The sequence below is a fragment of the Sebastes fasciatus genome, chromosome 10 (genome assembly GCF_043250625.1).
Source record: "Sebastes fasciatus isolate fSebFas1 chromosome 10, fSebFas1.pri, whole genome shotgun sequence".
Taxonomy (NCBI): domain Eukaryota; kingdom Metazoa; phylum Chordata; class Actinopteri; order Perciformes; family Sebastidae; genus Sebastes; species Sebastes fasciatus.
In genome coordinates this window covers 26,209,031-26,454,644 of record NC_133804.1, presented here as the reverse complement: position 1 = coordinate 26,454,644, position 245,614 = coordinate 26,209,031, and the positions used below count along the sequence as shown (strand labels likewise).

General features: G+C 40.2%; 1 protein-coding gene across 7 annotated transcripts; it reads right to left on the bottom strand.

The window, feature by feature from the left end:
- Nucleotides 1-34,194: 34,194 nt before the first annotated feature.
- LOC141775629 (teneurin-3) lies at nucleotides 34,195-210,254 on the bottom strand. 7 transcript variants are annotated; one of them, XM_074649193.1, is made up of 31 exons: nucleotides 209,415-210,254; nucleotides 194,980-195,449; nucleotides 192,487-192,762; nucleotides 137,249-137,474; nucleotides 124,685-124,923; nucleotides 114,388-114,513; nucleotides 111,233-111,447; nucleotides 105,441-105,651; nucleotides 104,256-104,357; nucleotides 102,169-102,363; nucleotides 100,869-101,069; nucleotides 93,110-93,295; nucleotides 89,841-89,861; nucleotides 89,364-89,387; nucleotides 88,141-88,287; nucleotides 87,434-87,650; nucleotides 78,264-78,383; nucleotides 75,599-75,860; nucleotides 73,383-73,650; nucleotides 72,273-72,416; nucleotides 61,055-61,304; nucleotides 59,086-59,106; nucleotides 55,609-55,841; nucleotides 53,680-53,834; nucleotides 49,196-50,073; nucleotides 47,121-47,296; nucleotides 46,456-46,691; nucleotides 44,415-44,711; nucleotides 37,549-39,160; nucleotides 36,349-36,479; nucleotides 34,195-35,823 (listed from the first exon to the last, which is right to left on the bottom strand). In XM_074649193.1, the coding sequence occupies exons 2-31, from the start codon at nucleotides 195,248-195,250 to the stop codon at nucleotides 35,071-35,073; spliced, it is 8,193 nt and encodes a 2,730-aa protein (XP_074505294.1). In that variant the 5' UTR covers nucleotides 195,251-195,449; nucleotides 209,415-210,254; the 3' UTR covers nucleotides 34,195-35,070. The 7 variants fall into 7 exon arrangements, with proteins under 7 accessions (XP_074505294.1, XP_074505295.1, XP_074505296.1 ...); XM_074649194.1 differs by lacking the exon at nucleotides 59,086-59,106; XM_074649195.1 differs by lacking the exon at nucleotides 89,841-89,861.
- Nucleotides 210,255-245,614: the final 35,360 nt, after the last annotated feature.

The following is a 245,614-nucleotide window of genomic DNA, read 5'->3' as shown; positions in this document are numbered from 1 at the left end:
CAAGGCAGGGAGTAACTCAACCCTCTTGAATAGTTTCTACCTCAGTTTGTATGGTTTGTTGAGTTAGCACAGGATTAATATGTGGAAATGACAAATGAGGTATTTGATACCTAGAAGAGTTGTTTTATTTATTTATTATTTATTTCGTATTTTGTTCAATCCCAGATAGGCTGTGACTTAAAGTTTAATGGCTTTGTAGATACACTGAGACGAAGTTTAAGTTCCAATCACTGAGGCATTGTGTTCTTGAAATTGCACCAATTTTTTCCTCAGAATTTTCAACTAACTTGAAGTGTTTTGTCAAGAGGATTATTTGTGATGTGTACATTTTCAGAATGTGCTTGTACTATTTTGGACCAAAGTAAAACAAAGAAAACAATCTGAAGTTGTCGTTATTTTTAAGTTATTATGCCATGATTTTACCGGTCCGGCCCACTTGAGAATAGATTTTTCTCCATGTGGCCCCTGAGCTAAAATGAGTTTGACACCCCTGGGCTAAATCGTTAAAAAAGCCAACATGTTTTGACCATTGTAGGTCTTTGCCAGGGGCAGCGTGCCATCCTGTTAAAGTTGACATCATTTTTAATTATTAACCAATAACTCTTCTTTTGACATTCTTTAGCCACCGTAAAAGCAAACACTGAGTCACCATGTAAGTTTTGAAAAAGCTCTCTGGCAATCATTGATGCCACACTGTAGGTTATAGGTTTTTTTTATTATTATTTATTTAACCTTTATTAAACCAGGCAAGTCAATTAATGACAAATTATTTACAATGGCAGCCTGGCAAAAGGCAAAAAGCCTCTTGTGGGAAGGGGTTAGGGGCTAAAAAGAAATGTCAAAAGTTAAAAAGACAGCAGGACATGCAGACAGGCATCACAAAAAACGTGCAGCACCAGACAGATAGTATCAGGCAATACAACAACAGAACAAGAGTAACATACACATTGAACTCCTCTGCAATTTGGTCAATATTGTGATTTACCTCAGTGAACATCACGGGAGATGTGTGGTTCCAAGGTCCTCGAACTGTACATAATGTTAAAGAACGTACATAGAGCTCATGTTGCGTATGTGTGTGTTTAAGTGAATCTGCAAAATCCCATATACATATCTTTAGAGACAGAGATTTTGACCATCCAATAGGGCTGCACAATTAATCGATTATTAATCACATTCACGGTTTTGGCTTCCCACGATTAAGTGAACATGATTGACTTTAAAATACGTGCTGCCCTCATAGAAAACAACCTATGGAACAACCTATGAAACAATTGAAACAACAAACTTAATCGGACACTTCTGACCGCCTCGTCTGCCAACAGCACGGAGCTAAAGAGCCCCGTTAACGGAGGTCCAATGTAGTTACATTATGATGCTTTCAAGCGTTACTCAGTAAGTAGGAGTATTATATTAGGCGATGACAAATTATAACGCTATCATGATGCGTTCAAATGTAATCTTTTAAAATGTAGTTTTTGGCGAGAAACTTGAGATGTTTTCACAGCAATATAAAATGGATATTAGAGAGAGAAATATGACCTGTTTAACTTCCTAACACTACCTCTAAACAGCTTATAATATATAACTAGAAAATTTCGCAAGAAATTTTGACCAGTGTGCCTGGTGCTGGGGGGGATGGGTGAGGGGGGTGGCAGATTCAGACTGTCTGAGGTCCATAGTGAGGTCATAACTGTAGGCCCTTTTGCTGCATGCGTGTCTGTCAGTGGTTGCCATGGTGATTGGGGGGCCGTGAGGAGTGTTTAGTTTCCTGTTAACATACAGTAAGAGTTGAGGGATTTTATTTTGAAAAGTAGGTGAATACCTAGTTTCCTGTTATCATACAATGAGAGTTGGGGGCTTTTAATCACAGGTGTAATTGATCACATTAATTATGGCCCTGATCCATTGAAGCCTGGTTTAGAGCATGCTGGCTCACTGAAATGGCGTGATACAGTAAATAGTGTGCGTGTGTGTGTGTGTGTGTGTGTTAGTCAGCCTGCTCTGATTGGCTAATGAGAATCAGCTGTCTAGCAGCAATCAAAAGTTGCCATGGTGATTGGCCACTGCTGCAGTGGGGCAGTTTATAATAGGAGTTAGGTCTGTAGTTAGGTCTGTAGTTTCAAAAATGTGACCTCGGCGGCAGTTTCGAAAAGTATTAACTTTTTTCTCTGATCCAAAAAATTCTGTGAAATTTAATATGGGGCCCTATGGGAGCGAAGCCTGCAGTTGCTGTCACGTTCAGGCATGTGTCGCCAAATGTGTACGTCCGACTGATTCCATAGCTACATGTTTGCGACCGGCACAAAAATACCTACGTTTTGATGTATTAATTGTGTATGAGGAGTGGACGTTGTGGGCTACAGAGCAATTTGTACGGAAAATTTTCAAAAGATTTCAAAGCTTTCCCGCACTCTAGCGATGATGTCACGCGCTCTAGCCCTTAACGACCCACGCAATACACACCCATTATAAAATCTGAAACGGTCTGAAAATTTCACAAAACGTAAACTGCGATTTCGTGAAAACCGTGCCAGCTATCAAAAAATTTCCATTTGGCCAAATAAAGTCCCAAGTCTCGTGACCCGTTTAAACTTTTAATCACGCTTGTACGTTAAAGTATGGCGATTCTGTATGGCCCCAAAGAGGAGTGCTTTTGAGCACTCTTCACGTCGATTTTCAATGCATTCCTATGGAGCAAAAAAATCGCGCTTTCGCGCGATTTTCTCGGAAACCGCTGCGCGAATCTCTTAGTCAGGTCATAGCACACGATTCCCGATCATTCCGCACGTTTTGATGTACTTTTTGTACAGGTGTTGGCAACGCTGCCGGAGGAGTAGCGCGGCAAAGTTTAGGCAGAAGTCTGAATAAGAAAACTAGAAAATTTCGCAAGAAATTTTGACCAGTGTGCCTGGTGCTGGGGGGATGGGTGGGGGGGGGGGCACATTCAGACTGTCTGAGGTCCATAGTGAGGTCATAACTGTAGGCCCTTTCGCTGCGTGCGTGTCTGTCAGTGGTTGCCATGGTGATTGGGGGGCCGTGAGGAGTGTTTAGTTTCCTGTTAACATACAGTAAGAGTTGAGGGATTTTATTTTGAAAAGTAGGTGAATACCTTTGCCTTGTGCTTCTATGCACACTGGAATGATGGGACCACTGAAGAAGGAGGTGCAGATGATGTTGGACATGGGAGTCATTGAACCATCCAGAAGTGAGTGGTCAAACCCCGTAGTGCTTGTTCCCAAGAAAAATTGTACTCAACCTCGGTTCTGTTCAGACATGAGGAAACTGAACAGTATTTCCTGTTTTGATTCATATCCCATGCCCCGTATTGATGAGCTGCTAGAGAGAATCGGGAAAGCCAACTACATCACAGCATTAGACCTTTGTAAAGGTTACTGGCAAGTGCCTCTTGACCCATCTTGCAAAGAATACACAGCGTTCCAGATTCCAGGGATGGGCTTGTTCCAGTACACTGTGTTACTCTTTGGCCTTCATGGCGCACCTGCGACCTTTCAAAGATTAATGGACATTGTTCTTAATGATTGCTCCAGGTTTTCAGCTGCCTATCTTGATGATGGATGAAGGTTACTGGCAAGTGCCTCTTGACCCATCTTGCAAAGAATACACAGCGTTCCAGAAGAGGAAGAAGAGGAATAGTAAGGCACACTGGAATAAGCCCGACGAATAATAGACCAGTGTGCTTTGCACAAGGCTTTGCCTTGTGCTTCTAGGCACACTGGAATAAGCCCGCAGGATAATAGACCAGTGTGCTTTGCACAAGGCTTTGCCTTGTGCTTCTAGGCACACTGGAACTAGGTAGACGAGCAGCAGGACCACCAGAGCCCCCACCAGGGAGACAGAGCTGGAGGACTGGAGAAACAGATCTAATATTCCCATGACTTAAAAAAAAAAGTGTCCTGAAGTTGCTACTCCAATGACGAAATAAATTTCCTTGGAGCCTTTAGTTTTGTGAGCGTTTTGGTGAAGAGGGAGGTCACAACTAATATGATAACCCTAGTTTGGTAATGTTGAAGCAACTCAAAGCACTTTAAAGTTAGGGAAACATCATCGTCTTGGTTAATTATTGATAAAGTCAAGCTGACACGAGACAGGATGCATAAACATCAATATGTAACCAAAACCAGATTCTTTCCCTTAAGGTTAAAGTCTGAGTTTCTTTTGTATTAACCACGACCACTTTCTTACAACCTCTGTGCTCTACAAGAAGTAAGCACTTCATGGACAGGAAAAAACCCTCACAGTGAACAAAGAGTTATGCAATGTGGTAGTTTGAGAATCTCTGAATTTCTATGTTTGTTTTAAACCAATTCACAGTTAATGTGGATTATCTTAATATGTGTCGGATAATGCAATGGGTTAGCTGTGTAGCTGTTGTTGTTTGTAGTTTTAACCCAAAACATGATGTTTTTACCTAAACTTAACTGATTTTTTTGGCTAAACCTAAAGAAATTGTAGTTTTGTTGCCTATACCTAAAGAAGTTGGTTAAATGTTGACCAGTGTGCCTGGTGCTGGGGGGGGTCTGAAGACTATAGTGAGGTTAGAAGAGGGGGATGATAGGCCCAATAAAGTCCCAAGTCTCGTGACCCGTTTAAACTTTTAATCATTTTTCTACGTTAAAGTATGGCGACTCTTTATGGCCCTAAAGACGAGTATTTTTTAGCTCTCTTCACGTCGATTTGCCACTCATTCCTATGGAGCAAAGAAATCGCGCTTTCGCGCGATTTTTTCGGAGACCGCTACGCGAATGTCTTAGAACAGTCATAGCACACCATTCCCGATCATTCTGTCACTGGTTGCCATGGTGATTGGGGGGCCGAGAGGAGTGTTTAGTTTCCTGTTATTATAAAGTAAGAGTTGAGGGATTTTATTTTGAAAAGTAGGTGAATACCTAGTTCCTGTTATCATACAATGAGAGTTGGGGGCTTTTAATCACAGGTGTAATTGATCACATTAATTATGGCCCTGATCCATTGAAGCCCTGGTTTAGAGCATGCTGGCTCACTGAAATGGCATGATACAGTAAATAGTATGCGTGTGTGTGTGTGTGTGTTAGTCAGCCTGCTCTGATTGGCTAATGAGAATCAGCTGTCTAGCAGCAATCTGAAGTTGCCGTGGCGATTGGCAACTGCTGCAGTGGGGCAGTTTATAATAGGAGTTAACCAGAGACGTACATGTCATAAAAGTGCTTCTACGACAGAAACCGTGACTCCTATCGCTTAGATTGTTCATGACACCAGTTGGGAGTCTCTGATGAACAAATGGTGCGACATTTGGGTCTGTAGTTTCAAAAATGTGACCTCGGCGGCAGTTTCGAAAAGTATTAACTTTTTTCTCTGATCCAAAAAATTCTGTGAAATTTAATATGGGGCCCTATGGGAGCGAAGCCTGCAGTTGCTGTCACGTTCAGGCATGTGTCGCCAAATGTGTAAGTCCGACTGATTCCATAGCTACATGTTTGCGACCGGCACAAAAATACCTACGTTTTGATGTATTAATTGTGTATGAGGAGTGGACGTTGTGGGCTACAGAGCAATTTGTACGGAAAATTTTCAAAAGATTTCAAAGCTTTCCCGCACTCTAGCGATGATGTCACGCGCTGTGGGCCTATTTGCTAATAAGAGTTGTGCTTCTAGGCACACTGGAATAAGCCCGACGAATAATAGACCAGTGTGCTTTGCACAAGGCTTTGCCTTGTGCTTAGGCACACTGGAACTAGAAAATTTCGCAAGAAATTTTGACCAGTGTGCCTGGTGCTTGGGGATGGGTGGGGGGGGGGCAGATTCAGACTGTCTGAGGTCCATAGTGAGGTCATAACTGTAGGCCCTTTCGCTGCGTGCGTGTCTGTCAGTGGTTGCCATGGTGATTGGGGGGCCGTGAGGAGTGTTTAGTTTCCTGTTAACATACAGTAAGAGTTGAGGGATTTTATTTTGAAAAGTAGGTGAATACCTTTGCCTTGTGCTTCTATGCACACTGGAATGATGGGACCACTGAAGAAGGAGGTGCAGATGATGTTGGACATGGGAGTCATTGAACCATCCAGAAGTGAGTGGTCAAACCCCATAGTGCTTGTTCCCAAGAAAAATTGTACTCAACCTCGGTTCTGTTCAGACATGAGGAAACAGAACAGTATTTCCTGTTTTGATTCATATCCCATGCCCCGTATTGATGAGCTGCTAGAGAGAATCGGGAAAGCCAACTACATCACAGCATTAGACCTTTGTAAAGGTTACTGGCAAGTGCCTCTTGACCCATCTTGCAAAGAATACACAGCGTTCCAGATTCCAGGGATGGGCTTGTTCCAGTACACTGTGTTACTCTTTGGCCTTCATGGCGCACCTGCGACCTTTCAAAGATTAATGGACATTGTTCTTAATGATTGCTCCAGGTTTTCAGCTGCCTATCTTGATGATGTGGTAATCTACAGTGAATCCTGGGAAGAACACTTGCAGCATCTTGAAATCGTCCTAAGCAAGATACAGGAAGCTGGGCTGACCCTGAATGCAAACAAGTGTTCCTGGGCTCAGGAGGAGGTGAAATACCTTGGGTACCTGGTCGGCCGTGGGCAGATAAGGCCACAAATAGAGAAGATAAAGGCCATACAGATGATTCCAAGACCCCTGACCAAGAAGCAAGTGAGATCCTTTTTAGGACTGGTGGGGTGGTACAGAAGGTTTGCTCCCCATTTCTCTACATTGGCGGCACCACTCACCGAACTAACAAAAAAATCAACCTCGAAAGTGATATGGAATGATGAATGTGAACGTGCCTTCCAGGCATTGTTGGCAACGCTGAGGGAGGAGTAGCGCGGCAAAAACCGTAAGAAGAGGAATAGTAAGACTTCACTAGAAAATTTCGCAAGAAATTTTGACCAGTGTGCCTGGTGCTGGGGGGGGTCTGAGGACCACAGTGAGGTTATAAGAAGGGGGATGATAGGACCAATAAAGTCCCAAGTCTCGTGATCCTTTTAAACTTTTAATAATTCTTCTACGTTAAAGTATGGCGACTCTGTATTGCCCTAAAGATGAGTGTTTTTGAGCTCTCTTCACATCGATTTGCCACTCATTCATGTCGAGCAAATAAATCGCGCTTTCGCGCGATTTTTTCGGAGGCCGCTACGCGAATCTCTTAGACAGGTCATAGCACACCATTCCCGATCATTCCGCACGTTTTTGATGTACTTTTTGTACAGGTGTTGGCAACACTGCGGCAGGAGTAGTGCGGCAAAAACCGTAAGAAGAGGAATAGTAAGACTTCACTAGAAAATTTCGCAAGAAATTTTGACCAGTGTGCCTGGTGCTTGGGGATGGTTGGGGGGGGGGCAGATTCAGACTGTCTGAGGTCCATAGTGAGGTCATTTTATAGGCTTTTATTTTGAAAAGTAGGAGAATACCTAGTTTCCTGTTATCATACAATGAGAGTTGGGGGCTTTTAATCACAGGTGTAATTCATAACATAAATAATGGCCCTGATCCATTGAAGCCCTTGTTTAGAGCATGTTGGCCCACTGAAATGGCGTGATACAGTAAATAGTGTGTGTGTGTGTGTGTGTGTGTTAGTTAGTCAGCCTGCTCTGATTGGCTAATGTGAATCAGCTGTCTAGCAGCAATCGAACGTTGACGTGGATCTATAATCTAAATAAATATAAATATAGATATTTATATTCACAGCAACAGTAACAGGACATTTACATGTTTTCATTAAGTTCAACCTTAAAATGCTAATCTGTGAGGCTAGCTAGCTAAATACACAGTTAACGTGAGACTCACCTCAAACAGAAGTCAGAGAGGCAGAAGGAGACGTGAAGACGGTATTTAAATGAAGGCCACAAAACAAAGAGCCAATGAGAGTTCTTTAATTTGAGAGGTGTCATCTGATTCGTCAGGCTGGTTGCTGGGGCCCCCCTGACCCCTAGCAACAGGTTACACATTGGGTCATAGTCTGACCAATGAAAGTGAGTTTACATTTGAAATCAAAACAACGTGATTAGCCACCTACTGGCGGGAAACATTAGTTCAAAACTCAAGTTAGTCATGCTATAAAAACTATGCTAGGTGACACACAGTAAGCTATTGGTGTCATTTAAACTGTGAGCAGCTTCTGTCCTCTGCACCCTCTGTCGGGAGATTAACACACGCACGAACACACACAACAGCGCCATGCAGCGTCAAAAATGTTACTGAACTGAACAAACTGAATATCTATCTGTTGATGCTATGAATTAAGGGTTTATTTTGACCAAAACCAGAGTTTGTGATTGTTGGAACAGTGGAAAGAGAGCTTCGCTCCTCCTATAACTGTAGGCCTGTACGCTACGGTAGGCCGCAGCTTCTGTTCTGCAATGCCAGATTGAAATTACGCTGCAGAGCACACTGAACCAAAGAGACTAGAAATGGTTGTCTTATTAATATATTTTATGTATTTAAAATTGATAATATACTGGTATTTATGGTTTGGTATGAATATAGAAACGGTTTATTCATTCTACCTAATTACAACACTGGTTGTTTTTGAGTGGTTGGTGATCTGAAAATGTATTTTCTTTCGCTCCTCCTATAACTGTGTATAATGCATGTATATAATGTTTAAATGTATATTATAATGTTTAAATTATAATGTATAAATGTTATAGGAGGAGCTGTGCTCCTCCTATAACTGTGGGCCTATTTGCTAATAAGAGTTACATAGTTAAAATGTGTGTGTGTGTGTGTGTGTGTGTGTGTGTGTGTGTGTGTGTGTGTGTGTTAGTCAGCCTGCTCTGATTGGCTAATGAGAATCAGCTGTCTAGCAGCAATCTGAAGTTGCCGTGGCGATTGGCAACTGCTGCAGTGGGGCAGTTTATAATAGGAGTTAACCAGAGACGTACATGTCATAAAAGTGCTTCTACGACAGAAACCGTGGCTCCTATCGCTTAGATTGTTCATGAGACCAGTTAGGAGTCTCTGATGAACAAATGGTGCGACATTTGGGTCTGTAGTCTCAAAAATGTGACCTCGGCGGCAGTTTCGAAAAGTAGTAACTTTTTTCTCTGATCCAAAAAATTCTGTGAAATTTAATATGGGGCCCTATGGGAGCGAAGCCTGCAGTTGCTCTCACGTTCAGGCATGTGTCGCCAAATCTGTAAGTCCGACTGATTCCATAGCTACATGTTTGCGACCGGCACAAAAATACCTACGTTTTGATGTATTAATTGTGTATGAGTAGTGGACGTTGTGGGCTACAGAGCAATTTGTTCGGAAAATCTTCAAAAGATTTCAAAGCTTTCCCGCACTCTAGCGATGATGTCACGTGCTCTAGCCCTTAACGACCCACGCAATACACACCCATTATAAAATCTGAAACGGTCTGAAAATTTCACAAAACGTAAACTGCGATTTCGTGAAAACCGTGCAAGCTATCAAAAAATTTCCATTTGGCCAAATAAAGTCCCAAGTCTCGTGACCCGTTTAAACTTTTAATCACGCTTGTACGTTAAAGTATGGCGATTCTGTATGGCCCCAAAGAGGAGTGTTTTTGAGCACTCGTCACGTCGATTTTCAATGCATTCCAATGGAGAAAAAAATCGCGCTTTCGCGCTATTTACTCGGAAACCGCTGCGCGAATCTCTTACCCAGGTCATAGCACACGATTCCCGATCATTCCGCACGTTTTGATGTACTTTTTGTACAGGTGTTGGCAACGCTGCCGGAGGAGTAGCGTGCCAAAGTTTAGGCAGAAGTCTGAATAAGAAATAAGCCCGACGAATAATAGACCAGTGTGCTTTGCACAAGGCTTTGCCTTGTGCTTAGGCACACTGGAACTAGAAAATTTCGCAAGAAATTTTGACCAGTGTGCCTGGTGCTGGGGTGGGTCTGAAGACTATAGTGAGGTTAGAAGAGGGGGATGATAGGCCCAATAAAGTCCCAAGTCTCGTGACCCGTTTAAACTTTTAATCATTTTTCTACGTTAAAGTATGGCGACTCTTTATGGCCCTAAAGACGAGTATTTTTGAGCTCTCTTCACGTCGATTTGCCACTCATTCCTATGGAGCAAAGAAATCGCGCTTTCGCGCGATTTTTTCGGAGACCGCTACGCGAATCTCTTAGAACAGTCATAGCACACCATTCCCGATCATTCTGTCACTGGTTGCCATGGTGATTGGGGGGCCGAGAGGAGTGTTTAGTTTCCTGTTATTATAAAGTAAGAGTTGAGGGCTTTTATTTTGAAAAGTAGGTGAATACCTAGTTCCTGTTATCATACAATGAGAGTTGGGGGCTTTTAATCACAGGTGTAATTGATCACATTAATTATGGCCCTGATCCATTGAAGCCCTGGTTTAGAGCATGCTGGCTCACTGAAATGGCGTGATACAGTAAATAGCGTGCGTGTGTGTGTGTGTGTGTGTGTGTGTGTGTGTGTGTGTGTGTGTGTGTGTTAGTCAGCCTGCTCTGATTGGCTAATGAGAATCAGCTGTCTAGCAGCAATCTGAAGTTGCCGTGGCGATTGGCAACTGCTGCAGTGGGGCAGTTTATAATAGGAGTTAACCAGAGACGTACATGTCATAAAAGTGCTTCTACGACAGAAACCGTGGCTCCTATCGCTTAGATTGTTCATGAGACCAGTTAGGAGTCTCTGATGAACAAATGGTGCGACATTTGGGTCTGTAGTCTCAAAAATGTGACCTCGGCGGCAGTTTCGAAAAGTAGTAACTTTTTTCTCTGATCCAAAAAATTCTGTGAAATTTAATATGGGGCCCTATGGGAGCGAAGCCTGCAGTTGCTCTCACGTTCAGGCATGTGTCGCCAAATCTGTAAGTCCGACTGATTCCATAGCTACATGTTTGCGACCGGCACAAAAATACCTACGTTTTGATGTATTAATTGTGTATGAGTAGTGGACGTTGTGGGCTACAGAGCAATTTGTTCGGAAAATCTTCAAAAGATTTCAAAGCTTTCCCGCACTCTAGCGATGATGTCACGTGCTCTAGCCCTTAACGACCCACGCAATACACACCCATTATAAAATCTGAAACGGTCTGAAAATTTCACAAAACGTAAACTGCGATTTCGTGAAAACCGTGCAAGCTATCAAAAAATTTCCATTTGGCCAAATAAAGTCCCAAGTCTCGTGACCCGTTTAAACTTTTAATCACGCTTGTACGTTAAAGTATGGCGATTCTGTATGGCCCCAAAGAGGAGTGTTTTTGAGCACTCGTCACGTCGATTTTCAATGCATTCCAATGGAGAAAAAAATCGCGCTTTCGCGCTATTTACTCGGAAACCGCTGCGCGAATCTCTTACCCAGGTCATAGCACACGATTCCCGATCATTCCGCACGTTTTGATGTACTTTTTGTACAGGTGTTGGCAACGCTGCCGGAGGAGTAGCGTGCCAAAGTTTAGGCAGAAGTCTGAATAAGAAATAAGCCCGACGAATAATAGACCAGTGTGCTTTGCACAAGGCTTTGCCTTGTGCTTAGGCACACTGGAACTAGAAAATTTCGCAAGAAATTTTGACCAGTGTGCCTGGTGCTGGGGTGGGTCTGAAGACTATAGTGAGGTTAGAAGAGGGGGATGATAGGCCCAATAAAGTCCCAAGTCTCGTGACCCGTTTAAACTTTTAATCATTTTTCTACGTTAAAGTATGGCGACTCTTTATGGCCCTAAAGACGAGTATTTTTGAGCTCTCTTCACGTCGATTTGCCACTCATTCCTATGGAGCAAAGAAATCGCGCTTTCGCGCGATTTTTTCGGAGACCGCTACGCGAATCTCTTAGAACAGTCATAGCACACCATTCCCGATCATTCTGTCACTGGTTGCCATGGTGATTGGGGGGCCGAGAGGAGTGTTTAGTTTCCTGTTATTATAAAGTAAGAGTTGAGGGCTTTTATTTTGAAAAGTAGGTGAATACCTAGTTCCTGTTATCATACAATGAGAGTTGGGGGCTTTTAATCACAGGTGTAATTGATCACATTAATTATGGCCCTGATCCATTGAAGCCCTGGTTTAGAGCATGCTGGCTCACTGAAATGGCGTGATACAGTAAATAGCGTGCGTGTGTGTGTGTGTGTGTGTGTGTGTGGGTGTGTGTGTGTGTTAGTTAGCCTGCTCTGATTGGCTAATGTGAATCAGCTGTCTAGCAGCAATCTGAAGTTGCCGTGGCGATTGGCAACTGCTGCAGTGGGGCAGTTTATAATAGGAGTTAACCAGAGACGTACATGTCATAAAAGTGCTTCTACGACAGAAACCGTGGCTCCTATCGCTTAGATTGTTCATGAGACCAGTTAGGAGTCTCTGATGAACAAATGGTGCGACATTTGGGTCTGTAGTCTCAAAAATGTGACCTCGGCAGCAGTTTCGAAAAGTATTAACTTTTTTCTCTGATCCAAAAGATTCTGTGAAATTTAATATGGGGCCCTATGGGAGCGAAGCCTGCAGTTGCTCTCACGTTCAGGCATGTGTCGCCAAATGTGTAAGTCCGACTGATTCCATAGCTACATGTTTGCGACCGGCACAAAAATACCTACGTTTTGATGTATTAATTGTGTATGAGGAGTGGACGTTGTGGGCTACAGAGCAATTTGTTCGGAAAATTTTCAAAAGATTTCAAAGCTTTCCCGCACTCTAGCGATGATGTCACGCGCTCTAGCCCTTAATGACCCACGCAATACACACCCATTATAAAATCTGAAACGGTCTGAAAATTTCACAAAACGTAAACTGCGATTTCGTGAAAACCGTGCCAGCTATCAAAAAATTTCCATTTGGCCAAGTAAAGTCCCAAGTCTCGTGACCCGTTTAAACTTTTAATCCCATTTCTACGTTAAAGTATGGCGACTCTGTATGGCCCCAAAGAGGAGTGTTTATGAGCACTCTTCACGTCGATTTTCAATGCATTCCAATGGAGCAAAAAAATCGCGCTTTCGCGCGATTTTCTCGGAAACCGCTGCGCGAATCTCTTAGCCAGGTCATAGCACACGATTCCCGATCATTCCGCACGTTTTGATGTATTTTTTGTACAGGTGTTGGCAACGCTGCCGGAGGAGTAGCGTGCCAAAGTTTAGGCAGAAGTCTGAATAAGAATAAGCCCGACGAATAATAGACCAGTGTGCTTTGCACAAGGCTTTGCCTTGTGCTTAGGCACACTGGAATAAGCCCGACGAATAATAGACCAGTGTGCTTTGCACAAGGCTTTGCCTTCTGCTTCTAGGCACACTGGAATAAGCCCGACGAATAATAGACCAGTGTGTTTTGCACAAGGCTTTGCCTTGTGCTTCTAGGCACACTGGAATAAGCCCGCAGGATAATAAACCAGTGTGCTTTGCACAAGGCTTTGCCTTGTGCTTCTAGGCACACTGGAACTACTAATGCCAAGATTTATTTTAATTGAAGCAAATATTTAAATACAAATACAATAATTTATTCCCTAATCATTTGAATTGTGTGTTTTTATGCAAATAACCACTATAGATGACAATAACAAAGTAAAAAGATAACACTTAGATTTTTTGACGGTTGGAATGTAACACAGAAGTGAAAGCAGCGCTCTGTTTATTTAAATGTGAAAATGCAATCAAAATATTTTTTTCCCTAAAAACTAAGAATAGTCGTGATGAATAATCATGATCTCAATATTGATCAAAATAATGGTGATTATCATTTTGCCCATAATCGTGCAGCGCTATCATCCAAAGCTTGTTGGGAGTTGAAATTGTCATTCCTGTTAGGCCTGCATTATCGGCTGTCATATTCAGTTCATTGGTAATATTTGTTTGTTTACTTTCACAATTGTCTAGATTGGTTCAAATAATTCTAGGCTTGTCCCTCCCTACCACCCGAACCACACCAGAACACACCGTCAATCGCAGCGAGCAAATTCTTTTTGAACAACAGTTAACCCAGTTTCATCAGTGAAAGACTCAGAATCCTCAACCCACTCTCTCTAAATCTCTCCAAGATCATTAGCGCCCTTGTTTTTCACCCACATTCTTTGTAGACTTCTCAAGTAAAGTCCCAACAGTCTGTGCAACTGTCCTCAGAAGATCAGAGGGATGATAACAAGTAGCTATTTCTGAATTGGGACATGGTACAAGCCTAGCAATATAAGGCTGCAGACTGAAGAAGAGCAGAAGCAGCACCCAAAATGCTTTGTTCTTGTTCCTATTTAGCTGGGATGAATGGGATGCAAGTGAGGGAGCGGGTACAGAGGATGAGATACGAGATGAGACCGTCAGTGTAAATCTTCAAAGCTTAAACAGACCTGTCCATCTCACTGACAGGACGTACGTGCCATTACACATTATTTCCAAGGTCTGAGTGAGTCACTGATTAACAGAAAGCGTGACAACAAAGATATGGCCTGTTTTTGCCTAAGTTAGGCCCCCCAATGAAAACTGTTTTCCTCTCTATGCCGTCTTTGGAATTGTGCTGTAGTTGTGTTTAATGTCAGCCCTGCCATCAGCTACCTTCATCTCCACATTTTAATTTGAGACTTTTTGTACTCTCAAATTATCATTTATAGGAGCTTCAACATTAATTAACTCCTAAACATAATCCATGTATTTATCACTAGTAAGCTGTCAATCAATTTGAATATTTAATCACAATTAATCGCATGGTTGTCCATAGTTAATCATGATTAATCGCAAAAAAAATGTATCGACAAACTATTCTATGACTTTTTTCGACATACTATACCATGACTATTTTCCTCTTTTTTTGACATACTATACAAGCTTATTTTTTGACATGCTATACTATGACTTTTTTTTCGATAAACTATACTATGACTTCTTTCGGCATACTATATTGTGACTTTAACTTTTTTTCGACATACTATAGTAACGACTATGATTTTTTTTTGGCATACTATGACTTCTTTCGACATACTATTCTATGATTTTTTTTCAACACACTATACTATGACTTTTTCGACATACTATACAATGACTTTTTAACAATTTTTTTTCAACATACTATACTCTGACTTTTTAACAATTTTTTTCGATAAATTTTTTCGATGACTTTTTGATGACTTTTTTCGACATACTATACGACATAACTTTTTAACAAATTTTTTCAATGAATTTTTTTGATGACTTTTTTACGACTTTTTTTGACATACTATACTATGACTTTTTTACAACTGTTTTCGACATACTATTCATGTTTTAAGATGATAAGAATCAAACATTTTATTATTTACGTGTTTTGAACCAGAATCAGGTTTTTCTCTGCTGTAATGTTGACATGTTTTCATCATTTTCTGCGTTTCAGTTTCGGTGTGAACGGCGAGTGTCCGGCAGTCAGTTTTCATCTGAACCCTTGTCTGACGTAAGAGGTCTTCGTCAGAAACTCCTTTCTTGTCTGAGTGTTGGGGCCCAGAGGAGAATAAGCTGGCCTCCTCCTTCCCTTTCAGTATGGGACAATTCTTTGAGGTGCCACACCAACAGACAACAGAAAACCTTTAATGTTTTGTTTCTATTTTCGACTTGATTTAAAATGCATTTAGTCTTCCTCACGATGATGTAGCGCTGCCTGTCTGTTCTGTTATCATGATCCGACAGAAAACCAATCATTTTGTTCTAATAGAAACAAAACACAGAAATATTTAGTTTGTCTTGGTGACCATGTTCCAGCCCCATTTCTTGTACACTTTGGAGTCCCCCAGGGGTCCATTTGGGGGCCAACTTTATTCCCACTGTATATGATCGTGCTTGCCACATTATTCCTAGGCATGGCTTTTATATCCACCTTAATGCCGATGACCTTTTTTTATGACATACTAAACTATAATCCCTTTTTTTTTGTCAGAGCATTTGATTTATTGATTGCTGTCGGGATCTAATAAGAATTTCAACAAATATAAAAAAATGTTTTTGAAAGTTACCAACCATGATAACCAACCCTAGCTTTAAGAAGACTTCAACGATTATTATCCATTTAACGCCAGTTCCACGTAATAGCTTTTTACTTGCTAACAACCACATTTTAACCAAATATCTGTTGCTTCCCATAAAACTTTATTCAGAGAAAATACAGAGACAAAATACCAGAATTACAAATACTTTATTGATCCCGTAGGGAAATTGGGGCGTTACAGTTGCTCTTATATAAACATAAGAAAATGGAAATAAAGCAGTAAGTAACATGTCAATTATATACATAATGCTAAAATATATAACACAGTATATGTAGAGAAATATAAGAAATGAGAATATAAGAAATACTGTATTTACAAAGATTTGCATTCAGACCTACAATATATAACCACAGTGCAAATAAGTAAATACAAAATGCTAAGAAGGGGGATCTATTAAGTTTGTTAACTATAAATGCCAGAATGGTATAAATAAGAATTAAATAAGAATATTTCTAGAAATGTACAGTATAAATGCAGTATTACTGACAGAGTATTGCACAGTTGAATTATTGCACAAATGATTGTACAGCCCAAACATTCAAAGTGAGTATTTGTTGTAGCTCTTTACATACTATTTCCCTAAATATTTTTTTTTGACATTTCTTAAAATATGTATTCAGGGATGCAAACACATGTAAGGTGAAAAAAGATAGAGCTACCCAAAATTGAAAAAAAAAATGTGACGGCGTGATGTTATATAACCATGTGACCAAGGCCTGTGTTATATAAATAGGAAATTGTATTTAATATACTCAGATCAATAAGAGACAGACAGATGTTAAGTAGTAAATATAATTTTTTTGATGAAGGAATGAAAACATCCTCCTTCTTCTGACTGTCTTTAACTCTTTAATTATTTTCCTTATTCAGCTGATCTAAGACCTGCTTGTTGACGTAGTGATTGATCTTGTTTCTGATGTCTTGTTTTTCCAGAGTATTCCCTTCAGAGGTGAGCTGGTTAAAGGACCGAGTGTTGGACGCAGCATCACTGTTAAAAGAGAAAACGATCAGAACGCACAGATGAACATATTTTAACATGATAAGAATCAAACATTTTAATATTTCTGTTTTCAACCAGAATCAGGTGTTTCTCAGCTGTAATTTCCACATGTTTTCATCATTTTCTGTGTTTTGTTGTGAACCTGCGAGTGTCCGGCAGCAGCGACATCGCTCTTTATCTAAACCGTCGTCTGAAGAAAGAGGTCATCGTCGGAAACTCCTTCCTGTCTGAGTACTGGGGCTCCTTCCCCTTCCAGTTAGATAAGACATACTATACTACGACTTTCTTTTATTGTTTTTTCGAAATACTGTATTGGGACTTTTTTTTCTTTTACCCTTTTTTCGACATAATATATCAAGAATTTTCTTTTTTCTCTTTTTGGACATACTATACTATGACTTTTTTCGACACACTACATGACTTTTTTTTTTACATACTATACGATGAATTCTTTCATCTTTTTACAGTATACTGTACTATGACTTTTTTTACTCTTTTTTTGGACATACTATACTATGACTTTTTTTTTTTAACTTTTTTTGACACACTATACTATGACTTTTTTTTCAACACTATATTATGACTTTTTTAATTTTATTTAGACATACTATAGTATGACTTTTTTTTCGACACATAATTACTTTTTTTACTTTTTTTCAACAAACTACTATGACTTTTTTAAGTCTTTTTTTGACATACTATACTAAGATTTTTTTTTCGACATACTATACAATGACTTTTTACTATACTATACTACAACTATGTTTACTCTTTTTTCGACACACTATACTATGACTTTTTTAACTTTTTTTCAACACACTATACTGACTTTTTTTTCTACTTTTTTTAGACACACTATTTGATGACTTTTTTGACTTTTTTTCGACATACTATACTATGAGCTTTTTTGACACACTATACTATGACTTTTTTAAACTTTTTTTCAACACACTATACTGACTTTTTTTAGACACACTATATGATGACTTTTTGTCTTTTTTCAACACAATATACTATGACTTTTTTTGACTTTTTTTCGACATACTATACTATGAGCTTTTTTGACACACTCTACTATGACTTTTTTCGACAAACTTTACTATGACTTTTTTTTGACAAACTGACTTTTTGGACATACTAAACTATGACTTTTTATTCGACATACTATACTAAGATTTTTTTTCTCTTGTTTCGACACACTATACTATGACTTTTTTTTTACTGTTTTTTGACATACTATAAGAGGGCTTTTTTAACTATTTTCTCAACATACTATACTATGACTTTTTTTGTACTTTTTTTTACATACTATACTATGACTTCTTTTTCAACATACTATACTATGACTTTTTTCAACATACTATACCATGACTTTTTTTTTTACTTTTTATAAACATACTATGACTTTTTTTTACTGTTTTTCGACATACTATATGAGGGCTTTTTTTAACTATTTTCTCGACATACTATACTATTACTTTTTTTCTCTTTTTTCGACACACTATACTATGACTTTTTTTCAACATACTATACTATGACTTTTTTAACTATTTTTTCGACATACAACACTGACTTTTTTTTATCTTTTTTCGACATACTATTCTTTTACTTTTTTTTGACACACTAAACTATGACTTTTTTTGTACTTTTTTTTGACATACTATACTATGACTTCTTTTTCAACATATGACATATGACTATAACGTTTTTCAAAATACTATACTATGAACACACACTATCAACACACTATGACTTTTTTTTCGACACTATACTATGACTTCGACACTACTATGATTATGACTTTTTTTTTACTGTTTTTCAACATACTAAATGAGGTTTATTTTAAAAAATTTTGACACATTATACTATGACTTTTTTTAAACTTTTTTTTCGATATACTATACTATGACTTTTCAACATACTATATATGACTTTTTTTAACTTTATCAACATACTATGACTTTTTTTATTCTTTTTTTCGAAATACTATACTATGACTTTTTTTCGACACACTGTGACACACTGTGACTTTTTTTACTTTCTTTCGACAAACTACTATGACTTGTTTTTGGACATACTATGACTTTTTTCATCATACCTTACTTTGACTTTTTTGTACTCTTGTTGACATGCTATATAATGACTTGTGAAATAGCTCAAGGTGGTAGATGTCTGGTTGGAATACTGGAGGTTGTGAGTTTGATCCTTATGTGAAACACTGAGTTTTGAGGGCTTACTTCAAATGGACAAGTCAAATAGAAAAGGAAACATTACATCAGTGTATCAGGTCAGATAGCTCAGTATGGTAGATATCTGGTTGGAATACTGGAGGTTGTGGGTTATGTGACACAGACTGTTTTCAGGTCTAACTTCTAATGACAAAGTCAAATATACGAAGAGAACATTCCCAAGTGTGATTGGTTACTGGAGTCATCAGTCAATGACACCTGTGGTGATTGGCTGCAGTTAAGGAAGAGAACCAGTAGGGGGCGGGAGTAGAGAGAAAAACACGGAGAAGAGACGCGGAGAAAAGAGAGAAGGAAGGAGTGGGAAGAACGCTGGGTTTGATAGCCTGGTGAATGTTTTATGTAAACAGTAGAAAAGTGTAGCTGTGAACTATCACACCGTTTTGCTTTTATCACAGTGGATTAAGTGAATGTTTGGTGTGAGCTGTGTCGCTGCTATGCTAACGTCAGTAAGTTGCTAGCCACGAGGACGGCGTTGCTAACTGAAGACTGTTTGCCACGTGAGGAGGACGCTTGCTCGCTACGTGAGGAAAGCTGTTGCTCGCTACGTGAGGAGGACTGTCGCTTGCTACGTGAGGAGGACTGTCGCTTGCTACGTGAGGAGGACTGTCGCTCGCTACGTGAGGAGGACGGTTTGCCTGCTTCGTGACGGGGATTTCGTTTCCGTTTCCACTGGATTCATCTCTCGGACCTGAACTGTTTTTCCCGAACTACAAACTGTTTCTTCAAGGAAGACTTCGAACTGTAAGTTGGACTTTTCACGTCTTTGTTCGCTGAGGATAAAGATTTGGACGGCCGCACCGCACCGAGCAACGTACAGGCCTGCTACTTTTATTATTTTGCGTGCGTGCGTGCGTGCGTGTGAGTGTGTGTGTGGGCCCACAGAAATGTTTAGAGTCTAATTGAGTTCAGTGTTTGATCTGAAGTTGGTTATTTTCTATAGGGGAATAGTGTTAAAAAGAAAAGGGAAGAAATAGGATTTTCAAAGGGAATCTAAGTTGATTTAAGTGTGATGTTACTGTATAATTGTGTAAGCAAATTCAGTTTTGCCAGTAACTGGCCAAGTAATTTAAGTTTTGCTAACTAATTGCTCAGGTAATCTGATAATTTCATTGTGGTCTAATATTTCAAGTGTGTATTTTGAGGATTTTAAAGGGGCATAAAGTGTGTTATTGTTGTTATTTTTTCTTTGAACAAAAAGGGTAAATATTATTTGTACATTGCTAAAAACGGTCAGTAAACTTATTTTTCATTCAGAGAAGTTGTCTAGGGTCAGTTATTTAAAATACATCATTGTGAGTGTAAATAGATTGTGTATTACTAGGGTAATATAATTTTCACCCATAACAGGTAAACCTTTTTGGTAGCTACCTTAAGAAGCCGAACTCAAACACCCCTTCATCTTAGTTTAAGGTTATTCCAGTGTGCCTAGAAGCACACTGGTCTATTATTCGACGGGCTTATTTTCTTATTCTTCTTCTGCAAACTTTGCCGCGCTACTCCTCCGGCAGCATTGGCAACACCTGTACAAAAAATACATCAAAACGTGCGGAATGATCGGGAATCGTGTGCTATGACCTGGCTAAGAGATTCGCGCAGCGGTTTCCGAGAAAATCGCGCGAAAGCGCGATTTTTTTGCTCCATTGGAATGCATTGAAAATCGACGTGAAGAGTGCTCATAAACACTCCTCTTTGGGGCCATACAGAGTCGCCATACTTTAACGTAGAAACTGGATTAAAAGTTTAAACGGGTCACGAGACTTGGGACTTTATTTGGCCAAATGGAAATTTTTTGATAGCTGGCACGGTTTTCACGAAATCGCAGTTTACGTTTTGTGAAATTTTCAGACCGTTTCAGATTTTATAATGGGTGTGTATTGCGTGGGTCGTTAAGGGCTAGAGTGTGTGACATCATCGCTAGAGTGCGGGAAAGCTTTGAAATCTTTTGAAAATTTTCCGAACAAATTGCTCTGTAGCCCACAACGTCCACTCCTCATAGTTAATTAATACATCAAAACGTAGGTATTTTTGTGCTGGTCGCAAACATGTAGCTATGGAATCAGTCGGACTTACACATTTGGCGACACATGCCTGAACGTGAGAGCAACTGCAGGCTTCGCTCCCATAGGGCCCCATATTAAATTTCACAGAATTTTTTGGATCAGAGAAAAAAGTTGCTACTTTTCGAAACTGCCGCCGAGGTCACATTTTTGAAACTACAGACCCAAATGTCGCACCATTTGTTCATCAGAGACTCCTAACTGGTCTCATGAACAATCTAAGCGATAGGAGTCACGGTTTCTGTCGTAGAAGCACTTTTATGACATGTACGTCTCTGGTTAACTCCTATTATAAACTGCCCCACTGCAGCAGTTGCCAATCGCCACGGCAACTTCAGATTGCTGCTAGACAGCTGATTCACATTAGTCAATCAGAGCAGGCTGACTAACACCCACACACACACATACACACGCACACTATTTACTGTATCACGCCATTTCAGTGAGCCAGCATGCTCTAAACCAGGGCTTCAATGGATCAGGGCCATAATTAATGTGATCAATTACACCTGTGATTAAAAGCCCCCAACTCTCATTGTGTGATAACAGGAACTAGGTATTCACCTACTTTTCAAAATAAAAGCCCTCAACTCTTACTTTATAATAACAGGAAACTAAACACTCCTCTCGGCCCCCCAATCACCATGGCAACCAGTGACAGAATGATCGGGAATGGTGTGCTATGACTGTTCTAAGACATTCGCGTAGCGGTCTCCGAAAAAATCGCGCGAAAGCGCGATTTCTTTGCTCCATAGGAATGAGTGGCAAATCGACGTGAAGAGAGCTCAAAAATACTCGTCTTTAGGGCCATAAAGAGTCGCCATACTTTAACGTAGAAAAATTATTAAAAGTTTAAACGGGTCACGAGACTTGGGACTTTATTGGGCCTATCATCCCCCTCTTCTGACCTCACTATAGTCTTCAGACCCCCCCCAGCACCAGGCACACTGGTCAACATTTAACCAACTTCTTTAGGTATAGGCAACAAAACTACAATTTCTTTAGGTTTAGCCAAAGAAATCAGTTAAGTTTAGGTAAAAACATCATGTTTTGGGTTAAAACTACAAACAACAACAGCTACACAGCTAACCCATTGCATTATCCGACACATATTAAGATAATCCACATTAACTGTGAATTGGTTTAAAACAAACATAGAAATTCAGAGATTCTCAAACTACCACATTGCATAACTCTTTGTTCACTGTGAAGGTTTTTTCCTGTCCATGAAGTGCTTACTTCTTGTAGAGCACAGAGGTTGTAAGAAAGTGGTCGTGGTTAATACAAAAGAAACTCAGACTTTAACCGTAAGGGAAAGAATCTGGTTTTGGTTACATATTGATGTTTATGCATCCTGTCTCGTGTCAGCTTGACTTTATCAATAATTAACCAAGACGATGATGTTTCCCTAACTTTAAAGTGCTTTGAGTTGCTTCAACATTACCAAACTAGGGTTATCATATTAGTTGTGACCTCCCTCTTCACCAAAACGCTCACAAAGCTAAAGGCTCCAAGGAAATTTATTTCGTCATTGGAGTAGCAACTTCAGGACACTTTTTTTTTAAGTCATGGGAATATTAGATCTGTTTCTCCAGTCCTCCAGCTCTGTCTCCCTGGTGGGGGCTCTGGTGGTCCTGCTGCTCGTCTACCTAGTTTTCTTATTCAGACTTCTGCCTAAACTTTGCCGCGCTACTCCTCCGGCAGCGTTGCCAACACCTGTACAAAAAGTACATCAAAACGTGCGGAATGATCGGGAATCACGTGCTATGACCTGACTAAGAGATTCGCGCAGCGGTTTCCGAGAAAATCGCGCGAAAGCGCGATTTTTTTCTCCATTGGAAAGCATTGAAAATCGACGTGACGAGTGCTCATAAACACTCCTCTTTGGGGCCATACAGAGTCGCCATACTTTAACGTAGAAACGGGATTAAAAGTTTAAACGGGTCACGAGACTTGGGACTTTATTTGGCCAAATGGAAATTTTTTGATAGCTGGCACGGTTTTCACGAAATCGCAGTTTACGTTTTGTGAAATTTTCAGACCGTTTCAGATTTTATAATGGGTGTGTATTGCGTGGGTCGTTAAGGGCTAGAGCGCGTGACATCATCGCTAGAGTGCGGGAAAGCTTTGAAATCTTTTGAAAATTTTCCGAACAAATTGCTCTTTAGCCCACAACGTCCACTCCTCATAGTTAATTAATACATCAAAACGTAGGTATTTTTGTGCCGGTCGCAAACATGTAGCTATGGAATCAGTCGGACTTACACATTTGGCAACACATGCCTGAACGTGAGAGCAACTGCAGGCTTTGCTCCCATAGGGCCCCATATTAAATTTCACGAGAAAAAAGTTAATACTTTTCAAAACTGCCGCCGAAGTCACATTTTTGACACTACAGACCCAAATGTCACACCATTTGTTCATCAGAGACTCCTAACTGGTCTCATGAACAATCTAAGCGATAGGAGTCACGGTTTCTGTCGTAGAAGCACTTTTATGACATGTACGTCTCTGGTTAACTCCTATTATAAACTGCCCCACTGCAGCAGTGGCCAATCACCACGGCAACTTCAGATTGCTGCTAGACAGCTGATTCACATTAGCCAATCAGAACAGGCTGACTAACTAACACACGCACACACGCACACACGCACACACACACACACTATTTACTGTATCACGCTATTTCAGTGAGCCAGCATGCTCTAAACCAGGGCTTCAATGGATCAGAGCCATAATTAATGTTATTAATTACACCTGTGATTAAAAGCCCCCAACTCTCATTGTATGATAACAGGAAACTAGGTATTCACCTAGTTTTCAAAATAAAATCCCTCAACTCTTACTGTATGTTAACAGGAAACTAAACACTCCTCACGACCCCCCAATCACCATGGCAACTACTGACAGACACGCGAAAGCGGGTCTACAGTGATGACCTCACTATGGACCTCAGACAGTCTGAATCTGCCCCCCCTCCCCTCAACACACAAACCATCCCTAGCCCCCACCCATCCCCCCAGCACCAGGCACACTGGTCAAAATTTCTTGCGAAATTTTCTAGTTTATAGCTACTATAGCGTGTTGGGGTGCTACACTATACTATGATTTTTTTTCATGAAATTTTTCAACATGCTATACTATGTTTTTTAATGACATTTTTAAACATACTATACTATGACTTTTTTTTCATGAAATTATTCGACATACTATACTATGACTTTTTTTCATGAAATTTTTCTGACATACTATACCGACTTATTTTCATAAAACTTTTGAAGTACTATACTATGACTTTTTTTCATGAAATTTTTCAACATGCTGTACTATGACTTTTTTTAATGAAATTTTTCCGACATACTATACTGACTTATTTTCATAAAACCTTTGACATACTATACCATGACTTTGTTTCATGAAATCTTCCAACATGCTATACTATGACTTTTTTCATGAAATTTTTCAACATACTATACATCCATCCATCTGCAACCGCTTATCCCGTTAGGGGTCGCGGGGGGGCTGGAGCCGATCCCAGCCGACATTGGGCGAAGGCAGGGTACACCCTGGACAGGTCGCCAGTCCATCGCAGGGCTGACACATAGAGACATACAACCATTCACGCTCACATTCACACCTACGGGCAATTTTAGAGTCCACAATTAACCTAACCTGCATGTCTTTGGACTGTGGGAGGAAACCGGAGTACCCGGAGAAAACCCACGCTAACACGGGGAGAACATGCAAACTCCACATACTATACAATGACTTTTTTTCATGAAATTATTCAACCTGCTGTACTATGACTTTTTTTCATGAAATTTTTCCGACATACATGACTTTTTTTTCATGAAATTATTCAATATACTATACTATTACTTTTTTTTCATGAAATTATTCGACATACTATGACTTTTTTCATGAAATTTTTCAACATGCTGTACTATGACTTTTTTACATGAAATTTTTCAGCATACTGTACTTTGACCTTTTTTCATGACATTATTTTTTCATGATTTATTTTAATAAAACTTTTGACATACTATACTATGATTTTTTTCATGAAATTTTTCAACATGCTATACTATGTTTTTTAATGACATTTTTAAACATACTATACTATGACTTTTTTTCATGAAAGTATTCGACATCTGACTTTTTTTCATGAAATTTTTCAACATACTTTACTATGACTTCTTTTCATGACATTTTTAAACATTCTATACTATGACTTTTTCATGAAATTTTTCGACATACATACTATGACTTTTTTTCATGAAATTTTTCAACATACTCTACTATGACTTTTTTTTCATGAAATTTTTCCGATATACTATACTGACTTATTTTCATAAAACTTTTGACATACTATACTATGAGTTTTTAAAAAAATTCAATCAGGTTTTCAGGCCCATCATAGCACAGAAACAGCCTTGGTTAAGGTTGTGAATTACCTGAAAATCAACCTGGACACAAAAAAACTCTCCATCCTTGTCCTTTCTTACCTGAGTGCAGCATTTAATACAGTCGACCACAATATTCTCATGGACAGACTAAATAAATGTGTGGGCCTCTCTAGCACGGTTCTCAAGTGATTTATATCTCATCTCACAGGTAAATCATTTTTTGTTGCCCTCGATGAACACTCAAAAATACTATATCAACCATGGCATACCACAAGGCTCAATCCAAATCCCACATGGTATCAATTTTCACCAGTTATGCTGATGATACTCAGCTCTACATTGCTGCGTCTCCTGATGACACAAGCCCTATTGATGCCCTCCACAAATGTATTTTAGACATTAATGCTAGGATGGCTCAGAACGGTCTGGGTATCATCGGATATTCCGTTTTTCCTTTGGAATTCAGAAAGGAAAAAACGTTTTTTTATTTTTTCGTTTTAAACCAAAAACCAGGAAACGGCCGTTTTCTCGTTTTTCGTTTCTGAATCAAAAAATGAAAAACGAACCCAAACCGGGCCGTTTGTTTGTTTTTGCGAATTCCTTTTCTCATTATTCGTTTTTGATTGAAGAACGGAAGTCACGTGGGTTTTTCGTTTTTTCGTTTTAAACCACAAACGAAAAACGGAATCACGTGGTGCTCTGTTTGTTTTTTGTTTCCAAACGAAAAACGAAAAAAAACAACAAAAAAAACGATCCGATTTAGTTTCTTCAAGTTTCTTTCTGTCATTTTCTCTTCTGAATCGAGGAGCAGAGAACGGCAGTCACGTGACCAGGAAGTGAAGGCAAACATGTCAAAATAAAAGCCAAGAAGATAGTGTGGTCATATTATAAAAGTGTAACATTATTTAAGCACATGATCGAGGTAACAGTAGAAGATAAATAGGCTAAATAAATACATACTGTACCTAAAAAAGCCTAATTAATTATATATCCTAGACACATGCACTGTGCCAAAATCATGGAAATTCACAATAATTAGGCCTGTGCTAAAAAAGCCAGGCGCAAGTAAGCCAAGTGATCTTTGGCCCATCGCAATAACCTCCATATTGTGTAAAACCATGGAACGAGTTCTTGCCAGCCACCTGACTAGCACAGTGGCTACTAAGCTAGATCTGCTCCAGTTCGCTTAAATAAGAGCAACAGAGGCCCAGACGACGCTGTGCTGACTGCTTAACACCGTCCACAAAACACCTTATGCATCCTAAAGGTTATGCCAGAGCTTTATTTGTGGATTTTAGCTCAGCTTTTAACTCAATGAAGACGCATATTCTCCTGAAAAGGCTCCTTGATCTCAACATCAACACAGGGTTAGTGTTGTGGATCAGAGGGTCTGTGTCAGGGAGAACATGTCAGACAGGCTGCCCACAAGGCTGTGTTCTTTCCTCTGTGCTATTCTCTCTTTTTACTAATGAATTTATGATCAATGAGGAACATTTTAGACTGTTTAAGTATGTGGATGACATGGCCTTAGTTGGCCTTTTACAGGAAACAGGCCCACTAGGTGAAGCTGCCTATCTGACCCACACTACAGCCCTTCAGACACGGTGTCACACTAGCCAGCTAGAAATCAATGTGGCCGAGACGAAAGAATTAATCATGTGCTGCACAAAACAACATCTGATCACAGAGCCAGTTTCACTTGATGGCCAACATGTTGAAACTGTGGAACACTTTAAATACCTCGGTACAGTCCTGGACACCCAGGTGAGCTTCTCTGAAAATACAGAGTAGGGGAGAGTGGGGTAAGATGAGCCAGTGGGTAAGTTGACCCACCCCCTGTATCTTGGCAACTGTGATTATGTTTTGTCATGTGACCATAAATTCAGGAAGTACCCATCATTTCTATCTTGCTGTGATGGAGTCAAGCACATGGGAGAAATAGTAAGTACTTTTTTACACCAAAAACAGTTTTTTCCCTATCAAAGTAAATTTTCTGCATGTCAGGAATAATGAATGTTTGGTCAAAGCAAATTTATCCAGGTCTAAAAAAATATATTATACATGTTGGTGATTTACTAAAGATATAACACCATGTTAATCCCTTCGCTAAAGATTAGCCTGAATTGCTAAACTGGGCCATTTTTTCCAAAATGGTAGCTATGGGGCAAAGTGAGCCAAAGGCTATGGGGTAAGTTGAGCCACTGGCTCACTAATATTCTACTATTATTCCGAGCCACTGGCTCAACTTACCCCACCATAAATTAACCAAATTAATTCTCTGATGTATAAAATGGTATTACCGTTGAGTGTTACACAACTTGGTTTGATTTTTTTATGTGTTAACCTTTATAGAAGAGGGAGATAAAGGAAGTTAAAACAGTTGGTTATAGTGGAACAGCAGAGGCAAAGAGGGTCCTCACAGAGGAGGTAGAGAAGGAGCTTGCAGACCATATCAAGAAGCTGGCTGAACAGTTCCACGGCCTTACTCCAAAGAAATGCTGTGAACTGGCATTGGAATTGGCAGAAAGAACAACCTTCCCGTCCCCAACAACTGGAAAGAGCAGGGTTTAGCAGGTAGGCCTAGGTCAAACCAAAGACCAAGACGAAAATCACAGCGTACAGCAGTTCTGAGGAGAGTGTGATGCCATCCCATTTGATGACACTTCTGAGCATGAGAGTTCTAATGATGAGAGAAGTGAATCAGACATCTCAGATCTGTCAGTTGGTGACTTTGTCATAGTAAACTTTGTATCCAAAGGCAGAAGCTACCATTACATTGGCTTGGTTGAGAGCCTGGAGGGCAACGAAGTGAGTGCAAGATTTCTCAGAAGAATCCGGGGGAACACTTGACGTGAGAAGCCCACCTTTGTATTCAAGGAAAAGGATGAGGCATCTTTTCCACTGAGTGATGTGCTGAAGGAGCTACCTCAACCTCAAAAGGCTGGAGGAACTGCAAGGAGGGAGCAACAGTTCATATTTCACTGCAACCTTGACGACTGGAATATTGTCGAATATTGAATGATATTTTGATTGTTAAATGGTCTTGAAACTCACAGGTGGTTTGTTCTCACAAGTTCATAACTGTGAAACTGTTTGTTAACACACTTATGCTGAGGTTTAAACTTAAAAACTCAGATGTTCAGTTTACCCCACGATGGCTCAACTTACCCACTGACTCGGATCAACTTACCCCTTACCTGGGGCAAGTTGAGCCACAGGAGCACTTTTTTTGGGAAGGTCATTTTTTCCAGACAGCTTTGTGATGGATGCATGCTGATCATTTCATTTGATAGGTGAGATCCTGAATTTAAGGTTCAAGTTTTCATTCTGCTTCTGTCTCATTTTTCCTAACCTCGAGGACAGCATAAGTAAAAATTGGCTCATCTTACACCACTCTCCCCTATATCTTCAAGAGATGCTCACAGTGACCTTTATCTTCTAAGGAAACTCAGTGGCCTCGGTGTCAGCCGGCAGATTTTAGAATTAGTGTACAAAACTATTGTTGAGAGGATTTTAACCTTTAACCTTCCTGCCTGGTACGGTCACCTACACTGTAGATAGAAGAATAAACTGTTTAGGATTGTGTCAATGGTAGGCAAAATAGGTGGTAAACCCCAAAAGCCCTTGACTCAACTTTTTACAGAAAGGACGAGGAAGAAAGCGAGGAGCATCCTGGCAGATAGCTCCCATCCTCTCTGCAGCCAGTCGGGAGGCGCTATAGAGCCCCTCTGGCAACTAAACATGTGTTTAAAAAGTCTTTCATCCCAAATGCCATCAATACTCTTAACTCAACACAGTGACTGAGCAGATCTGAGCCACAGACACTGACATGAACTGTTTTAATGTGTAACATAACCTGTCTCTGTTTTTTACTAACTGCTGTCTGTTGTTTTCTGTGTTTTGTGAGCCGAAGAGAAAAATCCACCCTGGTGGACAATAAAGTTTGATTGTATTGATCAGTTCATATTGAGGGGCCGTCAGCTTTACAATTTAGTTTGGAGGGAGATTCGGTACCAGTGAAGTCAGTGCATTTTATGAGTGGGCCTTCTGTGACGTTACCCACCGTAGGGGTCAGAGGTCACCATTCCTCAATCCCCAAGGATTTTCTTTTCAGTCAAATTTTCAATTTTGACGCATTTATAGATGAAAAGTCAAGTCAATAATCATGGTCAATGATAGAGAAGTATGGTTGATCAGCATGTTTGCCAACCTTCAGACATCATAGTCTAAAATGAGGATTAATCAGCCTGAGTTCACTAAAAAACTGAAATCACTAACTTTCTGTATTCTGTTTGGTGGTTTATGAGGCTTTTCAATAATTTCTAGCCTGTTTGGTAGTTTATGATGCTTTTCAATCATTTCTAGTCTATTTGTTAGTATATGTAATTTAGTTAATTTGTTCAACATCATGATAAGGCTGATTTTTCAACCAGTGGTTATGACATTAATGCCAGCTAGACAGAATAAAGCTCTGTCTGTCATGACAATAGAACTGTACTGAAAGCCTTTCCTTTACTCGGGTGACTCTTTACAGCCGTCTGAAGAGAGCAGGTATCTGTTAAATCTACAGTATCTAGAGTGATGGAGTGGCCTTCAGTCCAGTACAGTATTGTCATGACAGACAGAGCTTTATTCTGTCTAGCTGGCATTAATGTCATAATCGCTGGTTGAAAAATCAGCATTATCATGATATAGAACTACTCGGCTACTGTCTTCCTAATGGAGTGCAGGGGATCAGGTGGAAGTGTCAGGTGTGTTGAAAGGAGTAGCCACATAGTGCTTCTCACCTGCCGACATAAAGAAACAGCCCATAGTAAGAGTGTGAGAGAGAAAATTGTCAATTATGTGAGAGTTCTGTATAACATCTGTAGAGACCCTCCCTGTTGTATAACATCTGTAGAGACCCTCCCTGTGATTTATCACACACTTTTTGGATAAAAGACATTCATGTGTTAATGAAAAGAACAAAACAAAAAAATATCTATGTATGTACTTCTTTGTGTATTTATTTAGCCTATTTATCTTCTACTGTTACTTTGATCCTGTGCTTAAATAATGTTACACTTTTATAATATGACCACACTATCTTCTTGGCTTTTATTTTGACATGTTTGCCTTCACTTCCTGGTCACGTGACTGCCGTTCTCCGCTCCTCGATTCAGAAGAGAAAATGACAGAAAGAAACTTGAAGAAACTAAATCGGATCGTTTTTTTAATTTGTTTTTTTCGTTTTTCGTTTGGAAACAAAAAACAAACAGAGCACCACGTGATTCCATTTTTCGTTTGTGGTTTAAAACGAAAAAACGAAAAACCCACGTGACTTCCGTTCTTCAATTCAAAACGAATAATGAGAAAAGAAATTCGCAAAAACAAACAAACGGCCCGGTTTGGGTTCGTTTTTCATTTTTTGATTCAGAAACGAAAAAATAAAAAAAAGTTTTTTCCTTTCTGAATTCCAAAGGAAAAACGGAATATCCGATGATACCCAGACCCAGAACTTCCTTCAGCTCAATCAGAAACAAAGGTACTCGTCATTGGAGCAGAAGCTCATAGAGAGAAACTGACCTCTAAATTGAAGTCACTGGCTCTCAGTCCCAGGTACCAGGCTAAAAACCTACAGTAAAAACTGCCATTTATCATTTAAAAAATATTGTCAGAGTGTGTCCATTTCTCACCCAGGACAACATTGAGAAACGTGTGCACACTTTAATCACTAGTAGACTCAACTATTGTAATGCTCTCCTTTCTGGCCTACCTAAAAAAGCCGTAGTTGGTTGATCAGGGCAAGAAGGAGAACACACATTACACCTATTTTAAATCGTTGCGCTGGCTACCTGTTAGTTTCAGAATTGATTTCTAAGAATCTTTTATTGGTTTACAAATCACTAAGTGGTTTCGCTCCAGACTACTTGTTTGGCTCGTTACTAGTTTTATTATACTGTACTTTATTTGACTCATTTAAATGTCTATATTCATTTAAATACTTTTATTTATTTATTAAATTTGTGTTCTTTTGAATTATATGTTCATCACTTGGAGTTGCATTTGATGTATGACTTGTGCTATATGAATAAAGTTTGACTGATTGATTAATTATGAAATTTTTATGGGCATACTATACTACAGTATGACTTTTTATGATTTATTTTATGGCAAAACGTCATCACATTGTATGCATGTGGAAATCTAATAACACTGGTTGGCAGAAAAAGCAGGTTTGGTAAAAGTCATGGAAGGACATCAACACTGATGAGTTTTGACAAAATCACACTGTTATTTACTAGAAGATCATTAGAGAGCTCAATCTGTTGACTATTCCATGCGTTCATAATTATCTAATCAGCTCATTGATGCGCTTGATCGCACATTTCTAATATCGCATCAATGATTGTTGCATCACTACTGTAAATTCAACTTCACTTTGAATTACTGTAGCTTTCCTTTCTCTCAGCTCTACATCACATGATCGTAATTGAATTTGAGCGCCGAGAGTAGCTTTTCAAAAATTCAGAGCACAAGTCCAAAATTAACCCGCCTAAATAAATCCAAGCTGTGTGACGTCAAACTCAAGCATCATATATGATGTATGCCTTCTTCTTCAGTGCTGTGATTGTGCCGCCAAGATGGGACACGTATGCGACAAAATCATGTTTGGCTATCTTTGTGTTATACGTGCATAAAATGAGGCTCAATTGAATTATGAAACATGGCTCATTTTTTCCCCCATTGCTCTGATGTGGTTATTGCGTGATGCTTTTGGGTCTTTGATGTTCTCGCAGTCGTGCCATCTCTTTTATATAAGGCTTTGAAGTCGGTCTAGTTGCACTGCGTAGTGATATGCCGCACTGTTGCTTTGCCAGTGCCTACTGTGGTCACAGTGTGATACTGCAGCAGCACTGCGGATTATTTTAATAATAGTGGTTTATCTATTCTATTTGATGTCTCTTTAAATTAACCTGGAGTATCCAGAATTGTTCTTTTCTTTTTTTTTTCATCTGGCACGCTAATCACTGGAATTTGAATGAATTACTTGAAGTTTTTCTGACCTCTCTGAAAATATAATGATGGCTGCTGTTATTATAAGTGTACTGCTACATGATATGCACATTAAACAGTCAGCTGGAGGACTGGATGACTTTCTGAACTATGCACTGTGTACCACTAGGGAGCATCAGAGGACCTTTAAGAGAATGAAAGATTTGAATGCTACATATTTGGCAGAGTTTGTATTTGAAGATTTATTTTCAGCAGGGTTTTGGTGGGGTTTAAAATTCTTTGTATGGATGTATCAAAACAAATGGGGGTTTGTATGAGTTCACTGCAATTTCAGTGTGAAACAATATACAATAGCTCACAGGGGAACTTAAAGAAGACATCTCATTATCAGTTGGTGATGTGGGGTGGGGGGAATATATCCTAAGGGAGTCTGATGAAAACTTTGAAGGCATGTATTTCAGATTTTGAGCTGCGCAACATTCAAAGAGATGCAGCTTTGTTCATCTCTATGTGTCATAAAACACTGCTACATTTCTGAAACATAAAGAATCTGGAACAGCAGGGAGGAGGTCAAAAAACAACAGCATAAAACAAGCTGTGAGCAAAGAATATTCCGCACTCGTTTGGTTTGAAATGCTGTTTGAAGTTAACCATGAAAAAAGAAATCACTTTCATGTGAAGTTGTTTTCAGAATTATGACTTCTATCATCCGAACTGTGCTTTGATGAATAACACTGAGCGTGGGAAAGCTGATCGCAACCCAAATGTAATTTCAAAAATGGAGTCACATAAACTTATACCTAAAATTCTTTTTTTGGTTTTGATGATTGTTATAGGCAACTGTCTACATTTCACTCAAAATCTCTTCAGCTACAATTTAGACACTTCAGCTCAGAGCAGATTCAAGCAGTTGACTTCAAACTAATGCTGCATTTGTCTTCTTTGGCTTTGTACCTCAGAAGATTGTATTTTTCATTATTAATGTAATTTGTGTTTTTGATATTTTTTGGAATACTGAGGTCATGCATACTTAGCAATTTGGAAAGACTTTAAGCATCGTTGATATCCAAGTTAGTGTCTACATCTTTCTCGTGTTTCATATTCATTGTAACACTAAACAGTTGATTAGTGAAATGATAACAAAAAGGCAGAACTTGGTCTAATTCTTAAAAAAACAACACACCAAAAAGAACCCCAATATCATTTTAATCCATGAGTGCATTTAACATTCAAAAAAAGTATACCTACCGAGAACATGGATGTGATCTATATTTGGATCCACTGTAACCTTGTTTATGTGAGATGGGTTCATGAAATATTTGTGTTGATGAAATATTCATTGGACAGGAAGCCAGGTCAAAAGGCATTATGCCCAATAAACATTAAATTTAGTGGAAATAATAGTTGACGGCATGTTATAGATACATCACCACTTGTAAATACTTGTCACTACATGCACAGGTTTCTGTTAGTTACTTAAACAGAGCATTGTGAAGAAGCCCCACATAGCCATATTAGGAGGAACGTAACTAAAAAAAAATGCTGAAAAATCAAAGAAAAAAAAAAATCAAAATCAGCGGGACTTTATTTGTCATGTATAAACACAACATAAATTACTGTTAATATGACTAATACAGACATTTATTCAGTTTCTTAAAAAAAACGCCATAAAACTCTTGCATAATTTACAAAACATGGTGTCCCTGTGCTATCCAAAACACATCTGTGCCTTCTACTCCCCAAACAGAGTTCGGCATACCTTTGCTGTCCTTTTTTCACAATGAATATTGGGTATTTAAACATGGAAACTGTTTCTTTTTTTCTGTTTAAAAGCATCTCAAAGAGAATAAGACATTTTGATGTTTTTCGATGTTTACAGTGCTAAATCTGGTATACATAGTGGTTGTTTGGTGAGGATATCTCTAGCGTCAGAAGTCTCTGATTTATAAACAAACATTTGCTCAAGGACACTGCTTGCTCTCGGAGCGTGAACTCTCGAGCCCCGTACTTCTAGTGAAGTGCAGATATGCATAATGTAAACATTTCCTTTGCTCTTATAATACTTTCTGTTGAGATTTTTCTTGATGAAAACAAAACGAAAAAACATAAAAACACCTAAATTAGCTCACTGTTTCCCCAAAGACACCGCTGTTCCTCTGCTTCATAGTCCAGAGTCCAAAAGGCTTGTGCAACAGAGGAACTGACCTGTAACTGCCATGGTAAGGCTTGGTGTAGTTATACATTTACTCTGTAGTCCCTAGGTCACAATGCACAGCATTGCTTTTGACCCCTTGTATTTTTTTCTTTTCTTTCTTTTTTTACAAAAACACACGACACTCAGGGTACATAGCAGCAACCTTTGATTACGGTTGCTTTTCATTTTGTCCGCTAGTAAGTCTCTACCAAAACTAAGTCTCTTTGGCAGAAAATGCACCTCGTATTGTTACCTTTTCCCAATTTCACTTTGCCGAAGAAAGTGGATGTTATTAGCGCTGTCTGCTAATTCTGGGTACTGCTCAATGGAGAGCACATAGTACCCGTCATACCCCAATACTTTCCCACTACTCAGAAGCTGCCTCTTCTCTCCCTCTGTCCAGGGGCGGAACCCTTCCTCACCGTCTCGCACTCGCTGCTGTTCTCTCGCCCACGCACCGGCAAGGGCGCGCTGACGAGCGAGCTCAACAACCCGCGCTTTCTCCTCGTCCACCGTGGATCCATAGCGGATATGAAGAGCTAGAGCGCCGGCACGGATCTCCACATCTGCGAAACGCCGAGTCCGACTATCCATGACTGTGGTGGACTGGGAAACAGTCACATTGACGCCATTCTCCAGAGTCTTGTGTCCACTAGTGAGGTGCAATGCAGCAAGGTCGCCGTCTGGAAGGCCTGGCTTCACAAAGTAGTGTGTGTCCCGTCCTTCTATGGTGAAGTGGAGGTCTTCCAAATAGAAAGCGTTGTTGAGGATTGTTGCAACCTTGATACAGTCCTCACTGGCCACGTTGAGCGTGTGAGTGTGAACGCTGCCCTTGTAGATGGCAAACATAACGGCTCTTCCGATGGGAGACATTGCCGCCGAGAACCACAGCCAAGACTTTTCACCTCTGCGACCTCGACTGAGATGGACCTCTGGCAGCCGCTCAAATGACAAGAGAGAATGCGCTTGTCTGGTTACTTCCTGCTGGACCCCAGAGATAGACTGTAGGAAAAGTGCAGTGAAACGTTAACGCATGAACATGGCAGAACCTGACTCTCCAGGCCATTTAGAACCAGCTACTGCTCTGCTTCAGAGAGTTTTTCATCCCTGTCTAAGATAATGGTCTTTTCAAGCTGTGTTCTCAAGCCAAAAGTAGATAAATCCCCCATGACAATTTTACAGCAACACTTTTTGTGTTAAGACCTTAAACCAAAGAAGCCTAGCATAAATAGCCTCAAACGATTGTTTAAGAAAGTTAGGCGATGTTAAAATGTGTTCAACTGGTAGGAAAGTACAATTTGTGCTTATTATGTGAATATGCAAATATGGCCCAATTAAAATTGATATTTTATGAAATACATAGCAATCCAATTAAGAGATGGCAGCTTCAAAATACTGATGTAAGAGAAAAACAATGGAATTTTTGTTGTTGTCTGTCTGATCCCCTACACGTTCAAAAGCATGTCTGTTGGCGTATGGTTGTTTATTTCGTGTTCAATATTCATGAAAGATATTTATTTTACCCACCGGCAGATCATCCCAGCGCTGACTCTTCCTCAGTTCATAGGATGGCATGCTTAAATCAAACTTTGGGACGGGAAACCCAGGAATGGTGTTGTGAAGATGAAAGCCAAAGGTTACAAGCCAGCTGTTCACATCTGTGCAATAAAAATGAATCAGGCTTTTAGTAAGTTACAACATCAATACCTTTGAACCTTACGATAAATGTTTTAGAAAAACTTTTTTTGAAAATATAAAACAAATCTTTTATAATGTATATTGAGAAAAAAGGTTTTAAAGTGGACCTATTATGCTTATTTTCAGGTGCATACTTGTATTTAGGGTTTCTACTAGAACATGTTTACATGCTTTAACGTTCAAAAAACGCATAACTTTTCTCAAGCTGGCTGTGCTGAAGCAATTCTTTTCACCCTCTGTCTGAAACACTCTGTTTGAGCTCCTGCCCCTGATTCTGGAAAACCACAGTCTGCTCTGATTGGTCAGCTGGCCCACTCTGTTGTGATTGATCAACCGAACCAAAGTCTTCGGACTCCGGTCCTGCTCCGCTCTAACTAGCTTTGTTTGAGGGTGTGGCGAACAAGCCGCTAGCCAAAGTGTGTTACTTGGTGACATCACCACGTTACGGAAGAAAAGGCGGGACTTCAATCAGGGCGTTTCAGGCAGTGCAGGAGAGTAACTCCCTTTGGGCTTTATAACTTTGCAGACCTTTTATATGCACAAAAACTATATAACACACTAAAGAAAAGGGAGAAATCGCAAAAGCATAATAGGTCCTCTTTAACACAATTTCTTGAACAGTAAGCATTTAAGTGACTAGTTTGATACTCGTCACTTTAATAAAAATGTGAAACTGTTGAGAAAATACAAATTATTACAAAATAAAATAAATTAATATAAAAAATGTACATATACTTAAGTACAGCTACTAATAACCCTAAAATAGTTGATTGACAGAAAATTAATTGGCAAGTATTTTTGGAAACTCATTTTTCAAGATACTTGTGAGGATCTGCTTTTTTGTCACATAAGATAGTAAACCACATATATTTGGGTTAATGGTCAGATACAAATTCTAAGATTGATTATGCAAGTAATAATGGACATGTTATAGATAAAATGGTTCATGGAGAAACATGTCTGCAGAAAAATCAATAATGATTAGTTGCAGCCCTAAAAATCATCATCATCAATAGCAATATCTCTTACCTGCAACATATTCTCTCATTTCATGGACTTTGCTGATCGGGTTGTTACTTCTGAACATGTATAAATTAAAAGGAGCCGGCTCTTTGCTAACTTTTTGCCAAGTAGAGACATCTGGCACAGTCCACCTTCCAGACATTATGTCATAATCCTGCTCCCCAAAGTGCAGCAGTTTGGTCAGGGGCTCATACAGTCCTCCGTGAAACCCGAGCACAAGCTGGAAGTCTGGGTTTGAGTCAAAGTAAACCTCGCCGTACGCTGTGTATTGCAGCTGTTTGACCAGGAGGCCGTTGCTGGTGAAGACCGCCAGAGGTGTGCCGGTGTTATCGCAGGCGATGTAGAACTCCTCCCCGCTGCTTATCTCCATAGCAAACAGGTGGCCTTGGAGGTCATAGTAGAGCGAGGTGATCTCTGAACTGGAGTGGTTGTATACATGTGTAATCCTCGCCGGGTAGCTCAGGTCTGCGTAGAAGTATTGCAGGTGTTGGCCCAAGCTTGTCTTGGTGGACACTCTGCGTCCGAGTCCGTCGTAGCGGTACTGAATGGTCCATCCGCTGCTCTTGCTATATACCCGCACCAAGAGTCCTTTGGAGTTGTACTCAAAGATTTCGGCTCCCCGCTGACGGAGGAAACCATCTTCATCCATTCTGTATTGGATATCTCCAAGGCGGGTGATGCGGTCTCTCAAGTCGTAGCGCAGAGGAAGAAGTCTGGCACTGCTTCCCGCGTTCAGCAGATGCAGATTTCCGTTAAGGTCGTACGTATAGCGCCACATCACCTTCTCGTTCAGGTATACGGTCTGGAGCTGGCCGTCCACGTCATACTCATAGCCGTACTTGGTGGTGTTGGCGAAGGGGCCGATCTTGATCTCTCGCTTGATGACTCGCCCCACGTCGTCATACTGGAAAGTGATCCAGTACATGAGCGAGCGGAATATCTCGTACTGGATCTCCTTGATGCGTCCGTGTGCGTCAAAGTGCTTGGTGTAGGTCATGACTGCGGTGGATATGATCTGATTTATGTCATAGTAGATCACCCCAAACTTCCCAAACTGTTCAACCTTTCCTGAGATGTCATCAAACTGGTATAGATCGATGGGTAGCGGCGTTTCGTTGATGACGCCTTGCACGCTGGTGACACGCAGGCTGCTGTCGTAGGTGTAGTCAAAGCGTGCGTTGACCATGCCGTCCTCGCTGAAGCGGAAAATCTGCCGGTCCACGAGGGGACCCACTTGGCGATAACGGATGGAGCAGATGAATCCTTCATTCTGCAGATTGACAGTCTTCAGCACTCCCGCCGTCTCGTCGTAGGTGAAGCTTACCCTCGTGCTGTCGTACAGGATCTCAGACAGTTTGTTCTGCCGCCGGTACCTGTACAGGATCCTCCGGCCTGTGCCGAGGTGAGATACTCTGAGTAGGAGGCCGTCTTCGCTGTAGTCCACAGCCACTGAGGCGTTGCTCTCCGGGGGGTGATAAAGGTTCCTGTAGTAGCCCACTGAACGGATGGTCTGCATGGTGTAGCGGGCTACGCTTGGCATCGTGACAGCAGAAAGCCGGTCCAGAGGGTCGAAATCAAATATGTACTGCCGTTGACTGTGGAGCAGGAGAACCATGGACTGAAAGAAAACAGCAAAATAGCAGGTGTTCTCTTGGGTTACATAATATTTATACATAATATATATTTAATAGCAGGCAATGTAAGTGCAGGCAAAGTGAGCAGAAATTTCCTGTATGAGAAAAGGAGAAACAGGGTATATGAAAAATGCACTAGGTAGCTTTAACCACAGTATCACTGTTGTGAGACAGCAGCTACCTATCGTGCAGCCCAGTGTCTAACCTGTTAATGCAGAATGTACAGCTTCAGCTTTAAAATACTTTGAAAATGATATACTGATGTTAAATACTTCATAGAGCTTCTACGAAAAACATTTACTATGAATTAGAGATGCAAGATTATTTGATTAATCGATTAGATGTCAACTTTTAAATTAATCAAAATTAATTAGCCTCAAAATTCTCTGATTCCAGCTTCTTAAATGTGAATATTTTCTGGTTTCTTTACTCCTCTTTGACAGTCAACTGAATATCTTTGAGTTGTGGGCAAAACAAGACATTTGAGGACGTCATCTTGGGCTTTGGGAAACATTGATCGACATCTTTCACCAAATTCTGACTTTTTATAGACCAAACAACTAACTGATTAATCAAGAAAATAATTGACAGATTAATCAACAACAAAATAAGCGTTAGTTGCAACCCTACAAAGAATGCTGGTGTAGAAAACAGTTTGCATGTTCAACTGTTAATGATTGTCTAGTAGTCAACATGCACATGTGTGCAACATAAGCAATGTTTACTTTTACCTCCTATTACCCACAGAGACTAGTTTCATTAATTTACAGCATATGTGGAGTGTGGTCTGTCTTCTAAAGGTTTACCACCCTCTCTGTTAAAATGTCATGTCCAGTCATCCGTTGCGACACAGAGGTTCCCTGCGCTCCCTGAGCTCTCTGTGTTCCTTATGTCAGAGTGTTGACATGGCCTCTCCAGGTCACGCAATGACAGGATGCGGCCAGGAGTGGCTGAGGAAATCTCTGCATGCTTTTTTTTAAAGCTGAGCATCTCAGTGAAATCTTAAATACGGTCTAGAAAACAACGAGAGGATATTTTTGTGGAGGAGATAGATGGTGTGATATTTTGCTGTTTGACATGATGTAACAGCAAAATGCAAAGACCTGTCAGTTTTTCTTTATTTTCATGTATAAATGTTTAAATCACTATCTACATAATTTAGCCTCAGGGTGTCCTTTGTTGTTTAGGAGAGAAGTGGATTCCTATATTTTCCAAAGAATAAAACAAAAATAGGAGTAAATTTAGCAAACCTGAACACTACCTGAAACCTACAAAAATATTTCCCCAAACATTTACATGTTTTTAGTTTTGGCAGTCAGAAAGGAGTACATACTGTGTATTTAACGACTGTATTTACTCAGTTGTTAAATGTGAAAATTGTGCTCTCGCAGGATTTCATATAATTTTAGCCTGCCTATCGCCTGGTGTGTTTTCTCTGTATTTACTGTCTTTCAATTTGTACCCTCTGGCCGCGGTGGAAACATCATTAGGTGTCAGGTGTCCAGTCTTTGTAGGTTTCAGCTATTTAATGTTTTATTTAGGACTGTCAATAGATTCAAATATTTAGTCGCGATTAATCGCATGATTGTTGACAGTTAAAATTAAATTAATATTATTTTTATTATTTACATTTTGTTATCTGTTCGAAATGTACCTTAACGGGAGATTTGCCAATTATTTAATACTCTTATCAACATGGGAGTGGACAAATATGCTTTATGCAAATGTATGTGTTTATGTATTATTGGAAATCAGTTAACAACACAAAAAAATTACAAATATTGTCCAGAAACCCTCACAGAGAGAAGTACATACTGTGTATTTAACGACTGTATTTACTCAGTTGTTAAATGTGAAAATTGTGCTCCCACAGGATTTCATATAATTTTAGCCTGCCCATCGCTCAGTGTGTTGTCTCTGTATTTACTGTCTTTCAATTTGTACTCTCTGGCCGCAGTGGAAACTCTCATTAGGTGTGGAGTGTCCAGTCTTTGTAGGTTTCAGCTATTTAATGTTTTATCGTTTTTTGAACAGGACCACGAACAATATTAAACATAAACATTACCATTTGATGTATTAAAACTAAAGCTAAATTTGCAGTCCTTAAAGGTCACATATTATACTCCATTTAAACTAGTTATTATAGGTCTCAGACACCTCCAAACCATGTCTCTGAAGTTTTTTTTCTCAAAAAAACAATCAGATCATGCATTCCAGCATGTCTCTATAACCTCTGTTTCAGCCCATTTCCAAAAGTGCTGATTTCTGTGTCTGTAGCCTCTGTCTCCTCCCACTCTGCTCTGATTGGTCAGCGTTTTCTGTCAATCAAACGTCCTCAACAACAGCGTCACCCTCCCCCTCCCTCTCCCTCCCGGAGAAGCTCTCTCTCTCTCTCTCTCTCTCTCTCTCTCTCTCTCTCTCTCTAGAGAGAGAGAGAGAGAGAGACGAGTGGAGAGATGGCAGCTAGAATAAAGTTTATAAACCACTTTAAAGTTTATAAACCAGAAACTTCACCCAGCGCACGTTACCGGAGGAATCTGATCAGAAATCGGCGACACATGATGAACATCTGCGGTCCAGATTCCAGGTTTTCCTGACGGTTTCTCTCAGGTAAATAATGCTGTTTATATCTCTGTTAGTTAGCTCAGTGTTTACCTCATGCATCAACTCTGTAAACCGTAAACATACACTCTGTTTTACGTCTGTCTTTACAGATCCATCTGTGAGAAATGACCGACAGAATCATCCCAGAGGAGAGCAGACAGCTGAGAGCAGATGGCTCTGTTTACATGGAGATACAAAGCTAACCCGGTAGCATGTAGCTAACCCGTTAGCATGTAGCTACATGCTAACGGGTTAGCTACATGCTACCGCTATGACACGGTGTGTAAACACAGCGACCATCAGGGTGGAAAATAGAAGATGTGAAACAGTAGTCAGTTCATTATTTCTGCTAAAAGATAAATGTATGGAAGATCAGAGTAATGGTATATTATTTACAGTAGTAGCTGTCTCTGTGTTACCATGACTACAGACCACCGGAGCTTAGCTTATCATAGTTTACCAGAGCTGAAGACTTTCTCCTGTACCATGTTAACATAACTAACTAACAGGTGAGATGATTACAAATGCTGTGAATAATTAATATTGTCATCTGTCTACTCAAATAAAGTTTGACTGTGAAACAGAAATGTGTTGTGTTGCTTACAAGTCACTATTTACTACCTGTAATCTGCTACATGCATGACATCAAATATATATAATATATAAATATCATCTGTTTAAACAGTGTAATTACATAAAGCCTTTGTGAAAGAACATGTTATATTTAGATGATGGGAGTACATGAAGCCTGTTCTGCTGGTTCTTGCAGACTAACTGTAGGAGCTACTTTGCTCAAGTTCGGTTGAGGAGGAGAGACAGTGACGCGCTGTGGGGCGGGGTCAGCTACTGAAGGTTCTCTCTGGTTCGACCAGGAAACCCTCACGTGACTTGCATTCTCTAATGACGTCAGGATACAAGGAAAAAAGCGAATTTTTTTTCTGCACCCATTTCCGGACAAACGGAGGAGGAGAAAAAGAGAGAGGATGGTCTTTATGATACTATGGTGGCCTGTAGACACACTGGGGACAGATATTGATGTTTAAAAGACATGGAAAAGTGCATTTTGCATAATAGGTGACCTTTAAGCAGGGTCATAATTTAAACATACACACAGCACGAAACAAACAGGACAGGACATATGATACAAAATGACATGCAGAAGTACATAAAACAATTAGTCTTCAGGTCTGTTCCCATCAATGCTCGAAGTGGCCGGTACTCACCGGTACGCCGTACTGGCACTTCTACATTATACTCCTTGGCGTATGACTTTTTCTTGCGTACCGGCACTTCTCACAATCTGCCGGTACTCTTTTCTGCCCTCTCCATATCAAGTTCTCTGGGAGATTCATAATCATACTGCACAGCATCTAGACGAGCCGATACACGGCACGTCACGGGGGTGAAAACGACGCCGCTGTTATTTATTGATACAATACGTCCTTCGTTAGTGAACTGTTCGTCAACGTCAACTAATATAATGAATTGAACATTATTTAAAAGTTTTCTGAATCTGCTCTTTTGATTTACAGAATATGATTTTACAGGGCAAATATTTCCAGAAGAAATACATGTTCAGATTATATGTGGAAATAATAAAATAATTATTCAACTATAGTAAGTTTTGTCTTTAAGCTTTTTTTGGAGTTATCTATAGTAAGAATAATGGTCCAAAATTATGTAAATGAGTTTAAGTCAAAAACCATGAAATTGTCTGGGGAGAAGACCCCCAAACCCAATATCTCCTCTTATCTTTTTTTCACTGTCGAAATACATAATGTGTCTCTTTATCCTGCTGCATAATATGTTGGAGCATCCTGACTGTGATGCTGCTCCAAAAACCTGAATGATACCCTACTATAGGCTACACTTTAACTAATAACACTATGGTCAAATATACAAACACATCACCTTAACCCTATTTTGTTCCAGTTGGAATATTATCGGAGTATTAAAGGCCTACTACAGAAGATGTGTAGCCAGAGTATAATAATTTAACAATAAAATCACAGCTGATTATGACTGACACAGTATAACACGCTTAAAGAAATAATAAATAATAAATCAATATGAGCAAGAGATGCTGATACCGTCTGACACACACGCCAACCTGTGAATAAGAGGAGTACAGCCACCTATTTTTTCCACTTCAATAACTGGTCTCCATCTTTACACACAGTGATTTAAAGAGTACACACTTCTATTGCACATGCACTGTACACTGCTAACAGAGCAGAGGATACTGCCATTCAGTGCTACCTACCACACAGCAGAGATGGTAATCATCCCTACTGTTTAAACCACTTGAGGCCTAATTTCCTTGGGTAATATACTATACTCTACATACTGGGTAGAGGTTGAGGTATAGCTAGTGGATGTAATCCCTCTGAACATTTCTGCTTGCAAATTATGCTCGTAAATCTGCCGTTAGTGTAAAATTATGACTGTGTTTGCTAAGTACCTCTGTGAGAAGCAGAATTATGTACATGGAGCTGGTGATTATTGCAAAATAGGCTTCTTCAGGGTGACCTCTGCTACATGTCAGGGGCTTTATTCACCCTGGAGCGGTAATGACTAGCCTGCTGTACAGTACATCTTATATACTGCTTCCTCCCGGTCATGTTATTTTCTCACCTGCTCCAGGTAGGTGTAACTCCATATCTTCCCATCAGCAAACACCCTGGAAACCAGGCGGCCTTGGCTATCATACTCGAGTCTCTCAGTGGTGGGACCTCTCTGCAGGGCACTGATTTGTCCACTGCTAGTGCGGCTCACATTAACCGGCAGTAGCTTACTGCTGGGCACCCAGAGCACCGGGTGGCCTGCTGTGTCGTATATAATCTTTAAGAGGAACTTCCTGTGGTCATCGTAAATCTTCTCTGTCCTCAGGGTGCGATCGTAATCGACAGAAAGGATGTTCCGCCCGTTCACCTGTGGGAAAGATTTGATTTAATAACGTGTAAAACAAAAAACAACTACTCCTACTACTGCTGGTGATAATACGATATCATTAACAGATTTAAAAGAAACAATACGACCAATATGCCTTGACAATTGTGCAACATCAAGTAGAAATCCTTGGTTTTGACACCACCGTTCTTTGAACCGTATTCACATAATTTTCAATACAGTTGTCATAGAGATTAACACCTCCCTCACAGGGCTCATTTAACCGAGAGACACTCTGGCGATTATTCAGGTGCACTTAAATCACAACCTCCTAAATTTAGAGGAGACTAAAATTACTCAAGAGGCAAAGTAACCACCCAAGTTAAGTTCATGAAGTACCGTAAATCATAAATCTGAGTGTCAGAGGAGGAGGAGGAAGGAGAAAGAGGTGGACTTGTGTACAGTGCTGGAATATTGATAACCCTCTATATCAGGGACTAAATGTTCAGGTGACTCATAAATTTCAGTGGAAAGAAAGAATTGTAGAAATATTTTTACAATGTTATAATAAGGGCAGTCGTAAATTATAAGCTGTCATATTTTAGACGGTTTGGTCTGATTTTTGTGCAACTGATCTCTGTCTCTAATAATTTCCCCGCTACGGGACTAATAAAGGATTATCTCCTTTTATTTTATCTTAACTTATCTTAATAGAGTGAAGATACTGGTATCATATGAAACTAGAAAAGCCTAGGGATTAAATTGGTACCAACAATATCATGCTAGCTTGTTGGGAAAACTGCTAAATAACTTTACAAATTTACACTACATTTTGGCCAGGAAAAACTGGCATGACGATTTTCAAAGGAGTCCCTTGACCTCTGACCTCAAGATATGTTAATTAAAATGGGTTCTATGGGTACCCACGAGTCTCCCCTTTACAGACATGCCCATGGTGTCTTAATGTGGTATTTTGGAGAGATTGTTGATCATTTTTATCAATTCTCGAATGGTAAAAAATTGTTAAATTTAGCACCAAATCTTTGTAACAAATGGTATCAACCTAAAATTTGCTGCAACAATTGATGAGACATCACAAACTCATATCATGTTCTACGCTCTTATACACTTTAGTTATTTTAATTGATTAATTCATTTATTAATACATTTTTTATTTATTATTAATGACTAGAACAACTTGACACACAGTGCTGAGCTGCATCTCAAATTAATCTTCAGGTTCCCAGCTTTGAGATGATGTACACCACTTCTATGTGACATCTATTGTTGACTATCTATCTATCTATCTATCTATCTATCTATCTATCTATCTATCTATCTATCTATCTATCTATCTATCTATCTATCTATCTATCTATCTATCTATCTATCTATCTATCTATCTATCTATCTATCTATCCATCCCCCACCCCTATGCCTCTGAAAAAAGAGGGTGGAATGGAAAGGGGTTAACATTATTCAAATCAAAATGTGTTTCTGTTTATCACTGAAACAGGTCTGAAGTATTTAGGTTGGAAAGTTTTTGAATACAAATAGTTCCAATGGCAACTCTTGTCTATTCTCTACAAATGGTAGTAAACATAATCCTTGTTATGTCCTTGGGAAATGTTCTCCCCTGTGAGGGGTCTCTGGCCCCAAAAAGTTTGAAACCCCTGCTCTATCCAACACTGAAAGCCACAGGGGAATAGCCACTTTTGTATTCGTGTCACGCTGACCATTTGAATGTGCCACAAGGAAGGGAAAAAAAATAATAAATCAAACTCACCCTGAGCTTGCGTCCAAACACGATAACTTTCCCTCTGGCTTGTTCTTTGCGGAAGCGCCACTCCACCAAGTTTTGCCCACTCTCCCCTGGCAAGCTCATGTTGCGTCTGGCTACAGTCGGGTTGGCAGCGCCTGCCAGGATGTGGGGCTCTGTCTGGTAGTGGGTATCCATCCCGTTGGCATAGGTAATCCTCAGCGAGTTGTCAAAGCCAACTTGATAGATGCTTCTACATTGGTCTATGTTATGGTAAACAAAAAGTGAACAAAAAAAAAGCAAGTTAATAAGTAATTACACACCGGGATGAATGATTGACAGTCTCCTGAGGTAATTATTGGTTGTACTTAATTATGCTTTAAGTCCTTAGTATTTCCTATTAGAAAATTATTAGATGGATGTGAGTGATGTGCTGAAATAACTGGTCCATCTGGGTCTGGCAGAGAGAAGAAACCATTTAGATACAAGGTTGATGTGTCTCCCTGACACCCCAAACCCACACACTGAGAGAATAATCATTTACGCTGTCGTCTGTCAGACCCTCTAAGCTGTGATGATACACGACTTAAGCTTACTCAACATTGCCCCGGCGACCCCTGAAACAATGACAAATAACCGCTTACAAAATAGCTGCCTGAGTCGGGGAAGACGAGCGCCGGCAGCGGCCTTACCCTGAGCCAGAGTGTAGAAGGCACGGATGGTCGAGGTATTCGTGGTGATGCTGATTTCCTCCTCTGTCATGGAGCTTTCAATGTCCACCGTCAAAGCGCTGTATATGTCCGTGTACAAGTTATTCACCATTCCGGTGGGGAACGTCACATTCATTAGCCGCCCTTCACTGTCATAGCTGTTTGACAAGAAGAGCAGAAAAATGACAAAAGCATTGATATACGATGGCACTCAGTGCATTCAATTATCAGCTCTTTTATACTTGTTGAGTAAGACCATCACATCAAATGTCAGTTTCCAGAGCATAAGTGAAAGGGGCGTCTGTATCAACCCAAATATTTGATACGGGAGAATGACACATCTCATCAGCTATCAGTTTTACATATAAAAAACACACACTCTTGTAATTAATTCAATTTGGATGATTGATTTGTCATTATAATCTCAACTGAATGCTTTGCTTTTTTTTTAAGTCATAGTGGGGATGTCATTCATGGCATAATGTGACATGACAGCGAATTACACAAGGGAGAGAAATTCAATCATTGAGAGGCCATGCTACCAAAATAAAGTGTCGTTATGATAGAGAGTCCAGGTGGCGCATTATAACGAAATATAATCATGAGCTGATCATTTTGTTCAACTTTACTTTTTTAAATATGTGCATGTTAAAACAAAGTCCTATTGTAACCGACACTTCTGTTGCTCCTCTTCTGCTAACTGCAATATTATTGTACATATGATACTAGGGCTGTCAATCGATTCAAATATTTAATTGCGATTAATCGCATGATTGTCCATCGTTAATCGTGATTAATCGCAAATGAATCACACATTTTTTATCTGTTCAAAATGTAGCTTAAAGGGAGATTTGTCAAGTATTTACTACTCTTATCAACACGGGAGTGGATAAATATGCTGTTTTATGCAAATGTATGTATATATTTATTATTGGAAATCAATTAACAACACAAAACAATGACAGATATTGTCCAGAAACCCTCACAGGTACTGCATTGAGCATTAACAATGTGCTCAAATCATAACATGGCAAACTTGAGCTCAACAGGCAACAACAGCTGTCAGTGTGTCAGTGTGCTGACTTGACTATGACTTGCCCCAAACTGCATGCGATTATCATAAAGTGGGCATGTCTGTAAAGGGGAGACTCGTGGGTACCCGTAGAACCCATTTTCATCCACATATCTTGAGGTCAGAGGTCATGGGACCCCTTCGGAAATGGCCATGACAGTTTTTCCTTGCCACAATTTAGTTTGGAGCGTTATTTAGCCTCCTTTGTGACAAGATAGACTATGAAACTATGCTATAAACTATGACATGGCTGGTACCAATAGATTCCTTAGGTTTTGTAGTTTCATATGATGTCTGTATCTTCACCCTAGCTTTAAAACTGAGCCCGGGACAACCTTAAAAATCGCAAGTTGCGTTAATGCATTCAAGAAATTAGTAGCGTTAAAACAAATTTGCATTAATGCATTATTATCAAGTTAACTTTGACAGCCCTACATGATACACATGGTTTAATCAAGTAAGAAATAATAAGAAAAAGTAGCAGTTATTAAAGTCTAACTAGGCTATTTTACAGATCTGAGGCACATTTTTATAATTAGGCTTTCAATTAAATGTGCACCCTAAAGCAGGTAAGTACAATTATAGAGTAAACTTGTACTGAGCTTTGAGACAAGGAAGAACACACACAGGCTTACACGCATAGCAAACTTTTTTTTTGTCTCATGACTTGAGGTTTAAATTAAAAAAGGAATATAAATATTAGTGTCAAACGCAATTCAGAGACAAGCTCAAACAAAAGTTTAATAAATCCTTCAACTGCAGGGCTGTTAATATTACCTCCTCATCCATGAGAAGTAGTGAATACTTAAAAAAAACTAAAAAAAACTTCATAAACATAACTTTATCTGCCAAAATGCAAAGTGCACACAGTTGGAGGTGTGTTTTAATTTGCACCATGGGCAGGTTCCAGATGCAGACGGCCTAAATGAATTGCAATCTAAATCAGTGATGTTAAGATTTCCAGTTCCATCTCCATTATACTTACTCGTAGAAAGTTGTCCAGCCGATCTCTGACGTCTTTGTAGCCAGCAGGCCGTTGTTACCATGGTAAGTGAGAAGCACCAGCTCCTGGCCCTGTGCTGTGAGTGTTTTCAGCCCGCCGTTGGTGCCCATGGTCAGCCAGATCACCTGGTTGTCAGGGGCGACGATACGCACCGGCGTGCGGTTAGGATCTCTCCGGATTCTCAGCGTGTTGCCGCTGCTGTCGGTTACAGCTGTGATGTCATTCTCTGTGCTGTAGCTGAAAGTATATTTCAAGTCGCCGGTGAGAAGGCTCGCAGTGTGCTGGTGGGTGCCGTTGATGTCAAACACATACAACTCCTGGGCATCAGGGGAAGCCACCTCGTATGTATTGGCACTGAAAGTTGGCCCGTTCCTAGCGATGGCCCGGATGCGGATGTTGCCCAGGTCTGCCACGTAGAGCGTTCCATCTGGAGCTGCCACTAAAGAAGATGGAGCATTGAGCCTCGCATCTTTGGCATAGCCGTCCCCTGTCTGGTAACAGTCACAGTTGGCGTCGTTCTTGCAATCGCAGTCGGAGGGAGACCCGGCCAAATGCGTTATCTCACCATCCACAGAAACCTTGCGGATCCTGCTCATTTTCCTCTCATCCGTCTCCGCTATATAGATGGCCCCGTGGTAAGATATGGCGATGGAAACGGCGGACTCTATAGGGGTTAACTGGGCCCTTTCGCCACCAGCCACACCGCGCTCCAGCCCAGCCAACGGGCAGTGGAGAGGTCGGCCAGCTGCGATGCTCACTTGGCCGTTCTCCGTGATGCGCAGCACGATATTGTTGTCCAGGACGTACAGCGAGTTGTCCATGGGGCTAACGGCGAGGTCCGTGGGCCACTCCAGAATCACCTGAAATACAAGACATCATTATCACATTACACATTTGAAATAAAAGGTCCTTACTCAAAGTAATCATGACACATATTTCATTTAAATAAATATCTATTTTTCTAATCATTAAAATGTAGCAGTGACTCAAGCATTGGCCAAGTTCACGTGAACAATATAGCACATTCTACATTTGCATAGTGGGATTGTCTTAAGATCAGCAAGCATAAAAAAACAACAAAACAAAAATGTAGTGACAGAACAACTGATAAACTGTACAATTAACCCAAATAGTGAATGCAATAACTGCAGGGAGTTTGTGTAAGACACACGTTTTGGATTCATTTTGAGCAGATTCTTTGATTTCCTGTGAATATTGCAGAGTTTTCCTGTTGTTTTTAGGAATTTCTAATATAATTCCCTGTATTTTTTTTTTATTTTATCAATCATACGTACTCAATAGGCTTCTTTTTTGACAAATTCAGTGTTTTCTTCTCCCTGACGCTTGGCCATTGTTCTATTAGCTCTTTTGTTGCTTTAACTGTGTACTTTCCTAATGCAGGATGAGGCTTTATATACACATATGAAAAAAATATATATTTATATTTTATTTTTATATCTTAAATTCTAATCAGAACTTTAAAAATAACAATTTAATTTAGTTTTCATCACAGAAAAGACAAAAGAAGGCCTTGGTAACCTGTGTTCTAGGTTAACGAAACACAACAATTCTTAGTTTCAGGTGATTATACACTAATGAAAACATAGTTATGAACATTATATTCTATTTCTGCTAATAGATCCCCCGAAATGTTACACCTTCTTCCTTTAAGACATTGGCTGGTGGAGGAATTAACGCTGACACTTTAGTGGCAGTGTAGTCTCTTTTTAAACTATGTTAGTTTGTCTTAGAATATATAATTTCAATTTAGCCTGAAGGAAAAAAATAAATAATTTATCTTATACCTTTGGGGTGTAGGATTAGCGCTTATCTTCTTGTGCTAACACTGCTGATACATGAATTTAAAGGATAATTCTGGCCACAGTGACTGTTAAGATAATTTTCCATTATGCCCTCTCCCTCCCTACTAAACATTTACATTTTATCATGCTGCTACTGAGATTATAAACTAAGTGAAGTTGCAGGGGGTTGTGCCCTGTGTGGCTGCAGTAAAGCTGCCAAAATAACCCTGAGCATGCATATTAACTGACGCTGTAGCCTGAGAGGGCAACACCCCATTAAGTGATCAATTAAGTAGATCAAATTAAAGAAAAATATTTCACACATAAAAAAAAAAAAATGATAGCAGTATTAACACATCTTGGAAACAAGCAGCAATTACAATCCAAAGCTTTAATCCAGGCCAACTATTACAATCTGCTTGTCAAAAATGTGTCAGTGGATAAAAAGCGTATTTGAAACAGCACAAATGATTGGACTGGCCTTTAAATAAATAACTGGGTCATTAAATCTGTCAAAACGCTCCTGAATTGTGCTTTTCCACAGGGTGATTAATAGTAACGCACGTTGCCTTTAAGGCTGCCACTAGTTAAACTGCACCGAGCCAAATCTCTAACTAGGATGCCTGAGGATCACACGGTCTCGCCAAAACCAGCAATTTTTTTTGGGCTCAAATCAAATGACTTGGTTAATTAGCAAAAAGTGACAAGCTTAATCCTTTGTCTTCATGTTCTCTTATGTTCTTCCCCTTTCATGTTCACCCGCACACACGTACACACACACACACACACACACACACACACACAAACAGATTTCTTTCTCTCCTGTTTACATTGAAAACGTTCCTATGCTGCCAAAAAATACTGTTTAATTTTCTCCCAGCTCCATTATTATCTAACCTCTCCAAAGGACACCGAGTGATATCTGCTGTCGAGGTCATTTGGTGTTGACTGTTGCAGTCCCTCCTATCTACTTCTGAAGTGTTTTGTTTGTAGTCATTTACTCTCTTTCTTTTTGTAAGCTGATCTGCGGTAGAACATCAGAAACTTAATTAAAATGTAAATTGGTTAGTTAAAAAACAAAAAAAAAAACACTTCTCTGTCTGGAGCACACAAGAGGTGGAAAGAGCTTGATCCTGCGGCAATTTCATTCTCAACAGCCAGTACACATAAAAAATCACTTTCTGCAGAAACAGGATATGGAGGACGCTGCTAATGCATCGTTTTTCAAATGATAAAAGCCTTTTTTTTTGCTTTTTATTTCGCTTCATTATTCATCTTAAGTCAGATCTCAAAAACTCTAAAGGAGTGAAATGAGGAGGGATATTAATGTTTGAGTGCAGGGCGCTGCTTTTATGTCACCTCATTCACAGGGAGTTAGTAAATTTAGTGGGACAAAGTCGGCCGTCTTCAGGTGCTGCTGAAGAAAAGGTTTTATGTGCGGCGAAACTCGCTACCGATTGCTGCTTCATTATCATGTGTGGTGTAAGTGTCCTCAATGCGGAGTATTTCTAGTGGAACACTAATTCAGCTCCAGCCACATCAAAACAAGCCCCCCAAACTGAGTAATTATTCTTCCCTCCATATCATCTGCCGTGACCTGAAAACTCATCGCCTCAATAAACACTTCATGTCTCCACTTCCTGCCTAAATCACATCTTCCTCCCAGCACATATTTTTTCCTCCTGTACTTTCAGAGAAAATGCTCTGCTCTTGTCGAGTTGGGAGCAAAAAAAAAGGAAGAAAAAAGCAACATTTCTGTTTTTTTTTCTCCACCAAACACCTTATAATGTTGGCGTTCTAGGAACCCGGAGCTTATTCCACTAATGTCACCGTATGTTTCTCTGATAACATCTGCCAGTTAAATGCCTATTTTATATTTTATTTAACCAGGAATTCCTCACAGAGATTAAAACTCCCTTTTTTTTTTTTAAAGCGTCCCGGGCCAAGAGAGGCAGCAATAACGATGTCACAAGCTAACATCATTAAGTAGATGAATATCTCTCTAGATGAGAATTTAACAAAAATGGGATTGTAAAACCATAAATAAAATTGCCAATAAGAATCATTTAAAAGATAACGTCCTTGAAACAAGCTGAAGAGGCACTTTAAAATCAACCTAAGGGCAATCTAACCATCAATATAAACAAGTAAGGATGATATAATGCTATCAAACAGTAAATGAATTACACTAAAACATCCAGATTGTAATATTCTCTCAAATAGCAGCCAGAGGAGAGGGCACACAGTTTCTGCAGCAGTGATTTAAATTCACGGAAAGAGACCAGTTTTTGCAATTTTAAATTTAATTGCAGAAGTTGCCAGACAGAGCAGAGCAGCATGCAAAACAGCTCTTCTACCTAGCTGTGTAGAGTTTGGGAACTGTTAATAATTATATAAACTAAAAAAAAAAAAAAAGCCTCAGCATGTCTTCCTCGCACTCGAAAACCAGTCGCCCAAAAAGATTATCATTCATGAAAGGATGAGTTATACAGCACATGTAATATATATGCAGTTATATAACGCCGCATATCAATGATGAGTCACGGGTGAGCAAACTGAGAGAGGGTGAGAGAGGTGGGGTGCACAGGGTGGCGCTGTGACACGCTCTGTTGCGAGCACACAGGCGGGGTTAACCACTGTCTGGCACATCTGTGTGTAAGTCACCTGATTGATATCCATGCTGTTGTCACAGGTCAGAGGGCGAGCCGATGTCAGGTCGTTGGAGCCGAGGAAAGTGGAGATGATGCCGTTCTGGTCCACCTTTCTGATTGTGGTGCCGTCGACGAAATATATCAGGCCGTTCTTGCCCACGGCGATGCCTGTTGACATCAAGCAAGAGAGGGGGGAAAAAAAGGGAGAAGGGAAAAGGAAAAAAAAAAAGTTGTGATAACAGGAAAACATGGTGGATATGCTGCATCTCTGCTTGCATGACTCAGTGGACGGAACACGATGGATACATGTGTCAAGCTTGGCTTCCCATTATTCAGGTCACTGCAAAAAGCACAGCCATCAATAATTCACGGGCTGCTTTTCTGGTATTAAATTATTTCTCAGGCTGAAGTGGGAAAGGCTGTATTCATACGATATATATATATGCACTTGCCACGTCTTGTAACCTTCCTCTCTAAAAAAAGGACCTCGCGACCGGCGGTGTCAATGAGTGGTGCGTCAGGGAGATTTTTTGACATCGGCAATCATCAACAATCTGCACACCATTTGAGAAATGAATGAGCGAGGGAGCGGAAATGACAGCTTTGGCCAATTTTAGATGAAAGGGGTGAAAGACAGACCGTTGCCATGGTGACAACTGTGGACTAAATTGTCTCAGTGATTGAGTGTCAGCTCGGAGTTGTAAGTTGCAGCCGAGCCAGTGTGGAGTTGCAATAACCATTTGTCCCAAACTGGGAAAATACATTAACGGGCCACGGTAGCCGCCACATCGCTCTCTGCGTCACCGTGCTGCTTAATAAGAGACCAGCACCTGTGGGAATTCAATCACACCTCACATGCAGGGAGACTACTTTTCATTCTTCACATTGGTTTTTTAACATACTGCAGTTTTGGGTTTGATTCTTAAGACTGCTGATCCATTGGAAAGTGGAAGATTGTTCTTTAGTTTCTGGAGGATTTAAATAAGCTTTAACTTCAGTTTTACCCCAAGAGCATGATTTCTTTTTCAATGAAGTCTTTAAAAGCTTCGATGGAAGGTGAGTGGTTTGGTTTGACCTGTGGCTAGGTCTGCACAAGATTGCTTTCTGCTAAAACATTTACGAGTTGAGGGAGCCCACAGTGAATCCTTGGGAGCTGGCTATTTGACAGTCTGAGATTCTCAGACAGATGAAAAGTGTCACATTTGAGCAGAGTTCACCAAATGTCTGAGGGGAGAAAAAAATGGAGCCATCTGCTGTTTCTTCTCTGGTCTCGGCTTCCACCCACTCCATCATTAGAGTCGCTCCCTCAGATTGCCTTCACTCAAGCCTTTATCACCCAGCTGAAGCTGAGCTATTGCAGTTGGCATTCGGAGCGGGCAACAACTAGCGCAAAAAACAATTCATCCCAGCCTTTTCATCCAGAAGAATTTATGGGAAAGTGAGCAATCCAACCACAAATGGCACAAACGGCCATGTGCTATTTGAATGTGGACAACAGGTTGTGCATAGCGGGTATCAACTTGTGGATGGCTGCTACTTTTGAGCTTTTAAGGACTGGAGACTTTACTTTCACAAGAGCTGTTTGAGAAAAGAATCTTCCAAGGATCAAGTATACATTTTAAAAAGGATATTTGCAGGAATATCCAATTATACAAAATAAATTATGCATTATATTTCTGGAGGTTAAAAGAACAATAACTTTTACATAGGCAGCAACAGCAGCACATCAGCCTTAATTTACAATTGCAGTTGATCGTCTTTTACTTCAACACATGACCCACAACTAAACTCATCCATTAAAATCAGCAAGCCCAGACTTGGCACCGACCCTGATGGCGCACATAAATTAAAATCGAGCAGTCCCCACTCCTGATGGAGAAACCCATCACCGTGTCCCGCCCCTCCATTTGGTAACAACATCTTCATTAGTTTGAAACGATACCTTTGGGTCCGGTGAGAGAGGCCTCTGGAGCTTTGCCTCCATCGCCACAGTGGTTCTCATCAAAGGGCAGACAGTGCTCCCCAGTTCCTGCCATCACCTCCGCGTTCGACTGCAGTTCCTTTGTCCCAGTTAAGGTTTTCGGTTTGTAGATCCTCCGGGAGTTTGTGTCCGACACGTACAGCTGGCCACTTACTGGATCAGTTGTCAGGTAATACCGGTGTGCTGGGTTGTTACTGCATCCAAGACAATAACTCAGTTATATACTGTACTGTCCTTTCACTTTGCAGACACTGAGTTTTTTTTTCCTTAAATGCCCTTTTCTTAAAATGCAGCCAAATAGTCCTTTAATGGTGCTAATTTACACCTAATGTGATCTAAATCAATGCTCTCTGTAAGATACCTGAAACAACCTGCAAACCCCAACTGACCTCCGATGAAATGTAGCCTGATTTCCCCTCCGAATTAAACAATTAGAGTCAAGAATATTATTGATTCTATTAAACCTCTCTGGAGAGCTAACACTGTCTTCACTTTGCATTCGATTTTCAAAGTTGTGAAGATAAACACTTAAGAATAAGCTCTCAACAATCAAGGTAATTTAGAAAGTTGTACTGTTTAAATAATAGATATTCCTGCATACTATCATACATTGTTAAAAGTAAAACAAATGAAATTGCATCAAAAAGAAATGACGGAAAGTTCAATCTGGCATTTAAGCTTGTTTTCTAAAAACACACCATGAATGGCTAATGAAGTGGAACTTGTTTTTTTCCAGTCCAGCTGCAGCTTAAAATATCAACCTTATTATCAACTTAAAATTAGTAGCAACATTGTCATGCATGTGGATAATGAACTGAAGAGGGAAATGTCTATTTTTAATGTTGTGAAAAATTGTGTGAATAATTTCCACAGCGGGAGGAAGAAAAAAAAGAGAGTAGCGGCTTTGTGAATGAAGAATAAAAGACAGAGAGACAGAGAGCGAGACAGAGAAGGTTGAAAAGATGGACTTTAACAGGATAGCACTGCAGTGGGCTTCCAGTTTACAAAGCAGAAATGACAACTTGTGTGCCAGATCATTTCATTTGTTATCACTCCCCTGTGGGGAAAAGCCTTTGGAAATTACAGAAATGACTGGCTTATGTTAACAAAGTGCAACAGCTAATGGTGTTGCATCTGTTTCTGCTTATTTGCATTCATTTTACTGTCTCATAATGGACCAATGAATCAGAGAGCAAATGTGTCAAGGATTAGGAATCAAAATATTTTACAACACATGACTGACTGATTTTTAGACTTGAAGAAAGCCAATTAAATTATCATTTTCTGTGAGTCCCTTGTAAACAAATTTGAAACGCTGGAAAAACTATTGCATTAACCTTTTTCTATTAAGGCAGAGTTGATACATAGCAGGTGCTTAAGTGTCATTAAAGAGCTAAAAACAGAGGCAGTTAACATGAAAAATAGCTTGCTTTACAGTGCAGTCGTAAACACGGCTTCTCTGCTTGTACTCCAGCTTAATGGTACTTCAGTCAATACTGGTTGGCTTTGGAAGTGGGATAATGCGACGGCAAAATAAATGTGGCAATGAAACATCTTTATAAAATGATGAAGATGGAGTCATAAAACTTGACAGCTATCATGAGTCAAAGTAAATGCCCAAAATAGGTGGCTGCCATCAAGTTCTTATTAAGAATTCAGCAAGACGTACTTTTACAGTCAACCTGCGATGGCCGGACACAACAAATGAAACACCTGTATGACATTGTGCAGTCAAATACAGTATAACAGCCCTGCAATATATAATACCTCTGTGAAGCTTCTGGTGTTGATACTGATAGAAGGCAGTGGCCATGTGTCTGACCTGCAAGCTGATTGGCTAATTCAACTCCTGTTGGGAGGCTGGCCCAAAAAAGGAAATATCACATAAGTTGTCTTACATAAGTATAAAAGAAACCTTTTCGAAACAACTCCTGTGCTTGTTCGCCTACGTGCAGCCCGAAGCTGCCTCGAACCTCGAAATTAGGTTTTCTAAATAAGTGTAATTATATCCACGCCTGTCATTTCTGTCCTTTGGTGTGGATCAAAAACCCCGTCTCTTGACAAAATTACCTTCCCATATTAACAATTTTCTCCCAGGCAACATTTGTTTTGTTACCTTTTTCGCAACTGCAAATTATGCAGTTTGTCAACATCTGTTTTATCAAATAGGATACAGTTTTCACTCTGTTTATCTCAGAGTTTTCAGTCACATATCTTGAGGTCAGAGGTCAAGGGACCCCTTTGAAAATGGCCATACCAGTTTTTCCTCATCAAAATTTAGCGTAACTTGGAGCGTTATATAGCGTTCTTCCTGACAGGCTAACATGACATGGTTGCCAATCGATTCCTGTAATCACAATGTAGTTTCATTGTATAGTAATGACAGAGTCGGGACCAAAGGAAATATATATAAAAAAAAGAATAAATAATAATAATAATACAAACATAAATTGTCTTTTAGGTCTATTTAGGGTTCAAAAAAACAACAAAGGCAAACCAACTGACAGTGAGCTGAACAGTTGTGGTCATTTCTCCTGCATCATCACAGCTACACAGAATGACCTCTGGAGGAAAATCAAAACAAAGTTTATTCTGGCGGCTGAAAAATAAAATCCCGTTCCACTCAGAGCTTTATTTATCTTCTCATGTAGAGCTTACAAAGCACGGAAATGCTCTGTTACAGGCATTGATCAAAAACTACATCTGATCAGAGCAGCTAGAATTAGATGAAGGGGAAACAATACATCCTGCAGTAAAGCTGCTGCTGCTGCCTTCAGCGGACGAACCGGGCAAATCAGTTTAGATTTTTAAAATTCATAAAACATATTCATATAACATAATGTTGTTGTCACACCGGAGGCACTAGCCTTAACAGCCAGCTAGACAAAGTTCCTATCGCGGACATGTTAATCACTGGGACAACCTAATTGCCACCAATGTGCATCTTCACTTCATCTGACGCTGTTGTCTTAATCATGAATACAAAGCAGTTGTGTGGTTGTGTGAAGCCCCTCTGGATAAGAACATCTGCTAAACACCATCACAGTAAATGTAATTATATGCTTCACAATGATACTGTTTATTGCAGAGCTATTGTAGTGGACTGCATTGCACTGTACATAGGTGTTGAATGTATATTTTGCATTAACTTCCTTATAGAAATACTTGAAATACTTAAAATATGCAGATGGCAGTGTGTGTCGTATAGTAGCAATTTCGTCAATAATCACATCGCACAAATTCCGACAGACTGTGAGCTCTTCCTCCTGTTTAGATGTAATCAAGCTATAATTGGTTTGTTATAATTACACATGGTAATCACTGGTGCTAAAGGCGACTGTAAAAGAAAGAGTTATCCATATACTTATAAAGAGGATGATACAGATGGTACGTGCACAAAGAATACTAAAGCCACATGCACTAAGACGATACACCTACCTGTGTCTAAAGTCTTTATTTCTATGACAGGGTACAGGGGGAGCAGGGAAAGAGGAAAAAGAGATCAAGACAAGGAAATTGGTTAATCTTAAAAGGATACGTTTGCTTCTCATTTTCAAGGTTATTTGCCCAATTAGACAATTTCCCTGTCATAGGAACGACTTATAAGCTTTAAAAGGCTAGTGTTTTTTCCTTCACAGTAGGAAAAAACACGCAGCTGAATCTCAGAAAGTCAGAGTATCCCCTTGAAGAATCAACACAGCCACTACAAAAAGTCGCAGGCAATGACAATCCATTTGGCAGAGAGGGAAATATGTACTCCTATCCTCATAAAGCCCCCATCCCGCATTACCACTGCTCTTCTCAATTTGGCCGCTCATATTGAGATATTGATTCTTCCACTTGATACATTGGCCACCGAAGCCATAATCTAAACACAGACTTTACGCTAACAGCATTTGAAAGAGGTTCAGGGAGTCCCATATGGAGTATTTGGACTATTATACAACAAGAGTGCATCATACATACCAAACACTGACAACACTGTGGTCTTTAAATGTTTTTTAAACGAGCCTAGATAAAAAATAAGCAGATATCCTGATATTATGCAAAGGAAATTGCACTCTTTCCTTCTGCACTGGTTTAAATCTACACTGCAACTGCCATCTAATGTGAACTAAAATTGTCCTTAGTGTGTCTTTTGTGTCAGACTGAATTTAATTTAGCCAACACAACAAGTTTTCCGAGTAGTGTTTTCTCTTCTTGTAAACAGGGTAAAATAGTTGCTTGGAGACACAAGCCATTTCTTAAACCATTATTTATCTAGGAAAGGGTTGCTGAGCATGCATGCTCCGTTAGAGCAGCACCCTGCTTCCCATTCATGGTGTTACACACACATCCTCCCACGGGAACTGCCCTGTAGTGGCTTATCACTGCACAGGTACACCGACAGTACGGGTGGGAATCACCCGAGGAACCACGTTACGATATTATCACGATACTTAAATCACATTTAGTTAAAGATAAGACATAGCGTGACATTAATTTAGTTTTTATTGTTTTGGGGGAAAGAGATCAGGGGTGGGAGGTATCTACGGGTTGCCTTGGGAAGTGAGGGGGGACATAGGGGTTTGCATCAGACCTGGAATGATAGTTTTGCATGCTCTATTGATTTTTCCCCCTATCCCCAATCGGCAGGTTGCTGAGGTAGAGAGGAATGTTTTTTCTCTCTTCGATTTTCATTTGTGGTCCTTGTAATCTGAACGCTAATTTACAAACTACCCGCCAACGGCGTGGTGACCTACGTCCCTTTAAGGCAGCTTTCATATGTTTGTCATGTATGTGTCTCATAGAGGATGATGGCCCAATGTACATTTAATCAACATCTGCCACTTTGAAATAAGCCAACTGGCCGAATCGGAGTCATTGCCGAGTGAAGCCAAGTTGGCATGAGGGCGTAAATCATCCCAATTACACACTGAAGACAGGATGTCTTTCCTAATTATGGAGATGGATGGGGGAAAGATTTAAAATTTCTATGGGGTAGGGGGAAAGAGATGTGTGTGACTGAAAGTCTGTCCACCATGCTATTTTAGTTTCCCTCTCTACACTGGACGCTAAATGTAGAAATGTAAAGTGGGACCCAAACTGTTAACTATCCATAATCAAAAACATTTTAGGGGTCAACTACAGTATGTTGCATGTTTTTGCTTGTTCTTGTTGAACTGGAGAAAATAATACAAATTAATATAATAATAAAATAAAGAATAAGAAGTAATATAAAATCACTATAATAACACAAAACACTATCTTTTGTCCTTTCATCTATAATTTATAAAAATCCCTTAATGCTTGAACCTTGAAATTTGTACCATTTGATGAAGCGACAGAGGTATAGAGTCAATAATTGTCCCAAACTAACATGTAACATGCTCTTAAAACATTCCCAACAATGAGGCCTTGACCTTACCTGAGCTCCATGATACTCGTGACATTGCCCGATGGGTAGATGCGTCGGATGTAGTTGAAATCTCCGACGTACAGACTTCCGTCGATGCCCCAAGCCAGAGCCACCGGCGCCAGCAGCTTGTTGCCCTGGGCCTGCCCGTTGCAGCTGGGACACGAGATGCTTCTGCGCCGCCCGTTCCCCATGACAGTGGAGATCACAGGGGGCTGCAGGGAGATGAACTGGTTCTCCCCGCTGCCTTTGTAAAGAATGCCTGGGAAAAGAAAACAGCAGTTATGTGCAGGTGTGAAAGCGTGATGGATGTTTGACACTGATAGCAGGTACTGGACTCATTATTTAACCAGGAAGTCTCCAGAGATGCATCTCTCTTACAAGAAACAAGAAATACCCCATAAAGGAAACTGCAAAATTCAACATATTAAAGGAATAATTTGACATTTTAGGAAATACACTTGCTTGATTTCTTGCCCAGAGCTAGATGTGAAAATTATGCCTACCTAATTAATGTTGTGTCTGGCTTGTTTAATCCGTACACAAATAAGACAAGTTGTGGTTTTAGAGTTATGTGCTGCAATTATTTATTTCCCTCTGCTTCCAGTGTTTATGCTAAACTAGGCTAGCCACCTCCTGGTAATAGCTCTGTGCTTAAAGTCGAGATGAAATGAAAAATAATTTGTTTTATTGCCTAAACCAGGGGTCAGCAACCTTTACTATCAAAAGAGCCATTTAAGGCAAAGAAAAGAAAAAAAATCTGTCTGGAGCCGGAAAACATTTAAGCATTGTGATGAAGGTAACACAGTTTATAGTCTAAGTATATAGTATATAAGTCTACTGTAGTGAGGTCCAAATTGCAAATGTACTATGGAGTATTAGGGCCACATTGAGATTTCCAGAATAAAGTCATAATATTATGAGAAAAAAAGAAAGTAACATGTAAAATTACTACTTTATAATATTATGACTTTATTCTCATAACACTACGACTTTTTTCTCTTAAACTTCTGACTTTATTCTGATGATATTACAACTTTTTTTTCACGTAAACTTCTGTCTTTATTCTCATAATATAACGACTTTTTTTCTCGTAAACCTATGACTTTATTCTAGTAATATTATGACTTTATTCTTGAAATCTTCTCTTCAATGTGGCCCTAATACTGTGTCGTACCATCATACATTAGACCTACAACAATGATAAATAAAAATGAAAATGAAAACAAAAATTCAAGGTTGGCCTAAACCTAAAGAAGTTGTAGTTTTATTGCTTAAACCTAACTTTTTTTTTGGCGTAAATCTAAAAAAGCCATTGTGTTCGTGTTCAAAAGGTAACATTTCATTCAGTTTCACAGCATGTTAGAATGTGTTGCTTTTAAGTTTCATTTTCACTTTTACAACGTAGTAGGCATAGCAGGCCCCAAATATCCATGGTGCTTATAGCAACTGATAAAGCCTATTTAATGGCCTGATAACAGTCAAATCGGGTACACAGCAGTCTAAATGCCATTTCACAAACTTGAAATTATTATATAATTTAAAGGAGTTTAATTCAGCTCTCATAATCACTTTTATTCAACCATAATCCAACATTCTGTTCATTAATAATAAACGAGAGCTTCTTATTGTTGTAGATCCGCTGTTCATCAGCTAGTCAGTTATATTTCAGAGGTATAAAAGGCCTTTTTTAAGATTGCCTTCAGGACACATGGCAAATATGTTTTTCATAAAAGTAAAAAACATGGTTTGAATTTTGTTTGTGTCGTTGTGAGTAAAGTTCAGACAATGATGTGATTTAAATACAGTATAGTATAAATACAGGGAGTAGAGGCAGTACACAGACAACCAACTGACCATCACTCCAACTGATATACCATAATACTTAAGTCCCTTGTACTAGTATAGAAGTGCTTCAGTGGGTTCCTGAAAACTTTACACAAAGCTGAATTTTGTGCAAAATAATGTTCGTTTAAGTTGCCAGGGAGCCGCTTTTCCCCAAGTCACAGAGAGGTGGTAAACATAAAGACTTCCTTCTAATAACGTACATTTCATCGAGGACTCACCGAATTTGGTGACTCACAACAGATTAATATTTTAACAAGAGGCAGATATAACTGGCTTTTTAGGGTGTGTGTGTGTACTGATATAGAGGGACTCTCTTCAAAGGGGAAACACATCAAAAGGGAAGAAGTTGCATGCTGGAAGCACTTAATTATTCACATCCAGCAACTTGTTTGAATTCACACACTGCCTCTGTCCTAATTAGCGGATCTATGACACCACTGAATGGCCACATAATATCGTTCTCCCACAGCGTTATCCCGTAAGCCATCGCAACCCTCGATGTATGTGAAATCGAGCGTGCGGCTGTGCTGCTTGTCCCTTCGCTGATTAGTTCCTTTCATTGATTTAATTGATTGAAGGGCAAATTCAAATGAAGGCACGGTCTGGCGAGACTCCTGACAGGACGATCTGACCAATCCGTCTTTTGTATCCGAGAGCATTATACATGAGCCTCTAACAAAGACAAATAGGTCCGGGGGACGGCTTTATGCGTGACGCCATCAAACGCGCGACCTTGGGACTTTAATTGAACTGTGATCCATGTGTCTGCTCACTGAACGAAACGCACGCCGTGATGGAAACTCTAACCGAGCTGAAAGGTTGACGCTGCACCCAGAAACATAGCTACAAATAACAAATACGCTATATAATCTGACTAGAATTTTAATGTCTGTTTGTGTGATGGCTCCTTTAACATTCTCTGGAAAGACAGACGCTCCTCATATCCGGCAGCCTAATGCAGTGTGTAGGACATGGATCAGTTGCAGCAGTCTCGCAGTTTGGCTGACGTTCACTGCTCAGGTCATTTTGGCAAGCCGCCGCCGGTCCTCTCTATTTACACTTCCATCACAGCTTACTGTACACATAAGTCTTATACCAAAGGCTATTACACGGCGTGATAGAATGGATTAAATACACTTATCAATCATCAGCTGCCACCCACGATCACGCCACACTTAGTATGGACACTATACTCTTTCACTTTTATCTTTATCACACACACAACTTCTGCTGCTCTCGACTTGAGAGGGAGTGAGGAGATTAAGGTTCAGTTTTCTTCCCTCAAGGACACTTGGTCATGACACATTACTGCTGATTATTTTCGCGAGGATGAAGCTTGTGACGTCTCAGCTGGAGTGCTGCACTGATGGGAATTTGGCTTCCGACTATCCGGTGCCCCAGGCTGAAGAGGGGGACTCCTACGGTGTCCGCACTAAAATGGCTTTGCAGTCATTCAATGTGTTTAGGAATATTTTTTACTTTTATTTCACTCTATTCTGATTTTGAAGCAAGCTTGGGGGAAATCTATAGAACTGTGAACAGGGCTGAAGTACTCGAGTCCTTTCACTTGTCTTGGACTCGTTCCTTGTTGGACTTGGACTTGTCTTGGTCTCCGGCTCGGCTATTGAGAACTGGTCAAGTTGTTCCTGGCTGCTGATTTGGGATCAGTTGTACAGACAGTTGCCTGATTCTACACAGTATTTCCCCCATATGCATTCAACAGCAGCTCAGCGCCGCTGATAAAAATATCCCCCAATGCAATTTGGACTGCCACGGCAAAACAAGTAACTAATTTGTGAGGGAAATGTCTTTATTCTTTGATTTTTGGGTTGCTGGAAAAATATAAAAATAATGCCAATGACTGATATATTTGACTTCAGGACATCTCTGACTACATTTTTACTGTATTAATTTAGATATTTTCCAAAGTAAAAGTCCCTAGAAGTGTAGGATTCAACTTTTTCCCACTGAAAATCACAATACATATCGAATCGGCACCCAAGTATTGTGATAGAATCGAATCGGGAGATAGATGTATCGTCCCAGTCCTAGTAGAAACGTCAGTGGCAAATATCAGATCAAATTCAAGGTTCATTAATGAATGTTACGTTAGACTGTAATGATCTTCAAACCTTAACTCTATGCATTGATTAGTTTGATGTTAGAATATGGATTAATATTGTTTATAGATTATTTCTGTCCATTTTAACTCATTAATGACCAATTAGCATTGGAGATACATTATGCCTATTATGGCCTTGAACAGGACTCGATTTGCTCTGGACTTGGTCTTGACTTGACTTGGACTCGATTAAGTTGGACTTGACCACTGCCCTGACCGTGAACAAAACTTTCTCATAAATACATTTAGAAAGAGCTTCTGTTGTTGTGTGAGACAAGCAGAAATACATTTTGGCAAAGCTCTGTTTTTCTGCCCGGGCTGAAACAAACTAGTGCTCCCTCGACAGATTTTGCAGAGGAGACATCAAGTCAAAGTACAAGTATGGCAGCTGAATGGATCAACCATTAGGGATGTGTCTGCTCATTGATTAGTATAAATGAATGTGTGGAGGCGTGTTCGGGTTTTGGATAGAAGTTGGTAAAAGAAAAAAACAAAGTCTCTGTCTGCTTGGCATAGTGAGAAAAGAAAAGTCTGAGAATCTGTTGTCTCTTTTACTCCAAGATCATTCCAACGCTGCTCCATCCAGCGAGGACACGGCACCATAAATGTAATGTAACTGCATGTCACGCAGCTTTTACCACATTATTAAACACTCAGACACAGTGAGACTCTGACGGTAAAATGGAAGTCGCCGAGTAATAATGGAAAGAACAATCCAAAATATAGATGTAGTATAAAATATGTCAGTCAAAGCTAATGCGATAATAACACTTTAACTTAACAAATTAGTTTTAATGTCACTAATTTCTTTAACGCATAAGTTTTGGGGCAAGTCATAGTCAAGACAGCACACTGACAGCTGTTGTTGCCTGTTGGGCTGCAGTTTGCCATGTTATGATTTGAGTATATTTTTATGCTAAATGCAGTACCTGTGAGGGTTTCTGGACAACATTAGTAATTGTTTTGTGTTGTTAATTGATTTACAATAATAAATATATACATACATTTGCATTAAGCAGCATATTTGCCCACTCTTATGTTGATAAATACTTGACAAATCTCCCTTTAAGGTACATTTTGAACAGATACAAAATTGTGAGATTAATTTGCGATTATTCGCGATGAACTATGGACAATCATGCAAATAATCAAATTTAAATATTTTTATCAATTGACAGCCCTCGTCTAAAAATAAAATGACAGTGAATGTGAGTATAGATGTGGATCAAGCACGAAGGCCATTTTCTATCTATAAAATAAGGCAGCAAATAGAAAACTAAAGGAGGTATTACTGAAATATTTGAGCAAGGAGAGATAACTCCTGTATATAGAAACGGATAATTCCTCATTACGCCGACAAGGCCACCTTTCTGAATATGCTCGGTTTCTTTAATTGATTCCTTTCTTAGAATCATAACAGAAGGAAATCATTTGTTTGATAAAGGCTAATTTGAGCCGTGTAGTCGGGGAAAAAAAATGCTTTAATGCCGACATCACAGCTTCCGTGATGATTAATGGCACAAATGCAAGGCCGAGCTTCCATACCTGATAAAATACCGGAGCGCCCTGAGCAATGTCACCTTGGTGACACATAGAGCACAGAGATTGGTAGGGGAGGAGTAGGAGTGTGTCTTAATTGCACCCTGTCCTTCTTTGTTCTCCTTTGCACTGTGTCACTCTCTAAGATACCACCCAGGCTCTCACTGATCCACCGTGATAGAGGCTAAAAGTGGGCAGGAAAATCTCTCAGTTGCTTCATGTACGTGCACTGAGAGGTTCCCTGCCCACTGCTGTACAGTAAGCACACTCCGAGATACTGAGATGCTGAACTCTGGCTGTGTCCAATAAGAGTCAGCTATGTTATCCTAGATAGAGACAAGCTGCAGATCGAGGGGAAGGCATATCCACTTGTAATGAAGAAAGGAGGGGCAGGAGGACATGACTGAAGCACAGACACCAACAATTTGCCTTATCTAGTTTGACAGGCTCTGGAGCGAGAGCAGAGAGAGGGAGACGGCTTTCGCTCGGGTCTTTCGCCACAAACGACGAGAGGGGAAAAAAAGTCCTCAGATGTTCGAAGTGGTGCGAAAATGAAGCGGGAATCGCAACAAAAGAGCGATAGCAAAATGTCTGGAGCTAAACCGCTGTGCAGCTGCAGAGGACCGCTTGGTAACATGTTGGGCGAGGACATTAGTCAAGGTTTACAGCATGAAAGAATCAATACTGCAGCAGCAATGAAGGCAAACAGTGATATTTGGATTCATCTTCATGCCGGCCGCGGATATCGAACTGCATCCCTTGCCCAAAAACCCACGTGGGCCATAAATCTCAAATGTCAAAAAGTGGCTGAATGCAAGACTGAGTGATTCAGTTTGGATTGAGAAAATGCAAGGGGATAAAAGAAGGTGCCGACTCCCAACCTCTGTACTAAAAATAAATGATTACAGATATGATACTTTGATGTGAACACAGTATAAACTAGCATACCAAAGTCGCCAACAAAAGAGCTCACTGTCTTTGGGTTGAGCTAATAGGATTGCGGCATGAAACCCTTTGGCGAATTGATTAAGCTCCTGTCAGACGTTTTGCTAAACTATTTTTGAATCTTCAAATTTAGTCAGACTTTGCAATTTATTTTTGGGGCGGCGCTGTGATAGGACAAGTGTGAAAAAAGCCTTGGGGAGGCTGCAGAGTTTACTGCACGAGAAAAAAAACAACTCGGCACCATCTGGTTGTTGTTTTATTTCTGTCATCACCGTTTCCGTGTACAAGTACAACCCTGTACATGACGATTTTTCATGAACAGTAGCATCCAATTTTCTAATGAATCCCGACACGCAGCACAGCTCAGTCTAATAAAGACTGCAGCATACATTCGCATATCACACGTGCTGCATCTATGTTGATCGCAAAAAAAAACGCATCTCACAACAACAGCTCCAACTGTGATGCTGCCACGGTGAAGGCTTTGGAGATGCGCGTGCTATACTTTGAGACAGGTGAGATGAAACGCAACGCACCAGCAGCAGTCAAGCTGGAGGCATATTTCAGTGTTCTTCTGCACACTTCACAAACTTCATGTTTTGGATGGCTTGACAGATTGGGTTCGGCAATGGGCCCTTGTGTCTGGTCTTTTAATGTTCAACAAAGAAGCAGGACAAAGTGGCACCGAGGTTTGAACAAAGTAAAGGAAGGCTCAGTTTCAGAAACCGGTTCTCTGACATGTTTTCCACAAACCGCATCCGACAAAAGACAGTTTGTGCAATCTCTGAGATGAGAGGAGACCGTTATACATGCAGAATGCATGGATGATATTACTGTGCAAACCCACAGAGTATTGTGGGATGAATAGTGTTGCCCCTGCCAATTGTGGGTGTGCATGTAAGATGCTATAAAGGTCTATATTCAAGATGTAGGCAGAATGGAGTTACACAAACATTCCTTATAAAAACACACCTCCTCTGGTTGCAAAAATATCTGGGAAACATCTTCTGAGGGTTACTTAAAGCTCCATGGACCGGACCAAAGAGACAGTGGCTAAAGCCAGATTTATACGTATGTGTCAGGATGCTCTGTAGCTTCACCAGAGCTCATGTAAACCTCTTCATAAATGTAACTACACATCGGGGCTGGGGAGATGCCGCACAGCGACCACAAGAATTGTGATTGGTCAGCTCGGCCTGCTTGCATTTTCTCCTACGCGTTTCTGATGGCAGTGAAGATTAAGAGAATAACGTGTACAATTCAAATTCAATATCAGCTCCATGAATAAATAAAAAAACAATAGTCTATTTTCATGCACAATTAGCCACATAAACACTTTAATAGCGTGCTGTTTAACCGGTGAACCTCATTAACCTCTTCGCCCTCACCGGCCCCACCGGTGGTGCCTCATAAATAAAGAAGTACTATTTATTCACACACTGAGGTGATAAATACATACCATATATATTGTGTCATTTAGGAGCTGAGTCTATGCAGAACTCTGAGCATCAGGCATTTGCACTTGAAAGAAAATAAATGCATTTTTAAAGTGATTTATCCACCTATTGCGCGGGAATCCAAATGCATGAGTGGCATAATAATTACTGGCAACTTCATGGTGATGTACACTTAAGTGATGATAGCCGCCGATGTCAAACCTGTTGCCCCCGATAAAAAGCTCAGGAGTTGACTTTATTTCAGCTTTATTTCCCGCACGGCGACGGGAAGCAAATCAGGAAAGAGTGAGGGAGTGTGGGCGTACAATCCGACTCTTAAGGGAGGAAGCTTGGAGTGCAAAGGCATACTGGGTAATGCTGGATGTTTTATAGGGATGTTAGTACTGATATCATTGCACATCAGATCATTTTGCGCCCTCCTGATGGTCACATAAAGGACCATTTCATCCTAAAATGGGATTTTGCACCACAAGAAGGGACATTGATAGATTTGAGCTTTCTTTCTTTATCTCTACATTCAAATGAAAAGTTATGTTTGAACGTTTATCTTCCTGATGGAATTTGGTCTATCATCGGCACAATGACCTCTAAAACTAATGACCCGATTATGGCTTAACATCAGGAAAACGTTAACAAGACACTATTTCAGGACAGCTCAGTCTGCATGGAAACATTGTACACACTGTGCTGTACTGTACCTCCCAATGCTACAAACATACCTGTCTGAATCTGGTATGTGACTGTCTACAAAAACTGAGAGAGGATGGAATGAGAAAAACTGGTCCATATCTAGTCATTATATTAGCTGGAATATTTGCACTGTTTTTCGATTTCTCTCCCAGAATAATGGAAATAAAGTTGAATCAGAAGAACAATCAATCATAACCGTGCCAGTCTCCTCAGCAGTGATGCTATCTGTGAGGGAACCAACAAAGAAATCCCCCAGACACTGTGGCTCACACACACAAGAATCTGGCTGGAACCAGGAAAAACATTACTACAGGTATAATTACTCTCTCTCTCAGATGCATTTGTTGCTCACACAAGCTCTTACATATTCTCTTAGATGCCAGAAACAGAGGAAATCCTACATTTATTTCTGTACGCCAAAGAGTGCTACAGAAACGAGTCCTAAAACCCAGAAATGAGTTTGCATTTTAGCACTTCCAGTTCCCTCGTCTGGAAATCAATGGATTTTCAGATGCCTGAAATAAGGTTCTACATCAACAAATATCACACTCAACCACCAACAAGTGGCTAAATGACACTACTAAACATCATCGCGTCAACTTGTCTGTCTTTATAGCCCCATTACACTCACACTTTTACAACATTATTTCTTTGCATTGCATTGCATTTACGCTTCAAAAACCATAAAAGTGGCGTTCATTTGTGGAGATTCTCTTATGGAACAAAACGTGTAAGTATCATAAACGTTTGTTTGCCACAGAGCTCATTTCCTGCAACAATCCAAAACCCAATGGAAAAATCCCATTGGCTTTTTGTCGAGGGAACCGTCATCCCTGGAGCACTCTATATGGAAATCTGATTCGGTGATATCTAGTGTAGGGCTGTCCTCGACCAAAGGAATTCTTAATCAACACTCATAAGATTTTGTCGACTAATCGATTAGTTGATTTAATAGACAGATCTGTGAAACTGAATTTCTCCACAAAGAATCACACAAAAGCACCACTTTAAATCTTGTGTTTACCAGAGATGTGCTCATACGTTTCTTATAAATAAGTCATTCAGCATAAAATAAATGACTAATTGACGGAAGAAATCTTAGTCGACTGAGACCAAAAAGACTGATTAGTCAACTAATCGACTAAGAGGGGGCAGCCATAATCTGCAGTCTATCCAATCTATCCATCTCTAGTACACGGCTTTGTTGAATACTTGATTCTGGTCAATCACAGCGTTCTACGGTCTATTATTTCTTTATAGCAGACCTATGTATAACAGACTGTTGCTATGGGCGCAGTTCTGATGTCGGACTCTGCAGGACCGTATTTGTGTCAAATTATAGAAAGGATAATTCCTCATTATGCCGACAAGGCCACCTTTCTGAATATGCTACGTTTCTTTAATTGATTCCTTTCTTAGAATCATAACAGAAGGAAATCATTTGTTTGATAAAGGCTAATTTGAGCCATGTAGTGAGAAAAAAATGCTTTAATGCTGACATCAAAGCTTCCGTGATGATTAATGGCACAAATGCAAGGCCGAGCCTCAATACCTGATTAAATACTCGAGATGATTACTGATTTGTTAAATAAGTAGCTGTGCAATAAGGGGGTTAATGTACAGCTAGCGGGTCATGGTTGTGAAATAAACCCCTTCAGGGTCGGGGTTTATTTCACAACAATGACAGGCTCGCTGTCCATTATCTCTTACATGAAATCTATGACTTTGCAAATGCATGAAAAATGGATGAGTAAATTACATTAAAAAAAATTGAAAATGCAAAGACACATTAAATGCCCACTAAAACAAAAATAAACAAACAATCACAAACTGCAGTCTCACAGTGGGATACTAAGGACTCGTGCTGAAGGCCACGGATGTAATCTCGGCTATTTTCAAGATGAAAGGGCCACAAATTGTGCCGGACAACTGGAACAACGATTGCGAGCTGGAGTGGATTTAATGTCAAAACAGCAGCCTGGCAAGCTGACAATGCACACTACCCCTGAGGCCCACTCTTTATAATTGCAGTCATATTACCGGCTGCGCAGTTGTAACGCTGCACTGAATTCTCCAGATTATACGAATGCGACCTCCTGGTACTGTAACCCAGCAATGACTCGTTGCTGTTCTGTATGTATAGTTTCATTATGCGTGTTTCACTCTCTCACGTCTCTGCACCGGCACGACAAAGACAAACTCACGTCCATTTATTGTACTTGGCGATTAAAGCCATTCTGATTGATGAAAGAGCGAGAAATTAATTTAGTTTATTGAATTAATGCGAGAATTAAACATGACGCCTGTTCATCAAAAGCGCAAGCCTCAGTGGAGCGGCGAAAGGGCCGTCTTCTTCCTAAAATAGCTGAGTAGTGAGGAACCGCAGCGAGCCCTGCACCCTGGTGACTTAGTCACTGATTTATTCTGTCATTACTGTGAATGATCGGCCCTTCAAAACTCTCCTCTATTATCTGCAGATGGAATGACGAACCATATTTCATTCTGATTCAAGTATTTATTGCGGTGATTCAGGGTAAAGACCGCCTGCCTGTAACCCTAAGAGGCCACCTATCTCTGCCCCGCATGCACACACATGCACACTTAAACTAGATATACGAGCGTTTCTTACCGTTCTGAATGTCCAGTATGTGGTGTTTGTCTAACATCCAGCCTCCCATGTTGGAGGCATCCAGTTCATAGCCTTGCAACACTGCCGTCCTCTTCTCCCAGAGCACCACATCAAGGCAGGACTCATATTCGTACCCCACTGACACTGAAAGTAATGATGGCAGATGCCTATGGTGAGCAAGGTTGCAACCTCCTTACCTGACACTTAAGGCGGCAATGAGGCTTGTAGCCGATAAGACATTCAGCACACGTTGCGGTTGTTTTCTGTATTTGCGGGTTCTGCTTTCTCTTTGAATGTGTCATTTTCTCCAGCTGGGTTGATTTTAGAAGACCTGTGGGGTTTCTCAAGTCTCACCTGCACAGTTTGGATTTTATGCTCTCTCCTCTCATTTGTTTTTATCTCGTGTAAATGCAAATAAACCACAACAACGCACAATAGCGTGTAAAGTGGCATGAATTATTTAAATGATAAAGTCTCAGATGGAGCACATTAAAGTAAATATCATAAACACTGCGATACGGTTGAGTGAATCCTGTTGATTGTCAGGGCTGTGAGGGTTTTTTATAAGCCGGAGAGCTCTTACATTCATCCTTCTTAGCAAAATCCCTCAGACTTTAAGAAGTTTTTTCTGTAAAACATTAAGATGCAAGTGTTACCCCATGTGGTTCTTTAAAAACCCTCATGTAGTGTAACACTCAAGATGACACTTTAATAAAAAAAAAAAATCCTAAATAACATATTCTGTTATGTATGATCCCATCAAAAGGTTCTGTTATTATTTGTGATTTTTTCTCTCAGGCTTCTGCCTCAGAGGCAATGTTTTAGTCAGCAGACTGCTGCTGAAATATACATGCAAAACAAAGAAGTCAGCAAAAGAGCAGTGGCCTTCAAATATGCAGCACTGGGGGGATTTCAGGATTTCACACCACCTGCTAAATCTTTATTGCGCATGGTAACAAAAGCAGTCCCCTCTAAATAATCCTCAATTTAGAAAAAAAATCAATCTTCCAAAGTTCAACCGAGGTTCACTGCCTGAAGGGAGCGCGAGTATCTGAGTGAACCTACGCTTACACAACATCTCCAGTCGGCAGCTTCACAGCGGGTACTCACCCACAGCCTCTGCCAGGCCAAAGACCTTCTGATTGTAGGCGTCTGTTTTATCCCAGATGAAGGTGTATGAGAGGTCGGGGAAGGCCGGGAAAGACTTCTGGAACTGACGGCCCATGACGGCCACCATCAGGTGGACCTTCATCAGGCCGAAGGGGAGGCGGTCCTGGGTCAGCAGCACCTTGAGGATGGGCTTGTAGCCAGCTACCCTGGAGCTCAGGTAGACCAGGTTGAGGTCACTGCCTGGTATGGCAACTTGCTCATGAAGGACCTATGATTTTAATTAGCAGTCAGAGTGGTGTCAGATTCACAGCATGGAGTACAGACTTAAGCAACAGAAGCAACAGGAATTGGCTGGTATTTGAAAGAGGACCTATTATGCTTATTTTCAGGAGGATACTTGCATTTTGTGTTTCTACTAGAACATGTTTACATGCTTTAATGCTCGAAAAACGCTTTACTATTTCTCATACAGGCTGTGCTGCAGCACCTCTTTTTACACTCTGCCTGAAATAGCCCATTCTCATTCCCAGGGAGTCAAATACCGAGGCTTTGTCACGGCCGTCGGCATTCGATAGCACCGCACAAGGCACCCTTTAGCGCCGGTATGCGACGTAGCTTAAAGAGCGAAAGAGACATACAGAGCGGGTGGGAGGGGAGGTCGGTGGGTCCAACAAACACAAGGCTTTGATCCAGGAGAGCGCTCTGCATTACATTTCACTTTGAATTTACAATCAGCTGTTCGTTCATGTCCTGTGTTCACAAAGTCAAAAGACATTTTCACTGGAAAAACTTTTAAGTTTTAAGCCCAACCATGTTGTTTTTTCCTTAACTTAACTTAAGTGGTTTTATTGCCTGAACATAAGCAAGTGTTTTTGTTAAATTCACATCATCAAGCATGTGTGTGCTGCGACCGAAAAGTGACACCGCGGGGTCTGACAAAGCGTCAGGTATGTGATGAGTTGGGATGAGAATGTGTTATCTGAAACGCTCTGTTTGAGCTCCGAAAAGCCCGGTCTGCTGTGATTGGTCAACTGAAACAAACTCTTCGGACTCTGCTCCAGCTCCACTTTAACTACCTTTGTTTAAGGGCGTGCCAAACTAGCCACTAGGCAGGTATTATGCAAATGTATTACTTGGTGACATCACCACATTAAAGAAGAAAAGGCGGGACTTCTTCGAGGTGTTTCAGGCAGTTCAGGAGCAGTGTTTCTGTGGGGGAGAGCAGCTCCCTTTGGCGTGGGCTTTGAAACTTTGCAGACTTATTGTATGAACAAAAAACTATATAACACACTAAAGGAAAGGGGGAAAAGCTCAAAAGCATAACAGGTCCTCTTTAATGTAGGGGATTACTCTAAATTCAGTATATAATACATAATGTTTATGTGATGTAAAGATTTATTGCAGTCCTACATTAGGGAAAGTTTGTTTGGCAGGCTAATCATGTTGTATTCTATGCAGCACTGTCAAACATAAATTTGTGATGAGCAGCCAAAAATATTAAAAATAAGTTCTTACTTTTAGCAAACCACAAAGTACATTAGTCTATATGCAAATTGAGCAAACTCCACAGGCAATAAATTAAATCCTCATTATTTGAGTCTGTGAGAAAAAAAAAAAAAAACTTTTACTCAAAAGCCACAACTCTAATAATTGAAGTCTTACTCTCTTTTCATTGTAGAGTCCCAGCTCCCTTGACCAGGCTTCACCTCAGACTGCCACTGAAGCATGTCCAAACATTTTTTTTCCCCCCTCAAATGTAACACAGATCTATTTTTTTTCTAATCAGTTTTAAAGCTGCAGAGCCACATTTTGCATTCAGGGATTTTCAGCTCTGATTTGAGCCAAATGGATACAAACCAAATCCTGAGGCATGCAACCTCCATGTGATGTGCTCTCAGAATTTATCAGCATTACTGTGAGACAATTTATGGCTTAGTATTTGGGGAGACGCCTCAGTTCAATCAAAGCTCAAAGGCAAACTGAAAGGCAAATCTGACTGTGTTTAAAATAAGCGAGAGAGGCCATGGTAAAAGGAAGATAACAGCATTATCGTGACTCTCTGTGTTTGTGCATTTTCAACAGTGCTGCGTGTAATGTTGGGATCAAACATGGGATGAATTATTAATGTCATTCAAAACAATCAGATATGAGCACAAATGTGGAATTGACCATAAAAAGCGCTGTAATGTGATCTCCCCGGGTCACCTCTGTCTCACCTGGGTCTCTGGGATGACGGGACTGTCCTCAGGGGAGGTCTTGTACAGAGTGGAGAGGGGCGTCGCCAGGATGAGGGGGTTGGGCCTGACCAGGCCAGTAAGGTAGCAGCTGGGGATGTCGTTCTCTTCCCGCTTCATCACCACCGTGTCCATCACGTGGAAAACGTTCCAGGGCAGCCAGACCGTGCGATGCAGCGTGGGGAACGGGGCGCGCTCGTAGCTCAGCGTCAAAGAAGCGCCACCATTGGCCAAGAGGTCAAACCTTAAAGGGGACATAATATCATGCTCATTTCCAGGTTCATACTTGAATTTGGGGTTTCTACTAGAACATGTTTACATGCTTGAATGTTCAAAAAACACATTATTTTACTCATACTGTCTGTCTGAATATACCTGTATTCACCCTCTGTCTGAAACCCTCCGTTTTTGTTAATTGATTTCCAATAATAAATATATATATATATTTTTCCACTCTCATGTTGATAAGAGTATTACATATTTGACAAATCTCCATTTAAGGTACATTTCGAACAGATGAAAACTTTATTTGCAATTGTTCGTGATTAACTATATGGACAATCAGCGACTAATAGCGATTACATCTTTTAATTGATTGACAGCCCTAATTATTAGCAATAAATAGAGTGTATTTAGTTCTATCTAGGCTTTCATTTTTACAATTCTATTGGTTATGATATAATTGTGCTCACTAAAGTAATTGCTAAAACCTGAGAACATGTTGTCAATGATTTGAGATGATCTAAACCAGTGGTTCTCAACCAGGGGTCCGGGAACCCCCCCAGGGGTCCCTTGAGGGAGTTCCAGGTGGTCCCCAGAAAAATGGGGAATAGTTTATTTTCACTATTTAATTCAGTGAGTACGAGTCAGTGACTATTCTGATCATAGGTTTCACTTCCTCCACAGTTATCTCCTCAACTGTAGTTGACAGCTGTAGAATTCTGATCTTAATAATAACACAAGACATCTTTTTCAATGGAGGTCAAATGGGTGTCTGTGACCTAATGTGTATCAATTTAGGGGTCCTTGACACAAAAAAGGTTGAGAACCACTGATCTAAACCACAAGAGTAAAAATGAAGACAAGAACCCAGAAGTGATGCGGGTACATTTGAATGTTTCTGACTCCATCCAACTTCTTTTCAGCAACGTGTCACTGGTATTACTGATAGGAATGATGGCCAGAACTATGGAAATAAGCCTCAGGTTGTAATAAAGTGGAATTCCCCTTTAATAAGTGCAAAAGTTAATATTTATTGAAGGCCTAAGCCTTTTAATGCTTTTTCAATGGAAGAGCGAACTTTTCCTTACCAAGTGTATTCTGTCTGTACAGCCTCCAAGTATCATCATCATTCACTGGATCTAATTTATGACTTTTTGCTTAACCAGGCATGGTGTGAGAAGACTTCATGGTTGAATTTGGTTTGGAGTCTTGAGTCTTGGGAGTTTTTCTCTGGTGAACTGGTTTTAATTAGTACGACATTACTCAGGGAAAAGTTACTGGTTTGGAAATGAAGGGCGAGTCTTTGAAGTGCTGCTCTATATATTCTGCGAGCTCCACTACCCAGGGGGTAAAGCATCTGTGTGGTGACATTGCATGCATTCACATGCACAAAGACACACACTCGCAGATTTGAATGCTTATGCACGTCCCTCGTGCACGCACCCACACCCAGAATGACACACACACACACACACACACATACACACGCCAACAGCCAAGCTGTGCAGCTGACCTAAAACAGCTTCCCTCTCAAGCTCTCTCCACTTTGGGCAGTGGGGAGCTCACAGCTGCAAGAGGCCAGGCTTTGATGCTGCCCCCCCCCTTCTTAACACACTGAGCGGATCTGTTGGCTAACCAAGTGTGATTATCCCCAACCATTTATCACGCTCCTTGTCAGAAGAGTTACAGGGCGGAATATCTGAAGAAATCAGCTAATCCTCAGCTATCTGGGAACCCAAGGATTGTGCTTCATAACAACAGCTGTACAATTCCGTGCCACTTATAAGCCTTTCATTCCATACTGGCAACACATAAACACGGCCTCGATCTGCTGGATCTGAATGAAGGCCTTGGGTTCGCTATCTCTGACGAACATCGGCAAAAATAAAAGCTCCAACCTGAGTTGAACCCTTCCTGTAAAATACGACATGCGTTTGTCTTGTATGTGTTTGCTCTCTCATTATTAAGGACCCGTCTGCGTTAACAGCAGGAGAAGGTCAGACAGTAATCCCATGTTTTACTACACCGCGGGCAGATTGATTCTACCCTTGCTGATTCAATGCATTTTAAACAGCTTGGTTCAAAATGGCCTCCACCACTGTGACATTTGCATGAGGAATTGTTCTAAAGCACAATGTGCTGCCGTTTCAATTTGTTTTGAGCGCTTTTTGGATAACAGCCAGGACGACTCTCCCACTGTCGGACAGCGTTTTCTGCATTTTTTTCCATACTGGTCTGTCCGGGGACAGCCGTCCATGCCACAAATAAATTGTTGCAAGGGCAACGGTTGAACCTAAGGGGCTGATTATCCTGCGAGAGAGCGCTCTTGTTTATTTGGACATGTAAATCAGTGTTGGTTAATGCAGATTGATCCCTCCATGCTGCACCTAGTGATGCATGTGTGCACAGTGAGTGTCATCCTTACATGCCATCTTGCCGCGTGATGGTGTAGCCGTACTCCGGGTAGTGCAGAAAAGACACGTTGACTCCAATCAGCGGCGTCCCGTCTCCCGTGAGGACCTGACCCCGGATGACTGACGCCAGGCTGTGTGGGCAAACAAACACAGAAAGGGCTGAGTAAACAAACAATGCCAGCCGGCGTCAACAGGCGGCCACGGCACCAGCGCTGCAAACAACTGTCATCCCTTTGCCAGCGGCACCAGCAGAGAGGTATGATTTACTGACCGTTAGGAATACACACACACGTCAGCGGTTGTTATTCATGGAAATGCCACCTTACAGTGCACCTCTCTGTCTCTGTTTACTGCTTTAAAAGCCCATAATTCAGCGGGATGAGGTTTTCCAGTCACGGAGGACTGTTGAGATTTTGCAGCATCTTGCACGTATATTGCAGCATTTACATTCCAAGAGAACACAGAAAAATGGATGCAGCTTTTTTCTCACACTTAAAGCCCCAATTTTTTATTATTAGAATTATTAGTTTGAGACAAGATACGACATACAAAGCCACGTATAGCTCTTAGGGCAATTCAACATGTGAGGCCTGCACAGAAAACAGTGGGCATCAAAGCTAAGAGTGGAAAAACACAGCACATTATTTAGCCAACAAGATTCACAGTTAAACGATCAGTCAGCTTAATAAATGAGCAACATACCCAGCAAAAGGCACATCAAATGAGATTCATGAGTGTGATACTCACAGTATTGTTATCACCCTGACCTCGCTGAATTGAGACTTTCCCTTAAAATTGTGTTTTCAAGAGGGTGTGATCCGAGAGTGATTATTCTTGCAAGTACTTTTGCTTCCGAAAGAGAGCCTCTTGTCAGTGTCATACCCGCGTCTTGTGTTCGCCGGCGTGATAAATGTCTGTGGTAATACTTGTGATGAAAGATAATATATCAACAAGAATTGTGTTAGAACGAGCTCTTCAACTCGCTTACAGATACCCTCTTGATGTGAGAAGTTGCAAAGCTCGGCGGCTGACGTGTCAAGAGACACTTTATAGGGATTCAGAAAAACTAAATGCAACGCTGGAGGCAAACTGACAAAAAAAGAAATGGAAATGGGTTTGAAATGCAACAATGCGAAAGAATCGCCACAGAACTTTAGAAAGGTGAAGTCGTAAACAGTGAGGATGTGAAGAGAAAAAACAATTTCGACACAAGAAATACTAAATGTTCATCAGGAAAAAGTCAAAATGTGAAGGTTTTTGGCAAGCCTAAAAAAGAAATGCAGGAGAGGCTTTCAGAACAAACATCCTGTTTTCCTCCAGTATTTTGACGCACAATCACAACTGGTGGCTGCCTTATCCAACCCACCTCCTACTGCAGGCCAAAGAGCAGCACTACCAGAGCAGGTGGGCGAGGGTTAAATGCTTCACTTAAGGGCACCTCTATGGTAGTTAGTCTGGCATGGGGGAGCATTACTCATTCACTTTGCTCACCCAGATTTTCCCTGCTGGCAAATGGATTTGCTTCTGGTCAAAAAGCCTCTCCACCTCCAGCATCCCGTCCCCTGCTTTCACCTAAAAAACGCTATTTTCTTTGGCATTTTTGCTCCATAAATCACAGAAACGGAAGCTTCATACATGATTAAAGCCTCAGATACCCTCTGCGATTATTCAACATGACTGCAGGGCCTTCAGGTAAAACTTGCCTTCTCGTTCGTATACCCTTAAGTGTGAAGTAATTTGTTAAGTCAGTCCTTTGTTGGAAGCTAAGAAGGAGACGATGCGATCAACATTTAATCATTCTCAACCATAGAGCAGAATTTTAAAAGTGTTCCCTCTGCATTTGTCACTGGTGGGCAAAAGATGTCTCATTTTGCCACTTTATCTCCGGGTCATTACGCGTATGAGACGGGGATGATCAACAGCTTTAGCCTCTCTTATTTCCCTCCCGCTCCACGCCTGGCACGACCATCTCCCATCCTTTATTTACCGGCTCGGGGAACAAGGCCACTTAAGAGCCCCGCCGAAGGTTCACTCTTTCTTCCCTGTGTCTCTATTAATCTTTTGAGAGCATGCTACAAAAGCCGAAACCCCGAAACAAACGCCAAGTCACAGCACCTGCTGAAACCCCAGAAATGAATCATATAATTCATGCATTCTTATCTGTCATTGTCTCACGCCGGCTGTAGAAAAACACCATCTGAAAACCCGATGGGAGACTTGTGTGGGGACATGTGATACAGCTGGGGGACTAGTGGGGAAAAAAAAAAAAAACACTAAACCACAACACATGTTTTATTCTCTGTGCTATACGAGGGACAAGTTTACTGCCGAGTTCTGAAACCTGACCGCGCGCTGAAATCTTGGCTTTCACGATGGCTTTCACGATGGCTTCTTAAAATAATAGAAGGAGAGGAGTGACCTCTAACTGTTTCCCATTTCTCTAGCATTAGACATCAGATAGTCTACGACGAGGCATAACAGTCACCGCTGCCGTTGGAAGTCTTGATGCCGTTCTGGCTTTGTTCCAGCGCTTCAGAGACTTTTTTATAATGTATAGTCCGCAAAGGCTGTCAATAAATTATTCACCCTATAACCTCAAATGAATGTCTGAAAAATATGGGGCTCCAAACAAACTCTGCCACTACTGCATTCTACTTCATTATCTCTCAAAAATAAATCACGTATTCAGTGTTTGTCCTGATAGGATACAGTAAAAAAAAAAAAGGTAATTAATTTTGTCAAATGTAGACATGTTTGCAGAGCCTCTAAAATGCAACATGGTGTTTTTGACTACACAACTTCTACAAGGAGATAAAAAGCCAAATGAGTATTTTGAGCAAGAGAGCTAATGCCACAGCCAGACATGAAATCGACAGTAAGCTGAAGACAATGAGGATGAGGATTACTGAGAACCCGTCTGGGAGGGGAGGGGGGATCGCCTCATTCTATATTTTCAGTAAAGCATGCTATTTACATAGGGATTACTTTAAACTATTGGAGGAAATATTCCCAAAGCCTTCTGCACACAGTTGGCAATCATTTTCCTCTCCATCAGCCACAAAACAAACTCCACTTGTGATTCTGAACAGATGTGGGAGTTTTTTTGGTGAAAAATATAACTCTTGTCTCCTGAGTTTGCACAGTGATGTAGTTAGTCTATTCATTGGGTTAGATGTTCTCCTCCTTCATATCAAACTTTTTCAATCAAATCTTTTTTTATCTTGGATAGACATCCTTAAACTTTAATTCTTGAGAAAAAAAAGCTTAACAAAATGTTACGGTCACATTGCAGATGGTGTCACGACGAATAAAAAGCCAGCTTCGAAACTAGAAGGTCACAGGTTTTATTCATGTCCACCAACGTCACAAAAGACAAAGACTCTATCTGCACTGTAGCTATTGTATTTTATAGGCAAGGTACGTTTATTTATAGAGCACATTTCAGACAAATGGCAATTAAAACACAAACAAATACAAAAGAAATAGAAATACAGTAGATTCAAAAGATTTAATAGGTGCAGAAATATGAGACCGTAACATCTTTAAATGGCCTTGGGAAAGAGATAGTGGCAAACAGAAAAGTGTACGTCTCGATTTAAAAGAACTCAGGGTCGGGGCAGACTTCAAGTCTTCTGGAAGTTTATTCCAGATTGGCGCTGCATAGAAACTGAAAGCTGCTTCTGCATGTTTGGTTCTGACCCTGGGGACGGTAAGCAAGGCTGTCCCAGATGATCCTAGAGCTCTGGAGCAGCTCATCACACATGTATTGTGGCCCCAAATTATTCAATGTTTTGTAGGTCAATAGCATTATAATATTATTGTATAATATTAGGGCTGTCAAAGTTAACATGTAAATGCAAATTTGTTTTAATTTCTTTAACGCAACTTGCGATTTTTAGGTTGTAGCGGGCTCAGTTTTAAAGCTAGAGAGAAGATGCTGGTATCATATGAAACTAGAAAAACTGGCATGGCCATTTTCAAAGGGCTCCCTTGACCTCTGACCTCAAAATATGTGAATGAAAATGGGTTCTATGGGTACCCACGAGTCTCCCCTTCACAGACATGCCCACTTTATGATAATCACATGCAGTTTGGGGCAAGTCATAGTCAAGTCAGCGCACTGACACACTGACAGCTGTTGTTGCCTGTTGGGCTGCAGTTTGCCATGTTATGATTTGAGCACATTTTTTATGCTAAATGCAGTACCTGTGAGGGTTTCTGGACAATATTTGTCATTGTTTTGTGTTGTTAATTGATTTCTAGCATTAAATATATGTAATGTATGATTAATTTGCAATTAATTGCGATTAAATACTTTAATCGACTGACGGCCCTATATTATATACAATAATAGTTCAAATCAACTGCAAAACTCAGATTTTTTAGACCTGTAAAAACACTGTTACAGCAATCAAGTCTACTAAAAACAAAGGCATGAACAAGTTTCTCTAAAGCTTTGTTTATATTCGAGCGAGGCACCGATGTGCGGGCCTCCACAGATGGCGAGCGCACTATGAGAACGCACAAAGGCGTCGGTGCACAACTTGTTGTTCGTTGCAGTATTCTACGAAACACCAGATGACATACAAACAGAAGAATTCTCCGAACAGGCAAGAGGTCAATGAGTGTTCGCGGCAAAACGCCGTAAACCAAACTCCTCAATGCCGGGGAGGAATTGTAATTAACTGTAAAGTAATTTCTCATATTCAAGGACACACTTTATCACCTTTATATAATCCATGTAAAGAAAAGAGTCAAGTATTAAATGTATCATAATGAAACGAAGTTTGAAAGCTTTAATATGCTGTAAACAATTTGATTCGACTGGCAAAATATTTACTCAAATGTAGATTTCTAAGATCTACTTCTACTTTTGAAGCATTTGAAAAGAAATTGTCCGTCTTTCTATTTCATTATATTAACTTCTTAATCTAAGTTGTTTGCTTTTATCTTATTGCAGTAGCCATATCTGAAAAGCCCTGCGTGCGCCGTTACAAAAATGCAGCGGTGCATGACCAAGCGATGTATCAACATGCGGAGCCGTCGCGCTTTACGCACAATATGTGATGATGTCATTTTTGGCCTCACACACCCTCACGCCGGGGACACTACGGCGACTATAAACCCAGCTTAAGTCTTCCTGAGACACGAGTCCTTTAAATTGACCTATATTAAGGTGGCAGTAGGCTGATTTTGTAATTCTGTTGAATTGGGTTTAATAATTTTGGTCTGAGTCCAGAACTACACCATTCTGACATTTCCCAGATGTAAGCTATAGTGGGAGCATAGAGAATAGAATAGAGCTGGACCAAGAATGGACCCTCGGGGAAGTCCACATATCATTGCTGTTGGTTCAGATTTGTGGGGAAGCAACTGACACAAAATAGCCTCTATCCTGCAGACAGGATTTAAACCAGTTAAGTGCTGTGCCAGAGATTCCCACCCAGTTCTCCAGTCTGTCAAGTAATATCTTATTGTCAGCTGTGTCAAACGCAGCACTGAGATGAAAACTTTGACACTGTCTGTATTTAAATAGATGTCATTTAGTACTTTCCTGAGAGCAGCGGGGACAAGGTGGAAGGCAAAGTCCACGTTTGCGGCCCTGAATTCAACCGATTCTACCACCACCACTACACACAAATGTCAAACAGCCAAAAGATAACCAGTCATCTCTGTGAATACAATGACAGAGCAAAATACTGTGTTCAGTTTTGGCTCAACAAGATATAGTTTGTGTGTGAACACACTAAAAAGAAGATGAGAGCAGTCACAGTGCTGTGATGTGGTCGCAATCCAGATTGGAGAGCATCAAAACAATGATTTAGTGCCAACTTCTGATTTTACCCAATGGGGGGGTTTGATATTGGCCTATAATTCTGCATGATTGAGATATCTAAATTGTTCTTTTTTTTTTTTTTTAAAGAGGGTTGATCACTGCTGTTTTCAGTGTTTTTTTGGGGGGGAAATGGCCTGAGAGAAGAGATGTATCGACTATTTCCAAGAGGACTGATGCCATGCAATTAAAAAACATTCTTTAGAAGATTGTGGGAAGAATATCAAGGCAGCAGGAGGAAGAACTTAAACGTAACACAATCTCTTCAGGGTGTTATGGCTGATGGGATCAAATTGTGTCATGCAGATGGAACTGGTTTTAAGAGAAAGCGAGGATGACATGGACCCTTTGCCAGATACAGAGGCACTGACAGCTCGTTTGTTTTTTAATTTTGTCTGTAAAGAAGGAGGCAAAGTTATTGCATGATTAGTTGTTGCATAATTTGGTAGAGAGGAGTTCAGGGAGTACTGATATGGGGGGTGCGGGAGTTGACAGTCTGTCAACAGTTGCAAATAAGGCATGTGCGTTATTGCTATTTTTGGTGCGAAGACTCTTCAAAAATCTCATAGTGAATATTTGATTTTCGTCATTCTCTTTTTTTTTAAAGCTTCCCCGGCGTGGCATTTCTCCATGGTGCTTTTTTTTCTTACCAGTAGCTACTTTGACCTCAGCGGGGGTGACTGCATCAATAAGATTTGTAATTTTATAGCTATAAATGATCCACCATATCAACAAAAAAGTTTGAAAAAGTGCAGGAGTGGAGGGGGAAAGCCCAAGTGAACAATTTGCTGGTGTTTTCAGTGATGTACCATTTTGTGATTATCTCTGTTTGTATCTTAGTTCAAACACTGATATTCATTTCAAAAGAAGACACAGGAGTGATCGGAGAGAAAAACATCAGTCACCGCAACGCTATAAAAATACTGAGACCTTTTTGTGAAAACATATTTTTGAACATATTTTGGTGGCCCTGTAGATATTTAAGAACAAAGCTCGACAGGGAAGAATTTAACTGAAGAGCTAGATATTCAAAAGAAGCCCATTTTTGTATTGGTATTTTTCTTGCATTGGAAAGTGTTATTAAAATAAAACGGCAACTCCACCTCCATTGATTCAATTAAAGCAGCTCCACTGTTTTCAACTAACCGAATTTCAGTTAAAAACAAAAAGTTAAGGCTGTGCTTGATAACCCAATCATTAATTAAAAAATATTTGCTGCCAGCCAGGGACCGGACATTTAAAACGGCCTGGTTCAATATGTTCTCTGGGGCTGGTTGTGCTCTTATGGGGACAGTTATCAGGTTTGAGCAGTTCCTTGAGCAGGCTGAGTACATTTTGTTTCTACTAGTGAAAACAGGAATGGGAAGCCGTAATAGCACTGATGCAACTGACTAGGATGAGCATGCTGGGGTTACTTGAGGGTCCTCACGAGCAGTGGAAGAGAAGCGTGGGGAATCAATTAGACTGGTGTTAAGACCCTGGGGATGTCAATAGTTGTGGGACCGATCGAAATGAGTGGTCGTCTGGGAAATGTTTGGCTGCTTTATGAATATGCAAAGGAAAATAAGACAAAGCGTTTTTGAAAGAGATGATGAAAACAAGACCAAGAGTCTACAGCCATGCTAGCAGCACTGTGAGTATAATGTCTACCATGCTCACAATCTTTGTTTAGCGTGTTAGCACGCTAACTTCTGCCAATTGGCAGTGCAATTGATGCCGATGGGAATGTCATTAGTTTTGCAAATATTTAATCCATGGACTGTATTTAAGAAGTGGACATAGTCACTGTGATGTCACCCATTGGTTTGTGGACTACGGCTTTGAAGCCTTGAGTTCGACATTTTGGCCGTCGCCATCTTGGTTCTTTGCAACCAGACGCGAGAGGGTGGAGTGAAGTACAACCGAACACCGAATAAGAGATTTTTAGGTGAACAAAAAGGTTATAATTAACTTTCATGAACTGAAAACACACTGTGAAAGGGTTAAAGTTCTAAGACAAGAATGTGGACAACTCACAGACCGGACAACGCCGTGGTAGCGACCTGTTAATCACAAGGTAGCCAGATAGCCCTAAAGCATCCCCTGATTTATGGTCTATTTGACTCTAAATGGGACCATAATTTACTAAATGAGCATCATGCTGTATTGAAGAAGACTTGAAACTCGTGATTGAGACCACCATAAACTCATGTTTACAATGTTTACTGAGGTAATAAATCAAGTGAGAAGTAGGCTCATTTTCTAGACAATCAGACTTATTTTTGCAACCAGAGGAGTCGCCCCCTGCTGGCTATTAGAAAGAATGCAAGTTTAAGGCACTTCCATATTGGCTTCACTACTCAGACCTAGAGATTGCCGCCTGATTCAATCATAAACAAAAGCATTGGACGAATTGAAATTTTGAGGTTTTAAAATTTAACCATGAGAGGAACATGAATGTCTGTACCAAATTTCATTGCAATCCATAAAATAGTTGTCAGGATATTTCACTAAAAAAAACAACAACCCTGTCAACCTGCTGGTGGCGAAGTCAGTCAGCAGGATTCATCCTCTGGGGACCACAAATGTCCGTTCACAATTTCATGGCAATGCATTGAATAGTTGTTGAGATATTTCATTCTGGACCAAAGTGGTGGACCAACAGATCAACATCGTCATCTAAGTGGAAAATGTATCAAAATATGTATTATATAATAGATATCCATCTATCCATCCATCCATATTCTAATGCATTTAACCTTGTTTGATGTTGAAGAGCAGAATGCAGTACATTAACTTGTTGTCTCGTTGCAGACTTCTCTGTGATTGGACCGATTTAATGTGGTTTTCTGTTGGAAAAAACAAAACCTTTCTAGCAAATATCAAAGGGAAATCTATTTAAGTGTGCCGGCCTTAGATATTTAAATATACTGTGTGATGCTAATGATCAAAAAATGTAGGTTTCTGATAAAAGATATACATTCATGTGCAGTGAAAATGCTCTCTTCAGAAAAAATGTTTGCTGTGCTTTCCTTTCAAATTTGGAAAACCACACGGTCCTGTTATCTTGGTGTAAGAAACCTTATCCTCATGTCTTCACATTCATAAGGGCTGTGTATTTTATAGCAAGGAACAAGCTCACTCTTCAGCTACTTAATCTTGGGTGAAAGAAATAAACGCTTGTGGCAGCGACGCCACTGTAAACACACTTGTCACTTGTGACAGCAAAGACAAAAGAGATGTGAGATTCTTTGACGTTTTGGAGTGGCTTCACAAACACAGGTGTCTCCAGACTGGTAATGAGACGGCAAGCAGCTAACATGATGCGAATAATTAAAGAGCCGTCAGTAATTCATTAAGCCGCTTTACCTGCTGTTGAACGGGTTATCCCAGGGTATCACGTGACTGCCGCTGGGACCAATCAAGAAGCTGACGCGGTCGTAAAAGCCCTTGGATGTGGGCTGGGCGGATGAACTTTGGCTCTGGCCGGCGATGGCGGCAGGGTCGGGCGAGCCGCGACAGTAGGTCTGACCCTGGCAGGAGATTTGAGTGCAGCAGTCCGGGTCCATGCAGTCGACGAGCCCATCTGGAAAACAGGAGGGACAGTCAAGACAGGGAAGAGGACGCGTTAGGAAACGTGTGAGCGTCTCCGTTATTGTGTCGAGCTCTAGTGCACACAGATGACTTCCTACATGAACTTGAGTTCATTGAAGTGACAGCAGAGATCTTGAGCTGACATGAACTACTTCAAAGTATGTCACCTAATATGAACCTCAAAAAGTTCTGGGCTTGTCGGTCAGCAGTTTATGAGACACCCAGCTCCAGAGTATTGATATATAGTCCCAACTACTCTTTATAATTGATCTACTGTATATTTTAAAGCGTGCTGCTTAACAATCTGCTCTGCTACAACATTTGCATATCCTCTCCAGTGATGTTTTATGTATGATTGATTTGTTTTGTTTGTTTGCGCTGTCACCGAGGAGCCACATCAAAGCCAATTTCCTGTCTCGCACAATGAAGAGTTTTTCTGAAGCTAAAAGATGATTTGTACCAGGCTTTTAATTTCTTCCTACCTCCCTCGTTATCCTTGCCATCTGAGCAGAGCGTTTCGGTCGCTACATCGCATCCCAGCCCTCTCCACCCTGACTGGCAGATGCAGTGCCAGACGTTCTGATCCAAGACGCACCTCCCGTTGTTGTTGCACAGCCCCGGGCATCCGTCTGTCAACACATCATGTACGTGTCAAAACGGCGGAGCAAGTCAGAACAAGGAAATCAGGAGGAGAAGGGGAGGAGGAGGAGGAGGAGGAGAAAAGAGCGAAAGGGGTCATTTAGAGTGGACGAGGGGGGCAGAGGTGGGACAAAGATGATAATAGACAGTATTGAGTGAACATACAGTACGATACACCTCTGACAGGACTTGGGATGTGGGGGAGGGTGTGAGGAGTTACTGTCGTTTCACATGAGTTTCAGGAGCACGTACAGCTACACTGGGACGGATAGAAGAGGAGGAGACCTGCTGAGCTGTTTACTTACAGTTAAAAAAGGCCAATGGGAGACATGAATGCATGCTGAGTCAAATCCTCGTGAGGTTTTTTTTGGTGTTTGAATCAAAGTTAGAATGATTATTTATGAGTTCACGTGACTTGTGTTGTGGTTGCATGAATCCTCATCCTTGACATGGAGCCAAATTCACAACAATTTTTGTATTTGAGTCAAGCCTTGAAGGATTCTTATAGTGAGTTCAAAGATGCAAGAAATCCCATTTGAGGAGCTGGAAATCAGTGACTGTCTTGGAAGTTCATTGCCTTCGCAGGGAAAAATAATTAAAGCAGGAAGAGTCTATACTGAAGCTGTTAGAAACACTCATGTGAAGTAACAGCAACATCAAAGGGAAAAGGGAAGTATATGTGTAAATAGGGGGGAGAAGTGTGGGAAGGAATCGGGAGTCTCTACATTGACAGAAAACAGAGCACTCGCTGCCAGATCGCATTCCTTCTGGTGGTGGGTGAAGACAGGGAGCCGAAACATGACTAAACCACACCAGTTTTGGGGCGTTTAATCTGGCAGACACAGGGAATTAAGACAGGGTGGGAGAGGAGGACCGTGGAGTCTGTGTGAGACTGGTTAAGACGGACAGGAGATGAGGAAACATATCGGGCGAGCAGGATCACAGCAGGAACATTATGATCGACTCGGACATAGAACAGGTGTATATACGCCGTGCTAGGAAAGACAGAGAGCAGGGAGGGATTGTTTGTGACAATCTCCCTTGGGGGGGTAGTGGTTCAATTTACCTTTATATCCTATCTTGACTGCTCCTATTACACAACCGAGGAAAGGGAAACATTTGGAAAAGAAAATTACTTATCTCCTGGGTGGCAGAGAGCTAAGACTGACAAACACATTTACTTATTGTAACTTACAGGGAGCACAAAAAGTGTTGGTGGCATAAAGCTGATGTAGCTGCTAACTTTGCTTGAAATATTTGGCAAAAAGAAGCTTTGCAGGTAGTTTTTTTCCCCAAGATTATAGTTGGCTTCGCCACGTTTTAGTTTCTGCTCTAATTTCAATCTCTCGTGGTGATTGAGCTGAATAATGCTATAAGCATGAGTGACAGGATTTGACTGGAAAGCTCCGAGCTCACCCATATATATTTTTTTTTAACAGAGTTCACATTCTTTAAAGCAACATAAAGGTGTTTCTGGATAAGAAAAAAAAAACATCTTGCATGAAGAGTATAATTCTCAAGCAAAGTGAAAAAGTGTTTTTACCTGATACTCTGGAATCCAGGGCTATACATGTAAGCCGAGAGGGAGTTGGATAGAGATAGATTGGCATACAGAAGACATAAAATAGAAGAAGAGAGTGGATATAAGTAGGAGTTAGGCAAAGAAATGCAAATAGAAAAAACACCAGTAGGAAATTGGTTTGAAAGAGGGAGACAAGAAAGAGACAGAAGCTGCAGATTTAGATGAGTAGATTCATAGTTTAGCTGCAGTAAAAGGGGGGAAATCCAGTATTTGACAAACTTAGAGTGTGGATGTTAATTAAAGCAGCAAGTGATTAATCAGAATTATAGATGCTTCCGTGGTCAAAATCATCATATTTTTCCTGTAAAAGCGCCTTAGATGGTGATTATATTTCTGTCCATAGGAAGCAACATAAATGAATTCAGCCTCTTAAGCTTAGTAAAATATTCAGTCTCCATCTGCTTTGCCAAAGCAAGACGGGCGAACACAAAGACGAACACGCAGTCTCTCTTGATATCTGGTTGTTAAAACAGACTATATTAGCCAGTTTCATCCGAGGCCTGCTTCAAAACATTTTACTGTCTGCTTGTCAGGAGGTATGTAGTCTCACCCTCAGTCTATTATGAACGCATCGTGAAGCAGCGTGCTCAACTTTATTTTTTATTTTTTTGCCTTTTCTTTCACTGTTGCCGTCGTCTCCACTTCGCTGATTTCAACAACTGCACGGCAATGAACCGGCAGTACACTAAGACGAATCCAAAAAACACCTCAGTGGTAAACTGCGGCGCTGAGAAAGCGGTGACAATGGGTTAAGCCTTGCATATAAAACAGGATCTTGATGCTTGTGACAAAAGAATGGCCGAGGAAGTCCTCTATTCAAGCCCTGTGCATGTAATGTGATTAAAAGGCGCTTTGTGCAAATGGCAGTTATTCAGGGTTTGAAAGACAAAATAAGCTCCCGGTTCTCCAAGAAAAGGTAACGCACTGCCTATTCATCGCCGCTGCATCCAAAGCAAGGAGTTACTTTCCTGGCGGGAGCCTTGAACAGGAGGAAAGAAAGAGTAAATGGATGGTGCACTGAGGAGGGAAAGATTAATAAGATCAGGAATGTGACCCCTCCAACAACTTCCCTCACTGCAATCTCCTCCCCCCCTCTGGATCGGCGCTGTGGCCCGGGGATTGCTCATGAGAGAACTTGTAAATACATAATTAGGGTTCAATAGTTTGGAGTGCCAGATCTTTGCTTCACAGGGAATAAGTCGTCATTGAGAGGTTTGAGATGACACTTGGGGGAATGCTGTTTGACGCGGCGTGTCAGGGTTTAACTACAGGACCTTTGACAGGGGGTGAGGTGTCGAGGAAGTTTGAGTTAAAGGTCAATAGGAAGTGACATCTCAGAACTCATTATCCTCATTAATGCCTGGTGAAGCATCGCCATTTCAGAAAAATTATATTCCAAAGAGGCCTACCCGTGGCTTTTCGGCTCCCTACATACCTGCCCTTGACTCGCTAATACATGAGCATCACTTCAGCAGTCTAAAAGGTGGAATATCTAAATGGATGATAGAGAAATTACAAAGCTGATATGGTGGTGAGGTGTTGCAAAAAAAAAAAGAGAGAGAAGAAAAGTGAAGAATCGCTGGTCAAAAGCAATGATATGTCACATTTCTTGGAAATGGAAATACCAAGTACCTCAACATTCTACTTTAAGGGATAGTTTGGGTGTTTTGAAGTGGGGTTGTATGAGGTACTTATCCATAGTTATCGTATTACCTACAGTAAATGACGGTCTGCACATCACCAGTTTGGAGAAACAGAAAAGAGTACCTGCACAGGAGCAAAGCAATGTACTACTGTGGACGGGGCCGCATCAAAACATATTTTAGCCACCTAAAAGAAAGACCCACCTAAAAAAAAAAATCAGTTTAAGTCTGTTTTTGGAATATTATCACCGGTTTACCTTGCCGTCAGACGGCTATACAGTCCATCTGTGCGTTCCAATACCCATACTACCCTAGTATTTAGTATGCCAGAAAAAGATTTAGTATTTCCCAATACATAGTAGGTCAAATGCAGGATATACCAGGATGTCTTACAACATCTGGTCACATTTTGCAGTATGCAAGCCAGCATGCTTTTCTGGATATTCTGACCCCAAATCCTCTGTGCAGCAGATATATGAGCAAGAGGGTCAAAGTTGGAGGTGCAATGTTATGGCGAAGCAGTATGTCCCAATTGTATGCATACTGCATGCAACGGTACATACTTTGTAGGAGCGGCTGCAGTATGTACTAAAAGTAAAAAGAGAAAAAGTATGTGATTTGGAACACAGGTCTATGTTTCTGACGGGGAACTAAAGTCGTCATCTGTTCTCTCGCTGAAGCCACCAGACTCCATTGAAAAAAACCCAGTAATTTTACATCGCAGAACACGGGAGTTGCTGCTGTACCGATGCCTCGATCGGTTAGTTTTTTGTGTGACTTGTGACTAGTTCAGATTCACCAAAATCACACAATAAGACAACAAACTAACCAACGAGGCAGCGGTAGATGAGCAAATTACTGTTTTTTCAATGGAGTCTGGTGGCTTGGCGAGAACATAGATGGCTACTACGGCTTCAGTTCCCTGTCGGAAACGGCTGTCTGACTGCAAAGTAAACCGATGAAAATATTCTAAATATAGTGTTCATTCAAACTGATATAGATTTTTTCAGTTGAGACTTTATTTTAGGTGGTTGAAATATGCTTTGCATGTTTTATGTCCACAGCAGTACATTGCTTTGCTCCTGTGCTGGTACTTCTGTCTGTTTCTCCAAGCTGTGGGTGTGCAGACCGTCATCCATATACCGACTATGGATACCTCATACATTACCACTTTAAAACACCGAAACTATCCCTTACACAGCACAGTACAGTACTTGAGTACATGTTCTCAAAGTGGCTGCTTAACATTCTGAAAAAAAACTGAAAAATCCAGCGATGGAGATCCTGGCCACAAGGTTTGATTCAGTGATCTCTGGAAACTGAAACACAGCAGTTTACTTGTCACTATGAAGTACTTATCACTTGATTGTCATGCAAAGGTACTTGTGTAGAGTAGGTAGGCAGCAACACAAGTGTCTCATGATCTGGGTCTTTCACACGGATGCTTGAAACTGCACTGAAAACACTGACATTCACACTCCAAAGTTGCCCTTTTAAGCCTGTCCATAAATGAATTTCCTCTGTAGTTCGTGCCCTTCTGTCAAGTGTGTGTAGGTGTACAGTGCTGCATGTGTCACCGTGGCTCACCGATGGTGCAATGTTCACCCGTCCAGCCCTGATGGCAGTCACACTTGCCCTCTCGACAGACTCCGTGGTCGATGCAGCGTGGGTGACAGTCCCTCTGCTCACATTCTGGTCCTGTCCAGCCTTCCTCGCAGTGACACACACCGCTGATGCACAAGCCGTGGGGACCACAGTCCACCACGCACACCTCTGTTGCAAAAGAAAGAAAAAGCCAGAGTCATGTAGCTTCTGTTCAGCGAAAAGGCACTTTTTTTTTCTTCTGTACTGGTGTATTTTTGTATTCTGTGTAGATGCATCTGCCACGACTGAAAAAACCCTCTGATGTTTGCTGAGAAGTGTTGACTCGATTGGTTAAAGTGGGCCAAGAAGTTTAACTTTAAACAAGACACATTTTCAACACTTTTCCTGGAAAATGAGTTGTAGAAAATCCTGAAATTGTGTAGGCAAATACTAATAAAAAAAAGCTGAAGCTGTAATATGTGATGATATTTCATCTGTAGATAAGATAGATAGATAGATAGATAGATAGATAGATAGATAGATAGATAGATAGATAGATAGATATCAAGGCAATGCAGAGGAATAGTAAATACACAGTAAATATACATATCAACTTGGGCTGTCAGAGTTATCGCAATAATAACGCAAATTAATTTTACCGCCACTAATTTCTTTAATGCATTAATGCAATCGATCTTTCGGAGGTTGTAGCTGGCTCAGTTTTAAAGCTAGAGTGAAGATACCGGCATCATATGAAACTAGAAAACCTAAATAACGCTCCAAACGTACGCTAAATGTTGGCAAGGAAAGGCTGGCATGACCGTTTTTAAAGGGGTCCCTTGGCCTCAGACTTCAAGATATGTGAATGTAAATGGGTTCTGCGGGTACCCACGAGTCTCCCTTTTACAGATATGCCCCCTTTATTATAATCACATGCAGTTTTGGGCAAGTTATAGTCAAGTCAGCACACTGACACACTGACAGCTGTTGTTGCCTGTTGGGCTGCAGTTTGCCATGTTACGATTTGATCATATTTTTTAAGCTAAATGCAGTACCTGTGAGGGTTACTGGACAATATCGTTCATTGTTTTGTGTTGTTAATTGATTTCCAATAATAAATATATAAATACATTTGTATAAAGCAACTATATTCAACCACTGCCATGTTGATAAGAGTATTAAATACTTGACAAATCTCCCTTTAAGGTATATTTAAAACATATATTAAATGTGTGATTAATTTGGGATTAATCACAATTAACTATGGACGATCATGCAATTAATCGCAAAGTGTGCAAGTTAAAATCTTTCTTCTAAATTAAATGAGGTAGTAAACCGATGTGCAAATTCCACATGTGAAAGATTATTACAGGTCTAAAACAGAATGATCTGGTTGAGACAGAAACTATAAACTATGAAGGACATTTTAAGATGTAACATTATTTTACATGGGCAAAAAAATCAGGACTTTACTGCTTTCTCTTGCTTTATGGATCTCAATATACATTTTTTTTTTAAAATGTGTGTAAAGCAGAACACACAGTTGACATACGACATGTCAGAGCATCGAAACAGAATCCCCAATCAACTTTTATTTGGCTGCCATTCTGCCAAATTACACAATGAATAGTGAAAGAACGAGAGAATAAAAGAGGATAAATCTTCCTCTAAAAAAGTATGAAATTAATCTTGATATATTGTGTTATTACTTTTATGGGTTCCGACGATAATAAAGTCCCTTAAATTTTCAGTGCTTGACATTTAATCTGTAAACCACACTCTCCACAATAAAGCAGAGGGCATGTTCCAATGAGATACAACTTTATACAGAAGAGCAAGAAGGAACACTGATGGCAAATGGATCTGAATCGGTTTACAACTCTTTTATGTCAAATCTACTCAGCAACAAACTCTGGCTTTAATTAGCTTATTATTGTAAAAACTTATTTTTTTACCATCTGAAATGACACCAGAATCTTATCGCACATTATATAAGTATTGCTCTGGATAATCACAATGTAATAATAGAGAAGTCATTCTTCCCATGCCCATGCAAGAGCAACACCGGCTATTATTGCAATTTTTCCTCCAGCAGCCACTTTAACTCATCTTTATCAAAGACTCCTGTAATTTCATAGACCACTTTATTTTTCCAATGCAGCTCAGACGCCCTGAAATAAAATGAAAACCTGTTGTCGCTCAAAAAAAGTCTGAAGTCAGAACACAAGGACGGTAAAGCACCGCAATTACTTTGTACATCTAAACACTTCCCAAAACAAGCACTTTTCAGGTTTTGCATATTCTCATTTGCATGGAGTCTTGGCAGACTGAGACGAGGGTTATGGATTTAAGCAGGTTCTTATGTCCGGACTCTGAAACATGTTAGATCAACATGATTTCTTCAAGTACGGAGCATCGGAAACAGCAGAGCATCTGTTATGAATCTGTGTTATCTTCAGAGAAGGAGAACTCAAATGATTGAATCCATCGGAGGTATAGTAAATCAGTCTGTAGCAGGCAAAAAAGCTAACGCTCAACAAGCTGCTGCTGCAGCTCTTGTGAGAGAATAAGAAATGTTCATTTACTGGAACCGAGAGCTTCTATCAAAGCCTTTGAACAGGAGAGCCATAAAGCTTTCCGTTGTGACAAACAGCCGTCAGTGTGCTGGGGGAAAGGAGCTCGAGTATGTCCTCAAATTGCAAGTGACTAGATGCTCCAGGAAATTTATCCAGCCCCATAACCGAAAAGTTTGTGACTTTTTAAAAACTTGCTATAGCCTGCAGGAAAAGCAAATAAGCCGAGAGACATTATCCTGCTGCCCAATACCTAACAAGGATAAAATATACCCACTTTGTTCATGTGTTTTTCATCATTTTTTTTAAGCTAATCTACCCACACCGCTTTATCCACACTCCCCTTCACCGAGGCTCTTTTAGCAGTCCGTTTCCAGCCCTCTGAATGGAGTTTTTCTTCGATTGAGAGACCTTGGATGGTTCTGATTAAGTCGCGAAGACACTGTAGAATATTAAGCACGCCTCTGGAGGGGAGTCATTTGATTCCAAAGGGATACCTCCTTCCCATAGAATCTATGCAATCAATTTTTCATTAGTCCAAAAGTGTTTATCTGCCTTTAACATGCCCCTGACTCAGAGCTGGATAGGGGTTGTGGGCGGTCGATCCGTGCTACTCGCTTGTTAATTAAGGTTTATTTAATTGAAGAAGACCCGCAGCATTAATTAAGAAGGAATTCTCCACCCACCCAGGTGGGTAAACCGTAACTTTTGGACCGCATTGGTTCAGTCACTTCTAGTATTGACAAGACTGAGACATCTTGCTGAGCGAGAGGATTGTGTCTGGAATGCTGAAACAGAATACTAAATTACCTCTCTTTAAAAAAAGAAGAGAATAAAAAGAGACACAAAAGGAAAGAAAAAAATCCCCATTCACCAAAACAATCATTCTTCTTGGGCAGCAACCAAACAGGCCGCATGCTGCTCTAAAAGGTCCACACACGCATCTATCATCTCAAACAGCCTCCGTATGATTTCATCTCCAATTGAATTTCAGCCAATGCATTCAACAGCCTTTTACACCCGACAGAAACAAACTGCAACTTCTGCTTTTAATTGTCCGCCTCGGAGTGGCCATTGTGCCTCTCTCTGGGGTTAGCGCATAGAGAATGAGTCTATTCTGAAGTGGGAAACGGCGCATAAATCACCTGAACCTCATGCACAGATAACAGATGGGAGGGGCCAGCCTTTGAACTAACATGTCACCTACCTGTGTCGAAAGCCAAACCCTCTGAATACAAAGCTGGTAACAAATGAAGATGCTCCGCTGCGAGCAGATGGGAATACGCGATTGTCTCCTCTGCTCTAATAAACCTGAAGCAGCTATAAAACACGCCGGCAAAGGTTCGGAACAAATCTATAAGTCATTTTTAAAACAACATGCATTTGTGTTGAATTTCAAGGCGAACATATGCCAGGTCTCACAAGGCTAACGTGTTGGAGTCAGAGCTTTGTTGTCGGCATATGCTCCGTTTCAAAAAACCACACACGTGATACAAGTGTTGATTACCAAACTTTCAGGGTGTGATCACACCCACAGTTTGATTTAGTCCAAAACAGAATAAAGGAGATTTATTTAGGGTTACCAAACTGCAAGCTAAACTTTTAACAACTGTCAGAGGGATTCACACGTTGCTTGATAATGAAGACCTTGTAACACGACTTCAGCATAATCACAGACTTTCTGGTGAACATAAAGAACATTAAATATGAGCAGCAGTCCAGACTGAGGTTTTTCCTTCAGTCCTTTCTTTTGCTATAAAACACTTTCCAAGCAGGAGTGACTCCTGGCTATCAGATGTCAACATCTGTCTCCTCATAAAAGCTTTTGTTATGGGTCTGTTATCTGTACTCGGTCCAGGTTCCTTTCTTACTCCCGCTCGGAGACGAACTGAGACATTTGAGGCATTTCAGCGCATTGTGTTGTGCAAAAGACATTTAATGTTCTCACATAACCCAGTGAACTCGGAAATAGAAAATGGTCCGCCGGTGCCTACATTGGTATTTTTTGCTTATTGTGATGTCATTGCTGGGAGTATCTTCAAATGTTTCATATCTCTGAAAACTGTACACCCTAAGCTACCCGGTTATGTCAGTCAATAAACTATAATAATTTATAAAAGTACTGAAATTGTGTCATGAATAAAAAAAAATGTTTTTTCATAAAATGTTATTAAATAAACACAAAAAACATACTGATCCCAATTATTTCTAAATGTAGAAACACAAACAAACTTAGCACTCCATATGTCATTTGAACTATGCACATTTTTTTTAACTCATTTTTATGAGCAGATCAAATGCAAAGGCGTTTTCAGCAGGATGACGCAAATGACAGAAGCGTTAGCTTTCTGCTGCAAAAAGAATGAATGTTATTATGTTTGTTTTTTTTAGATCGATTTAACAGGATTGTGCAGACTTATTGTATGATACATGGACATGAATTTAATCATTTTTGCTGACCTCGATATTTTCCATTGTGTTTACATCAGAACGTCAGCAACATTTTAGCCAGAATAAACAGCAGGTTGTCCTATAAGACATTGCACATTTTTGTTAACAGAGCCCAAAAGTCCATTTTATTTATTGTTTTGGTTTTGTGGTTTTATTTTATTTCTCTTCTATTTATTTAGGATTTATTTAATATATATTTTTTTCACATTTCAATTCCAGAATCAAAAGCTAATTGCTCTTTTAAAGGGTGTATTTGCATTATTATGTTATTATATTATCATTACATCAGTGGCATAAAAGGTCTTATAATGACAATAATATCATTTATCGCAACTATTTCTGGGACAACATATCTTCCTACAAAAACGTGACAGGCTTACATCATCATCATTATTATGAGTAAACTTTCTTTTCATTGTGGCTTTCTTGCATTAGTGAAAATATAAACGTCTCCTATAATTTTGCCCCATCACACCAAAGTAAAACTTTACTGAAGGTGATATAGGAGAGATGTAACCCAGAGCTCATAAACCACAGCAGTGACAGTACTGTAGCATGTATGCATAGCTCATGAGATTAAAAACTTCAGTCAGTCAGGCTCCCATTCATCATCTTTGGAGCAAATCCAGACTTTTCAATTAATAATTTCCTTCATGTGTACCTATGGGGGGAACGCTGAAAGATACCGATTTGACCGTTTATATTATTCAAAGAGTTTCATTTCAAAATGTGACATATTCATTTAGGAAAACAAATTGTTCTGGTCACTAAATTATATTTCAAAAACAGAGATGATTAATTACCTAAAATTGAGATTTTTTTTTGTTAATCATTAAAGAATAAAGCATATATCACTTCCCCCTCCTCATATTTACAGTTTTTTGGATTCCAAAGATGATTAATTATGCCCAAAGTTTCTTAATGAGACACCCACTTGTAGACATAATGCTCTGTATGAGCTAGATCTATTATTTCAACCTACAGCTTGTTAATAAAGGCTTATACATCTGCTACCTGGTGTCTGCTGTGTCTGTGCACAGCAAGGGGGAGTTTATTTGGAGCAAATACGGAAAGAATCTGGCGGCAGATACTTGTTAGAGAACTCAAACATTATCCAATAAAACAGTGCACTGTTTGCAAGGTGTTTGTTAGCAGAGTACAAATAACGCTGCACTAATGGCATCAATAACTGAATTAATTAATGAATTAAATAAAAGACCTTGCAGATTGGAACTCTAAGTAGATTAAAATGCCATTTAATTAGTTTAAAGCTAACGTGTAGACTTTGGAAATTTACACAAAAAGACATAGATTGTCACATTTTTCTATGAAGAAGTAAAGTCATCAGCATAGTTATAATCAGCTTATAAATAGCTTATTTAAATTATTATAAATAGCTTATTTTGTAAATTGTACATTTTTATTCTTATTTTATTCTAACGTTTTATCTATTCTTTTGTTATTATACTGTTGACTTGCACCAACAAAACCAAAGAAAATTCCTAGTGTATACCTCTTACACCTGGCAATAAACACCATTCTGATTCTGATTCTGATTAATAGGGCTGACAATTGATTAAAATATTTAATTGTGATTTTTGCATTATTGTCCATATTTAATTGTGATTAATCACAAAATATTTGCGATTAAATTATTTTTAAAATATTTTTTAAATTATAAAATATTTAATTATTATTTTTATCTGTTCAAAATGTACCTTAAAGAGAGATTTATCAAGTAGTCTATACTCTTATCAACAAGAGTGCGCAAGTGCTTGCTTTATGCAAATATAGGTATATCTTTATTATTGGAAATCAATTAAACAACACAAGTCAATGAATGTCCAGAAACCCTCACAGGTACTGCATTTAGCATTAAAAATACGATCAAATCACAACGTGGCAAACTGCAGCCCAACAGGCAACAACAGCTGTCAGTGTGCTGACTTGACTATGACTTGCCCCAAACTGCATGTGATTATCATAAAGTGGGCATGTCTGTAAAGGGGAGACTCGTGGGTACCCATAGAACCCATTTTCATTCACATATCTTGAGGTCAGAGGTCAAGGGACCCCTTTGAAAATGGCTATGATCGTTTTATCCTTGCCTAAATTTAGCACACGTTTGGAGCGTTATTTAACTTCCTTTGCAACAAGCTAGTATGACATGATTCGTACCAATGGATTCCTTAGGTTTTTCTAGTTTCATATAATACCAGTATGTTCACTCTTTCTTTAAAACTAAGCCTGTTAAAACCAAGAAATTGCAAGTTACCTTAATGCGTTAAAGAAATTAGTGGCGTTTTTATCGCAATTTGACAGCCCTCTCGATTAATCGATTAGTCAATTGAAAGAAAATTAAGCTGCATCTATTTTGATAATCTGTTAATCGTTAAAAAGTATTTTTTTTTTCTAATTAAAGAGCCAAACATAATCAATAGTTCCAGCTACTCAAACGTGAAGATTATTTTCTCCTCTTTTTCATATGCAATTGTTAATTTAATATATTTGAGTTTGGGACAAAACAAGCAGTTAGAAGATGTCAACCCGGGTTTTAGAAAAGTGTGATGTGCATTTGTCACTATTTTCTGACAAATCATAGACCAAAATATTAATCAGGGAAATTATTGACGGATTAATCAATAATGAAAATACTTGCAACCCTGCAGTAAATCACATGAAAAAGCCACTCAAAACACTGCTTGATGTGATGCAATGAAAGTGAAACGTGCTCTGACCTATAGAGCAGTCAGCCCCGGTCCAGTTGGCCTCGCAGACGCATGTTCCCGAGTCGGTGTTGAAGGTTCCGTGACTGGAGCACTGCTCTGGACAAGTGCTCTTCAGGATCTCACAGTTGATCCCTCCCCAGCCCGGGTTACAGTGGCACTCACCGTGATGACAGGCTCCGTGACCCGCGCACGTCGGGTCCACGCAGTCCACTAAAGACACAAAAGGGAGGACGACAACGACGTTGGTTTACCACTTCTGGACAGGATGTCAAACCTAATTATTCACCCCGGCCACTTTGACTCTGCTACCAGCCAAAATCGTTTTTTTTTCTACACTGGAAGAGCTCCAGCGCCAGATGACGGCTGGTGAGCCACAGCTGCAATTTTTGCAGTGTTTAGGGGTGGCTGGTAGTAATTTTCCTGCCCTATGTTCTACGGTATATTATAGGGTACTTCCAATATACTGGCAGGATAATTATGCTCCATTATAGGCACTACGAAAAAGGGTCCAATTAGTGTCTAAACAGATATAATCAATTACTATTAACAATTTGCAGATCAACTTGCTGATCTGGGTTAATAATTGGCAATTATGACCAACATAATCAACCCATAGGGATAATTTGCAACATCGTCATTGTGCCTCCCCTGGAGCTGATTCCTCTGTGCATCCGCACATCTGCTTGGACACCGATATTGATTATCTACCTGAAACAATTCATCACACCGGAGCCCTTATATGCGAGCTCGGAACTACCTCTCATCTGTGTCTCCTTCCCATATCGCTTCACTTCAAAGAAAACCGCAATATGCTCATTTAGTTAACTCAATAGCTTTAAACGTGCAAGGTCAACAAGCCACACATGTAAATCTGAGCTGATAATTGTCTTTTGTCTGCACGGGGATCAATAAAGTTAAATGTGCTGAAGTGAAGGGGGAGGTGGGAAAGGTTGACAAGACAGAAGAAGAAGAAGAAGCTCTTTCTCAATAAACGGAGGAACAGATGCTATTGACTGATCGACTTTAACAGGTGTCTTCAGCTGTGGAGCTCTCCAATAGGTGACTGCATCAACGGGCCCTGCGCAATCTGTTCCAGCTTGTACCCTCATGTGGTCTAAACACTAAGAGGGAGTTAATTTACACACACACACCGTATCAATAACAACATCCAAAGCATTATCCGCTCGGCGGAGTTGAAAACACCCGATTGTTTCACCAATGGACTGTGTCGATTCCCCCTGAGTTTCACACAGAAATATGTTGCTTCCAAGTCAATGGGAAGAAGCAATTTTTTTTTTTCTCAATTTACCTTGTTCACAGTTGGGTCCTTTGTGGCCGGTGTTGCACACACAGTTGCCCGCCACGCACAGTCCGTGTCCCCCGCACTGAGGATCAATACACTGGGAGGCAGGAACGTCACACTCGGTGCCCTTCCATCCGCTGTAGCACTGACAGCGCCCCCTGGTGTATTGGCCGTTACCGCTGCACAGGACCGGACAGGCGGCTGAGGAAAGACAAGAGGTCGGAACAATTAATCTTATATAATAACAGGGGGGGTTGTGGCATTATTCTTTTTTTGAAGAAAATAATCTTCAATGATATATATAATTGTTTTTAGATACAAAACTACTTCAAATTAGAAATACTGCACCTGTGGTCCATTTTTAAAGGTATAGTTCAACATTTAGATGAGTAAGATTGATTCATCTCTCCTGCATATATGGTAAATATGAAGCTGGAGAAAGATGCCAGTAGCATAAAGATTGGAAATGAGGGGGAAACAGTAAGCCTGGCTCTGTTTAAAGGCAACAAAATCTGCCTCGCAGCACTTCTCAAGCTCACTACACTGGACATAGATTATAGATATGTTTGTTGAATCAATAAAAAAACCAAGGCAGGAAGTAAGACAGTAATGATGCATCTTGTACCTATCTGTGTTGAGCATAAGTTGTGCTGCCTGTTTTTTCCACACGGCCCCCCTTATAAGATCCTTGTGCCTGTTTACAGATTCCAGTATTCCTACATGGCAGCCTGAGTGTCAGCAACAACTAACTTTTTTTTTTTTTAATGCTTGTTTCGGTGTCTGTATTATCATGATTTTATTATTATTATTATTTTATATAGATGTATATATTTTCTTTCTTTTATTATTTATTTATTTATTGATTGATTTTCCCTTCTTTGTGATTACTTCCATGTGTACCACACTAACTCAATCACTTTAAAGAGGAATGAGGGGGTTAGAAAATATGGGTCTAGGATAACATCGTTGCAAAATATGTAAAACCAGTCCCTTTATAGTTGTACTGTTGTACTATACATTTTGTGCCAATAAAAAATTCGTACATAAAATCCAAAGCATAAAAACAACAATTAGTCGTTTTACGCTGGGTTATGTGTCGGACTATTTCTTGTATGGGACCAGTTGCTAGGCAACCGGCGGACACTCCAGGAAGTTACTGGTCACATATCACACATTATAGCTACATAAATATATATATATATAGCACACAGACATGAGAGTGGTGTCTGTCCTCCCATATAACTGACGGCAAGAAAGTGAATAAGCATATATTTCCAATAATGTCAAACTATTACTTTAAACTGAGACAGACATATTGCTTTAGTTTGCCCAGAGTTTACCTTTATGAACTCTGAGATTTTGGACGCTATACTCAAATATAATGCAGGTGAATGGAATTTCTTTTTTGGTGTTCGGTGCATTAAAAAACATTTTTACGACTGATACTGAATTTTTTTAAGGCCGTTCAGAGAAACTGAAAAATAATCTTGTCAGTGCTCTCCAGTAGACAAACTACGTAATGGTGACAGTGTTTCTAAATTATCTCAAACATGTCTTTGTCATTTCTATACTGATATTTCTTGTAACTTCTCGGCTGACATAAACCAATAATAATATAGATAGAATATTTATATATTGTAAAATTAAATTAAAGGGATTTTTATAAGCCAATCAATCATGTAGTCATGTGTAGGGGTGGGAGGGTGTGTGTGTGTGTGTGTGTGTTTTATATTTGTTATTTTAAAGGCCGTTCTAAGGATGGGCATTGTAAATGAGCAGTAGCTATAAATGCTGTGATACATTGCATTGGAAAATTGTTGTGCAAATCTCTATGTAAATGTATTTGTCCCTATCATAAACATGATTTTGAAACATGAAAATAAATGAAAATATATCTGCTACCACCTAATATTGGCCAATATATCAATCTAGCTGTACTATTTGAGACACCATTTGTGAAGCTTCACTTTTTTTCCAATGCTTTCAGCACCATAATAAAAAAAATATATATATATACTTATACAAAAACTTTTTTTATTTAAATAAGGAGCTGAGTGGTCAGAATAATAGCAATATATGAGCTTAATAATTACCTCTGGAACAGTACGGCCCTATGAATCCTGGGAAGCAGTGACATGATCCCGCCACACACTCTCCGTTCCCGTAACAGTTGTGTGTGCACTCCGTGACAGATTCTGTGGGTACAGCAGTGAGCAAGTCAAACTATTAATAACTCATCGCATTGTCATATTAGAGCAAATCTGAAAGTCCTCCTTAATATAACATTTGACAACTGCACAGTTTAAGAAATACTGCGAGACAACCGAGATACTAACTTTCCCCCCCCCCCCCTGCACGAATCTAGGCTTTCTCTGTATTCTTTATCTGCAGTACTGGTATCAGGCACGGCATATATTTACAGCTATCTGTCCATGTCCCACTAAGGACTAAGCCTCCATAACATGTATGCTGCAGCCCGACTCTTCCCATCTAAGCCATGTTAAGTAAAAGTCACACAGGCGTTTTAAATTAGACCAAATAATTCAGCTTCCTTGACACATTTTGCTTTCCTCCTGTCTCCTCCATCGCCTCCTCCTCCTCCCTCAAACCTCTTGAATGACTGATCATGCCCAAGCCATGCAATCTCCTGAGTGTTTATAGCTCAAATCCTCTCTGAGTTGAAGTTAATCTGACATATCCTACAGACAGATCTTGTGTTCGTTCAACAGACCATCGCTCATGAACGGCAACCCCCCGAAAGACCAGGCCCCTCATTTTGATCGGCGTTAAGAGGGCAAACTTTTTTGTTATTACTCTGACTCGTACTGGATGTTCATTGATCCAGTGTGGGACCCAGGCAATTTTGACCTCACACATCGATACCTTCATATTTGTATGGTGGGATCAATGGAACTTCCCGAAGGAAAAAGAAAAACGTTAACTCAACCTTAGTGTTTTTCCTACCTCAAAACCCACAAGGAAATTTCACAGACTTCAGAACGCTGAAGAGGTTGTTAGGAGGGAAGGATCAATTCCGTGCACAGTCTTGTATTATAGTGTTGAGCACAATAATCCACTACCCTCCAATAAAAACTTAGATCTGCCTCCTAGGTGGCTCAAAGTTTTAACAGCTCAGCTTGTTAGTGCGCTAGCCAGAATTTCCAACAACCTAACTGTTTGCTCATGCGGGCGCAGCTGCTTAAGGAAATTAAAGTCTTCCAAACATGTCATTACACATCATTCCAATCAGCCGTCGCAGCAGATGTGTGTCCTCCTACCCTGGATGATGGTGTTATAGGACACCGTCTCCGCGTTTCGTCCGTCATTATAAAAAGCCAGGTGCCACACCCCTGAGTCCAGGTACTGGATGAATCCGGCTTGGTGGACGGTGACCGGATGATCCAGCCGGGCCCTCGTCTCCGGTTCAATCTGAGCCCGATGCTCTTTGGCGATAAGCCGGCTGCCGTCCAACAGCTCCACAAAGTCATACTGTAAAAACAACACCCAGAAGAGAATCCGACAGATGCAGATGATTGTTATTTCACTGTCGGTATAATTAAATCAGGCAGTAAAGAGGCAGGAGAGTTCAAAAAGTTTATGTTTTCTTCTAGTGGATGCTTTGTATGCGGCTCCTCTAGTGATTTCCCTAACAGTCTGAGAGGAACTCTTCAAAGTCGTAATGCAAGACACAACCAGAAGAGGTTTGTGTACCCGGCAAATATTCAAATATAATAAATGTTGATTTAACAGTGACAGTTATTTGGAGTTGATAGATGTTGTGTGGAGGGTTGTTTGTGTGCTGATAAAGCTGATATGGCTCTGGGGCTAATGCTCAAAAATATTCCAAAAATATATTGTTGACAGGAGTGCACTTAAAGCGACTCTGGCAATGTGTTTATTGGAATCTGTTAAATCAACACTGATGATGTACTGTGTAGATGCGTACACTTAAAATTCAGAGTTATTCACCGCAAGTGTACCTGCACAAAATACAGATAAAAGGATAAACTAAGTGAAAAGCTTTCTTCAGTGACAAATGCACACATTGTTTTTTTATTATTTTTATTTAATTAAATTAAATACAAAACTGTTCTCATATTAGATTATTATTGTTTTAGGTTTTAATAGTTTTATTGTTTGTTTTTAATATATGTAACCAGGACTCACTGAAATGCAGTAATACTGAGAGGTGAAATAAAGAAAACTGGCTTGAATTTATCAGTTATTTTAAAGCAAATATGCCCTTGTTGGTAAGGTCGGAATATTTTACTGGAAACTAACGGATGTACAGTATACAGTACAGTTCACACAGTATATATAAAAATAAATATAACATATATTACCTCAGTCTTATTTTTCTTTCCTATATGTTGGGATTGCAGCAAAACAATCTCTCTCTATTTTTTTCAAGCAAACATTGATTTACGGGGTAAACAAGGAGTAACGAGTCAGTCCTGCCAAGTGAAACGAGTAAAGCGGCGCATCTGCTCTCACTGCACCTGCTCAACACCTGAGTCTCATTTTGACTGAGGCTGTAGGGTACGGAGCACTGCAGCAGAAAACACTGTAACACATACCGGCAATCCCCAAACAGGCTATAGGCTGCAGTGGAGCACAGCAGATGCAGACAGATCCCCTGGCTAAGGCAGTGTTGTTAGCCACGCAGATGTACTGAGCCTATAGTGAAGACTCGGGGTGGGAGAGAGCCTGTGGGCTGCTTAGAGTGTGATGCATACAGTTTGGCACAGTAGCTGCTTTTTAGAAGAGCTTGGATTTAAATGCAAGGATGAGGCCGTTTGCAGAGAGCTTTGATGAACTGCTATGCTATTGATTTTTGCCTGATACACAGTGTATGTTTTATAATATAATTTTAATTTAAGATACATTTAAAATTGCCAGATTTTTGAAACTAAGTCATTTAAAATGACGCATCCAGCGTTAAAATTGGAGAGAAATAGGGGGAAAATGTAAATACCTAATTTTGTTGCAGACCAGCAAGAGTCCCCCTTAAAAATCATAAAATATTCAGAAATATTTGTGTTTTTAATTTGTCTTCCCTTATAAAATATTTAAACAGGAAATAAAAAATGAACGATAAAAATATGTCATAATCAGTGGGCCAACTCCGGGTCTGAAAAGTGAAGCCAATGCTGAAGTGCCTTAAACTTGCATTATTTCTAATAACCAGCAGGGGGCGACTCCTCTGGTTGCAAAAAGAAGTCAGATTGTATAGAAGTCTATGAGAAAATGAGCCTACTTCTCACTTGATTTATTACCTTAGTAAACATTGTAAACATGAGTTTATGGTCTTAATCGCTAGTTTCAAGTCTTCTTCAATACAGCATGATGTTCATGTAGTAAATTATGGTCCCATTTAGAGTCAAATAGACCATAAAGCAGGGGATGATTTAGGGCGGGGCGACCTTGTGATTGACAGGTCGCTACAACGGCATTATCCAATCTGGGAGTTGTCCGCGTTTTAGTCTTATAACTTTAACCCTTTCACAGTGTGTTTTCACTTTATGAAAGTTAATTCTAACTTTTTTGGTCACATAAAAATGTCATGTATTCAATGTTCTCAGCTCCACCCTCTTGTGTCACTTCTGGTTGCAAAAAAGCAAGATGGCGGCGGCCAAAATGCCGAACTCGAGTCTTAAAAACGGCAGTCCACAAACCAATGGGTGACGTCACGGTGACTACGTCCACTTCTTACATACAGTCTGTGGTCCTAATACTACCAAAGCTGCATTTATCAATATTGTTTATAGTAGCATTCCATCAAATTACTACAGTATGTGTAATAGATTACATTACATGTTTTACCTCAAACCCAATTTCAACCTAAATCTGCAGCTCTATTGGGCTTTTTAGCCTCTTTCAGCTCATTGAATTAGTTCCACGGCCTACAATGATATCAAAACAACCCCCCACCAACCAACCAATTTCCAGAAGCAGCAGAAAGCTGTTTTCAGCAACAACAAAAAAGTGATGATATACCCACTGTGCACTACCTGCCCTGCACCAAATGGCAGACAGACAAAGTTAGAAACCTGTTGGGAACTTCTTGCCGCTTTAGAGCCAGATATTTTTTCTTTCAAGATTTATTGGAGACAAAACCAGAGCTAAAAGAAGAGTAAAAGCTGGACTTATATTCATCAGGTGGCCCAGAAACACAACTCCAAACGAATGCTGCTGTTGCTCTGCTTCTGTTTGATGTGTAAGTCGGCAACTGTTGGCTCACACTTACGGCAAAACAACTTAATAAGCTGGTCATATGTCAGAGCTTTCCATCTGTCATCTTGTTATTGAGCTCTTCTCTGTCTAGTGGCCAAAAATTAATTATTGCAGCTTTAAATCAGTATGTGCACAGCATCCAGCCTCATAGAAACACAATGGGCTTTGAAACAGTTGAAAGGAAGGGACGAGGAAAAATGCATTAAAACAGGATTTAATGCTCAGGAAACACAAACACGGACCCAAGCAACCTTTGGGTTGACTTGCAAACGACAGGAAAGAGAGCATTAAGAGAGGGGCAGGTGAAGTCAACACTGTGATTTAAACCCCTTTGAGGGGCGCAGGGGCGCAGGGGAGGGATATTAACCTGGCGGAAGTTGACTTCTTTGTGTTGTTGGCTTGAGGGGGAAGTAATAAAACAGTTCATCCCACGAGCCCTAAACCTCCTGGCCGAGTGCATACATCTCGATTAGCCGGTGTAAAAGCCCCCCAACTCATCTCAATCCAACAATACCGGTGAATAACAGGCAAGAGACCAAGTGTGGAGAGACTGTTGGATGCCCCACGGATAGAGGAGGAACGCTCAGAGCCTGCAAATTCCTCACACTTTAGATTGAGTGAACTTATTCTGGCACTTGATAACAACTGAGTGCAGATTCTTAAGAAACAAACAACAAAAGTTCTTCGAAGTTGTTTGGTTTTTGTATCAGTGCAGACAGACACTCAATAGCAGACGGAGGAAGTCTATGTTTGAGAAAGGTAGAAAGGCTGTTGCACTTAAATGTTGTCTTGTCTTCCAAGCTGTGAATGCGACGAACAGTCGATATCTCTCATTGGGGTCTTTCATGCTCAGTTAAGTAAATGCATTGATTTGTGCCCCCGGTCCCTGAACAGTGTGTAATTTAGAGGTGGCCACAATGGACACAGTGTCCAGCATTGACGAGCTTGAGTGTCTGTGCAACAATTGCCGGAGACATAAAAGCAGTGTCTTGTTAATTAGTACCCTTTGGTCTTTGATTTTTGTTGGGCTTCCTTTTATTCACCTTGAAAATGCAATGCGGCTCACCTGTTGTCCCTCACATCTGACTTTCCTCCGTCAAAGAGTGGCTGTAAACTGTCTACACTTGAGTGAAGCCCATCTTTACAAAGAGAGAATGTCAAGAAGGTGAAGCTAAGAGCTTTTGCAGTCAAGTGTGGTGGAAAATAGCCATTGTCTGAGTGCTTCCATCACCATCACCACACATCGGACATCAGGATGCCCACAAATGTCATTCAAGTGACACATCAGACATGTCGGAAACACTTCAATTTGCAAATGGCAGGCGTTTAGTGGAAGTGAAAGATGTGTATGCCCACACAGGCAAATCGAAGCTGAGAGCAGAAAAAGTGAAACTAAAGTAGTGCCCGGTTCTCATTTGCACATTCATACATGTCAGGAATTTAAATAAGGGACCTCATAAGAGCAGATAAAGAACCCGGTTAATAATATGCATTTTCTTACTTGAATGTACAGTTTTAATTGCTCCTAGAAACGGGCAGTGAAATGGCCTCTTTACAACCTTAAAGCTGCTATAATCAGCTGCTTTAATCATCAACTGATCACAGGCTGTGTTTAGTGTGAAATGGGATGCTTGTAGTGATTATCCCACAGAGAATTATTATTATAATCATTATTAAAGCCATTGAACTGTTGCAGTAATGTCAGCTAGACAGCAAGCTATTCAAGTTTATTTACTTTAGCTAATATTAGCCACGGTAAGCTACCAATCAAACCGGACCAAGTAAGGCTGTAGCTGCAAAAAACACTGAGCATATTTAATTAAGGAAAAGGCTTTTTATAAAAAAAATTATTTTTCTCAGACTAAGCAAGAAATCTCCACTTCAGTAGCACTCGCATACACCAAACTTTCCAATTTCATTCCTATCTATATTCTGAAGGTTTTTACTGAGGAAGTTGTTCATTTATCATTCATAGCCTGATTTATATTACATTTTATTCCTAAAAATATGGCGGAAATTGATTTTTTTTTTATGGCTGTTGACAGAATTTAATGATTTATGGAGTGATAAATAGAGATATCCAAAATCCCCCTCGGTAAAAACCTTTGACTCTAATCTGTCAACATTAATGAAACAAGAATTTTGAACCTGGCTTTATCCAATGTTCGGATTTCTCTTCTGGAAATGTATGCAATTTAGCACATATTATAAGATAACGCCTCATTTGCAAATTTAAACATACAATTACAAAAAATTTACGAAACAAAAAAATAATTGCCTTGATGTAAGTAATCAATTGGGGAAGTTTCATGGTGATATTTATTAGTTAAAAGTTTTATCCTATGTCATAGTGTCTTTAAAGGAACAGTGTGTAGGATCTGGTTGCTCAACTTCTCCCGTGCGCCAAGCGTGTTGGAGAGCTACTGTGGCCGACGCGAAAACGCAAGTGGCCCTCTCTAGAGCCAGTTGTTCTAAGAGCTTAGAGTGTGTGTGTACATGGGAACTGAGTGGTGAAGCAAGAGAGAGAGAGCAGCGGCGACGGGAGCGAGTAACGTTATCGGCTCCGGCCAAAGCAGGAAACAGTTCGGTTTGTCCGTTCAGGGATACTGTTGAAACATGGCGGACTCCATGAAGAGGACCCGCTCCCTATTGAGATATAAACGGCTCATTCTAAGGTAACGAAAATACAACGATTCTTATTATCAGGTTATTATACAATAAAGAATACATACTTATTAATATTATATAATATTTCTGCCAATACATCCCCCTAATTGTTACACACTGGTCCTTTAATCTCAAAGCTGATTTAAAAGCAGTTTAAAAAAGCCTTTACCTGAGTGTGAGATGGTGCGAGACCCTTCCGTCCATAGACTCCAATCAGTGCGTTCTTCTGTACCGAGATGTTGAACTTTAGGAAGCGTGGTTGCTCCATGCTGAGTTGAGAGCGCCAGAACACCCCCGGTGGGACGCTCTGACCCACCCTCTTCCCTATGTCCACCTGTCCTGTATCGATGGAGTTGTTCTCCTGATGAATCACGCTAGACCTTCCTAAAGAGACAAAAACAACCCCCCCAAACCCGGGTTATGTAAGGTGTTAGAGAATGAAAACAGCACAGTTAAGGTGATGTGATATAAATTAGTCATCACAGAGCCTTTCATGCCATCAGATAAAACCTTCACAATCTTGTTTTTGTGCGAGTCTTTGATCTTTGGATATCAGTGAATGTTCTATCTTCTGCTTTCCAGTGCAATATTACTCCTTTATCCAAGCAGATACTTAACAATAAGATAGTCATATCTTTTCCAAATGAGCAGTGACCAAGCAAGGCAGGATTAAAAAGTAATGGTTCCCTGCGGTCCATGATGCGCTGCTCACCGGAAAAAAATGACTAGATATAATTGGCTTTTATACGACTCTAACAGGCCGCATCTCCCATCGTTTCTCTGGTCCTGATGACTCACAGAGTAAGGCCTCATCTCAGATATGGTCTAAATGGAATCTGTCAGATATACTGAGTGCTACCTTCCCCGAGCAATAACAGCAAATCAAAACAATTTTGCGAATGATGTCCTTAAACTGTGTCCTCACAGCGCCAAAGATGGAGAGTTGGCCAGTTGTAATATGACTCATGCTCACATGAAAAACTGTGGTCTGCGAGGTGCAATTACAAGGACAGATTTCATTGTTAAGAAGAAAAATCTGTAAAGCGTTTTAACGTCCTTGCAGTATAAAGCTCTATTGTACTGTAGAAGGAACGCCGGTGTGCTCTTTACAATTTGCCGTGGCAACGACTTGTAACTTGTTAGGTGGATGATGCAGAGTTGCCCTGCTACATAATAACAAGTCAACCTTTGCTCCCGCCTCTCGTAAGAAGCGTTCCAGTGTGTGGACCCGTGTATTCAGCCGCTGTGGAGTGTATCTGTTTGTGCCAGACCTCCATTATTTGCATCCCTCAGTGTTGTGTGTGTAATGAGGCCATTGCCTGTCACTTTAGCTTCAGTCAAAGTGAAGACTGGAAGCCAAGTTTACCTCTGGGGAGAATAATAGCCGGCTATTGATTGCCTTTAAACAGTCCAAAACCTGCCTCGTGCTATCTTAATTAGCAGTACTTATGAGGATTTAAATCTAGCCGAGTTTAAACAATTGAGCTTTTGCCTGGCCTACTCAACTCAATTAATGTTTCCGTGGCCGTGCATTCTAAATACGTGCCATGTGCTTAAAGATTAATTTGGTGGCTTTTGCTGTAAAGGTGAAGCGAGATGACCTGCATGCTTGTTGTTGAATGCACAATGGTCCGAGATTATGATTAGGTAGTAGGAATTAATATTCAGAAGGTGAAAGATCTCAATAAACTGTAAAGGCTGACTGGGCATCGAGCACCCGACGTTTCGCTCTGTCAGTCATGAGGCCAAATGGTTTGCTGTTGCAATTTATCTTAAACGCCATTTGAACCTTTACGTGATTTAATTGATTTGTATTCTTTAACCTTTTTTTAAAGTTAGCCTTTCATTTAAAAAAAAAAAAAAAAACATTAATTATACGCAGCTTTATTTATTTCAATTATGACAAGTTGAGAGTGTTTTAAAGGGGACATATCATGCTCATTTTGGTTTCTAATACAACATGTTTACATGCTTTAATGTTAAAAAACATATTATTTTCTCATACTGTCTGTCTGAATATACCTGCATTCACCCTCTGTCTGAAACACTCTGTTTTAGCGCCTGTCTTTTCCTCCTGAAAAAGTCCAGTCTGCTCTGATTGGCTTGCGAGAAAAATGTGGGGCACCTTTGCAAAGGTAGCTCTCAAGCTGTGGGTAGTATATTCTAATGTTCCTGCTTGTTGAATCACAGGCCCTGTTTAGACCTGGCATTAACATGCGTCCTTGGTGATCCGATCACAAGTGGACAGCTTTAAGTACAGGTGTGAATGCACTAAAGACACACTGAGGACGCATCGAGATCTAATCGCTCAGACCACGTTCAGAGGTGGTTTGGGCCACGTATGGCCACATTCATTTAGCAGTGTGTACGCAAATGTGTGCTGGGCCACATTATGGACTGCCTACTCAACTGACGTCCCGCTGGGATCCACAGGGCCCTAACCCTAACCCTAACTCCTTATGTGAATAGACAAGCAGACGTGAGCGCTTGTGTGCATCGCGGCATGGTAATTGCCTCTGTGCTCTACGGTATTCTGTCGGTACAACTGTATTTTATTAAAATATATCTTATCTATATGCTACATATCTACGGGAAGTGCATTTTTATCATACTGTTGGTGATGTGTCTGTGTTTTTGTTCCGGTGTTGCCTGGCAAAGGCCTCATGTCTGCGTTGTCGGCGATATGTAGGGTCCCCGGGGACCACCGGTAGACAACAACCTTATATTTTTATGTTAATAAAATATACCTGAATTCGCGAATATGTAGGATACTACTACTGACATTCCTGTAATCTTGCAACGTCTGCTGTATTGGCTATGTGTTCGCTACGTGTTTATTTGCATATAGAGCGGGGAAGTGAGATCGGATCTCAAGTGGTCACTCAAGACGCATGTGGAGATGCATTCTAATGCCAGGTGTGAACAGACGTACTTAGAGCTTTCCACTTGTGATTGGATCACCCAAGATAATGATAATGCCAGGTCTGAACAGGGCCACGTTTTTTCTGATCTATGCAGCCCACAAAAAACAGACTGGGTTGTCTTATTTCACAGTTCGTGGGTTGGTAGGCACTCCAGATACCCAAATGTACTGTATGTGCACAAGCACTGAAAAAGTGAGTTGTGGAGTTTATTTTCCTTTGTGACAATAAAAACTTCACCCTGATAGCACAACATATATTCAAAAAGCAATGCCAATAGCCTTAACCAGAATACAAAGCCAACAAAAGTATAAACAGTATAATTCTTGTGCATTAATACTGTAAAGGCTTATTTGCATGCCAATTAGCGGTGTATTGAGATGTCAGTCTTTTATATCCTCACCGTCAGCAGCCAGAGCTGTCACTACGCTCGACTGAGTGGGCCCTGTCTTCCCAACTCCTCCGTTTTCAAAAGCCGGCTGGTTGTCCAACTCTTGGAGCTGCCAATTGAGGCCGAAAAGGTGCATTGCTGTGAAATACACAAAAAAGCTGCGTGGGCTTGTAGAAATGGATAAACAAATAAGCAAATAAGCTGCACAAAAACAATCAAGCCACTTAAGAACAAAAGACCTGTGGGAGAGCAGCATGGGTGGCTGCAATGCAGGCAGAAAATCACAACAGTTTAACTTCCAACATTTAAATTTTTGGAGGCGACTGTGCGATGGGTGGTTTTTCGTGTAAACACGGGTCGCTGATAGAGGCCAGACAAAGTCATTTCAATCAATACTCAGGAACCCCGTTGCTCTATCATGTTTCCTTGGGGAACAATGTTCATTAATGTGCCACAGTGTGTGCACACAAACAGCTACTGTATCAAAGAGAGACGAATTTCTATTTTGACACAAAGCTTTCCCTGCCAAGCCGACGAGATAGACTGGAAAAGTGTTGAACTCTCCAAGTCTAACACAAAGCAGGAAGGACACGGAGATGCAGCTACAGTACATGTGTGTGGAAAAGATGGAGGGAGAGACAGAAAGTGAGAGTCTTTTGAGAAGGAGTAAGGCAGTTTATTGAGACAGACAGTCACAGCAGGAGGAGGAAGTGAGAGGGTAAGATGCTGCAACTGCTCTAGTTGTCTTAGATAACTAAACTGCGTCTGGCTTTCATTCAGCCAGCCTGCTTTATTGTGTCAGTATTGGATGCAATCAAACTGTGTTCTTGTTGTTTTGGGAAACTGAGGTGCTCCTGTGAGCGCAGCGAGAGGGCCAATCTCCTTCAAAGTCACCAGGCAGGGAACATGCTGAGGAAGCATCTTGATTTCCGTCCATTTGATCTGCGAGAGGAACTTTTCTCCATCACTCGTCGCTCGCTGCAAGATGGATATTGACTGCGGCAAACAACTTGAGAGGTGGATGTGGGGCCAGAGAGGATATCAAATGTGAAGGAGATCCAAAAGAGAGATTGAAAACGCGTACGGACAGTGTATCAATGAGTGCTTTGTTAAGAAATGAGGCAGGTGTTCTGTTAAAAGCCCGCTGATTAATATACTTGGCATCAGTTTAGTGAGACAGTAGGTACTGTCCTTGGTAGACCTAATGAACAGGCGCTCCGTAGCCTTGAATTCCAATCAAATAATGTAGATTTAACATTGAGAAATAATGTTCGATTACAGACGTTCAGCCAGCATCGCCCTCCGTGTCAGAATCCATTTGAGTTGCGGGTGAAACAAACCAGCAACATCGTTGGCAACACAAATGAATGCTGACTGGCCCATCAATATCTTTGACAAGTCTGACTTTCCTCTCTGAATAGACTAGTCTTGACAGGGCCTCCCAATGTGAAAATCTTGCACTTTTGTTGCTTTTTGCTTCACACATTTTCCACATCAATGAGATTTCCTGCTGCTATCGACATCATGGGTTCAAAATGTTCTGAATCTTTGTCCGTCTCCAGCCATATTCAGATAAATCTCGATACTGATGTACAAATTCACTGGCAATACTGCAGACACAATCTGCAACTTAAAATAATCTACCAAGAATCAGACAAATATCTAAAAGTTGTCTTATTAGTCCCCAACTCTGAGCGCATTCTCCTTGGCCTGTAAAACTCCTGCAGCTTACTGTGTCAATATCTTCATTTCTTACACCAACATGTTGGTTGCTTTTAACTGAAGAGAGACACTGTGTACTGTGCTGGGTCCCAAATTGCAAGGGTCAACTGAGGACATGGAGCATTAACCCGAAGTGAAACACCCTCTGCCTGAAGAAAAGAAAAGAAAAGAAAAAGAAAATGACACCTACTCTTGCAAAATGATTGACAGCGTGAAATTAAAGCAGGTTAAGGTATTACTTAAAGACTAAAAGGCAGCATAATCTTGTACTCAACAAAACCTGTATTTAAAAAATTAGCATTAAGTATTTTGGAAAATGAACCCTTTTAATGTTGAGAGAGAAAAGAAAAAGCTCTGTCTAAGCTGACTGGCAGAAGACAGGACATCACGCTTTATCAAAGGAGACATAGAATGACAGACAGTCAAACACAAAGGGGATGTTGCCTTATAGCTGATGATGCAATACGCTCTTTTTTAAAAAAAAAAATTTCTAATGCTAATGCTTTATTGCTAGCAGCTCTGTGAGGCTGTACTTATGAACAGACTGCATATAAAGATGGACAATGCGTCTCCACTTCCTCCCACCTTACAGAAGTGGAGACAAAATATCCCGGATACGTGAGCTGCCATCCTCCCGGCTCCAAATGATTTTGTCGTCATTTGGAGTCAGAGTCTGCGCAGTAGTGATCGGGGTCTGGAGCAGCGGTATCGAGGTCAACCGCCAAAACCATTTGCGAGCCGAGCTCGGCTGCAGTTTGTCAGCGAAAGAGACTCACAGGTGCCAATCATGACGTCTCACCCCCATCTCATATCATCAAATAACGAATTAAAACTAAACTTATCAGAAATTAACACTTGAACATACATTATATGAACTACCAAAAAATTTAGGAACAAATTATTTGCCGTGGTCTTTGACTTTTTAGTTTGTCCCATGTCCCATCCACTAACATGGAGGGGCATGATTTACGACCTATACTGCAGCCAGCCACCAGGGGGCGATCGAGATGTTTTGGCTTCACTTTTGGGGAGCTGTCATGTCGCCCATCTTTATATACATTCTATGCTTTGAGCTGATAGCAAACTCAGCAAAATCAGTATGCTAACATTCTCATAGTGACAAAGCTAACATGTTAATGTTTATATTTACCAGGTTCACTATCTTGTGCTGTGTGCGTTGTACGATTTGAGCCCCTTTCTGACCTGATTTTTGAGCCGTGCGACTCATTTTAGAGTCAAACCGAATTACAGCTTTTTGTTGGGCGTTGTTTGCCGTGCAATGTACAGGGGAGGGGGAGTGAGTACAGATCATGAACTGTTCCACTCCACATGACTGGCCGTTTGGAGGCGTTCGGATTCATTTCTGTCAGGTCAGAAATTTTGGTTGGCCGTCTCAGGCTCTCACACAGTTGAAGCAGAGCCACGAGCTGCTTCCCTGCCTTTTTTCTCACTTCGCCTGCGCAATCTGGCAAACAATGCGTCTGAAAGTGCCATGGCAACACGACGCATCACGTGGGTGGAAAATATGGAGGCCAGGTTGGTCGAGCTGAGGCACTAGCATACGTATGTGCCTCTTTGGTTATTCCTCCTTCTCCTATCATGACAGATATGAATGAGAGAAACGTTGTGCTTTGTTAGCATTATTGTGAACCGTACTATTGTAATGTTACAGACCTCCGCTAACAAACAAACATCTACCTGCCTCAGAGCTTTATCTATTTATCTTTATTGACAATCGTCAATAACCAGAACGGTCCGCAAGGGGCTGTTTTATTTTCTGTTTCACACGTAGAGTGTGAGCACATAAATCGGGAGCTCTGGCTTTACATTGCAGACAAGTTACTCGTACAGTATGATTTGGAATTACAACTCATTAAACTCAACATTTCTAAAATCGTACAGCTCAAGTCTAGCAGTATAACTTAGTTTAACATTTGCTAATTAGTGCTAAACACAAAGTACAGCTGAGGAGCTGATGGAAATGTAATTTAGTTCTGCAGGTATTTGGTTATAAACCAAAGTGTCAAACTGAAAAGTCAGTCATCGCCAACGTTATTAGAATGTATCCACTAGGGACAACGAATATCTGTAGAAAAGTTCACTGCATGTCATCCGATAGCTGTCAAGATATTTCACTCTAACCTACAAATGTCAGCCTCCTGCGCTAAAGTCAGAGTCTAAAAACATCTCCACTGACTTGGTTCCTGATTGTAGACTCTAGTTCATGTCACATGATTAGTCCAGAGAGACTCTCCACAGTTCGACACTCACATCTCCCAGTATCACCAAGCTCCAACTGTGTGTGGCGGTGGGCTCTTGTGTATCAGACCCACCACAGAACCACCAAGAGCCTTCCCCTCTTCACTGCTCTTAGTGCGCCAGCACCTGAATCCCCACTTACCTCATCAACAAATTGCTTTGAGGTGAATAGCCCTCAATTTATGAATTTGCATAAGTTATTCCTGCAGCCTGGGCCAGTTCAATTAATATTTATGGGGCCACGAGCAATTCTCTTCCTGAGCAAGAAGCTGCAAAAGCTATAGCCTCTAATCTCCGAAGTCAAAATGTGCCCTGTGGAACACCTCCACAGACGGCGAATTGGGAGGTTGAATTTATAAGTTCGCAACACGTTTGTTTGAGCTCTGACATCCACATGGTGTTTACACGTAGCGTAGAGAAGCACAAATACTTCTGCAACTGGAAAAAGCAACACAAGCCTCAGATAATCCTTCCGGGCTGCTCTCACAGCAAATCCCCCATCTTGTTCACATGATTCTTGGTGGTGTTGTTACCTGGAAAACACCAGCGCTAATTACGCAACAGTGCAGATGAAAGTATCTCATCTTTATAGGAAAAATAAATAATTAATTATTCAGCTAAGCAACCCAAAGCATTAAAAACATAAATGAGAATAAAACTTCTTAAGTGTTTCCTGTTAAAATATGCAGAGGACGCCATTCTGATGGCCAAGAATAATTAGTCCATTTACCACAGAGAGAGGTGACCCATCTGGAGTCACGGTGTGCCAACAACAACTTGGAGCTCAACAGCCGCAAAATTATTGAGATAAACATTATTTTATGCTGGAACCTGACTGCACATCTCCCCCAGAAAACATCCCCGAGGGACTCCTCGAAATAATCCGCACAGCTCAGAGCATGGCTAAGATGTTCCTGTTTTCAAGGATAGTATCTCCAACCACCTCAAATGGAATGACAACATCTTTAACACCAGATCGACCAAGCCGGGGTTTGTTTTTATGGTCCTGTGGCAATTGAAGCAAGCTCCCTGTCTCCTTCTGTTCGTCTCTGGGGGATTTCTAGAATTTTCTATTAGTATTAGATTAGTATCAGAAGCAGTCTGTTTTTTTTTTACTCATCACTGATGTTATCAGCCACTCTCCTCTAGCACGGCCTTGTTAAAACTAAAAGTGCCCACCGTGTCAACAATTTCACGAGAGCCATCACTTTAATCAACCAGCCTTCCCATAAAAACACATGAATCCAAATTGATTTTCACCTTTTCTGATAAATTACATTTTTGTGGTACACGGTTCCAGGGAATTAGCTTCTTCCTAAAAATCTATGAGGTGCATTTTTACAAAGTAACACAAAATAACCCCATGCTTCAGTTAGAGACACTTGTAATTAATATATTCTCGATAGAGTGCTACAGGAATGGCTCCTAAAACCCGGAAATGAGTTAGTATTTTAGCACAATAATAACGCATTAATGCAAATTTATTTGAATGCCACTAATTTCTTTAGTACAGATACTGGTATCATAGGAAACTAGAAAACGTAAGGAATCCATTGGTACCAACATGTCATACTAGATTGTCGACAAAAAGCTTAAATAACGCTATAAACGTACACTACATTTTGGCAAGGAGAAACTGCCATGGCCATTTTCAAAGGGGTCCCTTGACCTGAAACTGGGTTCTATGGGTACCCACGAGTCTCCCCATTACAGACATACTTGCGCTGATGTGACTGTGGTGTTGTTCATTTACAGCCTAACGCTATTACTTCTGGCGGTTGCATTCATGCTTCAAAAATCATAATCATTTTCTGCAACAATCCAAAACACAATTAGAAAATCCCCTTGGCTTTTTGTTGAGGGCGATGGTAACTTCCTGGCTGGCCTAAAAAAAAATACATCATCCCTGTAGCACACTATATATGTCTGACATTCAAAGACAAACGTCAAATTAAAAAAGTGTATCATCTTCTCCTCATAATCATTTTGATCAAACGTGCTCCGTGAGGACATTGCATTTGGTTTTGTTAGTGCGGCTCAAATTTGAAATGCATTTCCAAGAATCCACATGCTGTTTCTGCATCCAATCAGTCCATCAAAGCTGGACTCGGTCCTGATTGGCCTCCCCCCGTATCTGAACAATTGCTGAAATCCTTCCAATCAGGCCAGTTTGCAGGACTGGAACTGGAAAGCCTCACCTCAGCAGGTTTGCCTCATTTGAATTACAGGAGCTGATGTTGTCGGTCAGCCAGGGTCCAGTTCTGTGACAGTTCTGTACGCTGTTCTTCTAAATTAATTCAATAAATAAAACATCTTGTCCAAACTATTTGTTTCTAAAATATCATGAGGAACATTAGTCTTCACCTGAGCAACAGAACAAAACAAAGAATGACTAATATGGCACAGTGAACTTCAAACACTTTTTAACATGTAACAGATGCAGGTGTATTTGTCTTTGAGTTTGTCTTTGTACTAATGGGACTGTGCGAGCTGACAGTAGGAAAGTATTAAAGCATGAGTGCACATTGTATCTATTTGAGTCATTGCACCTGGCAGGTGAATTGGCGATGGATGAAAGAGGGAGGAAGTGGTGGAAACACTCTCAGGCACCTGAGGCAAGTGGCAGAGGGGTGCATCTGTTTAACTCACACATGCACAAACACACACCAAAAGGAGCAGGAGCACCAGGCACACACAATCTGGAATCAGGCCAAAAAATACAATTCCCAAACACCCGACAGGTCTACAATTAAACAAGTCAGTGATTGTTGAGATGAAAATGTTGTGAATGAATCCAATCTCCTGCGACGGTTAGTGACAACAGCTGAACAAATGACTGTTTCGGCTCCCGTGTAAACGGAGCCGATCTGTCTCGAGCACAGGTACAAATAAAAATAGCAACTGATTCCTGCACACGGAGGAGGAGTTATATGTATCCATACTAATTTTACGATGTAAGATCATGAACGACAACAAGTAACAAAACGGTTAAGTCAATAAAGGGATTGTGAATATTGATATAACACATTTATGACCTCTCCTCCATGAGAGCACCCCCCCTTCCACTCACCAATAAAACACTGGTTATAGGATCTACCCAACAACCCCATATTTCTCCTTATACAACTGTGTCACATTTCCCCTGCCTCCAAGCTGGATGAATACTTATATATCCCCTCAGGGAGAGAGGCACAGTGTAAAGATTAAGGGCTCGGATGACAAGGGACGGCATAAGGAGACATGAATCTGTAACGGGTTTATTGCTGTGGTCAAGATTTGAAAGGTTAGCAAGAAGTCAGTTTTGACACATGCAGTAAAGAAAACGTCACAGGAAATAATAATGCCCACAGGAGAGGGAAGAGGAAGAGCATTAGTTTATCTTTCTGACCGAGATAAAAGCCTTTCCTGTATAAGAAGAATAAGCAAGTTTTGGTTCAAGCACAACAAAAGGCTCTGTGGACCGAGGTCTTCTGTAAAGATCAAGCGTTTGGGACCGTTTCCTCTATAAGAGTTCAGCTCCTCAACTTGTGTTTCATTTTGACGCTGCCATCTGTGTGCCGGCCATTTGAAACGCCCTGCCTGTGTTTTAACAGGAACCCCCGAGGACATAAATTCTGTGAACTGGGGATCAGAAGTGCGGAGATGATGCACAGCCCCCTGTCAAAGGGAAACAGACAGGGCTGTCTTGTTGGAAACTGTACTCGGGCCATGTCTGCATATCTGACTGAGAGCTTAGTCAGACAGACGCTACTGAATCATATCAGGACATCTGCAATTTCTGCAAAAAGGAAAAGGCAGTGAAATAGAAATACTCCTGGCAGAGATCAAACTTCATACAGATTAAGAGGCCTGCTGGCTACACTCACTCTAGGGCAACTTGTCTATCATTTGTTCCGTTTGACTGAATGACATGTCTAAAGATTGTCTAATGCCACCGCAGATAATGGAGTCATGTTTTCTCGCCCTAAAATGAAAGAAAGATGTCGCTTCCGGCTAAATAACTGCTGTTTTTTATACAACCGGGTGATAGCTTGTGCTGCACCTCCTCATCAAACAATAACAACAAGTATTCAGTGGCAATATTCACGCCAAAGCCGTGGTGTAATGTTAATTTTGTCTGGTTAGATGTGTTTCAAAAGCACAGTATTAATATGTAAACATTCCATATTGTCGGGATCTAATAGTGTTAACACTAAAGAGTCATCCCCTATAAAAAATATCCTCATGCCAGGCTCGGATATCCAGGCTCGGATATCCAGGCTGATTTTTCCCTGAATTGCCCCTCCAGAGAATCAAGAGGGAAGTTCTGCTCTAAGCCCCCAGTCGGTACAGATGTTCAGCCTAGAATATCAGGTAATGTGAGCAGTTTACAGATGAGATTTTCACCTCCTGAACTGCTTCCAAACACGATCAGGGACTCAAGCGGACCAGTGTGAGGAGGAAAAGAGAGGACTGTTTTAAATTGCTACCTAGGAGCTGGTGCAGACTGCAAGTTTGAAGGCTACAATAGTAGAAGTGTGGCCTTGAACTGATGATGGTAACGTGTCGTCAACTGTATAGATTAAAGGCCTTTACACACCGGGGGCTTGACGAATAAACATGAAAATGCAAAATACTCGGCTGTGAATATTTCGGATTGAAACTATTCATACCGGCAGCGAGGCAAATTTGCGACAGTTGCAACACTTTTTCAATAACAGACTTGCGCAGGCAGAGGACTAACGCCTGAGCCGCACAGGAGCGTGAGCAGCGTGTGTGCATCGCGGAACCTCTTGCTTTCTATTGCGGCGCCCATGTCGACAGGTTAGAGCAGCCGCACTGCCCACGTGAGCAGCACGGCTCAGGCACGGCTGCATCTCTCTTAGAGAGTGTTACAATTATTACAGTTTCGAAGTCCATATATGTAGAATATGTTGCAGACTAGAAAAAAAGAAAATATTTATTTTTAACTCAACACTTCCTGTTTCTGTTTCAAAATAAAAGTCATCCAGCGTTTTTTTGTGGACAGAAATTCTTCATTGGTTAAAACAAGGCTTTTATTCTGAAATATTTGCAGGACAGTTTTGGAAAATGCAGTGACTTGCAGGGCTCCTTAAATTAATAGTAGCTGCTTTTGATTGTGGATTATTATTATTATTTACAAATGAGCATACGCTTCTTAACTTCTCAACCTTTTTCTGTCTAAAATAACTGTAAATGACAATAATAATGAAATGAAACGGAAAGAAACGGCTGGCGGCAGCAGCAGCAGCAGCAGCAATAGCAATGCTGTCGGTGTGGACACCACACGCGTGAGAGATGCATCAGTTCAGTGAGGCAGCCGTCACACGCTGCTCATGCATCCAGCAATGTACCAGGATCCCTTTGACCCAGTCTGGAAATCTGTCTGATGTAAATTGTTATATAGCCTAAGCTACTGTAATCAATTTTATTGAGTTTCCTTTTACCAAAATGCTTTGAAAGCTCCAAAAAATGTACCTTGCTCTGAAAAAAAATGGTGTTGTTTTTTTGCTGTGTAATACTCGCGTTCTATGTGAAAGTATTTATGACAAAAACAACAGGGCTAAAAAATATATTGATGTGCGAATTGATTGCACGAAAAAAACCCGCCCCCAGTGTGTAAAGGCCTTAACAGTAGGGGAAAGAACGTTTGGGTAAAAGCTAGAGAGCATCTATGATTGAGACAGAGAGAGACATGAGCAGAGCACCTTTAGAGTCCTTTGGGGTGGGTCCAAATCAAACATCAACTCCTTGACAACAAGTCCAAGTCATCCACTCATTAGTCTTCATAAACAAATTGCAAGTCAAGATGAAAAGACTTTCAGGTCTGAATGCTGACCATTAAAATGGCATGCTTTATGGTTTTGACATGCTCCTTTCCAAGCTGTTTTAATTATGTTATTTCCATTGCTGGGACCAAGACCCTTGAACGCACAGGTCTAATAATTAAATATGCCAGGACTGACTGTTTCGGTTTTGTTTAGTTTTTATTGTTACAGAGTCTTAAATCAAAACTTGAGTCTGAATGTTTTTGTTTCAACTCTCAAGGGCGAAGTCTAGACACACAGCACTCAAATCTGCTCTTATCCTAATTTTTGTGACTTACCATAACTGTGGAAATGTGTGTGTGTGTTCAAAAGAAACAAAACTAGCTGATGTGCAGCACTCATTAATATGATAATCTTAATAATGTCCCATAATCTGTCATGCCCTGTTTTCTAATGTTGTCATTTGGCTGTTTGTGATTTGAGAAGAAATCATTTTCGTTATGCGTCTGATACAACTAGATTTCAAAATGTCTGTCTCAAACATCAACCCCCCTCCTTACCTATGCAGTAGCAGAGGATGATGGACAGAACCACAGCGATCCCCACAGCGATCAGGGCGGTGCACTTCCAGGAGCAGTGTTTCGGTGACTTCTTGAACTTGAAAGCCCCTCTGGACAGGCTGTTTCTGGGCAAAGGGCGCGCCGGTGTCGAGTAAACCGTCCCCGTTGCCATGGTGTAACCGGGGGCCGCTGCGCCGAAGAAAGGTGTCGTTCCTGTGCCCGTTTTAAAAAGAAAGTGCCTGCAGAGAGGGGGAAAGAAATAGAAGAATATATATTGTATAAATAACTGTAAAATGAGTGATGGGTCAAAACAGCATCCCAAAAGTTAAAGGCCTGATCAGCTTAATGTATGGGTCCATCGTTGTCAAACTGTCCTTTAGTTGAATAAAAGACCCCAATTTGCTCCTGTTCCCAATCTGTCCACAAAGAAAGTCCAATTTAAACTCAAATACCAAAAAAAAAAAAATCACTAAAATACAGTACACCCTACAATACTAGTAACTCCCATGTGGATCACACTGCAAGAGGAACTGGGTTGAATTATAATATTCAATTTATTCCTGACATTGGAAGAGGTGAACAAAAAGTACCTCATAAAAACAATCATCTCCCACTTGCCCTTTTACAACTGGGCCTTTGCTAATAGCCCATTATACCTGGGGTAATTAAGAGGGTTTAATCAAATGCACTACGGAGTGATTGTCCTATTAACTTTTAAACCCCACGTGAAAAGCTCTTAAGTAAATGAATTAAGCCTTGTTGCCACTCTTGCCACTACTTAGAGATTAATACCCAAATGCCTCTAGGCTTATGGCGACGGCCAGGGAAATTGAACAGATTGACCATGCATTACAAATGCTCCTCCAACGTAGAACTGCAGAATTTCATTCATAACATTTTATCCATTTTTTGATAAAAAAATATAATACATTTTTGAGCAATATTTACTACTTTGTAGATTACTGGTAATTACTCTCGCTTGTTTTTCAGATAATAGATCTCTAATAGAAAAATAAGTCTTAAATTCTTCACCAAAATTACTTTCGGAGTTCATTGTAAAACTAGGGCTGTCAAAGTTAACGCGATAATAACGCGCGCAAATGAGTTTTAACGCCACTAATTTCTTTAATGCATTGATGTGACTTGCAATTTTTAGGTTGTAGTGGGCTCAGTTTTAAAGCAAGAGTGAAGATACTTGTATCATATGAAACTAGAAAACACTCCAGTTAAGTTACGCAAAATTGTGGTGAGGAAAAACTGTCATGGCCATTCTCCAAGGGGTCCCTTGACCTCTGACCTCAAGATCAGTGAATGTAAATGGGTTCTATGGGTACCCACGAGTCTCCCCTTTACAGACAAGCCCACTTTATGATAATCACATGCAGTTTGGGCAAATCATAGTCAAGTCAGCACACAGACACACTGACAGCTGTTGTTGCCTGTTGGGTTTGAGTTTGAGCATATTTCTTTATGCTAAATGCAGTACCTGTGAGGATTTGCGGACAATATTTGTCATTGTTTTGTGTTGTTAATTGATTTCCATAAATATGTACATACATTTACATAAAGCAAGCCTATTTTCCCACTCCATGTTCATACAGTAAGAGTATTAAATACTTGACAAATCTCCCTTTAAGGTACATTTTGAACGGATAAAAAATGTGTGATTAATTTGCGATTGAATATTTCAATCGATTGACAGCCCTATGTAAAACAAGACTTGTGCTGAATAATAATAATAATATTAAATAATTCAAATAAACAATTTGTACAATACAACCTTTATTATTCAGTTAAGAGTCGCTCTGCGTGATTCCTCTCCTTCACACTCACAGTTACACACAAAATTACATCTGAAAGCACCTGCCCAGCACCACCACAGCAATATCTTTTCAACTGGAACAGTTGGGGGTTAAGTGCCTTGCGCAAAGGCACCTCAGCATAAATCAAATAAATAAAGTGGGATAAATGCTACAATATCATTTTGGAGATAAAAGGCCCAGAGAAAGCAGTCCTCCTTCCTTGCTGTCCTACACAACGTTTTACAGTGTTTGAAGGGTCCTATAGATCCCAGGGGGAACAGGTTGCCATGGTAGCCGCTAATTTAAATACACCAATCATCAATTATTTGTGCAGCATGTGTGAAGTCTCCGTGTAAGTTTTGAAAAGGTTCTTTTAATCCCGTCTGTGGATCTGTACTAAAAGAGCTTGAGGACGGCTAATTGGGTGCATAATCTGAAGCTGAGCAGTTAAGGACCGAAAATCCATGTAGTGGCACTTACTGTACTAATCACAGTTTCCCTGATTAGTTGATAGGAACGGTGGGCCAACATGCCTAAAGCAGTTTCATTAACTATAGTACTCTTTAACCTCTTTCACCCGACCAGCCTGGTACTGAGCTGTGTGTTAAATCACTGCCTTTAAAAACTTGTGGTGGTCTTTTTTCCGAATTGTTTCTAAAAGACGAGACCATAACGCTACTAAAACAACACTACAAGTGTATTTTTTCCAAACAATGTTTGTTTGACAATGATTTCAATATTTTAGGTACAAAATCATTGTATTGTAGGAAATTGTATTTGTAGACTATAATATTTTTTAACTGTTTTTTATAGTGCATATACATACTTGACTTTGGATTTATTTTTTGGCATCTTATTTACATTGTTATTGATCTTATTTGTTATTATCTAAGTTTTACTTGATCATATTTCATTATTATAATAAAATGACTCCTAACTTGTTTTTTATTGATTTTATTCTGTGCACAATGGTAGAATGTGATGATGCACAGGGTAAATGTCATGACCAAAGGCTCCATTGTGTGCACATAGCCTCCTGTAGTGGATATCAGTAGTATTTATAACCTGATTCCCTTTCAAGAGGTAGAAAACTCATTTGGCACACTTTGGGTAGCCAAGTGGCCAAATGGAGAGTCCGCACGGTCCTACTCTTACTAAAACCTACGCAGAATCTACGTGCTTTGTGTTATTTATATATCTGCTTTGGCACAGTTGTAGTCAAGGAGTTGCTGAATGAATTTGCATCTCTGTGCATGGCATTATTGCTAAAATGATGTTACCCACTGTCTAATCTAGAAAACATTTTTGGTAAGGATAAAAAAGGAAATTTTTCCTTTGGTTCATCACAATTTACTCAGGCATAGTAACAGTCAGAACGTTACTTACACTGGGGATGGATTCTCCCAGGTCTTGCCTATCCACAGAGACCAAGATCATGCATATAGACCTGGTAGTTGTGGAGCTATTGATGATTTATTTTGAGTCTGTCTAGGCAAAGCACACCTTCCAGCACCCTAGGGCTTAAGAGGTTAAATGTTGTTTCTGAAGATTGTCCACTCTTAGCGGTCCAAAAACATGCTCAGGGAAGTCAGTAATCAGATATTAAATCCAATGGTTTTAACAGATTTGTTTTACAAGGGACACATCTTAAACCTACACCGTAATGCATTGCTCATATTTCAGCCCCGCCGCTGATATTTCAGCTACTTCCTATCTCCTGTGAGGATATCTCTGGGCTAAAACCTCCTCTGATCAATTCGCGACTAAAGAAGAACAAATGTCAGATTTGGATCGTCTGGCTCCTTGATGCCCCGATTGACACGTGCTGTCATGGACAGACAGGGATTCCATTTAAAGGTTACAGTGTGTCACTGCTGGAATGACAATGCCCAGGGCGTCTGCAAACCTGGGAGAAGTTCAGACCCTTCAATCTGGAACAATCTGTGCTGTTGCTGCAGCAGAGTATGTAATACACAGCTGGGTATGAATTGAGGTCAAAACTTGCACAACGACGGAGGCGGCAGACGTGTAGTCAGACAGCGTTAAGTGTAAGTGGATGCAATCTGATGAGGTAGACAGAGAGGGACGTGATTTTGTGTGTGGTGTGTGTGTGTGTGTGTGCACTCTATTTGAGGGAGGTGACTACCAATTTCAAGTTGCAGAGATGAAGTGGAGACAGTTTTGTCTGTAAATAAGAGGTCTCAAATCCATCTAGGCTCTTATTTATGCAAAGATATGAGCACTTAATGTTCTCATGGGCTCCAAGACAAAGACACCTGAACTAAAAACATCAACGGCACATCTGTACCGCAGCGTTAGGGCACGTAACCAGAGGGTATAATGTAATTACCAAACTAAATAATGGAAAACTGGATTAATAAATATGTCAAATAAAAACATATGTGAACAAACAGAAAATAGTGTTTATTTGCACAATTTAGTTGAACAATCTGAATGCGCCTATAATTACCAGAAACATATGGCAGCCTGTGGGGGGGTTACAAACTAGAAAGTCAGCTACATTTCAGTCATTTATATCCCTTTTTGCTTTGTACGAGAGGGAAAATAAAAGCTGTCTGAATCTGTGTGTACCAGCGTCACCGAGACAAATTCCCGCGCTGGACATTTATTGCACTCGGCGTTTAATGTAATTCTGGTGTTGATGTTTTTCATGTTTTTTTTTTCTAAAGCGGCAGACTGAAGGGGGGCTGAAGATGAAATGCTGTTGGACATGATTAGCAAACAGCGGACCAGTGTAAATGTCTGCTGGTTGACCGGCTAATTGATTACAGCCAGTGTGATGCAACAAGGCACATTACTATGCTAATCCAAGCCCAGCCCTAGTGATAGCAGTGTGGTGTGTGCTTTGAGTGAGAGAGAGAAGGGAAAAGAGACAATCAAGAAGAGTGTGAGACTGAGAGCAAATGAATGGCTGCGTGTCAGTGTGATCGCAGTGCGTTTGTGAGCACGCCTGTCTGTCCCATTGAGAAGCCCGGTACACAAAAGCAGCAGCCAGCCCGGCCTCCTCTGCTCTCACAACATTGCTTGTCATCAGGATGACATTTGAAAACATCCTCACAGAGGACAAAAGACTAAACAGAGAGTGGGTGGATTTGTCTATGGCTAAGCTCCAGCTGGAAGGGTGAGAGAGCACACTAGAAACAATGCGAATCGAAGCCCTCGGAATATGTAATCTGCCTATTAGCTGCTGTTCTGTGTTAGCATTAGCATTTCAAGGTGAGAGCCGGAATAATCAGGCTGCTTCAATCCGTGGCCAATAGAAAAAAGAAAAGAAAAAGAGGCTACAGATGTGGTGGGCGTGCTGTGGCTCGTCTTCACACTCGCCGCCGTCGCCGTCGCTTTCCTCCAGATCACCACCTGCCCTCGCAACGGGGGTGCCTGCTAGCAGGTGCTATTCTGGTAGAGTTAGCGCCGCACCCGTGTGGTGGTATTTCAGTGCCGGCAAGCTTTTCTGTGCCGTCCTGCCCACGGAGATCAGCGTGGTGCCATCTTGAGTCGCTCCCTCGGAGTGCTCGGATTGTTTGCACATGGAATATATTACTGTATATTTAACGGGTTTGATTAGGTTTGGTTTAAGGAGAGCTCAGCTCTTATGTGAATACAGATTTGGAGTCCAACTCTATGCTATGAGACAGTTTTTAATCTTCTGCGGTGACGTGTATTTTAGCTCCTGCAGGTTCAATGTGTAATGTGTAATGATTTATTTTAATATAACTATTTAGATCACTCCTCACTATCCATCATCTGTTCATGAAAGCTTTTTACATTTCCTGGCAAAACTCATCTGGACCAGATGCACTTCGTGTTGCCAGCAGTTTATACAGTAGCCTAGAATAAGAGGAAAATATTGCAGAACTCTGGATGGAATCACCACAGAAATGTGCGCTTGGCACTAAATATGTTGGCAAAATAAATGAGAAGGAAAACACACGAGAAGAAGAAGAAGAAAAAAAAAAAATACGTCTTGAGGATTACCACTTTGTCTACACCACCAACCACTTTGGCAGGTAACCAGCCATAACTGCGAGCTCCTTTCTATTCCCAAAGGCTAGTTGGCTGGTATCTTACACATGACTAATCAGTCCGTGTGCCATCCTGACACCGTGGCTGCTGTACAAAAAAAAAAAAGTTCAGTTTTTGTCCTCTGATGTGAAGCATGACTGTCTGACTCATGATTTACATGTGCATCCCACACAAGCAACACACACACACACAAAGAAAACCCTACTTGGATTACCTCTCCTATTCTTTTTTTCACCCCCGAGAACAATTCTAACACGTTTTCCATCAGGAAAATGTACTGTCGGTGGGACACCGTACCACATGATGATGTTAGAGCGGAGACATAATTTCATTTCACAAAAGGACTCCCTTGACACATGAATCCAACGAGGATTGACAGCACATTTATAACTGCAACGTGTGGCTAGGCAGGTCTTCAAAAGCCTCTGAAGATTCTGAAATGTCATAACGACTGTTCTGGCTGAATCTCATTGAATCTAAGTGGAGGAAAAAAAATGCCCAAGTGGGCTCTAAAGGACATACATATGTAAGAGCAGATGCCTTACCTGTATCTTATCCAGTGGAGCACTTATGGATCTTATAGCTCGCACCATAAAGGCGTCAAACATGCTAATTTCACACATACTGGAATAGTCTATTTTAAACAAAGGATTAAGTACTGCTCAAGTATAATTACCGTATATGTGCATTGGTCTCTTGAGGGACATGGCAATTCATTTTATAATGAAATTCAATGGAATATTTCTAATTGAAAAGATCTCACAAAACTAGTGTTTAGTAAGGGAAACCTGAGGGGCTTTATTAGCAGTACTCCACACACTTTAAAGATCTGGATGTCTGCACTTGAGAATAGCAACGAACAGCAAGCAGCATCACTGCTATGTTGCCAGCTAATTGAGCCCTTTAAATGGAGCCGTCTTTGTTAGAATAAAGCAGAACAAAGGCTGACGTCGAATCATTTCATAGAATTATCTCAAGTGTGAATCCTGCATTTCTCATGGTAACAGATAGCAGCACTTCTCTTGATCCACTGTTATAACATATAAATGTTCTATGCGATAATAATAATACTAATAATAATACTACTACTACTACTACTACTGCTAATAACAATAATATTAATAATAATTATAATAATAATAATACATTTTATTTATCTGAAAAATTATCTGAAGTGTATATCCTGCATTTCTCATGGTAACAGATACCATGACTTCTACTGATCCATTGTTATAACTTGTAAATGCTCTTCTTCTTCTTCTTCATAATATAAAAATAATAATAATAATAATAATAATAATAATAATAATAATAATAATAATGATAATAATAATAATAATACAATTATTATTAATAATAATACATTTTATTTTCATTACAAAGTACGTACTGTATTGCATGCAGTATGTATACATTTGGGACTTCGTCTTAACATTGCGCCTTGAACTTTGACCCTCTCGCTCATACAGTATATTGATCATATATAGGACATCCTGGTATTTTTTTGCATACTGCATTTGACATACTATGTATTGGGACATACTAAATCTGTTTCTGGCATACTGAATAGTATGGCAGTACAGGTATTGGAACACACAGTATTTATTTGTGTTCCTGTCTGTCTGTCTACAGCTAATCTCGCATACTGCTGGACCCATCAGCCTAATTTGTTTTGTGCTCATTTATGACTGTATGCTCAAGGACCTCTCATGGTTGCAGTGATTCACACTTTTTGAAAACATATTTTATTGACTGTTTCATACCGTCATTGAGTGCTGACTCCTCACTACTCTTAACCGGCTGGTAGGGGACGCAAGTGATCAACAACTGCTTCAGTTTGAACTCTTGTTTCTGCTACACATTACAAATTGTTCCTCTCTTGATTTGCACATCTAGAGAATTGCATGCATATATCAGGGTTTCTGTCAGTGTATTGCAAGCCCGCCAGCCCTAAGTTGACTCCCCGCCAGGCCTAAGCATTGGGGAATTATTTATTTTTAAGATTTTTTTTTTTTAAACTAAAACGTGTTATACGAACTCATTTGAGGAATAACTCAGTGTGTAGGTTGAGTGTCGGTGTGAGAGAGCGAGGGAGCGCGTGTGTGGTGGACTGACGAGTATAAAGTATAAATATATAAAGTCAGCATGAAGGTTATAGCTGTGAGCGTAGCAGTGCAGTGCGTGTACAGTTCAGGCTGTCGGTGAATAAATGCTACAACTCCTCAAGACACAAGCCAAGTTCCCGTGTCTTGCTTAGCATAGTCTGTTTACTGAAGAGGTTAGCCCAAGCCCCAAGGAAGTGGGCTGGGTTTTAATGCAATTTGTACATAGTGGCCAAATGGAGGTACTATAACATCTGTGTTTGTGACGTGATGCCATTGGGCCCAAAAACACTTTTTCCTGTTGACTTACATTGGAATGAGACATCTGTAACTCAGCAGATAATTTTTTTTAAGGTAAATCAACTTCCCAATATGAACACTTGAATAGACCTTATTTAAATCATTGGCTCCTAAACGTTTTAAAATGCACTAATAGCTAAATCCATAGTTATTTCCTTTCCTCCGTTCATGTGAATGAGACCTAGACCAAGGCTGGAGCGAGGGTTGGGAGGCGACGTTAAAGGAAACGTCACTGCGCCTGCTCTACGGGCCCAATGGATGCGGAAGATTGCCAGATGATCCGAGTACTATATCACTCGGCAGTCGGGCCATTTTGGCTTCATGCGCCACTGAGTAACTCATAGGAATGTATGGGAGCCTGCCTCCAACGCTGTTCTCTCTATACATCCATGGGTTTAACTCCAAAGTTAGCCACAGCTTTGGCTCAGGCTCGCTTAAGGTGGGCTGTTAATGCTATTGTCAATATGACAAGCCGCTCTTCTGAGTTTTGCTCAGCAACCCTCCCACGGAGCCGGTGCAGACAGCTGGATAAATCAAAATGAGAGTTTATCTGTTGCGTGATGCGTGCAAGTGAAAAACGTGTATGATGCACTTGCGGTCTAGACAATTGTGGTATATACAGTATTCATTCAATCCAACATTGCAGCAGTAGTTGTTGCAGACACACCTGGGGCAGATATGGACTCTACTGGGTTCACTTTTCTAGTTAGCTGGGCCCAAGTTGTAATACCGCTTGATGTTTATTTCCTTTTTATTTTCCCTAAGCTGTAAAAGAAAGGCTCCATTTGTGTGACACATATATTTGATCTTTTTAAACTGTGAGAGTAAATGAGCCAAAATGAAACTTGGTGTCTTAACACAGCTTTGGCAGCATGATCACAGTAAGATCGGTGACTTCGTTCACTCACCATAGAATAATGAGCAGTAGTTTCTGAGTGCAGCACTTCACTCATTTATTAGAACACTGAAAGCTATTCTCACTGAAAGCTAGTTGGTATGGAGTCAAATTAGCACACTCGTGCTTTGAAGACTAGCACTTTTATGGGAGGTTAGACACGCATAATTCATTGCTGCTAATTGCTGTAAAAGTAGCTAATGCTGTCAAATGAGTGCTTTATTTTCAAGGAGGTCATGTCATAGGAAATATATTAAACAAGATCATAACATTGTGATTCATATTTGACACTTTCTTTTAATCAGCTGTCTTGTACGGAATAATTTACGGTGTGCACATGTGACCACGTCTACTGTGCAGCATGAGAAATCAAATCCATGTCAATGTTGAGGATTCAAAAAGAGATCCCAGCTGTACCTGAGGCCACCTACTATGTGCTGCGCCAGGACTTTGCTGGCCTATAAACCCCCCGAGGGCATCGTAATAAATACTTTCTGGAGCTTCTGTTTACATTTCCCAACCTGGTGGTTTTCTTGACATCTGCAATTATGTGGTGAACCGGGTCTTCCCTTTTGGCCCTGTTGGTTCGCAGCAGCCCTCAGTTCCCACCCACCGACAAGCACTTGATTTAGAGTCCACTGTGGTGATAGTGATTTATGCCTCCGCTGATGATAGGTGTGCACATATTGTTTTGTCGATACGGCTAAGACAGCTCAAGGTCATTGTGCGGTTAGTATTCAATCACTGCATCTTCCCCAGAAAGTGAAACTGCCACTACATATCCCAATTGATTCAGTCAGATCATAAGAGGCTGCTGCTCCACAGACGACGATTCAAAGTTTACATTCATCTAAGCCTCGGAAAGGGTACGCTGTGCCAGGGTAATATCAGGCTAGAATGCAATCATCTACTCGAGGCCATTTCTGAGTCACGGCGCAATGTACCACACTTCATTAGCCAGGATAGTTTGAGCTCACTGATTAAGAGAGATGTAACTGATGTTTCAGGAGGAAAACTTGGCAGTGGCTCTTGTGACAAAGTAGTATCTTGCACAGCAATTTTTGACATAACACACAATCCCCCTACCAAGTTCCTTGTTAAGATATAGGCTCTCTGATTTGAACTGCCAAGCTCTCTGGTATTCCCATAGTTCACTCTAATCATGCACTCTGCTTCGGAGTGTGGGTCTATCTAATCTAGTAATCAGCCCTTAATTAAGGTGTGGGTGCACACAAAAAGCAAAAAGACAATGAACACTTGACAACATTATTCTCAACAGAGGAGAAAACATGTGTCATGTTTATCAAACTCAGCAGGAATCGTATTATGCCACGCACAATTTGTGGCAGGATAATTTATCCTGATGAGGTGTAGTCCTTAAAAATAGGATTAAAGGTGCAGTGTGTAGGATTTGGCGACATCTAGCGGTGAGGTTGCAGATTGCAACCAACTGAAACTTCTCCTGTGTGCCAAATGTGAAGGAGAACTACAGTGGACAACGCAAAAAACGGGAATGGCCCTATCTAGAGTTAGTGTTTGGTTTGTCCGTTCTGGGCTACTGTAGAAACATGGCAACCAGCTCCGTGAAGAGGACCTGCTCCATATGTGTTGTGTCTAGAGGGTAACACGCAAATTGTGAAAACTCTCGCGAAATGGTTAAGGTTTGGCATTGACCTCAAATGGTTAAGGTTAGGATAGGCCTTTGGGCAGCGAATCTGCAAGTTTTTTGCATTTGCAACTCAACACAACCCTATATGTAGATAAAAAACGGTTCATTCTAAGGCCAGGGTGTCAAACATACGGCCTGAGGGCCAGAACTGGCCTGCCAAAGGGTCCAATCCAGCCAACTGGATGACTTTGCAAAGTGAAAATGAATGTGAAGTCATAAATTCAAATCCAATAAAATGCACTGCTATTTCTATTTTTCCACTGGCGGTCGCGCTGTTCTTATATAAGTAGCAGGCCCTATGCTGGATACGCCATTAGATTCTATGTACTTACGTACTGGCTACGTGACACAACACTGTCAAGTGTAGGCTACTGTTCATGCAGGAGCAGCCGGTGGAAAATGTCTTTGTCAAAAAAGGAGAAAGATGTACACACGGTGTCGGGTTTTCCAAGAAAAACAGACTAGTTCCTATTTCTTCACAGAGGGAAAAGCCAGTGTGCTTGGTGTGTTCACAGCACCTTTCAGTGCTCAAGGAATATAATATTCAGCGCCACTATCAGTCTCATCATGGCAAAAAAAATACAAGAACTTGCCAGGACAACTGAGAACAGAGGATAAATGAATTGTTCGTGTTTAGTCACAGCCAAGAGATAAGCGAGACATCTCAGGTTGTTCATTATCTATTTTGAAAATGGATTGTTCATTAACTGTGAACGTTTTCACAATATACTTGTCCTTCTTTACACTAAAAGAGGGGGAAAAATTAACTAACTAAAATGAGTTTGACACCCCTGTTCTAAGGTGACAAAAGCAAAATGCTTCTTATTTTCAGGTGATTATACATTAAAGAAAACATACTTGTTAATATTATATTCCATTTCTGTCATTAAACCCCCATAAATGCTACATAACTGTTCCTTTAAACTTAAATATCTAAAATCCTAAAAAAATTATTATCCACCGATTTTTGGAGGAGTAGCATTAAAAACATAAATGAAATTATCTGGTGTTAAGAATTATTGTTTTTTGTATATTTCTTTTTCGCCATTTAATCATTGCCAGTTCCCAGTGTGTGCCACAGTACCGGTTATTGCCAGTTGTCTTGGGGAGGATGTAGATTATCACATGACTCATAGTTCACAGCACTCCTCTTCAGCATACAGCAAGAAATGTCACTGCTATGCTCGAGTTTAACATGTGCTACTGAACTTCATCCTACCAAGATGGGCGATACTTATTATGTGCTTTCCTGAAACCTTTGCACCACATACAAATGATAAAGATGTGGTGGAGACACAAAAGCATTAATAGAAAGCAGGTAGCTGGTAAAAAAACAAACAAACAGCTGGTTCAATCACGACTGGGTGAGTCACTGTTAACCCTGACTAGGAGTTTTATGGATAAGGGCCAATATCTGAAAAAAAAACACATCAAACACGCCAGGGAATAAAGCAGATAGTGCCAGTAAATTTGGGGAAGCCAAATGAGACAAACAAGCGACCAAATTAAATGAGTGATATAGAGTTCCAACTACTGTTTCTGTCCTTGATTTTTTAAATTTAAAATTAAAATTCATGACAGGTCTTGGAGCACACTTCAAACGTTGGAACATTACACTGAAGCTGAACTGAGATTAAACTAAACAGCAGCTCATTTATTTCACACTTATTTCTCAGCCAGTGAAAGTGGCTCCATGATACCACCTGGAGCTGAATGTCCCAGCTCTGTTGTAAGTCATTGTGGGTCACTCACCTGCTCTCCAGGGCCACATTGCTGCCCAGGACCCAGCTGTCCTGCAGCTGGACGCATTCCGCCGTACTCTGCAAGTCGGTCGCCAGGCCGGCTGATGGCGGCGGGCTCGGGCTCCTCTGATTGGCCAGTGAGCTGCGGCTCAGGGACGTGATGGACGGATGCTGCCTTTGTGGGGGCGGGGCTGGTGGGAGAGGAGGCGGGCCTTGCTGACTGGATAGGTGGTCACCTTGAGTGAAGCAGAGGGAGCGAGACATCAGTTTGTGTTGTTCAAGTAATTTGTTTTGTCGATTCAAATTACACCCAATAGATTGGCTAACTGAGAGACAGCAGCAGATGGGTAAGAGTATGCATCTTGCCTTGTAAGATATGACAGCATAGCCACCTAACAGACCCAGAAAAGTAAATACAACCAAGAGCAAGACATTAAAATGAGATGCAACCACTGCAAAAAAGAAGGGAAATAAGAGCCCCTTTTATGGCGACACACATAATAATTGTCGCAAAACGCCACACGGCTGACAGTTGGGTTCCCTTAAACAGAAGGTCACTTAGAGAGGCAGCTGTTCTTTTATGGGCGCTTAACGCAATGTTTCACGTTTGATTACAGCCAGAGAAGACTCTCAAATAACTAATGACCAGAACATCCATTAGAGCTCTGAGAGAACAGGTTTTCCAATTTCACACAAAGCTGTGTAATTGGCCCCCAGAATGGCATGTGGTGATTATCTATCCATCTTCCCTGTTTAAAAGGTAAAAACCCACAGTGCTGACAATTCTGATTTGCTCCAATGAGCCCCAAATGGGTATCGTCTTTCTTGCCTTACAGAGGCTTGGTGGAGATTGAGAAAGCTGGGAGTTGTGTCTTTTAGGAGCTGTTGTTTTTGCATTGACAGCATGCTTATTTTTTATTTTTTTTTAGAAAGCCTAAAGGAGTTAAATTCAGAGCATACAACCGCATGTCAGTTCTGGTGCATGATTTAACCTTTGCCTTTCTCAGCCATGCATAACGACCTTGTGGACTTTCAGCCATGGATCAAAATCTGCTCGGTGCTATTGACTGTAGCTCGACGGAACAGCTTCATTCAAAGGACACTAGTCGTTGTTTTGAAAGGAGCCTTTAATAACCGTGCAATTTTTGTCCTTGTCCTTATGTGCTTCATCTTTTCACCGTGTCCTTCTATGCATAAAATAAGCCATTCAATGCAGACAAATGAGCCTTGTATTTGGTTCCAAAGTGCAAATAGGAAACATGTATGCCATTCAGAGCTATAGCAAATCATTTCCACCGCTTTGAGGTAAAAACCTTTCGGCTACTGTGCAAGCAGGCTATTGCTACGACTGAAGATTATTTCTCTCATATTCAAAGGGAGGAATACATCAGAAATATAGTGTAAGGAAAAGTGTAAAAAGAATGACTACCGAGAGTAAAACTCCACGAGTTAATTGCACAGACAGTTGCAGCTGTAATAAAGTTTAGCAGGGGCAGGTTGTACCAATCATTTTTGTGACTGATTACTTGGATTTATTTAATTTTTTTTTTATAATAGAATACATTTTTAGAACATCCGTTTCATCTGTATAGAAATAGACAGATAGGCAGATAAACAGGCAGACAGACGAATGATGAAAGATGAAGGGTGTGAAGCAGAATCAGGAGTGACACGAGTGCACAGCGCCGGTGCAGAAGGCCAATCTAAGATTAATTAATACCCGATTAGTCTTTGATCAAACCAAATCAGATATGATTCCCTCATCAAACCACATCACCTTGTTCAAAGTCAGCTCTGAATCCTAACACATGAATTACCAGCGGTATCTGCATTTGAAAAATTTAAGGCCGCCATGACTTAGCGATGATGAATACAAGACATCCCACTCATCTCCTGGGCTAGACTGTGAGCCCCATTAGAAAAGTGCTAAGTAGGCTAATAGAAATGTGGATCATCCACCAACGCTGGCTGGTTTGACGTCACCTCTGGGCCTTATATTCCACTGTATGAGCCCACAACAGCCGCCAGCTCCACTTCACTTTCAAGCAGAAGCATTTTTCATATAATCAGCACACACTATGGTGCAACGGCACAATGTCATGGGGGGAGGGGGGGAAAGGAAGCAGAGGGGACAATCAGATGGGCTGTGAAAAACAGAAAATGATCCAACATGGTGGTAAGAGGAGTGTTGATGGGCAGAGAGGATTATTTTTAGAAGTCAATTTTCTTTATCATCACAAAGGACTAAAAAAAAAAAAACACTTTCTATGACGCTCATGTCTATAGAGCATTATAAACATACATATTATAATCTGCTTATCGCACTGTATAAGCATAGTTAAAGGCACTCATAAATGTCCATCAGGCTTTATAACAATAAGCATTAAAATAACATTATAGAGCCTTTTATAATGACTTATGAGGCCGAGTATCATATTATTTCTTAATTACTGGTCATTCACTGCCCTTTTTTTTCTTGCAAGGATCAAAGTGTAGTATAATTCCCATATAGTTGTAATATATTCTAATCTTTTTATAATGCATTATAATCACTATTATAATGCATTGTAATGTGATTATACGTTACTCTAACTGGTCATTGTTTTCTTTAAGTATGTATATATGAAGGTAATGTATGTAAATATTACACATATATATATATATATATATATATATATATATATATCATTAAATCTATGCAAGAACATTACATAACCTAGATGTTATAGTAACTTACAATCATATTTGAATGCCTTATAACAGTGATTAATCGCAATTTTATCACATATTTTTTTCTGTTCAAAATGTACCTTACAGTGGCAGTAGGCAGTATATTTTTGGCATCACTGGGCACAAATTCCATAATAATCTTTCAGCATATTGTATTTCAAGTCTTCTGAGCGATAACTAAACTTCTGCACCTCCTCATGGCTCTGTTTTCAGGCTTTAAAAAATCTAGCCCATGATGGGAGACTTTGACCAATCACAGGTCATTTCATTGAGAGAGCGTTCCTATTGGCTGTGCTCCGATCATGTGACCGGTTCTTGGCGTTCCTTCACCAGATTTCACAATGGCGGCGGTGTCACAAACTTTCTCATTTTACAGCTAAACCGTGCACTACAAGATGATTCTGAAAACATTTGAAGAGAGAAATAGGCATTACAGTAACATAATATTGATTCATATTTTGATCAGCGCGGCCTAGTTTGATAATTTGGTTGGAGTTTGCGAGTGATTGACATCCGGCTCTCATAGACAGCAGCTGGACAGCAGACCTCAGATCAGCTCTTACTGCTTGTTTTCCTCTGGTCTGTGAAATCTTGCAGATGCCGTAAGGAGCACCGGAGGACACCGGAGGACACAGAGGACACAGAGGCACATTATTTTTTTCAGGTTACCCGTTGTTTCATGTACTACTGTCACGATATAGCGACCATTTTTATAAAAATAACTTTTTAAAATCATATTTGCTCCAATGTCACCTACTTCAGCTTTAAAGGGAGATTTGTCAAGTATTTAATACTCTTATCAACTTTGGAGTGGGCAAATATGCTGCTTTATGCAAATGTATGTATATATTTATTATTGGAAATCATTAACAAAACAAAACAATGACAAATATTGTCCAGAAACCCCCTACAGGTAATTTATGATTATACAGTGCTACTGTGTACTGTAAACAAATTATAGGTATGTTTATAATGCATTATTGACATGGGCGTCATAGTGTTGCTGAAATCTTAATGCTCATATCAGGTAATTTAATGAAATAAGATTTCAGCTGAAATAACAGCAGCATCCTCCTGAAAACACAACAAAGACCCCTCTTTTGTAAAATACATAAAACCAGCTGTCTTTGTTCTCCTGTACAAACACCATCTCATTATCATGCCCACATATGACACAGTCGATCCCAGTAAACAATCCACCTTCCCTTTATGCATTACAAATAAAGATACACGACAGATATTGCACAAATCGGTATCCATTTATCTTCATGTCTACATATTGATCCATCGGCATATAGCGCGAGCCAACATCTTGATTGTCCTTGTTTAGTTTGCAGGCTGTCCTGCTGCTGCACCGCTTGTATTGGGAGTCTGAAAACGCAGCATAGTGTACAGTAGCTTCATACACATAAAAATACATGCGGTGCAGGTGCATTACGGTTGATGGGAATAGTGCCGGCACAGCAAGCACAGAGATGAGTTTCAACAAGTCCAAACACTCTCACTATCACGACTTTATGGTCGATCTTGAATCAATTTCTGACGAATTGACGTGTTAAAAGGCATGTCTGAACCGAACTGTAACAGGAAATGAACCGTGCTTTTTTTAGGTGACAGCAGATGCTGAGCATAACACAAAACACAAAATCCCAAAAACCTTCAAAGGCGTAGGATTTGACATGCAGCAAATCGGACTGCATAATCCCACAATGAACTACGGGAACATAAAACCCCATGAACTGAATTAAACCTACTGTGCGCATACTTTGCAAAAAGCACACAAAGCTTTTGGGTAGAGATAAGGTCTTCCACTCGAATTGCTGCGTTTGAGTTAGCCCTAAAAGGATGAAGTGAAACGGTGATACAGTTCTGGTTCTGAGTGAAGTTAAAGAAGCAAAACAAAAGCACACACTAAAATACAAGTGTGAGAGTACAATGTTTTAACACGGAGAGAATGTACAGTTGGTCTGAAAAAAAAGTGAGAAAAACATGAATCTAAAGAAATAATTTCTTTAGAAGCTTAAAGGTGCAGACAGCAACACGGTTGCTATGCTACAGTGGATTGTCCCTCTTTGACCATGCAAGAAGCTGCTGTTTGAATATTTTCAAATGGGCAAATAAAACATATTATTGTTTTTTTTACTCTTATATAAATATGGCCACATTTAGCAATTGGACTAGATCCGTCGTATCATACTGAAGAAGAATTGAGAATTGATGAGAATTGATCTAAAATGGCTTCGTTCACCTTTCGGTTCAACAAATACACCTACTCACAGACTTTTATATAGGAGCACATATAAAAGTCTGAAGTGTAACTACACTGGTCATTTAAACCTTTGAGTTATTACTGAACACCAAGTTGTGCCCTTTTAAATATTTAGATCTGAAACCTGAGTCCTTGTGGATTTTTGAGTGATTAATTATGCAAGCATTTTCTTTCCCAGTTTAAAGATGCTCTCATCCCCTTAATCTTTATTTCTATGAGGTCAAGTCAACATCAAATGGTGCAATAGTTGCTTTTTAAAAAAAGGGAGACTTGTTTACGATTTATCTGCGTAACCAATCAAGTAAGTGTTGACTTCACAAGTCGGAATTTTTATATTATAATTACCATTTTAATTGCATGCTTTTTTTTTTTTTTAAAGTATGAACCCTTTGTGTTCAATTTACCCTGCACACACTTGAGCCCCTTTCCCATTGGACAAAAAATCCACTAACATCTGGCTTTTGTCTTCAGCGGGAAAGGTTCATTCCGGGAACAAATAGTCACAGGTATTAATCTGCTCCAGTTCCGGTTTGCAGTGATGGAAACACCTGGCTGGACATGCTAATTTTCTGAATATATAATAAACAAAATCAACAGAGATTTGGACAATTATCATAATTTATTAATGTACAAAACATACAATTAATATGCTCTCCTCAAAGCCACCAGACTCCAGTCAGACAACAGTCATTTTACATCGCGGATCGTCGCAAAACACACTTCAACAGACACTAGAGCTGTCCCGAATACGATTTATTGGTCTTCGAAGCTTCGGTGAGAAATATTCGAAGGTATTCGAAGCTTCGGGACAGCGCCGCTGCCACACTACTGTACACACACGCACATGTACACACAACAAACAGCGATATCCGTCTGAGAATAACTAATAATAATAATTAGTGTTGATTATGAATAATGAATAACATTGTGGGATTATTCCTTAATTCATGAGCTAATTATAAAAACAATAAATGAAGCATTCAAATACTGATTTGAAGGTCGATTACCATGGCAACGGTCGAAGCATCCGGGTCAGTCCTAACAGAAACAAAATAAAAGTCATCAAAACCATCTGTGTTATACTTTCCACTGTTCCAACAATCACCAACTGTGGTTTGAGAGTTTGAAAGAGAGAGTAAACAAGTAACAGATTTAAAAAAGAGATAACCAACGTAACATTTTCACTGTTTACTAACCCTGCTTCCGGTTCTGGCTGGTGCGTCTGTGACATTGAACGCGACACAGCAGGTTAAAAAACAGAAAGGCCAGTGCAATGGCACGGCATACTTGCAATGGGAAATTAGTATATAGCCTATTTTTAGCATGTTTTCCCGTGTTTAAAGAACCTGCATATATGCGCTGATTTGGGCTGGAAAAGGCTAGACAGTAGGTGTCAGTAGAGTGATAACCTCAATCTATGTGAGCAAAATATAGCAGCAGCAGCAGTGCACTGGTCCAGTGTGCATTCTGTGTGTGCTTCACTGGCAGAGTTGGGGGTTTGAAAGCCACGGGGGCCAACCATGCTAAAATATGGGCTTTTGGCACCGTAGCACTTTGAATTAGATTATCCACTGCCTCGCATATGTTGAATTGTGTATTTTAAAAAAGAATAAGCGCGCTAAACAATGAGGCTCTAAGAAAGCTTGGCATTGTCTTCCATCAGGACACACAGGGAATTAAGCTGGCCTTTAAAGTGCAGGCTCACTGACTGAGGAGGCAGATGAAACAGCTGTGTGGTTTATGAGGTTTTGCTTTGAAATCAGATCAAGACGGATGCCTCCTTTGCATAATTCCTCAACGTCAGCTTATCATCATCTCCATCAGCAACATGCTTTAAAAAGAGGACCTTTGTGATTAATACTGCATGCCAGCGCTGAAATGACAGACTCATTCGCTTCTTAATGATGCTTGCAATATCTATCAAACGGTGTTTTATGAAGCATTGGTATTTTTACAGAAACACCTCCCTGGAGTAGATCTTTGTTTTAGTTGCTATTAATACTCTGTTTTTAGAGGTTTTTAATCTGGATAGACTAGGGCTGTCATAGTTAACCCGATAATAATGTGTTAACGCAAATTCATTTTAACGCTACTAATTTCGCATTAACGCAATTTGCGATTTTTAGGTTATTTTGTCTCACTCTTAAAGCTAGAGTGAAGATACTGGCATCATATGAAACTAGAAAACTGAAGGAATCCATTGGTACCAACCATGTCTAGTGAAGGAGGCTCAATAACGCTCCAAACTTGCACTACATTTTGGTGAAAAAAAACTGGCATGGTCATTTTGAAAGGGGTTCCATGACCTCTGACCTCATATATGTGAATGAAAATAGGTTCTATGTGTACCCACGAGTCTCCCCTTTACAGACATGCCTACTTTATGATAATCTCATGCAGTTTGGGGCAAGTCATAGTCAAGTCAGCACACTGACACACTGACAGCTGTTGTTGCCTGTTGGCTGCAGTTTGCCATGTTATGAATTAAGCATATTTTTTATGCTAAATGCAGTACCTGTGAGGGTTTCTGGACAATATTTGTTGTTGTTAATTGATTTCCAATTATACATGTATACATACATTTGAATAAAGAAAGCATATTTGTCCACTCCCATGTTGATTAGAGTATTAAACACTTGATAAATCTCACTTTAAAGTACATTTTGAACAGATAAAAATGTGCAATTAATTTGCAATTAATCACAATTAACTACTTTAATCGATTGACAGCCCTTGAATAGACTCATTACACAGCCTTTACAAGAGAAAAGTGCATTGGGGCTGCATTAGTGAACCAAAAAGGAGTAGGCAAATACCCACAAAGTGCAGTTTCCTCAGAAAACTGTTTTTCTGATATAGTAAACACTAAAATTGTTTGGGTTTGTCCATTACTAGAATTCAGTCCATTATAAATAACCGTGTCAGAGGCTATCAGCGTCTGCAAGATGAGTTCACATTTCACCACATTTTTCTTGAACTTTTTGATGCCACTACTTGATACTCGGATGTTTTGGCCTATTAGGATTCTATGATGTTCACTCCTTTGAAAATATCTTCTTTTTTTTTTTGTATGTGTGTGTGTATGTGTGATGAAAGCATTGACAAGCCTTGAGTACTGCGCACAATGTTCCAACACTGAGTCGGGACACAATTAAAAGCCGTTTTGCACTCACTAAGCTTAGCAAGCTTGGTGAAAGCCTTTTCATATTCATTGTGTAAGCAACGCAAAAGGCCTTGTGCCATTTTACTCTCCATTAAGAGACTGATTCAACTGCTAATGGAATTGAAAGGGCATTTGCTTTGACTGGCTTGCCCTTCACCAATAGGAAAATTGCTGCATGTGTGCATCACAAGAATTCCATCAAAATAGATCACAGAACTCATAGAGGCCATAGCTTTTCAATTACAGCTTATGGTCTTTATTTTTTTTTTATTGAAGAATATTCATAATAACATTAAGAAATGCTGCAGCTCCGCTCTGCAAAGTTTGAATTTCAGAAAACAAAAAGAGAGACCTCTAGAAAAAAACCTCTGTTTGATTTTATAGGAAATGAATAATGGATGAATTCCATGGTAAAACATGCCATTTGGACCAGGTTGGATGTTTATATATGTCAAATCAATAAATTCATTCTCATCAACGCCCGGCTTTCTATTCACCTCGGCACAGCTGTGGCGCCTGGTTGAAGCGGTGGCAGTATTCTTTAGTAGGAAAAAGGAGGCAGCAGCTTCTCATTGGGAAGCCCTGGTGGTGGGATAAGGGGGTGGTGTTTAATCTGGGGGGCTGGAATTCAGGACCATTTGAACAACCTTGCCCTTGGTGAGTTTTGGGGATTTACTCTGCAAAGAGAGTTGGCAATTTTCAGTAGCTTGGGGTTTGGAGAAAAAAAAAAAAAGAAGAAAAAAAGAAGAAGTTGAATTCCATCATATTTCCTGCCACAGTACCTTCCCTGCTCTCGCAGCCTTGCCCACTCTTCTCCTGACTCTCTATCTGATCAAAGACAGAAATTTCTTTTAAGCTCTTTCCCTGCAGGGGAACCAGGATGTAACCAATATTTCAAGGATTACATAATCATTGCATTATAGAAAGAGAAATCATTCCATTTACCCATACATAATGTGCTCCTAACTCTGTCATGTAGCGGGCATTCTTCAACTCACGACTGATGCAAAAGCTAGACTGCCATTCATCTAAAATGTATGATTTGCAAATACACTTGCAAAGTAGAACCCACCGAAGATGCGCCGTGAATGTAAGCAGATTCTCGTCGTTGTTTGTCCACCCCTCTCTCCCTCTCTCTCTCTCTCTCTCTCGCTCTCTCTCTCTCCCCCAGACATTGCTACAGATGGCAGATCATCATACAGATGATGACTGCTTAGCAGTTCTTCCTGACAGCTCTCCGATTACATAGCAATTACACTCCTTCTCAAAAGCTGCTTTGACAATTAGCCTGCTGACAAAACACTTTGTTGTATTTATTCATGTATGGACAGTTTTGGCTTCCTTGTTTGTCCAGAGAGACTGTGTTCACACCTAGGTAAAAATCCTACTGTCTCCAATTTTTGGCGCAGGCAGCGTGGTTTCTACTGTTCAGTATACTGACAACACATGTGCAGCTACATTTTCTTAAACCTGGCACATTCCACAGGGACGTGTGCCAGTATTCACTTTTGTGAAAAAAACATTTATACTTGTTTTGTGTTCAACACAGCTGTTAACTTCACCAAACAGTCAATTTTCTATACAGATTAGCATGCATTGATTTTGAACATGTAATTATATTGTTCCTCATTGTCCAAAGTAGATTTTCACCATTTGGTAACCAAAGCCTTAAAGGGGACATGTCATGAAAAACTCACTTTTTACCAACCCACAAACTGTGAAATAAGACATACCCAGTCAGTTTATGCGAGCTACCGCACACAGCTTAAGAACTACCTTTGCAAAGGTGTGCCATATTTTTACCGCAAGCCAATCAGAGCAGACTGGGCTTTTTCGGGAAGGGGTCTTAAAGAGACAGGCGCTAAAACCAGCCCAGTTTCACGGAAAAGTGTTGAATAGACCCGCCTGTCCACCGGAAGAAAGTGTGTCACGGTCACATTTTTGGATACAGGTATATTCAGACAGACAGTATCTAAAAAATAATGTGTTTTTTTAATATTTGAGCATGTAAACATGTTCTATAGTAGAAACCCAAAATACACATATGAACCTGGAAATGAGCATGATACGTCCCGTTTAAAAGTGCCAGTCTACAAATGTATAATGTTCATGACTACATAATGACAACAAGTTATCACATTCATTGCACATACTCATCTGACCTATTGCTAATATACCCTTTAAGAATATACCGCATTAGTACCATACCGTAGCGACTGTCAAGCAGCTCCATTTCCAAGCATACTGAGAAACTAATGAACCTACCGAGCCTCCAGTCTATGGCATAAATTTGCAATCCCAGTCTGCAGTCCCTATTGCAACCCTCGTGTCGGCAACAAATTCTTGGCCTGCCAGGTTGTTTGCACCTTTGAAGTGCTGTTACAATCGCAATAACAGCAGCAACCTGCCACTTCCTGTCACTGCATCATCCGTTTTGATCCGAGAAAAAAACGCAGTGGTCTACAAACTGTATAATATAAACAAATCACCAACAAGGAAGAAGGAAATGGAGACACTGGAGAGACATGCTCTCATCCCAATGTGTCTCTGCTCAGCACTTTGTTGCGAATCTGTTTTGAAAGGTTGTTTTGGCGTTCTTTTAAAAAGAAGCTGCCAGTTTCAATCTTCCTCCTGTGCGTGTTTGAACTGAACTGGCCTTCAGAGTAGTCATTCACTCCACCTAAATTGCTGTTGTGGCGTGAATGGCTAGTGCCGTCAGTAACAGCCGGTAGTTGGGAGAGTGGCAACGCGAAACCTTGGTTAGGTTGATCCCGGCCACCTCTGGGAAGCTTTTGAACATTCAGAAGCTCGCCGAAGGATTTTTAGCTCTTTATTTCCAAGAAACAACAACAAAACACTGTTATCCAGTGTTCCTGAACCAATAGTCACTTCTCTGACTAAAGCCATATAGATTTGAATTAGTAATTGCACTAGAAATGTTGTGCACATCATCCCAGGGGTTATAGAAATGTGACGTGTTCTTGGGAGAACTATTCATGTGCCTCCCCATTCATTTACAGCTCGCTTCCCCAATCACTTGAGAAAATGGTTGCAGTAAAAAAAACAAACCACTCATGGTTGTAGTGGCTCAGTCTTTTCCAATGGCTGCTATAATTGCATTTCCTGTGCAAATTTGTGGGGAAACCAGACAAAGGAAGCAGTATCCATCTAAAAATGGGAAAGCCTATCTTTTCCTGATTAATTGTTGGCATATTGTTCTCAACTGGATGCACTCCACTTGCACAGATGACTCATTTTTCACCAAGTATAGTGGATATCTTTCACACCACATTGAATAAACAAATAGAATAACCCCATATAGTATTCTATAGAGGGTGATGTTTTCATACTCCGCCGCTGCACAAGGAAATACAGTTCCAGCTGTATTATCTAACCACCATATACCCACAAGGCCCTATTAAGAATGAAACTCTACATACTTTCAAGGGAGACCCAGACAAGAATAATAAAAACAAACACAATGCAATAATGCCTTTAAAAAAACAACACAAAATACAATAAAATTTAAAAGATGCTGAGTTGAAATTAATCATTAATGTGGATCTGTTGGTTTGGAGTAAAGAAAACTGACTGACTGCAAAATGGATTGATGAAAGAATTCACCAACTACGTGATCATGAGACAGCAAAACTACTATATTGATCTTGACTGTATATCATTTATTTACGTTACTGCAACAAATGACTGTCTTGATTAGCGATTAAAAACAACACGTTCTAAAACCTTGTAAAACTGCGTGAAACGTTACGTTTTGAACACAAACAAAACCGCTTCTTTAGATTTAGGCAACAAAATCACTTGTTAAGTTTAGGAAAAAAGATTGATTACTACGATCGCTAGAGGTTGCTGTCGACTTCATATATTCCTTCTTTCTCTGATCGACCATGTGAATGGATGATAAAACCTACTAGTGGATGTTAGCAGGGCCCTACTGACCCACATCTATGAGTCCCTGATAATGCCCCATTTAATGACCTGATAACAGTCTAATCGGCTGATTAATCTGCCGATTGTTTTCTTGATTGATCTATTAATCGCTTTGTCTATTGAATAAAAACAGTCCCAAACCCCCAAAACATTAAGTGTATAAGATAAAGGAAAGCATTTTTTTCTTTAAAAAATGACTCATATGATTAATGGTTTCCCAATTTATTTATTTTTTAATGGGTGATTAATTAATTTTCTGTCAATAAACTAAGCTTTTAATCATCTTATCATTTCAGGTCTGAAAAAAAAACCTTCTTTAAAAATCTCATTCACCTCCAAAGACAAATAAACAGACTACTGAACACCTTATGAACCAACTTATAGGTCAGCATATAACATGGCAGAGTATGCTATATTGCAAAGCAAGCAGAATGTCTTACAGCTCATAAATACATGGAGCAGCCTTATACTGCACGCATTAATTCCAGATTCATCATTTAGCATTGCAAGTCTCTTTTATTTACGACTACAATGAACAAACAAAACACTGGTGGTGCCTCTATATCTCCTCCTAACCGACTCCTCCAAACATTCCCACATATAGTTCTCAAAGCCAACATTTCTTGCAAAGTCTGGCTCCGGAGCTGGAGCTACAGCAGCACAAAATCCCTCTGCTTTCCAAAGAGCTTTCCTGAGGCCAAGGCTATGAATTGATACCCCACTGTTGCATTACTCTTGGCCACGGAGCAGAGCACGAGGCGAGAATAATAATAGGACGAATCATTGGTGATTCTCTACTGCTCACCGACCAGTGCATTACAGTGATGTCATATGTCAATATCCCCAATGGGCATAAACGGTAAACTTTATGTGTGCAAGCACATGTTTGGATACACAGTCCATGCACACACACATTCACACATTAAAGCTCAGTGAGAAAAGCCTTCCAGCACTACTGATGTTTTGAATTTTTTTCCGTCAGAGCACCCTGTGCTTCTCTCGGCAAGAAGAACTAAGATGCAACCTGCGTAGCCTCTGAGGCTCGGTGCATGCTCAATCAGCAACATGATATGGCCCACGGCTCTGTGCTGAGGTCACTGCTGGAGTCTTGAAGACTGATCATGCATGAGGTAGCAACACTGTGTTTCCCCACTAATGTGCCAAGCTAGCCATGCTGCTTCTACAGCTACTATTCGGCTGCACAGGCCGAGCTCCACTCCGAGGAGACTGGGCTCTACCTCAAACTCAGTGTTTTGTGCATTGGAATGGAAAGTGTAAAAGATTTCAGGCATGGCCACTGGAATAATAAGCAGCTCAAGCTGTCAAATATTGTGACATATCAAGAGGACTTTGGTCATGCTATGAAATACAGACACCGTTCTGATCTGAGGACCACATCGACTCTAATGAAGATGATTTTAATTTTGCACAACCTCGATTGGGAGGCGAGGTCTCTTGAGTGGACAGGCATTACGATTTATTAGGGAAATTAGCCTTTAAAAGTTTAATCTGCCGTGCAGGCGTCCTCAATTTTGAACCTCATCTCCCCCATTCCATTTCAGAGTGGCTCTCGCACATGTCTACAGCTACGGTGATCAATAATAAAAGTAGTCAGGGAAGTCAGATGTACTGTCCTTCAAAATCTCTCTAATGCCGCTTTGCTTGACAACAGAAGACAGGGCTGCCTGCGTTCCAGTCTTCATTCACCTTAGAAAATACCACCCTAAGCCTCATCTGTCATGTATCGGCTGCAGCCTAACATTTCACTTTGTTTGGCAGACATTGATTTTTTACCTCCAAGGTGTTGTCAAGGAGGCATCCAACTCATACATACCTCCTCTGCTGTCTCTCCAGAGGCTGCTTTAGGAGGAATTGCAAGAACACACACACACACTCACAAAGGGAAAGCTCAGAGAAATGACTACTATTTGAAGGTAGCCTAAAATATTGCCAAATCTGGTGAATAAGGACACTGGTGGGGATGAAATGTGTGGGTGACAAGCCGGGGCTTATCAAAGCAGCATTTCTCAGAGTCTGTATTCTTGTCGCGTATTTAAAGGTGTCTTTGTTCATGTACTGTAATAAGCCTGGCAGCATGTAATCCAGATTCTAATATATATTGTAAACACACACAGAGATGCAACCTGATAGGACGAGGATGTATCAAAGCACATCAGATGTACAAGCGGGGGACCTATTGTGGTTTTACGGGTGGCCTGCGTGCCAATTCTCACAGCCAAAACACTCTCAGGACGTCAAAAACACGTGGTCGCTAAAATGCCTTAAATCTATTTCATTGGATTTATCCAATCCTCCATCCATATGTTAAGTGTATTTTCCAGCTCAGCAAGTCGGATAACAACAATTCATCAACCACTGTCTTAGCACTATATCCACTCTACCCTACACACACACTTGCAACCTAGTTGAGCAACACTTTATTTTCATTAGGTGTCAAAGTGTTATACCAAATAGCTGGCTTAAAAGAGCAACAGTATATCTTATTTAGGAATTATTTGGCACCAAAGAGAATTGATCTATGAGGTAGCCTCGAAGGTAACATCCTTCCGCGGTTTGATAACAACATAAAACGGCTACGCTAATTATAAAAGAGGAGATGTGCTTTGCACTTGTTTAGGTTTAGTTATAATGATCAGGCCAACTTCATAAAATGCAACCAAATAAGAATCATAACAAACTAATTAAAAGTACTGCCGCTGCCACATGTTGAGGGCTGATAATGAGAATTAGTTTTAACTAGTTTTTAAGTCTATACAGCCACGCTTGCAGTTCTGTGAGGCTGTAGAGCATGCTAACATTTGGTAGTTATACAAAGTACAGCTGAGGCTATAATGCCAATGCCATTAGTTTTGCACATATTATTTGGTCATAAGTAAAAGTAAAATTTTGAGCCGATGATGCCACTAGATGAAAACTTACCAAACTTATTACAATTCATCCTTCAAGGGGGGCATGGATGTCTAAACCAAATGTCACGGCGATCCATCCAATAGTTGTCGAGACATTTTGCTCAAAACCACAAATGTCAACCTGCTGGTGGCGTTAACAGGAAGTGTCACCAAAGTCATTAAGATACATCGTCTGGGAGCCAAGAATGTCTGCAAGTTTTCATGGCAATTTCATGGCAATCCATTAAAGGGCCAGTGGTACCATTTCGGGGGATCTATTAGTAGAAATGGAATATAATATTCATAACTATGTTTTTTTATTAGTGTATAATCACCTGAAACTAATAATCATTGCATTTCCATTAGCTTAGAATGATCAGTTAATTCCACATAAGGAGCGGGTCCTCTCCATGGAGTCTGCCATGTTTCTACAGTAGCCCCGAAAGGACAAACCAAACACTGGCTCTAGAGAGAGGCGTTCTCATTTTTATGTTACCTGAAGTTCTCCGACATTCTTGTGAAACTGCGGTAATGTGAGCCGCATAGTGCAAAACCGTGGTACCGCCAGCCGCCGCCTGGCATCTGAGCGAGGCGAGCAGCGTCACCGCAGAGTCGGTGGCTCACATTAGCGGAGGGTTATTCAATTGGTTGCAATCTGCAACCACACCGCTATGACGCCAAATCCTATACTAATCCTTTAAAGAGTTGATGAGATAATTCAGTCTGAAGCAAAGATGTGGTCCAACTTTGTAACAACATTGCAATCACTAGAGCCAAAACGCTAGCATGGCCACAAAACAATTTTTAAGAAGTATCTTGATCATCAAAGAGAATAGTCTACATGCACAATTACAGATGAACAATCTGTAAAGTCTGTAATAACGAGAACTATTTTCTGTAAAAAGACTGCAGAAACAGAACTATTGCAAATTGTACTTTGATGTAATGCTACAGTGATCTACGGCTCTGAACAAGCCTCCCCTCTTTCGTCTCCAGGTTCAATCTCAGTTCATTTCGATCCCCTCTTATTTCCAAGTCATGCTATCAGCAGTTCAAGAAAAGGACAATAAAACACATTTCACTCAGTTTTGTACCTTTTGTTGAAAGAATAAGCCCTAATGATGACACAGTGTCAGTATCTCATTTTCCAAATGAGAGACAGAGAGAACGACACAGGCGAGGTTTGCTTCTTGCTAAAAGCAAGCATCATAAAAACCTGCTGTGTTTTTTAAAAGTGCATAATAAATATCCTGAATATTTATGAAAATGAAAAAGACCGGGGAGAACAACTTCATCACGCAGACGCACAGCAGAATGATCACTGTTTCCTTCAGTTGACTGGCTTATACATTAGAATTCCTCTGCAAAGAAGGTCAAAAGTTCAGCAGCTAAATCTCGTTTTACTGTGCAAGACACTGAAATGTAGCATGCCTACTAATTGTGACTCACTCTGGAGGAACATCAACTAAATGTTTGATATGCAAAATGTATTTTTTACTGCAGCTAATAGCATAAGTAGCAAAAACTATCATTTAGGCTAATGGCTACAAATTGCTATCTAATGGCTTTGATGAGTATATGTATAGTAGGCCTAATAAACCTGATGAGGAAACTTTTGTCTCCATAATGGAAATGAATCTGCATCCATCCCTACTGCAGCTTCAGCATATTAAATTAAATTATGTTTTTCTTTTTCTCTCAACAACAGCAAATCCACAGATATATTTAGATGCATTTACACCGATGATTTAGCTGAGGTGAACGTGTTTGTTCCTGTGACATTATAATGTGCGAGGGTGCAAATGGTGTTATCGTGGTAAGAGCAACAGAATAGCAGGGAACAGGTAGCAGGCACGTGTCGGCGGCATCCATTATGCTTCTCCGTGCACATTCTCCATTTAGCCTATTCATGTGATTCAACAGGGCTGAGCATATCTGCAGTTTGGTTGCTGTACTTGTAAACTATGCAATTTGCGTTGCGTGCCACAGCAGCAGGCATCAATTAGCACCTCTCTCACGCCTCTACATCTGAACTGCATCAAATTTGGTTCTGTGCTGCTCGGAACATGATGTGAATCTGTCACGACTCCGCTGAAAGGAAGGAAATGTTCAGCGCCGAGGAGCTCGCCTTGGGCTTTTAAATCAAGAATAATTATCAGACATTGTGCTTCATGATTACAGATTGAAGCGGCATTCATCACTGTTGGTGGTCGATTATGTGAAAAAGGTACAGTATGGTGGAATGAAATAAAAGATATTTTGTCTGCGAGGCACCTGGATCTTTTAATTATACAACACCTGTGTAAAGCGAGGCCTTCGTTGCACAGTTTTCATCGTGTTGAAATTAATGGATTATCCCTGAACAGTTGTACTTTTTGAAAACACATTCACAAAGGATAATGAAATTACCTGAAATCACAGATGCCCCAGATACAACTACACAAAGGTCATGGTTCTCATCATTATACTGTAAATTCAAGTGCTCTTAGCACTATTGTATTCTTGTTTACAGTCTAGGCTTGTATATATAGACACTGTATATATGCATGACAGTTATGCATTTATGCATGTTAGTTGTCAGATGTCAGCTGTGTGGTCCTTGTTTTTAGCTGTGTGTCTGTCTAGGATCTTTCTTTGAGCTGTCTGCCAGTACATTGAGAGCAACTTAAATGTCAAATCCCTTGTATGTGTACACACACGCTCGGCCAATGAAGCTTATTCTGAAATTTCACCTCTGAGGCTGAGAGTTTACCTCACATTTTACCAAATAATGACGTCAATTGCCCATTACCTTTTACTTAAAGCATCAGTGGGTAGAAATGGAGCAAAAAAGACATTCGTAGGAAAACCAACGAAAAATAAAAAATAACTTCTTCGTAAATTATAAAAGGAACCGAGAATATGTTGCTTCAGGTGAAAAGAGAAATGAGTTATTAATGACCAATGTGTATGTTGTGTCACAGCATGAAGTGGTGTGGAGATGTGGGTGGATATTTGGGTGTACAAGGTGATTGACTTCGACAATGGAGAGCAGGATTTATACCCCATCTCTGAGAGACTGTCGGTGTCTGTTTCCGTTAACCATGAAGGAGATCTTTCCCTAACCTACTACCAAGTAATTTCTGCTCTCTAAACTAGCCGTCAGCCATATTTTCAATATGGAGGCTGATGATCAAAAACACTTGTTTTTTTAATGCACTGACAAACAGGTAATTGCATGGACATTTTTTGGAATCAGTCCTTGTGAAAAAAAAACTGTTTTGCTTTCGCGCCTTTTGGTCGAAGCAGCAGCTTGATACTGTCGTCAAACTGTGCTGCTTCGCCTCTCAGCGACGCACGCAGCAGAACGTGCATTACTGTGATGCGTCTCTGCGGTCGGTGGAAGACACTGATCGTCCTTCAGCTCGGGCCTAATCATGTTTGCTTTGCCCCAATTAGATAAGGGAGGTGCGTCGTCAACACACAAGCCTTCTTGTGTCTCCTCTGCTGGTCCCTGCGCTTTTCCCTCCCGCACACCAAATGGCAGCAGTAGGAGGCAAAGGATGGTTCACGTTCACACCCGGCTAAGTCATTTCACACTGGAATACATCCATCAGAATTAGGATCATAAAAACGCCAAGATGAGACTGACAATGGAAACTGAGAAGTGAAATCTGAGAGAAAAGGCAGCAGCGGGCAGCATATGGCTTAGTGAAACCATGAGTTGTCAGTTTATAAAAAGGCAGCAGCTGGTTAAGTTTTTCCTGGCTAAGGATGAATATTGTATGACCGCATTGTGTATTCTGTACTCTTGACCAGATTAGGCGTATTGATACAGCAGCAAACCCACAGTTGGCACCACAGTCTGCAGTCACACTTGTTCCCAGTGTCATATTTCAGCCATAATGCACAATGGACTGTCACTATTTGCATAGCTTTTTCCTCATGTGTATTGATAGCATCTTTTCTCTTGGCCCCTGGAGTTCCCATCCCCAGTATACGACGCCGGACCGCGACAGGATACGGCACTAACACAGTCTGTGCAAGAATAATTTGAAGAAGCTGAGGCGAATGTTGCGGTTTTGAGGGAGGCCCGAGCAACAACAGAGACGATAACAAATCTGGACTAACATGCAGTCAATAGATACACTTCACAGCCAATCTGCAATGCTGGACACAATCTGATACCACAGCTAATCACACAATGGTATCCTTTCTCCCTGTCAGCGCTGAAATTATTATCGAGATCTGATGTTTAACGTTGAATCATGCAGATTTTTATCAGATGAAAATAATCACTCAACAGGAGTCAGATATGCTCGGCTCGTTTTAAAACCTCAGGATGATCGGGGACGCCGCGCAAATAATTAATTTTGACCTCATCCTGATGTTTATACAAGACACTGTCAATAATGTAATCCCTATGATTTAGTTAGAAATCACATCTGCCACATTCAGGTGAAGGCCACTTTGTCTCCTACATATTCATAGGCAGCACTATTGACTAAACGTCTCGTCTGGCTAAAAATACAATGGGAAGTGTGAATCTAGAGGATCAGTCGGTGTGAATATAAGCAGAGGAGAAATGCATGCAGGAGATTCTGGGATTAGCTCTGAAAGCTAGTATGTTAACGCGGTCTCTTCACTCAGGTGTGGACACTGACTGACACCGAGGACTTACTGTAGCAGACGTTTGGCAGACAATCTAACAGCGGTGTACAAACTTCCTGAGGAGCAAGGAGTTGGGAGAGACTTTGAAGTATCCCTCGTCGCGAGTAGCTAGCGGTCAAAGACATGTCTCAGCTCTCAATACTTCACGCTGTAAATCATACCTGTAGCAAAAGCTAACCTGCGGCCACTCGAGCACTCGGCAAAAGAGGTCAATATAGCTGCAGAAAACGGAAACGACACATTTACCGAGAATCTCCGTGCTCCCGGAGTGACAATAGAATCTCATTGTCAGGTGTTTAGTCAGATAAGGTCGCACACCCGAAGGGATTAGCGTCTGCTTTTCATCAATGTAATGCTTTAAAAACAGGTTCAGCAAACGTGCGGTGGATCAACCAATTTAAATGCTAAACCTCTTTCTCTCTCACAAGATTGGGGCCGAGGGCTAAACACATACTGATAAACAAATCAACCTAGCTGTGAGGACTTGGAGCGAAGGGAAAACAAATGAATGACCCTCGCAGCTTTATTTGTACAGGGAGAACTGGGGAAATGGTGATATAGCTCGCAAAGTGCTGAGGTGAGAGGCCTTGTTTGGCGTGATAATACTTGCAGTGTCAAGTTCCCCGTGTTAGAAAGAGCCAACCTGAGGCACTGTGTGTTCAACGCTAAATATGCAAACGGGGCTTCAGGAGTTTTGTGATAACAGCAGGAGGAGGTGATTCAGAAATGTCACTGCTTCTGGTTTAACATAACACAGTTGTTGCCACTTGTACGTACAGCAACAATATGCGCCGCCGCCGCCGCTCGTATGCTACCCACAGCTGTAGTTGAATTAGAAGCTGGCTGGATCATGCCGGGAAGTGACATTACTCTTTGAGAGCAGCATAATGATCACTATCAATCTCTTCATTGTCGAGTCACATTAGTGAAATATCAGGGAGGAGTACTGGAAAGGGGAAGGAGACCGCCGAGAGACATCCTCCGCCATGGCGGCATGGCAGTGCATTAATCACGGTGGCGGGACCCTCTCTGTGTCCAGGCTGAAAACTGTCAGGGTAAACACTTCATCCGATAGAGATGCTACTGTTATGCCGGGAAGAAAAGAAAAAAAAGCCCTTTCTGGTGTCCCACCACATTGGCAAACAGTGCCAGCTCTCTTTGTGCAACACATAACTGTCACAGCTTTCTCATTCCAGATTCCCATTTTTTTTTCCTCTCAGGCCATTTGAAACGCCGCTGCTGATATCTTCAGTCTCATCTTTTTTTTCTTCTTTTTTTTTTTTTAGCGACTACGGAGCCAGGCAAGGACACCAAACTGTCATTATCTCATAATCAGCCAGGCTCAACAAAGATTCCCCGCTGCAGATATTCAACTCGGTCGTTGTGAATGTAATAACAAGCAGCAAAATATGCTGTATTTAAAACTATAATACCACATCTGACATGCACCATGAAGCAGCTGCATGAGCGCTTTATGACTTTCAAAGCCCATATAGGGTGCAATCCCGGAGAACTTGCAACGATTTCATCCATTAACTCCATCAATCTGCATTTGCTCCATCAGTTTCAGTTAATGTTGACTGTCTCGGCAGTCTCTGGCAGAGAGCTGCTGCTACAAGTGCCCTCGCTAGAAGAAAGATTTTTGGAAGTGAAACTTTTATTTTTTTTTTTTTTGTCTTTCCGTCTAGTGTAGCAGCACACATGTCATAGTCAAGTGGTTTATGAAACCACCCGTTCCCCGACTCCGCTACTGCCATCTAAATAATGAATACTCTGCCACTTGCAGTAATCCTCCAGCAGCCATCCCCAGAAATAGAACAAAGTCAGACAGAGCACTCGTTCTCTCCCCCTTCACTTCTCAAAACAAATAATGCTGATTCCTGAAAAACCCACTCAAATTGCCGGCGCTTCGATCATGTTAATGATGTGCAGCACTCGTGTTTGCAAACAAAATAAATGCACTGGACTGTTGGGTTTATTGCAGCGATTCCACATTCTCGGCCACATCTAGGTCGCGGCTTCAAAGTTTTTTTGCTTAGTGTCTATTTGAAAGCAACATCAAAGCGCGGGTAAGCCGACGATTTCAAAAGGCATCAAGAGCTAACCAGAAAGGTACAGTAACTGCGAAGGGCACCTTTGGGCTTCTTATGATGGATGATAAGAAAGGGAAAAGACAGAGAAGGTAGGAGAGACGGGAGGAAAGAGAAATTACGGGGGAGAGAGGTGAGCTTATATGAAAGGTAGCCTTAATTAGATGGAATGTTTGCCCTCTTCCACAAATTCCTTCATGTGGTGCCAAGAAAAAAAGACCAAAGCTGATGAGTCTTGGGAGAACTATCTGACTAAGTGGCCTTTTATTGAGGGATAAAAAGCTCCTCTTTGCCTCTGTTCCCAGCCACTGCCCCCGACTATGGAAGATGTGAGGGCGGATGAAAGGAGGCCAAGGATTTCTGACGTGTCCTATTGTATGCAGATGTGATGACAGGTCTGGCATTTGGCAGATGACACCTACGAACCGCCTTCTGAGAACTCTGCCAATTACGACGGGGGGAAAAAAAGTCAAAGGGAGAGTGTAGTTTTATAAATATTCTATAAGAAATACTTTAGTTTATCATCATATATATTTAATCGAGCCTGAAGATTACTTAAAAATCAATACTCAACACAACACCACCTTTCTGTAATAAAGGTTTGTGGCAAATATTTTACTCTCACAGGAGAAAAATATGCCCGACAGCATTGTGTGGAAATCTCTTTTTGCAGTTTTCTTCAACTTTGTGTCTGCAGCCAAACTATTATTACAATCGCACAGCGATGTCAGCTGTGCAGCATGCTTATCCGCATTCATTTTAAATGTCAATTAAACTCGACACGAGGGGAACCTGCAGACAACAACGCCGATCCAAACTGGTGTTATGGTTATGTACTTTCATCAAAAAAATGTGTCAAACTTTGGCACCGGCAGCAGAGTTGATTGATCAAGCGCGGCGCTAATGAAAGCTGCGAGACTGAGGGAGATTAGATGACGGCTAAGCTTTGACCCTGGATGTGAAAACAGCGAGGGCTGGGGATTGCTATCATAAAGCAGCTAAATGGCTTATTTCACCTCCAGCTCTGGTAGCCACCCACTGGCATCACTGTTTGGATAATGATAGCCGTAAATGTGCGCAGTAAACAGCTGAGGAACAGGATCTCCAGACCTTTCCCATCACCATTACATGAGGTAGGGATGATCATTACCTTGTGAGATTTGGCCACTATAGCCAGACAACCACATGCACAGTTATGTGTTACGAATGAAACAACAACACAGACATAATGCAGGCCGACACATCTAAAAAAAAACTTTCAATATCGTGGGTTTTGCCAACCTGCTGAGAATACAATACTGGAGCAAACACGGAATACACAGAACTTTGTTATAAAAAAGGTCAAATATGAAGAAATTGAAAACAATATTGTTAGAAGCATTCAGAACTCATGCAGACGGTGCTATCTTCCTGTCAATTTAAATTGGAGTAAATAGAATTTAAAGCCAAATTATAACCACAACATGGCGGTTATAACCCTGTGATAGTCTAGCGACCTGTCCAGGGTGTACAACGCCTTGTCATGTCTGCTGGGATCAGCTCCAGACCCCGCGCGACCCTGAATAGGATAAGCGGTTACAGATAATGGATGGATGGATGGATATGGCCATTATGACAGATTTTCACTACAGAAACATGTTTGATTTTTACAAGATTTAGAACCCAAATATATCAAATTGTGATCTGTCATTTGAGATGATTAACAATGGACAGCAGTGGAATGTAACCAATTTAGTACTGTACATACAGTTGTATTTTTCATTTGGTGCTACTTTATATACTTCTACTCCATAACATTTTTGAGGGTACTGTACTTCCCCCCCTCTTAGTCTGTTAGTCGACAAATCGGTCATTTTGGTCTTAGTCGACTAAGATTTCTTTAGTCAATTAGTGATTTTTTAATGTTTTTTCATAGCTAAATAATTTTTGTCCAAGAAACATATGAGTACATCTCTGGTAAACACAAGATGAAGTGGTGCTTTTGTGTGATTCTTTGTGAAGAAACAGAGTTTTACAGATCTGTCGATTAAATCAACTGATTGATTAGTGGAAAAAAATTGTGTGAGTGTTAGTCAACTAAGAAGTAGTTAACAGTAAAATGTCTTATTAAAGGGACAGCCGCTAAAACAGAGCGTTTCAGACAGAGGGTGAATACAGGTATATTCAGACAGACAGTATGAGAAAAATAAAGTGTTTTTTGAACATTAAAGCTCGTAAACATGTTCTAGTAGAAACCCAAAATACAAGTATGAACCTGCATATGAGCATGATACATCCCCTTTAAATCACATTCTTAATTATGGACTTTTACTGTACTTGTAATGCATATTTTTTACAGTGTACTTTCTTAAGTAAACAATGTGAATACTTCCTCCATCACTGGCAATGGAAATGTAAAATAAATGGGCTTTTTTATGCCTATAATCCGTAAAAAAAAGCAAAGCCATTAGATGTTTGATGCCAGCCATTTAACAGTCGGTTAGTATTTTAAATGTGTTCCTGTCTGAACTGTGGCATAAAACAACTAATGCAACACTGCTACTTTTTAAATCAATATGGTTCGTATTGTGTATGTAATTCCACCTGCCAGCACATTTATTTTCTAGTTCAGTTTTCAAACTTGTTTTGAGCTGTGAGCAGCTGCATTGGAACCTTGGAGTGTTACAAACAAATGGAAACCAGCTTTCTGCTTGAATCTAGTTGAGTGTTTAACAAGGTGAACGGAAAAAAAACTCCATCACAACAGGAACGTCAAGTTTTTTCTTTAAGAGTATCGGAAGGTCTTCGCCATAGAAAAGTTGATATTGAATCTGTATTTTATCTCAGTATTTTCTTATAATTCTAAATGATCGACTCATCTTCTCATTTAAGTTTCCCTTTGTAATTATAGAGTGTATTTCATATTTTTAATTAACTTCTCTCAATAGACACCGGTTGAAGCTTTCAGGTGCGCTGATTTCTCATCCACATTATTTGACTGAGTTTTAATTAAAAACAAAGACTCTGTGTCTCCCAGATGACATCACTCTGTGGACAATTTCACACTCACATGCTTTCCAAAAGCTTATTAAGATTATTTCAGATGTGGATATGAAGATAGTGTATGAAGAACAATGTCAGCTTTGTCGTTTGAGGAAGCAGACACCAGCACATTTTCTGCCTTTCCAATCAGTCCACGCAATGTTTTACCTGCATATCTAATGAATGTTATGTGTACACAGAACGTAGGCCTATGGTATGCATATATAGCATATTCAATATGTATGTACATACATCATGTATCTATCCATCTATCTCTTTATATGTCTTTGGGACAGGATTAGAATGCAGAAAACGTCTTTGCAATAAATGCTGTTACGTAATCCTCAAACGCATCAGTTTTTAATAACAATACATTAACATCTCTTGATTTTTGTTTCATCATGTTCACCCTGAGGACACACTGTGTCAAATGTAGAAAACAAAATGATTAGTGAACTAACAGGATCTTGGGGACTAAAAAACAACCACAAAAAAAAGTGTTTACAGTAATTGTTGCTGATGTTTAGTTTTGAGAGTTAAATCTGCTGATGTGGTTCATAAACTGAACAGAACATCATTTCAGGGAGGTCCACTTGGAGAGATCCGGCACTGCCCAATAAACAAATCGTAAACAAATAGTCCTCATTCAGACATTACATAAATTAAACAACAGCTTATCCTTTCATTACATAAATTATGGAACAGTTCATCCTGAAACCGCATCATAATGCACAAAAGCCTTTGTTGGCCAAGGCTCTCGCTGGCCCTGAAGTCCTGTCATGTGTTTGCCAGGAAGACTAAGAGGAGAATAAGACTGGCGGAGCTGCCTGGTGAAACATGAGATAAGAAAATTAAAACAACAAAACAAAAATTGCTAACTGTTAATGTGAATGCCGAGCAGCTTCAGTCCTTCAAGAGATCCAAGAAACAAAGGCGAGCCTGGTGCAAAGTATTCATAGTCCATCAATGCGTAATGATTGAGGATATTGAAGCTACTATTCTGTTTGCACATGCGCTGAATGTCACCATGTAAACTTCTCTCTCCAGCATATAGAGCTCAGTACGTGTTGAGGTACATTCGCCTCTTTCTCCAGGGACACAAACCCACTTTTTCAATGTAATTACCACTGACGTATAAAGATGGCTGGATCACAATATACCAACCTCCTCAGCAGCATGCCCACCCCCTCAATTACCCCTATACACCGCTGCACAGGCAAATATGACCGAAACCCAGCTATAGTAGAACTAATACCGCCATGAGACCGCAGCTTGAAAATTACACACATCATGGGTGTTAAAAAGCACAACTAAATGCACAATGCAATTCATCACTTCCCACTCCATCCAGGCAGCTAAATATATACCTACCTTGCTCCACAACTCACCTTATGGCCCGCAGAATAATTCACTGTGATGCCTCATAAGATGCAAACGCCCGCGGAGGAAAGGCTCATTGCATTTACCTGCTCGTATTTACCTGTAAATGTATGTGCGGCTGCCACTGCGTGACCCTTTGCAGCACTCAGACTTATTCCTCTGTTGATGCATCTGCTCTGCTTACATTGGCCACCACTCGCTACACACCAATTACTCTTCGTCTTTGTAGCTATTGGTCTGCTAAGCACTTCAATCCATCTCTGTCTCCGAGGCCGTGACGTCAAGCCGAAATGATTAATCAAAAGGCAAGTCAACACCCCAAAAGCAACACCTATGGGTAGCCTGTTTGCATACATTACCCATAATACTTCACAGATGTCATGTTAAATATTGAACGTGTGAGGGGTTCTAAAAACAGCAGCGGCTCCTTGTGGAGCACGAGCCAAGAAATACAAGTATAATGTCTTATCGCTCTGATGCAGTTTAGAGAGCTTACGGCAATGTACTGTAATATTGTATTTCATACAATATTAAAACCCCTCTTTTCCATTTGTTCCACATAATCAAGCAGTGCTTCTGATGATGTGAGCGAAACTATAATCATTATAACTTGTGTGTTTATGTGGAACAGCAATGAAACTCACCACAAAAAAGAAAAAACCTTGCTATAAGGGGGACCATAAAGCAACTTGACCCGGCTGAAGTCCGAGCATGTGGACGCGGATTTTGGAGCAAGTGCAAGACGCTGTATTATCAATTTACACGTGTTAGGCTGCAGTGCCATTTTAAACACAACACACACCGCCCACTCATAAGGAAAAGAAGACCCACAAGGGGATTGAAAGGAATACAATAGACTGTAGCTTTTTCTGCAGTAACAATAAGGCCCCAGCTAACAGAGGAGCTGCCGGCAACACAGCCCTCGTAATGCATTAAACATTTTTTCGCCACATCCAAGTTGTTGACAGATGCAATTCAACTACACATTTGTCCAGCAGAAAAAACAACACTGATAAAATACTGTAAAAAAAAAAGCAGGAGCTGGTGATGTAACCCAGATAGGAATGTAGGTTAATTTCTTACGCTCATTATAAAAAAAAATTACAAAAGAAGTTACCTTAAAGAATGCCTGTAGCAATCCCCCCACTGAGGCTTTACTGTATCAAGGTCCACTTCTCAAGCTGCGATGCTGCTTTGTATTGGATTTACAAACGCTCCGGATCTCCTCCTCTTCCCACTGTTCCTGCACGAGCCACACGCTGCACACTGACACATGGATGGCACTCAAGCGATGTCAAAAGGGTTAAAACCTAGTGGACCGGAAAGTCACACCAGCATCGTTCTAGTTGCCAGCCACCGCTGCCTGCCGCACTCTCCGGCAGCTCTCCACCTCCTCCTCCTTCTCTTTCTTCTTTCCTTTTTTTTTTTTGCTCAACCTATCTCATGGGCTTCTCCCCCCTCCTTATGTGAGATGGTAGACGAGAGCACTGGGCGATTTGCACCACTCTATCATGGATCGTGTTACGCTGTCTGGCTGTAGCCACGGTCACAGATGATAGGCTGAGGAGCTTTGCGTGTGTGTTTACCCCTGAAAAGAAGTAGCGGGAGAAGAGGAGGAGAGGGAGGGAGGAAGAGGTATGCTGCCAGCCGTCAAACACAAAAAAATCTGGAGTGTTGTCCAAAAAGATTATCGAGCTAGGTGACAGGTTTTGACATAAAACCTTGATGTGAATTCAAAAGGGAGAGTGTCACCGTTACTGTATATGCAGACCTTAAAGTGACACTTTTAAATGCTTCTTCTTCAGTTGGACATCATTGGATTAATCCTATTAGAATACAATATGTGATTTATCTTTGTTTTGCTCACATACATAATGAATATCCTTTGTCGGTCATATTTCATGACATCTTAAGCTCATTAGAATATACAGTAGCGCATATGTGACGCATACTGCTGCAGACAAAAGCAAATATAGGAACAATAGCCTCTGATAATTTGATCACAGATGACTTCAGAAGAATGAAAAAAAAAGCAAAAATAATTAATTAACGCCACACTTTTATACCGCATCTGTCAACGCTGAGGATGAGAACTACAGTAACGCTACCCGGTCCTTGTTTTGATCTTGTCTTGTTGACTACTTTGTCAGCGTTGTTTGTTTACTTTTGACAGCATTTTCAAAAAAGAAGGCAAAATATTTGACTGACTTTAGAAGACACACTTTCAAAAACTTGCGGCTCCTAATCAAAAGAAAAATAGTTTTCCTTTCACATCATCCTCTGTGAACTGGTAATGGCCGCGTCCTCATTAGCTTCACAAGAGAAGAGCTGGATTTCTTTTAATGTAGCCTAAATAAAGGGTGGCACAAATACTAGTAAACAGTATCGCTACTGTATGTCCCTCTGATGGATGGTGGTATATGGTATCATTTACTGCTTCCATGCTGAGCACTTTTATATAAAATACAATAGAAAAACAGCTATCAAAGAAAAAGTTTAGGTTGCATAGGCTGCTTTGATTGGATTATATATCATCTCTGCCAAATATCAACACTGATCAACTACTAATATATCAGCTACTGGCGTTTGCCTGAATGAAAAAGACAATTTTTTTGCTTCCTAGTGAAAGCGGTAATCTAACTCACTTCCATCTCTGCACATTTCGTCAAACTCTGCCCTCTATTAGCGGTTCAGAAAACTGTCTCGACTTTGTTTATCTGAAGGTCCTGAGGCGAGCTGTGAGCAAGTACATCTTCTCAGATTTATGCTTTAGACATTGACAAACGGAACTCAAAGCTGAACTTAAATTTCAACTTTAATAGAAATCCATAAAAAGGAATCTATCTAGATAAGAATAAAAGTATTAGCCCCACTTTACTTATGATTTAATATTACATTTCCATTAAGTTGGCAGACTAAAAAATCGAGATATCTTGACTTTTAGTCCATAATAGAGTGGTGCAGGAACCCAGAAATGAGTTTGTATTTTAGCACTTCAGTTCCCTTGTCTCTAAGTCAATGGATTTTTTTGAATGGGTTTTTATAAGATGCCTGAAATAAGGTCCAATACAATAAATATCCAATAAATACCCCACTGGTGGATTTTTAAGTCGTTATATGTCTTAAAAAAGGCGGTTGCTAACAAGTGGCTAAATGAGACTACTAAACGTCATCAAGCCGACTCGTCCGCCTTTACAGCCTCGTTGTGTATACTCGTGTTCTTGTGACCGTGATGTAGTTTGTTTTATAGCCTGACGTTAGCTTTTTACTTCTGGCGATTGTATTCACACTTCAAAAATCATAAAAGTGGTGTTCATTTGTGAAGATTATCTTGCTGAACAAAATGTGTAAGTATCATAAATGTGTATTTTTTCCAGAGAGATTATTTTCTGCAAGAATCTAAAACCCAATTGAAAAAGGGAGGGAACCAGGGTGATACTAACATCCTGGTTGGCCTACAAAAATACATCATCCCTGGAGCACACTATATGGTTCAAGCTCCAGAAACTCTGGATCCTATATTTCCCATAATGCAACTTGATAATACATTAGACCCTCCCTGCTTCCAAAGTGCCCACTTCTTTCAAACCACACCTCCAGGTTATAACTCAGGCTTCCCGTTAAAAATGTTAACTCTCAGTCTGAGATAATTATACGTTATACAGGTATTTTCACAGACTGAGTAGTGATTATCGTGACTAATAAACTGAACTTCAGGTTTAAAATCTGGAGTGCCTCTTTAGCCGCAGTGAATTTGGATAAATAAGTGGTTGCCAAGGCTGATAAAGTCAGCAGATAAGCAGCTAAATGGAAAGGCACAAGACTCCCTGCTCTCTCAGCGGAATGGCCACATAACTCGTGCCATCTAGGAACATAATTTGTAAGTCTATAGAGAAGACTATTATCCATATATTACCATTACAACATTGATATCTGATTTGCATTCTTTAATATGTGCAGATGAAATTACTAGCAATAACGTTTCACAAAACTGAGAGTCGTGGCGATAGTAACTACAAGAGCATGACACCAGTCATAGCGGCACAGCATCATCGTCCATCATTGGCAATACAAACACACCGAGTGATAACGTCAGTTGGCAGTTGGCAGAAATCTCCTACTAGGGTTGGGCGATATGTTAAACATTTCCAACCGGCCATCGTCAGCCAAACGACCAGCGATTGCCCGTAAAATGACAAACATCGCCCAAAAATATCACCCAATAACCAACCAGCGATGTACTCAAAAGCTGATAGTCGATATATCTGTCCAATTGCCCAAACCTAAACCCTACTGTAAATTATATTGAACTCTGCAAACAAGATTTGAGGCATGATATGAAATGCTGTATTTTTTAAGTAGTTTTAGTAACATATATGCTTTTTAAGAAACATATTATGTCAAACTTGTATCTAATAATGTAATGTAACACTGATATGTAATCATATGATGCATAGGAACAAAACAGTTCCTCATAGAGAAGTCTAATGAGTCATACAGTGCTGCAGTGCATCATATCTTATTGCAAAATCAACTGGGCATTTAATTTTCTTTTTTTATAAATTATCTTGTGGGCTCAGCAGTGTGTAATACTCCGCTTTCATTAATGACCAACAACTAAAACAGCAAAGGACTGATAAGACTCCTTTGAAGGTGGACATCAAAAGTGGCGCCTCTGGGGTTGAGAACAAGGGAGTGCTTCCCAGTGCAAGCACACATTGGCTCAAAGAGCTCGGTCACGCCTGTAGGCTCAAGTGGGGGGAAATATGTTACGAGTTTGGACCGCGGTCCTTGTGATCCAGGAGTGCCCCAGTTCCGTATGGCTTGAGTGAAATTCATATTGAGTGGCCCAAATTATTATATTCATCATCCATCCTGAAGAAACGGCATTCGAGACCTGGTATAGAACAGGCTATTTTAAGATGGAAGCATTTCAACATTAGTCATTTCGGAACACCTTGGAGATGATGTCGATTTTTTATTCTTTTGGGAATAACAAACGGCCTCATTATAATTCCCACAGGGTGTGCGCCTTAGTGAGGTGGTAGAATTAAAACCAGACACAGTCACGTGGGTGAGTTAATAGCTTGTTCACAATATCCTAGCCAGATGTTCGTGTATCAGATTTGGTTTTTATATAATGAGCCAAAAAACAACACAATACAGTATTTGTGGTGTGTTTGACCATGTTGTTTCAAATAGACAACAGGGCACGATGGGAGTACAGTGTACACTATGAATGTGTACAGACTGAGGGCTTGGCTAGGAACAGAGTAATTGGGGTTGGGAGAGTAACTGACGAGGTAGTGGGCTTGAGTTTGGTCCGTTCAGGGAATAAATGTGAATCTGCCTTTTGACAGTCACCCGTCATCCATTTATCCATCCGCTGTCAAAGCAGGATTAACCCAAAAGCCCACCTGGATACAGAACAACCTTCAGCCAAGTAGCTCATTTTCGCTACAGCACCATGTGCAAACAAAAGAGGGCGGGAGAAGGAGGGAAGAAAATGGTATCCGCACTGGCAAAGATGCTGCAGTCATTTTCACCCGAGCAAAACAATATGGGAAACGGGCCAGCATCTTCTTCACATAATGTGCTTAATTCTCCAGCTAAAGGGGAGAAATAGACTCGTATTTCCACTAAAGAGCTGTTGCTAAATGACGGCCATTCAGCCCCAGTTTCAATTTTGACATGCCAAAGCTGTCTGAGGTACTCAGTTACTGATGTGGGCGGGGGTGGTAGGTCTCTTTGCTCTCCTTGTGCCCCATGGTCTCAGTCCAGCTGGCCTTTAGAATATGGATTATGTGTTGCCGCAGCCAGGCTCTCACTCCATGGGGGGCTGGACTGGGTGCCCGGCTTCGGCGGACTCCCCACCGAGACCCCTGGGTGAGAGGACGCCGAGAGCCCCCTCGGTTCTCAAGGCTGGATCATTGAGAATGCAGCGGGTGTTTCCCACACCAGCACCATACGTCAGTGTGTGAAAGAAAACTAGCAAAATTTTTAAAAAAAAGACAGTGAAAAGGGGGATGGCTGGTGGGTTGGCGTTTGAGGGGGAGGGGGAGGGGGAGGAGACCGGGGTGTGGAACATTTCGAGGAAGAAGCAGAAGCAGCAGCCGCGATTGTGGCACAACTGCGACACTGCCAATCACAATGCCTGCTCTGTCGGGGAAAAAGAAAGGGAATAAAAAAAAAGAACCTTGGGAGTGCAGCTGTGCAGTAGATTTACCTTTCAAAAAAGTCCGGGGCGATAATAAGTATCCAAATGACAGCTCTGTGCCGGCGCATTCCCGGCTAAAGTTAACCAGAGGTCCTAATGTCGAGTGCCAGCAGCAGACACAAAGGTCTGAACAGTGGGGCGCCGAGGCAGCTAGCACAGCATGGCTAAATGGTGCAGGTGATTTCCCATCTCCTCCACTGCCCTCAAGGCACAGCCAATCACTGCTGGGGAAAAGTGGCGCCCCAGCCTGTAAGCCAGGCAGCCAGAGTGGAAGGGCTGGAGAGGGGAGCTGGAGTCTATCTGGGACCATGCATTATTCACATGCACCGCTACGGCACTAAGACCTCCACAAAAGAAAGGCCTCAGGTTCCATCAGTGCCGACTTGTTTCCAATCTATTATTGATGGCAACACTACACCCTATACTTTTCCCTGATTTACTGGATTCTATCATTGTTTCTATAATAAAGGCTATTTCCAGTAAAGTCAGAGTAAATGAGTGGAATATTTCCAAGCACGGTGCCAGTGGGTGCTTCTTTCACTGAATCTTTTCGAATTGGCTTTAATTACACAAATCATGCGCAGTATTACCAAAATGAAAGTTTTTCTGCGAGTGTGTGCTCACCCCAATATACACAGCGGAACCTGAAACCTTTGTGCGAATCATCAATCATGTCAAAGGTAGGTTTCCGTGCAAAATTAATTTCAGCATGGAGACCTCCAGCTAGACCTAAGTGAAATAAATGAGCCATCCAATTACCACATTATGATCACATGTAGCCACCGTAAAAAAAAATGCACTGACAAAATTCCCCCATCAGCAGCTCGCCAGTATCTAATAGTGACGGTATGCTAATGTGCAAACCCATAAAATTCTCAAAAATTGTTTATTACTTTTAAGACAGTCTCTGTGCCTGCCATCTCTTTTTTGTTTTATTTTAAAGGGCACGGGACACAGACTGAATCCTCGCAACACAGCTCTCATTTTCATCATATTTTGGTAATATCAGACGGAGCCCTAATGAAAATGTGCACTCATCTTGTATTGTGAAATGGACCAAGAACTTTTAAAGGAGTAATGTGATGCAGCGATAGAGCGAGGCTAGTCATCAGATATGAAATGACACCGCTACCAGTATGTTTATTTATAGTCCTGCATTGTATCACAAAGCTAAATTATCCTTTATATTAAGATTTTTATCAGAATATGTTAAGAAGCTCTTGAACTCAGAGGCTTTGAAATTCCATGGCAACGTCCACATTATTACCATGCACACATCAAAGATCTCCCCTAAATCTCTGCAGGAAACACAATCAATCTGCTCAGTATGCATGGCTGGGACAGCGGGCCATGTCTCCCTTTGAGGATGTCGACGCATTTGACCGATGTGCAGTCGATCCCCCAGATTGTGGCTAATCATCATTACCGGCTGCTGAAACAATGACTTTCCTTCAGCCTGCCCGGCTTCAAGAAAGGACACAAGGGATCTGCCAGTTTTTCTTATGGTGGCTTAACACTTGAGTCTGGATTTGAGGAATTAAGGCCGACTTGGACACAACAAAATGTGCACTCTGATCATCCATCCAAGTCATCAACTATGGCCTGGCTCGCACTGTAAGTCTGCCTCATGAATTAAACAAAATTCAGCAATAGGTATTGTATTTTAGGGGGAAAGTGCGAATAGAGTTTCAGTTGAGGGAATTTCATTTTGTTGCCCGAAAACAAATGATGACCGCTGCACATTCCTAAAAGGAAATAAAGAAATATATAAAACAATAGGAAGGGAAATGAGGACAGATGCATAGAAGGCGGTATTTGGGGAATTCTCCAAAATGGACAGCGGATTATGAAAAATGACTTCTTCCTTACAGTGCTTAAAGGTTAGGTCTCTATTACACAGAGAGCAAAATGTCAGCAGTATCCCCTGAAAGAGTGGACTATGATATTAATGGAGAGTCCAGGGAATGGGCTTCCCCTGACTGAGTTTCCCCTCTACCAGACACATTATTCATTTAGTTGTCAGCCAGCACCTGGCGCATGTAACACTAACATCTACAAACTAAATGATGGAGAGAATATGGCCCACCCTGGTAGGCAGCCAGTGGTGAAATGAATGTTGTTCATGAAGTATAATGGAGAGTAAAAGTACTGCTACTAGATAATCGAAGAGCTCTTCGCCCAGGCAACTGAAGTTGTCGCCGAGGACTTATTAGCATAATGTTCAATTTTCTAGCTAATATTGTACTTTCATTTGGCTCTTAGCTACCTCGCAGTCTATAAGGACGGGGGAAACTAAGCACAGGGAGCTGCGGGAATACTGCTATCAGGAGCTGTGGAAAGGGCAACCTTGCTTAAAAATGGTGAACACAAAATAATTACAGCTGAAAGAACAGATACATCTCCAGCAGATCCTGCATCTGTTGAAGAACTGACTCAGTCATACTAGTCGCCTTAAACTGGAGAGACAGAATAACCTCTCAGACATCCCAGTGGCACCTTATACTATTCTGAGCATATTTCAACAGGAAGATGAATAGCATTAAAAAACAACCAAATGGATTCATTTCACAGATGTTGGGCCCTATTCATCAATATTACTCACCTACCAGTTTAACACAAACCATTGTACATTAGGGGAAATATAAAAAAAAAACAATATCGTGAAATTATGCTTTGTGATACTGTATAGATTCTCAAAAACACTATTGATTTTTAATTAATAGTTTATATGCAAAGATTAACTTGGTCTTAATACTTTATTTCATTTGCAAAGAGATGTGCCATCTCATAGTAATGCTATTATGTTGGATGTTACAGTTACTGTGATAAATGCATATCCCATTGTTCTGATTGCATAAAGACAATTTTTTTTTTTACTCAGATTTTATGCATATGGTGGTGTGTTCTTTATACTATGACAGTTTTCCTAAAATTAGACAAAAAAAATCACAATATATCACCTTTCTTACAGTGTCACACTATATCGCAATATATTGAATCGTGACCCCTGTATCATGATACGTATCGTATCGCCAGATTCTTGCCAATACACAGCCCTATAGTACATATAAACACACATGGACATACCCTCAATCCCAGTAACAACCTCCATCTACTGCCAGTGACACCAGTGCCACCTTCACATACCTTAATAGACAGTTCTCAAGCCCTACCAGGTGCCTCCTTACTACAATATCTAAAAACTCATTAATTCATTTATTTTTTAATCCTTCCTTATTATTATCACCATTACTTTATTTGTATTCATTTATTTTTTAAAGTATTATTATTACTATTTTTTAAAATGTACTATTAATATTACTATTATTATTATAAGTATTATTATTGTTCTTGTTGTTGTTTTCTTTTTTATTAATTTATTTAAGATGTTTTTACTAGAATTATTATGAGTATTGTTTCAGCCTTGTTTTTATGGTTCTATGTTTAGTCTTGTTTGTTCGGTTTGTTATGTATCATGTTAAGCTCTGTTTGTCACCTTGTTTTCTAAGTCTTTCCTCTGGTATTTCTTCCGTATTCTTCTTATTGTTGTACCACCTGTAAAGTCACTGCTGTTTCTTTTTTGCACCAATTAAAAAAAAAAAAAAGAACTGACTCACCGCCTAAAATAAACCGATGTATAAAAAATTAAAGCAGGAAACAAGTTATCTCTCGTTTGAACTGATGCACGTACTGTCTTATATTTAGTTCTGACCGCAGACGCCCTCATCGAATTTCTCAAAGCAATCATCCGAGCATTTCTCCATGTAATCTAACCGTGCAGCATCACTTAGAACACAAATGACAAAGAATGTTGTGTTCTATGGAAATGTGATGATCCCAGACAGAATGACAAGATGATTTAATATATTACAGAGCGAGTCATCAGTCACGTAGCCACCACTTTATATATGATGCAAAATGGCTTCTGCGTGAGGCATACTGTGGCGGTGGATTATTTGTGAGTAATATTCTTTTGGCGTGGTAAATATATTGTGTCATGAAGCCGAGGGTGGAAGAAAAATTCTCTCTCGAGCTGTTTTAATGAAGTCCCAAATGTCATCCTCATACTTCTTTCAAGAGCGAACTCCAAGAAATTCCTCTAGAAGCCTGACTGTCCCTCAGTGAGTCTTCAAGTGATTTGAAAACAAGCAGCTTCAGTGAGAGGCAGCCTAACTAGGAAAACAAAAAAAAAAGCTATACTATAAAGGGGTCAGGGGTTGGCAGTAAACAGGTGGTTCGGACTATTAAAGTCTATCTTTATGACTGTAGACGTTTGATGAATTGTCGAGACGGCGGTGAGCTCTGATTAGGGTCGTCTAGGAATCTCTTTCGTCCTGGAAAACTAGTTAAGTAAAAGAATAGTTCTGCCAACCCTATGCCAAAAATGACTTTAATCATCACCATCTTATAATTCATTTGCAATTACCCCTTACTGCTACATCTTTACAAAAAGGCTAATAGAAAAAGGGATTTCACAGTAACACCATTATAGTGAAAATTGTCATTCAGTGTTTTTGGTGAGTGCAGTGAAGAGCGTCAGAGGCTGGGTTTAAATTAGAGCCAACACATTTTCTCTCAACAATAGTGAGGAGCAGAGAAGGGGGAGGCAGATGGGGAGGAGAGGGTGGGCATCCAATTACTGGGGTACTGTGTGTGTCATCTTGACACCACGTTTGGGCTTCTTCAACAATGTATTAAATACAGCACATGTAAAGGCTGCGCGGCAGCTATGATTGAAAGAGTAGCTATTATTGGGGGGAATCAGTGAGTAGTTTCACATAAACAACTCAATAGAGTGTCAATATGTCTATTTTGACAACGTGTGTCAACACACTTTTAGTCACCGTTTTTACTGCATTTGAAATCAAGCAGAAACAATACGCCGATTCAGAGTGATGCTTCCTCTTCATTTCAATGGGATTCCACTCTATTAAAGGGTAACTTTCACCCCCCCAGGTCTGAGCCTAACTCCACCCACGGCATCATTTTGAAAAATACTAAAAAGGGGGGCAAGTGGCTGAGATGGGGGCGGTGGGACATATGCTGCATTCCAGACAACTCGGAACTCGAAGATTTCCGACCTCCTACTAGAAAAAGCACAATGGAACGACACTACTTGTAAACTCGGCAAAAATCCATCTACCCCGACTTTAGGAAAAAGCAGTTGTCTAACGTCACTCAACAATGGCAGCACCCATGGAAGCGCACATTGTAAAACCATCAACTAAAGTACAACGTATAGTTGTAGTCTCAATAACAATATATCACAATATAGCATGTGTTCTGGTAATTCAGTAAATAGTCTATAAGAAATAACCACATGGTAAAGACTATTTTTGTATACTACTGTGTGAATTAAATACTTGACAAATTAAGTATTTTCTCATTTTTAGTTAAGAAATGTAGCGCAAAATGAATATAACAGTTCAACTGAAATTATAGAGAAAAAATAGTAAATATTTCCAGCTTTACACTGACTATGTTTACATGCATGAAATACAGAGAAATTAGATAAAGACAATAGTTTGATTTAACTGAGTTTGATCGGATTTTTTGAAAGACTATAAATTATTATATTGTATAGTATAGTATTTGTATGTATTTCATTAAAATAATTAGGCCTGTCAAAAGTTAAAGCGATAACGCATTAAAGTGAAAATGGGTTCTATGGGTACCCACGATTCAGTTTGGGGCAAGTCATAGTCAAGTCAGCACACTGACACACTGACAGCTGTTGTTGCCTGTTGGCTGCAGTTTGCCATGTTATGAATTAAGCATATCTTTTAGTCTAAATGCAGTATTTATGACAATATTTGTCATTGTTTTGTGTTGTTAATTGATTTCCAATAATACATAAATTTACAAAGAGCAAGCATATCTTCCCAATCTCATGTTGATATGAGTATTAAATACTTGACATATCTCTCTTTAAGGTACATTTTGAACAGATACAAATTTGCATTTAATTTGCGATTAACTATGGACAATCATGCGATAAATCGCGATTAAATATTTTAATTGATTGAAATCCCTAAAAATAATACATACTATCATATAGAGAAACCTGTTCTGCATGTAAATTGATGTCAAAATATTTCGCCATGTTATTAGGTAGCTGGTTACGGTGAACAATCTCTGAAAGTTATCTTCTCTACACAAAGTTGTTAAAGAAAAAAATGGCAAGAAATGTGGAGGCTGCAATGTCGAGAGTTAAATTTTGTGTACACTTGCCAAAGAAACATGAGTTTGTCACAGTCAGCAATGCTGTTGTTCATGTTTGGAGTCAGAAGTTGGAAATTACAACTGGGAAAACTCTGACCTCCGAGTCGCCTGGAACGCAGCAATAGATACAGGACGTAGATTAGTCCCAACCGGCCGACTCCGTGTCAGCACTGGCCTGGCAAGGTTCAGGGCTGATTTAAAACAACAGATGGCGTGTTGAGCCATTACAAACCATGTAATGCAGATTTTGTTATGAATTTGGTGAGAAATGTCAACATTAACACCAGCATTGATGTGTTTTATCACAGTACAGTCATATCATTTAGTTCACAGCCTAAAAAAACATTAAACATTAAATGTACACTACCTCTTTAAGAATTTTCAGTCAAGTAACAATTTCTTAAACCAACGGGAGTAGCCGCCCATATTTCAAGGTACTTTCCTTTGTATTCTTTTTCTCTATTCTTAGTTGAAGTTAAAGTAGATTAAAAACAAGTGACACTGTCATACATCACTATTTAACTTGTCTTAAGTCTCCACTGGGCAACTTTGCACATTGGCAGCTCCAAATGGCAGCAAATGTGAGATTCGGCACCCAGAAATCATGTAACATGACAAGAGCAAACTGGAGGCAGCAAGCTCATGTTTGCCCAGCTGGCCTGTCTGATCACTTTATACCAAATGATACCAAAGAGATGAGCGAGGCATCAGATCAAACTTTGGCGAGTCCAGCTTTCTCTGGATGGAGACTCAGTGAGTTTGTTAATAAGATAATTAAGTTTGTACAGAAAATTAATCGGCATAGTCACAATCACTCATAGTGGTTATTATTGTGTATTGGACAGCTATTAAAAAGCTGTTTTCATGTATATGCGTGAGTTTTGATGGCATAGCTGCACATCAGCTACTACAGTGGACCCAAGTGCATCACGCCATACACTGCCACCGACTAGCCAGCGATTGTAAGTGCAACACAAATTACTCAAAACCAAGACGGCCGCCGGACGGTCAGAAACGCCGAGCAGCTCACGAATATCTTGCCAATCCTTTGAGAGACCCTTGCAGGTAAATCAAATTTAGTAAATCAAGTAACAACTAAGGAGTAAAACAGTTTCTTAAATTTCCAAGTGTTGATTTTATGTTGGGAAAAAATTACAATTAATCATCTGTCCACTAAATTGCACATGATGCATCTTTGGATATATTTCAACTACAATTAATACAATTACTGTGACTCTGTTGTTCTTGAAAATACTTAATTTTCAGTAATTCTTTTTGGCTGTAAATAAACTGATTTATGTAATTACAATGTAACTTGCAGTCTTTGTAACAAAAACAATGGTTTGACTTGATTTTCTGTTCTGTTTTTATTTTGCAGAAAATGTTCATTGAAAAGAATAGTGGCATTTTCACAATTTTCTGACACTTTATAGACTAAAAGATTAATTGATTTTTCCAAAACATAATTGGGGGATTAATTGATAATGAAAATAATTCTTAACTGCCGTCTTGGTTTGTTAATATAACAGTAAAAAGATATTTTTCTGAGTTCTGATTGATTAATGTCTTTTAGTAGAAATCATCAGTATATAATATTGGTACTGATGTAAATTGATTTATGCAAGGTTGTGTGTAGGGTATTTCTTTTTGTCAATTCGGTAATATGTTTTTTTATGTATTCATTATCTTTTACGTTCAAGTCTATTTTATTGCGACACAAATTTCCCCTTGGGGACAATGAACTTTAACATAAAATTTTTTGAAAATCATAACCCTAAACGTCTAAACCAATTTACTTTAAAACAGTTACTGTTTCAGGTGAAGAACATCTTCGAGACTGAAAATAAAATAGCAGCTTGTCTTTGACAATAATCAGAATGGACATATGTCATGATATTGTTTTGCTATATTTGTTTTGTAAATGCATTCTTCAGACGATCACCCATTCTGCTCCCATCTGGAGTTGGCCCGCGCCAACCTTTAGAGCTGCCATGCAAAACTCTGCAGACAGCTCCTTCGGGTAATGTAGAAAAAGACAATAGGTGGAAACTGCTCTAACCTATTTGCCAAATGGTCTGTCATCTAATGCCGTGGTGCTGCTCTGTTGTCTAATCCTACTGCTGAGGCCTCTAAAAGGATACATCGGCCTAATAAGATGAATGGGCTTTGACCCTGAAGCTGCTAAAAGCCAACCTGGCCAATTTATCTGAGTGACCTCTACTCTTGGCAGAGACGTCCCTCACCTCTCTTGGAAGCCTTTAGGCGGGATCAATACCATAGAGGCAAAACAATCCAAAACAAGGAGTGTATAGAAGCTGGGATGCAACCACTCATTGCCTTTTACAACCCTGAACTATGTACATAGTCGCAAAAGTCTGTATTTTGGCTGGTTTTTTTCAGTATTAAATTTTTTTTTTTTTTTATATTTACTAAGCTGTGTCTTTTTTCTCGAGACGACAGAACCCCAACATCTGCAACTTTACTGTAATATCTGAAGGAAGAGCAACAAACATGCATAATGTGATTTGTGATTAAAGTGCATTTTCTTTTAAATATTTACATTACAGTCGGGCTGCTAAATCAGCCCTAATTCAATCAGCTTTTCTCAAATGGCTAATGTAAAGCAAGATGTCAGCTGTATACTGATTCATCAGTAATGTTATTATGCAAACCACAATCATGGCTATTCCGGGGCCCAGATAGTAACACTGAGATGTGCATTTTGAGGGAAAATAAGATTTTGTCGACTAAATTAAGGATTCTGTTTCATGTTCTGTTTATTGGTGTTGGGTTGTATTCAACCGAGATAAAAGGCCCGGCTCGGATAGGCCGAGGCAGGATACGGAGAAGAGACCCTTGCTTTTACAAGAGAATATGTTTTCTCTCTTTGAGCATGAATCAGTTTACATGGTATACGATATCAATCGTTGGCCTCAAATCTATATCTGCAAAGTGCTTAGGTTTGCATTGGTGATTAGATGAATTGAACTGAGAACAGTCTGTTACTTGAGCATCCCTTCATAGCCCGGATACCTAATGCCTTTCCCCTGCCTCTGAAGTGACCACAGTTTCAGGATGCTTTGCTCTGGGCACTTGGCCAGAAAGCTTTATGTATTCTGATACCATTCATTTTTAATCAGGACCAGAATATCCTTCCAAACCCTCTTGCAAGCTGCCTTTGGCTACAAGACATCAATTTTGTTATATTCTAATTGGTTTGGCAGTTCTCCTCCGTTGTCGTCTGTATAATGCGATTGTTAATATTGCTAATAATTCCTGCAAGAACAGCCGCACCACTCATTTAAAATGCTTTCTCTTTTTTTTTGTATTTTCAGCTGCAGAATTATGCATTTCCCCCCCAACTATAGCATGTAGTGTAGCGACTGGAAATATTGTGTGGGTTCAGCACATTTCACTCGGCTTTCCACTTCGACGTGCCCAACTCGTCTCCGCATGCAATGCAAGGGTTTTCTTCTTCACATGACTGCTGAGGAGAAAGGACATGAGAGCAGGGGAGGGGAATCTTCTTCTCTGGTATAATGAGTTTGACAATGAAAGTGACACTGCGTCCTCCCTGGACCTTGCCGTGTGATCAATCATAACAATGGCTCACCATTTCCCCCTCTGGATACTGACCTTTCTCCCTTCAGGAAAGGAAGTGTGTGTAGCTGGCAGAGTATGTATGCGTGTGCGTATTTCTCTAGATTTCATCGGGCCGTCACCTTCTTTCCAATCTCCCCTTGAAGCCCTTCTGCATATCCATAAGGGTGTCCTTTAGCAGGGGTCCTTTTCCCTCCTCCGAAACGTAAAATGCCCAATTTAGGGAATACGGATATATTTTATTCTGACGTAGAAACTATTTTAAGCTTAGAAATTTTGAGGGAAGAGACATTAGGCTTATATATTTAAAATCCCATCATCTAAACAGCTCACAAGGTGATTTGATGACATTACTTCAGTGAGATTAACTGCCAAGATTTCATGCAAATATCAATCAATGAGATTATTTTAGGCGGTTTCTCTCATAGTTCAGAGCCCGTAACTAAAGAGTGACAGAAACTGAGCCGACAGGACGTCTCATCAGCGGCCCACTTACTGTATTTTCCGTGGTTCTGTGTCCTTTTTATCTGTATAAAATATTAACTTGACTACTTAAATAATACATTTCAAATAAATCTTAAAATACTGGTACTATCAAACTCATCTTAATACGCTTCAGCCACATATGTCCCATGTGAGCAATAAGGCGTCTAGACACAATTTTATAGCCAGTTTTATGCCACTCTTAATTGTTGTTTTATCTACATGACAGAGGTATGTACTTTCTATAATGTCTTTAAAACTATAAAAAAAAAAAAAAAATGGATCAATACAGATACAGATCAGTATGGTAACTCAAGTGAACATGTTTAAAAAAAAAAAAAGCCTGCGAATTTTAGATTGTAAAATGTGAATTTTTATGTTTTTTATGGTGCTACTTTCATGGATACTTTTACTTGGGATTGCTCTTGGTATTAACCTTGCTATAATTGATATTAATCTTGCTATTAATCTCCATCTAAGTTAAATAGTAAATGGAATAAAACCAGTGCATAAATGAGTCAATAAATAATGAAAAAAAATAAGTAAATCAGCAACAAACAAAATTACATATATGAATATACTTTTTGTTATAAAATATTGTTAAAAATATATATTTTTATCACACTGCCTGACTATTGTTGGTATTATTAGCAAATGCCCCTAAGAAATAAAAGGTGAAATAACTACTTTTACCCTAAAAAATATGCAGAGAATGTGAGAGTTTTTCAGTCCCAAGTCAAGGCTGCATGTCTTTCTAAGGCTGCATACAACCCTGACAGCCTGCACCAATAAGGTAGGGAACCTGCATATAGCCTGAGAGGGGAGCTCCGGGGCAAAAACAATGTTGACAAGCATTCGCTGCTGCTCGCTATAAGCTTACTACTGTGAGTGCTTGCTAATAATTTAACCCATTTGTGCCCACAGCCGAATCTTTTAATGTCCTTTGGTGGAAGTGTTCTTTGGGCTCGCCTATGTGAGGAAACTTTCCAAATCCCTCAAACTGTTTGGCTGGAAAGTGAGTTTTTCTTACCATACTATATCTAATCTTTGGGCACATAATGGGACTGTTTTTGCAATATTCTCCATTACAATTTAGGAAAAAAAATTAACCCAAAGATGAAATATAGTATAATAAGAAAATGGCTGTATATTAGAAACTTAAAGGATCAATCAAGCATTTGGTATCTATTAACTCATTAGGGCTGCCATCTCTTAGTCGATTCGTCGACTATTTGGTTATGTTGGTCTAAGTCAACTAAGATTTCTTTAATCGATTAGTTGTTTTTTATGCTTTTTTCATGCGGAATGACTTATTTCCAAGAAACTTATGAGCACGTCTCTGGTAAACACAAGATTTAAAGTGGTACTTTTGTGTAATTCTTTGTGGAGAAACTCAGTTTTACAGATGTGTCGATTAAATCAACTAATCAAGTATTCAACAAAATTTCATGAGTGTTCGTTGACTAAGAATTATATTGGTTGAGAACAGCCCTATAACTCATAACAAGCTGAATATCAAAGATATGAACACATATCCAGTGTAAAAAAAAATCATATGGAAGACATATAATAAACACAATGTTAGCGTTTGTCCTCATTTTTCCAAAATCCTGACTTTGACTATTGATAAAAAACATGATTTTTCATGTGATCTAAAAATGTCAAAGTCATACTGTGAGATACTTGCCCAACGTATGTCCGTCCGAGATTTCAAGACTTAAGACCAAATAGAAGAAATATTGTGGCATTTTTCCTTATCATACAAAATCTTTGGTCCCAAATGGGTTTTAAGGCAACGCAGGTGAGCATATCAACCGTTCTATAAGCTCCTGTGTTTTTTCATCTGGTGGCTGGACAGAAAGAAAACACAGTTCAATGACATTTTAGAAAGAAAATCCATGCCCCCCCATCCCCAGTGAAGATTATAGCCGTGATATTTTCTATAACTCTTCTGTGTACAGGAAACAGCCCACTGCAGGGCACATTCTGTGTACAAGCCTCCACCAACATCTTTCACCTTATTAACTCAGGCAAATATTAGAGACTATTTGATACAGCGAAAGTAAATTGAGATCGAAACCCTTTGATTTGTGCCATTGTTTGAGCTAGATGAAACGCTCACATGACGAAAACCCTCTGAAATCCTGACTGCAGTCAAGGCCTTTTAATGAAACATTTATTCCGTGTGTGTATAAAAGACTCTAACACACTTCCACTGCCAATGAAAAGATCCAGCGGTTTAATTTGTAGATAAAATGTGCTTTTAATTATAAGTGTCAAAAACGAAACGAGATCAGCGCAACACAATTAAGACAATATATTTTTGCGCAAATTTTTGTCATTATACTTGGTCACTTAATTGGACTATTTAAAAGTGTTGAGTTATTAGTGTGGTTTCACTTTGGCTTTACTGTTAATACACTATAGCATAAAAACCTGCTCCATAATAGTGTGTTTTAAATGACCGGTGGATGAATTTGAGCCACAGTGACGGGTAAACAAAGTGGGCATTTAACAAACGATTGGATTATTCCATGAAAAAGTCAACTAATCGAGTTGCCCTAACGAAAGCAGAGCAGAGAGACGCTTCTGGGATTTTTCTGAGACGCGATGCGGCACGTCTGGTGGAATCATAATCATAAGAGCAGGCTGGACTCATACACTGTTCGTAGCTATCTCCGAAAAGTAATGCACTGTAATTTGTGTATATCCCACAAAATCAATTTGTGTGTAATTCACGTAATAGTGAAACAGGAAATATAAAAGGCGGCGAATGCCACGTACTAGGGAGGAGGTTGGGGTGGATAGGTGAGTCTAAAAATACCGGACTTTCTCCCAGGAGACCTGCGTTTGTGTCCCGTGTGAAACCAGAAGTCAACGTTGACTTCTTTGTCACGTAACTTATTTACTTAAGTAATGCTCTTTCATGGGTTATTTTAAGCCAAACCACAATCTTTTCCTAAGACTAAATAAGTATTTTTGTTGCCTAAACCTAAGTAAGAGGTTTGGTTTCCTAATCATAACCGAGTCAATCTTTTCCTAAGCCTAAATAAGTTGTTTCATTGTCTAAACCTAAAGAAGCTGATTCCTGTGAAGACAAAAGTTTATCTTGAAAAAACTGTATGCATGTAATGAGCAGAAATTAACACGTGTTTCCTGGATATTCGTAGGAAAACGAACGAAAAAGAAGGAATAACTTTTGTTCTAAGATATCATACGAACTGTTGCATGAGAATACGTTGTCTAGAGTGGGCGTGATCAACTCCGGCGGCCGGAGCGCAGACGGAACGGTGGAATAGTGTTGTTACTTACTAGCCTGTGCGGCGCTGTCAGCTAAAAGTTAGCTACATCTCCTCCAGTATCTTCTCGACCAATCAGAGTAAGGCTCTTCTTCCTCCTCTTTATGTTTATTTGGCGGATCGCATTCGCAAGTAAACTTTAAAAGATGCATACTGCCACTAAATGTGAATAAATATTAAATTAAATTGAATTATAGGAAAAATATGTATTAGTTATTTTTTTAAAACATCACACAAAAGTGTGATTAAAAAATGGTGCTGGTAAAAAAAATATGAAAAAAAAATAATTTCCAACTCGTGTTTTATTGTTTGGGTGTAAATCCATTCCTAGCATTTCAGCAGTTTTGGGCTCAGTGATTTGCTGAAGGACACGTTGGAAACAAGGCACAAAAGACCTTTTTAAAACCCACTATTTAGAGGACAGACAAGCAAGCGTGACACAAGATGATCCTACCGGTACGGCGACAAGCTGAACAGAGACGTTTTCTACATTCAGATGAGACCACAACAGAACAATCACCTTGATTTCTAACTTTTTGATTGCAAACATCCAATACTGAGGAGCGAAAAGGTCAAAGCCGCAGCACCATGACGATAGATATAACACATATTCTCGTGTCCCTGGATAGGGGAGAGAAAGGAGGTGGTGAAAGGAAGGAGACATGAAACCAAACAGATTGGTGGGTTGGTGCTAGTCTGGGGACGACGTCTGAACACCCAAAAGAGAGAAAATCTATTTTACCCAATATGAAATGAAAAAACAACCTAGATACTACAATATATCCTGACTTCTCAACTTCTGTCTGTTTTCTCAACATTAAAGATTTTTTAGTTTACATTTACACTGCAAAAAATAAGCTTATAGTTTACCGATTATCCACTTTACAAGCAATCATTGTAACCCATCTCAGGTGACCGAAGATGGATAGGTTCAGAAAATGGTTGCTAAGGAGATACCAGTAATACATGTAATTATGAACAACACAATTGGACGAACATGCTAATCCGTGTTTCTTCCATTGATATTCATAGAGTATAAAATGTCTTCCTGGCTATTTCCGTGATGCACGGTAATACAATCACTCAATTAGACTGTGTGATGAAGTGAAATGAGCCATTTTCTCTTGAGGATGGTAAATAGTGGCCCTCGTAATTGACAACTGCAGAGTAATTCCTAATCGTAATAACATGTCCTGCAGTCTGGCGCCCGCAAGTGATTAGACCGAGCCAAGTGCGGGCTAACACGGTGTTGTCAGCGATGCTCGGCAGAATGGATCTGAAGTTGGAAAGGAAAATGTTGATACTCAATGATTAGCTGACAGAGAATAGATGTCGGACAGAGTTAATAGCTTTTTACGGTGCAGCTGCATCTCTGCAGACTATGTAACACCCGTGTGACTCACAGGATGTAGTCTGTGCACGTATAAGCCTGCCATTGGCTGCCTATTTCAGACGCTGCATCCTGGGCTTAGCTCCGTCCAAGAAGATTGTGATTGGTTTAAGAAATACAAATAACCCAGAGCGTTTTTGTTTTTTTTCTCCCCCCCTAGTGCGGAATTATGATCCGGCAGACCTTTCTCCAGCGCTTGCAGTGTGGAGACATGTCTGGCTATGCGAGACTAATGTAACACTAACCCTGACAGATTAACCCAGACACTCATTTACACACAAGTGCACCACTTGAAACTGGACTTCTTACTGGCAAATTACGGGCACGACATAGTAAATTGAGTGTCAACCTTTGGACTAAAGCTGAAACAATCAGTTGATTAATCCATTACTGGGAGTACAGGAAATTAATAACCAGCTATTTTGATAATAGTTTAATCATTTGAGTCATTTATGATGCAAAAAAAGGCCCACAAATTGTTGGTTCCAGCTTCTCAAATGTGAGGATTTGCTGCTTTTTTCAGTTTTATGTCACTGTCTGTTGAATATATTTGAGTTTTGGACTGTAAATTGGACAGAACAAGACAGTTTAAGACATCACCTCCGGCACTGAGAAGTTGTGATGGACATTTTTCACATTTTTCTTATGTTGCTAGACTAAATGATTAATCCTATTGAAAAAAAAATTCTTAATTGCAAACTAGCATTTGCATTAATAGCATCCTATTTTAAAGGGGACATATCATGATGAACTCACTTTTTCAGTTATCAATATCTAGACTAGATATTGTCTTAGATTTTGGATATCATAATAAGGCATAAGTGTTGTCATTTCCTGGTTTTAAAGGCTGCATTACAGTAAAGTGATGTAATTTTCTGAACTTACTAGACTGTTCAAGCTGTTCTATTATTTGCCTGTACCTACTTAGTCATTATATCCACATTACTGATGATTATTTATCAAAAATGTAATTTGTAAATATTTTGTGAAAGCACCAATAGTCAACCCTAAAATATCATCGCAATATCGATATCGAGGTATTTGGTCTAAGATATTGTGATATTTGATTTTCTCCATATTGCCCATGCGCTTAAGTGGAGTGTTTCAGACAGAGGGTGAATACAGGTCTATTCAGACAGACAGTATGAGAAATATAAAGTGTTTTTTGAACATTAAAGCATGTAAACATGTTCTAGTAGAAACCCCAAATGCAAGCATGAATCTGGTTATGAGCATGATATGTCCCCTTTAAACCCTCCAAATAGAGACTGAAAATGCAATATATCTATTTGCAATGTTGATGTAGCACAATATTCAAATTCTGGATAAAAAAGAAATTCAAAAAATTACCTTAGATCAAGCCATAATTACCATCACATAAGTCGTGCCAATGATTTAAGATAATGAATGCATTCATTATCAAATATTTCTAATGTTTCTTCACATGGAAGTAGGAACTCTATCTTCACCGCATAGAAGGGATATAGTAGTTTCAAGAAAATCTGTTTTCCCTTATTAATGTGCAAATTTATTCAGCAAGACACTCCAAAGTCTAATCAGATCATCCACTCTGTAGGGGGTCGCTGTGGTGTGAGTGGAAACTTTTTCACCATGTTGTGTCGATGTGTTCACGAGAATGTGTCTACACACGCAGATATACTCCACTAAAAAAGACAAGAGGACATCTCACACGTGCAATGCATCACGGTGTTCGAGCAGCAAAAACGATAAATCGAAATTCCGATATTGGTCAGTTTGTCATTTGCTCTGTTGGAGGTTCAAATGTCACCGACCTTTGCTTTGCACAGAAACAGGCCAATGACCTCCTCCAGGCTTTCTCCAAACTCCTCTCCAAAATAGAAATCTTTTCACAACCCTGATGAGCACAACACCTGCTCTGACACCTCGGCGCGTCACCGCCACATCCCGCATCCCCTGTCACTAACAATGTGAGCACTTAACCGGTGACAGCGGCAGCAAGCAGGGAAGTGATGACAATAAATGATGGCAATCAAAAGCGCAGCTCCTCTTTTTTGACGAGGCACGAGATGAAGCTCCGACACCTTCCCGGCTCCTATTAAACAAATGATGAAACTGTTTTCCCTGCCAGTCTTGGAGCGTTCTTCAAAAAAACATCACAGATGGTCAGCCCTTTTGACCAAAGAAAAAAACTCTCTGATGTTATTTATTCTTTTTGTGGTCGGGCTTGTGCCATATTGAATTATGAAAGTGGCGAGGGAGGATTTCTGCCTGCGACGATCAATAGGCTGATTCCACTGTCACAATACAAGGCGCAGATCTGAGACTGGAGTTTGACAGATGGCGTGTCACCTTCGTCAGCGTGACGTCCCGCGCGCACACGCCTGTGTAAATGTCTGCACTTTTGCTTGATTTTTTCCGTATCTTAGAGAGATGCGGTGAAACAAAGTGAGATACGCGAGTGTGTGCGGGCATGTGTGTGTGTGTGTACGTGAGACAGGAGAGATGCAGAGTGAGGGAACACGAAATATGTGCACACACAGAGAAGCATGTTAGAGGGTGTCTGATATGCTTTCATACTCCCACCCAAAAAGCCTTTGGTGCTTGCTGTGCTACAGCACACGTTGCTGTGACTCCTCTACTGATTTAATTAACCTTTTACTGGCACTGTTCACACAATGAATCTGTGCGCTACACTCGACTGTACGACTGCAATGTGGACCTGTGACTCGGACAAATTGAAGTTATTTTCTTTGATACATCCCCTCGTAAACAGTCCGGGGACATGAACGTGTGCAGCCAGCTCTGGCCATCCTTCCATGAAAACATCAAAAAGGGACTTTTTTTTTTTCCCCTTTCAGAAATTACTTTGGACAGAAGTTGCAGGCCAGAGCAAGTGATGCTTCTTTAAAAAACAGGATGACAGGCGTCGCGGTGGAAGTCCCTTTCTCCTAACCAGAGGTCAGCAGACGCCAAGCCCCTCCACCAAACAATAAACCCCATGTGTGACGGTTTATACAGCCGAGGAGGGCTGCCTGTCACGGTGTGCTGCAGTGCTGTAGCTGCAGTACCTAACAAGTCAGTGCGCGCTTTTTCACACCCTATTAGGAATACAACTCAACTGGGCCATGCTATGTTTCTGTTCCGTGCAGTCATTCATGTTTTATGAGGGGTATAATATTGATTCTGAAGGCAGCACAGTCAACATTAGGGTAGGGAAAAAAACACCTTTCTCCATGTTCATGTTTGCACAGCAGCTATACGTTGACCTCGTGGTCTATAATATGAATATTTATATCAGGATAACACTTGAACCTAAACTATAATAATTTAATAATATAAAACATTAAAAATGCATTGCAAGAAAGCACTACAGGGAACCGGTAACCGCAGAATGGCGGCCTCCGTTGGAAGTGTCTGCCTCACAGTTGGCTTTGTTCACAAGGTGATACGTTTGCTTTCTTTTTTTTTATATATATATGACAACATTTGCTGTTGTTTGTCTTCAGTTTTTGTTACCAGAACTGACACTGCTAAAGATTATTTTGTGTGTATTTTTGAGGCTTTAAATGTAACATTAGATCTCATATTCTCCCTCCCTTGTTCCATTGCATTTACTTCACAACAAGTCATTGCCAGGCACTTACTGGAAATCTCAGCCATTTATCAGTTTTTTTCCACACTAACTGACGACCCAGAGATACCACGTGATAACATCGTTTTGCTATTGGCTCACAAGTCTTGTTAGAAGTGGGAACCAAACGTCAGATATATTCCACAGATAAACAAAAAATATATTTTGGACCCGCCGAAATTTTTAAAATGATTAATCCACAATTGTACATTTTTTTTCAGCAAAAGCCATAATTTTATTCGGCACTTTTCTAAAGGCTCTGTAGATATATTATATATTTTTTTTAAATATTCGTCTACCTAAAAATGTTATCAATAAGACCTTTAAATCTTAAATTTAATAGGCATTTTTAACTCTAATAAATTGACAAAATTGCATTCCATCTATTACAGAGCATTTAAAAAGAGTGTATATAGTTATATCATCTATTTTCCAATTTCCAAGACATTAAAACAAATTCCACATTACACACTGACAACTGCTGGCCTGCGTGGGACTGAAATACCCAAGGACAACAAATGACCCACATACTAACCCGTGCATTACAAGTAATGCTTTAGTAAAGACCAAGGTCACATTATGAAACCAGCTACATGTCTTGGTATTTCATTCTGTAATTGGTGTTTGAAGGGCAACTCTAAAGGAGGATACTTTTGTCATTAAAAATACAAGAATATTTCAAACACACTGAATCCATTGATTTTGCTAAATTATAAAAGCGTTATAAATTATTTAAAAAACTATCTTAGAATACTAACTGGGGCACGAGCGATTTTAATCAATTCTATAACTCCATATAAATTAATTTCACATAATGCAGATGTAATTAATGCATTACATGAAGTTACTATATTATACTGTTGCTGAGGGAATGGAGCTTTAGTTGGATGACTTGTTTTTCTTCTAATCTACAGCAATTAACATCCTTTCAAAAATGTTGACTGAGAAGAGGAATTTAACTTCCAGTAAACTGTTTAAAAGCTCCATTTTGTCACTTCAACTGCTGAGTGCAGACATGTCTTTTTTTACATCGGGGTGCCACTTCTAGCAGAGTTACGCTCCCCACAGACATGAAGTTCCAACACCATACAGCTGCTACATGTCACAGTGCTAATGTAACACAAGACAGTAAGTGAGCATATGCAAATGCGTGTGTATATACGTATACATGTATGAGTGGGTGTGTGTTTGTGCATGGCTAGCTATCACTGTCAGGTATAGGGATGTATGGAGAAAGAACTTACAGTATATCACTGTAAGCATGGATATATTTAAAATTAAATTATGAATTATTTATAATTTATTTTTAAATATTTTTGAAAATTAAGTGAATTTTCCACATGCAAGTTTTATGTGCTTTTTAAAAAGGGAAATAAATTATGTATAAATAAATATATTTCAAAAATGCATAGAAATGAAGGCTCTGTTTTGTTTCTTTGGTATAAAAGCAAGCTATGCTGTGTACTGCTTATATAGTAAATAAATGTAAACAGGATGGTGTCTTCTATTGAGATTTAAAAAATGACTGCTGGGGATCACATGGACATTCTTACAACTAGAAAACCAATAAAACGGACACTTTAAATCAATCAATTTTGTTTTCAAGGGATTCTATTACTGGCAGGGGGATTATCTTAAGTGTAAAATCAATGAAAGCTGCTTAACAGATCTCTTCTTTTCCTCCTTCATTAAAAAAAAAAATCAGACAACTTCATGTTATGTCATAAATAATCTGATATAAATGGTTATATTATGAGGCACTAATACAATTAGGGCTTGGCTTTTAAAAAAAATATTACAACACAAGAGATGTAAAAATGTCGATAAACCTTTTTAAACAGTTGACACATGATCTTAAAAAAAACCATTGACTGCACAGAACTTCACTGACAGCTCTTTCACTGGCTGGGTCCTCTCTATTATTGAGACATTGAAAAACATACTTACAAATGTACCATTAAGAAAACAACCACTCTCATTCTGACTCTGTGGCTGCACTTAGCGGATAATTCAAAGATGCCGCTCGAAGGTTAACACTCGCAGACGCCGCGCGCTCTCCGTGAATGTGCAGAGGCTTTGGGTACTTGTCTGTGTCGAACACTCTGTTGAACAGAGCGAATTAGAATGAAATATTGAGTTCATTTATGAATAAGTGGGGCTGAACGGCCCCTTGTCGGAGCTTCTGCATGCATATTCAGTTGATGGAAACCTTTGGATGGGTCATTTCTCTTAGCTGCTTCATTAAATAGTGAAAGTCAAAAGTGCAATGCCTCCTGACAAAAAGAAAAAACAAAAAGCGACCAAGATCTATAGAGGTGGAACGGTGGGAAAGGTTTTCCTTTGCTGCGGCTCAAAACATAGATGACATGAAGGAGCTCCGAAAATAGTTTAACAAAAAAAAAAAAAAGAGAATTTTAAATCACACCACGACTCTCATCGTTCCCCCTACTGTACATTTCCAGCATATTAAAATGATGTGCAGTTAAAAGAACAAACATACACTTACATACATAAATTAGTTCTTAGATGTTTTTTTGCTTTTGTTAGATTAAAAAGGCATGGCACCTGGGATAAAGATCTAGCAGGTATTGTTGATTTCCTCTATAATGAAACTAATTGAGACAATAGCGAGTTAGATAAAGTCCCAGTGGGACGTTGTACTAACTAGAGCCAATCAGCAGCAGCTTCTTGAGACGTTTCCAAAAGAAACTCCAGAGGAGGTATGCCAGAGGGGGCGTAGGGTTGGTGTGTGTGTGTGTGTGTGTGTGTGTGTGCGTGCTCAAGCAGTTTAAGTGGTAGGGGGCAGGTGCAATCGAAGCTCAATAGAGAACCTATTGAAGCTCTGCGTCGTCCTGGAGAATGGAGCCATGACTGGTGTGTATGGTTTCGTGCTTGGCATGTACAGCAACAAATATGACTGGAGTCGAGCGCTAAGGAGGTGAAGGTCATGTTTATCGCCACCTCTGTGGTTAGGGCGAGCTTTTAGTGACTCATAAACGTATACGGTGCATTGGGCCAAAGCAAAGGCCAGACGCTGGAACAAATACTTGGGTTTGGATTCTGACGGCGTTTTGGATAAAGGTAAAATACTTACTCAGCCCCCCCCCTCCCCCCTCCGGAGAGAAACTCACTATGATGAATACCACCATTAAGAAAATGACTTGTCTCAAATGTCAGACTGTGGCCAATGTTTTCAGAATAAAAATTGATTGCACACGAAACAAGACATTTTCCTTTTTACCCTCTATTTAATGTTCTTGCCAGTGTGATCAACCCTAATTATTTTAACTGCCTGCCACTCTTTGAGATCATCGGTTTCTTAAAATAATTAGAGCTTTACATTCAATGTGTTTTAATGGTGATGGCTCACACTATGATGATGATGGATGGCGTACAATGTCAGGAGCACTCAACGCCAGAGAGGAACTTTTAAAGCTTTACACTAAAACATATGAGGCTGAGAGGATAAATTCAATGACAGGGGGGGGAAATGTTACTGACTTGGAGAAGAGGCTGAAAAGATGCAATGCATTTCAATAAATGTTGTTGAAAAGCAGCACTAAATGACATTTTAAAGCAGATTACAAGAGATATAAAAGGATTTTCCAAACTGCAAACTAACCTTCCAGGAAGTAATGGAAAACAAATCAACAAGATAACATAAAGAAATGTTTAAAAAAGTGTAAATTTAACAACAATATGCAGCTACCTTGTATGCATTGCAGCAACAAAGATTTGCCCTCTTCAAACAGAGAACCTCAATCCTCTTTCTCAGGTTTCCAGCATGATCAAATTTGCACTTCAAACCATTGTACCCATTTAATCAGCCATTGTGCATGCCCAGTCAACCACTGCAGAATGTCCAAGCAAAATCTCAGAGTGAGGCACACAAAGCTATCTTTGATTATACGCTAGCCCATGGGGAAACTTTATCAAACTCCTTTGCTTCCTGTGGAGAAGGACCAGGTGACTAGGAACTACTCAATCGGAAGGCCAAATTCTTTTCCGTGTGCAGCGAGGAATCACGCCTTTGATCCGAAGAAAGGCAGCTGCAAATGCCTCTCCAGATACCCAGCCCCAACCAATCGCGCTTCCACTTCCTTCCACCAATCAGGGCCTTGTCTCCAGCGCCGACCATAATCCAACCCACTGCTGCCTTTTTCTACACACCGATTCCTCCCCTCCTTTGAAAAGCGATGAAAGCACGATCCGCAAACCAAATACGCATTTTAAGATTAAAGAATGAAAAGTGTGCCGTACTCACCCATCTCATTGTCCGATTTATTGTCCATTTCCGTGTCAGTGAGCGTGAGCGCTGAGTTAGAGCGACTGGAGAGGCATGAATCCTGCCCAGACTTTGCACCCGTTCCCCAAAGTGTCATGGTACGTTCCGGTGATACAGGTTCATGGTTCTCTGTAGCGACCGGTCCTCTGGAGTAGCTGCTGAGCGGGTGGGAGAGGCCCGTCTCGGGGCAGATCGCCAAGCCCCTGCGAGCCGACGGCTCACAGATTCCGAGTTGCCTCAGCGAAAACGTCTGCCCTGTGAATGACAGAAGTTGTAAAGTTAACAAACCAATCAACAACACGGTTTATGGCCAAGAGCAGGGCTCCTTAAAAAAAAACACTTAACCTAAGAGCAGGGTGGAAGAGGAGGGGGTAATCATTGAATTAAAGCTTTAATAACATCCGCCCACACTCATCAACCTATCAAGATGCTAAAAAGCATTTTCTTTAACCTACTGTAAAATCACAGTGAGCTTTTTAACATGACCCACTTTGACAAATCGCCTAAAATCAAACTTCTTATGTTCATCTACACATATGAAAATGTATTATTAATTGTTTTCAGAAACTGTTTCAGACACAGTACATTTCATAATAAATTATTACCATAAATCTGTTGGTCTCTTCATTTGGAATTACTTGAGCCTCTGGTGTTCACTAGTAATAAAAAAAAATTGCAAAGCCTTCAAAGATACTGCAGCATCTAAGCAAAAATAAATAAATAAAATTTAAGGAGCAGGAATATTGCCAATAAACAAAAATACCTCATGTTGACCTCATTAGGAAGCTCCAGAACTAATAAGAACATATTCTGAACGTTTGACTCACTGCATATCTGTTATTCAAAACCCATATCTAGTCATCCATGTGTAATATTTTTTTTATTGCCATCTGGTCAGTATGACACTGATAGTCCATGTCAAAAATTATTATTCATGTGATCAACGTGTACTTGAAATCATTTTAGATAAAGCCTTCCTTTTTATATATTTTTATTTAAATGTATTTTAGACGTAAATGATATCAGATAAACTCATCTGAAAGTAAAACATATTTAACATTTATTCACTTATACAAAATAAATCATTGGTGCTGCAATTCTATTGATTATGACTATTCAGATTTCAAGGTCAGACGTGTTAAAACTCCCTAAAAAAAAGAAATGCTGTGCAATGTAAAATATGTTCATCATTATCTGATATTTTAAAAAATGTCATGTCAAATGTGAGGTCACAGAGTGAGTGGATTTTTGTATTTTCCTTCATTGTATCCCTTTTTTAATGTATTATTTGTTGTCATTGGAAATGGTGCAGGAAATCCCTTTCAAAGTAAGTGTACCACGTCTGAAAATGGAGATGTCTGAAAATGTTAAAATGCTACAGGAAAATAGATTTCTTCACATGAAAATCCATACCATTTAAAATGATCATTAGATAGAGACATTTTCATACACCATCACACACACACACACACACACACACACACACACACACACAATGAGCAGATCGAGTATCTACACACCCATTTACGCAAAAATATGTTCTTTTTCCTCTACCAGATGAGTAACATTAAATCTGACATTTACTGTGATGTAAGGAGCCATCGTTGACATCACATTTTAAAAAGGAATAAAGAACAATAGCACTTCTCCCACAACTTCATCATAATCCCATTAATTATGAAATGGGCACCAATTAGCACCAAGAAAATGTAAGGGAGTAATGGATAGATTTTCTAATTGCAATCTTATGAGCCAAAGGAGTGCCATAAAATAGAATGAACTGCTCAAACTTTTTAATTACAGAAATTAGAGCAGTTTCTAACAGCCAATTAAAGAACAGGGTTATTTACTGAGCATTTCCCTGTACTATTTTAACATGGTCCAACAAGGTATGAAAATAGTGGCCCACTGTATCCCAGCCAATGGGAGTTTTCTCAGAAAATTTAGTAACACTAAATTGTGCCTTTGTTTGATATCATCTAATTGTGTTTACCGCTGTGTGGCATCCTGGCATCGTATAGTTATTTCTTGTCAAACTTGCACAGAATTAGTGGAAGATGAAACTGTAAAATGGTTAGAATTTAGTAAACACAACAAAATCCCTGCATCCCTGTTCATTTTACTAAAGACGTTTCACACTGCTAAACATCAATAAATGCACATAAGGATTTTGTTGTTTGTCTAACAAAGTGGAATCTTAGAATGATCCTCACATTTCCTCTCCAGAACTGGAGAGATACAACTGTAAGTTCCTAAATTAAAACAGAAATTTTTTTAACTGCTAATCACACTTTTTGTAGCCAAGGTCACCAACCAACCACGCTGATAATGTGGGCTTTTAAGCTAAATATAATTCTCTTCTACTTATCCACGTCAGTTTCAATAACCACACTACTTAGCTCATATTATGAAGATTCATCTGACAAATATTGAACAAAAAAAGAAACATAGTAAAGATTTGCTCTTGCTAACCTGGCCTGCTGTACTCTGCACTTTCCTTGTGGACCATCTCCTTGACTCTGCCTCCGAACAGCATCCGTGTGGGGTCATGGTCAAAGGCCTGGAGCGTTTCGCTGGAGCTGTAGGATTTCTGAGTGGGTACGCGGCAGGCTCCCTCCTCGCGGTCAGCCGAGGAGGCGGTGTAACGGCGCTCCCTATCCTTGTCTCTCTCGCAGTATCTCTCTCGGTCTCTCTGGCTCTTGGACAGCGAGCAGAAAGGCCGCTGCTCCCTCACCCGTTCCATGCTGCCTGCATGCTGGGTATCCAACTCCCTCCCCTTCACCGCCGACGCTCTCCTGGGAGACTCGCCACTGGATTATTTTACTCTTCTCTCCCCTCCTCTTCCTCCTCTGGTTGTGATTCTGTACCCCCAAACTGTCCTCCCCACTTCTTAACCTCTGGTGGCCTCTTCTTCAGTCCAGTCAGGCTTCCACCCACTCCACCTGGAGAAAGAGAGACAGAGAGGAGGAAAGGAAGCAAGGAGCTCAGATAACACTAATCCATCTGCTTCATCTTCAAAAGTACACACTTATCCCCTTTCTCAGTGCCCCACCCCCACCGCTATTTCAACACCCCTGAAACCTCACCCGTGAACTCTTGTCATACATGACTTCCTCTCTTAAGAGAAGATCACCTCCTCATTCTGCCTCCTTTTAGCCTTCGAAAACCAAGTTCATTTTCACCACGTTGATTTTATAAAGTTGTCCACATTTTTCACATCGAGCAAAAAAAAGCACTTTTAGTGAAACTAGTGGCAGTTTCACACAATAATATTGGAATGAAAAATCTTGAGCCTTTCAATTTCCCCATGACGACAGTCCAAAATTAACATCCACCGAGTGTCAGATGCTGGTTAAATGACGGATAAATCAATACATCACGGTGCCGAGTGACTTTTTGACACAATCATATCATGCTTTAATTTTTAATTTAAACTGTAACTCATATAGAATTTTAATTTGGACCCACGGTATGCATGTTAACCCAGTGTCAGATTCTGCACAAATAACTGTAATGATAGCAAGTGAGATGACATATTTCAATGAAAAAAATTAATATGTATTTTTTATTTTTTTTTTACTTTACCAGCCTGTGACATGAATTAAATATTAATCTCGATCATGATTTTGGCCTCCCACAATTAAATGAACATGATCGACTGCAATATTGATGTTTAAAATGCGTGTTCCGCTCATAGGAAACTCCGCTGCATAAATCAAGCGCTTCCTAAACTAACAGCCAGCCACCAGGGGGCGTCGTCGCAAACGTCGAAGTTTTGGCTTCACTTTTGGGGAGCTGTCATGCTGCTGCGTGTGCACTGTACAGCGGCAGCCTGTGGAAAACTTTCCTGAATGTAGCGTCTGGAGTCCAGAGTAAATTTTGCTACTCGGAGATGCACTGTGAATAAGGACTGATCTTATTTTGATGCAAATATTTGTATGTTAGCAGGAATGTAGCACAACATGGTCATGAAAACAATCGATAACCGTAAAATAACCAATTAATAAATCAATTCATGAATAATACTAATAACCATGATCTCAATATTGATCAAAATAATTGGAATTATCATTTTGACCAGAATCATGTAGCCCTATGTGTGACATAATAACAAAAAAATAAAGGATTTGTTTCCTAAATTATGAAAAATACCATTTGTCTCTGTGTGATATCTTACCATGAGGATATTAGTCTGAAATTCCGCGTCCACCCCATTACAATGGAGGTGAATGGAACTTTTAAAAGGTACTCAAAGCATTGACAATTTCAGAAATTCAGAATTTTTTTTTTTTTTTTTTTGTAATTTGGGTGAACTGAACTCTTTAAACTGTACTTTAAACTGGAATTTATTTTTCAGTAGTATAGTTATTTTATGTCTTAATGTGCTCAAGAATTCACATGAATAAAAAACGTCGTATCAAAAAATGCATCATTTCAATGTCCAGTTCATCAGGTAGATAAACGTGTTTTGCCACTGTTAGCTACCTCACGTTCCCTCGGATCGGTTTTTGAAACGAAAAAGTGATGTGAGAAACAACTACTATAGGGTTGTCCTGGATACCACTGTTTGTGTTTCGAAGCTTCGGTGAGAAATATTCAAAGTTATTCAAAGCTTCATGACACGGTGCAGCAGGCTGACATGTTCTTTGGTCTGTCTATCTCTACTGTACACACACGCACCTCTACACACAAGAAAATAAATAATTAATGTTGACTATAAATAATGTTGTGAGATTATTCCTTATTTCATGGGGTATTTTGGGATTTATATTTTTTTATTACATACTTTTATAAAAAAAAAGCATTTGAATACTGATTTGGAGGTCGATTACCATGGCAATAGTCGAAGCTTCGAAGCATTCTGGTCAGCCCTAGAGAAAACCCCGCTCCAGTAAAAGCTCCAAAGCGTGTAGTGAGGAAATATGACCCTTAGTACATTAAATTAGGATTCATAATGGCAGGCAGTGATGGGTGATGTGTAAGCAGAATATTTATTTTGTTTATTACAGCTGATAGAGGCGTAACATATTTACAGCCCAGTATATTTTTTTCTACTTTTTTTTTTACACGTTGTTTTCTTTCTCATTTATTTGGGAAGGTGGATCTCAGATTTTTTTTTAAATAATCAGAAGTGGGTCTTAAGTTACAAAAGGTTGAGAAGAATCCCCACTCTAAACTGTATATCTCAAGTAATAATTAACATTTAACCGATGTGAGCATGTGTGTTAACCAAGGGCTTAAATATACACATAAAACAGCAAGAAGAAGAGTGATGTGACATGTAGTTATCAAAATACTTCTTGGTTTATCAGTCCATGACAGCAATGTCACACCCTGCCCATGACCTAGCTATGTATCCCAACCTCTCTGTATGAGTATGTGCATCACGTTAGACAAAAACAGAATTTGGGTCTGTGGATGCAACCATCAGATAGATCATGGGTTAAAATCTTTAACTTTTTGGAAACTTGAAAGGAGACACTCTCACAGGTGGAGACAGTGTTCTAAAATATGGACAAGGGGGGAGGTGGGGAGAGAATGTGACTAATCCGCAAAAAACCCTTGAGTGGAAAGTGGATGGGAGCCCCGGTGTGTCAGGAGTGTTTATTACCAGCCATTTTCCACTGCCTCCTAACGCTCACACACACACACACTTGCCACACACCACACTTTCATTTCGCTCTTGGCTGAGCTGTAAGACTAGAGTATCAGACTTCCTTCTTTCCCCAAATGAGATCTACTTCGTTTCACATCAAGCATCAAAACCTTCCGATGAAGCCAGGATAGCGTATACTGTCGCGCTGCAAGAAAAAGCGCCGGCCCCGGAGAGACTCCCCAAAAAACTGACGCAGTCGCGGGTGGAGTACAGGATGCAGGGATAATGAAAATTGTGAGCTGTTCTAGGCCTCTTCAACTTATTTTTCTCTCCCCTTCTCCCGGAGTCGCTGGATATCATTCTGTTCCCCCGATGGGGCTGAGATGCAATCAGTGACACACTCTCTTGTAACCCTGACACTCAACTCTCAACACCCACACACACACGTACTTGTTTTTTACGATGCCACAGGACATCTCACTCACATCTCATCACTTTCAGGAAATTGTACACACACCCGTCCAGATTGGCAGATTAATGTACAGGATGAGGCGCAAGCAGACACGCCCAGAAGCCTCCCTGATTACGACCCCCCCCCCCTCTTTTTTTACGGACTTGTAAAGAGATTCGCCGTCTGAGAAACAGCCTTACCCGCTGAGCTGCAAGCCCCCCGCTATAGGAGGAATTGGATTTGTGTCCTAATCAGCTATAAGCCCTCGAGTGACCAGGCATGTCCCCGTATAAACATTTATGCTTTACTCCGAGGGCCAGAAGGTGCCATCTTTTTTCACAGCTCATCAAAGTGTCCTGCCCGTACAACAGGCAATGCACATGGGGACACTAGCAGGATACAAGAGAGACATTCATGGTAGTTTAAATTATGTACAAAAGGTCATAGAGGCTCTTGGGGGGAATACTATTGTGTTTCTGCAGGCTTTGAGTTTCAAAAGGTTTTAGCTACAGTATGAACTTAAGACTACTTTAAGCTGTGAAGAATAAAGGCCAGTGTGTCTTGCTTTGATTATGCAAAATCTGCCTTTAGTTACCCCACTGAGAGTACACTAATGCACACCAATCTGTAAAAAGAAGACAGAAAAGTCAAAGTTAATGTGTCCGAGCTAAATTATTGCAGGTAAAATCATGATTTCTTAATAAAGAAACCCATGTTCCTTTTTTTTTTTTTTTACTTTTCCAGTATCACTCACTCCTACATTCCCTTTTTACCTTTGATCGTACAGTCGAATCAGGACAGTCAGTCACCCATGACCACTCGCTGGAACAGTCGACACTGCAAAATTAGTGTCACACAGAGAGATCCCCTGGCGAGCCAGTGAGGCACGGAAAAAAAGACAGTTCATGATCTACGCAGCGCAGCACCACACGTCCCAACGACTCCCGTGCCAGTTGAGTACTGTCCCCCTGACGCCTGGTACTGTCCTACACCTCTGCACTTCTTTGAAGCATAAACCATAAACCATCTGTATAATATGGTGTGATGAAATGGTGTCCAAGTCAATTGGCTCTTCGGGGCAGCTGGAGAGGTTTCAAGGATCGAAGGGAGATTTACTTGTTTCATGTCTGACATTCAGTTATTCATCAAAGATGAGAGCGGGTGTGTTTTATGCTTCCAGCTGGGGTATTTGGGAAGGATGACCAAAGGGGAGAGAAACATTCTTAAGATGTCCTGGAAGCAATACGTTGTTTTATTCCCAATAAGCAACTGTATACATACAGTGTGTTATTCATCAAAAGCGCCAAAAGGAAAGATATTTCTGATGCTTCAAGCAAGGAAGGCCAACAAGCAGAAGGCGCTGAATTGATTGGTCAGTTGATTAGTGCTGACACAAGTGATCAATTTATTGATATGTCAATTGACAGAAAATTAATCCTCAACAATTGAGTACTCGTTTAAGTTATTCATCAAGGACAAATTCAATGTATTCCTGTAAAATATATTCTCTGGTTCGAGCTTCTTCATGTGATGATTTGCTGCTTTTCTCAGTTTTATATTAATTGGATATCTTTCAGTTTTTGACTGTTGGTTGAGCAAAACAAGTAATTTGACGATGTCACCTTGGGCTCTGGGAACTTGTGATGGTTGTTTGTTTTTTTTTACTATTTTTTTATAGAGTAATTAAAATAATAATTATCTGCAGTTCTACAATTGAACAGCCCTACATCAGAAAACTACAGTTTGATAATTATCATTTATTTATCATTTGAAAACTTGGGAAGTACATATGTAACTAGTTACATGTAAAAGTAATTAAATTACAAAATTAATGTAATTGTAATCAGTTACAGTTACTGAGGGGAAAAGAAATGTAATTAAAATACAGTTAGGCTATTAATCAAAATGTTGGTTACATCCGAATATATTATTTGCAGTAAAAAGCTCATATGTAGAATATAACATTCATTCCGTTGCTCTGTTCCAATTTTAATTCAAGTTATATTGAAGAATTTTTAATAAAAGTTTAACAGTGTTGAGTACTGTTGTGAGGTTAACACTGCCTGGTTTAAGTTTGCAGGGACTTTTCAGCTTTATTGCCAGGTTTAAAACATTTGTTAGAGAAGCAATTAAAACGTAATCAAATGTAATAAGTTACATTACTTTGATAAAGTAATTTAAATAGTTAGCCTACATTATTTATTATTTTTTGTAACAGAGTGACTAGTAATCTGTAACCTATTACATTTCTAAAGTAACCATCCCAACACTAGGCATTATTTAGTAAGTTTAAAACTAATTGAACCTGCTTCTTCAGGTCTGTGTGGTCGTGGTTAGATCAGATTTAACTGAACTAACCATCAGATTCAAGTGTTGCTACATCCTGATTGGTGCACGCAAGTATATGACATCATGTTTTTTTCAACTGAGCCCCGCCCACTTCAAACCAAGGAATATATATATAAGAAAGAAGGGTAATTGCGTCGTCGTGACACCATTCTAATTTTGGAGGTACCAAAATAAAAGTCTAGATTAATGGAGGCTTATCAAATTTGCCGATTAGCGCCACCTCCTAACAATAATAGGAAACATTATCGAGAGAGCTGGCTAACATTAGCCCTCCTGAAATATTGTTAAATATCATTAACAGTTTGATGGTTGGTTAGTTATTGATAACAAATATGCTCTATTACAATCATGTAGAATACTATCAGCTTGGCACCAATGTGAGTTCAGTGACTTCATGACCCTCCCTTCCCTGTAACTGTAACCCTTTTTACGCTCCTTGCTTCAAACCAGGTAAAAGAGCATAGAGAAAAAAATACAGGAATCTCTCAAGTGAAATAAACAAAACTGTTGTAACTTTAGCAGAAAATAGTGTGTTCATGTAGGAAACCGTTACTCATAGTAAGAAGCTGATTGAGAAATAACGTTTTCAGGGCTTTTAAAGAAATTTATCGAGCAAATATTCGATCCAGCTTCTCAACTGTGATGATTTACCTTTTATACATCATAAGAAATTGAACACCTGTTTTTTTTTTTAAGTAACTTGGAGACATCGCCTTGAGCTACAGGAAATTGTGGACATTTTTCTTTCATTATTTTCTGATATTTTGAAAGTAATCGTTATACTCAGAGCTCTGTTTCCGAGATATCTTGGAACTGATAAAGACTTCTATGCAAAATGAACCTATAATAAACAAATACACCAGCTTAAGAGTGAGCTGGCACACACTCCTGACTTCAGCACACAAAGCATTTTGCAAAACAGGAGTATAGCCACCGCTGACCGGAATGCTGAAATGGCAACTCTTCACTAAGCCTTTGTTCGGTAATTATATTTCCGCGGGGCTGCTGTACAAATCAGCTCACATCTCCCTGTCGGTGACCTCTGTAAATAACGGTAATAAAGAGCGTACTTGTCGTTGCCGTTGTGTCCCTCCAAGACAACCCACCTGTCACCAAGTGGCCTGGCCCGGCCCCCTCAACCCCCCCTCTCCTCATCTCGTTGTTGGCCATTTGCCGACGCACAGATCAGACGGCTCTCCGCCATGGGGAGTGGTGTGAGTGGTTGATGGAGCTGGTGAAGATCAGGACTGGCTCCCTTTAACACAGCCAGCACCTCCAACAATAGCCGCCTCTGACAGCTTTGCATAATTCATCTTGTCGAGTCTCTCTCTCCCTTTCCTCCTTGACGCTCCTCTCTCCCTCTCCTCTTTCAGTTTCTCTTCAGTTCTTCTTCTTTTTTTTTTTTTATTTTATTTTTCGTGCCTCCTGGCGCTTGGAGAAGGGGAGAAGGGAGAACCAGGGCAGTGTTCCATCAGATGCTGCCTGTTTCCCCCTGACACCAGTGATTTTGGAGACACACAAGTGTTTGTCTGCAGCACGTTGCCCAGACTCTGTGAATTCTGGATGCCATCTGAACCAGATTGTGTTCGTTCTTTATCGAGGCTCAGTGCCTAAGTCCCATGCTGCAACATGAAGTGTGGAACTATTACCTAAAAATACACGACAATCAGACTTAAGATGATCAATTTTTCACTAGATGATCTTTCTATATGCAAGTTTTTAGGGGGATGTGATAAAATACTGCTTCCACGTTTGTTTAATTGAGTTGCACGGTCTTGTCACATGTCGTTTTGGGGGGTTTGTAGGCTATTTCTTCATGTTCAAATATGACTGCCAGGTAAAGAGACAAAGAAAGAGAGGAACAAAAAGAGCACGCAATATCATGACAGCATTTACTGGCAATTAAACTTCAGTGGCAGCTGTATCCTGAGCACACTTGGTGACGGATGAGCTTACCACACTCAGTGAGACTCTGAAGGAAGATGATGAAATCCCGCTCCATCCTAAATCTCTTGTCTCAGTGTATGATGCAGAATATTCACAAGTGGGGTAAAGTGATGCAAATCTCTGATACAGCCACTTCAGATTATTCCATGCACATGGAGCTCGGGGCTTCATCCCTCATCGTTTCAGCACATTTAGAAGACAAACAAAGCCACTGTGACTATGAAAAACAAATCACCAAAAAAAGCTGAGTTGAACACAGCTTTTTTTTTTTTTTTACTTTCCTTGTCTGTCACTGGTAAATCATAGCGGTCAACATCTAATCCTATCCATGTTATTGTTTGCTGTTTTGTCTGCGAATTAAATAATAAAAAAAAGGCTTCTGTCGGCGCCAGGATACAACATAATAAGCTGAGCAGGGATGTTTACAAATCCCCCAAATAACCCTTCACCAGTGACAGTATGAGTTATATATTCATTGAATCTTTAGTGGGAAAACCGCAAGCACAGCCAAATTCATCTTTTTTTAAATGTAATTGCTAGGTGTGGACAATCAGAATATAAAAAAGCAGGGTCTTTTTCTTCTTCTGCTGTATCTCCCTCCATCTCAAATGGTAATAGCAGGTTATTGAGTGCATTCATATAGAAGCTCCAGCGTTTATCTGTATCCAAGACTACTAGTATTGAACCCAGCTCTTATCGAAATAGGTGCTCCCTTCCATATCACACACCCAATTACACCAGACGGTCTTAATTCAATGGGCCACAGTTTGCTATTCTCTCAAATTGGTATCACTGTAGTGTTATTGTCACACGGGGGAGCTGAGGAAGTAATAATGTTCATGTACATTCGCTTAATTGAGAATCTAGCAAGACGGTGTCAACAATTGCCGTCTAATGCTTACTCATAATGAATTGACTCCATGGTGTGCAAAAATAAAATCAACTCTGCGGACCTGTGGCAATTTACAGACAAATCCACGATCGACCCATTGTTACGGAAATAAATTAAATTGCGGCGATAACCGCAGCTGCATTGTAATGAAGCTACAGAGCGATCACAACGCCACGGAGGGTGATTGAGAGAATGGGATTCACATCATATCTGCCAACAACATACCTGGTAAACAAAAGAATAAATCTTAATGCAGGTATCTTATTTATTAAGATCGACAGCGGTGCCTTTTTTAATTTCAAATTCTCAATCAAATATCGGTCTTGCTCATCTGGACATCTGGAGATGTTATTGTAGCGCTACTGTAGCACGCAGAGAGAGGCTCAAAAAATCATTACTCAAACTACATTTGAAATGCTGGGAGCATACAATCCTGGCTACCAGATAAAAAAAAATCAAACACAGAGAGATGCTCAAAAGTGCTGACATCGGGTGTCATTCAAATGCATCTCACATGATTGGAAAACAAACTGGCCTTCCCTATTTTAGCATGTGCACGGGGGAGAAGGAGTATACACAGCAATCACAGAACAGTGGCAGACAACTGAAGAGTATGAGGGAGAGCTCCCATACTGCAATGGGAATGCAACACCCTGGTGTGACTGCTGGAAAATATCAAATCTGACCAAATGCAGGCTTTAACCTGCTGTTCCAATGCACATCTACATAACTGTTACAAAAGGGATCAAATACTGCACTTCAATGATATGAAATTAGAAGAAATACAAATTGCATCCACACAATGAAGACAATTTTTGCACTTTACAGAGAATAATATATTGAGTGCGTTTTCTCTTTAGGCATACGGCGTCGCATTAAAAGAAAAACACTATACATAAAGAAACTGGAGGGTTTTATTCTCGAGTTGTCAGCGTTTTAAGGAATATGTAGGTCATGATGGCACACTATCAGAATACTGAGAGACTGCAAGCCTTATTAAAGAAACATCAATCTGAAAATTTCCCAACATCGCACTGGTTTCTCTACTTCCAGGGGTGAAACTAGGAGAGCCTGCCCTGTAGCGGAGACCAACTTCTGAATGCACGCCGCTCTCCACTGGAAGTCAAAGATTGCTGGCCTGTATACCATTACACTGACTCCGAGGCGCCGGTTTTACACTCTTCAATGGTCTGATATTCAATATTTTCTTCCTCCTCAACCCTGCTGACAATAAAAAGACGGAGAAAGTGTTGCTGACCGGCTCCCCGCGTGAAACCAGTGCCACATGTCCGTCCACATCACCGCTCTTCGTCACCCGCCAGACCTGCGGCTTTCAGCATCACAGAGGTCGCGTCGACGGAATTATTGAGGCCGTCAAGCTGCTCCATCGACAAGCATAGCTGACGCCCAACGTCCCACTGGGCTGTCCAGGGGCGACAAAAGACCAGACCTGAAGCCCTTGTCAGATTGAGCCTATTCTGGGAAAACCTCCCCCAGGGCTGATATTGCTTTGTGCAATTATAGGGGCAGAAAGAACTTGGAAAAAAATGCTATTTTAATGTGAGCTTAACAATGCATAATGATGACTTATAGGGCAAATCTGTTTGTGACTTGTAGTTAGTGACAGGAGGTCCTCGCTTTGTAATGTCCTTTAAATATGTAACATTTCCTGACTCGGAATATAATGTCTGTATTTCACAAAGCTATAAACCGCACAGGTATTCACTCAGGGCAATTTTCACAAGCAGAGAGCACAATGCATTTCAATTTTGTTCTCCCTATGACAGAACTAAGCACATTTCTGTTTGGCTCTCCCCGCCAGGCTCAGCCCGGCGCACGCGGGGAGAGTTGTACTCTTACAAAGTCAGGCCCACTCCTCAATCTCGCCACTTGGTCTTGACCCAGAAAGTCCACCAGGGCATGCTGAGCCATAAATGTTAATCTGTAGGATACAACAGTGTGAAGCGGTGCTGCTCCCAGAGCCGGACCAGCAGGACGGCATCCTGTGGCTAATCGCAGGTGGCTTTCATCTCAGCCTACTTTGGCCGGAGAGCAGCAGTAAATGTTCAAAACAAAACCCAAGAGCTGTCATGCTTTGAATCTTCGCTTTTTCTTGATTTAAGTAACCCATACGCAGCTAAAGAAAGGTTTCCACAATTACTGGCCCTGGCTGGTTTTTCTCCGTGAACCCTTACGCGCACAGCCAGCGCATTTGCACGTATGTGCACAATGAGAGGCAGGAATCAATTTGTGTTATACACAACACATTAGGTCATGCAGCGAGCCTACAATAGCCATGAGGCGGGTATAGCAGCTTTCTCCCTTGAGAACGCTCCTCTCTCCTTTCCAATCAAAATGCAATGGCAGGTATCACATTATACTGAGCAAATATCTAGGATGGAAAATACTATGTAAATCCATCTTTAGGTTAATAGAAAACTCTATTTATATTCTTAGCCGTTACTAAAGCCCTTTGAGGCATCTATATTATAATTTAATAATGTTTATGAATTGGGGAAAAGCATACAAATCTGTAATACAGAGAGATTTCAAAAGACACCATCATGACTTCAGAGAAAGCACGTACAGTCCTAAAACTGCTCACATCCATACCATGTTTTTTTTTCTTTTTCTTCTCTCGTACAGCATACAATGTAGTTAAGGACCACAGTGGTAATGCATCAAGTGCTGTCACTAAATATCCCTACTCTAAGCACATTTCAAGAGCACGCAATGCCCCTCCCCCCCAAATCCTCGGGTGACTTTCAGCAATAATTTGGCAACTTGCAGGAAAAACTTTGCCGCAAGTGTCACATTACTGAGCCAAACGCAAATAATCCTCCGACTTAAGGTCATTAAAAAGCAAATATGTGAGTGTGTCCGCCGATGGAGGTTTCGCCATCCCAGAGCCTTTCAATTTCTTAAAAAAAACAAACACCCACCATCCTAAACACATCATGGCATGCTTTACTTTCACGCCAACTATTTATCATGATGTCTAGCTATTCTCACGGGAGGTGAGGGAAAATGTACCGAGAGAGAAAACAGGTGAAAGAGAGTGCAGCAGACAATAGCCAGGCAGGCTGTGTGTTAATAGTAACAGATTAGAGGGCAGCAATTATGTAAAGTAAATATGACATGGAAGCGATCCGTCGAGCCCGGGGAACTGTGGGTAGTTTGTCAGGCTGCATTAACCTTCACATGTTTGCTCTGATGTGTTGAAACAGGTGACTCGGCCACGCTGTTTGCCATATCAAATGTTATAATTCATAAGGTCATCCTTCTGAGCCACTGTCGGCATCAACAAGTAATAAGGTGATAGGCTGCAGGTCTGTGCATCGACTCTCCCTCCATATCAGTCACATCTTCGAGGAGTTATTTTTCACAGAGGGAGAGAAGTCATCTTGATTGCCCCTTAACGATCTATAAAACTGTTTAGGTCCAGCATTCAAGCCGGCATTATCTCTAAAGGAGGCAGTTCTCATCACACGGAATATTAAATTCTCCACAGGAATAATGAAAGGGGAAATTACTTAAGGATAGGAACATGGAGTGGCAGTGTTGTGTACACAGTTCTTCAAATAATATTCCTGAAGTAATTAGATGATTATAAGCTCCGAGCGTAGTGGAAATCACCTCGAGGATCTCCTGCTCCTCGAGCCGCATCAGAAATTGTACTCACCTGCTTTGATTAGTGGGATTAAAGAGCAATGAAGTTTGAAGCTGAGGAATTAGGCTAAAGCCTCAATAAGGGGTCACAGCACTAAATGTCTCAGTGCTACGTAGATGTGCGGCTACATTATGGCACAGACGACTACTACTGGGTTATTGCTTTTCACCGTAGAACTGTGCAAATGTGATGATATAGCTCATTGTTCACACTGCTCTCGCTCCAGTGTGCTTCTGATAAACATTTATTAGGATTCTGTGTCAGCCACCATCGGTGCAATAGGTTGTGATTCAGGAAAGTAAATTATTATCCATGCCTTGAAAAAATAGGATAATACAAGCTGTACTCATGTTCTGGGGCCCTGCTACAAAACCACATGTTCAATATCACCCAATGAGTGTTACTGTAATACCTTTACAGGGTTGGCACAAGGAAGACAGACTCCGGGAGTTTTAGTTCTTACGTGGCCCTCGGTACAGCCAAAGGCGAAAGATTAGGTGAATATCGACCACTTCACTAAAACTTGCCTCTTTCATCTAACAAAAAAACAAAAAAAAAACGCCATTTTGTCCAAGACGATGGCAGCAGCATGCGTTATGATTTGCCTCAACTGCTGTAGTTCCTCAACAGCACTCAGGGACCACCAAAGCCATAAATCAATTTAGCTGGACAGATATACTTGTCCTTCTGGGCTATCATGTGGACTCAGATGCATTGTGTGTGTTTGCAGATTGCGTATACAGCTTGATCCACGACCACAGTGAAATCAGATCGGACGCTCCTCTTCTCCGGCTCATGCCAAGCACTGAGACAATGTTACGTATATAGTCGAGATGCAACAAAAGGAGGAAATGAACCCAGCTGATGTTTTGTTTAATTAATTAACAGCACACACCTCAGATTATACTAGTCCTAAAAAATCTAATTACACGTCGCATAGTGGTTGTCAGGCAACCGGCTCCTCTCTCTTCTAATGCAGAAAAATATAACCCCAAAAGTTGTGGCTTCCGCAGGCGCACGTCTGACCCAAGAGGATTTGAGACCCGTGGCGAACACAACCTTCCTACAGGCCTCTTTTCAAATGCATTCAAAGGCTGATGAAATCTCCACCTTCTTGCACCTGAGGCCGAAACCCGTAGATTTGGTACAGTTTAGCAAGTGTGTGTGTAAGCACTTGAATTATTAGTGGATTGAGCGGGTTATCTCTGCAGGCGATGTACACCCCAGTGTGAGGCTTTCAGGTTCTTATATATATATATATATATATATATATATATATATATATATATATATATATATATATATATATATATATATATATATATATGTGCAGATAGATTTGGAGCAAAGCCATCCCAATGTGTCAGCTGCTGGTCAGAGGTCTTGAGGAGGACACTGAGGTGAGAGGTGACAGAGACTTTGGAGGAAGATTATGTTCTCACCGCTGAGGAATAATATAGACTTCAACCTGCTGAACAGCAGCAATCTATTCATTTTCTCCCCTTGTGCCACTTTTAACATGACATTTAAAAAAAGACCTACACTTTTTTTTTTTTTTTTTGGGAAGCACAACATTAAAATAGATGATACCTCCTAAAAGCACAGTAGGTGACTTTTACAAACTGCCTCTTTTTGAGTGCTGAACTTTAGAGGTTGTGATGTATTATTTCCCCCCTCCTCCAAATTGTGGACCAGATCAGGAACACATACATACATCTTGCTCAACACTTGTATTGCTCATTAAAGCTGGAATTGTGCTAAAGGTCCACAGGGTGCTGATCAAAGTAAGATCTAATTCATTTCATCAATGTGTTGATGGGGGAAAAAAAAAAAAAAGGTTGTCTGCATGGGAGCCTGGCAGGTTTCAGGCTGCACGTTCTTGCAGACCAAATTAGACACCATTATCGAACAAGGACCAACCGGTTCTGCCATTTATTATTTCAAAAATCACGTGGGTGACATGCATTTAGAGGATAAATACAAAAAAAAACAGCACACTGACCTGTGTGGAGCTTCAGCGAGGAGCTGTCCGAGGAGGAAGAGGAGGCAGCAGCGGCACATAAAGTTCCAGCGGTGCGCTTTTTTAGTCCAAACTTGCAGGCACGGTGCGTCACGGTGCACTCTCTATTCGTGCAAAAAATCTCTAGACCTCTTTTCAAAATTTCCACTGGAAACGTCTTTATAGGCTTGCACGTCGATGCCTGACTGACCGTGCACGGCTCGGAATAGTAGACTTGTGCGCTGCGTTTGTGTGCGTCAGGAGAAGCGCGGAGAGCTTTCAAGCTGCTGCTTCAGCTCCGTGTGTGAAACGCGTCAGGATATCTTCTCTCCGTGCAGCAGCCAGCAGCCAATACTTCCAACAACGCAGGAGGTAACACAGTTGCGTTTTCCTGTCGCCCAGCAGCGGTTGCAGGATGTGTGTGTGTTTTTTCTTTTAAAGAAAACTCACTCGGTTAAGGATGCACCAGCAGCCGCTCAGCTTTGCTCTTTTGTCCGATACGCACTTGTCTTGTCAGCTGATAAACTGGCGCATCCCGTCGCTTTCTTCAGCGTCGCCTCTGGTTCTGCCTATCAGCACCACCGGTGGAGAGGTGCAGGCCATTTAACATGAAGGAGGGTCAACTATGACCTGCAGGTGGTGTGTAACATGCAAAATATAGAAGCTGCATAGAAGTAGTGCCATTATTCAAAGGAAATGATATGAATACACAAATCAAGTTTGTAGTCAATTATAAGCTAGAAAAATACTCCATACATATGTATAGTAAATAGTAGAGGTGGGTTGACTCTGAGCTCCAGCATCCTCCAGCCTACACACCTGCCTGTTTCTGTTTCCTCTCTCCTCCGCCTCTTTTGTATTGATCATTAAGCTTATATACCTATGGTAGCTGGCTCTGCCACATAATTGGCCAACTCTCAAATCTCCAGTTTTCTCACCTTCAGTCTGACAAAAGGAAAGAAAGGAAGGAAAAAAAGGAAAAAGAAAAGGCTAGACTGATGCAAATAAAATGTGTTATTTCTCACAGAAGACTAGCAGCTGAGGGTTTATTCAAGCTGTTAATTAAACTGTTGGATAAACAAGAAAAAGGCCTAAACGACTTGTTCAAATTAAAATGTAGCATTCTAGACTGAGCTGTCTGAGTGGAGCTTTGATTCATATTGTTTTGCTCCGGCCGCCATCTGTAGTGGAATTGATCAGTTGCAGCAATAAAATATGCACAATTTGACTTCTGTCAGACCGAACCAATTCAGAAATGTTATTCTAATGCGTATCGTTTTCAGATTTTTGTCCCCCGTGCCTTTCACATTAACATACAAGGGGTGTAAAAAAAAATATAGAAAAAAACCGAATATTGCGATATTATGTTTTGCGATACCGATTCTCCGAAACGCTGTATGAATTTTTAATTTAACCTCTTGAAAATCCGATGGCCCGCCGGCAGACCTGCCACTATTACTATTTTTCGGAGGTTGTAGTGGATTTTAAAGCGAGAGTGAAGCTGCTGGAAAACCTAAGGAATCCATTGATACCAACCATACTTACATGTCAGGATGAATACTAAATAACGATCCAAAGTTAGGCAATATTTTAGCGAGGAAAAACTGGCATGGCCATTTTCAAACGGGCCCCTTGACCTCTGACCTCAATATATGTGAATGAAAATGGTTCCTATGGGTACCTACGAGTCTCCCTTTTACAGACATGCAGATTTTATGATAATCACATGCAGTTTTGGGCAAAAACTTTTAATGCAGTATAAATGTGTTATTTTCGCCTATTCTCAAATGGTGTATTTGAATATTTCTGCATACTGGGGTCCCTAAACAATCTAGGAATTACATAAATTGGGTATCACTGGAAAAGCTGAGACTCTTGTGGATCCAAATGAGTGCATTTGTATTCATGTGTGAAGATGTTAGTCTCCATAGTAGCCATGTATTCTTTGTACTATGACAGTTTTCCTAAAATTAGATTTGAAAAAAAAAAAAAATAATCGCAATATATCTCCTTGCTTACAGTATCGCAATATATTGAACTGTCACCGCTGTATCATGATACGTATCGTATCGCCAGATTCTTGCCAATACACAGCCCTATAACATAGGACAGCGTGCTTTGAGGGCTGCTTTCGTTGACATTCTTCAGTGTTTTGTGCGTGTGAAAACTTCATCTTGATGAGTTCCAGTTCCAGAGATCAGTGCCTTCAGGGGCCGTTTTCCGTCACCGGCCTTAAACCAGAACCACATTAGCTTTTGTGATTGAAGAAAACATACGAGACCCTATCTCATATAGGCTTCAATGATAGCATTTAGAGGATAGACCGCGGAAAGCAGAGTTTCATTAATTACAAAAGCAACAGCCCACTAATCCCACTAGAAAGGCATTTTGAGGCAGAGTCGTTCTGGTTCTGAGGGAGAAGAGAAGAGAGAAAGACTAACAATGCCAATGGTAGATCACAGACCTTCAAGCTATGGTCTGCAGGCACCATGGCTCAATAGGGGGCCAACTACTGCAGCTCTGACTGGGCAATTTTTTTTTTTAATCCCCTTCCTGAATTTAGCCCACGTCCCGACCACATGCAGTGATGAAGTTATCACTGAGGACAGCTTTTCTCCAAGCAAAATCAGCCCTGGCCTTTGACGCTTGATTCTTCTATTATACCCGTAGCACATCAAAAAACTAGCCTCCATCAAATGGCATTATCTACATGAAAGGCAACTGCCCAACAATCTATCTCCTACTCTGCCATTCAATCTTCAGTCAAGGGCATGCAAAAAAGGAGGGGAAAGAAAGAAAGGACATAAAAAAAGGAGAGAAATTCTTGTAAAGGCTGCTGAAGCCAATACCCCTCCCTCCTCCCTCCACTTCAAATCAAACTACTTTTTTCCCTCTTCTGTAATATTCTTGGGGGCTTTTCAGAGACACTGTATGTGGAAGTTAGTTACTAAGCAACATATTCACACATTTTATCCACATGAAGGTTCTTTTAAGTTTGGTACACGAGAGGGTTAATGATAGATTAACAGTCCTTCACTTTCTTGAACCAAAGAAAATAGCTCATTCTGTTTAAAAAAAATATATATATATATATCGCTTACTATAACTCGTCTTTAGTTTGCATCCTTGATACAGACTTCCCTTTTTTCCTGAGACCTTCAGCGAGGCTTTAGTTTCTCTCAGTCAGTGCGTGTCCGTGCAGTCAACTGTGCCCTCTATTGGAAGCCAGTCACTTTCAACATTCAAATTCAAAGACTAAAGCCCGGTGTGATGGGTGTGCATACAGTAAACAGCGGTGTTTTGGCCTGATGAAAAGAACATTAAAGGTATTTGAAAGTAGAACTTTAATGAGATGGAGATTTAAGGATTTGACTTAAAAAAAAAAAATCTGCTTTGTATCAAAGAAATAGCCCACAGACAAGTAATAGATTGATGATAGAGTTTCTAAACAGAATACAGTTTTATCAGTATGAACATGCAGCTTGAGTCATGCATCATGTAGCGCAGACTCCTAGATTAAAGTCACTAAAATTAAATGCAGGAACACCCGATATTATTTGCTGCATTTGCTTGTGAGGCTACCTATAGCTCGCAGGGAGTGTGCCTGAATACACAAAACATGAACCAGAAACTTCACCATTGAAGCCCAAGAGCATAGCATACATTAAAGAATAAAAGCCCGTATCTCTCTTCAGCGCCGTATGTTTTACACATGTTCGGTATCAGCAGAGAAAACAGATGGGCCACACCACGGGGACGCAGAGACCTGTGGACATTATAAAAAAAAAGCAACACTGACAAATTATGCATATACACTTCCCTTACTTTTCCTGTGCATGCAGGAATTTGTCCCCGAGGGGTCAGACAGCGAGTCTGATGCGTTCAAGACTGTGTCTTGTCTTGTTTGATGTCTGTTAAAACGCAACAGTAACAATAGATGCACGCTCTGTATATGTGCAGAGCATTATATTCACACTGTAAAGGCTATTGCCTTTTGTTAGTCCGGCATTGTGTTCGGCAAACTAAACGGACGTGTATAAAGGGATTGGACAGAACTTCCCTTTTCATGTGGAAATGAATCTCTTCCAAAGGGACAAAACAGCTTTCACCCTTGGTTATACAGTGAGGATTTTAGGGAAGCACCTTTTTTTCCCCTCCCTTTACATCTGAAGGAAAGGCAAACATTTAATGCCCCAAAAAGAAAGTTTATGTTAGGCAATATCAACATTTTACAAAATAAGAATATTTCAAGAGAGAAGGGACGTTTTAGCTTCTTCAAACAAGTCTGATTTATTCAGAAAGCAGAAACCTTTCACAGTTGTGGACAGTAAAGGAGGACGGAGATGGATGCCTCTTCTGCCAGGCTTTCAAATCTCAGAGGACACTTTGAAATGAGGTGGGAGGGCCTTGGGTTTTCTTCTGAGGCCATTCTCTGAACATTTCTATTGATTGTAGTGGGTCGCTATAGCACCACCAAGTCGAAAGAGGAGTACTGGAAAACCTGAGAAACCAGACAGCTAGAAAGCAATTTCCAGGCCAATGAAAGGTAATTAAAAAACTCCCACCAAGCAGATCAATACCTTGTATTATTGTATTATCTTAATAATTTGGGATTACTTTTGAATTTATGTACATGTCGTCTCAAATAACAAGCTCTTTTCATACTCGATCACTACCTTGGACTTTTGGGTTACAAAAAAAATTATTTTTGCTTTTGAATTTGTCCTGGAAGAATTTGTTTTTTAGCGATAATAAAAGAAACCCACCTGACATAAAAGGAGTTTATATTTTTCAATATGTGGCTAAAATGGATTTACAGTAAAAATGAAATACCTTTTGAAATATCGAACAGGCGCAGTGCTGCTCCGTTGGATGGACAGAGAAGAAAGAGAGGTGATAGTGGGAGACCTTGAGGACTGCATTCAGCTCATTTGAAAAGATTAACCAGTAGGCAAAGAGGGCAGCATCCAGAGATAAAACACACTTCTTCTGACCACGAGGAGTATGACAGACAGGGGCTGATGCACTTACTTGATATAACTTAATGGGCCTCATGGAGGAGGCGATATACAGATATACTTATTTCTTTGTACCCACAATTTGTTCTTATTTTGTTACCATTGATTTCTGTGATTCACCAATGTTTTCTTATTTTTGCTCTTCTCTTAGGTAAGAGAACTTTTTACGAGTGGTCGAGAGCACTCTCACCAAGCAACCTAAAGAGACATGAATTTTAAATTTGAGGAACGTAAAAAAACAGGAATATCATATAATGAAATTCAGATTGTTTTATGTTTTAGAATATTTATAATGATTAGATTATCAAATTTGTGGGCTAAATAAATACTGGGCTGTCAAATTGACGCAAATTCGTTTTAACACCACTAAATTCTTTAATGCATTAATTCAACATGCAATATTTAGGTTGTAGCAGGCTCTGTTTTAAAGAGTGAAGATACTGGTATCATATGAAACTACAAAACCTAAGGAATCCATTGGTACCAACCATGTCATATTAGCATGTCAGGAAGGAGGCTAAATAACGCTCCAAACTTGCACAAAATTTTGCCAAGGAAAAACTGCCATGGTCATTTTCTAAGGGGTTCCTTGACCTCTGACCTCAAGATATGTGAATGAAAATAGGTTCTATGGGTACCCACGAGTCTCCCCTTTACAGACATGCTCACTTTATGATAATCACATGCAGTTTGCGGCAAGTCAGCCCACTGACACACTGACAGCTGTTGTTGCTCTCTCAGGACTCTCTGGAAAATCCCGTTTACTGTGTTTAAGTTTATTTATCAGTAGACCACCTTGATTTTGCTACCTACTGTGCTAGAATTACCCAATTTGGGATCAATAAAGTCCATCCATCCATCTAATTGCTGAAGTTCTTCTTTTTTGTTGGCACCTCTCTGATTCTTGGGCATGTGCCAGAGTATTTGCACATGGCACAATGCCTGCCCTTATATGGTGTTTAGGGGGCGTTACCTACGGCAATAATAAACAATCTGCCAAACACCTCCAATTTATGATCAAGTGGGATTCATCATTCAGCACACCATGAACGTTTTGTTCATCTGGAGTTGACTTCTTTTATTTTATTTTCTCTTAACAGAAGAGAAAATATAAGAGAAATTTAAGAGAATGTTGCTGCATGAAGCCCAGTGTCTGTGGATTTATGGAGCGGGTATGGTCATAACATATTACTTCTCATTACTCCAGCAGCAAGCACCATTCAACTTCGTTAACATAACATTTTTGCAATTGTCATGCTGCCATTTGAGAGGCGTTTGGCAGATGGTCTTCAGGGTAACATTGCTAGTTGTGACTGAATAAAACAAAATCCAATACATTTTCCAAAACGTGATCATTAATAAAAATTTTGTATCTACAGTATCATCTTAACCTGAATGTTTTCTTGAGTAAATGCTGAAGATTTCTCTCTTCAGCAATAATTTACTGATGGAAAAAAGGCAAAGATATGATTTGGTTTTCAGCTAAATTGCACATTACATTTCTCAGAAATTACATTTGTTGATGTAGAGTGGCTCATTGCTTTGTGCACTTAAAGAAGGTTATTTGTGTATAACTCCAACAGTTATAGTAATAAACTTAATAGTTGAAGGTCTCATTTTCCTCTCTCTTTATGTCTGGAGATGTGTTGGCGTGCCCTGCAAACAGTCTTCAACACTTAAAAGTATATATCAGCAAAACACACCATGGAAAAGCATGAAAAGAAAAGCCTTGACCTTTGATAAAGTAAGTGGTTTGCTCTATAAAATGACTCTATACAACTGGAACACACTATGGAAGAGAAAATGAAACACTGGCATGTCATGAAATCAATAACTTTTGACTAACTTCCTGAAAGTCACAAGTTTGTGGTTAAAGCTTGAGACGGATAAAGTCGACGGTTGGTGGTAAAGTGTTTACCTGGTCAACTGCCACAAACAAACATCGCCTCCAGTCCGTTGTAAACAACACAGACATTGATAAGTAGAGTGTAAGACACTGAACAGCTGCTGTTGTCCGTCAAGGAAGTTATTGCTATTCCACGCATCGTACAGTAATCAATACTATTTTCAGCTAATGAAGTTTGACTTTCTTTGTCTGTTCAGGTAGAGTGGCTACATCACTGCTTGTACTATATATCCAATTATTTTTTCAATTTATTTGAAACAAACTTGTGTTTCCTATTGTAAGGACGGAATACAAACATGATAAAATGTGGATGTGAGACAAGTGGTACCCAGACACTGAAGAACAGCTAACCTCAAAGCTTTAAAGAACGCAATATAAGTTGAATCAGTGGCGTGTTACATCAAATGATGCAGCCCGGTCTCACCAAATGGCATATAAATAACGCCGTGATTTGTAACAACAGCTTTGTTGCTTTTACCGTGTCATGTGTACGCCATGTAGTCTGCACTGACTGCAATGCAAACAACACATCTGCATAAACATGCTACGCTCAGAGCTAGTAACGTAGAATAAAAAGTGAGAGAAACCACTTATGGTGGACAGAAGGGGAGGTGGAAACACAGGACTTTCAACCAGGAGACCAGTTTGTCCCTATTTACTTTGTTTACGTAGTTATTTTAAGCCCAACCATGACCTTTTCCTAAACATAACTAAGTGGTTTTGTTGCCCAAAACTAACTCCTGTTACCGTAGCATTTCATAGTAACTTTGTGGCGTAAAATGACACGCAAAAAGCTAAAATGCGGAATCATGACATGCTGAAATGTCATGCCATTTATACACATTCCCATGAGATCGGGTTGAATGATGATACGTATATATAGTAGAGCTAGACCCATATATGGGGCATTATTAGCTTACTGCAGATATATTCAACATGTACTCACTCCCAACTCGTCAAAGACGTAGGAAAAAAGGGCGTCACCCATTCGTCAAACAAACACAAGACCTTCACCCAGGAGACCACTGTCCGTGTCTCGTGTGAAAGCAAAAGTCAACATTGACATATTTTAACTTACGTATGTACTTAACTTAGGTCACATGCGTAACATACTTACGTACGCAACTTCAGTTGCGTAACAAGTGTGCTTATTTTAACCCAAACTATTATCTGTTACTAAACCTAACCAACTTGTTTTGTTTGAATTCACAACGTTAATCATGCGTTGATCTATCGCAGTGTTTCCCAAACTTTTTTTCTGGGGACCCATTTTTATAGAATAACAAAAAATGGCAACCCAACAGGCCTTATCTATAAATCATGAGAGTTAACAGGTCCTTGTTTTTTTTCCACTCATCAGTAAAACAGACAAAACATACGCTAGTCTAATATTAGATTCAATGTTATAAGTAGGCTACGATTATCAGAACAAAAAGAACATCCAGGCTCCCTCATGTGGCTTGAATGTGTACTGCAGACATATATAAAATAATAATAATAAAAAAGATCGGTTTGTTTGTTAGGTGTTAATGTTTAAAATGTTACTGCAAGCAAATATGTGGTTATCAGATTTTTTAAATAATAAAAATAATATTTAAAGAGTAATATGTCTTTTACACTTTCCTTGGAGTTATTGGTGATGTGACATTGCCAGTTTGATGTATGTGATGAACAGAAGACTAAACCCCCACTATGCCCCATCAACCTGTACTTAAAATATAAAACCAGTTTTATTATACACGAGTCTGTTGCAATAGTTCTACACTAAACCTAACACTGCTTGTACTTGCTACATGATCTTCTTCACTTCCTTCATAAAAACTCAAATTCTCCAACTTGTAACATATTGATGTCGGAGCAATCTCCTGTCTTAGTGAACATTGGGTTCTGGCTATTTCTGCAGCGCGAGTGAGATCCTTCACGTCCTTGTGTGCACCGTGTGTGCTTAGTATACTTCCACTCTCACATTGCTGAATGGTACCTAAGGCTGTGTCGAGCCCATCTTAGCTGAGTCCAAGTCAATTTCAAGACTAAAGACCAATACCCGAGTCCTATTCAATGCTGAAATAGGCAATAAGTTGTGCACATGTCTGTTCGATTGCAACATATCGCTTGAAGTCACACTGAAATGAAAAATTACATTTGGGCATTTCTACCTTCCGTACAGCTATTGGATAAAAGGGCATGCAAAAATTTATGAGAAGTTTCTCATGAATTTGAACGTCAAAATCGTATTACTTTTTCCTCAAATATAAAATCACACGTGGGGACTTAATTGTAAACCAAGAGGCATACATTCAAATTAAAACCGGTCATACCATCACAGACGGTTTTACTAAATTTGTATTATATACATTATTGTTACTATTATAACGGATATAATCTTGGTTTTATCCAAGATCATTTATTTTTTTCTTTCAATGATTTGAATCACAAATTACATTTTCAGACTGTTTATTTATTATTTGGGAAAACACATTGAAGTGGTTCACTTAATATAATATTATAAGTGACACTACAGTGTAATTATTCTAGTGTTTCTTACTGATATTAGATTACTATGGGCCCCCAAAAACACTTGGGATTGTGTGTTTTCTTCCATTTCCATCAAATCAACCTCTTCCTAACTGATATGAAATTGGTTTATGAATTGGAATGACACCATCCCCGGTGTTGTGCTTTGTACCGACATCCTGTTTCAATCAGTGCCAATATGAGCAAACATATACCGGCGATAACAGTTTGTAGTTTACTATAATACTGCCATTTGATTCTTTAAAGTGTTTTTGCTTCTCCTCTGAGTCTGTGCTCTCCAACCAATTCAAAGATAGACACACCCCTGATTTCAACAATAAATTTCTCACATTAAGGAGGCAAGACGCTCTCAAAACAATTGCACAGCCACACCTCTGTCTCATCGAGATGTGCGGAAATTCCTCTCAGAAACGGTTGGATAACAAGGCCTTTTGGAACCAGAGGCTGTTTTTTTAAATTGGCTCGGAGTTTATAAACACACTCCCCCAGAAAAGACACCTCTGCTTTGTTTTCCATCTGGGAAGAAACAACTTCCCTTTGTTTGTTTTGCTATGGTGATAAATTGGATGAAAACTCAGAATTCAATAGTGTGTTTACAACTTTGATTTACTGCATCAAACCTGACCAAAAGCTTATGATTGTTACTTATTAGTAGGTGGAGAGTCCCCTCATGTTAGGGACTGTGTGGAAATTACTAGGGCTGAACGTCATAGCCCTTTTCCCACTAAGCCCACTAAGATCTGGCTTTTGTCTTTAGTTGGAAAGGTTACAATTTGCATTCATTTCCGGGACAAATGACTCCACAGTAGTCGCGGGTATTTATCGGTTCCAGCTCCGATCTGATGGAACTGACACCCCGCTGGACACGCTAATTTCCGACCTTTTTCCGTCATTTTCACTGGCCTCCAAAAAAAAATAAAAGGCATACTTGTCTACTGGCAATGGGAAAGGAGTCTATCACCTATTTTTAGTGTGTTTGCCCGCTTTAAAAAAAAACTGCATATACGTGCTAATTTTGGTGGAAAAAGGAAAACATGTGTTTAACTTTTTTACAAAGCTTCTTTGGACCCTCCCCTTTACTGAGAGAAAAGCTGCCCTTAATATCTCAAGTAATATAACACTATTGAACTGGTACAATTAATTTTGCTATTAATAACCAAAAGTGCACAAAGAATATGAAATGGCATACTCCAATTTAAACAATATGTTCATGAACTAATAACCTTCATATAGGCACCAAATTGTACAATAGAAGTGGAATTAGCAATTGGCAAATTATATGTCCTGGTTACCAAATATTCCATCTATTCTTCTTTTTAAAACCTAAAGCTGTGACTGTATATGACACATTTACATTTGTTTGACACATTTTGCTTTACTGTAGTTCTGTTTTCTGTTCAGATGCAGAATGAAGTTAAGTTGAGAGCCACCATAGGACAGTGACAAATGCAATCCCGTCTCCTATAAAATTATGTTCCCATACAACTAAAATGCATTTCACAGGAAACATATTTTCTCCCGGATTATGGTATGGTCGCTGTTTTAAACATGTGGTTAACGTTGTAAATTGAAACAAAACAAAACAAAAAAATTTAACAAACTACTTGGTTAAGTTTAGTAAAAAAAACAAAACATCATGGTTTTACTTAAAATGACTACGAAATTGAAAAAAAGCAACTAAACTATTAAAAATGACTATGTTTTTGTTTACTATTATTAAGCGTTTTTTAAAATAATTGAACGTTGACTTTTGGTTTCACATCGGACATGAACAGTGGCCTCCTGGGTAAAAGTCCATCAATCAACCTCCTTCCTACGCAGACTTTGGCAAACTATTACAAACATATTTGTGATACGTCATCCATTTCCCTCGAAATGTAATTCACAATGCAGTTTTGTCGTATGGGAGACAGGGCTGGACAAATGTCATTCTCTCTGGAGAGGTAAAGTCTGGTCACTAAAGAACCTCCCCTAATCTCCCCAAAAAATGTGGACTACCCTCCCTTCAGCAAAAAGACCTTCCCCATTTACAGCTCTCCAACCCCTCCCAATCCTTTTTGTACAGTCCCTTAGTCAGCTTTAGACAGACGTGTCTCTGTGATATTCTGAACAAATGTGTCGCTGGTGAAACAACACACAGGTGAGCACCACCAACCACCAGTACCATGCTACAACCTTGTGCTGTTTTATTGGTTTGAAGTGTGATGAAAACACAGCTTCTCTGCTGGAATTTTTCCCGGTCTCTGTGAACTTGAGCTGTGGCGACTTTACAGGAGATCATGGTTTTTGATAGAGGTGTCTGCTCTGTACTGTACATTTTAACATCCAACAAATCCCCCCAGTGCTACCGATTTCAACTAATCAGTGGTATCACACGCAGTACAAAATCCTTTGTAGCCAATATTGCGGGAGAGAAATGAAGGTGGGATTTAGACAGTACAAACAAGACCACCTTGTAATAAAACCCTGCTTTACCTAAACAGCGGCTGCACTGCCAGATTCCAAGCGCTGTGCAAGTAAAAGTGATTCTGATCTGATGTTAGCTAAGTACACCATTATGCTCTCCCTGGCTGGTTATTGCACTTAGTGCAAGAAGCAATAACATTCACTCCGAGAGGACTTGGTTAAACGTAGGCAACTTTTGTGTGCTAAAAGTGCCAGGGTAAGAAAACAGCATTGCGTTTATCAAAGCCTGAGTGAACGCTACTGTACTCCAACACAGGGCTAATGAAGAGATATGTCCTCCATTACGGGGCCATATTCCTGCTGCAGCGATTAGAAAACTCTCCAGAGGGGCTCTATCACAGGCTTTCATTGAGTCCGGACCTTTGCAAATCTTCATATCCTGCACAATTTTCATAAATTGAAGTCTAATGAGCGCAGTTGACATAACTATGATTTATTGTCTCGAGAGGGTTACCAATTTCACCACTGCACTGCAAATTATGAATGTCAAGGGCTTAATCATATTCATATATATTCTCAACAAGGGGAATATGATGCGTCACGTGAGAAAAAAGGGTTTAAATGTCTCTCTCTCTTTTTTTTATTGTAGGTGTGTTATGATAATACTGGCAAACATGCAGAGTGCTAACAAGCTCCCTGAGGTGGCCTGATATTGTGGAAGGCGAGCGCAGAGCAATATCTTTCCGGGGATCTCTTAGGGACACACTTCAGTGTGTTGTGGCATGCTGCTATATTACGATTGCTCTGTCTTCAAAGACATAATTACCATAACGACATCATTAATGTTATGTGTGTAATTTGTAGTTTAGTATTGATGTTGTGATTGAGTTGTCCTATACGCTGTAGGTTGAACGGTTTATATCATTAACTACCAAACGGGGAGGTGTAATCAGAAATCCCACTTTTATTGTAAAAACAAAAGCACTGAGCTGCTTTTACGCCTTCGCGAATATTTTTAGAAATCATTACAATGCCTCGGTGAGTTATAAGAGCTCTTTTAATTCAGGATTGGCAGCAGTGAGATTGAGATTCTCGTCTTTTACGAGCTGAAACCAACATGGACCCCATTCATTGATAGCCTTTCATCTTCTCCCCAGTCTATGACCACTCCACAACTGTGAGCGGTCAATTTCTCAATTAGCTTCCCCTTCTCACCTCGAGAACTATCTAGGGGGTCCGCTGTTGAGCCCTTGGATTGCGATGGATGGCGTACAACGGACCTATGGTGCTCGGCCATTGTGGGAGCAAAGCGAGCATTGATAACAGCCCGTAGAACTATTGACATGATAACATTTCAGTCTGCTGGGCCACAGTGGCACTGAGCTGCAATAAATTGAGATGAATGATCAGTCGATGACAATTTCCATAATCGTTATACCTTCCGTAATTCATCAAGGTAATGATACCCGTGTCCCTAATGTCACATTTATTCCATTTTGTGCACAGCGGCAGGCGCAGAGCGAGCCCCCCCGCCCCTCCTCACTCCCTTTCCAAAAGGATTGATTAAACACCGACTGCTTTTCGCTCCTGCTTGTGAGTGGAAGAGCAATGTGTTATTTGACCAAAAATAACAATGAAGGGGATGGGAAATGCAATCTAATTCCGCTCATTCAACTTCCTCTCTCTCCTCCAGTGACAGGCAAACAGGAGGCCATTAGAGTTCAGCGCTGGCATCGTTTGCAAACCAGAGGGAAAAGAGAGATCTGTGCTTCCCGGCTCCCTGGAACACATCGAGATCCATCATTTCTACATTTCTCGTCTCCTTTTTTCCCCCCCTTTTCCTCCACTCATTAATGAAATAGTTCCTCTTTGACAATTATTCGTCATTATTCCGGCAAACGATAGCAATGTGAATGAGCGCCGTGATTCAATTACAGACGCAGTCATTCAAGATTAATTTCCCAGCTCGCCGAGTGTTGCATATCGCTGCAGACATGCGTTTGCACACCTTGACAGAAATAACAGCTCCATTCACAGAGGCGGTATACACAAGGTCTGATCATTTGTCAAAAAATGCAGTTCAAAACTCCACTACAAGGCTCTCTCCTCCTTTCTTTCAACGTCCAACATCCTCTTTAAAGTGACTGTGTTGTGCAGCAGAGCTACAGTACAGTGCAGTATGTCAGTCTGCCAAAAACAGTGAGGGAGTGCTGGGTTTTCTAAGACAGTAAGAGTCTGAGCGTCGATAATAAAGTCAGCACCACTGCTGTTCAGCTTTCATTAAGCCTGTACAGGCTACAGCCATGTTGAAGTCATCAAGGCTGACACAATAAAATCATTGAATTGCAATGTGGCAGAATAATCTGATTACATTCGTACTCGCATTATGAGAAACCTAATTGAAATGCCCGACTTAATCGGAGATTAATTGAAACTCGTGTAAACATCTTCATTTTACTTAGATTTTTCATGACTTGTGCAGAAATGTATGGGTACATCTTTAGTGACAAGAACAAACAGGGCTGTGAAAAAAGGATAATTTGTACCGTGGCTGCAATCTGTTTCATACTTATTTGCTGATTGACGTTTCTGTGCAGGTACTGTAGCCACAGGTGGGGGAAAATAAATCCCTGTTTTCATAGCAACAGGTCGACTCCATAGTACAGCATTAACAGGGACAGAATTGAGCAATAATTCAGTGTTAATCATTTGGAATCATAATGTGCTAATATGATCATATTATGTCATCATTTCACATAATTTAAATTAATGATTCCAAGCAAACTGTGTTTAAAAATTAACAAAATTAATTGGAAAGCAGTTAATTGCATTAAACATCTGTTCGAAAAGTGTATATGTGCGTTTGCATACATTCCGATATTGTGATATTGATTATAGCCCGACCGATGCTGGATTTTTTTGAGGCCGATACTGATATCGATATTTGAGAGTTTATAAATCTGGTGATATATCGGCCAAGATTCTTCTTTCTTTTTTTAACATAAACACATAATATCATAAACATTTTTGATAAGAATTTCATAAATTTAATTTTTAAAGGTCGTATTGATAATGTTTTTGTGTAGACAAATATTTAAAAAATAATAATAATAATACATTCACAGAGTCTTTAGAAAGGTGCCTAATAAAAGTATGGCTTTTCGTGAAAAAAACATATTATGATTGTGAAAAAATTTTGGCGGGTCCAAAATGAATGTTTTGTTTATCAATGTGGAAGATATCTGACATTTGGTTCCCACTTCTAACAAGGCTTGTGAGCCAATAGTGAAACAACGTTGGTATCATGTGGTATCTCGGGTCGTCAGTTAGTGTGGAAGAAAACAGATAAATGGCTGACATTTGCGGTAAGTGCCTGGCAACGACTTGTTGTGAAGTAAATGCAACGGAACGGGGGAGGGACAATGAGACATCTAGTGGCTGAATGTTATCAATGTTATCAATAGCACCTTTAAAGAAATGTACTGAGCAGGACGTGTTACAGTTGAAAAGTGAACCAGTTAGTGCTCTCTGGTGGACAAACTATGTAATGGCGTCACTGTTCCTAAATTACCTCTAACTGGCAGTACTTTCACTTCTCTCTTATTGGCTGATATATATCTGATATATCATTAGGCAGCTACACATGTCTAATTCAAAACTGTAGAGCAGAATCATCTGTCAGTGTTGATTATTTATATCGGACATTTTTCTTACAAAGAATTGGCTGGATGGATGGATGGATTTTTCTTACAAATACTCTGATATTAATTTTAGCTATAGGTCCCAGGAGCATGTACGGTAAAAAAAATTTAACTTTAATAATATCTTAAATTAAGAATGATCAATGTCTAGGTTATGCTTGTTTTATATTTATTTATTGTCTATGTAGCGGATGTGCAGCATTATGTGTGTGGATCCCACAGACCACCAATGCCATTCATCTCCTGAAAATGCACCTTCACATCAGAGCCCACAGACAGCATACAAAAATGACTGACGGCTCTTCAGTAACATTATTATATTTCATTTTTTATTTTTCAGTTCCGGCAGACTGTTACTTTGACCCATCACTTATTCTCTCCTGCACCTCTGTCTGTATAATTTTTTTTCCCTCCATTATTTCCAGTGGCTCTCCTTCCATTAGTTTCCTCGAAATACAGACATTTTAAGCTCCAGGATAGTATGGCTACTTAAAGGGGACATATCATGAAAAAAACTCACTTTTTCAGTGCTTGTGTATCTGGAGTGCCTACCAACCCACAAACTGTTAAATAAGACGACCCAGTCCGTTTTTGGTGGGCTGTCTAGATCAGAAAACATGTCGTTCAGATCTGGCTCCCCTTCATGTCACATGCAGACTCATTAGAATATAACTACCTTTGCAAAGTGCAAACATTTTCTTGCAAGCCTTAAAGCCCCCTTCCAGACAATTTTGTCATTTCTATGATATTTTTTATTTATTTTTGTCATTTCCTGACAAAGTTGATTAGCCACAGTTTGCCAAAAAATGTTGACAAATAACTTAATTTTGTGCTCAAAGTTGAAAAAGTAATGTTTTTGGTAAAATGGGAATATGACGTATGACTATAGTAAAAGCTGCAGGTCATACGTCATCCTCCAAGATTGCGCCAAGATAAATCTGTTTATCCGTCAGTTTGACTTTCTAGTTAGTTAGCTAGCTATGTGTAGTTAGTTAGTCCAACTTGTTGCATTAGTTAACTGAGTGGTTTCATTTTAGTTTGTAGTTTCCTCCCCCTTATTTTAGTGTGTTCATTTTCACAATGGCACTTGTGTGTGCGGTGAACCGGTGCAATCAACATAGTGGATTATACGAAACACTACAGTGACTGTCTCTCTCACTCGCTCTCTTCTTTACCGTCTCCTCCTGCTGGAGATAAATCAACGGAAAGCAGTCGATACCGGAGGTTTGCCGAAATCTGACAGGTCCAGACGATGGGGAGCGCGCAACTTTCAGCCCAAGAGAAAACAAGAGAAAAGTCCCGTTAGAGAAATAAACGAATCACAGTGCAGCCCGGTACGGTGTCGGCGCTGGGAGCTGAGGCGAGAGCGGCCGGTGCTGGTGGACGGTGTACCTCTAAAAAACGTCCCGAAACCGCATTTCAAATGGCGGACCTCGGCAACATGTTGATTCCTCCTCCGGTGCGCTGTGGCCGGAGAGTGAGTGAGAGTCGGTGTGTTGCGCTAATTCTTGTCTAATTTGTGGTCTGATGAATAGTAAATTCATCTAAACTGGTTTCATCTAAACTGGGTTGAAAAACGAAGCAATCTGGTCGCCAAGGTGACGAATTACATCTGACTATTAACCACTCCCCCATTCTCTGTTTGAGAAAGAACGTTAACTAAAAAACAGGAAGTAAAACTGGCTGCAGGGGGGCTTTAAAGAGACAGGCGCTAAAACGGAGCGTTTTAGACAGAGAGTGAATACAGGTGTATTCAGACAGACGGTATGAGATAAATAATGTGTTTTTTTTAACATTAAAGTATGTAAAAATATTCGAGTAGAAACCCAAAACACAAATATGAACATAAAAATAAGCATGGTATGTCCCCTTTAAATATTATCCATAGACCTTTATTATCAACATCTCCTGTATGAATTTACACCGCAGATGCGTAAACTCCCCATACACCTGGAGAATTCAAACATGTCACAGAGGTATTCAATTATTCCTAACCTTTTGACTTTCCACATGCTATTTTCAGTGATGCAAGTGCGAGTGGGTGTGTGTAGGAAATATCTTTCCCCGAGGCGAAAGCCTTCACACGAACACTTGATTGACATGGTATTGATTTATCTCTCCGAATCCCAAGACAAACTGTCAATACAACTGTCTCATGAATGGCAAGCCGGGATCAGATCCGGTAGTGATGAACGTGTTTCGAGAGGAAAATGGCGGACGGCGCAAGAGCCATTTCGGGGCAGCTGACGAATCAACAGTCCCATTAAAAATAGCAGTGCACCGGGAACTTAAGTTTACTACTAAAAATAATTATCTCAACATCTTTCAAAGATGAGAGGAACTTTCACAGAGGCTTGGTTGAGCACTACAGAGGGCACGAGCAGCAGGGAGTGGATATAATTGAGCTGAAATTGGTCTCCCATGGCAATGATACTTTGTTCAATCTAATGCTCTGCAGTGATTGGACGATCAGCTCTCTCATTCCTTCTCCTGAAAAGAGGTTGAAAAGAGGCCCATCTATTAGGCTGCCTACCATCGAATCTTTGATAGAACACATAATTCTCGCCTTAAGGGATAAGAAGATGTGTTTATCGGCTAGACACAGACCAGACCATAATGCTTTGACTATTATCTGATGTCTACAACAATTTCTTGACTCTTTGAATTTTGGTTTAACATTTAGTTCATATATGTATTTAGTAAAGAAACACATTTACAGGAAGACATTCAGTATATACCCTAAAAATGTGGTTCTGTTGTGTGATTTGTGGTACTCTGAAGCAAGCCTAATGTTCTTATGCGAGGCAGAAAATCAAACTTGTTTATATTTTCTGACCTGAACCAGCGTTTGAATAGAATAATCGATTTCTCATGGATCTCTTTTGAATCAATATTTACATGTGGGAGAGAAGGGAAGTGAAGCTCGCAGGGGTTCCTCCGGTGTCTCCAGAGATACAGAGAGGAGAGGAGCCTTCTAAATAAGGGTCCTGATTTCTTTATGTTTTTTGTATTACAGTAATGGCATAGGTTTTGGCCAAGAAATGTGACTGTAAAACCCTGAGATAAGCTCCTCAACAGCCTTTCAACATCATATGTCCTGGCGTTCATTGACACTCCAAAGATTTTGACAGAACTGCATCCAATGCAATTAAAACATGACCAAAATCCAAGACCACGAGCTATTTTCAGCCATTGTAGTAAGGTTAAATGTAGCCTAAGTGACACATGCAGCGATGTTCAAGGAGAATAGTGTCATCACTATAATACATTTTATAATCTGGCCTTAAAAGATTAACAAACCCACTATAGAAAGTGTCACATTTTAATCATTAGTCCATTATGACAAATTCATTCTGGGAGTTACTTATGTTTGTGTAATACACGAGGTGTCCTGATATAGAAAATAATTGTGATTTTTAAAACAGGGTCTTCAAGCAGTACGCAGCTCAGTTCAAGGACAGCAGCTATAATTTTTTTGTATTTCAAGACACCTTGGAGTGTGTTATTGTGTTTGTGGAAACTTCAAAAGGAAAACAGGAAAGTCGTGTTGAAATCGTATTCTATTGTAGTGATGAAATGAAAAAATTGTAGTAGATTGAACTCATTAGGTAAGTTCAAGTTAAAGTATATTGTAACACAGCATCAAGTAGATGTATTGTTGCTATGGTTACATGCAATTTAATACACCGTGCACGATGATTTAGACCACTGATTTAGTCCTTTTATGCGTCCAATCAGAAAAATATTAGATTTTTTTTCCAGGGCGCAATTACTGTTAAATACTTTTGGAGAACCCCACTTGACCTGTGTCATTCATTTCTCTTTTAGTCCGTAATCTCCTACTTCTTCTTCAGACTTGATGATTTTGATAAAAGGTAGCAGTATCAAGGAGCCCGTCTTGGGGTCAAATCCAGCCCTTTGCTGCATGTCGTCCCCTCTCTCTCTCTCTCTCTCTCTCCCCATTTCCTGTTTATCTTTGGCTGTACTATAATAAAGGCAAAAAGCCCCAAAAATAATATTAAAAAGTGGCAGTATCAGCATATAGTCAGTTAGCCAACTAGCCCACAAATACATGAATGAACAGTTTATCAAATAATAATACTAAAGACACCTTTCTCTATTCTTTTCTTTAAATAATCAGTGTGAAAACTAGTCAGTGGTGAGATTTTCTTCAGGTATCTTTATGAGAGATTCAACAGTTTAGAGATTACAAAAAAGGAGGGCAGAAAGATGGGGAACAATGTGCAACAAAAGTCCCTTTACACCTTAAACTCTTCTGCCACAGGGGTCCTCCTTTTCTTATAAACAGTGGTGATCCTGCAACTCCATCTTTTTTTGCAATTGTATGAAAATAAGTAAAAGCAGATGGATAACTACAGTATACAGGCACAGAGATGTTACCGACTATAGTAAATCATAATCACTGACAGGAAGTTATAAGGGGCAATCTCAAAAAGTTAAATGACATTTTAGACATACGCCGCCAATATTTACAATATACAGTAGACCTACTGTGTTGCTGTGTGTATCATATTTATTTCATATTTTCAAAGGATCCAAAATAAAAATCGATAAAAAGAAACCAAACTTATTTTTTGTTGTGACAATTTCCAAAATCATTCATCAATGAGATCCTCAAACTGCCGTGACATAAATGTTGCCTACGAATGAATTGAAGCTTTTGACTGCAACTGCATAAGGTCAGTCAAGCAAATCAGCAAAGATGTGCACGTGTTTTATATTTGTTCTCTTTGTGATGTGTGACGCAATCAGGTTTTTTTTTTAGCGCTCCGAGGAGAAGGTAAACACATAGATAAAAAAAAAAAAACGCCAACTCTGCTGGAGAGTCTGTCGCTCGACTGACTGACATGTCTCATGATAAATTCATGGCGGTGACAAGGCTGAGTGACTCTCAGGGCGTGGGTTAATTTGTCAGGAGGCCTACTGAGCTATGAGTGGTGGCACAATGACAAAGCACAATGTCACCATTTCGTTGTGGGAGAGAGAGAAATAGGCCGTGAAATGGCTGACTCTTTTGGACCGGCATACATGTGATGCCACAGATATGCCATGCTCACCAAGCCGTGTCTTAACACGGTGGGAGTCCGGGTTCATCTAAATCTATTTCCAGCTACACTCATTGTAGCTTCTGATCGATGACCGCTCATTTCGGTCTCGTGTGTGCTGGTGTGTGCGTCAGCAGGAAAGGAAATGATCTTGCTCAAGAGCCGCTGTTTGCTAAGTGCTAGACATTTTTACAGCGATGTAGAGTGCTGCAGGAATGAGTCCTAAAACCTGGAAATGTGTTAACATTTCAGCACTTCCGGTTCCCTCGTCTGGAAGACAACGGGATTTTGAATGGGTTTTTAGTTAGATGCCTAAAATAAGGTCTGTGGTTATCACAAGCTTGAGAGATTTTAACGTTTTGTTCTACGGTATAAAATATGTCAGTAAATATCCCACTCGTGAATTTTGAAGTTTTTATGCGTCTTAAAAAAGGCGGTTGCTAACAAGTGGTTAAATGAGACTACTAAACATCATCACGCCGACTCGTTCACCTTTACAGCCTCGTCTCATCCAACCGTGGTGTAGTTCCTTTATAGCCTAACATTAGCTTTTTACTTCTGGTGATTGCATTCACACTTCAAAAACCATGAATGTGGCATTCAATTGTAGAGATTATCTTGCTGAACAAAACATGTAAGTATCATAAACGTTTGTTTGCCACAGAGCTTATTTTCTGCAATAATTCAAAACCCAATGGAAAAATCCCATTGGCTTTTTGTCAAAGTTCCTGGTTGGCATACAAAAATAGGTCATCAATGGAGCACTATATTGACAATGGCGGAAGTAGTTAGGTACATTTACTCAAGTACAGTTGACTTGTTCCAAGTTGAGTATTTCTATTTTCTGCAACTTTATACTTTCACACCCTTTCTTTTCAGAGGTACTAGTTGCTTTCAAGATTTTTATCTAAACATATTGTTGTAGAGAATATTACACATCATAATTGATTGAACCACGCAGTATAAATAATAGTTAAGTGGCTATTTTGCCTATTCAGTATGCTTACTACTGAAACTGAAGTACACTGATTCTGTACTTTTACATGTGTAAAATTTAAAATGCAGCACTTTTACTTGTAGCAGAGTGCTTCTACATCGTGTTATTCCGACTTCCAATGCACCCGATATTAAGCTTATTAATTACATTTTAATCAGTGGATATTTCTGTTTATTTACTTGTCATCACCTGGGTGGTAATAAAATGAGCTGGAGGGATAAAACTCCCATTAATATGGTGAGTGATATTAACTGTGTATGCAATCAACTCCTCGCTCTCCTCTTTAAGTAAACACAAGCAAAGAACTATACTTTATTTTGCCTATTTATATTTTCAATACTATCCACCACCCCCCCCCCCCACATCCCCCCTTTTTAGTTGCGTGGCAACCAGAAGTGCATAGCACATACTCAAATGCCCCTTGTATACCTAATGAGCTGTCTCTATTACCCACCATCCTTATGCGTGCGCCTTGCATTTAAGCAGGAGAAAGATTGTCTCGTGTGATCACAGCTTTAACCTGAACTGAGTATTTAATGTTTTATAGCTGGTGGATATTTTTTTCCAGATATATTTGGCTTGTTTCAGCTCCATCAGGGCAGGTCAGAAAGCAGGAGCTTTGAGGAGAGCGGCTACTAAATTGAACATCAAGAGCCAAGTCACAATCCAAAACGCACAGGTCCAAAGTGTCATGGAGTTAGCTACCAGAGATGGATGAGGGCTCAACCTGCTCATCTTGGCCAGACAAAGGCTTTAAAAATTGGAGAGTGGACCATGTCTCCTGCCTGTTCTCAATTAGCCATCCCCAGCTGTAGACACAGACGTCAGGTTGCAGCCGTCTTGTATAAGCTGCCCACCCATCACTGGCCCATTCCCATCGCCATATGTCAGGTGTTGCACCACTCGCCACACCAGACCACCGTATCTCCACCTCCACTCAAGAGCACACTCCTCGGACAAAGGCTTAATCCAAACTGCCGTCCAAATACGGAATAGCCTCCCAGAGGAATGTGCCGGACAGATAACAGACATTGGTCTTCAAGCCTTTAAGGGCAGATGAATAGGAAACATCCTGACCACACCGTTAACAGAATTTGACTGTTGAACGCCAGTGAACCGTGTCATTGGTCAGCCAACGTATTTGTGCATTTCACATGGCTATTGATCGCAATCGCAATCAATTACAAAAAAAAAAACTCCCAATCATACTCTATGAGCTTATCATATGTTTTGCATGCTCTGCAACTTTAAAAAACTGATAAATGTATTAGAGGAAAAAGCTCAATATTTTCCTCTGGAGTGTTGTGGATTTACAGCATGTTGCTGAAAAAGGAAAGTACCTCAAAATTGTACTTAAGTACCAAACCTTTGGCTGTATAGGCGGGAACTTTCAGCGGAAATATCAAGACTCTATCAAGCACTGTTCTTCAGCTATTTTGTCGATTTGTCACAGAATGTATCCTCATACAATGGTTTGTGTGATATCTTACGAAAAGTTATTCCTCATTTTTCGTGCGTTTTCCTACGAATGTCCAGCAACATGTGTCAATTTCCGCTTGTTACATGCATAAAGTCTTTTCAAAATAAACTTCCATCTTCACAGGACTACTTGGTGAGGATTAGGCAACAAAACTACAGGAAAGATCGTGGTTTTGGTTAAAAGAACTCCAGAAGTGGCGTAACTTAAGTACAGAAGTAACGTGACAAATAAATCAACGGCGACTTTTGGTTTAACACGGGACACGAACACCGGTCTCCTGGACAAAAGTCCAGTGTCTTTGACCCACCAAAAATAAAATAAAGGGTTTCATTACTTGTTTTTTTTTTTTTTATTGATGTGCAATACAGGGAATATCAATCAAATAAGTGTTGGTTTATTTATCTTAAAGGGACAGTATGTAGTATTTTGGTGATGCGATTGCAACCAACATAGTACCCCTCCCTTTCCAAGACTGCGGTAACGTGAGCTACCAAGTGCTCTCGCACAGAGGTCATCTTTACCATAATAACACTACTTTAGGAGCAACGAATGTCGGACATCAGCTGGCCATACCACAGAACGGAAAAGCGCGAAAGGCTCTCTCTCTCTCTCTCAGAGATGGCAGACTCTGTGAACAGGACCCGCTCCCTATGTAGATATGAAGGGCTCATTCTAAGCTAACGAAACACAACAATTCTTAGATTCAGGTGATTATACAATAATGAAAACATAGTAATGAATATCATATTCCATTTATGCCAATAGATCTCCCCCAAATGCTACACACTGGCCCTTTAAGAATGTCTTTTCTTTTATCCATTTCAGCAAAGTCAACTCTTCAAATACACTAAAGGGGCTCACAAGGCATGTTTGGGACTTGAAAGTTCGCCAGCTGAAAACCACCATCAAAGTGCACTCCAGAATGGTGGCACTTCCTAATTACTGCACATTCACATTGAGCAGCAGAAGGGGTCAAATGCCTTGTTCAGGGACACACTAATTCCCAGGAAATCTGAATGAATACAGGCTTAAAAAGACAAAAGCTGCAGTTTGTTAGTGATGAAATGAATTGAGTAACCCATATCATTGTTAGGTTTTTGCTGATCAAGACAGTCAGAATAATATAGGCACAGTCTCTTTCATAGTGAATGGAACTTGAGACTGAGACCGTCTTGTTACTCCTCATCAAAAGAAGTCGTGACAGGCTGAATCCTGCTAATCCATCTTCACAAGATTTCAGAGGAGTTGTGCAGCTATACGCAGGTCACTGTGTCCTCGCCAGGGAATTAGAGAGCAGAGTGGATGTGTTGTGATCAGGATGTAAAGGAAACCGTGGAGGTAACGGCCTCCCCGTCTGTCTCTGTCATTAGCCTTTCATCCAAGTCAAGGTATGTGAAACCCGTGGTGGTTTCAGGCTTATAGAGCGAGTAAATATATTCCTACATACAATATGATTCCCTGACATCCTTGTCCTGAAAGACGACATCCTTTTTTTTTTTTTTTCATTTAATTACTTATCAAAAGAAGCCTTGAGGCTGAACAATGTTCATTAGTTCAAAATAAAAAAGGAATCAAAAGAACAATTAGACATGATAAAATATGTCTAGATTAGATTACATGAGGTTTCATGTTCCATTAATCAGCCTCCGACCCCAAGGACCAAAATCACCCTCCCATTCCCTCGGGGGTCCCAACCCTAAACTTCACAGCTACTGCCTCGAACGCTGCCCAGTCTGCTCACAGTGGGGTGTTGTAACAGATGAGCCACCTGTACAATTTGTTGCATCGATGCACGCGGTGAAGAGGAAATTTGTCGCCCACTCACAGTCTCAACCAAACAGCAGATTTGCAGGTGGTTGTTAATCCAAATCCTGACATTTATTTAGAAATAGGTTGGCCTTTTCATTATGTCAGCTCCGTCGGCTCCTGCATATTTGTTTTTCCCACCTGCGACAAAGATGTAAAAAAAAAAAATATGATGCTAACACAAGCGTGTGTTAATAATATGACATGGTGGGCTAGGTTAACACGGCAGCTGTGTCCCTGAAGTATCGGGACGGTTCATCTATTCGATCAATTTTGTCAATTATCAATCAAGCGAGATGATTCCCTGCTGCTGTACAGGTGAAGGAGTTGTGTTGAGGTTATTAAATAGTTTAAATGAGTGAGATGAGGAGGAAAAAAAGAAGAGGACAATTATGGAGACTCTCAGAAACGACGCAAGTGGAATCAATATGCTGCTGGTTTTGACAGCGAACCTGCAACCAAACGGCATGTTTATTTTTGAATAAATGAATATCCTCTTCTTTTTTTTTTTCTCAGCTGCTCTGAATACATAAAAAGGGAGGCTGTATTCCAAAAGCATTCAAATTCGGAGGCACACCTAATGTACCCAGAGCTCACATCCACTCTTTCAAGCCTTTAAATCGAGTTAGCGCAGACATAATCACGTTATCGCGTGTTCTCATTTTCCCGGTAAACTTACTTGTGAGGCCGTTGTTGCGTAGGTATACGTTACATAAACAGTGTGCCGGTATTGTTTCTTATTGTTGAAAGACAAAAAAAATAAAAAAACAGTTTCAATCCGGCCCCTATTATACTCCTCCTACACATGCGAAGACATTGATTATGATTATATAGTGATTATGTATTCTGCATGCCAGCCACGCAGCAGAGGAGCGGAGGGGAGCATTAAGGGGCTTGGCGACCGTGGGACCCCCTGCTGAGATGAGAGAGGAGGTAAGAGCCAAGGAGAGGGGAGTGTGGAGAAGGCTAACCAATCGGCTGTACGCTGGGAACGGGACCAATCATGGCTACTGCTCGGGGCTCTGTTGCTCCCTCTTTCAATGTAATTTTTTTCTTACATCTATGTGTTATTTACTTCTCTCTAACTCTTACCCCTCTTCTTCGCTGCTGTCTGCCTCACGAATCATGTGATCGGGCCTCACACAACTCCCTTAGTGTTACCACAACCTCTATACTCTCGAGTAAACTCCTACCAATTCCTCCTTCAACCCTTCAACCCTTCAACGAACGCTTTCCTCCCCCTGGTTTCTTATTCTCTGGCCACCCTGCTTTACACAGTCCACTCCCCTTCCGTCGGATTACTATTCTGTCTGTAGTCACTAAGGAGATGCACACACCATCCATCACAATGTACAAATTCTCAGTGCGCGGATTCGGTCGGGTCCTAATTAAAAAGCCTTTCCACTCGTTTTCTTGAGAGATAATTAGACTTTCATCTCACCAGGATGCCACATCCATAGATCCATTCTCTTCTTCCAGGAAGCCCTATAGGAGACCAAATAAATTCAAGGGTCTTTAACCACTCTCCTTCAGGGCACCAGTCAATAATTAAAGATATCTTGTGTAACAAAAAAAAAAAAGTCTGCCTTGAGTGGGAAAAAAAAGAAAAAAGACTAATATCTTCAATTCTTGGAGAAAATTAGTTAAACTGAATGGGGAGTATGAGAAACTTTCTTTTCAATAAAGGTCAAGGTTATGCCGTGCGGTGATGAGGCTCCATGTAGCACAGTTTAGGACATTGATTTTTAAGTAACAATATTGGTTCAAGGGTGCACTTATAGCTGGTCCTATGCAGTGCATGCCTGGGTATAACTCTGATGTGAGCTTGGAGGCCGTGGCGCTCGGGGCCTGATATGAGACAGCTGGAAGGGTTGAATTATTGAAGAGCACGGACCAGCTCTGAAACACGGGCCATGTCCTCCCAGCTGCTCCGTGTGCTGAAGCCGACACTTCAGCAGTCGTCAGACGTGTGCAGTTAACAGGGTCCATCTGTTATTGAGGCGTAATGAACACAGTCAGAGCCACGGAGAAATGAATCACTGCCACTTTATTAACACGCGACAATAGCAATGATTGTGCCATCCGTACAGTCGCAATGGTAATAATTATGATATCTCTGATTATAATGATGATTAGGATGCAGATGATGGCAGTGGAGATGATGGTGATGATAATGAAGGTGATGTGCGATGATGACGGCGCACAAAAACACGGAAACAAAATCAACATGGTGACAACATTCACATTCGTGCTCGTTATGCATGCATGAAACCAAAATGATTTGCATATCGGTATCGTGGACGAGAGGACCTGCAGGACGGCAGGAAAACAACAAAACATTAAAATCACTGTTGCTATAATTGTTGACAGTTTCATATAAACACCTGCCAAATTGAAAACTCATCATTCTAATGTTGAACAGGCCGGCGATGAAAAGCATGCAGAGTGCAACCTCCAAAATCAATAGCCAGCCGGCCTTTCATTACATAAGTGAAATTTGTATTCATCTCAGAGATATATATTTATCCCACTTATACCCTTGGCTCAGGAACAAATTCATTTAGTAATGATTACCTGACTCAGGTAAAACCAATTTCCATTCACTTGTTACCCCGAGCCGGTGACAAGGGCGCAGCCAGGGTCACTTTTCAGCAGTTTTTGGTTGCAGGCGCACCATCAGCACTTGATGTCATTGGCTCTATGTGTGTGGGGATGTGTGTTTGCATGTGTGTCACTGGGGGGGCCATCCATTTGCCATAAGACCGTCAAAGCAGGTACGTCGCAATGACACAGACTGAGGTAGTGCATCTCGGCAGCAGTGCTGTTGCTTATAGTTTGAAGGCTGTCAGCGAGGCAGCGTGGGCGTTCGGCAGTCTCACTCCCCTCGAGAACTGCATTCAGATAAAAATACTCCACCACTCATAGATGCCGAAGGGCCTGTGGTGTATATACACTACGGTTTCGACGTGAAACTTGGGATAACTGCAGGAAAGTATCTTAAAGGTGAAATAGAGCTTGATTTAAGGTTACACATTATTGCTAGAGCCGGGAAAGTTATTTCCGTCAACATGAAATACTTTCGCCCAAAGGTAGACACCATCGCTTTATGTCATTTTGAAGGTACCTTCCTTCCTCCAGGACAACAACTCCCTGTGTGACTACAGGTAGAAGAGGAGAAATAAACTATTGGAGATATGCTGCCTTCCTACGCAAAGTCATGTGCTTGTAGGTTGTGCTACACTGCCAAAACCAGTATGATCAAACCAGTAAATAAATACAAAAATAAAAAAATTAGAACAGGTGATAAATAGGTTGGCGGTTCGATCCCCCGTTCCTACTGTCTGCATGTCGAAGTGTCCTTGAGCGAGACACTAAACCCCAAAGCTGCTCCCTGGGCGCTGACAGCAGCCCACTCATCCTAAATGCTGAGGATGGGTTAAATGCCGAGGTCAAATTGTATGTATGTACCTGTATTTATATGACAAATGTAATAAAGTTAAAGTTAAAGTAAAGCAAGCTTTTGAAATGTCACAAAAACAAGAAATACAAATTAGGCGTGTTTCCATCAGCGGGTTTGGAACAAATAAATTCAGCTACAGTTTGGTCAGAAGTTGGCGCTATAGGCTACGCATGGCTGTAATCCGCCAGTAAGCAGAGTAGAAGAAGAAGTAGAGGTTGCGAATTGGAAACAAAACACGTCACCTTGGCCATCCAACCATCTATGATAAAAAAAGACGTAGAGAGGTTTTAATTGTTCTCTCATGTCACCTAGTATTGGCCATGTTTCATGTTGTCCGGAGACGAAGATGAGCATTTGCAGAATTTATTCTGCGAAGGCGGAATAATCAATTTTGCACAAAAAACAACTCAAGCAAGCGTAAAAATCTTTTTACCGTAATTGAGGACGTTTTTATTGAATTTTGCCGTTTCCATACAGCTTTTCTAATGAATGGGATACTTCAAAATGTAATTAAATATATGTGAATGGAAACACGGCTATTGATGTCAAGATGTAATCATCAGCCCCAGCTCAAACATGTAAATCTAGTGGTTAGCTGACTAGTTCATGGGAGGGTTAACTAGTATAATATATACATTAACCCGTGTCCAGCCTGTTCCCATCTAACAATCGTGACAGAATATGAATCTATAATTGTAAGTGTATAATTTTGATTAACTTAATGGCACCACTGCCTGCTCAGTCATGTTCTATCAATAATCTATAGCAGCGTATGGTGTTCAGAATTCAGCACACTTAATTAGAAATGTAATGTACAGCAACATATGACCTCATTGGATATTCATTCATTGGATAACGGACTATACATGTTTTTTTTTTGTTCCCCTAAAACAATACAAACCTAGACAAAAGGACAAAGCCACTGAAGAATGTGGCTGCCAGGCACGGCGCCAACCCCGAGAAATTGGAGGAAGGCTATTTTATTCTCATTTTATCCAAACCTATTCTTAAGCCATTCAAACAGAACTGAAATGGGCCAAAGGGAAAACAGATTCTGGGGTGTTTTATTTTAACTAAGGCACTGATTTTATGGTAGGGGTAAAGCAACTTTCAGCTGTATTCAGCTCTTGCAGGAGTAAAAAAGGCTTAATGAAGTTTATTTAACTCCGCAGGCTCACCCAGATAAAAACAGTTACCAGCTGCACCCCACGAGGCTACATTTGGAATTTCACAGATCATAAGGTTTGCTCGCAGTTTCATTTACACAGCTATTCAATTTGTTTCTCTCCATTACAAACCGTGGAGATAATTGTAGCTGACGCCATCAGCAGTCACTTTGTCCATCGAGAGGATGTATCTTTGTATCATGAGAGCGTATAACACAAGTTTGGTCTCACGTTAATGTAATTAACAGCTGAATTAATGGTTCCCGAGACTGCTTTCAGACGTCGAGCTCTCCGCGGTGTCAAAATTAAACATGTTGCACTCTAGCAGTGAGGGCAGATGTATGCTCCGACATGACGTCGCGACGTGTTCCCATACAATTACTGGAGATCCAGTCCCCTGATGGTGCACTTAGGCAAGTGTTTACAAGTGTAAACTAAACTTTCATCCTCTGAGATGTTGCTCCGGCGATGGGAGTTCTCATTAGTGTTGATATGAGGTAGAAGTAGCTCAGCGTCATATGCTTGATCTCTATCAATTTACTTTACCTTCACGAGGAGTTCTGTCACACACGCTTTGACTCACGCATCACTTTCTTTGGTTTATATCCTTTGAAGTACATATTGTTTACTGAAAGCGGACATGATTTTTTTTTTTCCCATTTAACTACCTATGGCAATGGTATTGGTTCTCTCGAATCTTAGTCTCTCTCTAATTAGCTGCTGTGAGCATCTGACAAGAACAACAACATCTTTGTTGCTCTGCGGGGGGGTAGCAGAGGGTCAGACAGCACCGAGCTGGAAACGGCACAACAGAAAACACATTTCAGCTTAACAGCTAAATTTAGCTTCGCCCGCTAAATTCATGCAAATCTGGAGGACTACGGTTGTACAGTGACAAGTGTGTGTAATAATCTAACGGTGAACATGCGTCTCCCAGTAAGGAAAATCACAAGGAACTGCCTGTTGCCATGTCAGACATGCACCTAACAAGGATTTGTTATGAATAACGAACAGCGCGCGAGAGACAATTTTTGGATATGGAACACTGTGGTGTATAAGGCGCATTAGCCTTTGCTTTTGATTCCTGTGCTGCTTTAGGGGGAGATGTTCAAAGCCCTTCTACGGCAAAATGCCGCCCGCTTTCAAAGACCCCCTGCTGCTCGTGTCAGAGCATCAGTTCTCTCTGTACTCCATAAATTAAAGTTATCCAAAATGTCTTGTGGCATAAATGGAAGCTTCAATCCTCCGCACGCATTAATTAGGACTGGAACACGACCTCGCTGTATCCACATAAACACAAAGTGGTTTTGTAACAACTTCGGTATCCTTTCTTTCCCCAAACAAAAATGTGTTAACTTTCGCTGATCCATATTCCAACGTGTGGAATTGGAGCAAGTCTGCTGGTTGTGAGCCAGTTCTTAAAGCTATTATAATAAATATCACCATCTGTTATTGTTTATTATTGTTAACAGTAATCAGGTTTCATCCGAGTAAGTTGGAGAGAGACTTTTTTTATAAATTGTTACAAAATTTTCAGGTTTTAGTGAAATTAAACTTAAAACTTACCATTGGTATCTGTGATTACAAAAAAAGGCTTTGTTAAATAGAATATTGATGAAAATACTGTCCCGCGGGAATATACATTATTGCATATTCCCACTACAGAAAGCCCAGAGGTGAGAGGATTGATTACATTTTCCTGTCTTCTCTTGCCCTAATTAAAGATCTAAGGGATAGCCCCTCATGGGAGGACTAACTCAACTGTTTCATCTGTATGCCACATCATCCTGGCTCATACAACAATGGCACGTCTCCTTTTTTACCTTTTGGAGGTATACTTAAGTTCATTTGCGTTTATTTGCGATTTGACCACTGAGATATTCTATATTTGGCAGATTAACGGGAGAGTACAGCCGCTGTATGTAAAGTGGGAATATAGCACACACACGTCGATTCAGACATCTACAGTATGTGATTTCCTGCGCTCTCTCCAACATGACATTATGCATTATTTCATCTGTGTGGAGAACTGGAAATGACATAGCAGCGACACATTGAAAAACATGCTCATTTACGCTCCTGTAACTGTCAGACAAGAAATGACAGAGGAAGGGAATTATCATAGCTTCTTCCCACTCATTCAAAAAGGCCTATATACTGCGCGACAATAAAACAGATGGCGTGGCATAAATGTTAGTCAATTCCATTGATTTGGCGACAGGTGCCAATCAAAGAGTGCTGTCGCTGATGACTTTGATGACGACGGTAACGTGGAGCTAACATGCTTCATTATGCTTCCTCATTATCTGGAGCGACGCACGCCAGCAGGTTTCGACAAATAGACCTCTCGCCTTCACAACAGCTTCAATTGAATCCATATCAATAATTCTCCCTCCAACCCGAAAGAGAACAACGATCAAAACAGGGACTCTCAGCACTCCAGAGGACCTTTTTCTTTAGCTTGGCAAGAAATTGGCCTTAAATTGAATTTGGAAATCAGCATGGCTAAAAAAAATCTTTACTAAGCAAATGAGTGTACATTGTCTTTTGGTATCTGAAGTCAGCAGGGAGAGGAGAGGTGTCCAACCCTGATTGGAAGCTCTATTGCCAACAAAACAATTCAATTGCGGTGCACAGATTGGTTATTTGTCTCAATCGTCCAAATAATTCCTGCTACATTCATTCTAATTAACTTCAATTGAACTGGTTGTGTTGCAGGAAGCAGTGGTAACAGTGGTCAGCGCTCAGAAGATACTGAGGCTGATTTGATTACTTTGCTCTAAATTCCATTCCATTTTCCATCCCAAGTGTTTTTAAAACACTCCATGGTGTGAAAAATGCCTTTGAAACGCAACGTTTGAGCCATTATGTTATCTGGGAAGATAAGACAGATATTCCATAATGGCTGCATTCAAGAGGCTTTGTGCACAGTACAGTAAAGGATCTTTTTTACCTTCTCTCTCATCTCAGAAGTGTGTCATGGTCAAATGCCAGTGGATTGTCACCCACAAACAAATACTTACAGAACATGAATTGTTCACAGCTCTGATGATGATGTCTTGTTGAATGCTCTAAAGAAAATTCCCAAACCGTAATAGATAATGAACAATGAAATCAATATTTCCATTTAAAGCAACCATTTCTGAAGAGAGGACAATGACATACATCAGTTGGCCTTGAGGAGCCATCTTCACACACATACTGTACATACACTGTACACACTGTACTAAGGCTGCAAATAAAGATCTTCTTTTTTTTAATTAAGTCTCAGTTTACAATTTGTCTATACAAAAATTCCCAGAGCCTAAGGTGGCATCTTTAAAGGAAAAGTTTGTTATTTTGGGAAATACACTTGAGAGTTAATGAGAAGACTCCTCTCATATGGCTAAATATGAAGCTACCGCCAGCAGCCAACTAACTTAAAGGGGACATATCATGCTCATTTTTAGGTTTAGGTTCATACTTGTATTTTGGGTTTCTACTAGAACATGTTTACATGCTTCGATGTCCAAAAAACGCTTTATTTTTCTCATACTGTCTGTCTGAATACCTGTATCTCTGTTTGAAACGCTCCGTTTTAGCGCCTGTCTCTTTAAGAACCCCCTCCCAGAAAAGCCCAGTCTGCTCTGATTGGCTTGCGAGAAAAATATGGTGCACCTTTGCAAAGGTAGTTCTCCAGCTGTGGGTGATATATTCTAATGAGCCTGCATGTGACATAGGAAGGGGAGCCACATCTGAATGGCTTGTTGAATCACGTTTTCTGATGTAGGAAGCCCACAATAAACTGATTGGGTTGTCTTATTTCACAGATTGTGGGTTGGTAGGTACTCTAGATACCCAAATGTATGAGCACTAGCACTGAATAAGGGAGTTTCACTTGGCACAAAGACCGGAAAGAGGGACTATATTTTGGTCAGGACCAATAACTTGCTTGAGTCTTGTCCGACAAGGAATAATTCGGCACATAACTCACCGTAAAACGACGATTTGATGGTTTACATTCCAATTTTAGTTTGGATTAAACAAATGAGATATAACATTTTAACTAGTGAGTTCTAGAGGTTGATTTTGTTACCTTCGGACAGAGCCAGGTTAACTGTTTTCGCCGTTTGCAGTCTTTGTGTTTAGCTAAGTTAGCCGACATGCCGTATAGTTTCACATTACATATTTACCTCACAGACCGGAGAGCCGTAATGATCTTCTCATCTAACTCTCGGCAAGAAAGCATTTCCCAAAATGTCAAACTTTTTCTTTAAATCACTGGTGTTGTCCGACAGTCCAAAAAGCAGAAAAAAATAATTGATGATTGAATTCTATGTGAAATAAAACAATAATGGTATAAAACACTGACAAACAGCAACTCCTCACATTTGAGGCATACTTTAACTGTATCTGCCATACAAGTGATTTCTCTGCCAAAAGAGAAATCTGACTATATGTCCATCACTCATGTGTTTTAGTTTAGATCAAAACATCAACAGGATCAGTCCTTCAGGATGGGTCAGAAAATCATTCCGTCTTTAGCGCCACATCTTGACTCATTGCTGCCTGCTTATTTTACAAAGCTTGGATTGACACATACATTCCTCTATTGCAGAATTTCTAGTCTAAGTTGTCAGGAGTCTTGACAAATTGCCTCATAACAAACCAGTCAAAAAGCAGCTGTTGTCATAGCTGTTAGGCATCAGCATGAATAGCAGTAAAAGAGCATTTTCTACTGTTCAGAACTGTCCACGGATACACTGTGGCTTGTCAAACAGCCTTCCTGATGAATCATTATCACTACCTTTACACTGTCATATGGTCACGGGGTTCAGAATACAACAATGCCTGTTTGAATTTGCGCTTCCATTTCGTCAATATGTCTCCCAGTTAACTTTTATCACTTCAGAATTGTTACTTTTACACTTTGTGAAGTTAAAATGCTGAAAAAAATGGACATAGTTAGCGAGGAGGATGACGTTAGCATGGACCGAACCTCACTAGATGGCGAAGCGGAGGAGGAGGAAGATAACGTTAGCGACCAAGCCAACAAGACCAACATTGTCGCAGCCATACAATCCATGAGAGCAGACGTCTCAGTTAGTCTCGGCTAATCAAGAGATAAAAGAAGCAATTGGTGCCTTCTCCGAGAGGCTAACATCCACCGAAACCTGCATTAGCAAAGCTGAAGACGACATTTCTTCGTTCTCTGAATGAGAAAGTGTTACAACATGGTTTGATTAACCTGAATGACCAACCATTCAGGAGACAGGGGCTCTCAAAGTTGACACATATTTGACACCCACAAAACCTAAAGACATCATATCGCATACAGGTTAAAGGAGCAGTGTTTAAGATCTGGCGTGTGTAGGAGAGCTACGGTGGCCGACGCGAAAAACGCGAATGGCCCTCTCTAGAGACAGTTGTTGCAAGACTAGCGTAGGTCATTTGGAGCAGAGCCAGTACCGAGAGTGTGTGTGTACTTGGGAAGTGAGTGGTGAAGCAAGAGAGAGAGAGAGCGGCGGCAGCGATGGGAGCGAGTAACGCTATTGACTCCAGCCCAAGCCATTCTAGGCTACTGTAGAAAACATGGTGGTGAAACATAGCAGACTCCATGAAGATATAAACGGCTCATTCTAATGTAAATAGAACACAACAATTCATATTTTCAGGTGATTATACACTAAAGAAAACATTTGTATTAAAATCATATTCAATTTCTGCCAATAGATCCCCCTAGTTGTTAAACACTGATCCTTTAATATGTAGGAAAAAAATACCTTTCATAAAAGTAAATCATGTAAAAAGACAATGAAATTACTAAATATAGTCTCTTCAGTTTTTCATATATTTTGTCCATTTAACAAACCCCCAAACATTCAAATGAATGTTTCATACATTTCAAAAGAGCATGTTTTCCCTTCACTCATAATTTAAACATCTTAATTACATCCAGAAGGAGTAAAAAGGTGAACGGATGCACTCGCTGTAACCCTTTGATGCATGGCATAAACTGTAAGCATGTTTTCGTTTTTCTCTTTCTATTTAAAGTCGGACACATTTATCCAAAGGGCCTTGCAGCATTAATATAGGCTATTTGGCATCAGTAGTCAGGCACTCTAAAAACCAAAGAAATGATTCCCTAACTCTTATATTGTTAGAGAATGGACCCTGACACATTAAAGACATGCATTGAGCTTTAGAGGACAAGGATTAGATGTCTTTACACTGCCAGTGCAAGCATTGTTCTTGCTAATTAGCACATTTTCCAGCATAATGTCCTCTAAGTAGGTTATTTACAAACCCATTGACGGTCATTACTTTACCAGCTAAATGAAGTGCAGATTTTATAAGGCGAGAAGGTGATTTGAATAGATTCACGATAACTTTCAGGCCTTTTATACATTTTCCATTTGGAGAAAGGAGGTCACGTATCGGAGCTGTAGAGTAGAAACCTATCAAATCTAGTAAATTAGACACATTTGTTTGTTAATTAACTGGTATTTTGTTAATCAAGAGCAACTTGAACTGCTGACACTATGCATCATTACACTGCATTACAGAGTTGCCACCAAAATCTGAAAATGTGATCGTTTTAAGTCCTCTTTTATTCCAATAAAGTGAAAAAAATCAAGGCTAACAGAATAAAATTTTTTCAGTTTTCTAAAAAAAGTACAACT

Excerpts from the sequence above, each read along its gene's own strand:
- LOC141775629 (XM_074649193.1), bottom strand. The coding sequence starts at position 195,250 with ATGGAACGGGTGAGGGAGCAGCGGCCTTTCTGCTCGCTGTCCAAGAGC. Across the intron at positions 111,448-114,387 it reads GACAGCTCTGGCTGCTGACG|GAAGGTCTAGCGTGATTCAT; the intron begins GTGAGGATATAA and ends TTGTCTCTTTAG. Across the intron at positions 44,712-46,455 it reads TGTTTGGACGCAAGCTCAGG|GTGAACGGGCGGAACATCCT; the intron begins GTGAGTTTGATT and ends TCTTTCCCACAG.